The sequence below is a fragment of the Odocoileus virginianus genome, chromosome 17 (genome assembly GCF_023699985.2).
Source record: "Odocoileus virginianus isolate 20LAN1187 ecotype Illinois chromosome 17, Ovbor_1.2, whole genome shotgun sequence".
Classification (NCBI taxonomy): Eukaryota; Metazoa; Chordata; class Mammalia; order Artiodactyla; family Cervidae; genus Odocoileus; species Odocoileus virginianus.
Genome location: NC_069690.1, coordinates 2,762,437 through 3,050,794, shown reverse-complemented (window position 1 = coordinate 3,050,794; position 288,358 = coordinate 2,762,437).

Genomic DNA, 288,358 nt, shown 5'->3' with positions numbered 1-288,358 from the left:
ACCACAAAAAATAGTGAACAGTTATTTATTATTTACATGTATCAAGTACTCTTTTATTTTTTTTCCATTTATTTTTATTAGTTGGAGGCTAATTACTTTACAATATTGTAGTGGTTTTTGCCACACATTGACATGAATCAGCCACGGATTTACATGTGTTCCCCATCCCAATCCCCCCTTCTGTCTCCCCCTCCATCCCATCCTTCTGGGTCTTCCCAGTGCACCAGCCCTGAGCACTTGTCTCATGTATCCAACCTGGGCTGGTGATCTGTTTCATCAAGTACTGTTTTAAATACAGCAAAGGATAGCTCATTTAATTCTCCAAATGACTTTGTAAGGTGTGTATTATTATAGCCCCCATTTTATAGATGAAGTAAATCCCCTTTGGATAATTTTCCCACATTATGGAAACAATGTAGAGAAGAAAATGAAATAAATCCATATACATCATGGTGTTCACTAACATTAATTATGTAATATTCTAAAGCATTGTCAAATAAATGGGAAAGTTAGAATATTTAGTAATACATCCAGTCCACATAATATGGAAATAACTTCAAAAATCTTCAGTACAAAAGTTATATTCACTGAAAATAGTTATGCTTGAGAGAACAAGATGGCGGAGGAGTAGGTGGACGTGGAGTACATCTCTCTCTACAGATACGTCAGGGATACACCTTCAGACACAGAAGTGCATGCAGAACACTAGTTGAGAGCGGACAGGAGTACCTGACCAGTGGAAAAGAATATATAGAACCATGCAAAACTCGGTAGGACAAAGAAACTAGGAGGAAAAACAGGAGAGTTAGTAGGACTGGACCTGCCTTCAGTGGGTGGGGGAACTGAAGCAGGGGTCCAATCCCCAATCAGGGCAATTGTTTGAGTCAAAGGAGAAACAGTTAAGGCTGAGAATTAAACAGCTGATTTGTGGCGGTCTAAATGGAATGAAAATCAGACAGTCCTTGCCACAGCCATACATACCCCAGACAGGAATGCAGGTCCCCTGGAAGGTGCAGTGGCTGGGAGCTGGAGTTTATGGATTATGGAGAAATCCCAGGGCAAGCGCTGCTGTTGAATGCGGAGATACGGATTGAGGGGATGTGAGGGAAGAGACTGTGGTGGGAAATGCTGGTGGAGGAAAGCCAGGCAGCCATGGAAGCAAGGCGATACTGCTGAGTCACGCATAGTGGGCAGAGCCATCACCATAGCCTCGCTCTCCCCGGACACCAGCATCAGCAGCTAACAGTAGAGAGGCTGGCTCATCAAGTGCCTGATACACTGAACTATAGAATAGGACCCCAGCCACTGGGGGCAGGGCGTGGGGGCCCTATGTGCCTGGTGTGCTGAGCAACAGAGAAGGACCCCAGGCAAGGGAGCCCTCTAAGTGCCTGAACAGAGGGGGCTACAGAGAAAGACCGGCCACAGAGGCCTTCTGATCGCCAGCTACACGAAACTCGAGAAAAGACCCTGATAGGGCCATGACTCCTGCAGCAGAGGCAGTGTCCCTACACACGAGGCACCACCAGGGTCCACACAAGCCAAGCAGCTGGGCCTCCTTCACGCTCAACTCTCACTGGGGCAGAGTAGCTGCAGGCGAGAAAAGTCGCGTCTGTTCACGCAGGGCCGCTTCAGTCGTGTCCACCTCTTTGTGGCCCCCTAGACTTTGGCCTGCCAGGTTTCTCTGTCAGGGAAGGCGGTTCTCCAGGCAAGAACACTGGAGCATTTTGGCCAATACTGGTTGCCATACCCTTCTAGAACACTGTATTTCCTGCTGCCCTAGCTGTCAACAGCCCTGAGTACCCGGTGCTGCCAGAACCCCTGTGACTCAAGCGGCTGCACCAGCTCCACACCTGGGCCTCACAGGGCCAAACCCAAGCCCTCCAGGGCAGCCTCAGGGGCAAACCCCAGTAGATGACCCACATGTAGAGGTGGAAATAAACCCATAATTGAAACCCAGGGGCAGTGTGGTTAAGGAAGAAGACCCAAAACCTTCCCACCCACAGATTAAATCCACACAATCAACTAGGAAGACTCCACGTCTATGGAATATGTAAAAGGTCATTGAAAGCTCCGACAAAAGAAAACAGACTAGTTCTGATAGCTGTGAACATTGGAGGCAAGAACACATAGGAGGAGGACCAGATTAGAATCTGAGCTGCCCCACAGCAGATCCAGAGCTCATCACAGTGTTGGAGGGCATCCTAGAGAGGTAAGGTGAACTGCGACTCCCAGTGAGGGAAAGGACTCTGATAGCAGTGATTAAAGAAACACATCTATTATTCTTATATTTTCCTTTGTTTTGTAGATTCTTTGGATTTTTTTTTTCTCTCTCCTTTCCCCCCACTCTTGTAGTTTTGATTTTATTGGCATTATGAAATCCAATTAAGCTTTTGAGCTTTTTTTTTCTAAGTCATATTTTTTATTGTTATTATAAACCTCTGCCTCTAAATTAGGCTTTTCCAGTTCTGTGGACTTCTCCTTTTTTTAATTTTCTTTTCTCTTTTTTAATTTTAATTTTTTAAGCATATTATTATTATTCTACATTTATTCTTTTGTTTTCTTTTCTTACTGCTCTTTTCCCTTTGCAGTTAATTTTAAACATATATAACTCTTCTTTAATCTACTTCTATCTAACTTTGCACATCTATTCTTTCTCTCTATGTTTTGTTCCTTTTACTCTCAACATATCTGATAGTTTTATTTTCATTGCTTTATTCCACAATTGGCACCTTGTTTTACTTTTGTTTTCCAGGGTGTCCTTTAGTTAGTTTTGCTCTGGTAGATACAATTTTTGATTTACTTTGTTTGCCAGGTCAATCTATTTTACTTTATTTTTGTTGGACTGTTTCAATTTTGCTTATGGGTGTGTATGTATATGTGTATATTCAGTCACACTTTTTATTCTTGTTATAAACCTCTGCCTCTACACTGGGATTTTGCAGTTCTGTGGAGTTTTCCTTTTATCTTTTTCTCCTTTTTTCTTTCTTCTTCCATTTTTCCCCTCTTTTTTATAATTTTATTTTTTAAACCTGTCATATTTTCCTACATTTATTCCTTTGTTTGCCTTTCTTACTGTTCTTTTCCCCTTGAAGTTAATTTTTCATGGATATAAATCTTCTTCATCTACCTGTATTTAAATTTGCATGTCCATTATTTTCTTTCTTTCCTTTCCCTTCAACATATTTGTTGGTTTTCTTTTCATTGCTTTATTTCCTGCTTGGCACCTTGTTTTAGCATTATTTTCCAGTTTGTGCTTTAGTTACCTTTGTTCTTAACTGGTAAATATAATTTTTGTTTTTCTTTTGTTCGCCGGGTCAATCTAATATACTTTGTTTTTTTTTTTTTTTTTTTTTGGACGGTTTTCACTTTGCTCATGGATGTATATGTATATGTGTATATTCCATTATTTTTACTATTGCTTTCCTGACTTTGTAACTGCCATTTGTCTGGAGTTCATCTTTGGTTTCTCCTTTTTGGATACTTGTTTTAATCTCACTTAATGCCATAACAAACCACTTGTAGAATCTTCGTTCTTGACAAGGGATCAAGCCATGAGCCTTTGGAGTGGAAGCACTGGCCCCAAGACTCTAGACTATCAGAGAACTAACCCTAGGGTGTATCAAATAGTGAGAACTCACACAAAGAAACCACCTGAATACAAGACCCACCGTCACCCCACCACCAGTAACACCCTGTGCAGGACACCTCATCTCAACAACAACAGCCAAAATACAAATCCTATCATCCACAGACAGGACAACCACCTCAATCAGCCTTGCCTGTCAGAGGAAAAGCAAACAAACAAAACCTAGGCCAAATGTCACCCTATAGGAAGCTTACACAAACCACTGGACCAACCACAGGAGGGCAGAAACCAAAGGGAAGTAAGAAATCAACTTTCTTCAAGGAGGGAATTCAACTTTCCTTGAAGCCTGGGAAAAGGAGAACACAAACAAAATAAGTTAAAAAAAAAAAAAAAAAGGCAGAGAAAAACTACACAAATGAAGGAACAGACTAGAAACACAGAAGTCCAAATAAATGAAGAGGAAATAGGCAAACTACTTGAAAAATAATTCAGAATAATGATAGTAAAGATGATCAAAAACCTTGAAAACAAAATGGAGAAAATGCAAGAATCAATTAACAAAGACCTAAAATAATTAAAGAATAAGCACACAGAGACAACACAATTACTGCAATTTAAAAATACTCTAGAAAGAATCAATAGCAGAATATCTGAAGCAGAAGAACGAATCAGTAAGCTGGAAGATAAAATGGTGGAAATAACTTCTGAAGAGCAGAGTAAAGTAAAAAGAATGAAAAGAACTGAGTATAGTCTCAGAGACCTCTGGGACAATATCAAATGCACCAACATTAGAGTTATAGGGGTCCCAGAAGAAGAGAAAAATTTTGAAGAGATGATAGTTGAAAATTTCCCCAACATAGAAAAGGAAATAGTGAATCAAATGCAAGAGGCACAAAAAGTCCCATACAGGATAACCCCATGGAGAAACACATCAAGACACATACAAATCAAACTAACAAAGACTAAACACAAGGAAAGAATATAAAAAGGAGCAAGGGAGAAACAGCAAGTAATATACAATGGAAACCCTGTATACTGAATAGCTGATCTTTCAGGAGAAACTGCAGGCCAGAAGGGAATGGCATGATATATTCAAAGTACTGACAGAGAAAAATCTATAACCAAGATTACTGTACCCAGAAAGGATCTCATTCAAACTGATGGAGAAATAAAATGCTTTTCAGACAAGCAAAAATAAGAGAATTCAGTATCACCAAACCAACTTTACAACAGATTTAAAGGGACTTTTATAATCAAGAAATACAACAGAAACTTCAATAAAATTGAAGCTGTGATCAAAAATCTTCAAAAAAACAAAAGTCCAGGAGCAGATAGCTTCACAGAATTCTATCACACCTTTAGAGACAAGCTAATGCCTCCTCTTCTAAAACTCTTTCAAAAAAATACAGAGGATGGAACACTTCCAAATTCATTCTATGAGGCCATCATCACTCTGATACCAAAACCAGACAAAGACAACACAAAAAAAGAAAACTACAGGACAATATCACTTATAAACATAGATGCAAAATTTCTCAAGAAAATTTTAACAAACAGAATTCAGCAACACATCAAAAAGCTCATATACCATGATTAAGTTGGGTTTATTCCAGGGATGCAAAGATTCTTCAAAATACACGAATCAATCAATGTGATACACCATAATACAAATTGAAAGATGAAAGCCATATGATAATCTCAATAGATGCAGAAAAAGCCTTTGACAAAATTTGGCACCCATTTATGATTAAAACTCTTAAAAAATGGGCATAGATGGAACCTACCTCAATACAGTAAAGGCCATATATGATAAGCCTAGAGCAAACATTATTCTCAATGGTGAAAAGCTGAAAGCATCCCCTATAAGATCAGGAACAAGAAAAGGGTGTCCACTTTCACTGATATTATTCAACTTAGTTCTGAAAGTCCTACCTACAGCAATTGGAGAAGAAAAAGAAATAAAAGAAATCCAGATTGAAAAGAAGAACTAAAGCTCTCGTTGTTTGCAGATGACATGACACTGTACATAAAAACCCTAAAGATACTGTCAGAAAATTACTAGAGTTAATCAGTGAATTTAGGAAAGTTGCAGGATGCAAAATCAATACACAGAAATCACTTGCATTTCTATATACTAACAACAAAAAATCTGAAAGATTAAGGAATTAATCCCATTCACCATTGCAACAGAAAGAATTAAATATCTAGGAATAAACTTAGCTAAGGAGACAAAAGAACTGTACATAGAAAACTATAAGACACTAATTAAAGAAATTAAAGATAACATAAACAGACAGAGAGATATTCCTTGTTCCTAGGTAAGAAGAATCAATATCATGAAAATGACTATACCAGCAAAATCAATGTACTGATTCAATGTGATCCCTGTCAAATTACAAATGGCATTTTTCACAGGTCTAGAACAAAGCATTTTACAATTCATATGGAAACATGAAAGAACCTAAAGAGCCAAAACAGGCTTGAGAAAGACAAATGGAGCTGGAGGAATCAACTGTCCTGACTTCAGGTTATACTACAAAGCTACAATTGTCAAGACATTATAGTAGTGGCACACAAACAGAAATACAGACCAATGGAACAAAATAGAAAGCCCAGAAATAAACCTATATACTTGTGGGTACCTTATTTTTGAAAAAGGAGGCAAGAATATACAATGGGGCAAAGATAGCCTCTTCAATAAATGATGCTGGGAAAACTGGACAGCTATATGTAAAAGAATGAAATTAGAACACTTCCTAACACCATACAAAAAGATAAACTCAAAATGGATTAAAGATCTAAATGTAAGACCAGAAACTATAAAACTCTTAGAGGAAAACATAGGGAGAACAATCAATGACATAAATCAAAGCAAGATCCTCTATGATTCATCTCCTAGAGTAATGGATATAAAAACAAAATAAACAAATGGGACCTGATTAAACTTAAAAGTTTTTGCACAGCAAAGGAAACTATAAGCAAGGTGTAAAGACATCCCTCAAAATGGAAGAAAATAATAACAAATTAAACAACTGACAAAGGGTTAATTTCCAAAATATATAAGTAGTTCATACAACTCAATGACAGAAAAACAAACAACCCAATCAAAAAGTGGGAAAAAGACTTAAACAGACATTTCTCCAAAGAAGACATGCAAACGCATGAAAAGATGCTTAGCATCATTCATTAGTAGAGAAATGCAAATCAAACTACAATGGGGTGTCACCTCACACCGGTCAGAATGGCCATTAACAAAACGTCTACAAACAGTATAAACTGGAGAGGCTGTGGCGAAAAGGGAATGCTATTGCACTGTTGGTGGGAATGCAAATTGATACAGCCACTATGGAAGACAGTATGGAAATTCCTTAAAAAACTAGGAATAAAAACCACCAAAGACCCATTAACTGCACTCCTAGGCATATGCTCTGAGGAATCCAAAATTGAAAAACACACATGTATCCCATTTTCCACTGCAGCACCATTTACAACAGCTAGAACATGGAAGCAACCTATATATCCATCAACAGATGATTGAATAAGGGAGTAGTGGTACATATACACAATAGAATATTACTCAGCCATAAAAAAGACATTTTTGAGTCTGTTCTAATGAGCTGAATGAACCTAGAACCTATTATACAGAGTGAAGTCAGTCAGAAAGTGAAAGATAAATATCATATTCTAATGCATATATACAGAATCTAGAAAAATGGTAGAAAGAATTTATTTACAGGGCAGCAATGGAGAAACAGACTTAGAGAATAGACTTATAGACATGGGGAGAGGGGAGGAGAGGGTGAGATGGATTTAAAGAGTAACATGAAAACTTACATTACCATATGGAAAATAGATACCTAACAGGAATTTGCTGTATGACAGGAAACTCAAACAGGGTCTCTATCAACCCATGGCGGGGGGATGGGGAGGGATGTGGGTAGGGGTGTACCAAAGGGAGGGGATATATATATATATACCTATGGCTGATTCATATTGAGGTTTGACAGAAAACAACAAAATTCTTAAAAGCAATTATCTTTCAATAAAAAGTAAACAAATTTAAAACTGATACTTATGCTTTATTATCCAATGTATATCTTAGTAATAACCTACTTATGCTAAGCATTAATAATAAATATAATGAGATAGAAAAGAGCCATGCATTCTTGTACTTACATTCTGATTAGAAAGATGGAAAATAGAATCTATGGAGAAATAATTAATCATAGTAAATAATTACAGATTATTCATATTAGAGTAAGAACAGAGTTCAAAATTGTATTACCATATTACATTAATACTTATACACATATATGCACTGAACTGAAAGCCATTCATAATAAAAAATTTAGTCTTAGTTTTGGACTTTGGCGTTGTGCTTGGATCTGGCTTTTAAATTTTCTTTAATGTGGCAAATTAGAAAAAGACAAACATGAAAAATAGTCAAAAGAATTAAAAAGCTAGTTCACAAAATAATAAATTTAAATAACCAATTAATAAGAACAAATATTCTTCAGGGAGAATTACACTCACCTGGTAATTAGGTTAAGTCTCTATACACTTTCCTAACACTGTGCTATACATATTATTCTTTATATTTACAAAATTATTTTTTGTGTCATTTTAATTTTTTTTTTGTTTGTTATCCTAGATTTAGGCTTCTGGAGAGCAGGAGCTATCATCTCTTTAGTCCCCATAGAACTTGAGTTTATATAGTGTAACAGGAATATAATAGACATTTATAAATATTTGTTGAATAAATAATAAAACTGTTAGCATTTAAGTTAAGTAAATGAGTTAAAGTCAGTACAAAATACCATTTTTTCTCATCAGTTAGCCAAGAGGAGTTAAAAATTGTAATAATTAATATTGATTTCTCATTGCTTGCATAGAAATAAAATGATGAGAATATTTCTGCAGATCAATTCACAAAATATTTCAATAGCCCTCAAAAGAGTTTTCTTCCAATTTTTCAATCTCCATATGAAATGTGGTATAAGAATATCATGTGGTTTACACACGAAATTCAAATATGAGACTGCTTAATACAGAAAGCTTATAATGGATAGACTTACCTTTTTATAATGAGATTAAATATGACTATATATATATATATATCTTATGGATTGAGTTGTGTCTACTCAAAATTCACATATTGACCTGCTACTTCCCAGTATACCTCAGAAAGTGACTGTGTTTGCAGTGTTTGAAGACATGTCCTTTAAAGAGGTAACTAATTCTAAATGAGGTCGTAAGAGTGGAGTTTCAGTCTGACAGGATTGGTGCCTTTATAAGACCAGGAAGAGAAAGCAGGGATTGGCACACAGGTCATGTGAGGACACAGCAAGAAAACAGTCATCTGCAAACCAAGCACTGAGGACTCAGAGAAACCAACACTGTCAGAAGCTTGATATGGACTTTAATTTCCAGAACTTTGAGAAAACAAATTTCTAACATTTAGGCCGCCAGCCTGTGGCATTTTACTAGCATAGCACCAGCAAATAAATACAGTGCTTTTCTGAAACTTCTGTAATTCCTTTATGTTCTTTATCCAAACAGTGAAATGTTTTAAAAGAGATTTATTTAACATTTTTATGATTTTGTTATTTTATCATTGAATGTTTAAGGTCTAGTATAGAAAATAAGCTAGAAAGTTAATATTGGATAGCCATTTAAGTTCTTTCAGAGAAGTATGGCTATATTACCATAGTAATTTAAAACTCTAGGGATTCAGATGGGGTAAATCAGAAAGACTACATAGAGAAGAATTCAAGGGGGGTACTGAAAACTGGGTAGAACAAGAATCTGTGACTGAGGGGAAGCTAGATAAGGAGATAGTGGAAATAAATTTTCAAGTAGCAAGATCACATGATTATCTATATTGTGACCTAAAGGCATGGGACCCATTGGAGAAACATCAAAATTTCAAATGGATGGAACATAAGATGAAGGGAAAGGAACACTGAGATAAATATTTTGGAAAGGAAATTTTGAGGCCATAGTTTGGACTTGAGCCAGAGTAAGATCATCTGAGAGAAATGATCTTTTCACAATCAACTATGATCTTCAGATACATAATTTGATAGAAGATTACAAGTTTGGAGGGGGAGCAGAGACTAAGGTTAAAAAGTAAGTCGATTGCTAGTAAAATACCTTAGTCCCACTATTGATGAAGTCCCAATTAATATTTTAGCAGGCTAGGAGCTGTTAAGAAGTAGAGGGTTAGCTCTCACCTATGTTTGAATAAGGGGGTTCCCTGGTGGCTCAGCGATAAAGAATCCAGCTTAATGCAGGAGGTGTAGGAGATGCAGGTTTGGCCCCTGGTGGAGAAGATTCCCTAAAGGAGGACATGGCAACCCACTCCAATAATCTTGCCTGGAGATTCCCATGGACAGAGGAGCCTGGAAGGCTACAGTCTATAGGGTCGCACAGAGTTGGACACAACTGAAGCAACTTAGCATGCCCGCAGCACGGTAACTAAATACAGGGAGATAGAGAAGATAGAAATCAAAGATGAAGCCAGTATCCAGCCTATGCTTTGGGGGAGGGGGACCTAGTTAAGAACCAGAAAATGTGATGTTGTTGTTACTTTTAATATTGTTAACGTTTGGGGAAGTAAACAAGGTTGGAAATAAAGGTGATATGTAGTTTATGTAATATGACTAATATAGAGTTTAAGGCAATGTTAGGATATTTGGGTAAAATTAAGCAGCATTCAGAAATGTAGGCTTGGAGCTCAGGAACAAGTCAGATTTAGAGAAAACAGACGAAAAAGCAGTGAAAGCAATTTGTAAAATATTTAGATCTCTAAATCAAGGAATGGGATACTGTATCTTTTATCTTCATCTAAAACCTGAATTTGTGTGTCCCAGAACATTTATATGACTTTCAGAATATGGAACAAAATCTCCAAAGTAGAGGTTTTTTACAGTCCAGATAGAAGAAAATAGTTTATAAGTCAAAAGTTTTAAGTTTATTCATTGTTAACACACAGAAATACCTCTGCTTAGTGGAGGACTGAAAGTAAAGACCTAAAAAAAGATAAAAGGACAATAAATAAAAAAGTAAGATGAAAACTGTAGGTGACTGTGAAATAGCTATTTAACTCTCATATAAAAAAATGTTTTTTTTTTTCATAAACTTAAAAGCAAAGCTACAAATAGATCCTCAAGAAAAAAAAATCCCACTAAAAAAAAAAAATGGCACTTCTCGTTGGTGTGTAAAGTGATAAGTTGATGATCCCAGTGACACAGAAAAAGTCTGGTTCATTAAAAGAAAAATCATATTGTAATTCAACAAAAAACTGTGGAAGCAATAGGTAATAGATGAATGAAATCTCCAGGAGGAATGGTGTGCTGACCTTTTTCCTGGGGGTTTTGCCAATATTGGATAGGGACTCAAGGGTGTTCCCAATTAGAGAAAGATTTGCTTGAGAGAAAGAGAAACCGATAACACTTTCTAGAGGTTGTTGGTCGTTAATGCGACCAGTTTAAAATGAGGAAACTCAACACACAGTCTGTTTTCCCTAGATGATGTTTACTGAACTCAAGATTCCTATGGGACACTGAACTCATCTATAAATCAAATTGTATCTCCTATTGTCTTCCAGTCCTTAGGTGGGAAAAAAAAAATCTTCCTAAAGCACACTGCTGGCCCTCTTTTCTGGACAACTGCAAGATCTTGAAGCTGTTTGGAAGAGAAGACTTCCAAATATATTAGACTAAGACTTCAGAAATATATTAGTAAATATATCCAGAAGATAGAGTGAGGTGCCCTAAAAACTTGTGGTACTTAAATAACTTAGAACTTTCTCAAGATAATTGTTGACCCATTTGTCAAGATAGTTGTCAATTTCTGAAGTTATATGGGAAGAAAATGGAGAACTGGAAGGGGAAACTAAGTAAAAGCCAGACCTCCTGCAATATTTTTAAGGACTCAGAAGATAGAGATTGCTGAGAACTCCATGAGATATTGAAATGAAACATCTGAGAAAATGATCTAGACCTAGAATAATTTTTTATTTATTTTAGTGGTAACAAGTTTGAGACTGCTCGGCTATAATCCTAGAGACCTAGCGTGGTCATATCCTAGAAGAAAACCAGAGATAAACTTAGTTTTACAGAAATCTTGTCTCATTCCTAACTCAGGTTAACTATTTGAGAAGTAGAGGAAAAGAGGATGACAGTCCAGTTTTGGTTTGCATACCACATATATTCCACACATTAAAAAAAAAAAATCACTAGACATGTGAAAGAGAATAATATATAACCAATAACTGAGAGGAAAGGAAAATAGACACAGATCTACAAATGATACAAACATTGGAGTTAGTAGGCAATAGATTTAAGAAAAAAAGCAGGAAGTCAAGAGATACCTGGAGTAAAAGACAAGTTTTGCCTTGAGCTACAAAATAAAACATGAGGAAAGTTAAAAGTGTTTTGCCAAGAGAACACACAGGTAATAGCAAACAACTTCTTCCAACAACACAAGAGACAACTCTACACATGGACATCAGCAGATAGTCAATACTGAAATCAGGTTGGTTATATTCTTTTCAGTCGAAGATGGAGAAGCTCTATATAATTAAAAAAAAAAAAAAAAAACAAAAAAAACAAAACAAGACCTGGATCTGAAAAACAGCTGAGGAAAGGAGAGAAATGAAAGGCAAAAGAGAAAAGGAATTATATACCCAACTGAATGCAGAGTTCCAGACAATGCAAAAATAGAGGAAAACAATAGAATGGGAATGATTAGAGATCTCACAAGAAAACTGGAGATATCAGCAGAGTACTTCATGCAAAGTTAGCCACAATAAAGAACAGAAGTGGTAGGAAACTTGAAGCAGAAGATATTAAGAAGAGTTGGCAATAATTTACAGGATTATACCTAAAAAGAAAAAAAAAGTCTTAATGACCCAGAATCATTAAGGTCCATGAATTAAGTTAAATTGATAGTGGTCAAATAGGAGATGGCAAAAATGAACATCGACAATGTAGGAATCAGTGAACTAAAATGGACTGGAATGGGTGATTTAATTCAGAAGAACATTATATCTACTACTGTGGGCAAGAATCCTTTGGGAAAAAAAATGCTGTAGCCCTCATAGTCAACAAAAGAGTCTGAAATGTGGTGCTTGGGTGCAGTCTCAAAAACAACAAAAAGATCTCTGTTTGTTTCCAAGGCAGACCATTCAATATCACAATAATCCAAGTCTATTCTCCGACTAGTAATGCTAAAGAAGCTGAAGTTGAATGGTTCTATGAAGACCCCCAAACCTTCTAGAAATAACACCCCAAAAGGTGTCCTATTCAATAGAGGGGACTGAAATACCAAAGTAGGAAGTCAAGCGATACCTGGAATAACAGGCCAATTTGGCCTTGGTGTACAAAATAAATCAGGGCAAAGGTTAACAGAATTTTGGTGAGAATGCACTGGTTATAGCAAACACCATCTTTCAACAACACAAGAGATGACTCTACGCATGAGCATCATCAGATAGTCAATACTGAAATCAGATTGATTTTATTCTTTGCAGACAAAGATGGAGAAAAACTTAAATTGAAGAAAGTAGAGAAAACCACTACAGAATTCCATTCAGTTCAGTCTCTGTCATGTCCAACTCTTTGTGACCCCATGGACTGCAGCACACCAGCCTCCCTGTCCATCACCAGATCATGGAGTTTACTCAGACTTATGTCCATTGAGTTGGTGATGCCATCTAATCAATCTCATCCTCTGTTGTCCCATTCTCCAACTGCCTTCAATGTTTCCCAGCATCAGGGTCTTTTCAAATGAGTTGTTCTTCACATCAGGTCACCAAACTATTGGAGTTTCAGCTTCAGCATCAGTCCTTGCAAAGAATATTCAGGACTGAATTCATTTAGGATGGACTGATTGGGTCTCCTTGCAGTCCAAGGGAGTCTTAAGACCTTGCTGTCCAAGGGACTTTTAAGACCATTCAGGTATGACCTAAATCAAATCTCTTATGGTTATATAGTGGAAGTGATGAATAGATTCAAGGGATTAGATCTGATAGACGATGAGCCTGAAGAACTATGAACAGAGGTTCATGACATTGTACAGGAGGCAATGATAAAAACCATTCCCAGGAAAAAGAAATGCAAAATGGCAAAAAGGTTGTCTGAAGAGGCCTTACAAATATCTGAGAAAAGAAGAAAGCAAAAGGCAAAGGAGAAAAGGAAAGATATATATCCATTTGAATGCAGAGTTCCAAAGAACAGCAAGGAGGGATCAGAAAGCCTTCCTCAGTGATCAATGCAAATAAATAGAGGATAACAATAGAATGGGAAAGACTAAAGCTCTCTTCAAGAAAATTAGAGATACCAAGGGTACATATCATGCAAATATGGGCACAGTAAAGTACAGAAATGATATGAAATTAACAGAAGCAGAAGATATTAAGAAGTGGCGACAATACAAAGAAGAACTATACAAAAAAGATCTTCATGACCCAGGTAACCATGATGGTATGATCACTCACCTAGAGCCAGAGATCCTGGAATGCAAAATCAAGTGGGCCTTAGGAAGCATCACTATGAACAAAGCTAATGGAAGTGATGGAATTCCAATTTAGCTATTTCACATCCTAAAAGATGATGCTGTGAAAGTGCTGCACTCAATATGCCAGCAAATTTGGACAACTCAGCAGTGGCCACAGGATTGGAAAAGGTCAGTTTTCATTCCAATCCCAAAGAAAGGCAATGGCAAATAAATGCTCTAAATACCACATAATTGCACTCATCTCACATGCTAGCAAACTTTTTCTAGGTTGGTCTTACCTTTTCTTCCAAGGAGCCAGTGTCTTTTAATTTAATGACTGCAGTCACCATCTGTAGTGATTTTGGAGTCCAAAAAAATAAAGTCTCTCACTGTTCCCATTGTTTCCCCATCTATTTTCAAGGAAGTGGATCGGACCAGAGGCCATGATCTTAATTTTTTGAATGTTGAGATTTAAGCCAACATTTTCATTCTCCTCTTTCATTTCTATCATGAGCCTTTTTGGTTCTTCTTCTCTTTCTACCATAAGGGTGGTGTAACCTGCATATCTGAGGTTATTGATATTCAATATTGATTCCAGCTTCATCCACCCTGGTATTCTGCATGATGCACTCTGCATATAAGTTAAATAAGCAGGGTGCAATATATAGTCTTGACGTACTCCTTTCCCAATTTGGAACCATTCTGTTGTTCCATGTCTGGTTCTAACTATTGCTTCTTGACCTGCATACAGATATCTCAGGAGGCAGGTCAGGTGGTCTGGTACTCCCATCTCTTTAAGAATTTTCCAGTTTGTTGTGATCCACACAGTCAAAGGCTTTAGCATAATCAATAAAGCAAAAGTAGATGATTTCCTGGAACTCTTTTGCATTTTTGATGATCCAACAGATGTTGGGAGTTTGATCTCTGGTTCCTCTGCCTTTTCTAAATCCAGCTTGAACATCTGGAAGTTCACAGTTCCTGTACTGTTGAAGCCTGGTTTGGAATATTTTGAGCATTACTTTACTAGAGTGTGAGATGAGTGCAATAGTGTGGCAGTCTGAGCATTCTTTGGATTGCCTTTCTTTGGTATTGGAATGAAAATTGACCTTTTCCAGCAAGAGACATTAAAGGTAGAGACATTTCTTTGCTGACAAATGTCCATATAGTCAAAGTTATGGTTTTTCCAGTAGACTTGTATGGATGTTAGAGCTGGACTATAACATAAGCTGAGCACCAAAGAATTGATATTTTTGAATTGTGTGTTGGAGAATACTCTTGAGAGCCCCTTGAACTGCAAGGAAATCAACCGAGTCAATCCTTAATGAAATCAGTCCTGAATATTCATTGGAAGGACTGATGCTAAGCTGAAGCTCCAGTAATTTGGCCATCTGATGCAAAGAAATGCTTCTTTGGAAAAGACCCTGATGCTGGGAAAGATTGAAGGTAGAAGGAGAAGGGGATGACAGAGGATGAGATGGTTGGATGGCATCACTGACTTGATGGAAATGAGTTTGAGGAGGCTCCAGAAGTTGGTGATGAACAAGGAAGCCTGGCATGCTGCAGTCCATGGTGTTGCAGAGTCAATTACAACTGAGCTACTGAACTTGAACTTGACCCAGATAACTACAATGGTGTAGTTCTGCTTTATTGACTATGCTAAAGCCTTTGTCTGTGTGAATCACAACAAACTGTTGAAAATTCTTAAAGAGATGGGAATACCAGACCACGTTACCTGCCTCCTGAGAAATGCATGTGCACGTCAAGAAACAGAACAGTCTATGAAGCAATGGACTCGTTCAAAATTATACTTGAAAGGAGTATACTGTATTCGGTGTATTGTCACCCTGATTTTTTAACATATATGCAGAGTACATCATGAGATATGCCAAGATAGATGAATCACAGAATGGAAACGGATTGGTAGAACTCTTAACAACCTCAGATATGCAGATATGCTTTAATGGTAGGAATTGAAGAAAAACTAAAGAGCCTCTTGATGAGGGTGAAAGGGGAGACTGAAAAAGCTAACTTAAACTCAACATTCAATAAATTGAAGTCATGGAATCCAGTCCCATCACTTCATGCAAATAAAAGGGGAAAGAGGGGGAAAAGTGGAAGCAATGACACATTTTCTTTCATTGGGCTCCAAAATCACTGTGGACAGTGAATGCAGCTATGAGATTAAAAGAAACTTCCTCCTTGGATGAAAAGCTATGACAAATCTAGACAGTGTATTAGATAGCAGAGACATCACTTTGCTGACAAAGTTCCATAGAGTCAAAGCTCTGGCTTTTTCAGTACTTATGTATGGATGGGAGAGTTGGACCATAAAGAAGATTAGGTACTGAATAATTGATGCTTTCAAACTATGATGCTAGAGAAGACTCATGAGAGTCCCTTGCACAGCAAGGAAGTAAAACCAGTCAATCCTATAGAAAGTCAACCTGAATATTCATGGGAAAGACTGATGCTGAAGCTGAAGGTCCAATAGGTTAGCCAAGATTTAGTGACTGATATACATCAAGAAATTTAAAATAACTGTAATCATTATGTTAAAATATTAGGGGAAAAGTTGAACAAAAATGAGCATATGGAGAATTTCACCAAAGAACTGAAAAAATATCAAACAAGATATTAAATCAAATTTGAAAGCAAACATCTCCATGATATCTAATACAAAGAAGGCAACACATGTGTTAAACAGTCGATTGAGCAAAGGGAAAATACAAAGGAACAAAGGAAAAATTTTGAACTCAAAGACACATCATAGAAAAAATATCCACAGTAAACCAAAGGAGAAAAATAAAATAAAAAGAGCAATAAAGAATTAAAGCCATGTGGAATACTCTCAGATGAGCTAATAACCACTCAAGTGAGATTCCAGAAGGAGAGTAAGGACAATGAATAGACAGAAACAATATTTGAAGAAATAATAATTGAAATTTTTCCATAGCTCTTAAAAGAGGTTATCCAAAGAACCCAGGAAGTTTAGGAAACTCCAAGAAAGCTATACATAGGTATATATAAAACTAAAATAGGTATTTTGTTGTTGTTCAGTTGCTCAGTCGTGTCTATCTTTTTGCAACCCCATTGACTACAGCACATCAGGCTTCCCTGTCCTTCACCATCTCCTGGAACTTTCTCAGTCATGTCCAATGACTTGGTGACGCTATCCAATCATCTCATCCTCTGTCATCCCTTTCTCCTCCTGCCTTCAATCTTTCCCAGCAACAGGGTCTTTTCTAATGAATCAGTTCTTCACATCAGGTGGCCAAATTATTGGAGCTTCAGCTTCAGCATCAGTGCTTTCAATGAATATTCAGGACTGATTTCCTTTAGGATGGACTGGTTTGATATCCTTGCAGTCCAAGGGACTCTCAAGAGTCTTCTCTAATGCCATAGCTCAAAAGCATCATTTCTTCAGTGCTCAGCCTTCTATATGGTTCAACTCTGCCAACCATATATGACTACTTGGAAAACCATAGCTTTGACTATATGGACCTTTGCCAGCAAAGTAATGTCTCTACTTTTTAATGCTATCTAGGTTTGTCATAGCTATCCTTCCATAGAGCAAACGTCTTTCAATTTTGTGGCTGCAATCTCCATCTGCAGTGATTTGAGAGCCCAAGAAAATAAAGTCTGTCACTGTTTCTGTTGTTTCCCCATCTATTTGCCATGAAGTGATGGGACTGTATTCTGTGATCTGCTACTAAAACAGTAAGAAGTAGAGACTGATTTCTTAAAATCTTAGAAAACTAACAGAGGAATGAGATATCTACCTTGAATGGAACAAGAATGATAGTGGTGATTAACTTCTCAAAAGAAGAACAAAAGAAAAAAGAAAAAAAAAGAAAATCTGTCAAAGACAAAGGAATGTTACCTGTATTAGCTTTGTAGGGCTGCCATAAAATATTACAGACATGGTGGCTTAAATATCAGAAATTTTGTTTTCTCAAAATGTCTTAGTCTAGAAGTCCAAGACCAAAGTATCAACACATTTGCTTTCTCTGAAGTCTCTCTCTTTGACTTTCAGGAAATTAAAAAAAAAAAAAAAAAAAAAAACCCACAAAAACACAAACCAAAAGCTCTGATGGGTCAAGAGAAATTATCGAGTTCAATTCTATGGTGATTATAGTATATAAATAAGCTAAATACTTGAAATGAAATATTAAGTTTGTCATAATGTAGAACAAAGCTATATTACCAATGATATTCTTAAATATATAGTTAGATAGTTATCTATCTATCTATCTATCTATCTATCTATCTATCTACCTAGACAGACAGATAGTTAAAACTTAAAAAATGAAATTCAAATAATGAAAACAGACTAAGAAAATGCTACCTTTATGAAAGGTGGTATAACCAAACTAATATTAGACCAAGAAGACTTTAAAAGAAAAGTACTACTAGAGATAAAGAAGACTATTCTAGAATAAAATCATCAGTCTAAATAAATATATAATAATCTAAATTTGTGAACTTCCAAAATATATGTTCAGAAAATATAAACCAACTATTGTTATAACAAAATGGAAAATGTAGCAATCTACTGCCATAAAGGGGATTTTCTAATATGTTCTTCTCTGTAACTAATAGAATAAGATGATACAATATCAGTGAAGATATAAAATATCTGAACAGCACAATTAATACACTTGACCTAAGCTGTATACAGAGTGGCCGTGAAGTCTTAAAACACACACATAATATAAAAAAGAGGGGAGATGGCTTGAGTAGGATCTTTTACAAGTAATATTATATTTTCTAATCTGAAGGCTAGTTACATAGATACTCTGAACTTTCTGTATGTATATTTTAATTTAGGAGGAAGAATTAATTCACAGGAACTTCCATTCATATGTAATCATTTAAAAATATTTCTAAAGTATTCTCCAGGAGACAAAAATATCTGTGAGCATTTTTGCTACTAATAATTCATTTATTTAACTCTCCAAACTCATTTAATGCCCACATAATTGCTCCTAATTTATAAAGTTTCTTCAGTTTAAAGACGGTAGAATTCTATTAGTCATTATACTAACTTCTCATCAAAATGTCCTTTTTATGTTCTACTTCCTCACACTTAAGTGAAATATAGAGACAACAAATAGAACCAGTATTTTCTGAACAGTCACATATTTTATATAATGACAAAATAAAATTTTAAAAACTTTTGAGGTGGGAATATATTCATTTTTTTGTGTAGAAAACAGATTGAGAAGACCCAAATTATTCATTTTGGGATAATGAATTTGCAAAACAGTATTCAAACCTCAAATCTACATCCTAGCTAAATTTACTTTGTTTTACATTCTTTCCACTTTACCTTTTTTTGAGAATATAATAAGGTAATTGAGCTCCTGAATTAATGATCAAAACAGTTTAAATTGTTTAAATAATAATAAACAATATCTAGATAGGTACTGAAATTAAAATTTCCATTTGAAACAGAAATTTTGGCAATAGACTGAAGAAATAGATAAGATAGTTCTAGAAACTGACTTCAGTGCATGGGATGAAAGATTCTAAATCAAGAAATTCATTCAATATCTTTTGAATGTTACTTCCAGATAGTTGGGAATTCCACTCAACTATCAATCGCCAGCCTGGTCTTAAATGAATGTATGCTATGTCTTGCCACTGAAGTCTGGATCTTGGCTTGGTTTGGGCCTCAAATTTATATATAAATGCTAGCTTCTTCATAGATTAAAGTTACTCAATTTTACAATCTCTTGTTTTATTACAATCAAAAGTTATTTATAAAAAAGCTACTGAGTTATTAATATATAATTCAACTTGTAACTCATAAATTAAATGTGGAATGTTAGCAAACATTCATGAAAATTTGAATTTGGTATTTTACTAAGAAATCTGGCTTTTACAAATTCCACATATATAATTGTCTTCTACAGATAGATGGGAAATCCACATTTTTCTGCAGTAATTTTTATTATCTGTTCACCTTCAGAGTTGTTTTGATTTTGTGCTACTCTTGATAATAATTAAATATCATTGTTTCTTCTTTAAGCTAACCTGGAAGCAACCCAGGAAGGAACAGCTAGAACTAGCCATGGAACAACAGACTGGTTCCAAATAGGAAAAGGAGTATGTCAAAGCTGTATGCTGTCACCCTGATAATTTAACTTATATGCAGAGTACATCATGAGAAATATTAAGCTAGATGAAACAAGCTGGATTCAAGATTTCCAGGAGAAACGTCAATAACCACAGACATGCAGATGACATCATCCTTATGGCAGAAAGTGAAAAAGAACTAAAGAGCATCTTGATGAAAGTGAAAGAGGTGAGTGAAAAAGTTGGCTTACAACTCAACATTCAGAAAACTAAGATCATAGCATCGAGTCCCATCTCTTCATGGCAAATAGATGGAGAAACTGTGGAAACAGTGTCAGACTTTATTTTTGGAGGCTCAAAAATCACTGCAGATTGTGACTGCATCCATGCAATTAAAAGACACTTACTCCTTGGAAGAAAAGTTATGACCAACCTAGACAGCATATTAAAAAGCAGAGACATTAGTCTGCCAACAAAGGTCCATTTAGTCAAGGCTATTGTTTTTTCAATAGTCATGTATGGATGTGAGAGTTGGACTATAAAGCTGAGCGCCAAAGAATTGCTGCTTTTGAACTGTGGTGTTGGAGAAGACTCCTGAGAGCCCGTTGGACTTCAAGGAGACCCAATCAGTCCATCCTAAAGGAAACCAGTCCTGAATATTCATTGGAAGGACTGATGCTGAAGCTGAAGCTCCAATACTTTGGCTACCTGATGAAAAGAACTGACTCACTGGGAAATACCCTGATGCTGGGAAACATTGAAAACAGGAGGAGAAGGGGTTGACAGAGGATGATATAGTTTTATGGCATCACTGAGTCAATGGACAGGAATTTGGGTAAACTCTAGGAGTTGGTGATGGAAGGGAGGCCCGGTATGCTGCAGTCCATGGAGTTGCAAAGAGTAGGACATGAGTGACACTGAATTGAACTGAACCTGTTGTTTGTATTTTGATTAATTCTTTCCATGGTTGCATATTTAAGACAATAATACACACATGGTTTGTAGCTAGATTGTGAATTACCCAGAAATCTGCTGTTAAGAGATACACAGTCACTACACAGTCACTAGAACATTTATAGAGACTCTTTCTTGCTGAGGGGCTGCCAGTGGATTTATTTTATCTGATCTATAGCAATCAAAGTAATGGTAGCAAATATAAAAATAATTACAGGTTAAATTAAATCATCAGTAGAATAGTTGCAGTGACCAAGAGTTCTACTGAAAACACTGTGCAAAGACTAATAAAAACAGAGACTTTTCAGTCTACTCTGTTCTATTTAGTTATGATAAGTTCAATGCTTCTCTTTGGACTTGTATTTATTGGACCAATGATTTTAACAAAAAGTATACAAACATTTTTGTATGTATACAAAGTATATAAACATTTTTTTCATGAGGATGAAAATAGCAGAGTAGAAGGACATGTGTTCATCTTCTCTTTTGAGAATTCCAAAATTATACTTACAGCTGAACAACCATCAACAGGAGAATGTTGGATCCTGCCAAAATCATACCCCACATCCAAGGGCAAAGGAGAAGTCACAGCAAGATGTTAAGAGGGGTGAAATTGCATTTAGAATCAAACCCCATATCCACCAATGACGCTTAGAAGGCTCAAACAAAACCTTTTGCACACCAGACCGAACAGAGACTGAGCCAGACCTGCCTTTGAGTGTCTGAGTGTTTCCTGCAGAGGTATGGGTCAGTAGTGGCCTGCCACAGGGTCAGGGGCTCTGGATATAGCATACCTGGGTGTGGCATAAGCTCTCTTGGAGGAGGTCTCCATTAATTGCTCCATAGAGCCACCAAACAGATGACCCACAAACTGCAGAACAATTATACCAAATAAATTCTTGCACTGTTGAGAAAGTTCTAAGACCCACAACAGATTTCCCAATCTGGGGATCTGGCAAGGGGACTGAGAAGCTGCAGGGAATTTGACTTTGGAAGCCAGTGGGATTTGATTACAGCACTGAGATGGGACTGGGAAAACAGATTCTTGGAGGTCACAAACAAAGTTTGCACCAGACCCAGGAGAAGGAGCAGTGACCCCATAAGGGACTGACCTAGACTTGCCTGTGAGTGTCTAGGAGTCTCCAGCAGAAATGCACGTTGGCAGTGGCCTGCTACAGGATTTGGGGCACTGAATGATTCAGTGTGTGCATGGGACCTTTTGAAGGAGGTCACTATGTCTTCATTACCTCCACCATAGTTTAGTCTCAGGTCAAACAACAGGGAGGGAACACAGTCCTGCCCATCAACAGAAAGTTTGATTTAAGATTTACTGAGCATGGCCCCGCCCATCAGAACAGGACCCAGTATCCTCCACAGTCAGTCTCTCCCATCAGAAAGCTTCCGTAAGCCTGACAGCATTATCCCTCAGAGGGCTGACAGAATGAAAACCACAATCACGAAAAACTAATCAAATTGACCACATGGATCACAGCCTTGTCTAAGTCAATGAAACTATGAGCCATGCTGTGTAGGGCCACCCAAGACAGCTGGATCATGGTGGAGAGTTCTGACAAATGTGGCCCACTGGAGAAGGGAATGACAAGCCACTTCAGTAATAGTTGCCTTGTGAACCCCATGAACAGTATGAAAAGACAAAAATATATGACACTGAAAGATGAATTCCCCAGGTTAGTAGATGCCTAATATACTGTTGGAGAAGAGTGGAGAAATAATACCAGAAAGAATGAAGAGATGGAGCCAAAGAGAAAACAGCACCCAGTTGTGGATGTGAATGGTGGTGGAAGTAAAGTGCAATGTTGTAAAGAACAATATTGCAAAGTAACCTGGAATGTTAGGTCCATGGATCAAGGTAAATTGGAAGTGGTTAAACAGGAGATGGCAAGAGTGAACATCAACATTTTAGGAGTCACTGAAATAAAATGGACTGGAATTGGCAAATTTAACTCAAATGGCCATTGTGTCTACTACTGAGGGCAAGAATCCCTTAGAAGAAATGGATTAGCCATGGTAGTAAAGAAAAGAGTCTAAAATTCAGTACTTGGGTGCAATCTCAAAAATAACAGAAAGATCTCTTCATTTCTAAGGCAATCCTATATATATCAGAGTAGTCAAAGTCTATGCCCCAAATATTAATGCTAAAGAAGCTGAAGTTGAATGGTTCTATGAAGACCTACAAGACCTTCTAGAACTAACATCCAAAAATGATGTCTTTTTCATTATAGGGGACTGGAATGCAAAAGTAGGACATCAAGAGATACCTGGAGTAACCAGCAAATTTGATCTTGGTGTACAAAATAGAGCAGGGCAAAGGCCTATAGAGTTTTTCCAAGAGAACACACTGGTCATAGCAAATGCCCTCTTCCAACAACACAAAAGAAGACTCTACACATGGATATTACTAGATTGTCAGTACTGAAATCAGACTGATTATATTCTTTGCAGCCAAAGATGGAGAAGCTCTATAAGTCAGCAAAAACAAGACCATGAATTTACTATGGCTCACATCATGAACTCTTTATTGCCAAATTCAGACTTAACTTCAAGAAAGTAGGGAAAAACTCTAGAACATTTAGGTAAGACCTAAATCAAATCCCTTACAATTATACAATGGAAGTGATGAATAGATTCAAGAGATTAGATCTGATAGACAGAGCTCCTGAAGAACTATGGTCAGAGGCTCATGACATTGTACAAGAGGCAGTGATTAAAACCATTCCCAAGATAAGGAAATGTGAAAAGGCAAAATGGTTGTCTGAAAGAGGCCTTACAAATAGCTGAGAAAAGAAAAGAAGCTAAAGGCAAAGTAGAAAAGAAAAGACAAGCCCATTTGAATGCAGAGCTCCAAAGTGTAACAAAGAGAGATAAGAAAGCCTTCCTCAGAGATCAATGCAAAGAACAGAGGAAAACAAAAGAATGGGAAAGACTAGAGATCTCTTCAAGAAACTTAGAGATACCAAGGGCATATTTCATTCGAAGATGGGCACAATAAAAGACAGAAATGCTATCAACCTAAAAGAAGCAGAAGATATTAAGAATAAGTGACAAGAATACACAGAAGAACTATACAAAAAACATCTTCGTGACCGAGATAACCATGACAGTATGATCATTCACCTAGAGCTAGACATCCAGAATTGCAATGTCCATTGTGCCTTAGGAAATATCACTATGAACAAAGCTAGTGGAGGTGATGGAATTCCAGTTGAGCTATTTTAAATCCTAAAAGATGATGCTGTGAAAGTGCTGCACTCAAAGGCAAGCAAATTTGGAAAATTCAGCAGCGGCCAAAGAACTAGAAAAGGTCAGTTTTCATTCCAATTCCAAGGAAAGACAATGCAAAAGAAAACTACCACACAATCATACCCATCTCACACACTAGCAAAGTAATGCTCAAAATTCTCCAAGTCAGGCTTCAAGCGTATGTGAACTGAGAACTTCCAGATGTTCAAGCTGGATTTAGAAAAGTCAGAGGCACCAGAAATCACATTGTTATCATTCCTTGAATCATCAAAAAAGCAAGAGAGTTCCAGGAAAACATCTACTTCTGCTTTGTTGACCATGCCAAAACCTTTGACTGTGTGGATCACAACAAACCTTGGAAAATTCTTAAGGCACTGGACTACCAGAACACCTTACCTGCCCCCTGAGAAATCTGTATGCAGATCAAGAAGCAACTATTAGAACCGGAGATGGAACAATGGACTGGTTCCAAATAGGGAAAGGAGTACATCAAGGTTGTATATTATCACCCTACTTACTGAACTTATATGCAGAGTATATCATGCACAATGCTAAGGTGGATGAAGCACAAGCTGGAATCAAGATTGCCTAGAGAAATGTCAATAACCCCAGATATGCAGATGACATCACCCTTATGGCAGATATCTGAGAAGAACTGAAGACTGTCTTGATGAATGTGAAAGCATAGAGTGGAAAAGTTGGCTTAAGTCTCAACATTCAGAAAACTAGGATCATGGCATCCGGTTGCTTCACTTCATGGCAAATAGTTGGGGAAACAATGGAAATAGTGAGAGCCTTTATTTTGGGGGCTCCAAAAATCACTGCAGATAGTGACTGCAGCCATGAAATTAAAAGATGTTTGCTCTTTGGAAGAAAAGCTATGACAAAGCTAAACAGCATGATAAAAACATTACTTTGCCAACAAAGGCCTGTCTAGTCAAAGCTATGATTTTTCTATTAGTCATGTATGGATATGGGAGTTAGACTGTAAAGAAAGCTCAGAGCCATAGATTTGATTCTTTTGAACTTTGGGGTTGGAGAAGACTCTTGAGATTCCCTTGGGCTGCAAGGAGATCCAACCAGTCCATCCTAAAGGAAGTCAGTCCTGAATATTCATTGGAAGGACTGATGCTGAAGCTGAAGCTCCAATACTTTGGCCACCTGATGCGAAGTACTGACTTATTGAAAAGTCCCTGATGCTGGGAAAGATTGAAGGCAGATGCTTGGATGGCATCTCCAACTCGATGTATATGAGTTTGAGTAAACTCCAGAAGTTGGTGATGGACAGGGAGGCCTGGCATGCTGCGATTCATGGGGTGGCAAAGAGTTGGACACGACTGAGCGACTGAACTGAACTGAACTGAACTCATGGACAGGAAAGCCTGGCATGCTGCGGTCCATGTGGCTGAAAGGAGTTGGACATGGCTGGTTAGGATTTAGACATGACTGAGCAACTGAACTGAACTGATACAAGCACTAAGTGCTTTCTTTACAATTTATGACTCATGTATAAGTGTTCAGTATTAACATTTTCTATAAATTTGTTGAGATTAATTTTGTTCATAGATTGATGAGATGGGCATCAGCTTGAAAATTATTTCATCAAATGGTTTAATGAAATCAAATAAAAATTAAGATTCAGTATTCAAATTTTATTGCTTAGCAAACTAGTTTTCAGTAATGCATGTATTTTACAAATGAGTTCTGTGACCATTATGTGCTACTATCATTATTGCTGTGTAGACTGAGTTAGGTCTAAGTTAAGCTATGTATATTTTAATGCAAAATTCTCTCCTGATTCGTTTAGCCAATACAATTAGCACTTTTAGCAAACTCATTTTGTTGGTTATATATTTCTTATCTTTTTGAATTAAGAAAGTATTCTTCCTCACCTATGATGTTCTTGAATTCATTCAAAGGGAAGTAGTTTTCCTTCACAATGGATTATCATACCTCATCTAATACTATTAGTTCAGTGAGTACTCATTATATGTCAGGCATGAACTGAGGAAATAGCATAAAATAAAACAGACAAAATCTAATGAGAGAAAAATCAGACTATAGAAAATTCTTACTATTGCATAGAAGCCCAGCAGCAAATAGTTCTGACACATGAACAAATGAACAAAGAGTTAAGTAAGAGAGCTACTGGGGGAGTGGCAAAAACTTTAAGTTCACTTGAGAACTCAAACCTACATGAGAGGCTTGAGAGGCCAGAGATGCAGAGGCAGTGTGCTTGCTTTCTATCCTATTCAGATTCAAGCATCTTTTGCTAGTGTTAAAAGCAATGTGGGTACTTTGCCTAAGGGTAGAAAGAATTGGAAGTCTTTCTCAGTACATTGTAATTGATTAGAAAAGGACTGAGTTTTCTGATAGAATGAAGATGTTTATGTTTGTGTGGGAGTATCTGTGAGAGTGTGCATAAAAAGACCCAGAACATAGGATAGCACGGAGTAATGGTTCTATTCTGTAAAAGAATAATTATCTTTTTTTTTTTCCAAAATGTGTTGACATGTAATTTTTGTTATTTTTAAGTATAAAACTTTTTTCTGGTTTTACTTTCTAGTATGATAAATAACAATAGAAAAAAAATAGCACACGTTCTTTGAGATGCTCAGTAAATTTTGAGGAAGTAGAGGAGTAGAAAACCCACAGGTCTAAGAATCCCTACCCTAAATATGTCCTTTATCTGAATCTGTGAATAAGAAGCTACAATAAATGAAATGGGTGAATAATGAGAGGCTATAATCTCTGGGTCATTTTGGAATGAAGTCATCAGATAGAATCGCTAGTTGTAATTTTCCAATTGGACAACAACAGTAGTAATGGGGGTGAGGACCACAGCAAATGGTGATGGGCAGAGAAAAAGTCCAAAATTAAACTGCTCACAAAACTCCCTTGCAACCTGACTGTGGACTCACCAGTTCAGTTCAGTCACTCAGTCATGTCCGACTCTTTGTGACCCCATGAACCGCAGCACACCAGGCCTCCCTGTCCGTCACCAACTTCCGGAGGCCACCCAAGCCCATATTCATCGAGTCACTGATGCCATCCAACCATCTCATCTTCTGTCATCCCCTTCTCCTCCTGCCCTCAATCTTTCCCAGCATCAGGGTCTTTTCAAATGAGTCAGCTCTTCACATGAGGTGGCCAAAATATTGGAGTTTCAGCTTCAGCATCAATCCCTCCAATGAACACCCAGGACTGACCTCCTTTAGGATGGACTGGTTCGATCTCCTTGCAGTCCAAGGGACTCTCAAGAGTCTTCTCCAACACCACAGTTCAAAAGCATCAATTCTTCGGCCTCACCAGAGCCATCATGAATAAGAAGACTCCTATGGTGTGAAGCTATTTTAAAAAATGTGGAAGTCTACACATCTAGAATAGTATTATTTTAATCTAACCTACTAGCAATTACTTTTTTGCTGTTGTTAGTTCAAATGTGTTGACTATACACTAACACATATGCATAGAGTGTTGAGGACATTGCTTAAGCTTTCTAAGGTTTTATTCTCTCTTCTGCAAGATGAGAGGAGCAATTGTAACTAGTACAAAAGAATGTCATATAAGTTCCTTAAGAAGATGATGCAAAGAAAATTGATAAAAGAAACTATGTGAAAATCTTAATTATGATAGCTGGATGGACTATGAGCAAGTGTTATTTGTTAAATCAATTTTTACTTTTCTAAAATTTCCATGGAATTTATGTTGCATTATCATTATCATTCAATGTATTTAAACTAAAAAAATAATGAACTAGTTCTCCCATTTCTTTCACCCCCTTCCCCACTCCTTGCCCCTGACAACCACCAATTTGCTCTCTCTATGTATGGATTTGCTTTTTTTTTTTTAAGATTCCTCATATAAGAGTGATTATACAGTTTTTGTCTTTCTCTGATTTATTTCATTTAGCATAATGCCCGTGAGGACCATTCATGTTGTCACAATTTTCAGAATTTCATTTTTTTATGGTTGAATAATATTCTATTGTATATATACTATAATTTCCCCATTTATCCAGCAATGGACACTTACATTTTTCATGTTTTGACTTGTAAATAATGCTGCTATGAACATGGGGTGCATATATCAAGTTATTGCTTTTGTTTCCTTAGGATAAATATGCAAAAGTGGAATTGTTGGATCATTGGATAGTTCTATTTTAAATTTTGGATGACCCTCTGTACTGTTTTCCATAGTGAATGTACCAATTTGCATTCTCACCAGCAGTGCACAAGACTTCCCTTTTTTCCACATCTTAACCAATACCTGTCATTTCTTTTCTTTTTGGTTATAGACACTAAAAGACAGAATAGGAATTATTTTGTAAAATTATATTAACATCCCACATATGTTTATTGCTTAGCATGTGTCATACATTATGTTGACTGCTTTATAGGGATTACCTTACTTAATATTAAATGAACTTCAGAGGTAGTTTCTATTATTTTCCCTATGTTTACAGATACTCAGAAAGATTATTATTTGCCAGAGTTGCCACAGGCTAGTTAAGTGTTCCAGCCAGGTCTGGAATGCAGGCAGCATGATTACAAAATCCACCTTTTAATTAATTTCTTCCTTTCCTTACTCTTCCCTTCCTCCTATTTCCTCCCCCTTCCTCTCCCATTTCTTTCTTTCTCTCTATTTTTCTTTCTTTCTTTATTTTTAACCAGTTTTAGTTTCATTAAACTAGCTAGAGTATAAAAGCATCACTAGCTAGAGTAAAAAAAATAATACCTGTGAAAATTCTTCATCATTCAGTAAAATTATGATAACAGGAGGGAGAATCTCATATTTGTAGTTATAAATTATTTTATATTTCTCTTAGTGAATTCATTAAGATGTTGGCTCATTATAAAATGCCAAATCTTTTTGCTGCTCTCTTAATTACTTAGTGAAAATGAGCAAAATGCAACAGCAGTATGTCAAAAAAACTGTCCAATCATCAAATGTTGTCTTCCTAAAGAAAACAGTGAGCAGTGCTAATACTTTTGGCTTGCATATGGAACTTCCTTTGGGGATGCTTCCCTTAAATATTTGTTATACAATTATGATCTGCTAAAATAAAAATCATTCAAATAATTAAAGTTTGGAATATAAAGAGAGACAGGACAGTTCCACTCTGGCCTAGATGATGGAGGTGTTTTGGAGACTCACTAGTTACATGCACCTGGACTGACTTTATTGCCAACTGCAAAATAGCTCAGAAACTACCAGCTGAATTCTTGGCTTATTCCCCTTCTCGTCTTTCCCCAACTCTCAGGACCCAGGACTATCTCCTTTATCATACCTCAGGAAAAATTTTGTTTTAGAAGACAGTATGTGTTATTATTATGTTCTGGGTGCCATAATAAAATACCACAGAGATATTATGTAGCTTAAACAACAGAAACTTATTTTCTCACAGTTTTGGAGGACTGAAATCCAAGATCAACAATGTGTCAGCAGATTTGATTTCAGCTGAGTGCTCTCTCCTTGGCTTGCAGAGAGCTGCCTTCCTGCTGTGTCCTCACACAGTCCTTCCTGGTGCCTCTCTGTGCCCTAACTTCCTTTATTCCAAGGACACTGGTGAGATTGGATTAGGTCCCACCATAAAGGCCTCATTTTAGTTCAGTTAACTCTATAAAGGCTCTATCTCTCAAAGTGTTTACATTCTGAGATACTGGGGGTTAGGACCTCAATGCATGAATTTTGGGGAGACACAACCCAGGTTGCATATATGCACAGACCACTGACTTTCTATATATACACCACCTATTTTACACTTATTACTATTGTTTGGGACAAAATTAGATTTTTAAAACACTTGGAACTTATCTGTGCCATTTGTAAAATGTGTATCTTTAACATTTAAAATATTAGAACTCCTGTTACATCAGATCATTAAAACAAGTTTTGCGAGCAGACCAGAAAACAGCTAAAAGTACCATATTTTAAGAGTACTGTATAAGTAATTTGAGACATTACTTCAACAACTGAACAGAAATAGTAATAATTAAAAATACTGAACAGAAATAGTAATAATTAAAAATAATAATAATAATAATTCACCTTCAATCCCCTCATTGTTTCCTCCAGGGAAGAAACTCTGCAAAGCTACTTCTAGCCAGCTTATATTCTGGTGCAATGTTTTAAGGTCTAAAATTCTTCTGTGCAAGCCTCATGGGAAGTGTTTTAGCAGGAAGCAGTTTATAGTAAATTCTTATGTGTGGTATGCACTTTGACTTTCAAGGCACCAAGAGTTGGAGTTTTGCCTTTGAAAGCATGTCCCACAATTACAGACTATTCTCCTGCTGTTCAGCCTTTTGTCCAACTTGAGGTGTTGCCGGATATGCAATGCTGTTGTTCGTTTCAATGGAGTATCAGGTGAATCTTATAAATAAATTACTAATGGGAACCTAGTGTTTGTACTGATTTTCCATTGCCTACTATTTGAAGGAAATAGCAGAAACACGCTCCCAAGCCTTTTGCTCAATATATTCACACAGTGAAGTTAAAATGTTTGGTTAGGAAATCAATATTGTTATACTAAACATCAAGCATAATAAACTAGAAAATAAATGAACTCACTTAAAATCAATGTGTATTCAAACCAAGGAGTAACAAAATAGACAAAACTACAACTTCAAATAGTAACCTAGGGAGAATTAACCAGAATCCCAAATTTTGCCACTGCAGGGAGAATCAATGAAATGTATAAACAAAATAAGAAAAACAATTCAATATTTGAGGTAGCATTAAGATGCATCTGTAGTAACTTTGAGGAGAGTGACTACTATACAGTATTGGCAACTATATTAAGAACCTTCTGAACAATAAATAGAACAATATACATAGAAAATAAATGAGAACAATACTTTTAGAATTCTACTTGGAAAGAGTAGAAGGATTTGAATAAAATTTGGAAAAATATATTGGATAGTCTATTGACTCCTCATATAATATTGGAAATAAGGCATATATGACTACCCGCCAAAATTTAAATTTTAAAAGAAACATACCATGACTGTAGCATTCACATGCTGTTTTAGTTGAGTCTAAGACTAGCCTCAATGGAATGGATAACATATTTATTGTAGGAATGTGCTGTTTAGAGTAGATACCATTCACAGGAATGGCACCCATGCAACACACGATGTTACAGAGTTCATCCAAAAGTTACTGCTATATAAAGGACTATATGGACATGGAAATGGCAACCCACTCCAGTATTCTTGCTTGAGAAAGCCCATGCACAGAGGAGCCTGGTGGACTAGAGTCTCTGGGGTCACAAAGAATCAGACACAATTGAGTGACTAAGCATGTAACACACACACTATGGTCTATGACAAATTCCTGTCCTATTGGAATACTGGGATGAAGTAGGCTAGCGTAAGCACCTCAAACGAGACAGCTAACTTGGCAGGGAGTCCAGGGCCCTTCAAGGAGGAGGTGAACATTCTCACTCATGCTTTCCTTAAGCCTTGCACATCAGTGTATCATGCCCAAGAACTGGCCTTTCTTTAGGCCTGGAACTAATGACTACACAAGCACAATGTCTTACTCAAGAACATGCTTTTCTTAGACTTTATGTTAGTAATTATAATTGCAACATACTTTTGCCTTGGAGCCTGCTTTTCAAGACTTGTACCCTGATTACACAGCAACAGTATATCTCACCTAGAGACATTGACCAGAACCCATTGTCCCTGGCTAATCTTGCACCAAAGTTATCACAGGATGTATGCCTTGGGAAAGAGCCTGGGAAAACTTTTACAGCCTTGTATAGGCTTGAAGTGTTCTTTTTATCTATTTTTTAGCAGCCAGTTGGAAGTATATAAGACCCTGATTAAACTAGTGAGGGTGGGTACTCTCCTACCTCCTTCTGATGTCTATGTCAGAAACTTTCTCTTATTTTCACTTTAAATAAAAATCTACTCAAAGCTCTGAGTGACTGAGACTGTCTTTGGTACTGGAGTTAAATCTCCTTTGGAAGCCACAAACCCGGAGCTGACCACCACAAGCCATCATCACTTGGAATCAAGTCATCTGTGTTTAAATGATGATTTGGCCAGCACTCAATTATTCTGTGGGAGAAGGCAATGGCACCCCACTCCAGTACTCTTGCCTGGAAAATCCCATGGACGGAGGAGCCTGGTAGGCTGCAGTCCATGAGGTCGCTAAGAGTTGTATAGGACTGAGCGACTTCACTTTCACTTTTCACTTTAATGCTTTGGAGAAGGAAATGGCAACCCACTCCAGTATCTTGCCTGGAGAATCCCAGGGACGGGGGAGCCTGGTGTGCTGCCGTCTATGCAGTTGCACAGAGTCGGACACGACTGAAGTGACTTAGCAGCAGCAGCAATTATTCTGTGATACCAAGAAATTATTTAATGTCATACAACAGTATGAACAGTATGCAGCATGCCAGACTTCCCTATCCTTCACTATTTCCCAGAGTTTGCTCAAACTCATGTTCATGGAGTCAATGATGCCATTCAACTATCTCATCCTCTCTCACCCCCTTCTCTTCTTGCTCTCAAACTTTTCCAGGATCAGACCTTTTCCCAATGAGTCAGCTCTTTTCATCTGGGGCCCAGAGCTTCAGCTTTAGTGAAGCTTCAGCTTTAATGAAAAGCTTCAACTTTTCACCAGCCCTCCCAATGAATATTCAGGAGTTGCAGAAGTTGGACCATTGAGAAACCAAGCACCACACCCAGAGAGTGTTGGAGAGTTGGAGAACTCAGATGGGCTGGGAGAAGTTAACACTTTCAGCTCTGAGCCCTGAACAAAGGGGTTACAAAGTTTTTATAGGCAGTATATGACAGCAGACTATAGTGGGCTGTGCTGACTATGAATAGGCCATTTTAAACTAGAGGTTTTTGCTCCAGCTGGAACAGTGGTTGGAACACTGCAGGGGGGATGCCTGACCTTAACACAAGCAAGCATGGTTAAGCAGGATTACATGGGCTGGGTAATTGCAAAAGTAGGACAAACATCAGTGAGGTAAGTTTCAGCTCCTAGCATTGTTGTAAGTTTCCATTATCTGGAAACTATGTAACTTACATCAATTCGCAAGGAGCAAACTGAGTTACAGAAGCAGAACTAGCATGAAGTTATTTCTAGCTGGGTGTAAGTAAACTCTGGGAGTTGGTGATGGACAGGGAGGCCTTGTGTGCTGGGATTCATGGGGTCATAGAGAGTCGAACACGACTGAGGGACTGAACTGAATTGAACTGAAGTTTTCAAGTTTTCTCTTCACAGGGTTGATTTCCTTTACATGGACTGGTTGATCTCCTTGCAGCCCAAGAGATTCTCAAGAGTCTTCTCCAACACCACAGTTTGAAAGCATCAATTTTTCAGTGCTCAGCTTTCTTTATGGTCCAGTCCTCATCCATGCATGACTACTGGAAAAATCATAGCTTTGATTATACAGACCTTTGCTAGCAAAGAGATGTCTCTGCTTTTTAACTGGGTGTCTATGTTCAGCATAAGTTTTCCTCCAAGGAGCAAGCATCTTTTAATTTTATGACTGCAGTCACTGTCCACAGTGATTTTGGAGCCCAAGAAAATAAAGTCTCTCACTGTTTTCATTGTTTCCCCATCTATTTGCCATGAAGTGATGGCACCAGATGCCCTGATCCTGGTTATTTTAATGTTGAGTTTTAAATCAGTGTTTTCTCTCCTCTTTCACCTTCATCAAGAGGCTCTTTAGTTTCTTTTCACTTTCTGTCATTAGGGTGGTGTCATCTGCATATATGAGGTTACTGTTATTTCTCCCAGCAATCTTGATTCCAGCTTGGGCTTTGTTCAGCCTGGCATTTCACACGATGTACTCTGCATATAAGTTAAATAAACAAGGTGGCAATATACAGCCTTGATGTACTCTTTTCTAAATTTTGAACCAGTTTGTTGTTCCATGTCCAGTTGTAAATGTTGCTTCTTCACCTGCATACAGGTTTTGGAGGAGGCAGGTAAGGTGGTCTGATATTCACACCTCTTTAAGAATTTTCCACAGTTTGTCATAATCCATAAAGTCAAAGGCTTTGGCATAGTCAATGAAGAAGTAGAAATTTTTCTGAAATCCCCTTGCTTTTTCTATGATTCAGTGGATATTGGTAATTTGATCTTTCAATATCCCTGGCCTCTAATACATTCTTTTGTCAAAGACTTTTATTAGAATTAAGAGGAATAATCCACATGGCTAACATAGATTGTCACATTGCAAGCCATAAAAGCTGCCATTATCATTAGTGCAAAAAGCATCTCTAGCTGAGTACAGTTTCAAGATTTTCCTTGATTGTCATTTCCTCAGAAATGCTTCACCTAGCTATGCTACCTAAAGGAAGCATAGTTTTTATTCACGCTATTATTCAATTCCTTCATCATATTTACAAATACATTTCTTTCTTTGATTTCTTTGTTTTGGGAGAGAAGATTCCTTTCTCTCTTTTGAACCAGGCTTTAATTGAAAAATAAACACCTTAAAGGTAAACATCATTCTCTGCTCCTAACACAAAGCCTGACAAATAATAAATGATGATGTGACCAGCACTTAACTATTCTGTGACACCAAGAAATTATTTAATGTCTTTCGTTGTTCAGTACAAATATGAGACATGCTAGGCAATGAACTGTGTACATTTATATGTATTGACAAGATCATTCTTAATTTGAAATCAACGTAATGTGTTGTCTTAGCCTAATGTCAGTACACTTTTCCCATGTGACAGTCATTCTTATTTCATTGCAATTTGTGATTAAATAAAAGTATAGGATTGTTTTCATTCCATATTTTTCACAAAGAACAGATAGATTCTTAGCAGTTTTTACATTTAACATTTGAATTTCTGATTATTTCTCAGTAACTCTAAGAGGAAAAAACAGATAAATTAAAATGTTGCTGAATTTGTTAATATGGGTATGCTGGGCAGAGGGTGAATCTACCTGACCAGCTCTGATTTTTTTTATTCCTTCAGTCAGAATAACGCTATTGTAGATATGCACATTTTGTTCCTTAGTAAAGAGATTATCATCAAAGGACATAAAAGTTTAATACACATAAGAAATAAGTGTCCAAACTATTGACCATGGAAAAAATCCAGCCCACCATCCCTTTATTTATGGCCCAGAAGCTAAAAATAGTGCCTACATTTTTAAATGGTTGGACAGAAATGATGCTACATTGCACGTGAAAATTACATGAAATACAAATTTTATTGTTCATAAATAAAATTTTATTGAAAAACATGCACATTGATTTGTTTATGTATGCCCTCTGGATAATTTTGAGCTACAGTGATAGGCTGTTAAGTTCAGTTCTGTAGCTCAGTCATGTCCGATTCTGTGATCCCATGGACTGCAGCACGGTGGGGCTCCCTGTTCATCACCAACTCCCAGACCCTCCTCAAACTAATGTCCCATTGAGTTGGTGGTGCCATCCAACTGTCTAATCTTCTGTCATCCCCTTCTTCTCCTGCCTTCAATCTTTTCCATCATCAGGGTCTTTTCCAATGAGTTAATTCCTTGCAAAAGGTAGCCAAAGTATTGAAACTTCAGCTTCAGCATCAGTTCTCCCAATGAATATTCAGGACTAATTTCCTTTAGGATGGAGTGGTTTGATCTTGCAGTCCAAGGGACTCTCAAGAGTCTTCCCCAACACCACAGTTCAAAAGCATTGATTCTTCAGCACTCAGCTTTCTTTATAGTCCAACGCCCACATCCATACATGACTACTGGAAAATAAAAGTTTGGACTAGATGGACCTTTGTTCTCAAAGTAATGTCCCTGTTTTTATCATGCTATCTAGGTTTGTCATAGCTTTTCTTCCAAAGAGCAAGCATCTTTTAATTTCATGAAGTCACCATCTACAGTGATTTTGGAGCTCAAGAAAATAAATTTGTTCCCCATTTCCATTGTTTCCCCTTCTACTTGCCATGAAGTGATGGGACTGGATGGCATGATCTTCGTTTTTTGAATGTTGAGTTTTAAGCCAACCTTTTCACTCTCCTCTTTCACGTTCCTCAAGATGTTTCTCAGTTCCTCTTCAATTTCTACAATAAGGGTAGTTTCATCTTCATTTCTGAGGTTATTGATACTTCTCCCAGCAATATTAATTCCAGCTTGTGCCTCATTCAGCTCAGTATTTCTCGTGATGTACTCTTCATATAAGTTAAATAAGCTGGGTGACAATATACAGCCTTGACGTACTGCTATCCCAATATGGAGCCAGTCTGTTGTTCCATATCTGGTTCTAACTGTTGTTTGTGTATTTGCATACAGATTTATCAGGAGGCAGTTAAAGTGGCCTGGTATTCACATCTCTTGAGAAATTTTCCACGGTTTGCTGTGATCCATACAGCCAAAGGCTTTGGCATAGTTAATAAAACAGAAGTAGAGATAAGAAATCCTTCCTCAGTGATCAATGCAAAGAAATAGAGGAAAACAATAGAATGGGAAAGACTAGAGATCTCTTTAAGAAAATTAGAGATACCAAAGGAATATGTCATGCAAAGATGGGCACAATAAGGGACAGAAATGGTATGGACCTAACAGAAGCAGATGATGTTAAGAAAAGGTTGCAGTAATACACAGAAAAACTATACAAAAAAAGATCTTAATGACCCAGGTAACCACTATGGTATAGCCACTAATCTAGTGCCAGAAACCCAAAGTCAAGTGGACCTTAGGAAGCATCACTATGAGTAAAACTAGTGGAGGTGGTGGAATTCCAGTTGAGCTATTTGAAAGTCTAAAAGATGATGCAATTAAAGTGCTGCACTCAATATGCTAGCAAATTTGAAAAACTCATCAGTGTCCACAGGGCTGGAAAAAGTCAGTTTTCATTCCAATCCCAAAGAGAGGTTATGCTAAACAATGTCCAACCTATTGTACATTTGTGCTCATCTCACACACTAGCAAATTAATGCTCAAAATTCTCCAAGCCAGGCTTCGACAGTATGCAAACCGTGAACTTCCAAATGTTCAAGCTGGATTTAGAAAAGGCAGAGGAACCAGAGGTCAAATTGCCAGCATACATTAGATCATAGAAAAAACAAGAGAACTCCAGAACAACATGGCCCACAAGGCAAAAATAACTGATGCCTATTTGCAGAGGTAACCTGTTGATCCCCCAGTTACTGTATAATGATTAATATGAAAGACAAAAGAGTAGTGTTGGAAATGAGACTCTAAAGAGTGTCAAGATCACTTTTATAGTAAGTCCACTACATACAAGTGCGTTCAATTCTGAGAGCATGTTCCTAATGTAAGTTTGCTTGCAAGTCCAACACAGTTAGCCTAGACATCCAGCTAACACAATTGACTATATAGTACTGTACTGTAATAAGTTTATAATACTTTTCACACAAAAAATAATACATAAACACAAACCAAAGTTAAAGAAAACATTTTTAATTTTATGGTATAGTACCTTGAAAAGTACAGTCAGTCAGTGAGTCCTCAGTCAGTCATGTCTGACTCTTTGCGATCCCATGAATCGCAGCATGCTAGGCCTCCCTGTCCATCACCAACTCTCGGACTTTACTCAAACTCATGTCCATCAAGTCGGTGATGCCATCCAGCCATCTCATCCTCTGTCCTACCCTTCTCCTGCCCACAATCCCTCCCAGCATCAGGGTCTTTTCCAATGAGTCAACACTTCGCATGAGGTGGCCAAAGTATTGGAGTTTCAGCTTCAGCATCAGTCCTTCCAATGAACATCCAGGACTGATCTCCTTTAGGATGGACTGGTTGGATTTCCTTGCAGTCCAAGGGACTCTCAAGAGTCTTCTCAAACAACACAGTTCGAAAGCATCAATATTTCAGCACTAAGCTTTCTTCACAGTCCAACTCTCACATCCATACGTGATCACTAGAAAAACCATAGCCTTGAGTAGATGGGCCTTTGTTGGCAAAATAATGTCTCTGCTTTTTAATATGCTGTCTAGGTTGGTCATAACTTTCCTTCCAAGGAGTAAGCGTCTTTTAATTTCATGGCTGCAATCACCATCTGCAGTGATTTCAGAGGCCAAAAAAATAAAGTCAGCTACTGTTCCACTGTGTCCCCATCTATTTGCCATGAAGTGATGGGACCAGAGGCCATGATCTTAGTTTTCTGGATGTTGAGCTTTAAGCCAACATTTTCACTCTCCTCTTTCACTTTCATCAAGAGGCTTTTTAGTTCCTCTTCACTTCCTGCCATAAGGGTGGTGTCATCAGCATATCTGAGGTTATTGACATTTCTCCTGGCAATCCTGATTTCAGCTTGTGCTTCTTCCAGCCCAGCATTTCTCATGACGTACTCTGCAAAGAAGTTAAATAAATAGGGTGACAATATACAGCATTGATGCAATCCTTTTCCTATTTGGAACGAGTCTGTTGTTCCATGTGCAGTTCTGACTGTTGCTTCCTGACCTGCATATAGGTTTCTCAAGAGGCACGTGAGGTGGTCTGGTATTCCCATCTCTCAGAATTTTCCACAGTTTATGTGATCCACACAGTCAAAGGCTTTGGCTTAGTCAGTAAAACAGAAATAGATGTTTTTCCTAAACTCTTTTGCTTTTTCAGTGATCCAGAAGATGTTGGCAATTTGACCTCTGGTTCCTCTGCCTTTTCAAAAGCCAGCTTGAACATCTGGAAGTTCATGGTTCACTTATTGCTGAAGCCTGGCTTGGAGAATTTTGAGCATTACTTTGCTAGTGTGTTAGAGGAGTGCAATTGTGTGGTAGTGTGAGCATTCTTTGGCATTGCCTGTCTTTGGGATTGGGATGAAAATGGACCTTTTCTAGTCCTGTGGCCACTGCTGAGTTTTCCAAATTTGCTGGCATATTGAATGCAGTAGGTTCACAGCATCATCTTTCAGGATTTGAAATAGCTTAACTGGAATTCCATCACATCCACTTGCTTTGTTCATAGTGATGCTTCCTAAGGCCCACTTGACTTCACATTTCAGGAGGTCTGGCTCTAGATGAGTGATCACACCATTGTGATTGTTTGGGTCGTGAAGATCTTTTTTGTACAGTTCTTCTGTGTATTCTTGCCACCTCTTAGTAACATCTGCTTCTGTTATGTCCATACCATTCCTGTCCTTTATCGAACCCATCTTTGCCTGAAATGTTCCCTCGGTATCTCTAATTTTCCTGAAGAGATCTCAATCTTTCCCATTCTGTTGTTTTCCTCTATTTCTTTGCACTGATCACTGAGGAAGCCTTTCTTATCTCTCCTTCCTATTCTTTGGAACTCTGCATTCAAATGGGAATATCTTTCCTTTTCTCCTTTGCTTTTCACTTCTCTTCTTTCCATAGCTATTTGTAAGGCCTCTTCAGCCAAATATTTTGCCTTTTTGAATTTCTTTTCCATGGGGATGGTCTTGATCCTTGTCTCCTGTACAATGTCAAGAACCTCCGTCCATAGTTCATCAGGCACTCTGTCTATTAGATCTAGTTCCTTAAATCTATTTCTCACTTCCACTGTACTTTCATAAGGGATTTGATTTAGGTCATACCTGAATGGTCTAGTGGTTTTCCCTACTTTCTTCAATTTAAGTCTGAATTTGGCAATGAGGAGTTCATGATCTGAGCCACAGTCAGCTCCTGGTTTTGTTATTGCTGACTGTATAAAGCTTCTCCATCTTTGGCTACCAAGTATATAATTAATCTGATTTCGATGTTGACCATCTGGTGATGTCCATGTGTTGATTCTTCTCTTGTGTTGTTGGAAGAGGGTGTTTGCTATGACCAGTGCATTCTCTTGGCAAAACTCTATTAGCCTTTGCCCTGCTTCATTCTGTACTCCAAGGTCAAATTTGCCTGTTACTCCAGGTGTTTCTTGACTTCCTATTTTTGCATTCCAGTCCCCTATAATGAAAAGGACATCTTTTTTTTTGGTTTTAGTTCTAAAAGGTCTTGAAGGTCTTCATAGGACTGTTCAACTTCAGCTTATTCAGCGTTACTGGTTGGGGAAAAGTACAGTAGTCGAGTGCAGTGACTGACACACAGAGACGGTCTGAGTGAACAGCAAGAAGAATTACTGTATGGAGGAGTGGGAGGAGGTGGGAGATAGTAGAACTGAAGGACTGTCAACAATCGGAGATTTTGCTCATGTCTGATAGCAATGGCACCTGTTCTTTTTCCTTGCTGAATTGAATTTCACCTACATCTTTAAAAAACGATCCAGTAATTTCTGGGTAGCAACTCATTTTTTTCTGATCATAGATGACACAGTAGCACTGGATTGTATTCTGAAAGGCTCTGCAAACTTTATGTATTGTTCTACAATCACATCCTGAGTCTTAGAAATTAACCATACCTACTCAAATAAAGAAAATTTCCTTGACATTTTCTGCATTGAGAATCTCTTCAGCTCTTCACTTAGTTCTTCTTCCTCTTGTCTTTCTTTATCCTTTCTCTGGGCCTCCAATTCCATCAGGTCTTAATTAGTAAGCTTTTCATGCTGCATAGTAACAGGACTGTACATTAAAGCACACAAAAATGCAACCACTTGCAGAGAATGCTGGCGTGTGACAATGTACACCAGACAACCAAAGCTAATTTATATAATTGGACATGGGAACACATGTTTATACCTTTGAAAGTTCACTAGTTGAAGGTTTGTATGTTGGGGACTTAATGTAGTCCTTAAATTTAGAAACTTGCTCACATCCCATGCAGTCTAGGATATATAGCAAGAGTGATAAGGTTGAGAAAATGTGAGAGGAACATTACTCCACTCATTTGTCAACAATAAAAGAGCTAGGGATCATATTGTCCTTCTAAGTCACTTTTACATGAGCCTACTTCACTCCAGTGCTTTGATAGCATTAGAGAGCTAGATTTCTGTTTACTTAGCTTAAGTTCATGTTATTCACCAGATAGTAAACTTATGTTTGAAGGATAAATAAATAGTATGGCTACAATTTGAAAAAACTCTCAGGACTTTTTCACTAAAAACCAGTGTAGCATTAAGTTCACAAAGCAGTCTTTGGAGACCTTCAGATTTAAAACTTCTTAATAGTTGAAGAACACCAAAGCTTGGGAAAAGGAAACAAAATTTTGTCAAAATTAAAAGTCTTACCCTCAAATAAGACAAACAAGACCTTAGGGTCATTTTGATAATGGATAACTCTAAATATTAAAATCCATAATTACTTGATTAAGATCCAAATTTCTTTAGGGAGCAGACATATTTCCCCCCAAATGTGTATTTCCCCCCAAATGTGATCACTTGTATATTCTTTTCTAATATTTTTAAAAATAGAAAATAAAGGTCCAAGCTCAAAGGTTGAAGAAATGACTATAAAATTGGAAGTTCAAACATTTTCTCCTAAAATAATCTACTTCAGTACCACTGACTTGAAGGATTTTATGCTTTCTTCCATTATAGCTCTTGTTCTCTCTCTCTCCCCTTCCCTCTTTCTCTTCCTCTGTGTTTCTCTGTTTTGTCCTTTATTTTTCTCCCTAGTTATAACCAATTATAAACTGAAAGATTCTTTTTGAAAGAATCTATGACATTTCTCTTGTATCTAATAGAATTGTAATAATTGAGTTTATAATTATTGAACAGAACCTCTATTTACCTTATGAAGACTTAAAAATCATTGTGTATATATATATATGTATATATATATATATATATATAATCATTGTATAAAAAAGCAGCAATTCAATCATTTGATCAAAACACTCTTTTCAGATGTGAGGGCGATCTGTTTGTGACATCTGTCACCCCATCGACAGGGTTGATTCGGCTCATCTGGCTGGCTAGGCGGGTGTCCCCTTCCTCCCTCATCGCTCCATGTGCGTCCCTCCCAAAGCTGCATGCTCAGTCAAAGAGGACGACCATCCCCGATAGAGGATGACCGGTCTTCAGTCAAGGGTATACCAGTAGCTGCACTTCCCTGCTAGAACCTCCAAACAAGCTCTCAAAACACTCTTTTCAATGAGATCAATATATTGATTGTTATCTACTTTGAAAATTACTTAAAGTGTCACAGAAGAGTATTAACATAAAATAAGGATATGATAATTATTAATTCACTGCTACAATTCTGGAATTATAAATAAATTTTATGGATTAATGATAAACTTAACCAAAGAATTGATTTTCTTAATTTTTTTAAAGCAAAGTAATTTTTTTTCTACAAATGAATGTTTTTAAAGTGAGACTGTTTTGTTTAAAATACAGCAAGATTCACAGAGTCTTACACAAGCTCACACACAAGCTTACACAAGTCAACCCCAGCCAACTTGGACAACCATAGCATTCTACACTACACAGTATGAAAGCATTAAACTAATCAATGTATGGCTAAAACCACTACAATGTTGTAAAGTAATTAGCCTCCAACTAATAAAAATAAATAAAAAAATAAAATAAACAAACAAATAAATAAACTAATCTACTGTAATCCTATTTGCCAGGTCAAAGATATTGCATACAACATTAAACAAATCAGCATTCCTTTGGTCGAATTCTTTTTATCATCAGTTCCTACAACTTTGTAGCCTTTTTATTAGACAAAACTCTCATTTCTGTGATGAAAGTTATGTACTCTGGACTCCTTTAACCTAGAACAGAGATGACCTGACATTTTCTACTAAGGGCTAGATAAGCCCTTAATATTGTTAATATTGTAGGCTTTGCAGTTCAGAATGTATTTGTTGAAGATACTTAGCTCTGTCTCTATATCAAAAAGAGCTACAAAGTACATGAAGAAAAAAAAAAAAAGGTGTAGCTGTGTTCCAATAATAATTTGTCTACAAAAATACTCAGGAATGACATCAGCAAAAAAAAATGTCAGAGTAATCAATTCCAAGGGCTTTTATGACCCAGAAACACCAAAAACTGTAGAGAAAATATTAAAAGTTACATCAACCAATGGATTTGCTGAATAATTAAAATACAACTTAAAAATGATTGAGAGATTATTTGTGACAGTTTTACTGTTCCATGCCACACCTTCATCCTAGGTTCAGCAATAGCCTGTATTCTGAGTGTGGTACTCTGACCCTAGGTTACTGAGGAAGCAAAACAAGCATTATTCTATAAGTGATGTGGTTGTCTATCATATCCTATCAAGGACTACCTGAAGGAATAGCACAGATATCTGCTTATTTTGCCTAACTCTGAATTCTCTCAGCACAGAAAAACAACTACAGTACTTGGAAACATTGTAAAACCAAAGAACAATCCACTGCTATAGCCATGCAGAAGGTTATAGTTGAGGCAAACAATACACATATAGAAGAATGGAAGGAAAAACTGATGAGTGTCTTTGGGAAATTAGATAATTAAAAGCATTTGCTTATACCAGGAAATTTAGAAAGCCACATTCAAGGCCAGTGTAGGACACACACTCAGAAAAGGCATGAATCATCCTAGAGTAATTAATCCCTAGGCTCAGAGCAGCAGGAGGTGATGACATAGGCAGATTTGAGTGCTTGGCTAAGTATAAACTAATGCCTCAACACAGGGCAATTCTTCTAAGATTAGGAGAGTTGTTTTTTTTTTTTTCCCTCCTTTATTTTCTTTATTTATATATTTTGGATCTATTTGCTCAAGGAAATCTCTGTAAAAACTCTAGTTGACCACAAGCTAAAGCAACAGTGAATTCAGAGGCCATGTGCACAAAGACTACAAAGTTTATGGAAATAGTTTAGAAAACTAACTAAGCAACATGTATAAGTCAGTAAAAATACACCATGAGGAAGGAAAAGAATATGATTTCCAGAGTAACCACATTATATCATTCAAAATGCCCAACTTGCAACAAAAACTATGAAATGAAAATAAACAAGAAACTATAGCTTATTTAGGGCTTCCCAGGTGGTGCTACTGGTAAAGTACCTGCCTGTCATTGCAGTAGACACAGAGATGCAGGTTCAGTTCCTGGGTTGGGAAGATCCCATAGAGGGAAGCCGTGGAAACCCACTGCAGTATTCTTGCCCGATGAATCCCATGGACAGAGGAGCTTGGTGCACTACAGTCCATAGTGTCAAAAGGAGTCAGACACTACTGAGGCAACTTATCAAGTACACACATAAGCATGGCCTATTCAGAGGAGAACTGAGTAGTAGAAACTGTCCCTGAGCAAACACAGATATTGGACTTATAAGACAAATACTTAAAATCAGTGATCTTAAATACACTCAAAGAGCTAAAGAAAACCATGTAAAAATAGCTAAAGAAGATATAGAGCAATATATAAACAGAAAATACCAACAGACAGAAATTACAAAAAGTAAACAGATAGAAATTCTGAGGCCCAAAGTACAATAACTGAATAAAGAATTTCAACAGCAGATTTGAGCAGCTAGAAGAAAATATCAACAAACTTGAAGATAGGTTAATTGAAGTTGTCTGGTCTTAGGAGCAGATAATCAAAGAATAAAGATAAACAGAGCTAAGGTACCTGTGAGACATCATGAATCATATCAACACAGAATTGTGTTACTTCCAGAAGGAATGGATGCTGCAAAAATCAATAACAGAATATAAAATTTTCTTAAATGCACATGGAACATTCTCCAGAACAGACCATATATTAGGTAAAATAAAGAAGCCTGAGTAAATTTTACAAGGTTGAAATATTTTAAAGATAACACAATGTTATAGAAATATATATGCATTTCTTAAAATAAGATGAATACAGACAAAGAAGAAAATAATTCATGCACAGCTGTCATTGCCAAAAATGAATATTTAGGATTTCATACTCCTTCTATTGAAGAAATATTATACTATTTAAATGTTTTTATTCATATTCACAGGCTTTTGCTTTCATTTTGAGTACATTTAGAGAAAAAGCAATTGTACAATGGTTTTATTTTATTTCATATACCCAAGTAGCTGTTTATACTTCTGCGAGATGATTTTATTAATATAAAAAACAATTTTTGAAATTTGGTTTAGCAACATATTTGTTTCAGTTAACATCCTTTTATCATCCTGGGTTAGAAATTGATATATTGACCAGAAATCAATCTGTCATAAAACACATGTTTGGTCATAAAGTCAAAGTAATGTATTCTAGCAACTCAAAATACTTTTTTTGCTATGCTAATTGCTCCTTATATTTTTTTCAATCCTTGAAGCATTAGAAGTATGCCCTGTGGCTTTGAGAGTGTGAGAGTATGCTTTTCTTGGGCTTTGTTTATACAGAAACCATGTCTTTAACAGATGAATAAGTCTTCACAAGCTGTATATTACTCTAATACAGTCTTGCATGGAACAGTACAAGGACAGAACAGACTTCTTACTAAGATGAGCAAAGTACACTCAAGCTTTCCAGGGCTGCTCCACCATTCTCATGATTATGATCAATAAAATATAAATGTGGATGTGATTTGTTTTTGGTAAAAATAAAAATGAAAGAGGGTGTCATCTACTTGTTAGTATGTTGGGAAAAGTCTGTGAGATATAATAATAATAGGTCAGCATCAAAAAGTTGAACTGGCAGGGGTGGAACAAGATGGCAGAAGAGTGGGTGAATGTGGAGTGCATCTCTCTCCATGGATACATCAGGAATCCACCTTCACACACAGAAGGGCATATGGAACATCAGCTAAGAGTGGACAGGAGCACCTGACCTGTGGAAAAGAATACACAGAACTACGAAAAAAGCAGTGGGATGAAGGAACTAGGAGGGCGGGAACAGGAGTATTAGTAGGACTGGACCTGCCCTGGGTGGGTGGGGGAACTGAAGCAGGGGTCCAACCCCCACATTTGTCTAAGTCAGAGGAGAAACATTTAAGGCTGAGAGTGAAGCAGCTGAACTGTAGAAGCCTAATTGGAATGAGAAACAGACAGTCCTTGCTGCAGCCATACATACTCCAGACAGGAAGCTGGTCCCCTGGAAGGGGGAACTGGGGTTTAGGGATTACAGAGCAATCCCAGGCTGCTGTTGACTGTGGAGAGACAGATTGAGGGGATGTGAGGGAGGAGATTGTGGTGGGAAACACCTATGGAGGAAAGCCAGACGGCCATGGAAGCAAGGCGATACTGCTGAGTCATGCGTAGGGGTTGGAACCATCACTATAGCCTCTCTCTCCCCACACACCAGCATCCACAGCTGAACAATAAAGAGACTGGCCCAACAAAAGCCTGATACACTGAGCTACAGAGTAGGCCCCCACCCAGGGTGCTCCTTTAAGTGACTGATGCACCAAAATACAAAGTAGGACCCCATCCAGGGTTCTCCTTTAAGTGACTGATGCACCAAGTGACAGAGTAGGACCCCTCCCAGGGTGCCCCTTAAACTGCCTGACACGCTGATCTATATAGAGTAGGACCCCAACCAAGGGGGCCCCTCTATGTGCCTGATGCACTGAACAACACAGAAGGGTCCCAGGCAAGGGAGCCCTGTAAGTGCCTGAACAGGCAGAGCTATGGAGAAAGACTGGGCACAGAGGGCTTCTGATCGTCAGCTACAAGAGGCTCCAAAAAAGACTCTGGTAGGGCCATAACCCCTGCAGCAGAGGAAGTGCATGTCCTTTCACACTAAGCACCTCCAGGATCCCCAGAAGCCAAGCAGCTGAACCACCTTCATGCTTAACCCTTATTGAGGCAGAGCTGCCGCAAGCAAAAAATGTTTTGTGTCTATGCGCATAGGGTCACTTGGTCATGTCTGACTCTTTGCAGCCCTTTTGTGGCCTGCGAGGCTCCTCTGTAAGGGAGGGAGGTCTCCAGGCAAGAATACTGGAGTGTATTGGCCAATACTGGTCACCATACTCTTCTAGAGCACTGTATTTCCTGCTTCTTTAGCTGCCAACTCCCCTGAGTACCTGGTGCTGCCAGAACCCTGCCACCCAAGCAGCTGCACCGCCTCCACACCTGGCCCTCACAGGGGCAAGCCCAGGCATACCAGGGCAGCCTCAGGTGCAACCCCAGGGGACAATCCACATGTAGAGGTGGAAATAAAGCCACAATTGAAACCAAGGGGTAGTGTGGCTTAGGAAGAAGAACCAAAACCTTCCTACCAGCTGTAAAAGCTGCAGATTAAATCTACACAATCAACTATGCAGACTCTGTGTCTATGGAATATATAAAAGGCCATTGAGAGTTCCCAGAAAAGAAAACGCACTAGTTCTGATAGCTGTGGGCCTTGGAGGCAAGAACACATAGGAGGAGGACCAGATTAGAATCTGAGCTGCCCCCACAGCAGGCCTAGAGCTCATCACAGTGTTGGAGGGCATCCTACGGAGGTGAGGTTGACCATGACACCCAGCAAGGGAAAGGACTCTGACGGCAGTGGCTCGAGGAAAGCATTCATTGTTTTATGTTTTGACTTGTTCTGCAGATTCTTTTGGATTTTTTTTCCCATCTTTTGCCCCTCTGTTATAGTTGTAAATTTTATTGGCACTATGAAATCCAGTTAAGCTTTTGAGTTTGTTTGTTTTTTCCCTGAGTCACAATTTTACTGCTCTTGTAAACTTCTGCCTCTACGTTGAGCTTGTGCATCTCTGTGGAGTTTTCCTTTTCATTTTGTTGTTGTTGATGCTGTGTTGCTTTTTCTTTTCTCTCTTTTATTTTTAATTAAAAAAATTAAATCTATTATAATTTTTCTATATTTATTCCTTTGTTTTCCTTTCTTATTGTATTTTCCCCTTGTAGCTAATCTTTAATGTATATAAATCTTCTTCTTCTACCTCTCTTTAAATTTGCATCCCTATTATTTCTTTCTTTCCTTCCCTCTCAAAATATTTGTTAGTTTTATTTTCATTGCTTTATTCCTGAATTGGCATCTTGCTTTACTTTTATTTTCCAGTTTGTGCTTTAGTTAGTTTTGTTCTTAACTGGTCAATATAATTTTTTATTTCCTTTGTTACCTGGGTCAATCTACTGTGCTTTACATTTGTTGGACAGTTTTTACTTTGATCATGGGTGTATATGTATATGTGCATTTTGCATTATTTCAATTTTTATTTGCCTGATTTTGCAACTGACATTTGTCTGGAGTTCACCTTTGGTTTCTACTTTTTGGATATTTATTTTAATGTTACTTAATGTCATAACAAACCACTCTTGGAAACTTCGTTCCTCACCAGATCAAGCCCTGAGCCTTTGCACTGGTAGAACTGATTTTAAGACCCTAGACTACCAGAGAACTAACCCTCAGTTCAATTCAGTTCAGGCGCTCAGTCGTATCTGACTCTTTGCGACCCCATGAATCGCAGCACTCCAGGCCTCCCTGTCCATCACCAGCCCCCGAAGTTTACTCAAACTCATGCCCATCGAGTCAGTGATGCCATCCAGTCATCTCATCCTCTGTCATCCCCTTCTCCTCCTGCCCCCAATCCCTCCCAGCAACAGGGTCTTTTCCAACGAGTCAACACTTCGCATGAGGTGGCCAAACTACTGGAGTTTCTGCTTCAGCATCAGTCCTTCCAAAGAACACCCAGGACTGATCTCCTTCAGGATGGACTGGTTGGATCTCCTTGCAGTACAAGGGACTCTCAAGAGTCTTCTCCAACACCACAGTTCAAAAGCATCAATTTTTTGGCACTCAGCTTTCTTCACAGTCCAATTATCACATCCAAAGATGACCACTGGAAAAACCATAGCCTTGACCAGATGGACCTTTTTTGGCAAAGTAATGTCTCTGCTTTTTAATATGCTATCTAGGTTGGTCATAACTTTCCTTCCAAGGAGTAAGTGTCTTCTAATTTCATGGCTGCAGTCACCATCTGCAGTGATTTTGGAGCCCCCCAAAATAAAGTCTGACACTGTTTCCACTGTTTCCCCATCTATTTGCCATGAAATGATGGGACCACATGCCATGATCTTAGTTTTCTGAATGTTGAGCTTTAAGCCAACTTATTCACTCTCCTCTTTCACTTTCATCAAGAGGCTTTTTAGTTCCTCTTCACTTTCTGCCATAAGGGTGGTGTCATCTGCATATCTGAGGTTATTGATATCTCTCTGCAATCTTAATTCCAGCTTGTGCTTCTTCCAGCCCAGCGTTTCTCATGATGTACTCTGAATATAAGTTAAATAAGCAGGGTGACAGTATATCGCCTTGATGCACTCCTTTTCCTATTTGGAACCAGTCTGTTGTTCAATGTCCAGTTTTAACTGTTGCTTCCTGACCTGCATACAGGTTTCTCAAGAGGTATTCCCATCTCCTTCAGAATTTTCCACAGCTAATTGTGATCCACACAGTCAAAGGCTTTGGTGTAGTCAATAAAGCAGAAATATATGCTTTCCTGGAACTCTCTTGCTTTTTTGGTGATCCAGTGGATATCGGCAATTTGATCTCTGGTTCCTCTGCCTTTTCTAAAACCAGCTTGAACATCTGGAAGTTCTCAGTTCATGTATTCCTGAAGCCTGGATAGGAGAATTTTGAGCATTACTTTACTAGCGTGTGAGATGAGTGCAACTGTGTGGTAGTTTGAGTATTCTTTGGGATTGCCTTTCTTAGGGATTGGAATGAAAACGACCTTTTCCAATCCTGTGGCCACTGCTGAGTTTTCCAAATTTGCTGGCATATTGAGCACAGCACTTTCAGAGCATCATCTTTCAGGTTTGAAATAGCTCAACTGAAATTCCATCCCATCCACTAGCTTTGTTCGTAGTGATGCTTCCTAAGGCCCACTTGACTTCACATTCCAGGATATCTGGCTCTAGGTGAGTGATCACACCTTGTGATTATCTAGGTCATGAAGATCTTTTTTGTACAGTTCTTCTGTGTATTCTTGCCACCTATTCTTAACACCTTCTGCTTCTGTTAGGTCCATCTAATTTCTGTCCTTTATTGAGCCCTTTTTTGCATGAAATGTTCCCTTGGTATCTTTAATTTTCTTAAAGAGATCTTTAGTCTTTCCCATTCTGTTGTTTGCCTCTATTTCTTTGCATTGATCACTGAGGAAGGCTTTCTTATCTCTCCTGGGTATTCTTTGGAACTCTGCATTCTAACGGGAATATCTTTCCTTTTCTCCTTTGCTTTTTGCTTCTTTTCTTTTTCAGCTATTTAGAAGGCCTCCTCAGACAGTCATTTTGCCTTTTTGCATTTCTTTTCCATCGGTATGGTCTTGATCCCTGTCTCCTGTACAATGTCACGAACCTCCGTCCATAGTTCATCAGGCTCTCTGTCTATCAGGTCTAGTTCCTTAAATTTATTTCTCACTTCCACTGTACATTCATAAGGGATTTGATTTAGGTCATACCTGAATGGTGTAGTGGTTTTCCCTACTTTCTTCAATTTAAGTCTGAATTTGGCAATAAGGAGTTCATGATCTGAGCCACAGTCTGTTCCAGGTCTTGTTTTTACTGACTGTATAGAGCTTCTCCATCTTTGGCTGCAAAGAATATAATCAATCTGATCTCGGTGTTGACCATCTGGTGATGTTCATGTGTAGAGTCTTCTCTTGTGTTGTTGGAAGAGGCTGTTTGCTATGACTAGTGCATTCTCTTGGCAAAACTCTATTAGCCTTTGCCCTGCTTCATTCCATAGTCCAAGGCCAAATTTGCCTGTTACTCCAGGTGTTTCTTGACTTCCTACTTCTGCATTCCAGTCCCCTATAATGAAAAGGACATCTTTTTTGGGTGTTAGTTCTAAAAGGTCTTTTAGATCTTCATAGAACTGTTCAACTTCGGCTTCTTCAGTGTTACTGTTTGGGGCATAGTCTTGGATTACCATGATATTCAATGGTTTGCCTTGGAAATGAACAGAGATCATTCTGTTCATTTGAGATTGCATCCAAGTATTGCATTCTGAAATCTTTTGTTGACTATGATGGCCACTCCATTTCTTATAAGGGATTCTTTCACATAGGAGTTGATATAATGGTCATCTGAGTTAAATTCACCCATTCCAGTTCATTTTAGTTTGCTGATTCATAGAATGTCAACATTCACTCTTGCCATCTCCTGTTTGACCACTTCCAATTTGCCTTGATTCATGGACCTAACATTCCAGGTTCCTATGCAATACTGCTCTTTACAGCATTGGACCTTACTTCTATCACGAGCCACATCCACAACTGGGTGTTGTTTTTGCTTTGGCTCCATCCCTTCATTCTTTCTGGAGTTATTTCTCCACTGATCTCCAGTAGCATATTGGGCACCTACCAACCTGGGGAGTTCCTCTTTCAGTGTCCTATCATTTTGCCTTTTCATACTGTTCTTGGGGTTCTCAATGCAAGAATACTGAAGTGGTTTGCCAGTCCCTTCTCCAGTGGACCACATTCTGTCAGACCTCTCCACCATGACCTGACCATCTTGGGTGGCCCCACACGGCATGGCTCAGTTTCATTGAGTTAGGCAAGGCTGTGGTCCTGTGATCAGATTGGCTAATTTTCCATCATTATGGTTGTGGTGTGTCTGCCCTCTGATGCCCTCTCGCAACACGCACTGTCTTACTTGGGTTTCTCTTACCTTGGACGTGGGGTATCTCTTCATGGCTGCTCCAGCAAGGCCCAGCTGCTGCTCCTTACCTTAGATGAGGGGTGTCTTCAAACTGCCACCTCTCCTGACCTTGAACATGGAGTAGCTCCTCTCAGCCCTCTTGCGCCCACGCAGCAGCCGCTCCTTGGTGGGAGTATCAAACAGCGAGAACTCCCACAAATAAGCCACTTGAATACAAGACCCAGTATCACCCAACCACCAGAAGCACACTGTGCAGGAAGTCTCATCAAAATAACAAACAAAACAAAAACACAGACACAATCATCAGCAGACAGGATTACCACCTCAGTCAGCCTCGTCCATTAGGGGAAAAACAAACAATCAAAAACCAGTTCAAATCTCACCCTATATGAAGCTAACACTAACCACTGGACCCACCTTATGAGAGCAGAAATTAAAAGGAAGAAAGAAGTCAACCTTCTTCAAGGAAAGAATTCAACTTTCTTTGAAGCCTGGGTAAAGGAGACCTCAAAAACAGTAAGTTAAAAAATAAAAATAAAAAGGCAGAAAAATGCTACATAAATGAAGGGATAAAGTAAAAACAGAGAAGACCAAATAAATGGAGAGGAAATAGACAAACTACCTGAAAATGAATTTAGAATAATGACAATAAAGACGATCAAAACCCTTGAAAACGAAATGGAGAAAATGAAAAAATCAATTAACAAAGACCTAGAAGGATTAAAGAATAAGCATACAGAGATAAACAGCACAAATACTGAAATTAAAAATACTCTGGAAGGAATAAATAGCAGAATATCTGAAGCAGAAGAATAAATCAGTGATAAAATGTTGGAAATGAACTCTGAAGAGCAGAATAAAGTAAAAAGGATGAAAAGAACTGAGGATAGTCTCAGAAACCTCTGGGACAATGTCAAACACACAAACATCTGAATTACAGGGGTCCTGGAAGAATAAGAGAAAAGGAAAGGACATGAATTTTTTTTTTAAGAGATTATAATTGAAAATTTTCCCAACGTGGAAAAGGGAATAATCAAATCCAAGAGGCCTAAAGTGTCCTATACAGGATAAATCCAAGGAGAAACACACGGAGGTACATACTATTCAAAGTAACCAAGACTAAACACAAAGGAAAAATATTAAAAGCAGCAAGGGAGATGCAACAAGTAACATACAAGGGAAATTACATACACTTAACAGCAGATCTTTCAACAGAATCTCTGCAGGCCAGAAGGGAATGGCAGGATATTTTTAAAGTATTGAAAGGGAAGAATCTAACCAGCAAGGATCTCATTCAAAATTGATGGAGAAATTTAAAAAAAAAAAAAAAAAAAGCAAATTTTGCTTTTTTTAAAAAAAAAAAATTAAAAGCAAAATTTAAAATAATTCAGTACCACAAAACCAGCTTTACAACGAATGTTAAAGGGACTTATATAGTCAAGAAATACAAGAGAAGAAAAAAGCTCTACATAATAAACCCCAAACAATGAAGAAAATGGAAATAGGAACATATATATCGATAATTACTTTAAAGATGAATGGACTAATGCTCCAACCAAAAGTCACAGACTGGCTGAATGGATTAAAACAAAAACAAAAACAAAACAAAAACACAGCACCTATATATACGCTATACAAAAGAAACCCGCTTCAGGCCTCAAGACACATATAGACTGAAAGTGAGAAGATGAAAAAATATATTCCATGGGAAGCAAAAGAAAGCTGGAGTAGCAATCCTCATATCAGACAAAATATACCTTAAAATATAGAAGATTACAAGAGATAAGGAAGGACATTACATAATGATCAAGGGATCGATCCAAGAGGAAGACATAACAATTGTAATTATGTATGCACCCAACATAGGAGCACCTCAGTACATAAGACAAACACTAACAGATATAAAAGGAGAAATTGACAGTAACATAATAATAGTAGTATACTTTAGCATCTCTCTCACACCAAGGGACAGATCAGCAAAACAGAAAATTAATAAAGATCACTTCTTAAATGATACATTAGATGAGATGTATTTCATTGATATCTTCAGAACATTCCACCCAAATGCAAAATAATACACCTTCTCAAGTGCGCGTCTTCTTAAGTGCATATGGAACATTCTCCAACATAGACCACAACTTGGGTCACCAATCAAACCTCAGTAAATTTAAGTAAATTGAAATCATATTAAGCATCTTTGACCATAATGCTCTGAGACTAGATACCAGTTACAAGAAAAAAAAAAAAAATGTAAGAAACTCAAGCAAATGGAGATTAAACAACACATCTCTAAATAACCAACAGCTTACTGAAGAAATCAAAAGGGAAATAAAAAAAAATTCTAGAAACAAATGATAATGAAAACATGACAACTCAAAACCTATGGGATGCAGCAAAAGGAGTTCTAAGAGGGAAGTTTATAGCAATGCAATCCTACTTCAAGAAACAAGAAAAACACTGAATAGACAAATTAACTTAAACAACTGGGAAAAAAGAACAAAAAAACCCCCTAAAATTAGTAGAAGAAAAGAAACCATAAAGATCCAAGCAGAAATAAGAGAAAATGAAATGACAGAAACAATAGTAAAGATTAATAAAAGTAAAAACTGGTTCTTTGAGAAGATAAACAAAATTGACAAACCTTTAACCTTACTCATCATGAAAAAAGAGAGAAGAATCAAATCAACAAAATTAGAAATGAAAAAGGAGAGGTTACAACAGACAATGCAGAAATACAAAGGACCATAAAAGACTATTATGAACAACTATATGGCAATAAAATAGATAACCTGGAAGAAATGGACAGATTCTTAGAAACATTCAATCTTCCAAGACCGAACTAGGAAGAAATAGAAATTATGAACAACCCAATCACAAGCCCTGAAGTTGAAGCTGTGATAAAAAAATCTCCCAAAAAACAAAAGCCCAGAACCAGGTGGCTTCATAGGAGAATTCAATCAAACATTTAGTGAAGAGCTAATGCTTATCCTTCTAAAACTCTTTCAAAAATTGCAGAGGAAGAAACACTTCCAAACTCTTTCTATAAGGCCACCATCACCCTGATACCAAAATCAGACAGAGACAAAGATATAGGGAAATATCACTGATGAACATAGGTGCAAAACTCCTCAACAAAATTTTATCAAACAGAATTCTGCAACACATCAAATAGCTCATACACCATGATCAAGTTGGGTTTATTCTAGGGATGCAAGGGTTCTTCAACATACACAAATCAATCAATGTGTTACACCATATTAACAAATTGAAAAATAAAAACCATACGATAAAAAGAAAAAGCCTTTGACAAAATTCAATATCCATTCATAATTAAAACTCTTCAAAAAATGGGCATAGAAAGAATCTACCTCAACAAACAAAAGCCATATATGATAAGTCTATGCAAACATTATTCTCAATGGTGAAAAACTGAAAGCATTTCACCTAAGATCAGGAATAAGACCAGGGTGTCCACATTCACTACTATTATTCAACATAGCTCTGCAAGTCCTAGATATAGCAATCAGAGAAGAGAATTAAATAAGAGGAATTCAGTTCAGAAAGGAAAAAGTAAAGCTCTCACTGTTTGCAGATGACATGATACTGTACATAGAAAACCCTAAAGATAGTATCAGAAAATTACTAGAGCTAATCAGTGAATTTAGCAAAGTTGCAGGATACAAAATCAATACAGATAAATCACTTGCATTTCTATGTACTAACAATGAAAAATATGAAAGAAAAATTAAGGACTCAATCCCCTTCACCATTGCAACAACAAGAATCAATATTGTGAAAATGACTGTATTATTAAACACAATCTACAGATTCAATGTGATCCCTATCAAATTACCAATATCATTGTTCACAGAAATAGAACAAAAAATTCACAATTTCTTTGGGAATACAAATAGCCAAGACAGTCTTGAGAAAGAATAATGGAGCTTGAGGAATCAACCTTTCTGACTTCAGATTATACTACAAAGCTACAATCATGATGACTGTATAATACTGGCACAGAAACAGAAATATAGACCAATGCAACAAGATAGAAAGCCAAGAAATAAACCCATGCACCTATAGGTTCCTTATTTTTGACAAAGGAGGCAAGAATATACAATGGCGCAAAGACAGCTTCTTCAATAAATGGTGCTGGGAAAACTTTACAGCTACATGTAAAATAGCAAAATTAGAATACTTCCTTACACCAGACACAGATATAAACTCAAAATGGATTAAAGATCAACATGTGAGACCAGAAATTATCAAACTCTTAGAGGAAAACATAGAACACTCGATGACATAAATCAAAACAAGATCTTCTATGACCCACCTCTTAGAGTAATGGGAATGAAAACAAAAATAAACAATGGGACCTGATTAAACTTAAAAGCTTTTGCACAGGAAACTAAGTAAGGTGAAAAGACAACCCTCAGAATAGGCAAAAATGATAGCAAATGAAACAACTAACAAAGGATTAATTTCCAAAATACACAAGCAGCTCATACAACTTAATACCAGAAAACCTAACAACCCAATGAAAAACTGGGAAAAAAAACCTAAACAGTCATAGAAAGAAGACATGCAGACACATGAAAAGATGCTGAACGTTGCTCATTATTAGAGAAATGCAAATCAAAACTAAAATGAGATATCACCTCACACTGGTCAGAATGGCCATCATCAAAAAGTCTACAAACAATAAATGCTGGAAAGAGTGTGGAGAAAAGGGAATGCTCTTGCACTGTTGGCGGGAACATAAATTGATATAGCCACTATGGAAGATGGAATGGAAAGTCCTTACAAAACTAGGAATAAAATCACTATATGACCCAGTAGTCCCAATCCTAGGCATATACCCTTAGGAAACCAAAATTGAAAAAGACACATGTATTCCATTGTTACTTGTAGCACTATTTACAGTAGCTAGAACATGGAAGCAACCTAGATGTCCATTCACAGATGAATGGATAAAGAAGTTGTGGTATATGTGCACAATGGAATATTACTCAGCTATAAAAAAGGAACACATTTCAGTGAGTTATAATAAGGTGGATGAATCTAGAACCTATTTTACAGAGTGAAGTCAGCCAGAAAGAGAAAGATAAATATTGTATTGTAATGCATATATACAGAATCTAGAAAAATGGTACTGAAGAATTTATTTTCAGGGCAGCAAGGGAGAAACAAAAATAGAGAATAGATTTATGGACACGGGGAGAAGGAGAGGGTGAGACATATGGAAAGAGCAACATGGAAGCTTAAACTATCATATGTAAAATAGATAGCCAACAGGAATTTGCTGTATGGCTCAGGAAACTCAAACAGAGTCTCTGTATCAACCTAGAAGGGTGGGGTGGGGAGGGAGATAGGAGGGAGGTTCCAAAGGGAGGGGATATATGTATACCTGATTCATATATTCATGAATGTATGAATGGTTGATTCATGTTGAGGTTTAACAGAAAGCAACAAAATTCTGTAAAGAATTTTTCCTTCAATAAAAAATAAATTTTAAAATGTTACTAAATTAAAAAAAAAAAAAGCACCAAAAGAAAACCTGAACTGTGCATGCACAAATGCCCAGTTTAGTAGAAAGAGTGGGACCTCACCTGCTCCCCATAACTATTCACTGTAAGATTTTTCTCTCATGTTATGATTTCAATATGGATATGAATGTCACAGCTGTGGAACTGCTCTTCCCAGAAGTAGTCAAAAGGAACAAAAACCCATTAGTGTTGTTCTCTCCTGATTGGAATCTTTAATAATCAGAAGGTTATCCTCTTTAAGAGTCAGTAGTTGTAACAAGCAGAAGTCTCTAGAGTATTACCTAAGGAGTTCCAGAATTTCAATAATTATTCTACCTATGGAATCAAATATACCATAACCTATTGAAGAAATGGTGCAAACCAATGAATGTTTACAAAAATAAAATAATTAAGAAATATATACAAATGAGCAATAAAATTATACATAATATATATTTGCTTGTTTTTTGTTTTAATATCACATTTATCAAAAAATTAATCTATCAGAAACAAACTAATATTAGCTCCCTCACTAGGACAATTACAAAAAAAAAAAAAATAAAACATGAAGATAATACAAAGTTACTAAATGCAAAATGGTGAAAGATTTTAAAAAATCATATTTCTTGAATTCTCCTAGAACTCAAGAAAAAAAAAAAAAACACAATAAACCAAAGAATAGGCAATGTGAAACACAGACTCTCACAATCCAATGAAACTGCACAACATTGAAAAAGAATAGAAACATATTCAAATAGAGTTAAGGAAAAATTGTAAAGTTTGATTCTTTAGATTGAAAAGTTTCTTAATTCTTTAGATTGAAAAGTTTGATTCTTTAGTTTGATTCTCTATTTGACTAACAGGCAGAATTAGTTTATGACTTCAAAATAAAGAAAACTAGTATTTTCTTCATAAGAAAAAAATATTATTCAGGAATAACAAGAAGAAGACTGGGAAACATGGCATTTTAAGCTTTTTCTTCTGCAATATTAAACAGAAGATAACAATAAAGAAATCATATATGCAATATTAAACAGAAGATAACAATAAAGAAATCATATAAAGAACTTCGGGGTGAAAATGTATTGCATATTCAGTTCAGTTCAGTTCAGTTGCTCAGTCATGTCCAACTCTTCTCGATCCCATGAATCGCAGCCTCCCTGTCCATCACCAACTCCCGGAGTTCACTCAAATTCATGTCCATCAAGTCGGTGATGGCATCCAGCCATCTCATCCTCTGTCATCCCCTTCTCCTTCTGTCCCCAATCCCTCCCAGCATCAGGGTCTTCTCCAATGAGTCAACTCATCGCATGAGGTGGCCAAAGTATTGGAGTTTCAGCTTCAGCATCAGTCCTTCCAATGAACACCCAGGACTGATCTCCTTTAGGATGGACTGGTTGGATCTCCTTGCAGTCCAAGGGACTCTCAAGAGTCTTCTCCAACACCACAGTTCAAAGGCATCAATTCTCTGGCACTCAGCTTTCTTCATAGTCCAACTCTCACATCCATGCATGACTACTGGAAAAATCATAGCCTTGACTAGACACACATTTGTTGGCAAATTAATGTCTCTGCTTTTTAATATGCTATCTAGGTTGGTCATAACTTTCCTTCCAAGAAGTAAGCGTCTTTTAATTTCATGGCTGCAGTCACCATCTGCAGTGATTTTGTAGCCCCCCAAAATAAAGTCTGGCACTGTTTCCAGTGTTTCCCCATCTATTTCCCATGAAGTGATGGGGCCATGATTTTAGTTTTCTGAATGTTGAACTTTAAGCCAACTTTTTCACTCTCCTCTTTCACTTTCATCAAGAGTTTTTTTTAGTTTCCTCTTCACTTTCTGCCATAAGGGTGGTGTCATCTGCATATCTGAGGTTATTGATATTTCTCCCGGCAATCTTGATTTCAGCTTGTGCTTCTTCCAGCCCAGAGTTTCTCACGATGTACTCTGCATATAAGTAAAATAAGCAGGGTGACAATATACAGCCTTGATGTACTCCTTTTCCTATTTGGAACCAGTCTGTTGTTCCATGTGCTGTTCTAACTGTTGCTTCCTGACCTGCATATAGGTTTCTCAAGAGGCAGGTCAGGTGGTACACTTAGTCAAATAAATGTTCATGGCATCTGGTCCCATCACTTCATGGGAAATAGAAGGGGAAACATTGGAAACAGTGATGACTTTCTTTTCCTGGGCTCCAAAATCACTGCGGACGGTGACTGTAGCCATGAAATTAAAAGGCATTTGTTCCTTGGAAGAAAAGCTATGACCAACCTAGACAGCATATTAAAAAGCAGAGACATCACTTTGCCAACAAAGGTCTGTCTAATCAAAGCTATGGTTTTTCCAGTAGTCATGTGTGGATGTAAGAGTTGGACTATTAAGAAAGCTGAGGGCCGAAGAATTGATGCTTTTGAACTGTGGTGTTGGAGAAGACTCTTGAGAGCCCCTGTGACTGAAAGGAGATCAAACCAGTAAATCCTAAAGGCAATCAGTTCTGCATATTCATTGGAAGAGTTCCAATAAGATGGTTTCTATTTTGATTTCCAATATAGTTTCTATATGTTTTCTAATACTTTGGCCACCTGATGCAAAGAACTGGCCCTGATGCTGGGAAAGATTGAAGGCAGGAGAAGGAGATGACAAAAAATGAGATATTTGGATGGCATCACCAACTTGATGGACATCAGTCCAAGCAAGCTCTACGAGTTGATGATGGAGAGGGAAGTCTGACGTGCTGCAGCTCATGGGGTCGCAAAGAGTCAGACATTACTGAGCGACTTAACTGAATTGATGTAAATGTTATTGCTCATAGTGAGGCTGTGGAACAGCAGTATGATATTCCTTGCTTAGGATGCAAAATCCAGGCCCTAACCCACGCCTCCTAATTTAGAATCTGTGTTAAATGACAATCCCAGGTGATTAAGGCACACATTCAATTTGAGAAGCATAACACCATAATGTGCTTATCTATGCCTATGTGTAAATCTAAATATTGATTTATGTTTATCCAACTGGTTCAGAATCCATTCTCAAAGGTAAGCAAATACATTGGCAATCTATAAATCAAGAACATCATTGAAATATCCTATTGGAATAGTTGCTCAATATATGTCATTATTAAAAACAAAATAAATTAAAAGGAACAAACTCCCTTATGGACAGTCCCTTGAATATGATTTATTGCATTTCTCTTGATACTTTTAATAATATTTTTTCTTTGGGTTTAATTTTTGTTAGTTTGATTGATGTGTCTTGGAATATTTCTCCTTGGACTTATCCAAGGGAGTATGGGACTTATGGGACTCTCTGGGCTTGCTGGATTTAGATGGCTCTTTCCTATCTCATGTTAGGGAAATTTTTGACTATTGTCTCCTCTAATATTTTGTCATACCCTGGCTTTTTCTCTTCTTCTTCTAAGACACCTATAATTAGAATATTCTTGTGTTTAATGTTGTCCCAGGGGTCTCTGAGACTGCCTCAGAGGAGTAAGATTGGGAGATGGCCAGCCTTCCTCCAAATACCTCAAAAACTCATCAAGTCGTGGTACAACTCCTACAAAGCAAGCTCTTAGGCTTCCAGGGGAACAGGCCTAGCTGCCTGAAATGAGATAGGAGAGAGGAGGGAGATATAAAAAGGGAAAAGATGGAGAAATTCTGGGCAAGAGCTTGTGCCCCAAGGGAGGAAGCGAACGCTGAAACAGGAATCCCCATGCACAGGGAAATTCCCTCACAGGCGGGTCCAAAGGGGAGTTAGCGAAGTCTCTGAAAATCAGGCAAAGCAGGGACTTGGAGGGCAGTGGGTAAAGCGTCTGTCTGCAATGAGGGAGACCCCGGCTCAATCCCTGGGTCAGGAAGATTGCCCCGGAGGAGGAAATGGCTACCCATTCCAGTATTCTTGCCTGGAAAATACCATGAACAGAGGAGCCTGGTAGGGTACAGTCCATGGGGTCGCAAAGAGTCGGCACGACTGAGCGACTTTACCTCGCTTCAAACAGAGAAAGCTGCGCGTCTCAGCCCCTTCACAGCTCCTGGACCGTGTCCCCAAACAGCCGGCGGCTCAGGGAGCCGGGAGTGGGGCGGCATACAAACCCAGCCAGTGCACACAACCCTTGCAGCTCAGAGGGCAGGTCGGGGTAGCCGCGCGGGACAAGCAGCTGGCACAGAGGGCGGGGCTGAGGTGCCGACAGAGAGGAGGCGGACAGACGGGCAGCGCACACAGCCCTCTTGGCACAGCCTAAAGAAGAACAAATAACTCCGGTGACGGAGGGGCAGACCCCGGGGACGGAGACAAATGCACACACGGCCCGTGATGCAGAGGGCAGACCTCGGGGACGGAGACAAATACACACACGCCCCGCGATGCAGAGGGCAGACCCCGGGGATTCAGACAGACACACACACACCCCGCGATGCAGAGGGCAGACCCCGGGGATTCAGACAGACACACACACGCCCCGCGATGCAGAGGGCAGACCTCGGGGACTCAGACAAATACACACACGCCTCGAGACGCAGAGGGCAGACCCCGGGGACGGAGACAAATGCACCCACGCCCCGCGACGCAGAGGGCAGACCCCGTGGACTCGGACAAATACACACATGCCCCGTCATGCAGAGGGCAGACCTCGGGGACTCAGACAAATGCACACACGCCCCGTCACGCAGAGGGCAGACCTCGGGGACGGAGACAAATACACACACGGCCCACGACGCAGAGGGCAGGCCTCGGGGACGGAGACAAATACACACACGCCCCGTCATGCAGAGGGCAGACCTAGGGGACGGAGACAAATGCACACACGCCCCGTCACGCAGAGGGCAGACCTCGGGGACTCAGACAAATGCTCACACACCTCGTCACACAGAGGGTGAGCTCTGGGACTGAGGGAACGCACAAGTGACCGCGACGCAGAAGGATCCACCCAAGCACCTGTCTAGAAAGTTCCTGCCAGCAGCGCTGGGCAGGACAGGGGAACAGAAGCACCAGCAATGATCCCAGGGCCAAGTAAGGGGCTGGCGGCACTGCACATGCGCTGAGAGGGCCCCTCTGAAGCAGCTGCGGAAATGGACGCGCCCAACACCACAAAAGCAAGAACGACTGCCAAAGGCGTCCTGAACCCATAGACACTCCAAAACCTACTATGGACACTGCACTGCCCTTCAGAGAGACGAGATCCAGCTGCAGCAACCAGGACGCAGGCACAAGCTCCTCCAACCGGGAAAACATACAGGACACTAACCCAACCCCATCTGCAGAGGCAGACTCCACAACCAGGAGCTACCTTGAGAAACTTCTTAAAATTTTTTTTTCTTTTTTCTCTTATATACCACACTGTTTATTCCTCCAGCACATCTCCACCTTCACACTAGCCTTCAGCGGTGCTATGGAGTTTTCCTCTTTGTTCTTCTCAAGAAAATTAAAAAAAAAAAAAAAATCATTTTAAGATTATTTCTCCTTATAAATCACAGTTTAGACCCCAACATATTTCCACCGTCATACTAGCCTTTTGCAGTTCTGTGGAGTTTTCCTTGGTTAAAAAACAAAAGAAAAAAGAAAAAAAACATTTTAAGATTTTTTTTTTTTCTTATAAATCACACAATTTACCCACCCTACATATTTACACCTCCATGTTAGCCTTCTGTAGTGCTGTGGAGTTTTCCTCTTTGTGTTTCTTGTCAAAAAAAGAAAGAAATACATTAAGTTTTTTTTTTTTTTTCTCTTTCTCACCTTTTTTTTTTCTCGATGAGTTTTTTGGATTTTGTTTGTGATGTATTCAGCTGCTTTTCCTACAGTTCTTTACCAGCTGCAGCTATTCCTGAATATATATAAATCTTTTCCACATACACCTATTCATCTTTGCTCCTCTAGTTTTTCATTTCTCTCTTTTTTTTTCTTTAATCCTCTTCTCCACCGATTCCTTTTGTCTTTTCCCTCCTTTTTCTTCTTTCTCTTTTCCCTCTTTTTATATTCTCCCCTTTTTCCTTCACTCTTTATTCTTTCACCAGGTAAGTTAAATTGTTGAGCTCTCTATGCTACATTCCCAGTTGGCCTTCTGCTCATACTCAGATTTCCAGATCAAGCATTAGCTAACTCTGCTTTCAGTTGGCTGATAGCACCTCTGGTTTCCCTTGCTCACCAAGTCAGATTCCTGTACTCTTTTCTGTAGAACACTTTGGTTATAACTATATGTGCGGAAGTGTGTGGATATGTCCCAGTATTTCTATAATTACCTACTTGATCTCCTCCCACTCCCATAACACAGGCACATCATCCTCAACAAGAAATCAACACAAACCACCCAGCCAACATTTCCTTCCAAGGGCAAAATCAAAAGAAAGAAGTAATACAACCCGAAAGCCTGGGAAAAGGAGATCTCAGGTGGAGCAAGTTAGGGGGAAAAAATGAAAAGACTGAGAAATACACTACAAATGAAAAAGCAAGGTAGAAGATCACAAGACCAAATAAGTGAAGATGAAATAAGTAATCTCCCTGAAAGGTAATTCAGAATAATCATAGTAAAGATTCTCTGAAGACTTGAAAATAGAATGGAGAAAATACAAGAAGCATTTAACACAGTTAATACAATCACCAAGGACATAGAAGAAATAAAGAATAAGCAAACAGAGATGAATAACACAATTACTGAAATTAAAAATGCTCTAGAAGAAACCAATAGCAGAATAACTGAGGCAGAGGAACGGATAAGTGACCTAGAGGATAGAATGGTGGAAATAACTACTGAAGAGAAGAATAAAGGGAAAGGAATGAAAAGAATTGAGGACAGCTTCAGAGACCTTTGGAACAATATTAAATGCACCAACATTCTAGAGGAAGAAGGAAAAAAAGGAAGGCACTTAGAAAATTTTTGAAGAAGTCATAGTTGAAAGTTCCCCAACATGGGAAAGGAAATAGTCAATTAAGTCCAAGAAGCTCAGAGAGTCCCCTACAGGTTAAAGCCAAGGAGAAGCACATTGAAACACATATTATTCAAGCTCACAAAGGTTAAGCACAAAGAAAGAATATTAAAAGCAGCAAGGGAAAAGCAACAAGAAGCATGCAAGGGAAAACCCATACAATTAACAGTGGATCTTTCAGCAGAAACTGAAAAGGCCAGAAGGGAACGTCAGGGTATATTTAAAGTACTGAAAGAGGAAAACCTACAGCCACGATTACCATACTGTCTTGATGACTGTAGCTTTATAGTATAGTCTGAAGTCAGGCAGGTTGATTCCTCCAGCTCCATTCTTTTTGCTCAAGGTTGTTTTGACTATTCAGGTTCTTTTATGTTTCCATACAAATTGTGAAACTTTGTTCTAGTTCTGAGTGAAGTAAGTCAGAAAGAGAAAAACACATATCATATACTAATGCATATTTATATGACGTCTAGAAAGATGGTACTGATGAATCTATTTGCAGGGCAGAAACGAAGAGGCAGGCATAGAAAACATACTTACTGACACTATAGGGGAAGCAGAGTGTGGGAAAATTGAGAGAGTAGTATTGAAACTCATTGACTACCATATGTAAAATAGATATAGCCAGTGGGAATTTGCCATATGATCCAGGGAGATGAAACATGGTGTTCTGTGACAACCTAGAGGAATGTGATAAGGTGGGGGGGGGGGGTAGAATTTAAGGGGGAGGGGCATATGTATACCTATGGCTGACTCCTGTTGATGTATGGCAGAAGCTAACAAAATATTGTAAAGCAATTATCCTCCAATTAAAAATAAATAAATTGGTTTAAACACACTTAGGAATAAACCTAACTAAAGACAAAAGACCCCTATGCAAAAAACTATAAGACATTGATGAAAGAAATAAAAAATGACACAAACAGATGAAGAAATAGAACATGTTCTTGGATTGGAAGAATGAATATAGTGAAAATTACTACCCAAAGCAAACTACAGATTTAATGGAATTCCCATTAAAATAGCAATGGCATTTCTAACAGAATTAGAACAACAACAACAAAAAATACAATTTGCATGGAAACACAAAATATCTTGAATAAGCAATGCATTCTTGAGAAAGAAAAATGGATCAGGAACACTCGACCTACCTGACTTCAGACTATACCACAAAATTATTGTTATCAAGATAGTATGGTAGTGGCACAAAAACAAAAAATATATAACAGTGGAACAATACAGAAAACCCAGAGATACCCCACACACCTATGGCCACCTTATATTACAAAGGAGGCAAGAATATACAATGTAAAAAAGACAACCTCTTCAAATGGCACCAGGAAATCTTGAGAGCTCCATGTAAAACAATGAAACTAAATACTTCCTAACACAAAAATAAACTAAAAATTTATTAAACACTTAAATGTAAGTCCAGAAACTCTATACTTCTTAGGGGAAAACATAGCCAGTTTGACATTATTTGACATAAGTCACAGCAATGTACTCTTTGACCCATCTCCTAGAATAATGGAAATAAAAAGCAAAAAGAAATAAGACCTAATTAAACTTAAAGCTGTTGCATAGAAAAGGAAACCATAAACAAGATAAAAACATAACCCTCATAATGACTTCAGTTCAGTTCTGTTGCTCACTCATGTCTGACTCTTTGTGACCCCATGAGCTACAGCACTCCAGGCCTCCCTGTCCATCACCAACTCCTGGAGTCCACCCAAACCGATGTCCATTGTGTCGCTGATGCCATCCAACCATCTCATCCTCTATCATCCCTTTCTCCTCCTGGCCTCAATCTTTCCCAGGATCAGGGTCTTTTCAAATGAGTCAACTCTTCGCATCAGGTAGCCAAATTATTGGAGTTTCAGCTTACACATCAGGCCCTCCAATGAACACCCAGGACTGATTTCCTTTAGAATGGACTGGTTTGATCTCCTTGCAGTCCAGGGAACTCTCAAGAGTCTTCTCCAACACCACAGTTCAAAAGCATCAATTCTTCTGTGCTCGGCTTTCTTTATAGTCCAACTCTCACATTCATACATGACCACTGGAAAAACCATAGCCTTAACTAGACAGACCTTTGTTGGCAAAGGAACGTCTCTTGTTTTTAATATGCTGTCTAGGTTGGTCATAACTTTCCTTCCAAGGAGCAAACGTCTTCTAATTTCATGGCTGCAGTCATCATCCGCAGTGATTTTGGAGCCTAGAAAAATAAAGTCAGCCACTATTTCCAATGTTTCCCCGTCTATTTGCCATGAAGTGATGGGACCGGATGCCATATTCTTAGCTTTCTGAATGTTGAGCCTTAAGCCATCTTTTTCACTCTCCTCTTTCACTTAAGAGGCTTTTTAGTTCCTCTTCACTTTCTGCCATAAGGGTGGTGTCATCTGCATATCTGAGGTTATTGATATTTCTCCCGGCAATCTTGATTCCAGCTTGTCCTTCATCCAGCCCAGTGTTTCTCATGATGTACTCTGCATATAAGTTAAATAAGCAGGGTGACAATATACAGCCTTGATGTACTCCTTTTCCTATTTGGAACCAGTCTGTTGTTCCATGTCCAGTTCTAACCTTTGCTTCCTGACCTACATACAGGTTTCTCAAGAGGCAGGTGAGGTGGTCTGGTATTCCCATCTCTTTCAGAATTTTCCACAGTTTATTGTGATCCACACAGTCAAAGGCTTTGGCATAGTCAATGAAGCAGACATAGATGTTTTTCGGGAACTCTCTTATTTATTTGATGATCAAGAAGATGTTGGCAATTTGATCTCTGGTTCCTCTGCCTTTTCTAAAATCAGCTTGAACATCTGGAAGCTCATGGTTCACATATTACTGAAGCCTGGCTTGGAGAATTTTGAGCATTACTTTACTAGCATGTAAGATGAGTGCAATTGTGTGGTAGTTTGAGTATTCTTTGGTATTACCTTTCTTTGGGATTGGAATGCAAATTGACATTTCCCAGTCCTGTGGCCACTGCTGAGTTCTCCAAATTTGCTGACATATTGAGTGCAGTATGTTCACAGCATCATCTTTTAGGATTTGAAATAGCTCAACTGGAATTCCATCACCTCCACTAGCTTTGTTCATAGTGATGCTTCCTAAGGCCCACCTGACTTCACATTCCAAGATATCTGGCTCTAGGTGAGTGTGAGTGATCACAGCTTCATGATTATCTGGATCATGAAGACCTTTCTTGTACAGTTCTTCTGTGTATTCTTGCCACCTCTCCTTAATATCATTTGCTTCTGTTAGGTCCATACCATATCTGTCCTTTATTGAGCCCATCTTTGTGTGAAATACTCACTTGATATCTCTAATTTTCTTAAAGAGATCTCTAGTCTTTTCCATTCTACTGTTTTCCTCCATTTCTTTGCATTGATCACTGAAGAAAGGCTTTCTTATCTCCCCTTGCTATTCTTTGGAACTCTGCACTCAAACAGGTGTATCTTTCCTTTTCTCCTTTGCTTTTTGCTTCTCTTCTTTTTCACAGCTATTTGTAAGGCTCCTCAGACAGCCATTTTGCTTTTTTGCATTTCTTTTTCTTGGGGATGGTCTTGCTTCCTGTCTCCTATACAATGTCACAAACCTCTGTCCATAGTTCATCAGGCACTCTGTCAGATCTAGTCCCTTAAATTTATTTCTCACTTCCACTGTATAGCCATAATGGATTTGATTTAGGTCATACCTAAATGATCTAGTGGTTTTCCCCTAGAAAACCACTCATAATGGAAGAAAATAATTGAAATTGAAGTAACTAATGAAGGGTTAATCTTCAAAATATATAAGCAACTTATATGGCTCAATATCAGAAAACACACAACCTAATCAGAAAATGGACTGAAGACCTAAAGAGACATTTCTCCAAAGAAACATACAGATGACTAATAAATATATTAAAAATGCTCTAATAATAGCTTATTATTAGAGAAATGCAAATTAAAACTGTAATGAGGTATCTCCTCACACCAGTCATAATGGTCATCACCAAAAAAAAATCTATGAACAATAAATATTAGAGAGCATGTGGAGAAAAGGGAACCCTCTTGTGCTGTTGTTGGGAATGTAAATTGATATGGCCACTATTGAGAGCAGTATGGAGATTTCTTGGAAAAAACAACAACAACAACAAAAAAAAAAGAGGAAGAAAAGTAGGAATAAACTACTATGTCAGCCAGAAATCCCACTACTGGGTATATACCCTGAGAAAACAGCACTTCTAAAAGACATATGTGCTTGCAGCACTCTTTACAATAGCCGGGACCTGAAAGGGATCTATATATCCTTTGGCAGATGAATGGCTAAAGAAGAGTGGTACATATATACAATGGACTATGATTCTGCCATAAAAAAGAGCAAATTTAAGTCAACTGTAGTGAGGTTGATGAACCTAGAACCTGTTATACAGAGTGAAATAAGTTAGAGAAAAAAACAAAGATCATACATTGATGTATGTATATGCAATCTAGAAAAATGATGCTGATAAAGTCATTTTCAGTGAAGGAATAGAGGTGCAGATGTAGAGATCAGACTTGTGGACTCACTAGGGGGGGAAGGAGAAAGTAGGATGGATTGAGAAAGTAGCATTGACATATATACACTATCACGTTTAAAGTAGGTAATGAGGGAGAAGCTGCTATATAGCACAGGGAGCTCAGGCCTGTGCTCTCTGATGACCTAGAGGGATGGAATGGGAGAGGGCAGGCAGGCTCAAAATGCAGGGGATGCAGACTTATAAAGTCATAACTGATTCACGTTATCATATGGCAGAAACCAACACAACATTGTAAAGCAATTATCTTCCAACTAAATAAAAAAGGAGCTACAGTCCCCTATTTGTCAAGATGCTTAATACTTTGATATACAAAGATGTTTTATTTAATTCCTGGCCTCTTATCATAGAAATATTATGATTTATTTAAAATAAAATATTCTCTGTTAGAATATGATTGATTTATATTTTAAAGAAACAAGTTTAAAGGCAAACAGAAAATAATTTCTTTTCAATATGGTGCAGATGAAGACAGCAGCTCCATGGAGGCCTAATGTATATTTCAGTAATCAATTAAAGTGGTATGGCTTTTCTCTTTTCAAATAATTAATTTTCAAAAATTGGAAAAAAAAGATGAAAATAATCTTGATATTTCTGAAAATATATCAATACCTCAAAATGCATTACTCTCAATAATGTTATTAATGTGGGCTTTCCTGGTGGCTCAGATGGTAAAGAATCGGCCTGATTTTGCAATTTGTTTTCACAAATAGATTAAACCATGAGTGTATACAAATGTATATATTCGTGCACTGACACATTCAATGATTTATTGACTCATTCAAAAATGTTAAACACACTCATAGTGTAAATTTGAAATTCAGCTATCCCCCACTCTTCAACAACTTTTGTATAATGTCATTGAGACTATAATCAAGATTTTGCTGCACAGATTTTCCACCAGCAATTTCCTGAGGCTCTGAATATCACTATCTTAGTATAAAAATTTAAGTCCTGCTACTCACCTGAAATGTTCAGTAGATAATTATACAGTCATACTATAATTGCATGTGTATATATGTATATATACTGATAGCAGCCCATCACTGTAAATGTGACACAGGAATGGCACATGTAGTTTTGAATGGCTGATAATTTTTTCTGTTTATGTGTATGTACACATAATATTGATATAAATTGGTCCTATTCTTATACCACTCTTAGCTACTAAGTTCTTTGCAATGGGATATAAAAGTTTCTATTAAGCAGAGCATACTATATTCTCCTGTTTACTCTCAATCATTTACCTCTTCGCACATTTCATTTCCTTATTACATTCTAAACTGGATTTTCTATATATATGACCCCAAATTGCAAAACCTTTCTGAGTAAGGCATAACTCATTTGCTTTTTTCCAAATTGTACAAGCTATATCCTTTTAAGCATATCTTAAACATTTTATTTAATTAAATTTATTTTATTTCTCTATTTTTTCCTCTAATTTTGTTTCTCTAATTAAAATATTAGGTATATTTTGATTTAAAGCACCTTTCATTCTATTATTGCTGAACTTATGATTTATTAGATGAGTATAAGTGTTAAGAAACATAAAGCAGGGAAAGTGGTGATGTGTGCTGTTTGAAAGCTTCAGTAACAGCCTCTTGTTTCTTTATGTATATGTAAAGACCTTGAAGAAGTGAGAGATCAGACATACAGATGTCTGATGGAACAGCATCATAGAGAGAGACCTGGAAAGGGCAAGGACCCTAAAGAGGGACCGCATCTTTCACATTACAAGAATATAAATAAAGACAGTGTAGCTGGACTAGAGAAGAATAGCTACACATATCATCATTTCTCTGTCTCTTTGTTCTGTTTTCATCTGTGCTGCATCCATCCTCAGGTAGATTTTTGCAAGCATAGCCACCAACAACAAAAGAGTATCTCCTATTTGACTGGAAACAAAATTTCTACTTCAATTATTTCTAGCATAAGTTGATTGATAGAAGATTTTCATTGCCTCATCTTAGATCATGTGTTTCAACTTTGAATCAAAAACAGATCAGAAATGCCAGTTCTTTAACTGGCCAGGCCCTGGTTCTGTGCCAACCCTCATGGCCAGATGGTTGTACTTATTCATACACAATTATGAAAATTCAGAGTAGAGGCTGGTGTGTCCACAACCAAAAGTTAGGTAGCTGTTTCTTAAAGTAACTCATGCATGCTCAGTTACATCCCACTCTTTATAATCCCATGAATTGTAGCCCACCAGGTTCCTCTCCCATGGAACTTTTCAAGCAAGAATGCTTGAGTGGGTTGCCAGTTCCTGCATACTATGTTAGATTTTTAATATTTTTATTTTTTTTTAGATTTTTAAGATTTTTAAGTGCCAGAGTAATATCTGCAAATTGCAATGCAATACTTATTGAAATCAAGAAGAATTAAGATTACAGTCATTATAGCCATATAAAATGTACTTCTTATACTTAAAGCAACCACAGACTTCCTCTTTTTTTTCCTTTTTCTTTACTACTATTTGGTTTCTTTCTTTCTATTTTTGGATATTTATTATAGGGCTTTGGTTTGCAGTTACCATGTGGTATGTATGAGTGTGCATATATTTTAAGCTAGTACTTAAGTTTGAACACATTCTATAAGCATTATAATTTTTACTCCCCACAACCAATGTTTTGTGTTTTTGACATATTTTACACCTTTCAATTTTATGTATTCCTTAACTACCTATTGTGATTATAGTCTTTTTTTATTGTCTTTTCGCCTTCATACTAACTTAAGTGGTTGATCCACTGCTGTTATTATATATTTGCTTTTACCCGTGAGATTTTATTTTCTAGATTTTTAGGGATGGTCTCCTCTTCCTTTTAACATTTATTCTAAGGCTAGTTTAATGCTTATGTACTCCTTTATTTTTTCCTTGTCTTGGAAACTATTTCTCCTTTTAATCCTGAATGATAACATTGCCAGGTAAAGTATCCTAATCTGTGAATTTTTTTCTTTCTTTCTTTATTTCAGCAATCTGAATATATCATTCTGTTCCCTTCTAGAACTGCAAATTTTCTGATGAAAAATTATCCAATAATCTTATGAAGTTTTCTTATACATGATTTGTGATTTTTCTCTTGCTGCCTTAAAATTCTCTTTTTCCTCCCTTATAGACTTCCCTCCCAAAGTGGGGAGGGGGGTATATGTACACATATATCTGATTCATTTCGTGTTAAAACAGAAACTAACAGAATGTTGTAAAGCAATTATACTTCAATAATAATAGTAAAAAAAAACACCCTTTTTTCCTTAACTTTTGCGGTTTTAATTGTGATATGTCTTGGTATGAATATCTTTGGGTTCAGCTTGTTTGGGACTCTCTGTGTTTCCCAGATCTGCATATCTGTTTTCTTCTCCAGGTTAACAATTTTTCAGTCATTGTGTCTTCCAGTGATCTTTCTGCTACTTGCTTGCTCTTTTCCTTCTGGGACCTGTATATGAAAATATTAGGATGCTTGATATTATCTCAGAGATCCCTTAAATGATCCTTATTTATTTGTTATTTTTTTTTTCCATTCTAACTTGGTTATTTCCAGTATTCTATTTATGAATCACTGATTCATTTCTCTGTGTCATCTAATCTTCTCCTGGTTCCCTTTCATTTATTTTTCACTTCAGTAGTTGTAGTCATCACTAATGACTGATATTTTCCTAGCTCTTTGTTGAACTTCTCATTGTTTTCTTCCGTTCCTCTAAGCTTGGTAAGCATTTTTGTGATTGATTTTGACCTCTTTATCTGGTTAAAGACTGGAGATCTCCTTAAAGTTGTAATTTCTTTTATTTGGAATACGTGTCCTCTGTCTTTTCATTTTGTTTGTTTTTCTGTGTTTATTTTAATGCACTAGAAGAAACAGCTGTTTTCTCCCAGTCTTGAAGGTGTGGCCCTGTGCAGGCATCCCCTATCTTGACTGTGTATAAAAGCCTTGGCAGGCCAGCTGGGGCTGGAGTGGACATGGGTCAGGGGTGTCCTGGGGTGCAACTGTGTCAAGGTACCCTGGACAGCTGGAGCTGGAGTGGACGTGGACGGGGTGAGTCCTGTAGTGTGCTGTGTCAGGGCTGTCCTAGTGGGATGGACAAAATTACAGTGGGCTTGGGCCAAAGCCAGGGGTCCTGGTGCATACCACACCAGGGTTCCTGGATGGGACTGCTGCGGCAGAGTCAGCTGAGGCTGCGTGGTCCTCCAGTGGCTGGAGCTGTTGTGGGCCAAGGGCCTGTGGTTTGCTGGACTGATTGTGGCAGGCTGGTCAGAACACCTGGATTATGGTCCCGCCTGCACTATCGAGGTGGGCAGAGAAGGCAAAAACTGACACTCTATGGTGCCTCTGACCTCAGAGAGTGTTACAACAGTTTCCCACCATCTAGTGTATATTCTGGGGTCAGAATACAGGTTTTCTTCACATGTAATCTAGGTACCCTTTAAATGACTTTTTTTTTTTCTGTGCCCCAGTGTAAGCAAGTCTGCACAAGAGCCCCTCAGTGATATCCCTCCTTAATGTAGGTCACTAGAGGTGGGGTTTCCAGTGATATTATGTCCTTTTCTCTCCTACCATTCTGCATGTGGTGCTTCTATAGTTTGTTGTGTTGAAACTGTTTAATCAGCCCTCAGTTGTTCTTCAAGAGGAATTACTCTGTACGTAGGTATAGATCAAATGTGTTTGTGGGAAAAGTTGAGTTCTGGGTATCTCGACTCTTCCATCTTGGACCAGAGCTCTGACTCTATCATTATTCCTGCCACTGATTTCAAAGATTAAATGAAGCAATACAAGGAGAGTACTTAAAATAGTGCCATGTATATTGCAGATACTGAATTAGTGCTGAAAAACAATATTATTGGGGCTTTCCAGGTTGCACTAGTAGTGAAGAACACACCTGAAAATGATGGAGACATAAGAGATGTGAGTTTGATCCTTGGGTCAGGAAGATCCCCTGGAGGAGGGCATGGCAACCCACTGCAGTATGCTTGCCTGGAAAACCGCATGGACAGAGGAGCCTGGGGGCTACAGTTCACAGGTTCCCAAAGAGTCAGGCATGACTGAAAAGACTTGGTTCAGTTCAGTTCAGCCGCTCAGTCATGTCCAACTCTTTTCGACCCCATGGACTGTAGCACACCAGGCCTCCCTGTCCATCACCAACTCCTGGAGTTTACTCAAACTCATGAGTTGGTGATGCCTTCCAACCATCTCATCCTCTGTCATCCCCTTCTCCTCCTGCCTTCAATCTTTCCCAGCATCAGGATATTTTCCAATGAGTCAGTTCTTCGCATCAGGTGGCCAAAGTATCGGAGTTTCAGCTTCAGCATCAGTCCTTCCAATGAACATTCAGGACTGATTTCCTTTAGGATGGACTGGTTGGATCTCCTTGCAGTCCAAGGGACTCTCTTGTACTTGTCCTCTCCAACACCACAGTTCAAATGCATGAATTCTTCAGCCTTCAGCTTTCTTTATAGTCCAACTCACATCCATACATGACTACTGGAAAAACCATAGCTTTGACAGACCTTTGTTGGCAAAGTAATGCCTCTGCTTTTTAATATGCTGTCTAGGTTGGTCATAGCTTTTTTACCTAGGAGCAAGCCTCTTTTAATTTCATGCAGTGATTTTGGAGTCCAAGAATATAAAGTCTGTCGCCATTTTCCATTATTTCCCCATCTATTTGACGTGAAGTGATGGGACCATATGCCATGATCTTAGTTTCCTGAATGTTGAATTTTAAGACAACTTTTTCACTCTCCTCTTACACTTTCATCAAGAGGCTCTTTAGTTCTTGGTCACTTTCTGCCATAACGATGCTGTCATCTGCATATCTGAGGTTATTGATATTTCTCCCAGTAATTGTGTTTCCAGTTTGTACTTCATCCAGCCCAGCATTTCTCATGATGCACTCTGCATATCTGAGGTTATTGATATTCAATATTGATTCCAGCTTCTTCCAATCTGGCATTCCACATGATGTGCCTTTTCCAGTCCTGGAGCCACTGCTGAGTTTTCCAAATTTGCTGACATATTGAGTGCAGCACTTTCTCAGAATCATCTTTTAGGATTTGGAATAGCTCAATTGGAATTCCATCACCTCCATTAGCTTTGTTCGTAGTGATGCTTCCTAAGGTCCACTTGACTTTGCTTTCCAGGATGTCTAGTTCGAGGTGAGTGACCACACCATTGTGATTCTCTGGGTTGAGAAGTTCTTTTTTGCTATACATCTTCTGTATATTCTTTCCAACTCTTCCTAATATCTTCTGCTTCTGTTAGGTCCATGCCATTTCTGCATAGTAAGTGCCCATCTTTGCTTGAAATGTTCCCTTGCTATCTCTTCTTTCTTCAATTTAAGTCTGAATTTGGCAGTAAGGATTTCACGATCTAAACCACAGTTGGCTCTTGGTCTTGTTTTTGCTTACTGTATAGAGCTTCTCCATCTTTGGCTGCAAAGAATATAATCAATCTGATTTCAGTATTGAACATCTGATTATGAAGAGGCTTAGCACACACAAAAATAAATAAGATCTTCCCAGGTGACTAGTGGAAAAGAACCCAACTGCTAGTACAGGAAATGCAAGAGACATCAGTTCAATCCTTGAATTGGGAAGTCCAAAGCAATATCTGAAATGTGTATGAATTTAAATGAGGATTTTATTTTATTTTTAATAAGAGGTAAATGAGAACATTTAAAAAGTAAGACGAGGGAGTGTGTATAATTACATGGGAGATCATGTAAGTCTTGTAAGGAAAATGAGAAGAGTCTGGTACACTTAAGTGCCAAATAATGTGTATTTATGAACATTGCTATCATCATTGTAAGCATTACATTAAGAAAACAGCTCTGTGGGAGGGGGGATTGGGGAGAAGAAGAAGACAATTCTGTGGCTGAAAGCTTACTTTTGCAAGATAAAATAATGAAGATGGGTGCCAGTGTAAGTACTATGTACATGAAGAGTTACAAATAGATGATTTCTATTTTCTGTGTAAATTTGGATGAAAGTTTATTTACTAACAACTCAGAATAGGAGATGCAAATATTTAGGAAATATGAGAGCATTATTATTATGCATTCATTCGCTAAATATTTACTGGGAACCTCCTATATGTCATTACTTTTCTGACAGAGGTCTGTATAGTCAAAGCTACGGTTTTTCCAGTAGTTGTGTATGGATGTGAGAGTTGTACCATAAAGAAAGCTGAGCACCGAAGAATTGATGCTTTCAAAAGCATCAACTGTGGCGTTGGAGAAAACTCTTGAGAGTCCCTTGGACTGCAAAAAGATCAAACCAATCAATCCAAAAGATAATCCATCCTGAATATTCATTGGAAGGGTTCTAATCAGATGGTTTCTATTTTGGTTTCTAATATGGATTCTATACGGTTTCCAATACTTTGGCCACCTAATGCAAAGAACTGATCCTGATGCTGGGAAAGATTGAACGCTGGAAGAGAAGGGGATGACAGTAGATGATATGGTTGGATGGCATCACCAACTCGATGGACATCAGTCTGAGCAAGTTCTGGGAGTTGGAGGTGGACAGGGAAGCCTGGTGTGCTGCAGTCCATGGTGTCGCAAAGAGTCAGACACAACTGAGAACTGAACTGAACCTATACTTCAAGTATTAGTCACTGGAGATATTTTAGTGTATAAAACCAGAACTCTTAAAGTTTGATAAACACATATCAGATCAAATTACTTCTAATTGTGATACATATTCTTGAAGGAGACAAAAGACAAAACACAATCAGGGAGGTTGGTGAAGGCTTTGTAATTGTGTAACATTTGAATAGAGATGAGATTAAGTGCTAGCAAAATGAGATTTATTCCATATCAACCCACTTTTATTTAAATTAATGTATATTAAATACCTAATATGTGCCAGTTATAATGGTGCACATTGGTGATAGGAATACTGCTAAAGCACTTCAGTTATTTCCGACTCTGCACCCTATGAACTGTAGCCTGCCAGGCTCCTGTGTCCATGGGATTTTCCACGTATGAATATTGGAGTGAGTTGCCATTTTCTCCTCAAGGGACATTAGCAGATGGTTCTTTTCTTCTAGTGCCACCTTGGGAGGCCCCTAGTGATAGAGAGAAGTGGGGAAAAAAAAATCACACTATTCTAACATCTCATGGGGCTTTTTAGAGTAAGGTGGAAAGAATTTTGCATTTGCTAGTTCTTCTCCTTGAAATGTTTTTCTCCTGAACATCAATACCATGGCTTGTTCTCTCACTTCCATCAGCTTTTAATCTAAATGACACCAATTTTTTGTAAGCTTTTTAAAAATACTCTGATATTTCTTCTCCTCCATCTTTCCTGGGTTTATCCACTTTTACCATTCAGTGCATTTTGGGAGTCCGCCTTGTTTACTGCTGGCCTCCCTTTTTAGAATGAAAGATTCATGAGGATAAATCACAGTTGTTGTTGTCTTACTCCCAGATATACCATTCTACCAAAATGGTGGACATAGAGTTGATAATCAATGAATATTTATCAGGTAAATAAAGTAATCATTATATACTGGGTATATTCTAACATTAAATGGTAGACCTAACACAAAGAATATTTTCACCTGCAATTTTTATTTTAATTATTGTTGCCATGATACCATATTAGAATAGCTCTAACACGCTTAAAAAAAAAAATCTAATATAGTAAAACTTTGGCTTTACATTTCCCTGCTCTTCCTCTCACCATTTTATGAGCACTTTAAAAGTGGCAATCATAAAAATGTGTAATGAACTTTGCATCTGCAGATTATACATCAAGGCTAAATCATAGATCCCATTATTATTCTGTCTGAACATCTTCATTAAATACATGGCCATTGGAGAGAAAAAGGATAGACAGGCTTCTTTCCTAGAGTCATCATCTTGACTCCTAGTGAATTATCAGATGCAATCACTTATAAATGACAGTATGTTGCCCAAATATTTTTGTTTCTTAGCAGAAAAACTCTCTAATATTTCGTGGCAGACCCTCCCTGCTTTGTTTTATGACTGCTATATTCTGTGTGCTCTGCAAACTTTAGCATTCTCTTAGGGATGTTTCTCTTAATGTGTTCTAGGAACCACATTTTCAACATGTGTAGGGAGTATTAACCCTCACTCCCAAGCTGGACGTCCTATAGCTGGATTCATTTCTGCCACTCAGGGATAGAGTCAGATCCCACAAATTAATGGTTCAGTCCTACAAGATTGCCTCCATCCCACTTCAGATGCTAACCACAAACACAGGTTGTCACTTGTGTTCTGTGCTATCTATCAGAAGTTTCCACGATATCATCTGACTCAGTCAACTCACAGAACTCAAGAAACCCATTTACTCACTAGATTTCTAGCTTACCACTTAGTAACAGCCAGATGGCAGAGATACATAGAGCAAGGTATGGAGAAAAGGTGCCAAGCGTTTGCGCTTTCCTCAAGCACTTCACTCTTTCCAAATCTCCACTTGTTTACCCATCTGGAAGCTCTCCAAATCCTGTCTTTTTGGGTATTTATGGATACTTCATTGTATAAGCATGGTTGATTAAATCACTGATCACTGATGCTTGACTCCAATCTCTAGCATCATTCTCCTCCCTGGAGGTCAAGGGGTAGAGATGGAATTTCCAGCCCTTGAATAACATAGTTGGCTCCCCTTAGGTGGAGCCCCCATCCTTAGTGTTAAGTATTATCATTCTTAACACTTAGGAAACCCCAAGACTTTGGGGAGCTGTGAATAAGAAACTATTGAGGAAGATCAAATATATATGAGAAATGCATTTTGGTCATTTGAATGATCAAATATGCAATTCTATTATAAATCACAAAACTACAGTTTCTTTTGCCACTTCTACAGAATTTATTGTAACGTTAAAAAGTAAGTAAAAATACAAACACTATTTTTAATATGTGAAGACATCAAGGACTTTATTTCTATTATTCCCCAAAATATTTCAGTTACTATAAGGTTTAGGTATAGTATCATGCTATTTCATCTCCTCAGCCCACCTTAGCTCTGGGTGAAATGATCCAATAACCATTTTGCTAATTTTTTCTCTTTAAATTTTATGTCCAACTATATGGGTTTCATATGAAACCCAGGGACGGGGGAGCCTGGTGGGCTGCCATCTATGGGGTTGCACAGAGTCAGACATGACTGAAGTGACTTAGCAGCAGCAGCAACAGCAGCATATGGGTTTCAAGTATATTTTTATAAGTGTACTATGAAGGATATTAGCTTGCTTAAATCCCTTTGTACAATAATAAAAATAACACATTTTTATACAAACTTATAATAGAAAATGTTTGCTATGCTCCTCTTTATGAGTTCATGAAAGCAAGTCATTTCTTCATAATTTCCTCTGGCTTTGGTCTTCAAGAATCCTCAAAGTAAGTTTATCTCAAATACAGTAGTAGGACTACATTTGATGTAACTGAAAAACATCCTCTTTCATACCATTCAAAATTCCTTTTTAACTTTTTGCTTACAAATGTCTTGTCAATTCACATGTATTCTTCAGCCCTTTATATGCATGATATCACATAATTCTGTGAAGAAGCATTTAAGAAGGCCCTTTTTACCAAAAAGAACATATATGCATAAATACTGATAAACATATATAAGTCAAACTACAAGTTCACACATACATGCATGTGAGTACATAGGCATGTTACTGTGCTTGTCAATGTATGTAATAACTGCCAATGATAACTTTTTGAAAGTTTGGAGACACACAAATAAAGATAAATTTATAAAGGGTAATTATTTTTAATGTTGTATTAACTAAACTATTTGCTTGATAATGCATTATTGGGTCACCTACAATTAAACTATTGTTCATGGTTTGCTGTTGTTGTTCACTCGCTGAGTTGTGTCCAACTATTTGTGACCCCATGGACTGCAGCACATCAAGCTTCTCCATCCTTCACTATCTCCCAATGTTTGCTCAAATTCATGTACGTTGAATCCGTAATGCTATCTATCCACCTCATTCTCTGTGGACCCCTTCTCCTCCTGCCCATAATTTACCAGCATTAGGGTCTTTTCCAATGAGTTGGCTCTCCACATCAGGAGGCTGGAATATTGGAGCTTCAGCTTCAGCATCAGTCATTCCAATGTATATTCAAAGTTGATTTCCTTTAAGATTGACTGGTTTGATCTCCTTGCTGTCTAAGAAACTCTCAAGAGTCTTCTCCAGCACCACTATTTGAAAGCATCAGTTCTTTAGTGCTCAGCCTTTTTTATGGCCCTACTCTCACATCTGTATATGGCTACTAGAAAAAACATAGCTTTGACTACTGGACCTTGGTCGACAAAGTGATGTCTCTGTATTACAATATGTTGTTGGGGTTTTTCATAGTTTTCTTTAAAGAAGCAAGCTGTAGTCACCATCAGAAATGATTTTGGAGTTCAAGAAAGTAAAAACTGTCTACTTCCATTTTCCCTTTCTATTTGCTGTGAAGTTATGGGACCAGATGCCACGATTTTGAATGCTGAATTTTAAGCCAGCTCTTTCATTCTCCTCTTTCAGTCTCATCAAGAGGCTCTTTAGTTCAATCTAATGGCAGAAAATGAAGAGGAACTAAAGAGCCTGAGGTTGACAGTATTTCTCACCGCAATCTTGATTCCAGTTTGTGATTTATCCAGTCAGCATTTTGCATGATGTAGTCTGCATATAAGTTAAATAAGCAGGGTGAGAATATACAGCCTTGACATAGTCCTTTTCCAATTTTGAAGAGTCAGTTGTTCTATATAAGGTTCTGTTTCTTCTTGACCCACACACTGGTTTCTCAGGAGATAGGTAAGGAGGCCTGGTATTCACATCTCTTTAAGAATTTTCCAGTTTGTTTTGATCCACATTTTCATAGGCTTTAGTACAGTCAATGAAGCAGAATGAGAGGTTTTTCTGGAATTCCCTTGCTTTCTCAATGATTCAATGAATGTTGGCAATTAGATTGGTTCTTCTGCCTTTTCTAAATCCATCTTGTACATCTGGAAGTTCTCAGTTAATTCTCTTGAAGTCTAACTTGAAGGAATTTGAGCACCTTGCTGCTGCTGCTGCTGTTAAGTTGCTCCAGTCATGTCCAACTCTGTGTGACCCCATAGAAGGCAGCCCACCAGGCTCTTTTTTATTTTTTTCGCTGACATGTTTTTTTTTTTTTTTTTTGCTGACATGTTGATGCAGCACTTGAACAGCATCATCTTTTAGAATTTTAAACAAATCCATTGGAATTCCAGCACCTTCAATAGCTTTGTTTGTAGTAATGTCTCCTAAGACCTGATTGACTTTACACCCCAGGGTGTCTGACTCTAAGTGAGTGACCACACCACCAATGTTACATGAGTCATTAAGAACTTTTTGTATAGTTCTTTTGTGTATTCTTGCCATCTCTTCTTAGTCTCTTCTGCTTCTGTTATGTCCTTACCATTTCTGTTCTTTACCATGCCCATCCTTATGTTAAATGTTCCCTTGATATCTCAGATTTTCTTGAAGAGATCTCTAGTTTTCTCACTCTAATTTTCCTTTGTTTCTTTGCATTGTTTATTTAAGAAGGCCTTCTTATCTCTCCTTGCTATTCTGTGGAAATCTGAATTCAGTTGTATATACCTTTCCCTTTCTCCCTTGCCTTTTACTTCTCTTCTTTTCTCAGATATGTGTAAGGCCTCCTCAGACAACCACTTTGCTTTCTTGCTTTTCATTATCTTTAGGACAGTTTTGGTCACTGCCTTTTGCACAATGTTACAAACCTTCATCCATAGTCTTTCAGGCACTATACCAAATATAATCCCTCAAATCTATTCATCACCTGTACTGTGTAATCATAAGGAATTTTATTTAGGTCATACCTGAATGGCCTAGTGGTTTTTCCCTACATGCTTCAATTTAAAACAGAATTTTGCAATAAAGGAGTGTTGATTTGAGCCACAGACAGCTCCAGGACTTGTTTGTACTGACTATATAGAGTTTCTCCATCTTCAGCTGCAAAGATTATAATCAATCTGATTTTCGTGTTGACCATTTGGTGATGTCCATGTGTAGAATCATCTCCTGTGCGTTGGGAAAGGATATTTGTAATGACCAGTGTTTTTTCTCGACAAAACTCTGTTAGCCTTTGCCCTGCTTTAGTTTGTACTCCAAGGCCAGAGTTGCCTGTTACTCTAGGCATCTCTTGAGTTCTTACATTTTATTCCAATCCCCTGTGATGTAAAGGCAATCATTTTCTGCTGTTAGTTCTAGAAGAGTCAGACAGAACTGAGTTACTGAATTGAATTAGAAGGTCTTCATAGGACGCTCAACTTCAGTTTCTTCATTATTGTTGGTTGGGACTTAAACAGGGATTAATATGTTGTTGAATGTTTTGACTTGGAAATGAACCAAGATCTTTCTGTCGTCTTTGAGATCACACATACGTACTGCATTTTGGAATCTTTGGTTGACTATGAGGGGTAGTCTGTTTTTCCTCAGGGATTTTTGCCCACAGTAGTATGTACAATGGTTATCTGAATTAAATTTTCCCTTCCTGTCTATGTTCATTCACTGATTCGTCAGATGTCAATGTTTATTCTTGTTGTGCTTGACTGGTTTTACTATGTCCAATTTGCTTGATTCATGGACCTAACATTCCAGGTTCCTAGGCAATACTATTCTTACAGCATTGGACTTTAATTTCACCATCAGACACCTCCACGGACTGAGCATCATTTTGACCAAGCCTAACAAGGGAAGTGAAAAGCAAAGGAAAAATGGAAAGATATTCCTATTTGAATGCAGAGTTCCAAAGAATAGCAAGGAGAAATAAGAAAGCCTTCCTCAGTGATCAATGCAAAGAAATAGAGGAAAACAACAGAATGGGAAAGACTAGAGATCTCTTCAAGAAAATAAGAGATACCAAGGGAACATTTATGAAAAGATGGGCTCAATAAAGGACAGAAATGGTATGGACCTAGCAGCAGAAGAAGATATTAAGAAGAGGTGGCAAGAATACACAAAAGAATGTACAAAAGAGATCTTCATGACCCAGATAACCATGATGATGTTATCACTCACCTAGAGCCAGACATCCTGGATTCTGAAGTCAAGTGGGCCTTAGGAAGCATCACTACAAACAAAGCTGTGGATGTGATGCAATCCCAGTTGAGCTATTTCAAATCCTAAAAGATGATGCTGTGAACCTATTGCCCTCAATATGTCAGCAAATTTGGAACATTCAGAAGTGGCCACAGGACTGGAAAAGTCAGTTTTCATTCCAATCCCAAAGAAAGGCAATGCCAAAGAATGTTCAAACTACCACACAATTGCACTCATCTCACATGTTAATGAAGTGATCCTTATAATTCTCCAAGCCAGGCTTCAGCAATATGTGAACTGTGGACTTCCAGATGTTCCAGCTAGTTTTAGAAAAGGCAGAGGAGCCAGAGATCAAATTGCCAACATCTTCTTGGTCATTGAAAAAGCAAGAGAGTTCCAGAAAAACATCTATTTCTGCTTTATTGACTATGCCAAAGCCTTTGACTGTGTGAATCACAATAAACTGTGGAAAATTCTGAAAGAGATGGGAATACCAGACCACCTGACCTGTCTCTTGAGAAATCTGTATGCAGGTCAGGAAGCAACAATTAGAACTGCACATGGAACAACAGACTTGTTCCAAATAGGAAACCCACAAGCTGGACTCAACATTGCCAGGAGAAATATCAATAAACTCAGATATGCAGATGACACCACACTTATGGCAGAAAGTGAAGAAAAAATAAAGAGCCTCTTGATGAAAGTGAAAGAGGAGAATGAAAAGGTTGGCTTAAATCTCAACATTCAGAAACTAAGATCATGGCATCCAGTCCCATCACTTCATGGCAAATAGATAGGGAAACAGTGGAAACAGTGGCTGACTTTATTTTTCTGGGCTCCAAAATCACTGCAGATGATGATTGCAGCAATGAAATTAAAAGACACTTACTCCTTGGAAGGAAAGTTATGACCAACCTAGACAACATATTCAAAAGCAGAGAGATTATTTTGTCAACAAAGGTCCATCTAGTCAAGGCTATGATTTTTCCAGTGGTTATGCATGGATGTGAGAGTTGTACTGTAAAGAAAGCTGAGCGCAGAAGAATTGATACTTTTGGACTGTGATGTTGGAGAAGACTCTTGAGAGTCCCTTGGACTGCAAGGAGATCCAACCAGTCCATCCTAAAGGAGATCAGTCCTGAGTGTTCATTGGAGGAACTGATTTTGAAGCTGAAACTCCAACACTTTGGCCACGAGATGTGAAGAGCTGCGAAGAAGACCCTGATGCTGGGAAAGATTGAGGGCAGGAAGAGAAAGACAGAGGATGAGATATTTGGATGGCATCATCGACTCAATGGACATGGGTTTGGGTGGACTCTGGAAGTTGGTGATGGACAGGGAGGCCTGGTGTGCTGCGATTCATGGGGTCACAATGAGTCAAACATGACTGAGAGATTGAACTGAACTGAGCTTCATTCTTTCTGGCTGCTGCTGCTGTTACGTCCGGTCAGTCGTGTCCTACTCCGTGTAACCCTGTAGACGGCAGCCCACCAGGCTCCTCTGACCCTGGGATTCTCCAGGCAAGAACACTGGAGTGGGTTGCCATTTCTTTCTCCAATGCATGAAAGTGAAAAGTGAAAGTGAATTTGCTCAGTCTTTCTGGAGCTATTAGTAATTGCTCTCCACTCTTTCTCAGTCAGTAGCATATCACACACTTTCTGACCTGGGGGCTCATCTTCCAATCTTTTGCCTTTTCATAATCTTCATTGTATTCTTGTGGCAAGAATTCTGGAGTGGTTTGCCATTTCCTCCTCCAGTGGACCATGTTTTGTCAGAACTCTTCACTATGACCTGTCCATCTTGCACAGCTTAGCTTAAAATTTCATTGAGCTATCTAAGCCCCTTTATCACTGTGAAGCTGTGATCCATGAAGGGGATCATGTTGTTAATGTATAAATATATCTCCTTAAAACTTAAAATGTGCCAATGTTTTCATATCTAGATTTTTTTCTGTGCTAGGCCTAGCAATTTTCAATTGGATTTTCTATTCTCCTTTATGGGCAATCTCAGCTTTTTCATTCATAACAACTTTTGTATAATTGCACACTAATTTTTTATTTCAAAATGTTTATGTCATAAGTAACTTTTATTTTCTCTCTCTCTAAATATATTCTTTTTGTTGCTGTTATTTTCTTCCTGTATTCACATTATTAAAATGAAGTCACTCACTATCACACTCATTCTGCCATTCTGAATATATAAGCTTCAATCATTCTGGCATTTTAATTTATTCAAATTACATAGTCAAGTGTAATTATTTGCAGTTCCTTTCATTACTCTGCATTAGAGATTTCTTTATAATACATATCTTTTTGATATATCTTCACCTTCTTGTTACATTTTTTAATACACCAAGGCCCTGAGATGCAATTAAATAAATTGGGCAGAAGTTGAATAGTACCCATGTGTAAGGCTTACTTGGTATTCTGTGAAGCATTTTAAGATAAGGGATTTCCTGAAAATATTTGCTTATGCTTTACTCTCAGTTCTGATATGAAGAAAGTAAGAGTAAGAATTAATTGCTAATGTTTCCTGTTTCCTTTATACTTAATAATATTCTGTAGAGAGAAAATGGAAATAATCATTAGCATTCCTTTTACATGACTTCAATGGTAATATGTAAAAAAGAAGTCAATACTGTGACTTTTTTGAATAATAAAAAAATTAACGTTTCATAGAAAGAGGCAATGGTATGAGCGGGTTTTTAGAAACAAGCAAAGCTGTGTTTCAATGTTGATAGTATTGTGTGGCTTTGTTTAACTCCTCAGCAATCTGTGATTTAATGATTTTCATGAGTGTGTGTTTGTTTTGAGGGAAGTACAATAATAAAATAAGCCCTGGTTTCAAAGTTTTATTTCAGTTAGGTTCAGTTGCTCAGTCATGTCCAGCTTTCTGTGAACCCCATGGGCTGCAGCACACCAGGCTTCCCTGTCCATCACCAACTCCCAGAGCTTGCTCAAACCCATGTCCATCGAGTCAGTGGTCCCATCAAACCATTTCATCCTCTGTCATCCCCTTCTCCTCCCACCTTCAATCTTTCCCAGCATCAAGGTCTTTTCCAGTGAGTCAGCTCTTCACATCAGGTGGCCAAAGTATTGGAGCTTCAGCTTCAGCATCATTCCTTCCAATGCCTATTCAGGACTGATTTCCTTTAGGATTTACTGGTTGGATCTTCTTGTAGTACAAGGGACTCTCAAGAGTCTTCTCCAACACCACAGTTCAAAAGCATCAATTCTTTGGCACTCAACATTCTTCATAATCCAACTCTCACATCCATCCATACATGACTACTGGAAAAATCATAGCTTTGACTACATGGACCTTTGTCAGCAAAGCAATGTCCCTGCCATTTAATAAGCTGTCCAGATTGATCATTTAACTAGTTTTATTTAATTTATCACATTTTACTTTCAAAATCTGGACAGTGGGCTTATTTTCTAATGTATTTCTCATGATTATTTTTGTTAGCAAAGCTAATGATTTGGGACTGCTTTTTGAACATTGTTCAAATCCCTACTTTTAGTTAACCATTCAGTCTTTTATCTACACAATTATATATTCACTCATCTATTAAATTATTTAAAAGTCACCTGCTACAAATGCATCAGATAAAGTATTAATGATTACACACATATATTATATATATATATATATATATACACACACACACATATATATATATGTGACTTGAATTAGATCTGTATCTTAAATAGGCTTATTTAGACAACATATTGTCTTTTTATAGAGGAAGTTCAGAAAAAGAGGGAAAAAATAAATGTCCTTTGAACATTATCTATGTTCCAGTTCGAAAGGCTACCCACTCCAGTATTCTGGCCTGGAGAATTCCATGGACAGTCCATGGGGTCACAAAGAGTCATACACGACTGAGCAGCTTTCAAAAAAAAAAAAAAGATTTTGAACTAGGTATTGCATATATGTTATCTTATTCAATTCCTAGACGAGTCCATAACTGTGCCAAATGAACAGAGTACTAGAGAATGCTGAATAATAATATGAATATACTTAGCAATATTGAACATTTCAAATATTTTAAAATGATAAATTTTATGTAAACATTTGGCCCAATGACATACATACGTGAAAAATTTGGATTAAAACTCAGGTTAATTTCTTTTTCCATCTAACTTTTCCACTGAATAAGAACAATGCCTTAAGAAGTACATTGGCAACCTTGTTGGGACTTCAAATAAATAATGGATAACATACCTGCACACATCTACCACCAGATTCATTCTCTTCTGTTGAAATCATCTCTGTGTGACTCTCCTCCATCACACCATAGGTTTCTCTTAGGAAAGAACCTTGTCTTACTCATCTTGCTATTTCATACCTTGATACTGTACCTGGAATACTGGATGAGAGCAGGATATTGGAGGACCCAAGAAATTGACCTTGAAAGATGTATAGAACTTAAAGAGATGAGGAAGACTGGGTTAGGAAAGGAGGAAATCCAGTTGACAGAAAGTACTCTGAGAATAAAAATGTGAATTTGGGGAAGCACAGGACATGTTAAGTCTAAAAATCTGTCTCATTTCTTCAATTGAGAGATCTAGATGAATACTAAAGAGTATAGATGTTGATGGTATACAATTGATCTTAAACTTCATGACTCTGAACTGGATGTGTTAAATCTGGCTGCTCACTTACTGGTATAAGAAAATATACAGATTAGATTAAATAGAATTACAGAATACATTAGCATTAAAAGATAGACAGTGTAAACAATATGCTAAAATAAGCATAGAATTCACCCTATCAAAGAGTATTCCAGGGAATTTTACACAGTCATAATTAGTTTTAATGACAAGAAAGTTTCCTCAGAGATAATACATTGTTAAAGAATACAGGCTGAGTGAAAGACAGGATTAGCATGAGCACTATAGCCTACATTACTTGCAAATCAATACCTTTTGTTAATGAGAGTTGATCTGTCAACCAGTATTTACCTAAATCCTCAGAATAATGACCAGTGTTTATTGTGTGGATTCTGTGAGATCCTCAAGTGCTTTCTGAATCATCAAAGAAATATAAAATTGCTTTACATTATTTAAATGAAAATTAGGTTCTATCATACCTTAATTCTTTTAAAACTGGCATTCTATGCATAATACCATGGTGAACATATTAACCAGAACACTTGACTATTCTGAGCTTCTTATTCTTCATAGCTTCTGAATATTAAGGTTTTATCATTGTGCTTCTTCCATGTCAATCTCTGAGATATTGAACTGGGGGAAAAAATTCACTCATCTTCCAACTCTGGGCAGTATTATCATGAACAATTTTCTCTTTCTGGTAAGTTTCTTTCATATATTCAAATTGGTATGTGAATCCCACATGCATTCATCTACAACATGTGCATAAATGTAATATATGTCAAAATTTAATTATGCATAGATTTTAAAGATGCCTATATCTTTAAAGTCTTTCTTTAATGTTTTTAATTGACAGGAAAAAGTTTAAAATTTTTAAAAAAGATATGGTAATCTATTATTAACATTAAACATCAGTGACAATTTTCTTCATGCATTTCTTTTTGTTCATATTTTAAAAAGTATGAAATATTCCACTTGTCATTCCAGAGCTTCAGGCCTTAGAAGCTATTGTTCTCTATATATGTGAGTATATACACACACAGATATATCTGCATATATGTAACATTTTTTAAATCAGGTATTTTCTTACATAACTATAGATATCAAACCATTTTTAAAATGATTAGAGTGATGAAGTTTAGACTTTGGTCAATGAAAAAAGTCAAATATCTATTGAACATGAGGCTTATAAGGAAATCTGAAAATTCAGATAGAATTTTAATGAAATATTGAAGGAGCTGCAATCTACCAATGAAAAGTAGGAGGTCAAAGGAAACATGAAAAGTTACAAATAATTGGTCAGTAGGTTTTACTGCTCAATTACTGGCCCTATGTAGCTCAGCCTTCTTTCATTTACATGGGACTAAAAGACTAGTCTTGACCAACTGGCCATGAGTACAAGTGAATATGTCATTTATGGGCTGGGTCACAGAAAATCAGTCAATTTCCTATGTTCTGGGTTCTTCTGATGAGAATCTCAAATTAATGCACAATTGTGACATGGCAGAGCTTATTTACTCTGGATGACTGAGTCACTTTGCATAGCAGAGCCTTGCACCAACTTGTCAGGACATGAAGTAACATGGAATGATTTTAATGTCTTCAATTACTGAATTTTCAGTTGTTATCTAAGCATAGCCTAACCTAACTTGGCAAGAAGAGAAACTGGTTCTGGAAGTGGAATGATACAGTAATTAAATCTAAAATATACAACGTTAGCTAAATGAAAAGTAACTATATTGGGGACTATAAAACTGATGATTCATATCATACAGTAGCAAAATATTTGATAAAAATTTAACTTGTGGTAGTTTGGAAAGCAGATCATTCTCTTTTTCATGCAATAGCACTGGATGCTGTTCAGTAGCTAAGTCACGTCTGGCTCTTTGTGATCCCATGGACTGCAGCGCACCAGGCTTCCCTGTGCTTCATTATCTCTTGGAGTTTGCTCAAACTCATGTCCATTAAATCAGTGATGTCATCCAAACCTCTTGTCTTCTGTTGTCCCCTTCTCCTCCAGCCCTCAATCTTTCCAGCATCCAGATCTTTTCCAATGAGTCAACTCTTCATATTAAGTGGCCAAGGTATTGGAGCTTCAGCTTCAGCATCAGTTCTTCCAATGAATATTCAGGGTTGATTATCTAAAGGTAGTCATAGAAGGATTGACTGCTTTGATCTCCTTCCAGTCCAAGGGGCTCTCAAGAGTCTTCTCCAGCACCACAATTCAAAAGCATCTGTTCTTCAACACTCAACCTTCTTTATGGTTCAACTCTCACATCTGTATACAACTACTGGAAAAACCATAGCTTTCACTATATGGAACTTTATCAGCAAAGTACTGTCTCTGCTTTTTAATATGCTCTCTAGCTTTGTCATAGCTTTTCTTCCTTGGCATAAACTTTTCTCCAAGGACTAAGTTCCATGTCCGGTTCTAACTGTTGCATCTGGACCTGCACACTGGTTTCTCAGGAGACAGGTGAGATGGTCTGGTGTCCCTATCTCTTTAAGAATTTTCTATAGTCTGTTGTGATCCACACAAAGGTTTTAGTATAGTCAGTGGAGCAGAAGTAGACAGCAAAAGCATTGGCACTGGGAAAGAGGTTCCGAACTAAACCTTAGTAATGTGGATTAATTGCTATTGGAAGCATTAATAAAAGTGTTAGATGAAATAGATGATCTATGATAGAGTTGGCAGGGATACACGTAGAAGTAAAAGGTCACAGACATTCTATAAATCTAAGAGTTTGAAATATTAAAAAAATATTTTTGCAGCCTCAAATTACTAAAAATAGGCTAGAAGGCTTTGATTCAGGAACTTTGATATGGTGGCCATTGCATTGAGAGAACAACTTGAGGGAGGGAATGCAAATCTGTACAGCAAATCTTGGAACTGTATCCTCAGAAGAACACTGGATGTGATTATTATTATACAAACTTAACTGAATAAAGTAATTAGAAGCCCCCCCCTTTTTTTAACTTTTTCTTTTGTATTTAGCAGGGGCGCGAGAGGGCCAAGAGGAGCTACTTCATGCTCAAGGTCAGGAGGGGCGGCCGTGAGGAGATACCCCTCGTTCAAGGTAAGGAGCAGGGGCTGACTTTGCTGGAGCAGCCATGAAGAGATATCCCACATCCGAGGTAAGAGAAACCCACGTAAGATGGTAGGTGTTGTGAGAGGGCATCAGAGGGCAGGCACACTGAAACCATAATCACAGAAAGCTAGCCAATCTGATCACAGGACCACAGCCTTGTCTAACTCAGTGAAACTAAGCCATGCCGTGTGGGGCCACCCAAGACGGATGAGTCAGGGTGGAGAGGTCTGACAGAATGTGATCCACTGGAGGAGGGAATGGCAAACCTCTTCAGTATTCTTGTCTTGAGAACCCCATGAACAGTATGAGAAGGCAAAATGCTAGGATACTGAAAGAGGAACTCCCCAGGTCGGTAGGTGTGCAATATGCTACTGGAGATCAGTGGAAAATACTCCAGAAAAAATGAAGGGATGGACCCAAAGTAAAAACAACACCCAGTTGTGGATGTTCCTGGTGATAGAAGCAATGTCCAATAGTGTAAAGAGCAATATTGTGTAGGAACCTGGAATGTTAGGTCCATGAATCAAGGCAAATTGGAAGTGGTCAAACAGGAGATGGGAAGAGTGAATGTCCATATTCTAGGAATCAGTGAACTAAAATGATCTGGAATGGATGAATTTGACTCAGATGACCATTACATCTACTACTGTGGGCAGGAATCCCTTAAAAAAATGGAGTAGCCATCATGGTCAACAAAAGAGTCCAAAATGCAGTACTTGGATGCAATCTCAAAAATGGCAGAATGATCTCTGTTTGTTTCTGGGCAAACCATTGAACATCATGGTAATTCAAGCCATTGACCCAACCAGTAACGCTGAAGAAGCTGAAGTTGAATGGTCCTATGAAGACCTACAAGACCTTTTATAACTAACACCAAAAAATATGTCCTTTTCATTATAGGTGACTGGAATGCAAAAGGAGAAAGTCAAGAAACACCTTGAGTAACAGGCAAATTTGGCCTTGGAGTATGGAATGAAGCAGGGCAAAGGCTAATAGAATTTTGCCAAGAAAACACACTGGTCATAGCAAACCCCCTCTTCCAACAACACAAGAGAAGACTCTACACATGGACATCACCAGATAGCCATCACCAATATCAGACTGATCATATTCTTTGCAACCAAAGATGGAGAAGCTCTATACTGTGAGCAAAGACAAGACGGGGAACTGATTGTGGCTCAGATCATGAACCCCTCATTGCCGAATTCAGACTTAAATCACAGAAAGTAGGGAAAACCACTACACCATTCAGGTATGACCTAAATCAAATCCCTTATGACTATACAGTGGCAGTGAGAAATAGATTTAAGGGCCTAGATCTGATAGACAGAGTGCCTGAAGAACTATGGACGGAGGTTCGTGACATTGTACAGGAGACAGGGATCAAGACCATCCCCATGGAAAGAAATGCAAAAAAGAAAAATGGCTGTCTGAGGAGGCCTTACAAATAGCTGTGAAAAGAAGACAAGTGAAAAGCAATGGAGAAAAGGAAATACATACCCATTTGAATGCAGAGTTCCAAAAATAGCAAGGAGAGATAAGAAAGCCTTTCTCAGCAATCAATGCAAACAAATAGAGGAAAATAACAGAATGGGAAACTCTAGAGATCTCTTCAAGAAAATTAGAGATACCAAGGGAACATTTCATGCAAAGATGGGTTTGATAAAGGACAGAAATTGTATGGACTTAACAGAAGCAGAAGATATTAAGAAAAGGTGGTAAGAATACACTGAAGAACTGTACAGAAAAGGTCTTCATGACCCAGATAATCACAATGGTGTGATCACTCACCTAGAGCCAGACATCCTGGAATGCAAAGTCAAGTGGGCCTTAGAAAACATCACTACAAACAAAGCTAATGGAAGTGATGGAATTCCAGTTGAACTATTTCAAATCATGAAATATAATGCTGTGAAAGGGCTGCACTCAATATGCCAGCAAATTTGGAAAACTCAGCAGTGGCCACAGGGCTGGAAAAGTTTTGTCCATTTTCATTCCAATCCCAAAGAAAGGCAATGCCAAAGAATGTTCAAACTACTGCTCAATTGCACTCATCTCATACAGTAATAAAGTAATGCTCAAAATTCTCCAAGCCAGGCTTCAGCAATACATGAACCATGAACTTCCAGATGTTTAAGCTGGTGTTAGAAAAGGCAGAGGAACCAGAGATCAAATTGCCAATATCCACTGGATCATTGAAAAAGCAAGAGAGTTCCAGAAAAACATCTATTTCTGCTTCATTGACTATGCCAAAGCCCTTGACTGTGTGGATCACAATAAAATGTGGAAAATTCTGAAAGAGATGAGAATACCAGACCACCTGACCTGCCTCTTGAGAAAACTATATGCAGGTCAGGAAGCAATACTTAGAACTGCACATGGAACAACAGACTGGTTTCAAATAGGATAAGGAGTACATCAAGGCTGTATATTGTCACCCTGCTTATTTTACTTATATGCAGAGTACATCATGAGAAACGCTGGGCTGGAAAAAGCACTAGGTAGAATCAAGATTGCTGGGAGAAATATCAATAACCTCAGATCTGCAGATGACACCACTCTTATGGAAGAAAGTGAAGAGGAACTAAAAAACCTCTTGATGAAAGTGAATGAGGAGAGTGAATATGTTGGCTTAAATCTCAACATTCAGAAAACTAAGATCATGGCATCTGGTCCCACCCCTTTATGGCAAATAGATGGGGAAACAGTGGAAACAGTGGCTGACTTTATTTTTTTGGGGGGGGGGGTGCTCCAAAATCACTGCGATGGTGATTGCAGCCATGAAATTAAAAGACAGTTACTCCTTGGAAGGAAATTTATGACCACCCTCGATAGCATATTAAAAAGCAGATACATTACTTTGCCAACAAAGGTCTGTCTAGTCAAGGCTATGGTTTTTCCAGTGGTCATGTATGGATGTGATAGTTGGACTGTGAAGAAGGCTGAGCACAGAGGAATTGATGCTTTTGAACTGTGGTGTTGAAGAAGACTCTTGAGGCACTCTTGGACTGCAAGGAGATCTATCCAGTCCATCTTAATGGAGATCAGTCCTGGGTTTTCATTGGAAGAACTGATGCTGAAGCTGAAACTCCAATGTTTAAGCCACCTCATGCGGCGAGTTGACTCATTGGAAAAGACCCTGATGCTGGGATGGATTGGGGGCAGGAGGAGAAGGGGACGACAGAGGATGAGATGGCTGGATGGCATCACTGACTCGATGGACATGAGTTTGAGTAAACTCCACATGTTGGTGATGGACAGGGAGGCCTGGCATGCTGCGATTCATGGGGTTGCACAGAGTTGGACAAGACTAAGCAACTGAACTGATTGACTGATAGCTGATTAACAATGTTGTGATAGTTTCAGTTGCATAGCAAATGTATTCAGCCATACATATAAATATATCAATTCTCCCTCAAACATCCCCCCAATCCTGACTGCTACACAACACTAAACAGAATGTCATATGCTCTGCAGTAGTCCTTGTTGGTTATCAATTTTAAATAATGTGCATGTCTATCCCAAACTCCCTATCTCTTGCCCCCATTCTTCCTCCCTGCAACTGTAAGTTCATTCTTTAAATCTGTCTCTTTCTCTGTGAATGTCTCTCTCTTTTGTAAATATATTCATTTGCATCATTTCCTTTTAGATTCCACATGTAAGGGATGTCATATGATATTTCTTCTTCTCTGTCTGAGTTACTGCACTTAGTATGACAGTCTCTAGATCTATTCATATTGCTGAAAATAGCAATTTCATTCTTTTTAATAGATAGATAGTATTCCATACACACACACACACACACACACACACACCACCACCACCACATTTTATCCATTCCTCTATTGAAGGCCACCAAGTTTTTGAAAGAGTGAATTGACACTTAAAAAGTCATTCTCAGGAAAAAGAGAGTGGATCATGAATAGATTTAAAAGGTTGGTATCATTGAAATATTCTTATCATTAGGTTCTTTCCTCCTAATTGTTATAGTCAATGGCAGTGAAGTGAGCACTTCAAATGCATAATAGCAGGTTATTGATATGATGGTGATATTATTATAGTTATCAAAAGTCAAAAATCATACAGAATGAATGCTTCAACTTGTTAGTCAGAAGTACATGTCTGACAAAACGTGGTCCACTTGGGGAAGGAAAGGCAAACCACTCTGGTATACTTGCCATGAGAACTCCATGAACTGTATAAAAAGGCAAAAAAGATATTACACAGAAAGTTGAGCCTCTCAAGTTGGAAGGTGTCTAATATGCTACTGGGGAAGGAGGACAACTAGCTCCAGAAAGAATGAAGAGGCTAGGCCAAAGCAGAAACAGCACTCAGTTGTGGATGTGTCTGGTAATGAAAATAAAATCTGATGCTGTAAAACAGTATTGAATAGGAGCCTGGAATGTTAGATCCATGAAACAAGGTAAATTGGACATGGTGAAGCAGGAGATGACAAGAGTAAACATTGACATCTTAAGAATCAGTGAATTAAAATGAACAAGAATAGGTGAATTCAAATGATTATTATATGTACTACTGTGAGCAAGAATCCCATAGAACAAATGGAGTAACCCTCATAATTAACAAAAAGAGTCTAAAATGCAGTACTTTCTGTGCAGCCTCAAAAAAGACAGAATGATCTTGGTTTGTTTCCAAGGCAAACCATTCAATGTCACAGTAATACAAGGCTATGCCCCAAGCACCTATGCCAAAGAAGCTGAAGTTTATCAGTTCTAGGAAGACCTACAAGAGTTCATAGAGCTAAAACAAACAAATAAACAACAAAAAAAAGATGTACTATTTATCATAGGGAATTGGAATACAAAAGTAGGAAGTCAAGAGATACCTGGAGTAACAGGCAAATTTGGCCTTTGAGTACAAAATGAAGCAGGGCAAAGGCTAACAGAATTCTGCCAAGAAAACACACTGATCACAGAAAACACACTTTTTCCAACAACACAAGAGACAGCTTTACACATGGACTTCACCGAATGGTCAATACTGAAATCAGATTGATTACATTCTTTGCAGTGGAAGATGGAGAAACTGTATACAGTCAACAAAAACAAGACCTGGAGGTGACTCTGGCTTAGATCATCAGCTTCTCATAGCAAATTCAGGATTAACCTAAAGAAAGTGGAGAATACCACTAGGTGAGTGAGGTACAGTTTAAATCAAATCCCCTATGAATAGACAGTGAAAGTGATGAATAATTTCAAGCGATTAGATCTAGTAAACAGAGTCCTGAAGATCTATGGGCATAGGTTCATCATATTATACAGGAGGCCACTAACAAAACCGTTCCAAAGGACAAAAAAAAAAAAAAAAAAAAAAAAAAGTAAGAAAGCAAACTGATTGTCTGAGGAAGCTTTAAAAATGCTGAGGAAAGAAGAGAAGTGAAAAGCAAGGGAGAAAGAAAAAGGTAAATCCAATTAAATGCAGAGTTCCAGAGAATAGCAAATAAAGACTATATGCCTTCTTCAATGAACAGTGTAAAGGAATATAGGGAATCAATGGAAGGAGAAAGACTAGAGATCTCTTCAAGAAAATTGGAAATATAAAAGGAATATTTCATTCAAAGGTGGGCACAATAGAGGACAGAAATGGTAAAAACCTAATAAATCAAGAAGAAATGGCAAGAACACACAGAAGAACTGTATAAGAAAGATCTTAATGACCTGATAACCATGATGATGTGGTCACTCCCCCAGAGGCAGACACTCTGGAGTGTGAAGTCAAGTGGTCCTTAGGAAGCGCTGCTGCCAATGAAGCTAGTGGAAGTGATGGAACTCCAGTAGAACTATTTAAAATTCTAAAAGGTGATGCTATTAAAGTGCTGCACACAGTGCATCAGCACATTTAGAAAACCCAGAAGTGGCTACAGGAATGGAAAAGGTCAATCTTCATCCCAATTCCCAAGACGGGCAGTACTAAAGAATATGCAAAACACTACAGTTGGACTCATCTCCCGTGCTAGTAAGGTTATAGTCAACATCCGCCAAGGTAGGCTTCAGCATTATGTGAACTGAGGACTTTCAAATGTTCAAGCTGGATTTAGAAAAGGCAGAGGAACCAGAGATCAAATTGCCAACATTCACTGGATCATAGACAAAGCAAGGGAATTCCAGGAAAATACCTACCTCTGTTTCACTGACTATGCTAAAACCTTTGTGTGGATCATAGCAAACTGTGGAGAACTCTAAAAGAGATGGAAACCTGTATGCCGGTCAACAAGCAACAGTGAGAACCTTGTATCGACAACCAACTGATTCAGGATTGAGAAAGATATATGACAAGGCTGTTTATTGTCACCCTGTTTATTTAACTTATATGCAGAGCACATCATGGAAAATGTTGGGATGGATGAGTTACAAGCTGGAATCAAGATTTCTGGGAGAAATATCAACAACCTCATATATGAGGATGATACCACTCTAATGGCCTAATTTGAAGAGGAAATAAACAACCTCTTGATGAGAGTGAGGAGGATAGTGAAATAGTTGGTTCAAAACTCAAAATTGTTCTATACATCTGTTTGGACTCTGCGGGAGAAGGAGAGGGTGGGGTGTTTTGAGAGAACAGCATTGAAACATGTGTATTATCCAGGGTGAAACAGATCACCAGCTCAGACTGGATGCATGAGACAAGTGCTCGGGCCTGGTGCATTGGGATGACCCAGAGGGAACAGGTAGAGAGGGAGGTGGAAGGGGAGATCGGGTTGGGGAATACTTGTAAATCCATGGCTGATTCATGTCAATGTATGACAAAACCCACTACAATATTATAAAGTAATCAGCTTCCAACTAATAAAAATAAATGAAAAAAATAAAAACAAACTCAAAATTGAAAAACAAGTTCATGGTATCTGGTTCCATCACTTGATGACAAATAGAATGGGAAAAGGTGGAAGCACTGATATTTCCTCTTGTTGGGCTGTAAAATCACTGCAGATGTTGACTGAAACCATGAAATTAGAAGGCAATTGCCTCTTGGCAGGAAAACTAAAACAAAACTAGACAGTGTGTTTAAAAGGAAAGACATCACTTTGCAACAAAGTTCTGTATAGTCAAAGCTATGATTTTTCCAGTAGTCATATACAAATGTGAAAATTGGACCATAAAGAAAGCTGAGGGCCAAAGAATTGATGCTTTCAAACTGTGGTGCTGGAGAAGACTCTTGACAGTCTCTTGGAAAGCAAGGAGATCATACCAGTCAATCTTAAAGGAAATCAAGCCTGAATATTCATTGGAAGGACTGATACTCAAACTGAAGCTCCAATACTTTGGCTACCTGATGGGAAGAGCCAACTCATTGGAAAAGACTCTGATGCTGGGAAAGATTGAACGCAGAAAGAGGGCAACAGGGAATGAGATATTTGAAGGCATCAATGAAACATTGAAACATTGAAGGCATCACTGATTCAATGAATATGAACTTGTGCAAGGACTGAGAAGGACTGGGAAACTTGGTGTGCTGCAGTCCATGGGGTTGTGAAGAATTGGACATGACTTTGGGGCTGCACAAGAGCAACCCATGTTCATTGATTCATTACTTATCATTCAAATCTCAAACTTTTTTTTTTTTTTTTTTGGAAGATGAATAATGGTATGGCAGAAGAGAAAATGAATGAAAGTATGCTTATTACTCATATCTTTTCAACAACCCTCACAATTGAAGTCAAGCTTCCCAGGTAGTGCAGTGGTAAAGAATCTGCCTGCCAATGTAGCAGGTGCAAGAGACATGGGTTTGATCTCTGGGTTGAGAAGATCCCCTGGAACAGGTAGTGGCAGCCCACTCCAGTCTTCTTGCCTGGAAAATCCTATAGACAAAGGAGCCTGGTGGGCTATAGTCCACGGGGTCACAAAGAGTTGAACACGACTGAGCTACTAAGTGGGGTAGCTCTTTGTCTTAGAGTGTCTGGTAAAATATGGAAACTTGTCCCCTGAGATCCATGGGCTTCAGTGTTAACTTCTAACTTACATGCACAATTTCATGTATATGTTTAATTTCATTTTCCCTCCTGGGAAGAACATTAACTACTTCAGATTTTTTAAAGAATATATAATTTCAAAAATTTAAATGCCCAAATGTTTGGAAAAAAGAGGAGAAATTTCCATAAGATTGTCTTTATTCATTGTATTATCTCTGTTTGGCTGTCTATTAACAGTTATCCATTGCAAACTCTCATACAGTCAACAGAAATGTGTTTTCTTATTGCCCTCAACTCAGTAATGTTTGCCCACAAGCACTGTACCGTGGTCTCCTCTTTTCTTTCACTGTTTTTTACATATTGTTCTCTTGGCTATGAAGAAAAGAAATTCTGAACACTTATGTACCATTGCATCTTCTAATCTTGAACTCTCTCAGTATCTAAGATCCCTCTATTTCCATTTAAAAATGCAACAGTGCTTTTTAAAAAATAAGTTTAATTTTTAACATCCATGTGATTTAAATATCAAAATACTACAAACTCTACTTTGAGAAGTTTTATTCCAAGTGTGTGCCTTTCCTCTGTCCTACCTCTGGTTCCCTACAAATAATAATTTTAATACACACACACACACACACACACACACACACACATATAGGTATATATATAGATATATATATATGAGAGAGAGAGAGAGAGTCAGTTTTTTTGTGTGTAAATATGAAGAAAATAAAACATGTATTCTTATACTTCTCCTCTCCTTACACAAAAGTAGAAAATTATGCAATATAATTTTAAACTACTCTCAATTATTATTGCTGTGTTCACTTTATTTGAATTTTTATTACTGAGTATACTTCTTAAATTTCCGATTCATATTTTATCTTAAATACTGTTTTGTCTTTGACAGAACTTAAAGAAATCATTTAAAAGATGAATTCTCAAAACAAACATTTATTTTTATACTTACATTTTGTTTTGCTGGTTATTCCTGTTGACTGACTTCTAAATCATAAGATGAATGAAAAATCACAGCCAATTAACTAGATTAGTAGTTTTCTTTTCAATTTGGTTTAAAGGATGGAGGAAACAAAATATTAATCATATTGATACTGACATAGATTTTACTGGGGAAGATAGAATGATAATTATATTATGTAGCTTCCTCTGTGTATGAAAATAAAGTGAAAGTGTTAGTCACTCAGTTGTGTCTGACTCTTTGTGACCCCCATGAACTGTAGCCTGCCAGTCTTCTCTGTCCATTGAATTATCGAGGCAAGAACACTGGAGTGGGTAGTCATTTCCTTCTCCAGGAGATCTTCCCCATCCAGAGATTGAGCCCAGGTCTTCCTCATTGAATTCTTTACCAACTAAGTCACCGATAAAACAATTAATGATATAATAAACTTCAGAAATTCTCAATTACATAAATGAGTTAATTTTCACTTGGAATCTGTAAAAGAAAAATATCATGTGCAATATTTACCCCAAATTATTTAAAAGTCTGACTAACATTACCAAGAACAAGTGCTCTTCAAAACAAAATTTGGGTAAGTATGTGTAGTCTCAGGAAAGCAAGTAGTAAAAGGGATTAATTAGAGATCCTCAATTCTACTCAATATTTTAAGCTTTATAAAACAATTCCCAGCATTACTGCCTGTTTACAGTTGTTGATGGGATACTTAGGTGGAGACAATTTCAGGAGAATTTCAGTTCATAAAATACATTAAAAAAAATCTATGCTCTCAATACATGTATTGTACACATTAATAAGAGATGATTACAAACAGATTACAGCTGTTTTAATGGTTTGCAATTTAGTTTGAATCTGCATCATCTCCTATCTACCCAGGACACTTTTATATATATATATGTCTATTTATATATATATTTATATATATTTATTATATATATAATTTATATATAATCATATATAAATTATAAATATAGTTGTATAAATATTATTCATATTATATAAATATAATATTTATATTTATATATGTATATATATACATACATACATGTGGAGATAAAAAATAAATCTATCCATTGGCAATTCAAAGACCTTTGGTATAAACTCTGCAGCTGAATGTTAGAAGAGTTTGCTTAACACACTTGTAATTAAAAAGTACTTGGTGATAAACTGAAGCCATTTATTGTACTCTGATTAAGGAAGCCAAAAAAGATAAAAATGTCACATATAAAAATAAGCATAATGACTACTAAAGGAATTTTATCATCATGCAATGTGTCAAGGGACTAAATTTGATATATAAAAACTCTTTCCCCTAGAAACTTATCTTTAAAAATGTCATAATTCTTTAAAAATATTTATTTCCAAGTATAGATTTCAAATAAATCAGTAGTTTAAAAAAAAAAAGTCTCTAGTCAAAGCTGATATGCAAAATAAGTAAAATAAGTTCAGTACAAAATCCCAGTTAAGAAAATTCTGGTATAATAAGTGAAGTGTCATTTATTTGGCCCTCTCTAGAAATATAAATATATTTAAACCCTCTCAACCTCATGTAGTATTTAAAGACAACTTTCCTCCCCCTGAAAATGACTCCAAATACTTTGTTTATGCCATTTCCTGCTAGAGATACAACTTCCTCATCTTATCCCAAATGGTGAGAATTTATGTTTCAAGTTTTCTTCATTACTACCTTCCCAACAAAGCCTTTCTTTGAGGTCCTTAAATTGAATGTGAATTTTGAACTACCACTAAATTGTGTTTGTTCATTTTAAAACTTGATATACTAAATTGTATATTTACTTTTTTCTCTTAGACTCTAAGCTCCTGAAGTACAACTTTGCATTTAGCATAATAACTTAACAAGTATTAGGAGCTCACAAAATGACCAGTAAATGAGTTTACTAGAGTATAATTCAACACTGACCAGCCCTGGGGATGTAAAGAGGTGGAGGAAGATTTATGTTTGAACCATTAATCCACACTACACTAGCAAAATCTTCATTAAACTTCAAATTTTTTATGACTTGCTTTTGATATTGACTGGCTTCCTTGTTGGCTCACTTGGTAAAGAGTCTGTCTGCAATGCGGGAGACCTGGGTTCAATCCCTGGGTCAGGAAGATCCCCTGAAGAAGGAAATGGCAACCCACTCCAGTATTCTTGCCTGGAGAATTCCATGAACAGAGGAGTCTTGTGGGCTATAGTCCATGGGGTCACAAAGAGTTGGACACAACTGAGTGACTAACACTTTGATATTGAATGAATATACACCAATTTAATGTTCATGAGATAAGAAGAATACTAATGCATTTAAAACATAAGAGAATTTCTGTAATGAAATAAAAATAGTTGATCAGCATACTATATAAAATTTCCTAAGTGTCACTAATGTTTTGTGAATTGCACTTTGAAAAACAATGATCTACTCAATCAACTTATGCTAAAATTTATTTCAGGTGAAAAAAATATAAGACAATTGACAAGTTGTTGCTGGGTACACATCATATGCTTGGCATATTCTGGCTTAAGTAAAGAACAGATTAAGAGCCCACAGCATAGTCATTTATTGAAGTGATTATTCATAGACTCGGCTCAGTTCAGTTCAGTTCAGTCACTCGGCTTGTCCGACTGTTTGTGACTCCATAAAATGCAGCACGCCAGGGCTCCCTGTCTATCACAAACTCCCAGAGTTTACCCAAACTCATGTCCACTGGGTCAGTGATGCCATCCAACCATCTCACCCTCTGTTGTCCCCTTATCCTCCCGACCTCAATTTTCCCAGCATCAGGGTGTTTTCAGATGAGTCAATTCTTCACATCATGTGGCCAAAGTATTGAAGTTTCAGCTTCAGAATCAATTCTGCCAGTGAACACTTAGGACTGATCTACCTTAGGATGGACTGGTTGGATCTCCTTGCTGTCCAAGGGACTCTCAAGAGTCTTCTCCAACACCACAGTTCAAAAGCATCAATTCTTCAGTGCTCAGCTTTTTTTACAGTCCGACTCTCACATCCATAAATGACTACTGGAAAAACCATAGTCTTGAAAACACGGACCTTTGTTGGCAAAATAATGTCTCTGCTTTTTAATATGCTGTCTAGGTTGGTCATAATTTTCCTTCCAGGATTAAATGTCTTTTAACTTCATGGCTGCAGTCACAATCTGCAGTGATTTTGGAGCCCCCAAAAATTTAGTCTCTCACTGTTTTTCTCTGTTTCCCCATCTATTTGCCATGAAGTGATGGGACCAGATGCCATGATCTTAGTTTTCTGAATTTTGAGCCTTAAGCCAACTTTTTCACTCTCCTCTTTCACTATCAGCAAGAGGCTGTTTAGTTCTTCTTCACTTTCTCCCATAAGGGTGGTGTCATCTGCATATCTGAGGTTACTGACATGTCTCCCGGCAATCTTGATTCTAGCTGTGCTTTAGCCCAGGGCTTCTCATGATGTACTCTGCATATAAGCTAAATAAGCAGGGTGACAATATACAGCCTTGAAGTACTCCTTTTCCTATTTGGAACCAGTCTGTTTTTCCATGTCCAGTTCTAACTGTTGCTTCCTTACCTGCATACAGGTTTCTCAAGAGGCAGGTCAGGTGGTCTGGTATTCCCTTCTCTTTCAGAATTTTCCAGTTTATTGTGATCCACACAGTCAAAGGCTTTGGCATAGTCAATAAAGCAGAAATAGATGTTTTTCTGGAACTCTCTTGCTTTTTGATGATCCAGTGGATGTTTGCTATTTAATCTCTGGTTCCTCTGCCTTTTCTAAAACCAACTTGAACATCTGGAAGTTCATGGTTCACATATTGCTGAGGCCTGGCTTGGAGAATTTTAAACACTACTTTACTAGCATGTGAGGTGAGTGCAATATCTGGTCGTCTGAGCATTCTTTGGCATTGCCTTTCTTTGGATTGGAATCAAAATTAACCTTTTCCAGGACAGTGGCCACTGATGAGTTTTCCAAATTTGCTGGCATATTGAGTGCAGCACTTTCACAGCATCATCTTTTAGGATTTGAAACAGCTCAACTGGAATTCCATCACCTCCACTAGCTTTGTTCTTAGCGATGGTTCCTAAGGCCCACTTGACTTCACATTCCAGGATGTCTGGCTCTAGGTAAGTGATCACACCGTCATGATTATCTGGGTCATGAGGATGTTTTTTGTACAGTTCTTCAGTATATTCTTACCACCCCTTCTTAATATCTTCTGCTTCTGTTAGGTCCATACCATTTCTTTCCTTTATTGAGCCCATCTTTGCATGAAATGTTCCCTTGGTATCTCTCATTTTCTTGAAGAGATCTCTAGTCCTTCCCATTCTGTTATTTTCCTTTATTTCTTTGTGCTGATCACTAAGGAAGGTTTTCTTATCTCTCCTTGTTATTCTTTGGAACTCTGCATTCAAATGGGTATATCTTTCCTTTTCCCTTTTGTTTTTCATGTCTCTTCTTTTCGCAGCTATTTGTAAGGCCTGCTTAGGCAGCCATTTTGCTTTTTTACATTTCTTTTTCTTATGGATAGTCTTGCTCCCTGTCTTCTGTACAATGTCAAGAACCTCCATCCATAGTTCTTCAGGCACTCTGTCTATCAAATCTAGTCCCTTAGATCTGTTTCCCACTTCCACTGTATAAATGTAAGGGATTTGATTTAGGTCATACCTGAATGGTCTAGTGGTTTTCCTGACTTTCTTCAATTTAAGTCTGCATTTAGCAATAAGGAGTTCATGATTTAAGCCACAGTCAGCTCCCAGTCTTGTTTTTGCTGACTGTATAGAGCATCTCCATCTTTGGCTGCAAAGAATATAATCAGTTTGATTTTGGTGTTGGCCATGTGGTGATGTCCCTGTGTAGAGTCGTCTCCTGTGTTGTTGGAAGAGGATGTTTGCTATGATTAGTGCATTCTCTTGGCAAAACTCTATTAGCCTTTGCCTTGCTTCATTCTGTACTCCAAACTCAACTTTCCTGTTCCTCTGGGTAACTCTTGACTTCCTACTTTTGCATTCCAGTCCCCTATGAGGAAAAATACATCTTTTTTTTTTTTTTTTTTTCTTTTTTGGTGTTAGTTCTAAAAGTTATTGTAGGTCTTCATAGAACCATTCAGCTTTAGCTTCTTCAGCATTACTGGCAGGGTCATAGACTTGGATTACCATGATATTGAATGGTTTGCCATGGAAATGGACAGAGATCATTCTGTTTTTCTTGGGGTTACATCCAAGTACTGCATTTTGGACTCTTTTGTTGACTATGATGCCTACTCCATTTCTTCTAAGGGATCCTGCCCACAGTAGTAGATATAATGGTCATCTGAGTTAAATTCACCCATTTCAGTCCATTTTACTTCGTTGATTCCTAGAGTGTCGACGTTCACTCTTGCCATCTCCTGTTTGACCACTTCCAATTTGCCTTGATTCATGGACCTAACATTCCAGGTTCCTATGCAATATTGCTCTTACAGCATCGGACCTTGCTTCTATCACCAGTCACATACACAACTGGGTGTTGTTTTTGCTTTGGCTCCGTCCCTTCATTCTTGCTGGAGTTATTTCTCCAGTGATCTCCAGTAGCATATTGGGCACCTACCTACCTGGGGAGTTCATCTTTTAGTGCCCTATCTTTTGGCCTTTTCATACTGTTTTGTAAGAAAAATGCCCTGGTCCCAAATCTGTGATTGAAAAAAGTTAAAAGAATAGATTTAGTGAAGTTTTGTCACACAGATTTGTGTTAGGTTATGTTTTCTAAGGTATAAGATGATTTAAATATTCATTCTTACTTACTAGCCTATTCTTTCTTCCCCTCACCTGGAGTTATGTAAGGTTGTCTTTCCAAAATCTACTTTTATTATTTTCTTCTCATAAACATCTGACACAGGGTATGTATGTTTTTATGTCTCCCTTTAAAAAGAATGTTTATTTTTATTACAATAACTATCACCATGCAGAGCTTTAAAAGTGAGAGAACTGGCTTCAAAATAGGGGAAGAAAATAGTTCTGATAAACTTTCAGTATTGTCCTTCATATATTAAAACTGGAAAGTTTTGTGGCTATGCATGGATTGCTTTAACCTCATCTTTACCCAGAAATGTTTTTGAAAATGTTAGTGATCTAATAATGAGACAGCCAACAGTGGAAAACAATATCCTCTTTATTTGGATTGGAAACAAATCTAAAAACATAATAGTTTCATTATTTTTACACTAAGCATCCCCAGATTAAGTGAACCTTGCATCCAGCAGTTGAATCAATGTTCAGTGCAATTCAGAGTAAGATGCATTACTTGTGTTCCTGCAATTTCAAAAGTGGACATATTTTTCATGTCTACTATTTTGATATAAGACTCAATTCTAATAGTATTTCAACAAAAAATATGTTTTGGGGGAATTAGTTTCCTAGTTGAGAAGATTCTGACAATGATTGATGTTTGATACTTCAAATCCATTCATAAATGTTTCAGTACTTTGATTGCCTTTGGAAGAAAAACTAAAACCCAAGGAGAAATATTATTTGAAGCATGGCTCAAGCCTATAACAATACAAATTCAAACAAATGCAGACTTGGCTTAAATGTCACAACAGTTGAAGTTGTGGTAATCATGCTTTACCTTATATAAAAATTTGATTCCACAGAATTTATAGCATAATTTTTATTTTTATAATTATTATGCTTAATATGATTATATGGATAATTTAAATAGATACCCATCAGTTATCCAAATAGGATATGAAGTTGATTTCAACTTCTCAGAATAAGACTTATTCTATTTCAATGCCATAATCCTTGTTATATACTTGGTTTTATCTTATCTTTTCTGAATAGTCAGAATTGCAGGCCATTGTTCCTTTAGGTCAAGAATATAATGACAACAACAGCAAATCCTTGATTTTAATGCTTATTAACTGAGAAGATGGCTCTATTTTAGTAGGGTGATTTAAGAAGTTCTCTCTCAAGAATAATACTGGGGCAGTTCTCTGAGTATAGGAAGAAAATGTGTCAAGTGAATATCTAAAAAAGAATATTCCCAGGAAAGGGAATAGTTAACTACATTAAAGTGTGTGAGTAAGGGAAGAGTTCAGGATGCATAGGAAAAGAAAAAAAAAAAAAAATCCACAGAGCACAGTGAGCTTGAGGAGAGAGGTAAGATTGATTGTTATGGTAAGACATTGCACCATAAATGTAATTGAAAACAATTCTCAAGAGTTTGAGTAGGAAAGTGACAAGATCTGAGAGATGTTTTAAGAAGAGTATTTAGCTACTGGGTAGAGAGTGGAATATAGGGAATGATGAGTAAAAGTAAGAAAACCATGAAACTATCAACTTCAACAACCCAGGTGAGGAATGATGGTAAATTTTGCTAGTTGAAGGTCATATGCATGTCTGCTGAGTTGCTTCAGTCAGTTCCAACTCTTTGTGATGCTATGGATTGTAGCCTGCCAGCTCCTCAATCCATGGGATTCTCCAGGCAAGAATACTGGAGAATGCTGTCATTTCCTTCTCCAGGGGATCTTCCTGACCCAGGGATCAAATCCGTGTCTCCTGTTTTGCAGTCAGATTCCTAACTGACTGAGCTACCAGGGAAACCTTGACGGCCATATAGGTGTCAGTAAATGGTCATGTCTGGAAAAATTTTAAGTTAGAGCTGCTGCTACTAAGTCGCTTCAGTCGTGTTGGACTCTGTGTGACCTTAAAGACGGCAACCCACCAGGCTCCCCTGTCCATGGGATTGTCCAGGCAAGAGTACTGGAGTGGGTTGTCATTGCCATCTCCTAAATTAGAGCTAAACACCAGCTAATGGCTTAAATATGGGTTCTGGGAGAAGAGAAGGAGTTGGCCAGGTCAACTAAATGAATGGTGGTGATATTTCTGAAGGTGGAGTAGATTGGTGGAGAACATTTTAGGGGATAAGAAAGGAAGGAATCAACAGTTTTGTTTAGGGCATACATGCAAGATGTTCAGGTTGGTGACATACACACCTAAGAATCACCTGTGGATATATGGTATTTAAAGCCAAAGGAATGAATGAAATAATCTAAAGGATAATTTTAGATCAATAAAAGGAGAGTCTGAGGGTGAGTTCTTACGGGAGTGCAACATGAAAAGGCCAAGGAAGGCAATCCTGAGAAGGAATAGCCCCTGCAGTCAGAGGAAACCTGGGAGATTCTTTTGTCCCAGGTAAGTGATGAAACAATTTCAAGAAAGATCAGATGCCAGTGAGAGGTTGTGTATGATGGTAATTATGAAAGGATTGCTGAATTTAGCAGTGTAGAGAATGCTGCTGATATTGACAAGCAAAATTTAAGTAGAGCAATATGGGAGATTGCTTGGTTAGTATGGATTCAAGAGGAAAAGAGAGGCAAGGAAGTGGAGACAATCGATCCTTCTGAGTTATTCTATTATTAAGAGGAGCAGAGAAGAGCAGTAATTAGAAGATATCATAATCCACAAAAGGTATTTGTTTTCTTTGAATGCCATAAAAGAGGAAACGCTTAAGATGAAGAAGAGGAGAGATGATTATGAAAAGACATGTTTTGAGTAGGCAAAAAGAGATGGGATTCAATGCACAGAGGAGTTGGAGTTAGGTAGCTGCAAGGACACTTCAGCAATCATAAGATGGAAGAAGAATATATGAGTAAAGATGGGGATCAGATATTAATTTAGGAGGAAAAAAATAGGAGGTTATTTCCTATTGTTCCAGTATTTTATCTTAAAAGATCCAAAGACATCAGCTGATGCTAAGAAAAAGAAGGTGTTGTAGATTGAAGGGGGAATAGAAGCTGTGAAGTAATCATACTACAGAGTGAGAAAATAGTTTCACTAAGATAATACTAGGAAATATTAGTATTGCTAGGCAGTGTTGAGAGTTTACTTTAGAATTGTGGTCATAAATCTAAAGTGATATTTATCAGCATGCTGTATATTACATTCTTTGTATGTTTAGATGTTTGGATAGAGGTAGAGTGTAAATAGAAAGACTTATATGCAATCAAGATAGAGATTAGTCTGCACAAGTACAAAGTGAGAAAAAAGGGGCAAGGTTGAGAGTGTGTGCAAAGTCGTATTATGGTAATAAATGCAAGATGCAAAATACAAAGGAACTCATAGAGTAGATAACTGGATTGAAAATTCTAGTGAGATTGAAGAATTACAGGAATTTAGGTATTGGAGAAGATGAGCTGGACATACAGAAAGTCTTAGTTGAGTAGCAAGACACTTGACATGGTTTATATATTGGAAATTATTAATAAGTAGTGATTAGTGATAAAGAACTAGTTTTAACAACAGGAAAAAGATGACTAGAACTGAGGAGGTTACGGAAGGAGCAAGTGGACAAAGTGTTAAATATCAAATAAAAAATAATAACAGCAGTAGTATAGATGCAAGCAAAATGAGGCTTATACTAAAAGCTTCAATGGGGATGACACAAATGTTTATATAAATATTCATTAATCAGGCATGGCTGATACTATCAGTGAAAATACTTGGTGATAGATGCTTCTAAGAAGCATTTCAGGAGCATTCTAAAATGCTTGGCATTTAGAGAAGGATGGATGAAAATGTATAAGGGTCTGGAAAAATAGGCCAAGATGAACAAATATATACCTAAACTCTTACTTCTGTGCTCTGAGTAACAGTGGAAATATGAGAAAACTGAATTATCTCTTGAAAGACTTGTAAGCAATCAGTTCAGTTCAGTTCAGTTGCTCAGTCGTGTCCAACTCCTTGTGACTCCATGAATCACAGCACGTCAGGCCTCCCAATCCATCACCAACTCTCGGAGTTTACTCAAACTCAAATTCATCGAGTCGGTGATGCTATCCAGCCATCTCATCCTCTGTCGTCCCCTTCTCCTCCTGCCCCCAATCCCTCCCAGCATCAGGGTCTTTTCCAATAAGTCAACTCTTCGCATAAGTTAGCCAAAGTATTGGCGTTTCAGCTTCAGCATCAGTCCTTCCAATGAACACCCAGGACTGATCTCCTTTAGGATGGACTGGTTGGATCTCCTTGCAGTCCAAGGAACTCTCAAGAGTCTTCTCCAACACCGCAGTCCAAAAGCATCAAATTTTTGTCAATGGCAATGTCCTAAGAGAAAGATTTCCTCTTCTTGGGCTCCAAAATCACTGCAGATAGTGACTGCAGTCATGAAATCAGATGATTGCTTCTTTGAAGGGAAGTGATGACAAACCTGGAGAGGGTGTTGAAGAGCAGAGACATTACTCTGCCGACAAAGGTCCATATAGTCAAGGTTATGGTCTTCCCAGAGGTCACATACAGTTGTGAGAGCTGGACCATAAAGAAGGCAGAATGCCAAAGAACTGATATCTTCAAACTGTGGTGCTTGAGAGGACTCCTCAAAGTCCCTTGACAGCAAAGAGATGGAATCAGTCAATCTGACAGAAGATCAACCCTGAATATTCCCTGGAAGTACTGATGCTGAAGCGGAAGCTCCAGTATTTTGGTCATATGATGTGGACAGATGACTCATGAAAAGTCCCTGATGCTAGAAAAGATTGAGGGCAGAAGAACAGGGCATCAAAGGATGAGATGGCTGGACAGTGTTACTGATGCAATGAACATGAACTTGGGCTAACTCCAGGAGATGACGAGGGACAGGGAGGCTTCATATGCTGCAGTCCATGGGGTCACAAAGAGTCGGACATGATTGGGTGACTGAACAACAACAAAGGGAAAGATAAAAGGATTTTTCCTGATGACAAACCAGGAGTCCCAGGAGGTATGGGAGAAAGGTATTGTGAAAATGACAGAAGGATAAAAATTGAATCAGAATAATAAAACTCTATCTGCAAAGCCAAGTAAGAATAAGGGTCTGGGTGAATGTGGAAGGCCACCTCTAGTGACTGAGATAGAAGGGAATGTGAGGCACTGTGTGTCTATCCCTGCTGGATTCCTACTCATAATGAACCACCACTTTCTTGAGGTTGATCTAGTAGCCAGTTTGTTGATATAGAGGAAAATTACTCAGGGGAGAGGTGCCAGGGAGATGTATTAGGAGCTTACTGGGAGTAATAATAACTCTGAAGCACTCTTAAAAACACTACTCTAGACAATATTTGAACCAAGTTGGCCTTCTTTAAAACTTGCCAGGGGTATGTTGGCAGAACAAAGGGGAATATTGAGCATAGTATTCAGTATCACTTGGAGCCCACTGTGGATGCTATTAAGATCTAAGTTTGGGGAATATCATGAGGAGAGCAAGAGTTTTTTCATGGAGTCTGTCCTTGACTCCCGTGGGCACCAATGAAAATGCTTTGCCTTGCTGTAAATTGTGCACTATATACCCTACCTTTGCCCCTGTAGATCTAATTTCCATCTTTCTCTGCCCTGTTCTTTTCCCTGACTTATGTGAACTGCATCCTTTGTCCTCCCTCTTCAGGTTGGGTTTGCTCAAAAGGATTGGAGAGGAGAGAAGAGTGACATCACAGTGTTTACTTCCCCATTGGTCTGCTCTTGACTTCTGTGTAAACTACTGTATTCCTTAACTACAAATCCATTGAAGATCTATGATTGTTGGCTTCTACATAGCTCTTTTATTGTTTATGTTTTGTTAGCTACTCTCTGTTATTTCAAGCCTAGGCATGGTCATGATATTCAAGTCTTAGGAACATGCTTAGGATTTTGCACTCTACCTAGTGGTTTTCCTACACATTGCTCACAACTTCACACATCACTTTTTCAGATTGCCAGCTTTGAGTAAGTTTCTTCCTGCCACAAAATATAGCAAATGACAAATGGTTCATCAATGTCCAACAAGTGGACCTTAAATGAGATTCTGGAATTGGGTTGCTCACATATTTGAGAAATTCACAGATAACTCTTTTGCTGTCGAGAAATAGGAGTAACCCAGGGTATGTTCTAGTATTTAGTATGCACATGCAACATGCAGTGAGGCAGGTGAAAGACAAAGTGTTTGGCAATCAAGGGCTGTGTTGATCCTTTACTACGACCATAACAGTAATTATATAAATGTTGCAGTATTGGCTAGCCTACTATGAAAGGTATATAGTACAACCAATTTTTGACATATTGATAGTTTCTGATTAGATGGCCAGTGAGACATTGAAAGAATTACTAGAACACAGTTGCCTAGACAGTGTATTAAAAAGCAGAGACATCACTTTGCAGACAAAGGTCGGTATAGTCAAAACTATGGTTTTTCCAGTAGTTAATAGATGTGAGAGTTGGTCCATAAAGAAGGCTGAGTGCCAAATAATTGATGCTTTTGAATTGAGGTACTGGAGAAGACTCTTGAGAGTCCCTCGGACATCAACGAGGTCAAACCAGTCAATCCTTAAGGAAATAGACATTGAATATTTATTAGAAAAAACTAATGTTGAAGCTAAAATTCCAATACTTTGGCCACCTGATGGAAAAGAGCTGACTCTTTAGGAAAAGACCCTGATGCTGGGAGAGATTTAGGGCAGGAGGAGAAGGAGGCAACAAAAGATAGATGTTTGGATGGCATCATTGTCTCAATGGATGTGAGTTTGAGCAATCCCCAGGAGATAGTGAAGAACAGGGAAACCTGGCATGCTGCAGTCCATGGACTAACAAAGATTCAGATACAGCTTAGTGACTTAACAAAAACACGGTTGTTATTATACAACAATCATTATCCTATCATTGGATTTGTTATATGTTCATTGCTTGGATTTGGTTAAGGTTTATGTGTTTTAGTCTCCCACCCTTTATATTTGCTCCCTGACCTCAGTTAACCCTATTTGATTCTATATCAGAAGTTAAATGAAGGCAGCTTATTGCTATGCAGATTAGTTTAATTCAGTCATTCAGTCTTGTCCAACTCTTTGTGACCCCATGTGACCCCAGAGAAACAGCACACCAGGCTTCTCTGTCCATCACCAACTCTGCAAGTAAAAGTTACCAAATATTTCAATGACAAAATAAGAAAGTGTGGCAGTTACCACATTCTCTAAGCAATATTAAACAACTTATGAAGTCACTAGCTTTGAAAGGTTATAGTACTGTAGATTTTGCTGAAAAGAAACTACATAACATGTGATGTATAATTTCAACTTCTCTTTACACTTTTTCTCTGATCCCAGAGAATTAGAAAGTTGTGTGGTATAGTCTGAATACTGGCTCATTCATATACTTTCCTAGGACAAGTTAATTTATTACTTCTAGTTCACATTGTCATCATCTACATAATTTGACTATTATAACATCTTTTACTATTTTGTGAAGAAAACATATGATAATGAATGTGGCCAGTACAGTGCTCAGAACATAGAAATGTGTAGTGGAAGCTTTATTTTAATCCCCAGCCCAAAATCACCCAAACTTTATCAATGACATTTATGATTTCTTTTGAACTGTATTTCTTTACCATCTGAGCCACCAGGGAATCCCTTTTTTTAAACTTTATTTATTTATTTTGCTTTTATTTTATGTTGGAGTATAGTTGATTCACAATGTTGTGACACTGATGATTTCTGAATAGAAAAATTAAGAACAAGTAGGGTGATAATGCTGTAATAAATATGTGTATGGTGGGGGAGGTGGTGTTACAGCATCTGGCATTCAAGGAATTCTATAGGTTTTACCAAATTCTTGTATTCTTGACTGTAGAAAATACTATTTTAGCCAGATTATTCATTTGAAATAACAAAATTATCATTCAGGCTTTGTTATAGATTGAGTTACATTCCCTCAAAAAAGATATGTTTAAGTTCTAACCACTTTAGAAAGTGACCTTATTTAAAAATAAGATCATCACAGATGTAATTAGTTAAGACTCAGTCATACTGGTGTAGGATGAGCCCATAATCCAATGTCAGTGGTATCTTTAGAAGAAGATGGCCATAGAATATCATGTGGCAGTAAAGTCAGAAATTGGTAGTAATCCAGCTGCAAGCCAAAGAATATCAAAGATTTCTGGGAAACCACCAGAAGCTGGAAAGAAGCAAGGAGGAATTCTTACAGGGTTCAGAGGGAGCATGGCACTACTGATATCTTGATTTTCCATTTCTAGCTTCTGAAAATGCGAAAAAATATTCTTGGTACTTTGTTATGGCAGTCCTAGGAAAAAATATGGACTTAAAAGTTAAGTACAAAATGTAGAAATCATTGAGGAATAGCTTTCAGAACTCTGCTTGGGTATGTAGAATCACTCAAAGAATTGTAGTTCCCAACTACCTAAAGACTACCAACTCTAGGGATGCAAACATGCAAATCAACTGCAAACATGAAATATATCCTACATAAGACAGAGATCACAGCACTTCTCTTAAAAAGAGCGTGAATAATTGGATTAGTCTTGGATATTTTCCCTTTATGTTTTACTTTTTATCCTATTTTTTAACCAAATAGATGATGTTTTCAGATATTTTTCTTTATTACATTTTTAGTCTCTTACTAGTCCAAATGATGATTTAAACAAATTTAAAATGTTTTATTAAAAAAATTAAAATGTTTTATTATTATTTTCTCAAAAGCAAGAGATAACTGCATCCTGAACCTCCACATTGAGAAATTTCACAATGCATTAAAAATGAATGGCTCCAGTGATAACCAAAAAAGGGTGATTATTACACTATTTATAAAAGTTGGACATTATCCTAATACAGAGATGCTGTTATAAGAACTTGTCTTTATTGTTCTTTTCCACAAACAGAAAAAAAAAATCACAAAAGAAGGGAAAAGTGAATTGTTCTCTTTAAAAGAAATGGATTAATTTTTAAAGCAAGAACATATTGCTATACAGGTATGTTGTTTAGGTCAAAACATATTGAAGAGAAACAGTTTGGAGATAAACATTCAAACAGCCTCCAAATTAGCTAAAATCATTTCTTTCAATATCTAGGGGTCACAGCCATATCATGTATGCTGATACTATACTGATTTTTTTGTTCTCTTCCTGAAAGAATATCTTTCTGGATAAGTGTACTTTGGGGAAGGAGTGATAGAGCAAAAACTGCTCAATTATTAAAAGTTTACATATGCATATACATGTATAGTCTTATATATGTGCTTCCTTCATAGCTCAGTCAGTAAAGAATCTGCCTGCAATGCAGGAGACCTGGGTTTGAGCCCTGGGTCAGGAAGATCCCCCGGAGAAGGAAATGGCAACCCACTCCACTATCCTTGCCTGGAAAATTCCATGGGCAGAGGAGCTTGGTGAGCTACATGGGGTGGCAAGAATTGGACACGACTTAGCAACTAAATCAGACTCATATATATAGTCCTTTCCTATATATCCATAGGAAAGACCATGTGGAGTACTCGTGTCAAGATCATTTGGGAAGATAATCAAGCTGAGTAGACAGGCAGATCAGCCAAGAAAGAAATCATATATAAAATGAGAACCACCAAAATCAGAATTATTTAAATATGGTTGCCATGTTTACAAATAGACTGAACAAAATATCTCAGTAAATAAAAAATAGTTTTTCAAGGGAAAGCTAGAAGTATCCACAACACAGAACAAGAACAAAGATAACAAATGCCAAGCATTCAGCTAAAACAAGCTGCTTAATTAGTTTTCCTCTGCCTCATGAAGAACAAACAATTGCTTTCCATGTTTATAACTTACCAAGCACATTCTTCAGGGAATAACTTATTCTTATTAAAGTTTTGCATGATCATTTTGTATTGAATTTACTTCACTTTAAAAGAAGAATTCTAACTTTCATACTTTTATTTCAATACTCAGGAGTGGTCTTTACAAAGCAGATGATAAATTAGATGTTAGCAATATTTTCTAGAACTGTGCAACACAGCGTGAGGTCTACAGACAGGTTTGCTCTGCAAGATATTTGTTACCAGAAAGCAGTAAATACAAAGGTTACAAGTTTTAAAAACTTTTCTAGCAGTTGATGGTCTCATGTCATCAAGCTTGTGAGTAGACTTCTCTCGCTGAACAGAATCTAGACCAACTGGGTGTTGTTTAACTTGTAGTTGAGTTCCATAGAACAGAAGCTTCGTATTAGTCATTTATAGTTGGACCATGTATTGAACTATGACAGAATGAAAACTGAACAAAATGCCTTTTATTACACATAGTTTGGTACAGCAGCAGCAACGTGGAGTCTGAAATCAGAAAGGCTTACTTTCAAATACAACACCACATTCCTTTTTTCCTGTGATTTCACGGATGTTGCTTGACTTCGAAAGATGGAGATGGAAATTTTTACCCCAAAGGGTCAGTGAGAACATTAAATGGAATGCCCTGACAATGAATAAAACAGTGACTTACCAGTGCTTCACAGTTATTCGAGTAACTTAAGTTCCGATACTACCTTTCCCGCTGAGGCAGTCACCACCGCTGGGATGGACAAATCTAGTCTTCTAGCAAAAACAACACACTTTCTAACGTGACCATGAAGTAGAACAGGTAGTAATTCTATGTTGGAATTTTCTGAATAAAATAGAGAAACCATAATGTCCTGTATGTGTACATGTATATTCAACACTTTTGTTGTTGTTCAGCTGTTAAGTCACGTCTGACTCTTTGTGACACATGGACTAGGCTCCTCTGTCTTCTATCTTTCAAAGTTTGCTCAAATTCGTGTCCATTGAGTCAGTGATACTATCTGATGATCTCATATTCTGCCACTCCCTTCTTTGCATTCAATTTTTTGCATCATTAGGGTCTTTTCCAATGAGTTGACTCTCTGCACCAGGTGGAAAAGTACTGGAGCTTCACCTTCAGTAACAGTCCTTCCAATCAATATTCAGGGTAGATTTCCTTTAGGATTGATTAGTTTGATATCCTCGCAGTCCAAGGGATTCGCAAGAGCTTCCTCCAGTACCACAATTCAAAAGAATCAATTATTCAGCGCTCAACCTTCTTTATGGTCCAATTTTCACATCTGTACATGACTACTTTTAATTATATTTTAACCATAGGTGAATAAATCAACTGGAAAACAATGTTTCCTAAATCTTCCCTAACATGCTTCCCTGAACTTGGTTTTACTTTCCAATCAAGCTCTAAGCATTGGTACAGGAATAGTCTTATTCTGTGTGCTCCAGTCCATCAATTACTTCACATGAAAATCTTGATACATTTCAAACCTACTCAGATTGATTAAAGCATACTTTTTCTAGGTATCTTTGTAGAGACCTCATGGTTCACATGTTTACATGTGTATTCTATGCTGGTTCTTGCTTTTATTGCATAAATAGACGACTAAAATGAACTGAGAGTGGTCTATTTCCAATATAGACAGTACTGTTTGTCTTGAAAATAGCTATTATAACTGATATGGGTTAATGGTGTGAATTCCAGAAAAAACATCTATTTCTGCTTTATTAACTACGCCAAAACCTTTGACTGTGTGGATCACAATAAACTGGAAAATTCTGAAAGAGATGGGAATACCAGACCACCTCACCCACCTCTTGAGAAACCTGTATGCAGGTCAGGAAGCAACAGTTAGAACTGAACATGGAACAACAGACTGGTTCCAAATAGGAAAAGGAGTACATCAAGGCTGTATATTGTCACCCTGCTTATTTAATGTATATGCAAAGTACGTCATGAGAAACACTGGGCTGGAAGAAGCACAAACTGGAATCAAGATTGCTGGGAGAAATATTAATAACCTCAGATATGATATGACACCAGCCTTATGACAGAGAGTGAAGAGGAACTAAAAAGCCTCTTGATGAAAGTGAAAGAGGAGAGTGAAAATGTTGGCCTAAAGCTTAACATTCAGAAAACTAAGATCATGGCATCTGGTCCCATTACCTCATGGGAAATAGATGGGGAGACAGTGGAAACAGTGTCAGACTTTATTTTTTTGGGCTCCAAAATCACTGCAGATGGTGACTGCAGCCATGAAATTAGAAGACACTTACTCCTTGGAAGAAGAGTTATGACCAACCTCAGTTCAGTTCAGTTCAGTTCAGTTGCTCAGTCGTGTCCTACTCTTTGCGACCCCATGAATTGCAGCACACCAGGCCTCCCTGTCCATCACCAACTCCCAGAGTTTACTCAAACTCATGTCCAACCTAGACAGCATAGTAAAAAGCAGAGACATTACTTTGCCAGCAAAGGTCTGTCTAGTCAAGGCTATGGTTTTTCCAGTAGTCATGTGTGGATGAGAGAGTTGGACTGTGAAGAAAGCTGAGCACTGAAAAATTGATGCTTTTGAACTATGGTGTTGGAGAAGACTTGAGAGTCCCTTGGACTGCAAGGAGATCCAAACAGTCCATCCTAAAGGAGATCAGTCCTGGGTGTTCATTGGAAGGACTGATGCTGAAGCTGAAACTCCAATACTTTGGCCACCTCATGCGAAGAGTTGACTTATTGGAAAAGACCCTGATGCTGGTAGGGATTGGGGGCAGGAGGAGAAGGATAGGACAGAGGATGAGATGGCTGGATGGTATAACCGGCTCTATGGGCATGAGTTTGAGTAAACTCCGGGAGTTTATGATGGACAGAGAGGCCTGGCGTGCTGCAATTCATGGGGTCTCAAAGAGTCGAACATGACTGAGCGACTGAACAAACTAACTAAGGGTGTGAATAGGAAGTTCCTAGGAGATAAATGCAAATAGTTAAATAAATACATGAAAAGTTCAATATAACTCATAGCTAAAGAAATAGAAATTAAAATGGTAGTGATATTTGTCATGTCTCACACTGGCAAAGATTAATATGCTTGCTAAAATATAGTACTGACAATGAGCACAGGAGACAGAAATGTCCATTCTAATCCAAATTACAACAATCTAAAAGAAAAAATGATACCTATCAAATTGCAAATATGCATACCTTTGAAAAAGAAGCACTATTGTTAGGAGTTTACTATAAAATAACCTTGCAAAAATTTAGCAAAATATGTAAATGGAGTTGCTAATAGTTTCATTACTACTACTATGAAAAAATGAAGTACTCTAAATATCCATCAAGATGAGACTAGAAAAGCAAATTATGGTACCCATGGGTACCTTATTTTTGACAAAGGAGCCAAAAATATACAGTGGGGCAAAGACAGCCTCTTCAATAAACAGTGCTGGGAATACTGGGCAGCTACATGTAGGGAATGAAATTAGAGCACTTCCTAACACCATATACAAAGATAAACTCAAAATGGAATAAAGACCTAAATGTAAGACCAGTAACTATCAAACTCTTAGAGGAAAACATAGGCAGAACACTCGATAACATAAATCAAAGCAAGATCCTCTATTACCCACCTCCTAAAGTAACGGAAATAAAAATAAAAGCAAACAAGTGGGACCTGACTAAACTTAAAAGCTTTTTCACAGCAAAAGAAACTATAAGTAAGGTGAAAAGACAATCCTTAGAATGGGAGAAAGTAATAGCAAATGAAACAAGTGACAAAGGATTAACTTCCAAAATATACAAGCAGTTCATACAACTTAATACCAGAAGAACAAAAAAACCAATAAAAAAGTGGAAAAAAGACCTAAACAGACATTTCTCCAAAGAAGACACAGATGGTTAACAAGCACATGAAAGCATGTTCAACATTGATCATTATTAGAGAAATGCAAATCAAAACTACAATGAGATATCATCTCACACCAGTCAGGATGGTCATCATCAAAAAGCCTACAAACAATAAATGCTGGAGAGGGTGTGGAGAAAAAGGGGATGATCTTGCACTGTTGTTGGGAGCATAAATTGATACAGCCATGATGGAAAACAGTATAGAGATTCCTTAAAAACTACCATATGACCCAGCAATCCCACTCCTAGGCATATACCCTGAGGAAACCAAAACTGAAAAAGACACATGTATCCCATTGTTCATTGCAGCACTATTTACGATAGCTGGAACATGGAAGCAACCTAGATGTCCATTGACAGATGAATGGATAAAGGAGTGGTACATATACACAATGGAATATTACTCAGCCATAAATAGGGATGTGTTTGAGCCAATTTTAATGAGGTGGATGAACCTAGAACCTATTATACAGAGTGAAGTCAGTCAGAAAGAGAAAAATAAATATCTTATCCTAATGCATACATATGGAATCTAGAAAAATGGTACTGAAGAATTTATTTACAGGTCAGCACTGGAGAAACAGACATAGAGAATGGACTTATGGACCTGGGGAGAGGGGAGGAGGGGGTGAAACATATGGAGAGAGTAACATGGAAACCTACATGACCATATGTAAAATAGACAGCCAACAGGAATGTGCTGTATGGCTCAGGAAACTCAAACAGGGGCTCTGTATCAACCTAGAGGGGTGGAATGGGAGGGAGGTTCAAAAGGGAGGGGATATATATATACCTATGCCTGATTCATGTTGAGGTTTGACAGAAAAAAACAAAAAAAAAAGCAATTATCTTTCAATTTAAAAAAAAGCTAATTAAGGAAATGTTTGAATAGCATGCACCACCATCCATTCTATTAAGTAATATAAGGGGTGTGTGTGTGTGTGTGTGTGTGTGTGTGTTTGTGTGTGTGTGTGTGTGTGTGTTGTGTTGTGTGGAGAAATGTTACAAAGCAGGTGTTATATTCAAATTAGGATAATTTGAGGACTGATTGATAATAGATCTTTTTAAAGTGGTGAACATAGTACAGGGACCCAAGGAATAGCATACATCCTGGGGCTACTTTCAGTGGAACCCTTACAATCCCTAAACTTGCTGGGAGACAGAAGGCAGAAGCTACCAGGATCTAGACGTCAAAAAGATGTATATAGGTGTCTGTCTTGAGGGAGCACTCATAGAAGAACAAAATTCTGCTTCAAGCAAGCCAAAAGTAAGGGGACTAGAGAAATGTCTTCAGCCCTCACTCTCATTTCACCTTCTGTCTTCCTTCTAGAGCTTCACCTTCTGTCTTCCTTCCAGAGCTTCTGATTGGCCTAACCCAAAAAGAAGCCAAAGTTAAGGAAGCCTATACAGATTAGCCTTTTGAGGTTAAGTAGTGATGTTAAAAGACACAAAGATACAAAGAGCATACTGAAAATAGTGTGTCTATACAAAAGTGTGCATACATATCACAAATATACACAAATAAGAGAAAGGGAGATACTCTGTCCTCATTGTATTTATCAAAGTATTAACTGTAGTTATTAACTATGGTAAAGTGAGATTTGAAATGAATTTTACTTTCATTATTTTTTTCAGAGTGATTTCTTTTTCTTATTAGATGAATATGATTTATATATTTAAAAATAACACTAAAGGTAATTTGATGGAAAGAAGAAAAAAAAAGAAAAAGAAAAATATAAACAGCACAGGATTGGTGGTAGTTCAAAAGAAAAAGATAGAGGAAAGAAGACATGATCCAAAATTTGAAACAGGCTTTCCTTAACGTTGCTTAAACCTACTTGACCATCCAGTAGCTTATGCAGCTTCTAGTACATTATAACAAAAGACACCAAACAAAGCAAAAGCTAAGCATTAAAGAAGTAAGTTGTGAAAAACCCAAATGATGCAGGAACAGAAGAAATGAGAATTAAAGACTCAAAACCTATTTCCACATAATCTGAAGTCGTGAGTCATAACAGTGCACCAGAACTCTATTTTCTCAAAATATATACAGGTGATTCACTACCATGATTTTTAGAAAGGTCATGGATCCCAGGGAGAAAGAGTCAGAAATCAGGAAAAACAGAAAAATTGCATTTTGTTAGCAGTGCTTAATATATATTGCATCTAAATAAAGGCTAACATGAAGTTCTGACCTGACATGTTTTCCAAGGAAATATTTTTGTTTCTGTATATAGCAATGACAGAGCAGAGATATGAAATGTTTAAATCTCAGCTCAAATACTTACTTGTATCCATGACCTTGAAAATCCATCACACAACATCTACAGATTAGAATTTCTCGAGAATGAGAGATAATATGACTCAAGTTCAGACTGACTTCTGCATTTTTTTTTCTTTTTCATATAACAGAAGTAAACTGCTAACCTACTTTTATTTACTGTAATTGTAAGAATATCCAAGTGTATCAGCAACTTGGCCCTTATACTGATCAGAAATAAAGGGGACCTGTAGGCCTCCAGCTGTCTTTTCTCATTAATGACTTATTTGTACACACAGTATCACTTCCCTGTGACATCACATAGAAAGACTCTAAATAGTCCCCACTCTTTGACCAAGCCTCCATTTGTGCCTTTTTTCTGACACAACTCTTGCTTTGTATTATGTGATATTCTGGGTTCTGGACCTTGTAGCTTCAATCTTCTAAAGCATCTTTCAAGAAATAATGGGGCTTTTATATCCCTGCCACTCTCCGAGGCACAGTGTATCCTAGGGGCCAGAGATAGACCAATGAACAGTACAGTTATAACCTATACCCTCATGGAGCTCTAGGTTAAGTGGGTGTGATGTCTGATTTCATGGGTCAAGTTGGTTAAGCTATAGTTTCCAAATATTTGGTAAACAACAGTTTGGATATTGATATGAAGAGAATTCTAGATGAGATTAACATTTAAATCAGTCAAATTTGAGTAAAGCAGATTATTCTCCATAATGTGAGTTGGCCTTATCTAATCCGTTGAAAGACTGAGAGGGCAACAAAGGATGAGATGGTTGGATGGTATTATGAACTCAATGGGCATGAATTTGAATGAACTTTGGGAGATAGTGAAAAGCAGGGAGGCCTGGAAAGCTATAGTCCAACAAAGAATTGGACACAACTTAGCAACTGAACAACAACAGCAAATGAGTTGAAGGCCTTTAAAGAAGATTATTGCCCCAAGGGAAAGAGAGTTCTTTCTGAAGACTGGTTTTGGACACCAACTACAATATCAACTCTTCCCTTGATATTCAGGCAAATTTTGGACTTAACAGCCTTCAAACTTGCACAGGTCAATTATTTAGAATAAATTTCTCTCTCTCTCTCTCTCCCTCTCTCATATATAGATGAGACAAGGAAGAGAGCTCTCAGCAGGAATAAAATCAGCTGTTACTGTGATCTTGGACTGCCTAGCCTCCAGAACTGTGAGAAGCAAGTTTCTATTGTTTAACCCATGCAGTCTATAGTATAACCTTCCATTCAATTCAGTTCAGTCACTCAATTGAGTCTGACTCTTTGTGACCACAAGGACTGCCGCACAGCAGGCCTCCTTGGCCATCACCAACTGCCAGAGTTTCACCCAAACTCGTGTACATTGAGTCGGTGATGCCATCCAACCATCTCATCCTCTGTCGTCCCCTTCTCCTCCTGCCCTCAATCTTTCCCAGCATCAGGGTCTTTTCATATGACTCAGTTCTTCACATCAGGTGGCCAAAGTACTGGTTTCAGCTTCAACATCAGTCCTTCCAATGAACACCCAGGACTGATCGCTTTTAGGATGGACTGATTGGATCTCTTTGCAGTTCAGGGGAATCTCAAGAGTCTTCTCCAACACCACAGTTCAAAAACATCAATTCTTCAGCACTCAGCTTTCTTTACAGTCCAACTCTCACATCCATGCATGACTACTGGAAAAATCATAGCCTTGACTAGATGAACATTTGTTGGCAAAATAATGTCTCTGATTTTTAATATGCTGTCTAGGTTGGCCATAACTCCTCTTCCAAGGAGTAAGTGTCTTTTAATTTCATGGCTGCAGTCACCATCTGCAGTGATTTTGGAGCCCCAAAAAATAAAGTCTGTCACTGTTTCCACTATTTCCCCATCTACTTGCCATGAAGTGATGGGACCAGATGCCATGCTCTTCGTTTCCTGAATGTTGAGCTTTAAACCAATTTTTTCACTCTCCTCTTTCACTTTTATCAAGAGGCTCTATAGTTCTTCTTCACTTTCTGCCCTAAAGGTGGTGTCATCTGCATATCTGAGGTTATTGATATTTTTCCTGGTAATCTTGATTCCAGTTTGTGTTTCATCCAGCCAGCTTTGCTCATTATGTACTCTGCATATAAGTTAAATAAGTAGGGTGGCAATATACAGCCTTGACGTACTCCTTTACATGTTTGGAACCAGCCTATTGTTCCATGTCGAGTTCTAAGTGTTGTTTCCCGACCTGCAAACAGATTTCTCAATAGGCAGGTCAGGTGGTCTGGTATTCCTATCTCTTTCAGATTTTTCCACAGCTTATTGTGATCCACACAGTCAAAGGCTTTGGCAAAAAGCAGAAATAGATGTTTTTATAGGACTCTCTTGCTTTTTTATGATCCAGTGGATATTGGCAATTGGATCTCTGCTTCCTCTGCCTTTTCTAAAACCAGCTTGAACATCTGGAAGTTCATGGTTCATGTATTGCTGATGCTTGCCTTGGAGAATTTTGATCATTACTTTGCTAGCATGTGAGATGAGTGCAACTGTGTGGTAGTTTGAGCATTCTTTGTCATTGCCTTTCTCTGAGATTGGAATGAAAACTGACCTTTCCCAGTCCTGTGGCCACTGCTGAGTTTTCCAAATTTGCTGGCATGTTGATTGCAGCACTTTCACGGCATCATCTTTCAGGATGTGAAATAGATCAACTGGAATTCCATCACCTCCACTAGCTTTAGTTGTAGTGATGCTTTTTAAGGCCCACTTGACTTTACATTCCAGGATGTCTGACTTTACGTGAGTGATCACACCATCATGATTATTTGGGTCATGAAGTTCTTTTTTGTACAGTTCTTCTGTGTATTCTTGCCACCTCTTCTTAATATACTCTGCCTCTGTTAGGTCCATACCATTTTTGTCCTTTATTTAGCCCATCTTTGCAGGAAACATTCCCTTGGTATCTCTCACTTTCTTGAAGTGATCTCTAGTCTTTCACATTCTATTATTTTCTTCTATTTCTTTGCTCTGATTACTGAAGAAGGCTTTTTTTTTTTTTTAATCTCTTCTTGCTATTCTTTGGAGATCTGCATTCAAATGGGTATATATTTCCTTTTCTCTTTTGCTTTTCACTTCTCTCCTTTTCACAGCTATTTGTAAGGCCTCCTCAGTCAGCCATTTTGCTTTTTTGTATTTCCTTTTCTTGGGGATGGTCTTGTACCCTGTCTCCTGTACAATGTCATGAACCTCCATCCATAGTTATTAGGCACTCTGTCTATCAGATCTAGTCCCTGAAATCTATTTCTCACCTCCACTGCATAATCATAGAATGTTTTATTTAGGTTATACCTGAATGGTCTAGTGGTTTTCCCCACTTCCTTTAATTTGAGTCTGAATTTGGCAATAAGGGGTTCATGATCTAAGCCACAGTCAGCTTCTGCTCTTGTTTTTGCTGTCTGTATAGAGCTTCTCCATCTTTGGCTGCAAAGAATATAATCAATCTGATTTCGGTTTTGGCAATCTGGTGATGTCCATGTGTAGAGTCTTCTCTTATGTTGTTGGAAGAGGGGGTTTGCTGTGACCAGTGTGTTCCCTTGGCAAAACTCTACTAACCTTTGCCCTGCTTCATTCTGTACTCCAAGGCCAAATTTGCCTGTTACTCCAGGTGTTTCTTGACTTTCTACTTTTGCATTCCAGTCCCCTATACTGAAAAGGACACCTTTTGGGGGTATTAGTTCTAAAAGGTCTTGTACGTTTTCATAGAACCACTCAGCTTCAGCTTCTTCAGCATTACTGGTAGGGGCATAGACTTGGATTACCGTGATATTGAATAGTTTGCCTTGGAAATGAAGAGAGATCATTCTGTCGTTTTTGAGATTGCATCCAAATATTGCATTTTGGACTTTTTTTTTGTTGACTGATGGCTACTCCATTTCTTCTAAGGGATTCCTGCCTACAGCAGTAGATGTAATGGTCATCTGAGTTAAATTCACCCATTCCAGTCCATTTTAGTTCGCTGATTCCTAGAATGTCGACAGTCATTCTTGCCATCTCCTGTTTGACTACTTCCAATTTGCCTTGATTCATGGACCTAACATTCCAGGTTCCTATGCAATATTGCTCTTTACAGCATCAGACCTTACTTCTATCACCAGTCACATCCACAACTGGGTGTTGTTTTTGCTTTGCGTCCATCCCTTCATTCTTTCTGAAGTTATTTCTCCACTGATCTCCAGTAGCATATTGGGGACCTGCCTACCTGGGGGGTTCATCTTTCAGTGTCTTATCTTTTTGCCTTTTTATACTGTTCATGGGATTTTCAAGGCAAGATTACTGAAGTGGTTTGCCATTCCCTTTTCCAGTGGACCATATTTTGTCAGAACTCTCCACCATGAGCCATCCATCTTGGGTGGCCCTACACGACATGGCTTAGTTTCATTGAGTTAGACAAGGCCATGGTCCCTATGATCAGATTGGCTAGTTTTCTTTTATTTTGGTTTCAGTCAATCTGCTCTCTGGTGCCCTATCTCAGCACCTACTCTCTTACTGGGGTTTCTCTTACCTTGAACTAGGGATATCGCTTCACAGCTGCTCCAGCAAAGCACAGCCATTGCTCCTTACTTTGGACGTTGGATATCTCCTCTCAGCCTCCGCTCCTGACCTTGGATGTGGGGTATCTCCTCTCCAGTTGCCACTCTTTATAGCAGCCCAAAGTGATTAAAATACCAAAATATCAAGATTCTTCATATTTTTCAGTCTCCTCTGGGAACAGAAACAGTTTTCTGAGCATTCTTCCAAATTCTTTTGAAGATGATTATGTGTTTACTGTTCTCTCTACTTATTGTATACTTATAGTTTTCTCATGTGATATGTTCCATGAACCATCAAAGGCCAATAATTTTCATCATTTGAAGGACTCCATGACAACAACTAACTGCTTTCTCACACCTGAGCTGTTTCCACCCTGAAACAGGTAGTAAATAATGCAGATCTTTAGAACTACAGTTTGCAGCTTTAACTTGCAATTCCGCACTACTAACTTCTATTTACCTGGGGATTTTATAGTGACATAAACTTGGTAAGGGCTTCCTAGGTGGCTCAGAGGTAAAGAATCTGCCTGTCAATGCAGGAGAGATGAGTTTGACCCCTGGGTAGGCGGGAACAATGGAGAAGGAAATGGCAACCTACTCCAGTATTCTTGTTTGGACAATCCCATGGACAGAGGAACCTTGGGGCTGTAGTACACAGGATTGCAAAGAATCCAACACAATTGAGCATGCATGCATGCAAGCTTAGTAAGTCAATGTATGTAAAAGACATAGGCTTCACCCAGTTCATGGAAGAACTAAAATAATAAAATTAGTTTTAGTACATTGTAAAGAGGCCTTACAAATAGCTGTGAAATGAAGAGAAGTGAAAAGCAAAGGAGAAAAGGAGAGATATTCCCATTTGAATGCAGAATTAAAAATAATAGCCAGGAGAGACAAGGAAGCCTTCCTCAGCGATCAATGCAAAGAAATAGAGGAAAACAACAGAATGGGAAAGACTAGACATCTCTACAAGAAAATTAGAGATACCAAGGGAATATTTCATGCAAAGATGGACTCAATAAAGGGCAGAAATGGTATGAACCTAACAGAAGCAGAAAATATAAAGAAGAGGTGGCAAAAATACACAGAAGAACTGTACAGAAAAGATCTTCACAACCCAGATAATCACAATGGTGTGATCACTCACCTAGAGCCAGACATCCTGGAATGTGAAGTCAAGTGGGCCTTAGAAAGCATAACTACAACTAAAGCTAGTGGAGGTGATGGAATTCCAGTTCATCTATTTCACATCCTGAAAGATGATGCTGTAAAAGTGCTACACTCAATATGCCAGCAAATTTGGAAAACTCAGCAGTGGCCACAGGACTGGAAAAGGTCAATTTTCATTCCAATGCCTAAGAAAGTCAATCCCAAAGAATGCTCAAATTACTGCACAATTGCACTCATCTCACAGGCTAGTAAAGTAATGGTCAAAATTCTCCAAACCAGGCTTCAGCAATACGTGAACCGAGAATTTCTAGATGTTCAAGTTGGTTTTAGAAAAGGCAGAGGAACCAGAGATCAAATTGCCAATATCTGCTGGATCATTGAAAAAGCAAGAGAGTACCAGAAAAACATCTATTTCTGCTTTATTGACTATGCTAAAGCCTTCGACTGTGTGGATCACAATAAACTGTGGAAAATTCTGAAAGAGACAGGAATACCAGACAACCTCACCTGCCTCTTGAGAAATCTGTATGCAGATCAGGAAGCAACAGTTAGAACTGGACACGGAACGACAGACTGTTTCCAAATAGGAAAAGGAGTGCATCAGGGCTGTATATTGTCACCCTGTTTATTTTACTTATATTCAGAGTACATCATGAGAAATGCTGGGTTGGAAGAAGCACAAGCTAGAATCAAGATTGCCGGGACAAATATCAATAACCTCAGATATGCACATGACACCACCCTTATGGCAGAAAGTGAAGAGGAACTAAAGAGCCTCTTGATGAAAGTGAAAGAAGAGAGTGAAAAAGTTGGCTTAAAGCTTAACATTCAGAAAACTAAGATCATGGCATCTGATCCCATTACCTCATGGGAAATAGATGGGGAGGCAGTGGAAACAGTGTCAGACTCTATTTTGGGGGGCTCCAAAATCACTGCAGATGGTGACTGCAGCCATGAAATTAGAAGACGCTTACTCTTTGGAAGGAAAGTTATGACCAACCTAGATAGCATATTAAAAAGCAGAGACATTACTTTGCCAACAAAGATCTGACTGGTCAAGGCTATGATTTTTCCAGTGGTCATGTATGAATGTGAGAGTTGGACTGTGAGGAAAGCTGAGCCCTGAAAAATTGATGCTTTTGAACTGTGGTGTTGGAGAAGACTCTTGAGAGTCCCTTGGACTGCAAGGAGATCCAACCAGTCCATCCTGAAGGAGATAAGTCCTGGGTGTTCATTGGAAAGACTGATGCTAAATCTGAAACTCCAATACTTTGGAAACCTCACGCGAATAGTTGACTCATTGGAAATGACCGTGATGCTGGGAGGGATTGGGGGCAGGAGGAGAAGGGGACAACAGAGGATGAAATGGCTGGATGGCATCACCGACTCGATGGGCATGAGCTTGAGTAAACTCCGGGAGTTTGTGATGGACAGGGAGGCCTGGCGTGCTGTGATTCATGGGGTCGCAAAGGGTCAGACATGACTGTGCGAGTGAACTGAACTGAACTGAAGGTTGTTGCTATACCCTCAAGCTTTGTTCTTAAGCAATATATCTGGGGCTACCTAGAAGCTGCTGAAATCCATCCAATGGATTCACTGATTAGAAGTCATCCTCTTCACATGCAACCTTTTAACCACCCTGCCAAGCCTGACTTCACATTTTTGTAAATGATTTTGGTCTTAACTGACTAAATATTTACTACAAATAATTTAATCATAGACAATTTTAAGAAGAAAAAATACATATACAATTTATCATGTATATTTACCATACTCCTATCTGCCAACCATGCCTATAATGTACTCTGGTGTTGTGATAATTGCTTCATGGACCTTGTTGAGTCAAAATTGATTTCATTGTAACTGCTAATGTATGTTTATCATCAGCTCATTATTACTATTTTTCATTATGGTTCTTTTAAATATTTTCAATTTGAGGCTAAGAAATGCTTTCATTGTCACTTGCCTTGGCAACTTTTCTTATCAAAATATTTCTCCAGAGTCAGCATTTCTGAATTACTTTTAACTGTTTTCAGCAACCAAGAGCCTTTTAAGTGGAACAGTTGGCAGAATCATTGTAGTGACAAGCACATTTCTGGGTAATAAATGACCCAACATTTACAACTGAAAGAGATCTACATGTAGGAAAAGGCAAACTAATGCAATTCTTCATCTATTCAAATGGAAATCATTCTATAACATAGCCTAAATTTCCTTGGGCCTCCCACATGTGGAGCTGAAAGACATTGGGAAATAGATGTTGTTTTTACCTGTTCTAAAACACCAGCTCCCAATAGTTCCTTCCCTCTTGCCCTTTTTATTCAATTTCTATGGACAGTCCTTTGAAGATCACCCTTGCAAGAGTGTTTTAGGTAATGTGACCAACCCTCAATTGCCAACAACAGTTTTTGCAGATTCTGTTAAGCTCTTCTTTACTATTGCCATTTTGCCAGTCAACATAAATCCTTCTAAAAGGTGTTTTAACTTCCCACTAAGCACCATTGATTTTACTACATGTTGGCAAGATATTTTCATTGGAACTGTGTTAGTTTGCTTGGGCTGATATAAACTAGTGCCATAAAAAACAAAAATGTATTCTCTTCCAGAGTCCCTTGGAATGCAAGGAGATCAAACCAGTCTATCCAAAGGAACTCAGTCCTCAATATTCACTGGAAGGACTGAAGCTGAAGCTGAAACTCCAATACTTTGGCTACCTGATGGGAAAATCCGACTCACTGGCAAAGACCCTGATGCTGGGAAAAATTGAAGGCAGGAGGAGTAGAGGATGACAGAGGATGAGATGGTTGAATGGAATCATCAACTCAATGGACGTGAATTTGAGCAAGTTCTGGAAGTTGTTGAAAGACAGGGAAGCCTGGCATACTGCAGTCCATGGGGTCACAAAGAGTTGGACACCACTGAGCGACTGAACTGAACTGAACCAGCTCTGTAGGCCAGAAGTCTGAAATGAAGGTATTAACAGGGTTGTACCCTCTCTGACAGCCCTAAGGAGTATTCTTCCACATGTGTCCCTAGATTTTAGCAGTTGCTGAAAATTTTTGGCATCCCTTCATTTCAGCCTAATTTCTGCTGCTGGAGTCATTTGGCTTTCTCCTTTCATTTATGTTCTGTCCAAATTTCCTTTTCACAAAGATACTAATAATTGGATTAAAATGCATCCTAATCCAATATGACCTTACTTTAACTTTATGGCCCTATTTCCAGATAAGATCACATGCATAATTACCAGGGCTTCAGACTTAAACATGATTTCTTGAACATGGCTGAACAGTTCAGCCCAGAAGAAAGAGATCATGAAGCCATTAAACAAGTATTTCTCTAGTGTTTACTATATGCTTGGGACTCTCAGCACTCCTTCTGGGATTGCTGCTGCCTCTCATATTTCCATCTACCCTTGCCCACCAAGTACCAACTCTCTGCCATCCTCTTAGGAAGTGGTTAGACCACTAATATGTGAATGCCTTTCAAATGTCAAGGCTGCACAGAGTCAATGACAAAAGAACAGATCTATGTCTTTCTCCTGTTTGTAATTGGTTTTGTAAAGGAGGTACAGAAGCAGTGCTGCTTGTGCCTAACAGTCTTAAAGAGTTTCACATGACATGGATGGTTTCTTTTTGACCTTTGGTTTTCATTCTACTGAAGGCATAAATTGTGATTGAATGGGTGGGGGCTGGGCCAAGGACAAAGTTAAATGAAAGACCTGGGCTATATTCAGAGAAGAAAACAAACAACAAAAATAAATCATTTTCTGACCATGTGGTTTAAAAAATGGTCCCAGATTCCCTTCCCAGGATCTTTTCTTGAGAAATATTTCTGTGAAGTCTAAGTCTGTCTTTCAAATTAGTTTTTATCTGTGCTCCTTCTATGCAAAGTTTACTCACTATTTATGTTATTAGTAATCAGACTTCTGAATAATCAGCTTCATTTGAAATTATCCATACCATCTCTCTTACTTTAAATGCCAGTGGCATTCAGTATTAAAGGAATGCTTAACACTCTGAAAATGTAACCCCAGTTTCAAAGAGACTTGTGACCCTAAAATGTTAGTTTTATAGAAAATAAATGAAAAGAGGGATTATTGAGAGCTTACCATTTACTAGATGCTATAATAAAATTTTTATGTACATATGTGCTGTGCCTAGTCCCTCAGTTGTGTCTGACTCCTTGTGGCCCCACGGACTGTAGGCTTCTCTGTCCATGGGGATTCTCCAGGCATGGATATGGGGAGTGGGTGGCTATGCCCTAGTCCAGGGTATCTTCCTAACCCAGGGATCAAACTCAAGTCTCCCTCATTGCAGGTGGATTCTTTATCAACTGAGCCACCAGGGAAGCCCTTATAAACATATATACACACATATATACACACATATGTACTTTATATTTACACATAAATATGTATACATATATGTATATATGATTAGCTCCTCACAGACACTTATGAAATAAGTAGTAATATCATGTCTATTGGACAATAGCATGTCTATTATACAGTAATAGCATGTTTATTGTACTACTTATTGTACAAATAAGCAGTAATATCATGTCTATTTTACATATCTATTGTAGAGTAACATCATGTCTCTTGTACAAACTGATGTAGCTCCTCCAAACTAAATAAATTGCTAAGGTTGCATAGTTAGAACATAGCACATAACTGTAACTTTTACTTTGCTTGTTGGTTCTCAACAATTTGTATTTTACTTTTGTATTATCATTCATGTAGCAGAATCCATAGGACATTTAAAATTATACTCTATAAATATTTTACATGGCTTTTATCCTTTTAAACTTGATGAGCAATTAGTAAATAAAATATACTCTAAGTGCTTTAAGAAACTATGTAAAAATAAACCAGACAGGTGGAAGATTGTGCTTGGCAAATTGTAGGAATCCCACATTCATGTTTAATGCTGAGTTTAAAGGTGTATTATCCCAGAACGTGTCACTGTTATAATCAATGGTTGAACTGTTTTATACATAAATTGCATCTTCCAGTGTAATGTATACATTGTTACCTTAGCTATGATGCCTTTTCCATCTGTGGTTGCATGCAAATATTTTATGTATGCGCACATAAATTTCCCCCAAATAAATCCAATTTATTGGTATTAGCATGTGCCTTCAACCTCCAATTTGCTGAACAGTCAATTTATGTTGGAAACTTCATAAAACCAGTTGCATATTCATAGATAGAAATGTCTCTGTAGGGTAATAAATTGCTTCATTTTGTTCTTTTTTTCTTTTGAATTTTTCTAAAGGAGCCAAATGAGGCTAAAGAATAACACTGGGCAGTTTTATTTGTTTGACATAATCACTAACTTGAAAGCAGTCTTTTTTTTATTTATGACTGGTGTTCTTGTTTTCCCTTTTATTTATATATATGTTTTTTATATTTCAGGACAACCTCATTTATCCCAGGCAGCAGGTTAAAAATAAATAGATAAAAAAGTATAAGTATTCAGTTTCCAAAATGATGTCCCTCCCCACCAGTTTATTATAACATAAGGAATACTGCCTTGGTCAAATACATCATGTGACAATGATCCCTGGTGGTCCATTTGAGCAACTTTTATTATCATCCACCCATTTATCACCAGCTTATCCTAGTCATGAGGCATCAATAATGTGTCAGACATTCTGATAAGTATTTAAGTGATTCTTTGTCTAGTGGACTTTCTAGGACAATATATCACTCTACGGTGTAACTGAGCCTTGAACTCAATCAGAATAGAGATATTTCTATTCTGTTTGAGATTAATCTTTAAGGTAAGAGATATACAATTACCTCAAGTAATATGAGTATTTGATAGTGGACAGGTTATTTCATCCAGTCTTGCAACTCGTTTTCTTCATCTATAAAATAACAAAATCAAGACATGCCAAGTCAACACTGTAAAGCAATTTCCTCTAATTAAAAATACAAATCAAAGATAGAACAATTAAAATGTCTTAAAAATTATAGTCAAATTCTTGATCACTGAGGAAATTTTAAATACTACCAATGTTTATAAAAATGGAAAGCACAATTACCTTTAATAATATGTTCCAGAGATGAGTAGTCAATATTTTAGCATTTTTTTGTTTTTATCCCACAATTTTATAAGAAATTATATTTTACAAGATATTTTCATAACAAAATGCTTTTTTTTTTTTTTTTAATTATACAAGTATCTCCATCTAGTCCCCAAGGTTTTGTGCATGTGTGCTCAGTCACTTCAGTAATGTCTGACTCTTTGTGACCCCATGGACCTGCCAGGCTCCTGAGTCCTTGGGATTTTCCCTCTAAGAATACTGCAGTGGGTTTCCATGCCCTCTTGCAGGGGATCTTCCTGACCCAGGGACTAAACCCATGTCTCCTTCATCTCCTGCATTGCAGACACATTATTTACCTACTGGGCTATTGGGGAAGCCCCCCAAGATTTTACAGTGATTTTAAAATTGTTTTCTGTGTATTTATAGAAGTTCTTTGGTATCTCTCCAAGTTCTGCCATTGGGTGGGAAACGCAGAAGGAAAACACCAGCTGTGAGATCTCAGGGTAAATGAAGAACTTCCACTAGATTCTAGGGAGGTCTGAAAGAGAGTTATGTGAGCAATGAACACAGCACAAAAGGATTATCAGAATTAATCCAATGACTACTACTTGGGGATCCTCATAGAAAGACCATTAAACAGTTCAGAATGAGAATATTGACAAGGAAATCTCTTGGAAAAGAAACTTGGTTATTGAGCTCATTTGCACACTTACTAATTCTGGCTGTCTGGGTTAATCAGGCATCAGGGAAGCACCATTTATGCAACAGTGACTTCTAGGAAAATGATTCACAATGAAAGTAAATGCAGGTCTGTGTTCAATCCAAGAGAAACATTTGCTCAGCTGGAAAGTCAGCCAAGTGGAATATATGCCTGCTCACCTCAGAATTCTGTACTCTATTCATCTTGTATTTAATTATATGATAACGGAGGGATCTAATGCATACCTACCTCATTAAAACTGCAGAATTTCATAACATTTCCTGAACTGAGAACATTTTTCCTTTTCCTTTTAAGTATGCTTTTACTTTGTGAAGTGTGATGGCTTTGCATTTTTATTGTTTTTGATCTCTTCTTTCATTACCACCCATAAATGAAACACAAATATGAAGCATTCAAGCATTCCTTATAGACTGGTAAAGTGTAGTAGAGAGGATACTGTGAGGGACGCAAAGGCATGGGGAGCTCTTTAGTAAATTTTCCTTTCACCTTCTTTCCTAGTCAAAGAATGCTGACCACTCTTGTTTTGAGCCAGGTATCACAGACTTGACATTAGATATGGGGAGAAGAGTGCTAGTATTCTCACTCTCTCTTATTCTTTTTGGTCTTGATCTAAGAAACTCTAAATCTGTAAGCCACATCAGTCTTCTGTCAAAAGATAGATAAGAACCAGTTTCTTAAGAACTTATTAAAAAAAAAAAAAAAGCATCAGCCTTGGGCAATCACACATTGTTTGCAATTCCTGATGATCCTCTTGATCATTCCCTCTTGTAGCTGTTGTTACTTGGCTTTACCCTCCATCACTGCACAGGTGTTCTCTTGAAAGGTCTAATATTTGAAACTAATTATCGACTTTGGGATGCAGTTCCTCTCCTATCTTCCTGAAACATTTCTGTAAGTTTTTTAGCCTCTTGCTTTCATGTCCTGTGATCACCTGATTGAACCAACCTTTGTGTCAGTCAGGAGGTTGTCAAGAAAATTAGTGAAGTTGGCATAACATCTCCTCAAGAACTTCACAAGGCTAAGTAAATGTTTATATAAGTAAAGTTTTTTACAGTAGTGATTGAACAACTCTAAACTTATCACAACAGGCTATTTATATTTAACAGTGAAAACCTAATTGTTGTCTATAGCAGGGGTCCCCAGCCTCTCTAGGCCAGGATGGGTCTGTGGCCTGTTTGGAACTGGGCCACTCAAAAAAATGTGAGCAGTGAACCAGCAAGTGAGGCTTTATCTGGTGCTGCCCATTGCTATCTATTGTTCACATTACCGCCTGAACCAGTGCTCATATTACAGACTGCACCATCCCTCCCGTGGCTCCCATTGCTGCCTAAACCACACTCCCTTCGCTATCCTCCCAGGTCCATGGAAAAACTGTCTTCCACTAAACTGGTCCCTGCTGCCAGAAAGGTTAGGGATGACTGAGCTAAAGTGTTTCTTAAGAGCTTCAGAAAAATTAAAAAAAAAAAAAATTCTTAAGGCTCTGTCTCAATGTCTGGTTTTTCCTCTCTATTATTTCCTCATTTAACATCATTATTTCATCTATAAACTTCGTGTTGATAATTAAAAATGTCAAACTTCAATGTTATTATTTTTTTTCTCCTTAATTTAATGACATCCAGTACTGGCTGAGGATGTGACAGGTATAGTTACATAACTTCCTGAATCAAAGCAGGACATTATGGTCCTTGCCCTCCACTGCCCCAAGTCCTCTGCCTGCCTTTTGCCTGTGGAAAACTTGTCAAAAATAAGCTTAATCAGAGAACTAAGAACATACAAAAGCCAAGGAAAATAGTCAAAGGAGACCAAATAATAATAACATAGTCATTAAGCATGGTCAAGGATGTTTAGTTCCTTCTCAAGGACTCTAGAAAATACTCTGATCCATATTTTGTGAGCTGCCTTAGAAAAACCACTAGACCATTCAGGTAGGACCTAAATCAAATTCCTTACAGTTAAACAGATGAAGTGGCAAATAGACTCAAGGGATTACACCTTATAGACAGAGTGCTTGAAGAACTATGGACAGAGGTTCATGACACTGTAAAGGAGGCAGTGATCAAGACTAGTCCTATGAAAAAGAAATGCAAAAAGGCAAAATGGTTGTCTGAGGAGGTCTTACAAATAGCTGAGAAAAGAAGAGAAATGAAAGGCAAAGGAGAAAAGGAAAGATATACCCATCTGAATGCAGAGTTCTGAAGAATAGCAAGAGATAAGAAAGCCTTCCTAAGCAATCAGTGTAAACAGAGGAAAACAACAGCATGGGAAAGACTAGAGATCTCTTCAAGAAAATTAAAGATAACAAGGGAACATTTCATGCAAAGATGGGCACAGTAAAGAGCAGAAATGGTATGGACATAAAAGAAACAGAAGATATTAAGAAGAGATGGCAAGAATACACAGAAGAATGATACAAAAAAGATCTTCATGACCCAGACAACCACGATAATGTGATCACTCACCTAGAGCCAGACATCCTGGAGTATGACATCAAGTGGACCTTAGGAAGCTTCACTATGAACAAAGCTAGTGGAGTTGATGGAATTCCAGTTGAGCTATTTCAAGTCCTAAAAGATGATGTTGTGAAAGTGCTGCACTCAATATGGCCACAAATTTGGAAAACTCATCAGTGGCCACAGGACTGGAAAAGGTCAGTTTTCACTCCAATCTCAAAGAAAGGCAATGCAAAAGAATGTTCAAACTATCACAAAATTGCACATATTTCATACACAACAAAGTAATACCCCAAGTTCTCCAAGGCAGGTTTCATGAACCATGAACTTCCAGATGTTCAAACTGGATTTAGAAAAGGCAGAGGAGCCAGAGATCAAACTGCCAAAACTCACTGGATCATCAAAAAAGCAAGAAAGTTCCAGAAGAAAACATCTACTTCTGCTTTATTGACTATGCTAAAGCCTCTGGCTGTGTAAATCACAACAGTCTGTGGAAAATTCTTCAAGAGATGGGAATACTAGACCAGCTGACTTGCCTCCTGAGAAATCTGTATGCAGGTCAAGAAGCAATAGTTAGAACTGGACTTGGGCCAACAGATTGGTTTCTATTTGGGAAAGGAGTATGTCAAGGCTATATATTGTCACCCTGCTGATGTAACTTATATGCAGAGTACGTCACACAAAATGCTGGGCTGTATGAAGCACAACCCAGAATCAAGATTTCTGGGAGAAATATCAATAACCTCAAATATGAAAATGACACCACCCTTATGGCAGAAAGTGAAGAAAGACTAAAGAGCCTCTTGATGAAAGTGAAAGAGGAGAGTGGAAAAGCTGGCTTAAAATTCAACATTAAAAAATTAATATCATGGCACATAGTCCCATCACTTCATGGCGGATAGATGGGAAAACAATGTAAACAGTGAGGGACTTGATTTTGGGGGGCTCCAAAATCACTGCAAATGGTGATTGCAGCCATTAAATTAAAAGACACTTATTCCTTGGAAGAAAAGCTATGGCCAACCTAGACAGAATAAAGATATTATTTTGCAGACAAAGGTCCATCAAGTGAAAGCTATGTTTTTTCTAGTGGGCATGCATGGATTTGAGAGTTGGACTATAAAGAAAACTGAGCATCAAAGGATTGATGTTTTTGAACTGTGGTGTTGAAGTAGACTCTTGAGAGTCCCTTGAACTGCAAAGAGATCCAACCAGTCCATCCTAAAGGAAATCAGTCCTGAATGTTCATTGGAAGGATTGATGCTGAAGCTGAAGCTCCAATATTTTGGCCACCTGATGGGAAGAGCAGACTCATTGGAAAAGACCCTGATGCTGGGAAAGATTGAAGGCAGGAGGAGAAGGGGACAACAGAGGATGAGATGGTTGGATGGCATCACTGACTTGATGGACATGAGTTTGAGCAAGCTCCAGGAGTTGGTGATAGACAGGGAAGCCTGGCTTGCTGCACTCCATGGGATTGCAAAGAGTCAGACATGACTGAGAGATTGAACCGAACTGAACTCATAGATATGGAAGCCCTAGGTGGAAGAAGTTAACTGCATTAACTTAAGTTAACCAGACTGTACACATGCCATATGCTGCCACAGTTCCAAGAACTGACCTCAGAGAAGTGGGAGCAATCAGATGCTGGAACTGAGTAATGCATGCATGCATCCTAAGTCGCTTCAGTCATGTCCAACTCTTTGCAACCCTATGATGGGTAGCCCACCAAGCTTCTTTGGTGCATGGGATTCTCCAGGCAAGAATAGTGGAGTGGGTTGCTGTCTCCTCCTCTAGGGGATCTTTCCAGCCCAGGGATCAAACCTGAGTCTCTTATATCTCCTGCATTGGTTGATGGGTTCTTTACCCCTAGAGCCACCTGGGAAGCCCCAGAACTGAATATTAACTGAACCTAAAATAACCAAGATGATGCTGGCCAGACCACCGATGACCAATTTGAAGATAACTGTCAGAGCTGACTGTGCTGTTTCTGCATGGAGCCCACTCCTTCTGTCTGTAAAAAGTTTTGCCTCACTGGTTGCCAGTGGAGGAGATATTGGCCCTTGGACTGACATCCACCCTCCCCTCCCTCCAGTTGCTGACATTTGAAAGAAAACAAACTTTCCTTTCTACCAACTTGGCCTGTTTATTGGTTTTGAGCAGCTAGCAGCCTGACCCCAAACTCTTTTTGTAATATTCCTACACTGATCTTTTTTACTTCCTAAAGTTTCATAATGAATACATGATATGATGTCTTTAGTGCACAGAGAATTGTTCTAGGTACCTGTCACTAGTATCTGATTAACATTATTTGTGATTAATTAATTCTTGATGAATTATTTTCAGTTTTCCTCATATACAGACAGCCATACTCAGCGATGCATGGAAATGAGTAAGGAATTGAATCACAATGAATGTTCTCACCTTCCAAGAGAGTCCATCATTAGATGCGGTCTTAGACTTATAAGTAATCTTGGGAGCGTAATTTAAACAAAAGAGTCTCTGGACTATAATTCCTCAGTCAGTACAATTCTTTGCCCTTCATTTTCCATTAAGTCTTTGTTATTAAATGACACACACCAGTTTACTACTTATTTCACTTGTCTCAGAATCTCAAAATAGAAATTTTCTCTTTCAGTAAATAGGGTTTAGTTGAGACTTCTGGCTTAGTCATCACTTCTCAAAATAACTTTGGCACTCCATCTGGTTTTTATGTGTCTGCTAATGCCTATTAATTTTTCTTGATCTTAGTTTAATTCCTGTTTTTATCTTTCAAGGTGATCTGGCTTATTCATAATTGCTTGAATTCATTGTTCCCAATTTATACACATACAATGCATTCATATACTTTATAGACATACAGAATTAAATAAACAATATTGCCCTGCCATTATTATCCTTATCCCACTCAGATCTCCTGTGTTTCTTGTTTGACCATTTTCCTCCAAATTACCAAGGTTTGAAAATTTCAGTGTCATTGAAGATTCTAATTCTCCATCACTCCTTAAACTTAAAAAGTGAAGTGTAATCGCATGCCAGACTCTTTGGTACCCTATGACAGTAATCCGCCAGGCTCCTCTGTCCATGGAATTCTCCAGGCAAGAATTTTGGGGTGCCTTTTCCAGGGGATCTTTTTGACCCAGGTATTGAGCCTGGGTCTCCTGCATTGCAGGAGACTTTCTTTACCATCTGAGCCACCAGGGAAGCTGTCCTTAAACTTAATTGAAGCATCAAATTTTGTTTATCTCATCATACCTTTTAATTCCTGGAGCCATTTCCAGGACCAGTTCCTCATCATCTCCCTTGATTTGTGAAATATTGCCTGAAATCATTCTCACAACCTTTTATTTTTTATCTGTCATTTGCAACTCCATGAAAATTTCCACCATACTATTAACGAACAAAATTTATATTTAGATGTATCACAGTTATCTTTTTTTTGATCATGACTGTAGGATAATCTCAGATTTATCAAGGTTTTCAAACACCTCCAAAATCTCCCTATTTACAATTAAGGTATATAATCCTTACATTTTTCTATAGTAACCATTTCATTAATATTCCTCATTCTAGTCCCTTTACTTAGGATGTTCTTCATAAGGTCCCAGTTTTCTAAAGTTTAGTTCAAATATGATCATCCTTCATTCAGTCTTCCAAGACTAACATCAAGCAGAATTCATACCATCTTTAATTCTTTTATGATCATTATGGGATACTCTAACATATACATTTTTATTTTAATTTGTGTACAGTTCTCATTGCAATTTAGCTATTTTACCTCTATTATTCTGCTGTTGAGGAAAAACAACACATTGTTTCATTGCTGAAGATTGATTTGTTTTTATTTTTAAAATGTGCTTTCTCACATGGATCTATTCTTTTTTATTACAAGATTTTATTGAGATATAATTCACACATCATAAAATTTATCCATTTAACTTTATGATTCACTGTTATTTTTAGTATGTTCACAAGATAGTAAAACAATTACCACAATCTAAGTGGTTGAAAATGCTAGAATATTTTCATCATTCTAAAAAGAAATCTTACATTCATCAATAGTCAGTCTCTATGCCCCTTGCCCAAAGCATTAGGCAACAATTAATTGTATGTTTTGTTTCTACAGATTGCCTATTCTGTACATTTCATTTGGATGAAATCACATAATATGTGGCCTTTCGTGACTGGACTCTTTCATTCAGTATAATTTTTCAAAAGTCATTCAAACTAGATTAAATATTTTTGTAGATTATACTCCATTTAAAGTTTTTGAAAAATAATGATTATATTTAACTATACTCTTCTTCCTTATTTATTTTATACATAGTAGTTTATGTCCCTTAATCTCATACTCCTATCAACCCTTCCTCTTTGTCTCTCCCCACTGGTAACCATTAGTTTGCTTTCTATATCTGCAAGTCTGTTTATGTCGTTATATACATTCATTAGTTTAACTTTTCAGATTCCACCTCTAAGTGATTACATAGAGCATTTCTTTCTCTATATGACTTATTTCACTTAGCATAATGCTCTTTAAGTCTACCCAAGGTATTGCAAGTGGCAAATCTTCTTTCTTTTCCATGGCAGAGTAACATTCCATACTACACATATTCATTATTCATTCATTGGTTGATTGGTTGAGGGACACTTAGGTCGTTTCTATATATTGGCTATTGTAAATACTACTACTATGAACATTGAAGTGCATGTATCTTATTGAATTAGTATTTTTGTTTTCTCTAAATATATATCCAGCAGTGGACTTTTTGGATGATATGGCAATTCTATTTTTAGTTTTTTAAAGGAAACTCCAGTTTTTGTGTATCTGTTAAAGAATTTTAATTTGTGGTTGCCATGGGCTTCCCCTGTGGCTCAGATGATAAAGAATCTGCCTGCAATGCGGGAGACCTAGTTTTGATCCCTGAGTTGGGGAGATACTCTGAAGAAGGGCATGGCTAACCACTCAAGTATGCTTGTCTGGAGAATTATATGTACATAGGAGGTTACAGTTCATGGGGTTGCAAACTATCAGACATGACTGAGTGACTAACACAGGATTCATACATGTTGACCTATAGGTATATCTACTGTTTGAAACAGGTACTCTTTTACATTCAAACACATTTTTAAAAATCTACATTTTTAATCCTTTCCCACTCATTTTGTTTTTTTATGTCACATTTTATACCTTTATGTTTATTTCTTTACTGATTATTGAATAGTTTTTTTTTCATTTTTTTAAATTGAAGCATAATTTACAATATTATGTTTTTCTCAGGTATAGCGCAAAGTAAGTATATATATATATATATATATATATATAGAGAGAGAGAGAGAGAGAGAGAGAGATACATATTATATATATATATACATATATATGTATATATATATATAATATATATATATATATATATATATATATATATATATATAATATATATACATATATATAGCCATATTTATTTCAATTATAGATTATTGCAAGATATAGACTATAGACTATAGTTCTCTGTGCTATTTGATAAATCTTGTTGTTTATTTTATATATACTTATATAAGTATATATGGGGGTATCCTTGTAAATGTAACTCTGTTTTCCTGTTGATGCTTTTAGAACTACATCTTTAATTTTTACCATTTTTATTATGATATGTCTTGATGTGGGTCTGTTTGGTTTTATTTGTTAAGACTCTTGTTTCTGTACTTGGAAATCTGTTTCTTTCTTCAGTTTAGGCAGTTCTTAGCCATAATTTCAAAAAATACATTTTCTAATCCTTTCTCTTTCTCTTCTCCTGGGGCCCCTATAATGCAAATGTTAGTACATTTGATTTTTTCTCCAGGGTCCTTAAATTATCCTCATTTAAAAAAGTTCTTTTCCTTTTTTGCTGTCCTGATTGGGTGATTTGCATTATTCTGTCATCCAAATCACTTCCATATTCTTCTGTATCAGCGTCTGCTGCATTTTCTTCCTGGTGTGCTTTTCGTTTCAGCTATCATATTCTTCAGTTTTGACTGGTTCTTTTTCATATTTTCTAATTCCTTGTTAAAGTTCTCACTGTGTCCATCTATTATTTTGTCTAATTTGGTTAACATTCTAATTGCTAAGGCTTTGCATTTTTTTTAATCTGGCAACTGTTTATTTCTGTTTTATTCATATTTGTTTGTTTTTGACATTTATTTTTTTTCTCTTATTCTTTCAAATGAGACAAATCCCCTTGTCTTCTCATTTTCCTTTACTTTATCTATGTCTATAAAATTAGGTGATAAAGTTAGCTACTGTGATCTTAAAGTGGTATCCTTATTTAGGAGTGCCCCTATACAGTCTGTGTGTGTCCAGTGGCTTGGATGGGAGATCTGGACTTGGCATGAACAGAAGCTGTGTCTTTTCTAAAGACAGCTATTACCTTAGCAGACGATGGGGCTGGAAATGGAGGGTCTACAGTCTGAGCCAGGTGTGAGGCAGGGCATCCTCTCTGCTCAGCGGCTGTCATTGCCCTATTTCGTGCATGGTTGGATCCCAGGCTGCTAGATAAGAAGCCTTCAGGTTCAGGTAAGTTGATTCCATTCCCTTTAGGTGTGTTTTCTTACTCCTCCCAGCACCAGCAGCTCTGTCTCAGAGGGGAGAAGTGTTGGAGCAAGAAGGGCTAGTGTGGGCACTTGGTTGGGTTAGGGCATGAGCTGTGGTGACCCACCACAGTCAGACCTTCAGACTGCTTCTGACACATTGCCTGCAGACTGTCCCTGTACTTCTCAGAGGCAGCTTCAAGTCAAAGTCTCCTTTGCCCTTCACAGATGATGTCTCCCCTTGATCTCTGCCACCTTCACCTTGATCTGGATCTACACCAAGGCGTGAGGGGCCTGTTCAGGCTTCTGGCATGGTCAGGTCGTGGGCTATAGTAGTTCAGTTGCAGACAAGATGTGACTGCTTCTGATACACTGCCTTTGTGAGGACTAGGAATGGCTTACCCCGCCCTTTGGCTCAGACGGTAAAGAATCTGCCTGCAATGCAAGAGTCCTGCGTTCGATCCCTGGGTCAGGAAGATCCCTTGGAAAATGGAATGGCAACCCACTCTAGTATTCTTGCCTGCAGAATTCCATGGAGAGAGGAGACTTGCATATTCCATGGAATCATCAAGAGTCAGACACAACTAAGCAACCAACACTGTCATTTCCACCTTGTTTAGATGCTGCTTTCAGTGTGAGTGATCTGTGTCTCACAGCCAAGCCATCTCCTTAATCACTGCAGCCCTCATATAAGTGTGAAGTTGCAACATGAAACAGAAGGACTCTGCGGGGGGAGGCAGGGTGGAGGCAGGGGGTGAAGGGGAAGAGTTTGCAAGGCCAATTGAGAACTGCCCTTGGCAATAGAGAGAGACTGACCAGCCATTTGCACAGTTTTGAATCCACCCTATCCAACCTGCTTTGGGAGCAAGCAAGCCTGTGCACATTCTTCAGAAGCAGATGCTGGGCTTCCTATAGTCCTCCTATTAATACCACCAGCACTGCAAGCAGCTAAGGGGGGTTGTCTTCCCTGCATAAGACCCAATATGTTTTGGGGCACACAATATGTGGTTTGAATCACTCACTCCCCAGAAAGGATCTCACCCATGCTGTTTTTGAGTCAGTCTGACTCTTCTACCCAATGGATTGCAGCAACCCAGGCTTTCCTGTCCTTCACCATCTCCCAGAGCTTGCTCAAATTCGTGTCCACTGAGTCAGTGATGCCATCCAACCATCCCATACTCTGTCATTCCCTTCTCCTGTCTTCAATCTTTCCCAACATCAGGGTTTTTTTTTCCAGTGAGTCAGCTCTTAGCATCAGGTGGCCAAAGAATTGGAGATTCAGCTTCAGCTTCAGCATCAGTCCTTCCAATGAATATTCAGGGTTGATTTCCTTTAGGATTAACTGGTCCCCTTGCAGTCCAAGGGACTCTTTTTTGAATTGTGTTCAATTCAAAAGCATCAATTCTTCAGTGCTCAGCCTTCTTTATGGTCCAAATCTCACATCCATACATGAATACTGGAAAAAAAAACAAAAAACAAACAAGAAAAAAACATAGCTTTAAATATACTGACCTTTTTGGGCAAATAATATCTCTGCTTTTTAAAATGCTGTCTAGGTTTACCATAGCTTTTCTTCCAAAGAGATAAAGTCTTTTAATTTCATGGCTGCAGTCATTGTCTGCAGTGATTTTGGAGCTCAAGAAAGCAAAGTCTTTCACTGTTTCCATTGTTTCCCCATCTATATGTCATGAAGTGATGGGACCTGATGCCAATCTTAATTTTCTGAATGTTGAGTTTTATTGTGGTTATTGATATTTCTCCCCGCAATCTTGATTCCAGCTTGTGTTTCATCCAGCCCAACATTTCACATGATGTACACTATATAAGTTAAATACTCTATATTATAAGTTAATATTATATTAGTATTATAAGTTAATACTCTATACTCTATATAGCCTTGACACACTCCTTTTCCAATTATAAATCAGTCTGTTGTTCCATATTTGGTTCTAACTGTTACTTCTTTACTTGCATACAGGTTTATCAGGAGGCAGATAGGTGGTCTGGTATTCCCATCTCTTTTAAGAATTGCCCATAGTTGAGTTCCACACAGTCAAAGGTTTTAGCATAGTCAATATGAAGCAGAAGTAGATATTTTTTCTGGAATTTCCTTGCTTCTTCTATGATTCAACGCATGTTGGCAATTTGTTGTCTGATTCCTCTGCTTTTTTAAAAAACAGCTTGCACATCTGGAAGTTCTTGGTTCATGTACTTTTGAAGTCTAGCTTGGGAGATTTTCAGCATAACTTTGCCACTTATGTGAAATGAGTGCAATTGTGTGGTAGTTTAAACATTTTTGGCATTGCCCTTCTTGGGTATTGGAATGAAACCTGACCTTTTCCAGTCCTGTGTCTCCTGATGAGTTTTCTAAATTTGTTGGCATATTGACTGCAGCACTTTAACAGCATCATCTCTTAGGATCTGAAATAACTCAGCTTGAATTCCATCACCTCCACTAGCTTTGTCCATAGTGAGACTTCCTAAGGCCCACTTGACTTCACACTACAGGATGTCTGGCTCTAATTGAGTGATCACACTGTTGTGATTATCAGGGTCATTAAGATTTCTTTTGTATAGTTCTTCTGGTTATTCTCACCACTTCTTCTTAATATCTTCTGCTTCTGTTAGGTCCACACCATTTCTGTCGTTTATTGTGCCCATCTTTGCATGAAACATTCCCTTGTTATCTCTAATTTTCTTGAAGAGATCTCTATTCTTCCTCATTCTATTGTTTTCCTCTATTTCCCCACCCACATAATCTCTCTTTCCTTCCAATCCCTTGTCCCCTCCCAGGGGCATATATCTTGACCTGCTTGACTCTTTCACCTTTCTACTGGATTCTGTGTGTATCTTTCTTACAGTCTTGATTTTATAGGAATCTCTTGCCAGTGTTCAGCTAGTTTTCATTGAGATTTGTTCCACATGTAGATATATTTTGATGTGTTTGTGAAGATAGTTAAAATCTCCATCCTCTGGCCCTGCCATTTTGATTCAAGTCCCATATTCCCTTTACTTTTGCTTACTTAACATTTCATTTGCATATCTATTACAGTGTTTCTTGTGTGTGTGTGTGTGTGTGTGTGCGCGTGTGTAGTATATTTTGCGTAAATATATGGCTTCCAAATTGTACTGAGGGCACATAATTATTGTATACCCTATAGTACCTAGAACAGTGTACTGTGCACAGAAATAAAGGCAAATATCTGTAGGATTCAATACATAAATTTGCTTGTAACTTACTCATTAAATAATGTGAGTAACAAATCTACATGACACCTACTAATTCTGTATATTCCTGAGAATTTCCTTTATATAATAAAGCTAGGTGCATTTTATGTTCCTTGTTCTACCAGTGGGTCCAGAACCATAAACTCATCTTTTTTATCCTCATCTGTAAAATGAAGCTATATTGTTACATACCTGATGTAGTTATAGTAAATACTATCAGCCAATACCCATAAAATACATTGTGATATATAGTGTTACCCATAAGCATTAGGAATCACTAATGATACATGGCTGAAAAGTAAATATACAAACTTTGATAACATCAGTTACCTTTCTGACCTCCCTATTATACAGGAGTATACCAATTGAAATTTTAAAATAAAATTAGCACTGATTATTTCATATTTCATCAAGACAAGTCCTCTGATATGAGTAAAACGATAACATTTTCTGACCCATAGTAAAAATTAAAATAGTAACAATAATAATAGGACTTACTGGCCTGGCGTGCTGTGATTCATGAGGTCGCAAAGAGTCGGACACGACTGAGCGGCTGAACTGAACTGAACTGAACTGATATATATTTTCTCATTTTCTTTGAAACACATTTTAATAAAAATGCTATAATTCTTTCCATTTTCCAGATGAGGATGACAAATGAAAGATTACACAGCTATTAAATGTGAGAAGGGATAGCTGAATCCTGACCTGTTTAACTCAATACCACATTAATTTGATAATTATAATGTTTGTTCATACAATGCAATGCTCCACATTTTAAAAATATATTTTCTTTCACTATTCACTATCCAAGTATCTCCAGGATATTTTTTTCCTGATCACTATGTATGCAAAATAATACTTATTTGAAGGTCATGTAAATGAGAATTGGCATATGAAACTTCCCTTCACACTCTGTAAATTTAACATTTTATTTGTCAGAAATTTGATACAGAAATTTGATAGTTTATCTCTATAACTTATAGCATCTATGGATTTTGATCTTAAGTTATAATTATTAACATATATTTTATCCTTACCTCTAAGTTTCTTGGCAAAAACACCTGTGTTTTATCCAGTTTTGAACTCCTTGGAGTATTTAGCACACTGTATTGTATATGGTAGTTGTATAAATATTTCAGATTATGGATCTTTATTTTTCATTCCAACCTTATAAGATGTATGATAAGTTTACATTTTTTCTTTGCTTAAGTGAGGAAAAAGGAAGAGTGCTCATTGTGAGCAATTGTTTTCACTATATAACGGTGTACATGCAAATTTGATCATAGGGCTAAATGTGTTTGAAGACAGTTAAACACTAAACAGTTTTTTAAACTAACCCTGTTTTCTTTGATCTGCATGACTATCCTAAAGCTGGGTACTGAGAAATCTCATGAAATGTAGTTTCTAGAAATTGTGGTTCCAGTCAATTGAGAGTTTACTGTTGTGAATGCTACTAGGAAATGAGTTTTAATTCCTGATGGAAACAATACATTTTCTATGTGAGAGTTTTATCTACATATTTATATACATATTAAAAGGCAATCATTGTTAAGTGACCAATTACTTTATCATTGACCTTATTTTCTGGACCAGCAATTCTTAGACACACAATATTAAGCTACCAAATTGAATCTACAAACTCCAAAACATCAATCGTTCCCTAAAGATCTACCCTGCATCCATTGATTTCTCCCACATCTATCATTTTCCAGGTTCAAATAATATGTTTACAGCTTTCCTTAGTCATTCAAACAACTAAGTTCCCAGAACTATAAATAGCCCATGCTATATGCCTATACACATTTCTTGTTGATGACTACCTCCTTGAAATCTAGTCTCCAAGACTTCTTCATGAACAGTGGAATCAAAGCTCTCAAAAGTCTTTCATGCAATTTCCTATTCAAATTTGCTCAAGTTAAAAGTCTTTTGAACCAAATATTTCTTGTAAGCCAATACTTCATTTTTAAAATCAGAGAAAAGTTCTGTGGAAGTCTTAACTAATCATGCAACTTAAACAACTTAAATAAACACCAGAAAATAGCCTCGCCCCACACATAACATTGTACAGTCCTGGATTTGTCTCTTTGAGCTATTCATTGTCTTCTTTTCATGTTCTGTTTTAACATTCTTTCTCCCTCTCTGAAAATGTTAGTCTTCAGCCAAACATCATCACTTCAGTGACTTACATTGTGACAGAGAAGCATCCATCCTTATTTAAACAATGAGAATAGTATAAATAGAATCCCCCCTCCTAAAGCTAACAACATCAATTATTTAATCCCAAATATCATTAACATTGCAACATACTAGCATAAAAAAGCACTAATGGGTTTCAGTTGGTAAACACTTTATGAATTATAATCTTGTCAGTCAACATGATTAACATATTTGCACATAAAGCTAGAATTTGAAAATACAAGACAATTAATTAAATTTCATATTTAGACTGAAGGTAGTTTATGACACTATCATAGAAGTGGGAAAGCTTTGACCCTATAGAACTATATGAAGGTAGTTCTGCCAATAGATTCAGATTGTACCATTATAACATAGTCAAAATTTCAGATTTGCAAATTGGTGATTTTAAAAATAACAACTCCAATACACAAATGCTTTAAAGCACAAGTAAGTCCTAAAAATGTAATTTAAAACAGAATATAGGAGATTCAGGAAATACGGCAGTGGAAGAACACATGGAGATCAGCTTTCTCCCCACAAATACATCAAAATACCTCTGTATGCAGAACAACTCCTTCAGGATACCCACTGAATGCTGGCAATGGCTTTCAACTTCCAAAGAAGCAAGTTAATCTCCACATAAAAGAGTAGGGTAAAAGAATTAAGGGGGAAAACAAAACAAACAAACCAAAATTAGAGAGACAAAGGAATCTGGATGGAACCTGCACATCTTGGAGGGAATTGTGAAGGAGGAAACATTTCTGCATACTTGGAAACCCCCTCTTGAGCAAAGACAGGGAGACACCTTTATACCTCAGAGGAGAGGGCAACAACAGGTGTGTGGAAGGCAAGAGGAAGAGAATTCTGCATAGAGATGAGAGTTGAACACTGCCCTCCAGCCTGAGATGTGTGTCTGCATGCTCACCAGGGCAGATAGGGACTGGGTGCTGAAGCCCAGGCTTTGGAGATCAGACCTCAGGGAGAGGACTGGAGCTAGTATGACCCAGGAGAAAGACTAGACCTGCCAAGAGGCAAGAGATCATTGTCTTAGGGACCTTTTAACTCAGGGCACTGACAGACAGTGAGACACTGCCTTCACGAGTGCCAGAAACCAGGCAGGATGCAACCCGTGACACCAGAAGTGAGCATGCTGGTGATGTGATGGCCACTGCAGCTGGCTGTGAGCAGGGGCAGGTCACTGCCTACAGGTTCCCAGACACCTAAGTGGCCTAGCCCTGCCAAGAGACCCAATTCCTGGGGCCAGTTACCCCGAGAGAGCACATGGCTGTATCAGGCTGCAGCAGCTTTGGGCAGACTTCAGCTACCTCAGGCAATCCCCATACATCCCATTGTGTCTGTCTCATCCCTCCCTCTCACAGCCCAACTGATCAAGTGAGCCCTCGTAAGCTGCAGCTTTTGCCCCATCTTGTCTGTGTGAAGAATAGACCTCAGAGGGTGACCTACAAACAGGCATGGCCAAAACCAGAACAGAAGACCAGGGACTGTATGTCCAAAGAAGAGGAAGGAAATTCACTTTTTCAATCACAGAAGCAGTGGATTAAACCCCCATAACTTGCTTGAAACTGAATTTTAGAGGCAACTGTGGACTTTAGAAGCAAGTACAACCTGGACTTAGGCTAGATCTGAATCTAAGTTGACCCCACAGTGCCCACATTAGGTTCAGAGACACTTCTAGAAATATTGAGGATCTTTCTGAGTAAGCCAATTGGCTAGAGATCAATGCACTGGAGAGGACACCACTGAGGACATGGAAAAATATTCTTACTACTGTTGCAGGAAGGGGGACCCCTTCCAGGGTCCGCAACTGGGCTCTTGTCTAACACTGGAAATGAATTGTCTGAGGAGACACATGTGCTGACAAAGCAAGAGATTTCACTGGGACAGGGCACCCGGGTGGAGAGCAGGAGGGTAAGGGAACCCACGAGAACAGCTCTGTCACATGGCTTGCTGTCTCAGGTTTTATGGTGATAGGATAATTTTCCAGGTGGTCCTTAGCCAGTCATTCTGGCTCAGAGTCCTTCCTGGTGATGCAGCCTTGTTCAGCCAAGATGGATGCCAGAGAGAAGGATTCTGGGAGGTGGTCGGATATGTGGTGTCTCCTTTTGACCTTTCCTGAACTGTTCTGGTTGTTGGTGGCTTATTAGTTCCATGCTGCTTACCAGGACCTCCTGTCATAAAACAACTCATGCAAATGGCTACTATGGTGACTGGCCAGGGTGGGCGGTTTCAATCAGTGTGCTTTCCCTAATAACTCCCCACTGAGATACTTCATACGCAAGATACTTCTTGGGAATTGGGGTGCAGGTCACTTTCTTCTGTAGCTTCTTCCTGCTGTGCTTGGGAGTAGGCCTGCCTAGCAGAGCAGAAGTCTCTCTCTACCTGATCTAAGTTAAGGTATTTTTTGCCTTGACTGAAACCAGCATTCACACTTGTAATAACAGCACTTTAGTTTGAAACAATTGACTCCTCTCAGAGATGAAATAGACAGGGGCCAAAGAGGAGACCTAACAGGATGGTCATCACTGGTCCCCAGAAACAAGAGGCAACATTTGGAATGAGGGCTGTAGGGTCTGTGACTTTTTTTTTTTTTTTTTTTTGATTGGTTGGTGGTGAGGCAACAGATCTGTGCTCCAGGAATCTTGTGTTTAGTCTGAAGTGACCATCTTCCACCTGGGTTGGGGCTCCAGTTCTGTAGAACTTAAAGACACTGTTATGCATATTTCTTTGAGTAGGAACCAGGACCCTGTCTCAAGGCTGTTCCACCATTTGATTGTTTCTCCTCTGTTTCTGTATTCCCTCCCTTCCCTGATTAGCAATCATTTGAATCCACCCTTTGGAACTCAGGGAAGGTCAAGGAGGCTGAATGAAGCCTATGTCCTACAAACAAGAAATGGAGAACACAGAACAGATATGTACTCCAGAGCCCCACAGAGTTCTGCTCAGTTTTAATTTAGGGAACTGGGAAACTATGACTGTGATAACTTCCTGCCAAATGGGGCATACAACTGCCTCAGCTTGGCGAATAGACACTGAATTGGAAGTATTCCTGAGTTCCAAGTCCTAGATCTGAGCCTTGTATGATTAAACTCTCAATCCCTTGGTCTGCCATTTTGTTGTAACAGACACAATTAGAAGTAGCTGTAAGAGGGATAACTGGAATTTTAACAGACAAAATAAACCTCATTTCTTTTTAGAAGAATAGGCCTGAGACCCAGTTTGGACCTGGCACTTCAGGGAGATTTGTAGCCAGGTAGCCAGTTGCCTAGTTTTATAAAAAGTAAGGTTGCAGTTACTAGCTTCCAGCAGACACTGTTTTGAGAATGGTGGCATCTAAGCCTGACATGACTCAGAAAACTCGTGTTTAGCAATACAACGTCTAATCTGAAATTACACCCATAGTATCATCTAGTTATTTCCCAGGATGTCTGAACCACAGCTACTCTATTTTGACTTTTAATGTTAAGTTTTCCTTCATAGCCAAAGCTGCTGCTGCTGCTAAGTTGCTTCAGTCGTGTCCGACTCTATGCGACCTCATAGATGGCAGCCCACCAGGATCCCCCGTTCCTGGGATTCTCCAGGTAAGAACACCGGAGTGGGTTGCAATTTCCTTCTCCAATGCATGAAAGTGAAAAGTGAAAGTGAAGTCGCTCAGTCGTGTCTGACTCTTAGCGATCCCATGGACTGCAGACCACCAGGCTCCTCTGTCCATGAGATTTTCCAGGCAAGAGTACTGGAGTGGGGTGCCATTGCCTTCTCTGCATAGCCAAACCAGTTGTCACTATTAATGATGTCAGTGTTTCTCTAGGTATGAGAAGATGTAAAATTTGGACTCATAAAATCTTCTCCTGAAAAGATCTAATTATCTGAAGGCCTGTTCTGCCAGTTTTTCCCAGAGCACAGAGTGCCTCATTCCTGATTTCCACACTGAATTCCTTTCAGGGGAGTTGAAGGTCAGAAGTTGCCGTGACTGTGATTTAATCTTTGTAGACATAGATGGCAAGTGTCAGTTTTTGGTTGGCAGAGCCCATTGTTCATAAACTTGACCATGATATTGAGTTGGGAATTTCATGACCATTTTATCCCATGGTGCTGAAACTGTCCATTCTCAGGTTTGGCAAAGATTTTGTTGACAGGCCACTCAATGTGTTTGACTAACTAGGTCATAAAACAGTATCCAAAATTCTCTGGACCACCTGTCTTACTAGCCTCTTGGTCCAGGAAAACATTCCCTCTTGTTGCTTCTTCCCATATCTAGAGTTACACTGTTACCATCATCAATCTCATATGAAACTATATATTATTTTATTAGAGGCCTCAGTCACACATTTGGCAGTGTAAGAAACAATTTTGTAAAACAGGTGAAATGCAAATAACATAGCTAGCAGTATTAGTAAAGTCACAAGTAAGACTTAAGAGCTTCCATTAGATGTTGCCCAGTATATCCCAGATCATCTGAGTTAGTCTACTCTGTATGAATCTTTATCTTCCAGGGAAATTATATATTGGCACTGTCTATGAGGCACATAGCCCTGTTTTATAGTGTTACTAGACTGATTATTCTTAATATGATTTAATTGTTTCCAACATAGAGGAGACTTTAAACCTAAATTACCATAGCCTGGTGTTATCTATATAAATCCATCCCATAACTGTGGGAGATTTTTCCTCCTTTGCTGAAACTTTGCTTGTTGCTCTGACTGAGCTTGAGTAATAGAAGAAATCTCAAATTTATGGCCAGTCAGAGGAGGCATTATTAATTGGCCTGGTAAGGGGATCCCATCTAGTAATGAGAGAGTCAATTCCTAGGCAGGTTGATAAGAAGTCTAAGGGTCCCCACGGAGAGAGGGGTTTGGAATTCTCAAGGAGGAAGAAAGGACAAACTTTTTTTCCTCTCTACATTCCTTAGGATTATATAACAATAATGTATGTTGCTTGAGGACAGTCTCTGAGAAAAACCTGCTGGCTAATTCTGTTATCTCAAAATATAAATCATGGGAGTAGGTCTGGTGAGGTCTTTACAACCTCTAGACATTCTTTTGATTCACTGTAATAACTAAGTTGAGAGTATATAATTCCAGTTCTAAGACTAGCAAGGGGGTACTCTTTCTACCCCCTTCTGATGTCTATGTCAGAAGCTTTCTCTATTTCCTTTATACTTTAATAAAACTTTGTTACACAAAAGCTCTGAGCAATCCAGCCTCGTCTCTGGCCTCGGATTGAATTCTTCTCCTCTGGAGGCCAAGAACCTCTGAGTCTTTACTTGATTCAGCAACAACCTTTCATCTTGCAGGCTCATCTGGGGTCCTTCAGGACAAGGTAAGGATGCTTGGAGCTCTAGTTCTTTTTTCTCCTAGCGAACACGTTTTCCACTGTACTTTATTAACTCTACAGTGTGGTTGTGTGAATGAATGAAATGCTCTGCGTGAATCAAGTGAGGAGCCCTGCTCTGTGGTTCCACAGCGACCTCATATGTCTTATGGCAGAAACCTGTCAGGGGTTTATACCAACCTGCCAATGCCAAGAGGCACCCAACATCTCTTTCAGGAACCGACCAGAAATGGGCAAAGTGTGTGGACCGAACTCTCCTTTCTCAGTCAAACTTTTTGGTCTCTTTGACCATTTCATAACTCTTTGGGAATTAGAAGTACAACCTAATCTATTGGATCATAGACTTTCAAGGGACTTGTAATCTATGTTGCTAATGTGTACTGTGGCCTAGGTCCCAAACTTGGATTGGTAGTCAGGAAGCGCCTAGCCTTGCTAGGAATTGAAAGTTCGGAAGCTACGTGGAGCTCTAGCTCCAAGGGCATCTCTGAGGTTAAAGGTTACTCGGATTGGAACTACAAGGGTTGTTCCCCGCCCCCCCCCCCCCCCTTTGGTAACGCTGGCTCTTAGTGGATAAGAAGAGGCTCATACTGGTGTGGTGATGCTTGGAAGAAACATCTCAGTTTCATGTTTGTATCAGTCTTACTGTAGTCAGGAATATACTCAGGGTCGTGCACAGGCACTTAGGTGATGAATGTTTCCCCCAGCGGTCTTGGCTTGGGAGGCATTCTGGAAGGTTACTCTGGTTGCACCCCAGGTGGCATCAGAGACAAGCAAGGTTTTAATGGTGAAGAGCTGGATGTCAGTCAGGGATGCCATCAGGTCTACCCTTGGTGCATCCCCACCCCGTCTTGGTGGTAGAACTGGGAGGGACGAGTGTGATGCCTGTGTCGGTAAGGGGCAGACTAAGTCTGACCAGGAAGGGAAAGCTTTTTGGTGTAAAGTCTGTCTACACCCCCATCTAGAGCAGGGAGGGACGCCTCCAGTAGAAAAATGGTGCTGGTTGCTTTTTTTCTTTCTTACAGATGGGAGCTAACAATTCCAGCCTCACTCCTTTGAATTGTATCCTGAAAAACTGGGATAGATTTGATCCCAGGGCTTAAAGAAGACACACCTGGTCTTCCTATGTGATACCGCATGGCCAGTATACCCACTGGAAGATGGCAAACGGTGGCCAGTTGGAGGGTCTCTTATGTATAATACTGTTTTACAATTAGACCGGTTCTGTAAAAAACAAGGAAAATGGGTGGAAGTAGCATATGTGTTGCTCTTTTTTGGCCCGCGAAATATTCCAGACTTAGGTCCTAAGGGTATAGATTTGGGTATGAAACCTTCAGCTCCCCCCTGTCCTCCTACTTCCCCCCCTTACCTGGGTCTCCAAACTGAGGTTCCAACTGTCTTGGTCTCAGTGGAAACCCATTCTGCGATACAAACTTCCTCAGTCTCAGTGGAAACCCAAATTGAGATTCGAACTCTCCACGTAGAGGCTCAAACAACTCCTGTCTCAGGACGACTTCAGACTACTCTGGTTTCAATAGAAACTCAGACCATTGAAGTAAGAGATGAGATGTGGACAGGAGGCAAAGATAAAAAAAGCAGGTTTCTCCAATATATCCCTGGGATATGCGCAGAGCAGCCAGAGAGACCGGGGAACAGCCACACAAGCTGTTGCCTCTTCATGAAGTACCCACCAGGAGAAATAATCAGTCTATGAGAGTTAATAAGCCTTTTTCTTATCAAGAAATACAAAGAATCAAGGAAGATCTGGGAGACTATTTAGAGGACCCAGAAAAGTTTATTAGAGCTTTTAAAGGTGTTAATCTGCATTATGACCTTACTTGGAAGGATGTGATGTATATCTTGGGACAAACGCTGACTCTTGACTCAAAAAGTCGAGTTTTGGGAAAAGCGGTTGCTTATGGAGATGAATGGCTTGGTAATGAATCAATAGGAAAGAGGGAGGACAAGATAATCGCTCTCCCCACTGGGAATCAGGCGGTCCCAGCTACAGAACCAGACTGGGACTACAACACAGCAAAAGAAAGATGGTATCAAAGTCATTTTGTCAGATGTTTTCTTGAAGGACTCAGACAGGCGCGTTCTAAGCCTTTAAACTATGGCAAACTGGCAGACATAGAACAGGAGGAGAAGGAAGCTCCTGGAAAATTCCTAGATATACTGAGAGAAGCCCTTCACAGATTCACTGAGATTAATCCCAAAAGTGAAGAGGGAAAAGTGATCTTAAAGAATAGATTTTTCACTCAGTCAGCTCCAGGTATCTGCCATAAGCTATTAAAACAGGCGTATGGACCAAATCAGTCTTTAGATAATCTGTTACAACTGTCTCAGACAGTCTATTATGGTAGGGAATATGAGGAAAAGAAAGGCAGAGAAAGACAAAGGAGCAGGCAGAAGACTTCGCGATGTCTATGGAAACCATTCTTAAACAGCCGGAGAAAAATGCCCAGAGGGACCCAGGTGAAAAGGGATGGGCTTGCTACTACTGTGGAAAGGAGGGGCACTTCAAGCGGGATTGCCCTCAGGCATCTAGGCAAACCCCGCTCCATGTCTGGTCTGCAAATCACCACACTGGAAGAGAGACTGCCCACAGAGGCGTAGGTCTCAGGGGTCAGACTCTCAAGACAACCGGGACTGAAGGTGCCTGGGGGTCCCCACACAAGCTCCCGTCCTAATTACACCTGAGGAACCCTGGGTATTGATAATGGTTGGAGGCCAATTCATCTATTTCCTTTTAGATGCTGCGGCAACAAACTCTGTGCTTACTGAAGCCCCTGGCCCACTTTCTTCCCAATCCGCTTCCGTAATGGGACTGTATGGATGAGCCAAAAGATATTATTTCAGTTATTCTTTATCTTGCAACTGGGATCCTGTGCTATTTTCACACGAGTTCCTGATTGTGCCAGAATCACCCTCACCCCTTTTGGAGAGGGATATACTGAGCAAGGTCCATGCCTCTGTTTTCATGAAGATGGAGCCTTCCCTTTCTGTCCCTTTAGTTGAACAAAATGTAAATCCTAGAGTATGGGCTGATGGAAAATCTGTGGGTCGAGCACAAAATGCTATTCCTGTAGTTGTCAAGCTCAAAGACCCACACTTATTCCCACATAAGAAGCAGTATCCACTGAAACCTGAGGTTAAGGAAGGGTTAAAACCCATCACTGAGAATTTAAAGGAGCAGGGACTATTAGTTCCCTGTAACAGTCAATTCAATACTCCTGTTTTGGGTATAAAGAAATCAAATGATAAATGGAGATTAGTTCAAGATTTACAAATAATAAATGAGGCTGTAGTTCCTTTACAGCCCGTGGTGCCTAATCCTTATACTCTATTGTCTGAAATTCCTGAATGAGCCAAATTTTTCTCAGTAATTGATTTGAAAGATGCCTTGTATTCAGAGCCTTTGGCGGAGGAAAGTCAATTTCTATTTGCCTTGGAAGACCCCACGCAGCCAGCTTCTCAGTTAACCTGGACAGTTTTGCCCCAAGGATTTCGTGACAGTCCTCACTTATTTGGACAAAGTTTGTTATGGGATCTACAAAACTTTAATAGCTCTAAAGCGGTGGTGTTACAATATGTAGATGATATTTTGCTCTGTGCTGAAACAGAGGAAGCTTGTTCACGAACCTCAGCAGATTTCTTAAACTTTCTGGCAGGCTACGGTTACAAGGTATCAAGAGAAAAGGCTCAGCTTTGTCAACAATCTGTTAGATATCTGGACCTTATCATATCAGAAGGGACTAGGGCCATAGGCCCTGAGAGAATTAAACCTATGCTAAACCATCCCCTACCTATGACTTTAAGACAATTGAGAGGATTTTGGGGAATCACAGGCTACTCTCCTGTGGATTTGGATTCCAGGTTATGGGAAACTTGCCCGGCCTTTATATAAACTTATAGCTGAAACTCAGCAGGCCCAAACCAACAAACTGGTTTGGTCTCCAGATACTCAAAAGGCTTTTAAGGTTCTTCAGATTGCTCTCCTGCAAGCTCCCGCTCTGAGCTTGCCCACAGGGTCAGAATTTAATTTGTTTGTCACTGAAAGAAAAGGTATGGCCTTGGGAGTTTTAACACAACCCTGAGGGCCTCACCAGCAACCTATTGCTTTTCTAAGCAGAGAATTAAAGGTAATTGCACGTGGGTGGCCCCACTGCCTAAGAGTAATTGGGGCAGCTGCTTTATTAGCACCTGAAGCTTTAAAGATAATTAATGGACAAAACCTTACTGTACTGACTTCTCCTGACTTGAGTGGAATCTTAAATTCTAAGGTTAATATTTGGATGACAGACAGTAGGCTTCTTAAATATCAATCATTGTTGTTAGAAGGACCAGTATCTAAGCTCAAAGTTTGTGGAAATTTAAATCCTGCCACTTTCCTTCCTGAGAAGGAAAATGAAACACCTGATCACGATTGTTCCCAGTTCCTAACTTTAAACTATGCAGCTCGGGAAGGTCTAATGGATACTCCGTTAGACAATCCTGACATGGAAATATTTACAGATGGCAGGTCTTTTGTGCGGGATGGAAAGCATAAAGGAGGTTATGCAGTGGTGACTGTTGAACAGGTTTCAGAAGCAAAATCTCTCCCCCAGGGAAACAGTGCCCAGTTAGTGGAGCTAGTGGCTCTGACCCGAGCTCTAGAGTTAAGCAAAGGGCAGAGAGTAAATATTTACGTTGATTCTAAGTATGCTTATTTGACTTTACATGCTCGTGCTGCAATATGGAAGGAAAGACAGTTTAAAACAGCAACAGGAGAACCCATTAAACATTTCCGAGAGATTGAGAGATTTTTAACTGCTATCTATTGTCCTAAAGAAGTAGTGGTTATGCATTGCAAAGGGCACAGCAGGTATGGGGGAAAGTAGCTGCCAGTAACCTGTTAGCTGACTCTCAAGCCAAAAAAGCAGCACTTTATGAAACCCCCTCCCTACAGACGCCTTTGATCTGGACGGGTCCTGTGGAACAGGAAAAGCCACAATATACTGAGGAAGAATTAGAAAGATGTGAGAAAAGAGGAGCAAAGTTTACTGATTAAGGATGGTTACAGCCCGAGGATGGATAATTAGTAATTCCTGAAAATGCTCAGTGGAAAATTCTTAAGGGTTTACACCAGAGTTTTCATTTGGGTGCAGAAAGTACTTGCCAGATGGCTTCTTGTTTGTTTGAAGGTAAAAATGTCATGGAAACTTTAAAGAACATTATCAAAAGGTGTGAGGTTTGTCAGAAAAATAACCCAAAGACTGAAAAGCTAGCAAAGTCTGGATTACAACGACATGGAAAGTATCCTGGAGAGGACTGGGAAATTGATTTCACTCATATGCCAACAGCTAATGGGTATTCTTGCTTACAAGTTTGGGTAGATACTTTTACTGGATGGATTGAGGCTTTCCCCTGTCATAGTGAACAAGCTAAAGAGGTTATAAAGATTTTAATCCATGAAATTATCCCCAGGTGTGGGCTGCCACGAGCCTTCAGAGTGACGATGGCTCCGCCTTTAAAGCTGCTGTAACTCAGGGAGTGTGTAAAGCTCTAGGAATAGAATATCACTTACACTGTTCCTGGAGACCCCAATCCTCAGGAGAGGTTGAAAAAGCTAATGACATTATCAAAAGACATCTGTGAAAATTAACTCAAGAGACGCAGGACAACTGGATTAAAGTCCTACCCATAGTTTTAATGAGGGCTCGAACTGCCCCCCAAAAGAGCGACTGTCCCCCTTTGAATGTATTCATGGAAGGCCTTTCTTATGCATAGACATTGTTATAGACCCTGAAGCCTTGGACTTAACTAATTATGTAACTCAGCTCTCAGCTTTTCAACAGGCATTAATAGAACTCTGGGAGATGACTCCTGACCCAGCTTGAGTCAAGCAAGCCTCTATTTGAGCAAGGAACCGAGGTCCTCATATAAACATTGGGGTCTGGAGTCCCATCCCTCGAGGCCCTCTGGGAAGGCCCTTACCAGGTTATTCTTTCTTCTCCCACAGCTATCAAAGTGCCAGGAATTGATTAGTGGGTACATCACACTCGAGTTAAGATGAAGAAGGAATTCATAGGGCCTGGACTCCATCTGAGGCCTGTCCATGCTGATCTTGCTCGGCCACGTCTCCAGTGGACTCTGAACTCTCTGCTTAGTGCCTGTGGGAACAATGGAAGGATAAGACCCCCTCCAGACAAGGGAACCTTGAAGATCATACCCAGTTTACTCATCACCTAAGAGAAAACAGACACTAATCACCCCTGCCTCTGGACAGTATCTATCAGAATGTAACCACAGGCTTATCAGTTATTAACTGGTTGGAATGTAACCTCGGGCTTATTCATTATTAACTGTTTGAACACATAACACGTGAATGATGGGGTTATTGTGATTGTATTTACCCTTCCTTTGTAAGCATCAAGGGATTTGGGGCGGTGGGCTTGGACACGTACACATGGGGTGTAAAAGATTTTCACAAATGCTGGTCGGGGTCCTTGGCTAAGAAGAGACTCTGCATTAGGCCCGCCGGTGTAATAAACTGCACTCCACTATCTGCATTGTCCTTCTGAGTGAGTTTGTTTCCCGGAAAGTATGGCTATAACAAAGAGGTGGCACCCTGACCAGAACTAAGTGACGTCATTTTAATGTCTTTACTTTCTATGCTCTGACTTTGTAAGTTTCAGATGGGCCTGATAATCTATGTGAGTCTACTGCTGACTCCAAAGATCGAGGGTCTGCTGTTTGATCCTCAAGACAATGCCTTCCTGTCCTGGGCTCATTCCTACGCTGCATTCCACAATCTGGTCTAACTGCTGGGTCTGTGGAGCACTCCCTTCTTCATCGGTGGAAGGCTTCCCATGGTGGACATCTCCACTTCAAGGAAAGGACATTTCTCCAAGTCTGCAAATACCTTCAACAATCACATGCGATGACTCTTCTTAAACTGATGACATCTAACAACCCTAAAATGGACTGGTGCAACATTTTGTACTTTAACTATGGACATAATGTTACTTTTGATTTTGATTATACATTGTCTCGGTTTAATAACTATTTTGTTACGCATAAGACAACTAGGTCTAGATCTGATAGTTTTTTATCTGACGTTTATCAAATATGGGATGAGGTTATATGGCTAAATCCTGAAAAAGGACGTCTAATATATACTGCCCCTATTTTCGGGGAACAAACCGAGCCATCCCCAAAAGTTAGCCAACAACTTAATTATAGTGATTGGAAACACTTGGGATTTTTGCCTCAGGAAATATGCAATATAATCATTCCCGTGTTTTCCAACTCCAATTCAGGTCCTCCCTTTGTCTGGCCAGACACTGATTGGGACTGGATATCTCAGTCACGCTGGCTTGCTCCAAACGGGTCCTACTGGATATGTGACTCTTACCTACGGACATGGCCTCCCCCTGGTTGGATAGGGAGATGCACCCTGGGTCTAGCTTTTACTCACGGCTTTATATTTTCAGAGCTTCCAGAAAAGCCTGCTAATTTACCCCACCTTAAAACTCGGTGGGCAAGGTCTGTATTTCACTGGTATGATTATTTTGCTACAGTGTTTGTTCCCTCTTTGGGAACTACAGATGTTATGCTACAAGTGGATGCTTTGACTAATCTTACTCAACAGGCATTACAAGATTCTCAAAAAGCTATTTCAGCTCTAAACGCTGAACAAGCACAAATTAGAAAGGTGGTTTTACAAAACAGATTAGCTTTAGATATTCTGACAGCTGTGCAAGGAGGAACTTGTGCCATTATTCATACCCAATGCTGTACTTATATACCTGATATGAGCACTAATGTTACTCATTTTACTAAACACATGACCAAGATGACTGGGGCTATGGATACTCCTGAAGCCTCAATTGCCTCACTTTGGAAGACGTTAACTAGTTCCCCATGGTAGAAGACTATCTTAATTACAATAATTCTGATTGTTCTATTTTTGCTGTTTGCTCCCTGCATCTGTAACTGTGTGACTGGATTTGTTTCTAGTCACGTGAAGCCTTTTAAGTTACAAATGGTTGTCCAAGGTCCTATGAGTGCCACAGCTTCCTCCAACTATTATTACATGGGGCCCCTGGATCAGAGACCCTCAATATGATGGTTAGGAGAATATGTTGCCTTAACAATTTAGGGACCATGCCCCTAAACAGCAGGAAGTAGTTATGGAATGAAAACGACACCCCTTTCCCTTGGCAACATAATTCTCCTAAAAGAAAAGGGGGAAATGAGAGAGTCAATTCCTAGGCAGGTTGATAAGAAGTCTAGGGGTCCCCATGGAGAGACGGGTTTGGAATTCTCAAGGAGGAAGAAAGGGCAAACTTTTCCCCCCCCTCTACATTCCTTAGGATCATATAACAATAATGTATCCTGATTTATTCTGTACCAACTGAGCTATGCAGAGTACATCATGAGAAACACTGGGCTGGAAGAGGCACAAGCTGGAATCAAGATTGCCAGGAGAAATATCAGTAACCTCAGATATGCAGATGACACCACCCTTATGGCAGAAAGTGAAGAGGGACTAAAAAGCCTCTTGATGAAAGTGAAAGAGGAGAGTGAAAAAGCTGGCTTAAAGCTCAACATTCAGAAAACAAAGATCATGGCATCTGGTCCCATCACCTTATGGGAAATAGATGGGGAGACAGTGGAAACAGTGTCAGACTTTAATTTTTGGGGGCTCCAAAATCACTGCAGATGGTGACTGCAGCCATGAAATTAAAAGACACTTACTCTTTGGAAGGAAATTTATGACCAACCCAGATAGCATATTAAAAAGCAGAGACATTACTTTGCCAACAAATGTCCATCTGGTCAAGGCTATGGTTTTTCCAGTGGTCGTGTATGGATGTGAGATTTGGACTGTGAAGAAAGCTGAGTGCCAAAAAATTGATGCTTTTGAACTGTGGTGTTGGAGAAGACTCTTGAGAGTCCCTTGGAGTGCAAGGACATCCAACCAGTCCATCCTGAAGCAGATAAGTCGTGGGTGTTCGCTGGAAGGACTGATGCTGAAGCTGAAACTCCAATACTTTGGCCATCTCATGTGAAGAGTTGACTCATTGGAAAAGACCCTGCTGCTGGGAGGGATTGGGTACAGGAGGAGAAGGGGACGACAGCAGATAAGATGGCTGGAATGCATCACCGACTTGATGGATATGAGTTTGATTAAACTCCGGGAGTTTGTGATGGACAGGGAGGCCTGGCGTGCAGTGATTCATGGGGTCACAAAGAGTCAGACAAGACTGAGCCACTGAACTGAACTGAATAACTAATTGAGAGTATATAATTCCAGTGCTAAGACTAGCAAGGGCGTACTTTTTCTACCCCCTTCTGATGTCTATGTCAGGAGCTTTCTCTTTTCTTTATATTTTAATAAAACTTTAATACACAAAAGCTCTGAGTGATCCAGCCTCGTCTCTGGCCCCAGATTGAATTCTTCTCCTCTGCAGGCCAAGAACCTCAGCATCTTTGCGTGATTCAGCAACAATAATATTCAGTAATATCAATAAAATTCAATAATATCAATAGTGACCTAAATATGACCATAATTTTTTTAAGTAAATTTTCTCAGGGCCAACCAGTTAGAGCTTTGTAGTAGAGAAATTTATCAAGGTAACCCAGGACTAGACACATATAATTGGCCACAAACCCTACAATTGGATTTATTTCTAAAACTAGCATGGGGTCAGGCCTATGATAGAAAAGCATTTGATTTATATACAGTGTCTAGGAAGTCAAGAAAACATTATAAATGATCATATGAATCAGGTCCAGCATCTTGGGCATGCTGTCTAGCTCTGATGTCGTCATCTTCTCATCCTGGTGTAGTGTAGTTTCTCCTCTGTTTGAGCATCATTTTAAGGTGAGATCAGGTCAGCTGTCTTCTCTATAGATCAATCCAGTGTAGGAGACATTAGAAGTGGGAATTAATCTAAGAGTTAATTTCCCTTCCGTTTCATTGTGCATGAACTAGTTAAGAGTACCTGACAAAAAATCCTTCCATCCAGGTTGGAGACAGTCCCTTAAATTAGGTCTTTTTCCAGTCCTGGTTGCAGGTCATGAGGCATTTTATCTTCATCCAAAGATAGATTATTGAGATAAGCTTCAGAAACAAACTTAGGGTGTTCTTTAAGAATTCAATTACATTTTACATTAATATCATATAACAGCAAAAGACTATCTAAGAAATGAGCCTTACTAGATGCAGACCTTTATTAATAAACTGGGATTTAACATTTATTGAAACATCTTTTTCTCCCTAAAATTACCCTTAATTTTATCAAATATAACCAAATTAAGGCTAGTTTGTTTGCAAAGTAGGTCTGGTCTCACTAATTTTGGCCTGATGATTTATATAACCATAATTATTCATAGACTTTTTACTTTGCTGAAACGTTTATAGAGTCTCAGACTGAACTTTTAAAATAAAACAAGGCTGAGAAACTCACACCAAAGGCTTATCACAAATTTCACCTAACAAATCTAGGTGAATTCTTCCCTTTTTTAAGGTCTCAAAAATTCCTTGAGATTTTGTACCTGTTAGTGAGATAACCTTTCTAATTCATTTGATAAACTTACTGGAAACCTAAGAGTTTCTCATTTCTGGAGGAGTCAGATAGAGAGAAAATATAATTGTTTGGTTTATAACATATAATTTTACTAAATTATTGCCACGATTAGTTTGAGAGGAACGTTTTTCCTACTCCCAGAAAACACAAGATTCAAACCTGTAATTTTTCAGAGAGAAACCATAAAAGTTATAAGCATATTCGCTGGTTCATTCAGTCCTTTGTTAATTTTTGTGAAGTCATCAGGTTTTTCATTAGAATACCAAGACATATCAGAATGTTAAGAGCTCCATATAATTTCTAGGATATCTATATTAGTTTTATTTACCATACATTATAGCATGAGAGGATTTATTACTCATTTGATAATACTTTTCATGTAATTTAACCAACCAAATAAGCACAGTTTAATATCTCTCTTTGGGATGTTTCAGGGGCCCTTTGAAACACCCCAAAGTTAGCTAGAGGTCAAAGGAACTTCAGAAGAATTCAATTTAAGTTTTTGTCCAAAACCATCAATTAAAAGGGTTTAGAACTTTTGGTCAGATTTAGACAATGTTGATGGGTGTATCATTTAGCTTGTTGATAGGTCATGATGGGCATATATACTGAGGCTCAAGGTCTAGTGAAAGTCGACTCTGCCATCTTAGACCTAACCAGTTTTGTCTCTAACCAGTTTTCCTATGGCTGTCATTCCTAACAAAATCCATTTATCTAACTGAATGTAACCCAATTTTTAAAAAATCCTGATCATGTATAACTCTTTTTGGTATTTTTTCATGCTTTTTTTTAACTGAAAACACAGTTCCTACTTTCCTTTAGCGACCAAGAACTAACTTTTAGAGTAGCATTTAATAGATTGGTGGGCATAAAGACCAGTAATAATTTCTAAAACCCTTGCTTTCTTGAAACATTTTAGGATGGCACCAAATATTATTAATTTATAGTACCAAATCTCTTTAGTTTTTCTGTAAAAGGAAATCTGTGTTTAGTAGTAGATGTTCCAAAATCTTATTTTATTTGGAAATTACCTAACTATTCAATAAACGTCCAACACTTAGTTTAGCACAACCCTTAGAAGTTCAAGTTACCCCAATCTGGAGAGACTATTTCAGACAGATATTCCTAAAGCATAATTATTTTTAATAGAGCTTATCTAAAATCTCATATCTCATTTACATTTTTTTTAGAAGTTTCTTCACTCGAGGTAATTTCTTTGTTGACTAACTTGTAACAGATATTATAATATTTAACATATTAAATCTAGGTACAATGAAAACATTATACTTAATGTTAATTACTGTAAGATATGTCTATATTAGATAGGTCAACAAACAAACAATAGCAGGTATTTAATACTGAATATTTACCAGTTCACATGAACCTGGAATTTATTGTTTAATTTAGAATTATTTGATTTGTAAGTGCTTATCTTTCTTTAAGCCAATTAAATGGAGTTTATTTACAAACTAACCTCAAAAATATTATCCAGAGACAAAGACATATCAAGACATATTTAGACAGACACAACACAAGATCTAGCTTCATTCTCTAAGTTTAATCATGAATGAGATATTACAACATAAAATTTATTAGTTTATTAAAAAAACCCAGTTGGAATAAATAAAATTTTTAAAGGCTTTCTCCCATTTTTCCTCAATCTCACAAGTTAGAGATGGTCTAGATAAGTGTTCCTGAGAGCCCTGATTTCAAGGCACATGGAAAGAAAATCAAGTTCTAACAAAATGGTGGCAGGTCTAAACCAAATGGTGGCCAGACAAAGCAAAATGGCCATCAAAAATCACAACACAGAACACAGAGTTAAAACACACATATAAACCTGGCAGTCCTCATCAGACACTCCCTTAAATACAAGAATAGAGTCTCTCAGAAAACCTCCTATAGAGACACAGAACTTCAGATCCAAGTACTAACAAAGTAAAGGAAAATATCTCAGGTCTTCGAAGATTTCAAAGGGAGGAAAGGAAGCCAGGTTGAAAGAAGAAGGGGGAAGAGGCAGGAGAGGGGGACAAAAGGGGCAGCCTTACAGACATCTCCTGCCACCTGCAGATACCCAGGCATTACGGGACTTTACCCTGGGCCTCCAGAGAAGGGAGGACTGGGACTCGGCCCTACCAGAAACCAGACCAAAACAGAACCAGAATTCGAGTTCTCTGCCAAGAGGAGGTGATCAGTCTCCAATCCTTAGTTCAGGCTGAGGCTCTTCGACCAGATTCCTGCATCCAGGACCAGGGGACTAGAAAAACGGGGAAGGATAGGAAGGGTTAGGAGAGGAAAGAGAGAGGGAAGGGGAGAGAGGTCAATAAAGTCTCTTGTTCCTTACCAATTGGGGCACTCTGGTCAGTTGTTCATGTCAGGAGGAGATCAGAGACAAAAGGGTCCCAGTTGTGGCTGCTGGATCTGGTCCATTGGCAGGCAAGCTGGCCCCTGAGTACCCCGAGTGGTCAGGATGTCAGTCGCAATGAAGAAGAATTCCCGCCAGAGTCGTCATTTGTTGCTGATTGAAACCGCCCACCCTGGCCAGGCACCATAGTAACCATTTGCATGAGTTGTTTTATGACAGGAGGTCCTGCTAAGGAACATGGAACTAATAAGCCTCTACCAACCAGAAGAGTTCGGGAAAGATCAAAAGGAGACACCACCTGTCCGCCCACCTCCCAGAATCCTTCTCTCTGGCATCCATCTTGGCTGAACAAGGCTGCACCACCCAGAAGGACTCTGAGTCAAATGATTGGCTAAGGACCACCTGGAAACTAATCCCATCACCATAAAACCCAAGATTGCAAGCCATGTGACAGAGCTATTCTCCTGGGTTCCCTTACCCTACTGTTCTCCACCCAGGTGATGTTTCCCAATAAAATCCCTTGCTTTGTCAGCACATGTGTCTCCTCAGATAATTCATTTCCGAGTGTTAGACAAGAGTCCAGTTTTGGGCCCTAGAAGGGGTCCCACTTTCTGCAATACTACCACTCTCAACATACACATATTTTTGTCTCTTGTCTTTTAGGTTTTGTCTATTATTCTTTTTAAATTTTTTCTTTACATATTTTTACTTATGTTTCCTGTCTTATGCTTCTATTATTAGTTTAGTTCAGTCGCTCAGTAGTGTCTGACCCTTTGAATCACAGCATGTCAGGCCTCCCTGTCCATCAAAAACTCCCGGAGTTTAATCAAACTGATGTCCATCGAGTCGGCGATGACATCCAGCCATCTCATCCTCTGTCGTCCCCTTCTCCTCCTGCCCCCAATCCCTCCCAGCATCAGGGTCTTTACCAATGAGTCAACTCTTTGGATGAGGTAGCCAAAGCATTGGAGTTTCAGCTGCAGCATCAGTCCTTCCAATGAACACCCAGGACTGATTTCCTTTAGGATGGACTGGTTGGATCTCCTTGCAGTTCAAGGAGCTCTCAAGAGTCTTCTCCAGCACCAGAGTTCAAAAGCATTGATTTTTCTGTGCTCAGCTTTCTTCACAGTCCAAATCTCACATCCATACATGACCAGTGGAAAAGCCATAGCCTTGACCAGATGGACAAAAGTAATGTCTCTGCTTTCTAATATGCTATCTAGGTTGGTCATAGCTTTCCTTCCAAGGAGTAAGTGTCTTTTAATTTCAAGGCTGCAATCACCATCTGCAGTGATTTTGGAGCCCCCCCAAAATAAAGCCTGACACTGTTTCCACTGTCTCCCCATCTATTTCCCATAAGGTGATGGGACCAGATGCCATGATCTTAGTCTTCTATTATTACATAAATGTATTTCATTTTTTCCCTATTTACACAATGTTTGTCATTATATTGCATTTTCCCCATGTTTTTGGTTTTCTAATTTTTCTAGCTTAGTTTTTAGCATTTGTTTTCATTTATGGGTTTCTTTATTGGTTTGATTGCTCTCTTCTTTTTTGATTCTTCTTTTATACTTTTTTTTTCTTTCCTCTCTTTGTCTTCATTTCTTCACAAGTGTGAGTGTGTGAACTTCCTAATGTGTTCTTGTTTGTTTAGATTTAATTTTAACATATATCCTGGGGTTTTGTCTTTTCATTCTTTTCTTGTTTTTTTGAATGTAATATTTCTTTTTCTTTTTTCTATTTCTTTATTTCTCTTCTGTGTTATGTGGCTTGTGGAATCCTGGGGCTCCACAAAGGGGGCAGGCCTGAACCTCCGAAGTGAGAGGACTTTGGACCACCAGAGATCTCCTAACTCCATGGACAATTAATCAGTGAGAGCTCTCCCAAAGATCTCCACCTCAACACTAAGATCTGGCCCCACCCAAAGGCCAGCAGACTCCAGTGGTAGATTCACACCGAACACATAGCAGAACAGGAACATAAACTTATCCAAGAGCAGACAGTTAGACAAAGTCATACCAAAATCACAAATACCTCAAAACATAGCACTGGTCCAGCACTACTTTCAGAGAGATAAGATCTAGCTTCATGCAACACAACCCAGGCACCTCTTCTCCCCTCTTATGACAGGAAACCTTCACAAGACTTTCAACCCCATCCACTGGAGGCAGACTCCATAAATAAGAGGAAATATGACTTTGCAGAATGTGGAAAGGAGATCCAAAACACTAAATTAAGCAAAATGAAATGATAAAGAAACATGTAGCAGATGAAGGAGCATGGTGGAAAGCCCAAAGACCAAACAAATGAAGAGGAAATAGACAATCTACCAGAAAAAAATTTCAAGATAATGATAGGAAAGATGATTCAAAATCTGGGAAATATGATAGAGGCAGATAAATAGAATGGAGGCACAGACTGAGAAGATTTAAGAAATGTATAACATATAACTAGATGAACTAAAGAACAATCAACAATGAGAATGCAATAACTGAAATTAAAAAAATAAATAAAGTAAAATGCACTGAAGGGAACCATTAGCCAAATAACTGAGGCAGAAAAATGGATAAGTGAGTTGGAAGACAAATGGTGGAAATAACTGAAGCAGAGCAGGATAAAGAAAAAATAATGAAAAAAAAAAAAAAAAGTGAGGACAGTCTCAGAGACCTTGAGGACAACATAGAGCACCAACATTTGAATTATAAGGTTCCCAGAAGAAGGACAGAAAAAGAAAGGATACAACAATATATTTGAGAGGATTATAGTTGAAAACTTCCCTAACATGGGAAAAGAAATAGTCACCCAAGTCCAGGAAGCCTAGAGAGTTCCATAGAGGATAAATCCAAAGAGAAACACACCAAGACACATATTAATCAAACTAAAAAAAAAAAAAAAGATTGAACACAAAGGGGGAAAAAATATCTTAAAACAGCAAGGGAAGAGCAACAAATAATATTCAAAGGAATCCACATAATGCTAATAGCAAATACTTCATCTGAAACTCTGCAGACCAGAAGGGAGTGGCAGGATATACTAAAAATGATGAAAGGAAATAACCCAGCAAGGATCTCATTCAGATTTTACGGAGAAATCAATGGAAAAAAAAAAAAAAAAAAAAGAAAGAAAGGGAATCCAGATTGGAAATGAAGTAAAACTCTCACTTTTTGCAGATGACACTACACTATATGTAGAAAACCCTAAAGATGCCACCAGAAAATCGTTATAACTATTCAATGAGTTTAGCACAGTTGCAGGATAAAAAGCTTTTGCACAGAAAAGTAAACATTAAACAAAACAAAAAAGCAACCCATAGATTGGGAGAAAATATTTACAAATGATGTGATAAGAAATCAGTCTCCAAAATTCGCAGAGTTTATGATGGCTGATAGCGTGAAAACAACCAACCCACTCCAAAAATGGGCAGAAGACCTGAATAGATATTTCTCCAAAGAGTACAGACAGATGACCAGTAGGCCCATGAAAAGATATTCAACATTGATACTTAATAGACAAACTCTATTCACAACTTTCTGAGTATATAATACAGTATCATTAACTAGAAAAAAAATACAGATAATTGCAAATCAAAACTACCATGAAATGTCACTTCATACTGGTCAGAAAGGATATAATCAAAAAATCCACAAATAGGAAATGCTGGAAAGAGTGTGGAGAGAAGGGAACCCTCCTACACTGTTGGAGGGAATGTGAATTGGTATAGCCACTGTGGAGAAACTATGGATATTCCTTAAAACACTAAAAATAGAGCTAACATATGATCCTGCAATTCCACTCCTGGGCATGTGTCTGGAGAAAACTTGATCCAAAAGGATACATGTATCCTAATTCTTTTCAACACTGTTTACAGTAGCCAAGACATGTAAGCAACCTAATGTCCACTAGTAGAAGACTGGGTAAAGAAGATATGGTACGAATGTGCAATGGAATATTACTCAGCAATTAAAAAGAATGAAATAGTGCCATTTATAGCACTATGGATGGACCTAGAGAGTGTCATAATGAGTGAAGTAAGTCAGACAGAGAAGGAGAAATATTGGATGGCATCCCTTATATGTGGACTCCAAAAGAAATGATAAAATAAACTTACTTACAAAATAGAAAGAGACTCATAGACTTAGAAAAATAACATGATTACTGGAGAGGGGAGGGATAGTTAGGGATTTTGTGAAGGTCATGCACACACTTCTATATTTAAATTGGATAACCAACAGTACGTGGGATTATGTTCAATATTATGTGTCAGCCTGGGTAGGAGGAGGTTTGGGGGAGAATAGATACATGCATATTATGGCTGAGTCCCCTCACTGTTCAGCTGAAACTACCACAGCATTGCTAATAGGCTATACCCCAATGCCGTCTTTCCTGGTGGCTCAGACAGTAAAGAATCTGCCTGTAAAGTGGTAGACCTGGGTTCAATCCCTGAGTTGGGAATATCCCCTGGAGGAGGAAATGGCAACCCACTCCAGTATTCCTGCCTGGAAAATCTCCATGGACAGAGGAGCCTAGCCAGTTCAGAGGGTCACAAAGAGCTTGACACTATTGAATGACTAAGCACAGCACCCGAATACAGAAAAATTAATAAATAAAATGGAGAAAAAGGTTGACAAATCATTAACCAGACTCATCAAGAAAATAATGAGAAGACTCAAATCAATAAAATTAGAAATGAAAAAAGAAAAGTCACATAGATAATGCAGAAATACAAAGAATCTCAAGAGACTACTATGAGCAACTATATGCCAATTAAATGGGCAATCTTGAAGAAATGACAACCTTAAAGAAATGGGCATATTAAAAAAAAAATACAACCTTCCAAGACTGAACCAGGAAGAAATAGAAAATAAGAACAGACTAATCAAAGTACTGAAATCAAAACTGTGATAAAAAATCTTCCAACAAACAAAAGCCCAGAGCCTGATTGCTTCACAAGTGAATTCTATCAGACATAGAGAAGAGCGAACACCTATTCTGCTCAAACTCTTTCCAAAAATAAAAAAAATCAGAGGTAGAAAAACTCCCAAATTCATTCTGCAAGGTCACCACCACCCTGATACCAAAAGAAGACAAGCATATCGCAGAAAGAGAAAATTATAACATCACTGAAGGATATAGATGTAAAAATCCTCAACAAAATTCTAGCAAACAGAATAAACAACACATTAACAGGATCATACGCCATAATCAAGTGAGGTTTACCTCAGGGATGCAAAGATTCTTCAATATATGCAAATCAATCATTGTGCTATATCATATCAACAAATTGAAATATAAGAATCATTTGATCATCTTAACAGATACAGAGACAGTTTTGGCAAAATTTGACACCCATTTGTTAATAAAAAGAAAAGAAAAAAGAAGACTCTCCAGAAAGTCAATATAGAAGGAATCTATCTCAACATGATAAAGGTGATATAACAAGCACACAGTAGCTATTATCAGTGGTAAAAAACTGAAAGGATTTCCTCTAAGATTAAGAACAAGACAAGGGTGCCCACTTTGGCCACTATTATTCAATGTGGTTTTTGAAGTCTTAGCCATTGCAATCAATGAAGGAAAAGACAGGGAATCCAGACTGGCAAAGAAGTAAAATTCTCACTTTCTGCAGATGACATTATATTATACATAGATATTCTTAGAGATGCCACCAGAAAATTGCTAGAGATAATCAGTGAGTTTGTAAAGTTTCAGGATACAATATTAGTATACATAAATCCCTTGGATCCCTGTACACTAACAATGAAAAATCAGAAAGGAAAACTAAGGGGACAATCATACTTACCACTGCAACACAAACAACAAAAATAGAATACCTAGGAATGATCCTACCTAAACAAAGATCATGGCATCTGGTCACATCACTTCTTGGCAAACAGATGGAGAAAGAGTGGAAACAGTGGCTGACTTTATTTTTGGGGGCTCCAAGATCACTGCAGATAGTGACTGCAGCCTTGAAATTAAAAGACACTTACTCCTTGGAAGAAAAGTTATAACCAACTTAAACAGCATATTAAAAAACAGAGACATCGCATTGCCAGCAAAGGTCTGTCTACTCAAGGCTATGGTTTTTCCAGTAGTCATGTATGGATGTAAGAGTTGGACTATAAAGAAAGCTGACTGCTGAAGAATTGATGCTTTTGAACTGTGGTGTTGGAGAAAACTCTTGAGAGTCCCTTGGACTGCAAAGAGATCCAGCTAGTTCATCTTAAAATAAATCAGTCCTGCATATTCATTTGAAGGACTGATGCTGACACTGAATCTCCAATACTTTGGTCACCTGGTGTGAAGAACTGACTCATTGGAAAAGACCCTGATGCTGGGAAAGATTTAAGGCAGGAGGAGAAGGGGACAACAGAGGATGAGATGGTTGGGTGGCATCACCAACTCAATGGGCATGAGTTTGAGTAAACTCTGGGAGTTGGTGATGGACAGGGAGGCCTGTCATGCTGTAGTCCATGGGGTCACAAAGTCAGACATGACTGAGTGACTGAACTGAACTGATCCTACCTAAGGAGACATAAGACCTGTATGCAGAAAACTGTAAGACACTGATGAAATAAATCAAAGATGACATACTCATATGGAGAGATATACCATATTCTTGGATTGAAAGACTCCATATTGTGAAAATGATTATATTACCCAAAGCAATCTACAAGTTCAATGCAATCCTGGTCAAATTAACAATGGTATTTTTCCCAGAGCAAGGACAAAATATTTTACAATTTGTATGGAAAAACAAAAGACCCTGAATAGCCAAAGCAATCTTGAGAAAAAAAAAACAGACCTGAAGGAATCCATGACTTCAGGCTACACTACAAAGCTACAGTCATCAAGATAATGTGGCACCTGCACACACACACACAAAAAAAAACAGAAATATAAACCAAAGGAACAAGATAGAAAGCCCAGAGATAAGCTTACACTCCTATGGGCACCTTATCTTTGACAAAGGAGGCAAGAATGTACAAAGGAAAAAAGGCAGCCTCTTCAATAAGTGGCTCTAGGAAAACTAGACAGCAATGAAATATGAAAAATGTTTAACACCATAGACAAAAATAAATTAAAGAATGATTAAAGACCTAAACATTATACCAGAAGCTATAACACTCTTAGAGGACAACTTAGAACACACTTTGATATAAGTTGTAACAAGATCCTCTTGATCTACTTCTAGAGTAAAAGAAACAAAAACAAAGATATACAAAAGGGATCTAATTAAACTTAAAAGCTTTTGCACAGCAAAGGAAACTATAAATAAGATTAAAAGACAATCCTCACAATGGGAGAAAATAATCACAAACAAAACAACTGTCAAATGATTAAATTCCTAAATATATAGGTAGCTCATGCAGCTGAATATTAGAAAAACAAAACAAACAGCTCAGTCAAAAAATGGTCAGAATAACTGCCCAGGTATTTCTCCAAAGAAGACATACAATATTGCTTATTGTTAGAGAAATGCAAATCAAAGCTCAAATGAGGTACCGCTTTCCACCATTCAGAATGGGCATCATCAAAATCTAGAAACAATAAATACTGGAGAGGATGTGGAGGAAAAGGAACCCTCTTGCACTGTTGGTGGGATTGTAAATTAATACAGCAACTTTGGAGAACAGTGTGAACATTCCTTAAAAAACTAGGTATTAAACTACCATGTGACTCAGCAACCCAATTACTGGGCATATACCCTGAGAAAACCACAATTTTAAAAGACACATATTATTCCAATGCTCACTACTGTAGTCCTTACAATAGCCAGGGCAAGGAAGCATCCTAGATGTTTATCAACTGATGAATAGATAAAGAAGTTGTGGTGCATATATACAATAGAATATCACCCAGCCATAAAAAAACAAATGAATTTGAGTCAGTTCTAGTGAGGTGGATGAACCTAGAGTGCATTATACAGAGTGAAGTAAGTCAGAAAGAGAAAATAAAAAATGTATATATGTATAGTATATTAAAGTATATATATGGAATCTAGGGGTTTCCCAGCTGGTGCTAGTGGTGAAGATCCCACCTGACAATGTAGGAGATGTAAGAGACCCAGGTTCAATCCCAGAGCTGAGAAGATTCCCTGGAATAGGGCACAGCAGCCCACTCCAGTGTTCTTGCCTGGAGAATCCCATGGACTGAAGAAATTGACAGGCTACCATCCATAGGGTTGTATAGAGTGAGACATGACTGAAATGACTTAGCAAAAACACATGTATGAAGTCTAGAAAAACAGTACTGATGAACCTATTTGCATTAAAGGCCTGGAGACACAGGTGTAGAAAATGGACTTGTGGACACAGTCGGGGAAGGAGTGGGTGGGATGACTTGAGAAAGTAGCATTGACATATATACACTACTATACGTAAAATATTTGACTAGTGAGAAGCTGCTATATAACATTGGGAACCCAGACGGGAACTTGTGATGACAGGAAGGGACAGAATGGGGGATGTGTGAGGGACACTTACAAGGCAGTTCAGTTCAGTTCAGTTGCTCAGTCATGTCAGACGCCTTGTGAACCCATGCACTGCAGCACGCCAGACTTCCCTGTCCATCACCAACTGCCAAAGCCTACTCAAACTCATGTCCATCGGTTCGATGATGCTGTCCAGCCATCTCATCCTCTGTCATCCCCTTCACCTCCTGCCTTCAGTCTTTCCCAGCATCAGGATCTTTTCTGGTGAGTCAGTCCTTTGCATCAGGTGCCCAAAGTATTGGAACTTCAGCTTCAGCATCAGTCCTTCCAATGAATATTCAGGACTGATTTCCTTTAAGATTGAATGGTTGGATCCCCTTACAGTCCAAGGGACTCTCAAGAGTCTTCTCCAACAACAAATTTCAAAAGTAGCAACTGACAAAGTATTAATCTCAAAAATATACAAGCAACTCCTGCAGCTCAATTCCAGAAAAATAAACGACCCTATCAAAAAATGGGCCAAAGAACTAAACAGGCATTTCTTCAAATAAGACATAATGATGGCTAACAAACACATGAAAAGATGCTCAACATCACTCATTATCAGAGAAATGCAAATCAAAACCACAATGAGGTACCATCTCATGCCAGTTAGAATGGCTGCTATCCAAAAGTCCACAAACAATAAATGCTGGAGAGGGTGTGGAGAAAAGGGAACCCTCTTATACTGCTGGTGGGAATGCAAACTAGTACAGTCACTATGGAGAACAGTGTGGAGATTCCTTCAAAAACTGGAAATAGAACTTCACATGACCCAGCAATCCCACTGCTGGGCATACACACTGAGGGAACCAGAAATGAAAGAGACATGGCTACCCCAATGTTCATCACAGCACCATTTATAATAGCCAGGACATGGAAGCAAACTAGATGTCCAACAGCAGATGAATGGATAAGGAAATGGTGGTACATATACACCATGGAATATTACTCAGCCATTAAAAAGAATGCATTCAAATCAGTTCTAATGAGGTGGATGAAGCTGGAGCCTATTATACAGAGTTAAGTAAGCCAGAAAGATAAACACCAATACAGTATACTAATGCATATATATGGACTTTAGAAAGATGGTAATGATAACCCTATATGTGAGACAGCAAAAGAGACACAGATGTATAGAACAGTTTTTTGGACTCTCTAGGAGATGGTGAGGGTGGGATGATTTGAGAGAAGAGTATTGAAACATGTATATTATCATATGTGAAACAGATCACCAGTCCAGGTTTGATGCATGAGACAGGGTGCTCAGGGTTGGTGCACTGGGATGACCCTGAGGGATGGGATGGGGAAGGGGGTGGAAAGGGGGTTCAGGCTGAGGAACACAAATACACCCATGGCTGAGTCATGTCAATGTATGGCAAAGACCATGACAATATGGTAAAGTAATTAGCCTCCAATTAAATGCATTTAAAAAAAAACCTGTCAACTCTTCAGCACTCAGCTTTTTTATACTCCAACTATCACATCCATATATGACTATTGGAAAAACCATAGCTTTGACTAGATGGAACTTTAATGGCAAAGCAATGTCTCTGCTTTTTAATATGCTGTCTAGGTTGGTCATAAATTTTCTTCCAAAGAACAAGCATCTTTTAATTTCATGGCTGCAGTCACCATCTGCAGTGATTTTGGAGTCCAAGAAAATAAAGTCTGTCATTATTTCCCCATCGTCTGTTATGAAGTGATGGGACCAGATGCCACAATCTTAGTTTTCTGAATGTTGAGTTTTAAGCCAACGTTTTCAATCTCGTCTTTCACTTTAATCAAGAGGCTTTTTGGTTCCTTTTCACTTTCTGCCATAAGGGTTGTGTCATCTGCATTTCTGAGGTTATTGATATTTCTCCTGGCAATCTTGATTCCAGCTTGTGCTTCATCCAGCCCAGAATTTCTCATGATCTGCTCTGCATATAAGTTAAACCAGCAGGGTGACAATAAACAGCCTTGACATACTCCTTTCCCAATTTGGAACCAGTCTGTTGTTTCATGTCCGGTTCTAACTGTTGCTTCTTGACCTGCATACAGAGTTCCCAGGAGGCAGGTCAGGTGGTCTGGTATTCCCATCTCTTGAAGAATTTTCCACAGTTGCTTGTGCTTTACACAGTCAAAGGCTTTGGTATAATCAATAAAGCAGAAGTTTTTTTTTTTTTTTTTCCTGAAACTCTCTTGCTTTTTTGATGATCCAACAGGTGTTGGCAATTTGACATCTGGTTCCTCTGCCTTTTCTAAATCCAGCTTGAACATCTGGAATTTCACGGTTCATGTACTGTTGAAGCCTGGCTTGGAGAATATGAAGCATTACTTTGCTAGCATGTGAGATGAGTGCAATTGTGCAGTAGTTTGAACTTTCTTTGGCATTGCCTTTCTTAGGGATTGGAATGAAAACTGACCTTTTTCAGTCCTTTGCCTCTGCTGAGATTTCCAAATTTGCAGGCATATTGAGTGCAGCACTTTCACAGTATCATCTTTTAGGATTTGAACTAGCTCAACTGGAATTCCATCACCCCCACTAGATTTGTTCGTAGTGATGCTTCCAGGACCCACTTGAGTTTGCATTCCAGGATATCTGGCTATAGGTGAGTGATCACACCATCGTGGTTATCTGGGTCATAAAGATCTTTTGTAACAGGCAGGGGAAACGTAAATATATAGTCATGACTGATTTTCAACCTACGGCAAAACAAAACAAAACAAAACAAAACAAAAAAAACACTACATTGTAAAGCAATTAACCTCGAATTAAGAAAAAAAAATCACCCTGTATACTGCAATGCACTAATATTTACAAGGCCTAGGTTTTATGTATATCCATAATATTATATAATAATAATTGTGAAGATTTCATTTTCAGTTCTTACAGTTCATTATTATCATCATCCAGAAGAAAATAAATGTCCATTGAATATTACTTAAAGCCAAATAAGCAATTTAAAAAGCAATAACTGATTGAAGGACTCAGTATGAATAAATATATAGAATTTCATACATATTAAGGCATAACTGTAACTGCAATCACAGATAGAAATGCTGCACATTTTTAAGGAGTTTAGTAGGATATTTGATAAATAAAACTTTTGAATAGATTTGTTTTCAGTGACTTTATTTTTCACTGGAGCTTCCTGGATCAATTGTTACTATATATATTTTTTACCTACAATAAGTAATAATTTATCTATCTTGACATTATTAAATGTTATTTTCCCTCATACTTATTTTGTGCTCCTTGTAACATTATTTACACTCCTGAGTGGAATTCAAGGAATTAAAAGTGCATAGTCAAAGCTATGGTTTTTCTAGCAGCCATGTATGGATGTGAAACTTGGACCATAGAGAAAGCTGAGCACCAAAGAAATGATGCTTTTGAACTGTGGTGTTTGAAAAGACTCTTGCGAGCCCTTTGGACTGAAAGGAGGTCAAACCAGCCAATCCTAAAGGAAATCAGTCCTGAATATTCACTGGAAGGACTGATGCTGAAGATGAAGCTCCAATACTTTGGCCACCTGATGCGAAGAACTGACTCATTGGAAAGGTGCTGATGCTGGGAAAGATTGAAGGCAGGAGGAGAAGGGGACAACAAAGGATGAGTTGATGGGATGGTATCACCAACTCAATGAACATTAATTTGAGCAAGCTCTGGGACTTAGTGATGGACAGAGGAGGCTGAAGTTCTGCAGTCCATGGGGTCGCAGAGTTGGACATGACTGAACGACTGAACTGAACTGAACTGAATATTTTGTAAGACTTGATATTTTAAACATGTCAGATTTGAAGCATGTCAGAGTGTATTTGAAATTTATGGCTCTGTCTAAATTTAGAATCCAGAATAGTTTCTATATGGCCATAAGCTATCATCAATTAATAACTAGGTTTAAATATGAGTTTCAACTCCTGATAACTTTTATAAATTACATTTGAATTAAGTTTAATAAATTGCATAGCCACTAACAAGTCTACTCAGGATGTTGTTTTACAGTCTTTTAACTTAACCTTTAGTTACAGTGAAAATAAAGGGAGTGATACATCAACTTATGCTTCCCAAATGCAATTGTTCTGAAGATGCCCTATTTTTCTCATCATTTATGTGTGCACATTTAGTGAGTTGAGTACATTTTTTTTTTTTCTTTTCTTTTTTTTTTTTTTTTTATTAGTTGGAGGCTAATTACTTTACATCATTACAGTAGTTTTTGTTATACATTGAAATGAATTAGCCATGGATTTACATGTATTCCCCATCCCAGTCCCCCCTCCCACCTCCCTCTCCACCCGATCCCTCTGGGTCTTCCCAGTGCACCAGGCCCGAGCACTATCTTAATGAATCATATTCCTGACTTCTGAAATTACTCCTTATCCAACCAATTTGTTATATTTTCAACTCTTAATCAGCCAGACCTGCTCTTACTCTCATCTCTGACCCACAACCATGTTAAATAATTTTAGTTTATTATTATACAAAAAGTTTTGTCTTTATTTCCCTTTTAGGCCACACTGGATCAATCTCGTGGTTAACCATCTCAGTTCCTACTTCACTATCTTGAACCTCCCTCCTTGTCTGAAATGTTTACTTATTACAGCAAGCTATTTAAATTAGAGATTATTTTTGCTTTGATGCTTATCAACAAAGGTGATTATAGAGTTATTTTGTGCGAGGTGTGTTCATCTTGTTTCCCTATTGTTATAACACATGTTCTGAACTCAGAGTGTAAGAAAAACATCACAGATTATAGGAATGTGTATATGTTATTCTCCTGCTTTTCCTCCTCTTCTTCCTCCTGTGTTTTCTTCTCTTCATTATATCCTTTCTTTCTTTATCAATGATATTCTTGACTACCCATGACAAGCTAGATTATCTGAAGATGAAGAATATATAAGAAAGACATGCTAGCAAACAATTCACTACTTTAACACAAATATACAAATGCAACCAAATACTAAGGAAAGAGCAATGACAGCATACTATGATAAATCCAACTGGAGCATCAATTTTAAGTTTTTTTTTTTTTTTTTTTAAGTAAAGGTAGACAAACACAAACACCTTGAAAACTCTTGCTTTTAAGTTAAGGTAACATTTTTATATGATTTAAAATATATTTTAAAATACTATTAAGAATGTGATAGCAGCTTCAACCTGGCCCTTAAACTTCTAAACTGTCTTGTCAATCTACTCTGACATTAAGGAAACTTATTAGAGATATTTGAGAAATACTGATATAAGACTTTTCCAGATTATGTGAGGTCAGAATTCTGATTAACATTCAGTCTCATAAGAGAAATGCTAAAGAATAACATAATTTGTGTTTAACAGGCGCACATTATAGAAACATAGAAAAAACATTATAGAGGAATCATAACTATGGTTTAAAATAGATATGCAATAAATATACACAGTAAATATTGGAACACAAAATAAAAGCAAGCTAAATAATGTAAGAATGTTGGCATTTGATCAGTATTTGTCAGTGGTTGAGATTCAAGTTGGCAATCTGTTTTATAGGAATAATTTGAAATAAGGAAAAAAAAAATACTACATTCCTATCACTGGAGACATCCTGAAGTCAATCTCCACTGCATAACAGCAATGATATTAACTCCAAAGTCATTTTGGGACCATATTAAAAAGAATAGGTGCTAAAGTAGGAAAAGAAATTCATTAAAGCTCTGATTTCTGCATTATACTTTCTCTATGAAATATTCCATGTTGGTTTCCCTCTCTGGAATATCATGCTCTGTTTATTTATTGAAAAAGTATAAGTTGAATGAACAAAATTAGTTACGTTCTAAGCCTTAGGAAAAAAATCATCTTATTTCTCTTAATATTCTCTTATTATGTTTTTGTTTTTTTCAGTATTAATTATCTTTGCCTTTGTTCCCTCTCATCTCCAGTGGGACTAAATTGGGATATGGATCTTGTAGAAAAATATTCAAGAATATCTAAGGTAAGTTTTCAGATACATGCACAAATATAGACATTCATGATAAATGTAATCAATAGGCAGGAATGTTAGAAGTCAGAATTCTAGAAAAGTTAGCCAGGTTCAGAATTCTAGAAAAGTTAGCCAGGTTCCTGAGAAGTATACTTATCTTGAAGCAAAGAGTTTGACTTCATTAGTCAGTTAACTAAAGCCCCTAAACAATCATTAAGCATATCTTAATATTACTATAGTCAAAGTGACTCCATAGAATTTTAGAGCCCCAAGCACCTTGATGAGGTACTTTTTCAATAAATGAGCTTAACACACAGGAAGGGAGATCATCTCTTTTATTTCAAATTTATATTGTTGAGCTGACATCACATTTTAAGTTTCAACACTGTATTTTACTGACTATAAATTCCTATACCACCCAAGTCAGTAAGAAAACAGCTCTAAAACTGCTAGTCCAAAGGCTGCTGCTAAATCCTTTTCAATGACTATTATTCTGAAAAGTATACAATAGCCTGGTTGATTTGTGGACTTATCAATGTCACACTTGGGGATTCCCAGAAATACTCAAAAGAGAGAATTGTTCAAATGTCTGGATTTTTTCATAAATAGGTGAGCTATAGATTTTCAAATCTTGACGCACATTCTTTCCCCTCTATTTCTCTTCTCTAGCTCTCCTGAGATATTATTAGCAAGTAATGTTCTGAAGATATTTGAAAATACTCATTACAGTGGTTTGAAAGATTGTTGTCTTTTTGGTTATAGTAATTCTGACATGTGTGAGATGATACCTCATTGTAGTTTTGATTTACATTTCCCTGATGATTAGTAATGCTGAGCATCTTTTTATGTGCCTATTGGCCATTTGTATGTTTTCTTTAGAAAAATGCTTATTTGGGTCCTTTGCCCATTTTTCCATTGGTTTGTAGTTTGTTTTGCACATTGAGCTCTTCATATCATTTGTATGCATGTGTGCTTCATTTCATTGTTTCATATGCAGTTGTTCAACTCACCCATCACCACTTATCACTTCAGTTGTGTCTAACTCTTTGTGACCCTGTGAGCTGTAGCCCACCAGGATCCTCTGTCCATGGGATTCTACAGGCAAGAATACTAAAGTGGGTTGCCATGCCCTCCTCCAGGGGATCTTCCTGCCCCAGGGATGGAACATGCATCTCTTATGCCTCCTGCACTGGGAGGAGGGTTCTTTAGCACTAGTGCTAAAAGTATGGAGAACTTGAGAACACCTGAGATGCTCATAGTTTGGATATTAACCCTTTATTGGACATCATGCTTATGCTCCTGCTTAGTTGCTCAGCGGTGCCTGACTCTGCAACTCCATGGACTGTAGCTGGTCAGGCTCTTATGTCAATGCAATTTTCCAGGCAAAAATACTTGAGTGGGCTACTGTTTCCTCCTCCAAGGGTTCTTCCCAACCCAGGGACTGAACCTACACTTCTGAGGCTCCTGCATGTCCAGGCAGATTCTTGTACCACTGAACAACCTGGGAAGCCTTCATTTACAAATATCTTTTCCCATACAGTGAGCTTCCTATTTAGCACAGTGGTAAAGAATCCACCTGCCAGTGCAGGTGATGCAAGAGACTCAGATTTGATCCCTGGGTTGGAAAGATCCCCTGGGATAATAGAGTAGGTAGTGGCAATCCACTCAAGTATTCTTGACTGGAAAATTCTATGGACTGATGAGCCTAGCAGGCTGTCGTCCATGGGGTCACAAAGAGTTGGACACAGTTGAGCACACACAGACACACTCTCCCATACAGTAGTTTGCCTTTTCATTTTGTTGATTATTTCCTTCACTGCCCAAAAGCTTTTAAGTTTGATTTGATCTCACTTGTTTCTTTTTGCTTCTGTTTCCTTTGCCTGATGAGACACTTTCCAAAAAAAATATTGCTGAGACCTATGTCAAAGAGTGTATGCCTGTATTTTCTTCTGAGAGTTTTATGATTTCAGGTCTTAAATTTGAGTTTTTAATTATTTTGAATTTATTTTTATATGGCATGAGAAAATGTTCTATTTTCATTGTTTCATATGTAGTTTTTCATCTTGCCCATCACCACTTATTGCAGAGACTATCTTTTCCCTGTTATATAATTTTTGCCCCCTTTGTCACAGATTATTCAACCATATGGGCATGGGTTTATTTTGACTCTATTCTGTTCAATTTATCTGTGTGTCTGTTTTTGTGCTAGTACTATATTGTTTTGATCACTATAACTTGTAGTATAGTCTGAAGTCAGGGAGTGTGATACCTCTAGCTTTGGTCTTTTTTTCTCAACAGAATTGGAGGGTATTATCCTTAGTGACATAAGTTAAACAGAGAAAGACAAATCCTGTATGTTCTCACTTATATGTGGATTCTAAAGTATAAAACAAATAAATATAACAAAGCATAATCAGAGTCACAGATACAGAGAAGACACTAGTGGTTATCAGGAGGGAAAGGGTTAGGAGGAGGGGCAGAATATGTGAAAAGAATTAATAGGTATGAACTACTAGGTATAAAATAAGTGTTACAAGGATGCAATCTACAGTATGGGTAATATAGCCAACATTTTTAATGACCTTAAATGCAGTAAAATATTTAAAAATAATTGAAACACTATGTTAAACACCTGAAACTAATATAATATTGCAAATCAACAACATTTTAACACATTAGAAGAGTTTATCATAAGAAGAACTTATTATTGATGTATGTCTGTATAGTACTTTAACTATAAATGCTCTTGATTATTTAAAAAAAATGAACAATTGGTGTTTCAGTAGAAAATGAACTTAAATGTCCAGCAATATGTGAGCAAAAATTTAATACAATGAAATGTTGTATAGTCATTAAAGGGTTGATTATGAAAGCACTAAGATAGAAAAAACATATTTTAAAAAATGACAAAGCAAAATTGTAAAGTGTAGTTTCAACTAGGTAGAAAATCATGAAAAATAGACTCAATAAAAATACAGGAAAATAATTTAGGTAATGTTGGACACACTTAGGACTAGCTCCCCAGCTATACACATGCACCTTGCTAACTGGACTCCCATCAGAGGACTTCACTGCCATATCCACACCTGTGGCAGGAATGTAGCCACAGAAGTGTGTGTTGATGACCAGTGCCCAGGCAGCTGCTAGTGGGACAAGATCCAGCCTTGTCTCCCGTCAATGGCTTGCACCACTGGGCTCACTAGCAGAAGATGACTCCAGCTATTCACCACAGGACTCCTACCCAACTGATAGCAATTCTCATATCAAACAAAAGAGACCTTAAAATAAAGATTACAAGAGATAAGAGAGGACAATGCATAACAATCAAGGGATCAATCTAAGAGGAAGACAAAACAATTGTAAGTATCTATGCACCCAACACAACAGTACCTCAATACCTAAGACAAACACTAACAGACATAAAAGGAGAAATTGACAGCAACAATAATAGTAGGAAACTTTAATACCCCACTCATACCAATAGACAGATCATCAAAACAGAAAATTAATAAGGAAACACAAATCTTAAATTATACATTAAATGAGATGTATCTCATTGATATCTTCAGGACATTCCATTCAAATGCAAAAGAGTACACATTCTTCTCAAGGGCACATAAAGCATTCTCCAGGATAGACCACATCTTGGGTCATAAATCTAACTTCACTGAACTGAAGAAAATTGAAATCATATCAAGCATCTTCTCCTATCACAATGCTATGAGATTAGATATAAATTACAAGAAAAAAAACTATAAAAAGCAGAAACACATGGATATTAAACACGTTTCTAAATAACCAACAGGTTACTGAAGAAATCAAATGGGAAATAAAAAATTATAGAAACAAATTACAATGAAAACACGACAACTCAAAACCTATGGGATGCAGCAAAAGCTGTTCTAAGAAGTAAGTTTATAGCAATACAATCCTACCTCAAGAAACAACAAAAACATCAAATAGACGACCTAACTTTACATCTAAAACTGGGAAGAGAAGAACAAACAAACAAACAAAAATCCCCAAAATTAGTAGAAGGAAAGAATCATAAAGATCCAAGCAGAAATAAATGCAACAGAAGTGAAAGAAACAATAGTAAAGATTAATAAAACTGAAAGCTGGTTCTTTGAGAAGATAAACAAAATTGACAAACCGTTAGCCTTACTCATAAAGAAAAAAAGAGAAGAATCAAATCAGCAAAATTAGAAATGAAAGAGGAGAAGTTACATCAGACAATGCAGGGATACAAAGGATTATAAGAGAAGATTATGAACAACTATATGGCAATAAAATAGATAACCTGTAAGAAATGGACAGATTCTTAGAAAAGTTCAATCTTCCAAGACTGAACTAGGAATAATTAGAAAATATGAACAATCCAATTACAAGCACTGAACTTGAAACTGTGATTAAAAAAATAAAATAAAAAATAAAACCTCCCCAAAATCGAAAGTCCAAGACCAGATGGCTTCACAAGAGAATTCTATCAATTAGAGAAGAGCTAATGCCTATCATTCTAAAACTCTTTCAAAAATTTGAAGAGGAAGGAAAACTTCCAAATATATTCTACGAGGCCACCATCACTCTGATACTAAAACCAGAAAAGACAACACACAAAAAAGAAAACTACAGGCTAATATCTCTGATTAGCATAGATGCAAAAATCTTAACACAATTTTAGCAATCAGAATTCAGCAAAGCATGAAAAAACTCATACACCATTATCAAGTTGGATTTATTCCAGTAATGCAAGGATTCTTCAATATATGCAGATCAATCAATGTGATACACCTTGTTAATAAATTGAAAGATAAAAACCATATGGTAATCTCAATAGATACAGAAAAAGCCTTTGACAAAAAGCCTTTTAATCAGCATCCACTTATGATTAAAACTCTTCAAATAATCGGCATAGAAGGAAACTACCTCAACATAGTAAAGGCCATATATGATAAGCCTAAAGCAAACATTACTCTCAATGGTGGAAAACTGAAATAATTCCCCATAAGATCAGGATCAAGACAAGGGTGTCCACTTCCACCTCAATTATTCAACATAGCTCTGAAAGTAAACATAGTTCAGCAATCAGTGAAGAAAAAGAAATAAAAGGAATCAAGATTGGAAAAGAAGAAGTAATACTCTCACTATTTGCAGATGACATGACACTGCACATAGAAAACCCCAAGATGCTATCAGAGTATTACTAGAACAAATCAGTGAATTTAGCAAAGTTTCAGGATACAAAATCAATACACAGAAATCACTTGCATTTTTCATATGAACAATGAAAAATCAGAAAGAGAAATTAAGGAATCAATCCCATTAATCATTGCAACAAAAAGAATTAAATATCTAGGAATAAACTTACCTAAGGAGACAAAAGAACTGTACATGAAAAATTATAAGATATTAATGAAAGAAATCAAAGTCTACATAAACAGATGGAGAGATATTCCATGTTTCTGGGCAGGAAGAATCAATATTGTGAAAATGACTATACAACCAACACAATTTACAATTCTATCAATTCACAATTTACAATTCAATGCTATCCTTGTCAATTTACCAATGGCATTTTTCACAGATCTAGAACAAAACATTTCACAATTCATATGGAAACAAAAAAGACCCCAAACTGCCAAAGCAGCCTTGAGAAAGAAGAGTGTAGCTGGAAGAATCAACCTTCCTGACTTCAGATTATACACAAAGCTACAGTCATCAAGGAAATATGGACTGACACTAAAACAGATACATAGACCAATGGAGCAAGATAGAAAGCCCAGAAATAAACCCATGCACCTTAGCTACCTTATTATTGACAAAGGAGGCAAGGATATACAACCGGGCAAAGACAGCCTCTTCAATAAATGGTGCTGGGAAAGCTGGAGAGCTACATGTAAGGAATGAAATTAGAACACTTCCTAACACCATACACAAAGATAAACTCAACATGGAATAAAGACCTAAATGTAAGACCAGACACTATAAAATTATTAGAGGAAAACATATGCAGAGCACTCAATGATATAAATCAAAGCAAGATCTCTATGACCCACATCCTAGAGTGACAGAAATAAAAACAAAAGTAAACAAGTGAGACCTGGTTAAACTTAGAAGATTTTTCACAGCAAAGGAACCTATAAACTAGGTGAAAAGATAACCCTCAGAATGTGAGGAAACAATATGTGAAGAAACTGACAAAGAATTAATTTCCATATATACAAGCAACTCATACAACTCAATACCAGAGAAACAAACAACCCAGTCAAAAAGTGGGAAAAAATACCTAAATAGACATTTCTCAAAGAAGACATACAGATGGCTAAGAAACATAGAAAAGATGCTCAACATTGCTCATTATTCAGTTCAGTTCAGTTCAGTCACTCAGTCGTGTCTGACTCTTTGTGAGCCCAAGAATCGCAGCACGCCAGGCCTCCCTGTCCATCACCAACTCCTGGAGTTTACTCAAACCCATGTCCATTGAGTCAGTGATGCCATTCAACCATCTCATCCTCTGTCATCCCCTTGTCCTCCTGCCCCCAAATCTCTCTCAGCATCAGGGTCTTTTCCAATGAGTCAACTCTGCACGAGGTGGCCAAAGTACTGGAGTTATTAGAGAAATGCAAATTTTGATTCAGTGAGATATCACCTCACCCTGGTCAGAATGGTCATCATCAAAAAGCCTATAAACAATAAATGCTGGAGAGGGTGGGAAAGAAAGGGAATACTCTTGCACTGTTGGTGGGAATGTAAATTGATACAGCTACTATGGAAGACGGTATGAGATTCCTTAAAAAATTTGGAATAAAACCACCATATGACCCAACAATCCCACTCCTAGGCATATACCCTAAGGAAACCAAAATTGAAAAAAGACACACGTATCCCATTTTTCATTGCAGAACTATTTACAGTAGCTAGAACATGGAAGCAACCTATATGTCCATTGATATATGATTGGATAAGGGAATTGTGGTACATATACACAATGGTATATTACTCAGCCATAAAAATGAACACATTTGAGTCAGTTCTAAAGAGATGGACCTACTATACAGAGTGAAGTCAGTCAGAAAGAGAAAGATAAATATCATAGTCTAATGCATATGTATGGAATCAAGAAAAATGGTACCGAAGAATTTATTTACAGAGCAACAATGGAGATACAGACATAGAGAATAGACTTATGGACATGGGGAGAGGTTGACATGTATGGAAAGAGTAACATGGAAACTTATATTACCATATGTAAAATAGATAGCCAACGGGAATTTGCTGTGTGGCTCAGGAAACTCAAACAGGGGCTCTGTATCAACCTAGAGGGGTGGGATGGGAAGGAGATGGGAGGGAGGTTCAAAAGGGAGGGGATGTATACGTACCTATGACTGATTCATACTGAGGTTTGACAGAAAACAACAAAATTCTGTAAAGCAATTATCCTTCACTAAAGAAAAATTAATTTTTAAAAAGTGAATGGAATACTGTCATTTGCAGCAATATGGGTGGTTCTGGGGATAATCATACTAAGTCAGGTAAGTCAAACAGAGAAAGACAAGTATCACATTATATCACTTATATGTGAAATCTTAAAAATCGTGACACAAATGACCTTATCTACAAAACAGAAACAGACTCACAAACTTAGAAAATCAACTTATGGTTACTTGGGAGAAGAGTTGGGGCAGGGATAGACTAGGAGCTTGAAACTGACATGTGCATTCTCCTATATTTAGAACAGATAGCCAGTAGATATTTAGCATGTATCTCAAGGAACTGGACACAGCTTTCTGTGATAACTTCAATGGAAAAATAATTTGAAAATAATAGAAAATAAATAAATGAATATGATGTAAATAATTTAATTGAAAATGATCAAAGGACATGAATAAATATTTTTCCAAAGATAAATTGTCAACAGGTACATGACAGGTGCTTAACATTACTAATTATCAGAGAAATATAAATCAGAAACACAATGATATTTTACTTCATACCTGTTAAAATATTTACTATCAAATACAAGAAATAATAAATGCTGGTGATGATGTAGAGAAATGAGAATCCTGTTATTCTTTTGGGGGAATATATATTTACATAGTCACTACAGAAAATAGTATGGAGACTTCTTAAAAATATATATGTATATATATATATAACCAATATCATATATTTGTCTTTCTCTGTCTGACTTACTTCACTCAGTATGACAATCTCGAAGTCCATTCGTGTTGCTGAAAATGGCATTATTTCATTCTTTTAATATGGCTGAGGAATAATTTACTGTATATGTATACCATGTACAGTAGCTTTTTTGCCCATTTCTCTGCTGATGAACATTTAGGTTGCTTCCATGTCCTGGCTATTGTAAATAGCACTGCAGTGAATATTAAAGTGCATGTATATTTTTGAATTATGGCTTTCTCTAGGTAAATGCTCAGGAGGGGGGTTGCTGCATCAAAAGGTAGTTCTATTTTTAGATTTTAAGAAACTTCTGTACTGTTCTTCATAGTGACTATGCCAATTTACATTCCCTTCAACAGTATAGGAGGGTTCCCATTCCTCCACATTCTCTCCAGCATTTCCTTTTTTGTAGATTTGCTGATGAAGGTCAAAAATAGGACTACTATATGATTTAGCATTCCCACATCTGGTTATTTGTCCAGAGGGAATAAAATTATAATCTCATAGGGAGATCTGCATCCCCATGTTCATTGTAGCAATGTTCACGATAGCCGAGATATGGAAACAATATAAGTGTAAGTCAAGAGATAAACTAATACAGAAGATGTGTTTTTGTATGAAGTGAAATATTATTCAGACATAAAATGGAAATAAATTCTCCCATTTGTGACAATATGGATGGATTCTGATGGCATTATGCTAAGTGAAGTATGTCAGAAAGAAAGACAAATACAGTATGATCTCATTTGTTTTTGGAAGAAAACAAAGTCATAGAAACAGGAAAGAGGTGGTTAATAGGAGCTGAGCATGGGAGACGTAATGCAGACTTGTGAGTCAAATAATATAAAACTCTTATTTATAGATAAATAAGTTCTGGAGATCTCAGGTACAGCATGGTGACTATAGTTAATATTATTGTATTATATGGATCACAGCAAACTGAAAAATTCTTAAAAAGATGGGATTATAAGATCACTTTATCTACCTCCTTAGAAACCTGTATGCCGGTCAAGAAGCAACAGTTAGAACAGGATGTGGAACAGTGGATTGGTTCAAAATTGGGAAAGGAATACATCAAAGCTGTATATTGAACTCTGCTTATTTAAGTTATATGCATCATGCAAAATGCTGGGCTGAGTGAATCACTTGCTGAAATCAAGATCCCCAGGAGAGATATCAGTAACCTCCGATATGCAGATGACACCACACTTAAGGCAGAAAGCGAGGAGTAACTAAAAAGCTTCTTGATGAAAATGAAAGACAAGAGTGAAAAAGCTGGCTTAAAACTCAGCATTCAAAAACAAACAAACAAACAAACAAACAAAGAGCCTCAGCATTCAAAAAACTAAGATCATGGCATCCAATCCCATAACTTCCTGGCAAATAGATGGGGAAACAATGACAGATTTTATTTTCTTAGGCTCCAAATCACTGCAGATGGTGACTGCAGCAATGAAATTAAAAGATGCTTGCTCCTTGGAAGAAAAGCTATGATAAACACAGATAGCACATTAAAAATCAGAGACATTACTTTGGCAACAAAAGTCCATATAGTTAAAGCTATGGTTTTCTCCAGTTGTCGTGTATGGATGTGAGAGTTGGACCATAAAGAAGACTGATTATCAAAGAACTGATGCTTTGGAACTGTGGTGTTAGAGAGTGCCCTGGATTGCGACTAGAACAGATCAGCCAACCCTAAAGGAAACCAACCCTTAATATTCATTGGAAGGACTGATTCTGAAGCTGAAACTCCCAACACTTTGCCACCTGAAGCAATGAAGTGATTCATTTGAAAAGACCCTGATGCTGGGAAAGATTGAAGGCAGGAGGAAAAGGGGATGACATAGGATGAGATGTTTGGATAACATCACCAACTCAATGGACAGAAGTTTGAGTAACCTCCTGGAGATGGTGAAGGACAGGAAAGCCTGGTGTGCTGTAGTCCGTGGGGTTGCAAAGAATCAGACATGATTGAGTAACTGAACAACAGCAAACATATTGTATAATTTAAAGTTGCTATGAGACTAAATATTAAATGTTCTCATTATGGCATCAACAATAAATTGATAACTATGTGAGATGGATGATGTGCAAATTAAACTTATTTAATAAAAAATTGCTATATATACATGTACCAAATCATCACATTGCATTACATCTTAAACTAAAACATTGTTAATTATGTATGAACAAAATGGGGAAAAATAGCACGTGATTTATGATAACATTAAGGATTTTTGTCACAAAGGCAATAGAGCAATTGTAGGATATATGTATATATATATTAATATATATATATATAATGTAAATTCAGTTCTGTTCTATGTTGTAGAAGTAGAACAAACAGCTTATAATGGATATTATGCAAAGACATGGGATCATGAAATTTCAAGGACTGTATATAAAAAAAACTGATTGATTGTTCTATAAGTTGGTGTGAAATACAATAAAACATTTTGTTCATCTACAAATGATTGAACCTGATACTGAGTCCTAAAACTGAGTTTCCCCACTCAGTTGTATAATTAATCTCTCTATTCAAAAACATTATTCCATCTCTTCTCCCCTTTAACCCGTACTAAATAAACACTATCAACCAGAGTCAGATGACTCTGTTGCTGATGACATTGTTACTGTACTTTTACATTGCAAAAGTCCTGTTGTCAGCATTATCATGAACATAAAAACTCAGTTGTTTCTTTTCTTTCTTTCTTTTTTCTTTTTTTTTAATTAGGAAAGAATAACAAACCCCTGATCCATGAAACACCTGTCCTGGGAATTATAAACCAGAGACATTCTGTCTCCTGAAACCACGGTAAAGAAGTGTCACAAGATAAGACACAACTAAACTTCTTTGTTCTTCCCCTTAAAAAAAAAAAAACAAAAAAAACTCTAACACAAAGACTTAGATGAACTGGATATGAGATTTGTCTCCCACCCCATTGCATGATGTACTGCAAATAAGTACTTACTTTGCTGCAAACACCTCATGCCAGAGCTTGACTTTCAGAGTCATGGGTATCAGCAGAATTTGGTTACAGAAAAAAATTCTAGACTAGATGCCACCAAGTAGTTGTAATTCAATTAAAAGCCAATATACCCTTCTCCCCTTATTTATCAACATCTAACACTAAAAGTGTTCAATCTGTCTATTTCCTCAAAGAAACATTTCTATCCTTGTCTTTTTGAGAAGTTCTTTTCTTGTATTTGCATTTTATTAAAAGTGACTGACCTAGCAAAGACGGAAAAATAATACATTTTAAAGATATTTGGTGTCACACAGAAATGAAGTTCTACATTTCTTTAAATTTAGGAAATAGAAGTCAAATTCAAATATTATAAGGTGGAGCATTATTTTGTTTAAGAATAGTTAACTCTTCTCTAGAAGGAAGCCTGAAGCATCAGAAAATCACTGAGTAAAATCTTGGGAGAGAATTTTTCAAAGCCTTATCAATAATGAAGACAAACATATAGGCAACTTCACTAATAGCTTTTAATTAAGTAAATATTAATAATCTACAGTGAGCCAAACCAGACTTAACAGTATGGGCTGTGCCAGTGGTTTTAATCATTCTTAGAGGTTTTTTTAAAAATTTTAGTTTTATTGGTTTACAATACAATATCACTTTACAATGTTGCATTAGCTTCTGCTGTACAAAGAAGAAAATCAGCTATATGTATACACATATCCTTTCCTTCTTGGACCTCTTTCCCAGCCCCATTCTCCCATTCTGTCCATCCAGGTTATCAGAGAGCACTGAGCTGAAATTCCTGTGCTTGATAGCAAGTTCCCACTAGTTGTGTTACATGTGAAAGTGTATATAAGTCAATCCTTATCTCCCAATTTGCCCCACTTGCCCTTCCACCCCCAGGTCCACATGTACATTTTCCACATCTGCATCTGTATTCCTGCCCTGGAAATAGGTTCATCATAACAAGTTTTTTTCTAGATTCCACATTTATTCATTAATATATGATATTTGTTTTTCTCTTTATGACTTATTTCACTCTGGGAGACAGATTCTGCGGCCATCCACATCTCTAGAAAGGACTCAGTTTTGTTCGTTTTAAAGGTTCAGTAACATAGCAGTGCATACATGTACCACATCTTCTTTATCTATTTGTCTGTCATTGGGCATTTAGGTTGTTGCCAAGTACTGGGTATTGTAATTAGTGCTGCGGTGAACATTGGGGTACATGTGTCGTTTTGAATTATGGTTTTCTCAGGGTATTCAAGGTATAAGCCCAGTAGAGAGATTGCTGAGTCATATGGTAGTTCTATGTTTAGTTTTTAAAGGAGACTTTATGCTGTTCTCCACAGTGACTGTCTCAATTTACACTTCCACCAACAGTTCAAGAGGCTTCCCTTTTCTCTATACTCTCTCCATCATATATTGTTTGCAGATTTTTTTTTTAATAATGGACATTCTGACTGGCATGAGGCCATACCTCATTATAGTTTTGATTTTCACTTCTATAATAGTGACTATTTCTGATAAATAGCAGACAAGATGGTGGAGCAGAAAGAAATGTGCTTATCTTCTTCTGTGAGAACTCCAAAATTGCAACTTGCTGCTGAACAACCATTGACAGGAGAATGTTTGATCTCACCAAAAACAGATACCCCACACACAAGGGCAAAGGAACAGCTCCAACAAGATGGTTCAGTTCAGTTCAGTCGCTCAGTCATATCCGACTCTGCAACCCCATAAACCACAGCACACCAGGCCTCCCTGTCCTTTAGGATGGATTGATTGGATCTCCTTGAAGTCCAAGGGACTCTCAAGAGTCTTCTTCAACACCACAGTTCAAAAGCATCAATTCTTTGGTGCTCAGCTTTCTTTATGATTCAACTCTCACATCCATACAGGCCTACTGGAAAAACCATAACCTGACTAGACAGAAATTTGTTGACAAAGTAATGTCTCTGTTTTTAATATGCTATCTAGGTTGGTCATAACTTTCCTTCCAAGAAATAAGTATCTTTTAACTTTATGGCTGCAGTCACCATCTGCAGTGATTTTGGAGCCCCCCCCCAAAAATAATCAGCCACTGTTTCCACTGTTCCCCCATCTATTTCCCATGAAGTGATGGGACCAGATGCCATGATCTTAGTTTTCTGAATGTTGAGCTTTAAGCCAACTTTTTCATTCTCCTCTTTCACTTTCATCAAGAGGTTCTTTAGTTTTTCTTCACTTTCTGCCATAAAGGTGGTGTCATCTGCATATCTGAGGTTATTGATATTTCTCCTGGCAACCTTGATTCCAGCTTGTGCTAGGAGGGGCAGAATTGTGTTTAGAATCAAACCCAATGCCCACCAGAGACACTCAGGAGGGCTCAAACAAAACCTTGTGTGCACCAGGAGACCTGACAGAGACTGAGCCAGACCTGCCTTTGAGTGTTTGAATGTCTCCTGAGGAGGGACAGGCCGGCAGTGGCCTGTCGCAGGGGCAGGGGCTCTGGGTGCAGAAGACCTAGGTGTGGAATAACCCCTCTTGGAGGAGGTCTCCATTAACTCCACCATAGAGCCACTAATCAGATGACCCACTAACTGCAGAACAAATTCTTGCACTGTTAGAAAGCTCTAAGACCCACAACAGATTCCCCAACTTAGGGATCCAGCAAAAGGACTGAAACTCCTAGGGAATTTGACTTTGGAGGCTAATGGTGTTTGGTTACACAACTTCCACAGGACTGGGGAAAAAGAATCTTGGAGGGCACGAGCAAAACCTTGTGTGCATCAGGGGCCAGGAGAAAGGAGCAGTGACTCCATAAGAGACTGACTCAGACTTGCCTGTGAGTGTCCAGGAGTGGGGACGTGGGTCAACAGGGAAGATACACAGCCCCATTCATCAACAGAATACTGGGCTAAAGATTTACTGAGCATGGCCTGCCCATGAGAATAAGATCCAGCCCCCCCCCCCACAGTAAATCTCTTATCCTTATTCATCAGAGGACAGGCAAAATGGAAACCACAATTACAGAAAACTAACCAAACTGATCACACAGAACACAGCCTTGTCTAACTCAATGAAACAATGAGTTATGCCATGTAGGATGGGTCATGGTGGAGAGTTCTGGCAAAAAGTGGCCCACTAGAGAAGGGAATGGTAAACCACTTCAGTGTTATTGCCTTGAGAACCCCATCAATAGTATGAAAGGCAAAAATATATGACCCTGAAAGATGAACTCCCCAGCTCGGTAGGTGTCCAATATGCTGCTGGAAAAGAGTGGAGAAATAACGCCAGAAAAAGTGAAGAGCCAGAGCCAGAGTGAAAACAACACCCAGTGTGGCTGTGGCTGGTGATGGAAGTAAAGTTCGATGCTGTAAAAAGCAATATTTCAGAGCAACTTGGAATGTTAGGTCCATCAATCAAGGGAAACTGGAAGTGAACAAAGAGAAGATGGTAAAAGTGAACATCAGTATTTTAGGAATCAGTGAAATAAAATGGGTGCATTTAATTCAGGTGATCATTTTATCTACTACTGTGGGCAAGAATACCTTAGAAGAAATGGAGTACACCTCATAATCAACAAAAAGTTCAAAACACAGTACTTGGCTGCAATCTCAACAATCTCAAAAAGGAAAGAAAGGTACCTGTTCATTTCCAAGGCAAATCATTCAATATCACAGTAATCTAAGTCCATACCCCAAACACTAATGCCAAAGAAGCTGAATTCAAATGGTTCTATGATGACCTACAAGACCAGACCTTCTAGAACTAACACCAAAAAAAAAAAAAAAAAAAAAGAAGTCTTTTTCATCATAGGGGACTGGAATGCAAAATTAAGAAGTCAAGAGATACCTGGAAAAACAGGCAAGTTTAGCCTTGGAGTACAAAATAAAGCGGGGCAAATGTTAACAGAATTCTGTGAAGAGAACACACTAGTCATAGCAAACACCCTCTTTCAACAACACAAGTGACAACTCTATATATGGACATCATCAAATGATCAATACTGAAATCAGATTGATTACATTCTTTGTAGCCAAAGATAGATAACCTCTATACTGTCAGCAAAAACAAGACTATTAGCTGACTGTGGCTCAGATCATGAACTCCTTATTGCCAAATACAGACTTAAATTGAAGAAAGTAGGAAAAACTACTAGACCATTCAGGTAAAACCTCAATTAAATCCCTTATGATTATACAGTGGAAGTGACAGATTCAAGGAATTAGATCTGATGCACACAGTGTCTGAAGAAATATGGACAGAGGATTGTGACATTGTACAGGAGGCAGTGATCAAGACCATCCCCAAGAAAAGAAATGCAAAAACGTTGTCTGAGGAGGCCTTATAAATACCTGGGGAAAGAAGAGATGCTAAAGGTAAAGGAGAAAAGGAAAGATATACCAATCTGAATGCTGAGTTTCAAAGAATAGCAAGGAGAGATAAGAAAGCCTTCCTCAGTGATCAGTACAAAGAAACAAAGGAAAAAAAATAGAATAGAAAGACTAGAGATCTATTCAAGAAAATCAGAGATACTGAGGGAATATTTCATGCAAAGATGGGAACAATAAAGGACAGAAATGGTATGGACATAACAGAAGCAGAAGTTATTAAGAAAAGGTGGCAAGAATACACAGAAGAAGTATACAAAAAAAGATGTTTATGAACCAGATAACCATGATGGTGTGATCACGCACCTAGATCCAGACATCCCGGAGTCCAAAATCAAAGGGGACATAGGAAGCATTATTATGAACAAAGCTACTGGAGGTGATAGAATTCCAGCTGAACCATTTCAAGTCCTAAAAGATGATGCTGTGAAAGTGCTGCACTCAATATGCAAGCAAATTTGGAACACTCAACAGTGGCCTCAGGACTGGAAAAGATGATCTTTCAATTCAATCCAAAAGAAAGGCAATGCCAAGCAATGTTCAGGCTGCTGCATAATTGCATTCATCTCACATGCTAGCAAATTAATGCTCAAAATTCTCCAAGCCAGGCTCAACAGTACATGAACTGTGAACTTTCATATGTTCATGCTGGATTTAGAAAAGGCAGAGGAACCAGATGTCAAATTGCCAACACCTGTTGGATCATTGAAAAAGCAAGAGAGTTCCAGGGGGAAAAAAAAGAAAAATCTACTTCTGTTTTATTGATTATGCCAAAGCCTTTGACTGTGTAAATCACAACAAACCATGGAAAGTTCTTCAAAAGATGGGAATACCAGACCACCTGACCTGCCTCCAGAGAACTCTGTACACAGGTCAAGAAGCAACAGTTAAAACTGGACATGAAACAACAGACTGGTTCCAAATTGGGAAAGGAGTACATCAAGGCAATATTTTGTCACCCTGCTTATTTACCTTCTATTCAGAGTACATCATGGGAAATGCCAGGCCGGATGAAGTACAAGCTGGAATCAAGATTGCCAGGAGAAATATCAATCACTTCAGATATGCAAATGATACCACACTTATGGCAGAAAATGAAGAGGAACTAAAAAGCCTCGTGAAGAAATGAAAGAGGAGAGTGAAAAAGCAGGCTTAAAACTCAACATTCATAAACTAAGATCATGGCATCTGGTCCCATCACTTCATGGCAAATAGATGGGGACGCAATGGAAACAGTAACAGACTTTATTTTCTTGGGCTTCAAAATCACTGCAGATGGTGACCACAGCCATAACATTAAAAGACACTTGCTCCTTGGAAGAAAATCTATGACAAAACTAGACAACATATTAAAAAGCAGAGGCATTACTTTGCTGACTAAATCTATCTACTTAAAGCTATGGTTTTTCCAATAGTCATATATGGTATGAGATTTGGACTGCAAAAAAGAAGCTGAGTACCGAAGAGTTGATGCTTTTGAACTATGGTGTTTTAGAAGATTCTTGACAGTCCCTTGGACTGCAAGAAGATCAAACCAGTTAATCCTAAAAGAAATCAATCCTGAATATTCTTAGGAAAGACTGATGCTGAGGCTAAAACTCTAATACTTTGCCCACCTTATGTGAAGAACTGACTCAAAAGAAAGGAAAGACCCTGATTGAAGGCAAGAGGAGAAGGAGACGACAGAGGATGATATGGTTGGGTGGCATTACTAACTCGATAGACATGAGCAAGTTCCAGGAGTTGTTGATGGACAGAGAAGCCTGGCGTGCTGCTCCCATGGGGTTGCAAAGAGTCAGATACAACTGAGCAACTGAACTGAACTGTTAGAGTTACTTTATAATGTTGTGTTCATTTATTCTGTACAGCAAAATGAGCTAGCTATGTTTATACATATATCCCCTCTCTTGGATTTCCTTCCCATCTAGGTCAGCACACTAACTTTTAGTTTCAAAATTTTAAGAAGCTGAGTTGGTAGTATGGATATGCTTCATTAAAATAAAGAAAACATATTTTCATTATTATTTGAGTGGGTCATTTATATAGCAACACAAAGAAAGGAAAATGAAGACATCCTTAATTGTGTCTGAGAGATATTTTTTATTCACTGATGTATATAGGAAATTTAGGAACTAATTATAAAGGAGTGTATTAGGATAATCATCTCTTTGTCTGTTTACATATTTACTGGTAAAGCAGGTTTACAAACTTCAATAGACCTAATTCGCTTCAGTTTTAAATATTTACTATTGCCCATTAAGACTTTCGTAAGTCAAATGGTCACATAAAAGTGCATATTGGATTCAGCCATTACTCATGCTTTAAGTGAATTCATGAAGGGGAAAGTAACTTTCCAAATTGTTAAGCTGTTTTGTTATTAGAGAGAAAATGAGTACCCTAGTTCTTATTTACTTTTTAAAGATGGACTATTATAAGTCTCAGTAATGAAAAAACAAAACAAGGCTCTAGAAAATGAATTAAGGGGGATCAATTATCTGACAGAATATCTTGGATACTGGGTAGTTCACTATGTCAATAAAAACTTAACCACATCTCAAATAATTTTATTTTATTATAGTGATTCACAAATCTATGTAAAACAGTTACACAGAATCAAAATATTCTTGCCATGTTTCTATATTACCAGTCTCTGAGTTCTGTACACCATTTTTACTCTAATTGCTATAAAATAGTAGGCAAGGTTGGGATCAAGTTTAATTTCTACAAGTGTGCTTTCCTCTAATATTTTGACCCTGATATGTCCTTCACACCATGTTTATGTAGATTTGAGAGGCTAAAATTTACAATTCTAAGGTAATCTTTTAATTTTCACTTTACTTCATTCTTTACCCTTTTAATTACCACTGCAAATTCAGGTTGTATGGCAATACTGTTTTCATGGCATTTGAAGAGAGGAAAGTCCTTATATGAGAAGATGTCAGTTTGATTGTCTCTTAAGCTGAACTGAGAAAATAGAGCTTGCTTAAATATATGTTGGAAGATCCTAAGAAATAAAAGCAATGGTAACAGGGAGAAGCTGTTCTGAGTTTGTACCAATAGCTAACTTTGGTGCTGTCAGACTCCACATCAAAACAAAACAAATAACCCAATCAAAAAATGGGCAGAAAATCTAAACAGATATTTCTCCAAAGACGTACTGGTGACCAAAAAGCACATGAACAGTTGCCAATATCACTATGTATTAAACAAAAGTAAATCAAAACTACAGTGAGGTTATCACCTCACAGCAGTCAGTGTGGCCATCATCAAAATGTCTACAAATGATAAACACTAGAAAGGGTGTGAAGAAAACAGAATCCACCTACACTGTCAGTGGGAATACAAACCGGCACAGTCACTATAGAGGACAGCATGGTGATTTCTTCAAACACTAAAAATAGAGCTACCATATGATCCAGCAGCTTCACTCCTGGGAATTTATCCAGAGAAAAGCATACTTAGAAAAGACACATGCACTCCAAAGTTCATTATAACACTATAGGATGAACCTAGAGGCTATCATACTAAGTGAAATGTCAGACAGAAACTTATATGTGGAATCTTAAAAAATGATACAAATGAACTTATTTACAAAACAGAAGCAAACTCACAGACACAGAAAACACACTATGGTCACTAAAGGGGAAAACTGAGGGTGAAGCATACAGTAGGAGTTTGAGATTAATTTATCACATGATTATATGTAAAATAGATAATCAACAAGGACCTACTGCATAGCACAGAAAACTCTACTCAGTACTTGTAGTAATCTAAATGGGAAAAGAGTATATATATATATATATTGTATATATATATATATATATATTGTTGTCTGGAAAATTTCATGGACAGAGGGGCCTGGCGGGCTACAGGCCATGCAGTCGCAGAGTTGAACATGACTGAGCACACAGCACATGCACATGTATATGTATAACTGAATCACTTTTTTGTACATCTGAAACTACCACAGTATTATAAATCAATTACACTCCAATATAAAATTTAAAAATACAATAGTGACATAAAGTTGCTTGGTCATCATGTCCGACTCTTTGCAATCCCATGGACTATACAGTCTATGGAATTCTCCAGGCCAGAATACTGGAGTGGGTAGCCATTCTCATCTCCAGGGGATCTTCCCAACCCAGGGGTTGAATCCAGGTCTCCCACATTTCAGGCAGATTCTTTACCAACTGACCCACCAGGGAAGCACAAAAATACAATAATATCTGCAATAATTAAGTGAACAGGTTAAATGTTGGAATTATAGCTTTTGCAGATAATTCTTATAATTTTAAGTTCTTGCATGTAACATTCGACATTTCTCCCAAGAATCATTTGAGAAGTAAATAAGTTTTTATATAATTCTGAAATATATATTAAACTGATTATCAACATATGTCCCCTTTGTAGTATTAAATAGAGAAAGCAAAAATTCTAAGTAATTGAGAACTGCAGATTTCTTTTATTAGGAAACACAATGCTCTGAGACTTTCTATGTTTGTTTTATTCTGAAAATTACAATAAGTAGTAAGAATAATTTTAGAATTTCATATACATTAAAAGTTGTACATGATTTGCTACTTTTATGCTGTACTGTAGAGCATTAAAGGAATCTGTGGATATTAGTGATGCCTGCACAGTCTGTGCCATATATTGTGGTCTATTCAAATCTCCTTGAGCTCAGAAAATAATTTTGTTTTTGTTTTCTATAGAGAGAAAAAGTGGAGGAACAAAGCCTTTAAATTATATTCCAAATGGTGGTGGCTTATTTTTTTTTTTTTTTCAAAATGATTTCACTATTGTTACTCTGTGATGATACTATTTTACAATTCTCTGATGCAATAGTTTTTTGGGGAGGATATCCTTGTATGACAAACCTAGACAGTGTGCTGAAAAGCAGAGACATTACTCTGCCAATAAAATTTTGTATAGTCAAGGCTATGGTCTTCCCAGTGGTCACATAGAGTTGTGAGAGCTGAGTTGTAAAGAAGGCAGAATGCCTAAGAATTAATGTTTTTGAACTGTGGTGCTGTAGAAGACTCCTGAGAGTCCCTTGGGCAGCAAGGAGATCAAACCCATCAATCTTAAGGGAAATCAACTCTGAATACTCATTAGAAGGATTAATGCTGAAGCTGAAGCTCCAGTGTTTTGGTCATCTGATGTGAACAGCCAACTCATTGGAAAAGTCCCTGATGCTGGGAAAGATTGAAGGCAGAAGGAAAAGAGGGTGTCAGAGGATAAGATGGCTGGATGGCATCGCCAATGCAATGGACATGAACTTGGGTAAACTTTGGGAGATGGTGAGGGACAGGGAGGCCTGGTGTGTCAACTGGGTGACTGAACAACAACAATCCTTGTGTGAAATTATAGTCACTGACCATAGAAACATCCATTTTTATCATCACTCAAACTTCTGCTCTATTAAGAAAAAGTGATTCCCATAAGACAAAATTATATACTAAATCTAATTCAAAAATTCTACTCAGCTTTTGCTGAAGAATTCAGGAAAAAATGCATCCATCCATTCATTCATTCAAAAGATATTCATTATAAGGATATATCAAACCAAGATCTCTGTCTGATACAAAGAAAACTGAGGCACAGGAAATAAGCAAGTTATATACAAACTGTGGTAACTTGTATATTCCACACTATAGTGAAGGGTACACAAGAGTTACAAGTAGCATGTGTGATGGATAAAATAGTTGATACTTTTAGATTTCCCAGCACGTTCTGTTTGTTTTCTTGCTCCAATAAAATAAACCCTTTTATATACAAAAAAAAAAAGTCAGTACAGGAGGATTTCGGGAGATAAGTATTGGATTTTAGATTTAGATAGTAAACCAGTCTGTTCAATCAATGTCCTTTTACTCTTGGCCTCAGAGATAAATCCAGCCAGACTAGAGTCCTATGGGGGTCATCCTCTGTGGTTACAAGGAAGATGGGTTCTTTCTGTTGTTGCTAAGTTGATTAAACATAAGCCTGCATCTGCTCGAGAACACATTTCTTACACATAACTATTTGCTTGAAAATAACACGAGTCAGTGGGAATCACAGCTGAAAGAAGAAAAGAGAGAAACAGTAATTCTGGTATTCTGATACCATTTCTAAAGCCTGGATCCTGTAGTTTCAGTGAAGATCAGCCTCTGTGTTTTTATGGTATGAGTTAGTTTATCTTTTGGCCTTAAGTTGTATTGAGTTTATTTACTTAGCTGCCTTATCACATAGAGAGGAAACTTAGAGAAGAGAGAGGATACCTATACATGAAAGGATCACATGAGACTCCATGATGGATATATTATTTATTAACTGAACTCCTCCTCTATTCTAGTGTGCTAGATACCAAGTATCTAACATCACAGAACATCAGATGTGGTCCTATATGCATCAAATTATTAGTTGTGGTGATGAAAGTAATAAAGAAGCACTTTTATAGTAGTGCTGATCTTGGGCAACCTTACTGTGCAGTGGTTTAAAGCAGGGCATTGGTTTCCAGCTAGAGGTTGAGGCCAGATCATTGCAATGAGAGCACCAAATCATAGCCATTAGACCAGTGGACAGTGTCAAGCCCCTGGCCCTCCAGCTTTGTGGAAAGTAAGTCCCATAATGATGGAAAGCAGTAAAACAAGCAAAGTGTTTATTAGAAAGAAAATGAGTACAGTACATGTGGATAGCCACAAGGGCAGGCTCAGAGAGTCACACACTCTTGGTGGTTTGAATCAGTTATGGGGCATTTCTTCCAGATTTTCTTTGGTCAATTATTTTGATTTGCCGGGTCCTGAGGCCATACTTGGTATACTTCAGGAACCCCCATGTGTGGGTGTTCATTTCTTACTCAGCCAAGATGAATTCCAGGGAAGAGGCTTATGGGTGGGTGACATCACTTACCATGAGGTGACATCCCTTCCAATTTTGACCTCTTAGAAGCCTTTGTGTGTGTGTGTAGCTGGGGAGGTCTCCTTGACTTTGAGAATGAGGAATATGTGGTCTTTTATCTCATATCTGCACAGAGAACACTCTCCTCAATCATGTTACTTTTATGGAGTTTCTGTCAACAGGGGAGCAACTATTTAGCCTGGAGACCCATCTATCTCCTGCTTCACTGCGATGTTACAAGGACCATGAAAGAACAAATAGATGCTGAGACTGAGATAAGGTAGTCAAGAAAGACCTCTCAGAAGAGGAAGTGACATTCAGGCTCAACCTGAAGAATGAGAAGAGATTGTGGAGAAGAGCTGAAGTGTGTGTGTGTGCAAATGATCACATAAAACAAAAGAAAAAGAGTCTTTATTTCAATAAGGACAACTTCTATGGATTCAGGCTTCTGGAATGTTTGTGGATGGAGGCCATACTTAATTCAGGATTGTCCAACTCTTTGCCACCCCACAGATTGTAGCCCACTGGTCTCCTCTGTCTATGGGGACTTTCCAGGCAAGAATACTGGAGTGAGTCACCATGCCCTCTTCCAGGGGATCTTTCCAACCCAGGGATGAAACCCAGGTCTCCCACATTGCAGGTGGACCCTTTACCATCTGAGCCACCAGGGAAGCCAAGAACTCTGGACAATTCATGTCAATTAAGTGATTCTTAGATTAACTACATTAGAATTTCCACTGCTTTTGTATTAACTGATCTATTTATACACTTCAGTAAGTTCTTTTGCTTATGAGATATGAATTCTATGATAAATTATGACTATTTCTGGGGGGAAATCTTCACTTTTCAAAGAACTGAAGGTTTCTGTAAAATAGAAAACTGAATAGTTGTAAATTTCAAATACCTGCAATTTTCCCCATACCTCATTCAGCAGCTTAGATCCATTTCAAGCAAATTTTAATCAAATACCTCACTTAGCCTTCAAGCTAACATAATTTCTCTGTGGCACTACAACTCTTGTCACATTCATTGCTGACTGCATCATCTGTGTTCCTCTTAAGATTGATTGGAGAGAGAGAGAGGAAGGGAAAGAGAAAGAAAAAAAGAGAAAGAAATAATACTTGGAAAATTTGAGGAATGTCCTTGGGTGAACCCTTACTGGCATTTTTTCTCTTCTGCATGGTTCTGCAGAGCAAGCAAGTTAATTCCTGCCTTGAAATCATTTTATGAAAGGTTTACAACTTGACATCTGCTGAGTCATAACATCAAAATGGTTTTCCCAAGTTGATTGTAAGATAAATCAGGTCGACTCTTAGGGTAGTAGCATTGATTCTGCATTAATCACTCAATTCCCTCTGCAATTTTTCTAAAGTGTATGAGCCTGTTATTTCTTCCAGAAAGATGTGCCTTTTATAGATATGAATGTAACACTGCTAAACCTAAGTTTTTATAATTGAAAACTAAGTCTATATGTTTTAGCTATTGTTGGTTGGTCTGCTTTACTTTGCTTTAGTTGATCCCAGAACTTTAGTATGCTAAAATTGTATTGTTTGAATTCTAATGTGTTAATAAAAATAAATGAAAAAAAAAATGAATTCTACTGTGTCTTATATCATGAACACTGAAAACTCTAAGTTGATTATCCAAGTTAATTACATAAATGGTGATGGTAAGATTCTCTTTAGCTGCTGTGATTATAACATACTCCTACTTTTTCACAGGAGGATAAACCTGAAATTTTGTTATAAATTCAACTTTCATAAAAGTAACAAAGGCAAACCAGTAGAAAATGTTTCCTTCCAATAAGCAAATTACCTCTTAATATATAAGAAATGTTCTATTTTTAAAGTTCTAACACTTAATGTTATAGATTTTTAAGCCGCTTCCTTTGGTCAGAGTAGAACACCTGTTAAGTTTTACCCTATTTTATTTACTATTCTTATAATTGCAGAGTATTTGGAAACAAATCAAGATATATAAAGTCATAAAAGATTGTCTCTTTTTCCATAATGAAACAAGCTGAATAAGCTACAAAAAATATAGTTTCTCTAAGTCCCTCTGAAAGATCTAAATGTGAAGAAACCATGAAATAAACTTTAGAAAGTGATGAGTCTTTTATTACAAAGAGAATCTGGACACATCTTTGGCAGAATGATACAAGAATGAAGAATTTGACACTAATTGGAGTAGGAAAAAACCTGCTTTTTAGATCTACATCTGGACTTACATCCTACCCGTCTCCTGAGAAACCTTCATGCATGTAAAGAAGCAAAAGTTAGAACCAGATATGGAGCAACAGACTGGTTCAAAATTGGGAAAGGGATACATCAGGGCTGTATATTGTCACTCTGCTTATTTAACTTACATGCACAGTGCATCTTGTGAAATACCTATCTGGATAAAGCTCAAGCTTGAATCAAGACTTCTGAGAGAAATATCAGTAACCTCAGAAATGCAGATAATACCACCTCATGGCAGAAAGTGAAGAGGAACTAAAGAACCTCTTGAAGAAGTTGAAAGAGGAGAGTGGAAAAGCTGACTGGAAACTCAGCATTCAAAAAACTAAGATTATGGCATATGGCCCCATCACTTCATGGCAAATAGACGGGGAAACAGTGACAGACTTTATTGTGGGGGGACTCCAAAATCACTGCAGACAATAACTGCAGCCATGAAATTAAAAGATGCTAGCTCCTTGGAAAAGAGCTATGTCATACCTAGACAGAATATGTAAAAGCAGAGACATCACTCTGCCAACAAAGATCTGTGTAGTCAAAACTATTGTTTTTCCAGTAGTCATGTATGGATGAGAGAGTTGGACCATAAAGAAGACTGAGAATGAAAAAACTGATGCTTTTGAATTGTGGTGTTGGGGAAGACTCCAACACCAAGGGACTTGACAGTTCCTTGGATTGCAAGGAGATTAAACCAGTCAATACTAAAGGAAATCAACCCTGAATATTCATTAGAAGGACAGATGCTGAAGCTGAAGTTCCAATACTTTGGCCACCTGATGTGAAGAGTCAACTCATTAGAAAATACCCTGATGCTGTGAAAGACTGAAGGAAAAGGAGAAGAGGGTGGCAGAACATGAGATGGTTAAATAACACCACAACTCAATGGACATGAATTTGAGCAAACCCTGGGAGGTAGTGAAGGACAGGGAAGCCTAGTGTGCTGCAGTCCATGGGCTTGCAAAGAGACAGACACAACTTAGCAACTGAACAGGGAAGCAGCAGATTTTAAGGAAAACAAAACAAAACAAAACAAAACAAAAAACAATAAACAAACCTAGAAGCAAAAATACTTCTATTTTGACAAGAAGAAGAGAGAATTTTTCCATAATTTGGAAAGCTAGCAGCTCAGCTATAAAGTGCAAAGATAACTCGAATCTTACAAGTTCTCATACCCCAAGACTCATAGAAAAATAAAACATGGGATCACTCTCTCAACATAAAAATGCAGTAATGAAACAACACAAACTAAAGTCATGTTAAATAGATGTGTCAAAAAACCCAGGCCTAACTTAATACAAATGAAATTAATTGAGTCCCCAACTAAAGCAGCCTAACATGAGAAGGTAAATTCTTTATTTCTGAATAAAAAATAATTTATTTCTGTCTATACTGTTCTTTAAAATAAATGGCCATTATGCAATAACAAATTTACAAAACTCACAAACAAACAAAAACTAAGGGTGAGAGAAAGAGTGAAGAGAGGAAAGTCATTAAAGTAGATATAGAGATTGCTCAAATATTACAATTATAATTAAGGGATTTCATGATAACTCTCATTTACAAAACCTCCGGGAACTTTTTTTTTAAGTGGTTTTACAGTATATAAATTCAACAAAATTGGCAAAAAATTAAAATAACTGACAAAATACTAAAGGATAGAACTGAAAATGTGGGAAGCATATAAATATATAGGGTATTTTAGCAGAGATAAGGACTTTTAAAATGAAGACTAAAATGGGAATGTTGCAAGTGTTGCAGTATAGAAAAGAATTAAAGAATTTGAATACAAAGCAGTAGAAATTTTAACTTAAAGAGAAAAAAGTGTGAAAAAAATAGAACAGAGTATCTAAGATCTGTAGGAAATCATATGATCTAACATGCCTGCAGAAGGAAATGAAAGTGAATTGGAGCAGACAACATATTTCAAGAGATAATGGCTATGAACATTCCAAAGTAGGGAAACAATATCATGGATAAATACCCAGATTGTTATATTGAATAAAAGAAGCTACAGACATACACACACACACTGACATAGGACTAGCTGTACTATTTTATTTCCATAAACTTTAAGAACATGAAACTAAATGATGATCATCAAAGACAAGAAGTTGTTGCAATACAAAGGACATGGACAAGAGAAAAGGGATATGAGTGAACTCACGCTGGCGATGAAAACATCCTGTCTTGTTCCTGTAGAATTCCAAGGTCATGTAGAAATGGTGAACCTAACTGAGCTGAACACCAAGGGTTGGTGTCAATATATGTAATACACATATGCAAACAGGAAATCAGAAAAGTTTTATTTAAAATGGAGTTGGGGAGCCCTGAAAGAGGACCTGCCATGCATGTACCTTCCCTCACAGCTTATATTAATTTCTGAACAGAAAGACACTTGACTTTACTTCCCAAGCAGGAGGAACGAATATTTCCTCTTTGCCCAGCAATAGTTCAGGTATTGAGAAATCATCACCATCCCAAATTCTCACTTTTGTCCAATGCACTTCTGTTCAAAGTAGCCACTTCTGACTTTTTTTTTTTTCCTATAAAGTAATGATGTGATCTTTTTCTCTGAATTTGCCTGTGGTTTGCCATAGTTTGCATGTTTCAGATTACATTTCCTCTGCCATTTGCAAACAAACTCACTTTTGCTGGTAAAACAACTGGACATTTTATTTTTAAGCTTGACAAAATATAAGCAAACAGTTTGTAGTACAATCATTCAAGAACTATCATGGGAAATCCCCTCTCTTGTACTTCTTTTTTTTACAGATACATATTACACTAGTAATAGATACAAATAAAACATTTTATACCTAGTTAACTTGGCTTCATACTAGAGTATTTCCATTAATATGCCCAAGGAGATCAATAAAGGAGCACATGCAACAAATCTAGGATTCAAGTAGGAGAAGACCATATTTCCATGTATTTTAACAAAGGATTAAAGCACACGTGGTTTAGGTTAAGATGTTTCCAAAATTAGCTTACAGAAAAGAATGCGGGTGAGAAAGGAAGTAGGGTTTGTGTTTTGTTTGGAACACAAAGAAGGAAGTATAATGAAAACTCCTGAGGGATGTCACCCAGAAACTAGAAAACCTAACCAGGAGCTTATATTCTTCATTGCACTTGAGTCACACTTGACTTGTGTCTCACTGAGAATTCTCTCAGAGATCTATCTTCTTAATTATTTATTTGTGGCAATGACTGACTTCTTATCAGGGTTAACTCAAGGTCCATTTTGAATATGGTGGCTACTTATCTGATGAAGTGAAGTGAAATGAAGTGAATTCTCTCAGTCGTGTCCAGACTCTTTGCAACCCCATGGACTGCAGCCTACAAGGCTCCTCCATCCATGGGATTCTCCAGGCAAGAATACTGGAATGGGCTACCATTTCCTTCTCCAGGGGATCTTCCTGACCCAGGGATCAAACCTGGTTCTCCCACATTGGAGGCAGATGCTTTAACCTCTGAGACATCAGGGAAGCCTAATTTAGTTGATAGTCCTATGTAACAGCTTGTCTTTACCACAAGGTTGGCCTTGTAACATTTTCTTTTCTATCCATAACCTATCCAGCATCTTAATGTGGTGAAATATTAAGTTGCAGCTAGATAGAAATGGTCTCAGCATAAAAATCCAATTGAACATAGCTGCAAAACATAGTGTAAAACAAGATTCAGACCCAGAGTCCAATCAAGTGACTTTCAGTTCAGTGCAGTTCAGTTGCTCAGTCATGTCTGACTCTTTGTGACCCCATGAATCGCAGCATGCCAGGCCTCCCTGTCCATCACCAACTTCCGGAGTTTGCTCAAACTCATGTCCATCGAGTCGGTGATGCCATCCAACCATCTCATCCTCTGTTGTCCCCTTCTCCTCCTGCCCCCAATCCCTCCCAGCATCAGGGTCTTTTCCAGTGAGTCAGCTCTTCACATCAGGTGGCCAAAGTATTGGAGTTTCAGCTGCAGCATCAGTCCTTCCAGTGAACACCCAGGACTGATTTCTTTTAGGATGGACTGGTTGGATCTCCTTTCAGTCCAAGGGAATCTTAATAGTCTTCTCCAACACCACAGTTCAAAAGCATCAATTTTCTGGCGCTCAGCTTTCTTCACAGTCCAACTCTCACATCATTACATAACCAGTGGAAAAATCATACCTTTGACTAGATGGACCTTTGTTGGCAAAGTAATGTCTCTGCTTTTTAATATGCTATCTAGGTTGGTCATAACTTTCCTTCCAAGGAGTAAGAGTCTTTTAATTTCATGGCTGAAGTCACCACCTGCAGTGATTTTGGAGCCCCAAAAAATAAAGTCTGACACTGCATTCACTGTTTCCCCATCTATTTCCCATGAAGTGATGGGACCAGATGACTTTACCATTCCTCAAATTGCAACAGGAAAATGTTTGCCAAGAAATTTCAGAATGACTAAAAGAACCAGTAACTGCTACTAAATGCCTCTTTAAATGGGAATTTCAAATTCTGATCTCTTGTCTTTTCCTATTCCACTACTCTACTATGTGTCAGGGGATAGAGGAGGCATGGATAACTTGTTTACTTTGTTCATAGTTCTCCATATTAAGGATATCCATGTTTAGATGATCTTTTGGTTTTTGAACCTGTAGATATGATTAGATAAGATGAGACTCTTGGAGCTCTTGGAAAAGAGTGATTATATTTGACATATGGGAAGTAACCAATGATTAGAGGAAAGACTGTGGTAATTGATTCTAGAGGGAAGACTGTATTAATTGATTATTATTCTGGCATGAATTAATTGCCCTTTTGTATCTATACTCTTTCCTCTGTAATTCTGTTTTACCATCCATATTCTGTTTCTGGGATGGCCTTTATTCTTGTTTTGTGTAATAGAACATGGTAGAAGTGTTTATGTTTGCAAGTCCTGAGCCTAGGCCTGAAAAGTCTATAAGGACTTTACAAGTTTAGCATAATTTTTTGTGCTTTGGGGCTTGCTTGAATTTACATTTCGGCCTTGCCTGAGAACATACCATACTAGGCTGCTGGAAGGATATGAGTCATATAGAAATAAGAATCAAAAAAAAAAAAAAAAAAAGAAATGAGTCAGTCCTGGTGGCTCAGATGATAAAGAGTCCATCTGTAATGCAGGAAACCCAAGTTCAACTCCTGGATTGAATGATCCCCTGGAGAAGTAAATGGCAACCTGCTCCAGTATTCTTGCCTGGGAAATCCCAAGGACAGAAGAACCTGGTGGGCTATAGTCCATGGGGTCTCAAAGAGTTGGACAGGACTGAATGAACAACACCAACAATAAGAACTCTGTTTTTAGCTGGATCACCTTCCATTTTTCCCCCTTTGTCTTATTTCTGTGTGTTAATGTTAGTCTCACTCGCATGGACTGCAGCACGCCAGGCTTCCCTGACCTTCTCTACCTCCTGGAGTTTGCTCAAACTCATGTCCATTGAGTCAATAATACTTTCCAACCATCTCATCCTCTGTCACCCACTTCTCTTCCTGCCCTCAATCTTTCCCAGCATCAGGGTCTTTTTCAAGGCATCAGCTTTTTTATCAGGTGGCCAAAATATTGGAACTTCAGCATCAATTTTCCCACTGAAAATTGATTGATTTTGTAATCAATCAGGGTTGATTACATTTAGGATTGACTGGTTTGATCTCCTTGTAGCCAAGGGACTCTCAAGAGTCTTCTCCAACACCACCGTTGAAAGCGTCAATTCTTTGGCACCAATTTGATTCACAGCTGATCAAAGATTCATGATATTGTAAAGTCAACAAAAGAAATACATGATTCACTGGTCCTAGAGTTATAAGTTTAAAAACATGAATATTGTTTGATGACATTGTGTTTTTGGATAATTTGCTTTTCAGAAATTTCCAATAGAGATAACCCACAATTTCACCTTTTTATAATTTATGTTTCATTCCCCAAATTAAGCACACTGTCATAGCTACTTTGTGTCTTAGTTTTTAATTACCAGAGGTAGTACTCATTTCTTATTCTTCCTAAATTAGTTCACCTTTGTTTAAATGTCTATCTTCTGAAATATAATATACACTGAAGAAAGATCAGGTACTGCCTCTGAAACTATAGGAAGATTATGTTCCAAAAATCATAAAGTAATCGAGGGGAAGAAGTTTGGCCATTGTGTTTTTTTTTTTCCTTTCTATAGTATAATAGTAAATAGAACTACTTTCCTACTAGTTACTTACCAAAAAAAAAAAAAAAGTCAGTAAAATTTAAAAAAAAAATTCCACATTTCATATTCTCTAGAAAAAATGCAAAACCTAAGATATAAGCAAGCTCTAGTATAGCAATGTTAGCAATGTTTAGGCTAAAAATATGTAGTTTCCTAGAATTCAGGATAGGGGATACTGCTATAATTATTATTTTGTTAAACACAAATATACCCCATAATAAAAGACTTTGGAAGGAGAACGAAAATAATAATACACATATTTAACTTAATAGAATATAAAAGTGGGTAAAGTAATAACAAAAATAAAACCAAACCTAACAGTAACATACTATTTGGGGGAAATAATGAAAATTAATAAAAACAAAAATTAATAAAACAATAAAGTATGGAGTGAGGGGTCAACCAGCTCAGAAATAATACATAAATAATTCTTAAACTGGCATATTGCAAGTTAATAGTTGTGATTTAGCAAATATAATTTAAAGGAAATGGAAAAACATAAATATACAAGATGAGAGTATTAAATAGATACTGATGAAATTATTAGATAAGAAATATAAGCCTCCAGATATAAATTGATAGCCTACTTTTTTCTACCCAGTTCTGAAAGCAATAGGAAAGAAAAAAAGGGTGAAAGAGAAACTGAAATTCCATGTTCAGTAACAATAGTAAGTACTGAAAAACAGAATTAACACTAAGCATGAAGTGTCACAAAATTTAGTAAAAAAAACAAACAAAAAATATATATAATTTTAAAAAGCAGGCTGTTTGGAAAGAACAGCTATCTCCAAAATAGGCAGTACTCAAACAGAGGCAGAGGTTGAAGGTACTGTGTGGTTCCACTGTGGGTCGTCTAACTGCAGTCTCCCTAACCCTGTTTGAACCCACTGTGCCGAGGACTCAGCGCCAAGGAAGGCGAGGCATAAAGAGGGAACCACGCGGGCATGCCATCTGGCCATGTGTATCAAGTTACATCAGAAAGCTGCGAGTGGTGAGTGGCCCTGTGAGTAGGGCTTTCAGGAAAAAAAAATTATATATATATAAATTTTATAAATATATAATAAATTTTTATTATATATATATATATATATATATATATATGTATGCTGCTGCTGCTGCTGCTAAGTCGCTTCAGTTGTGTCCGACTCTGTGCGACCCCATAGATGGCAGCCCACCAGGCTCCCCCGTCCCTGGGACTCTCCAGACAAGAACACTGGAGTGGGTTGCAATTTCCCTCTCCAATGCATGAAAGTGAAAAGTGAAAGTGAAGTCGCTCAGTCGCTTCCGACTCCTTGTGACCCCATGAACTGCAGCCCACCAGGCTCCTCCATCCATGGGATTCCCCAGGCAACAGTACTGGGGAGTGGGTTGCCATTGCCTTCATATATATATATATATATATATATACCTAACCTTGAATTTCAGATTTACTTAAAGATATATGTGTGTCCCAAATATTTTATGTGACATTCCTATACACACATGCACACACAAAGCTATTTATTGTTTATCTTAAATTCAACTTTAATTGAGTATTCTGTATTTTTATTTTCTAAATCTGAAAACCTACCTATTCATCTTTGTTAACTGAAACAAAAACTAGTTACCTATTAGATACTGAAACCCTGAATCATATAGAGGTTGACTTGTGAGACAAGGATACTTTGCACTAGCCAAGGCATTCCCGTATCTCCTCTTTAACAGTGTTCACAAAATAACACTTATTTGGGCAGACTTCCCCATACTTAAAAATAAGTAGTAGTGAAATACACAACATAAACATTTAGGTTCTATTAAAAAAAAAAAAAAAGACAAAAAAAAATGATCAAAATACAGGGAGGTGGGAGGGGGGTTCAGGATGAGGAACACATGTAAATCCATTGCTGATTCATAGCAAGGTATGGCAAAAATCACTATAATTTTGTAAAGTAATTAGATTCCAACTAATATAAATAAATGGAAAAAAATGATCAAAATAAAACAAAAAAAATTACCATTAGAAAAAGTAAGAAATGAACAGAGCAAAAAAGGGAAATAAAAATTATACAGCAGTAAGAATTTGCCAGAAAATTGAAAATCAAGACATACTTTCCAACTAACTCATTCTGAGGCCATCATCACCAGGCAAAATCATATCATATACACAAAAACTACAGACTAATATCCTTTATAAACATACATTCAAAACATCTAACCAAAATTTCAGTAAGTTGAATTCAACAATATCCATAATAAATGCTACATCATGACAAAATGATATTCAACAAAGGCATATAAAGTAACATTCAAAAGAAATAATGTGAAAGGGGATTCTGGAAAGATGATGAAATAGGAAGCACCAGAAATCTTCTTCCCTATCCAGACAGCATCTGTACTGAAATAATCTGTCTGATGTAACTATTTTGGAACTCTGTAGTTTCTTGAAAGCTTACAACTTCCAGGGGAAGACTTGGAAAGTACAGGCATACCTCAGAGATACTGAATTATGTTTATATTATACTGTAGTCTCTAAATGTGCAATAGCATTATGTCTAGAAAAGTGTATGCACTTTAATTTAAAAAATACTTTATTGCTAAAATATGCTAATCATCATTTGAGCCTTCAGTGAGTTTCAATCTTAAGTCCTTTGTTGTCATTTTAATCATCTTCACAGCTTCACTAGGTGTAGATTTTGTCTTAGAAATCATTTTCTTGGCCAATTTGTAAGAAGCAACTTTTTATCCATTAGTTTATTAGGAGATTGCAACCATTCAGTCATATCTTCAGGCTCCATCCTCCACTGAAGTCTTGAGTCCCTTAAAGTAATCTCTGAGGATTAAAATTAACTTCTTCCAAATTATTAATGTTATCATTTTGATCACTTTCCATGAATTATGGATGCTCTTAATGGCATCTAGAATTGTGAACACTTTCCAAAAGATTTTCAATTTACTTTGCCCAGATCCAGCAGAAAAATCACTGTCCATGGCAGCTATAACCCTACAAAGTGCATTTTTTAAAGAATAAGATTTAAAATCCAAAATGACTCCTTGATCTATGGACTGCAGAATGAATATTGTGCTAGTGAACATGAAAACAACACTGTAATCGGTGGGTCTAGAGATGGGCCCTGAAGAATCAATAGAATTTAGGAAAAGAGGGGGGGATAAGAGTATTCTTTATAAAAGTAGCTATATGAAGAAAAAAACACATGAAATGAAGAATTTGAATTTTATTATTAATAACAGAAGCACCTCTGTAATTTTTAAAATGCTTATTAAAAAAAAAACTTTAAATTGGATGATGATTGCTTTACACCATTGTGTGATTTCTGCCATACAGCATGAATTAGCCATTAAGTCATATATTCCCTCCCTCTTGAACTGCTCTCCCAACCCACCTCATTCCACCCTCCATCCCACCCCTCTAAACTGTCACAGGGAACCAGGTTGAGCTCCCTGTATTATTCAGCAACTTCCCACTTGCTATCAATTTTGCATAGTGTGATGTACATGTTTCAAAGTTATTCTTTGAATTCATGCCTTGCTCTCCCTCCCCCACAACCTCCATAAGTCTGTTCTCTGTGTCTGTGTCTCTATTCTTGCCCTGCAAAGAGGTTCATCAGTACCATTTTTCTAGATTCCATGTATATGCATTAATATATGACATTTGCTTTTTTCTCTTTCTGATTTACTTCATTCTGCATAACAGGTTCTAGGTTCATCCACCTCAGTTCAACTCACACTTGTTCCTTTTTATGGTTGAGTACTATTCCATTGTATATACATGCTATAGTTTGTTTGTTTGTTTTTTTATCCATTCATCTGTAGGTGGACATCTAGGTTACTCCCATGGTTTGATTATAGTAAGTTATGCTACAATGAATATTGGAGTACATGTGCCTTTTTGAATTATGATTTTCTTGGGGCACATGCTAAGTAGAGAAATTGCTGGATCATATAGTAGTTTTTTCCTAGTTTTTTAAGGAATCTCCACAGGCTATATCAATTTGCATTCCCACCAACAGTGCAAGAGGATTCATTTTTCTCCACATCCTCTCCAGCATTTATATTTGCAGACCCCCCCACCCCTCCTTTTGTAAGCATGTATTGAGGGTCAATGTTTTGCTGGAACCCAAAGATTCTGGAAAGAAAAGTCAGGTCCCATAAGACCTCTGTTCTTCAGAGACTGACACCTTAGTAGAGCCATGGAGATAGTCAATAACTTCAGCATGGTTATATCAAGGTTCAGTTCAGTTCAGTCTCTCAGTCGAGTCTGACTCTTTGAAACCCCATGGACTGCAGCATGCCAGGCCTCCCTGTCCATCAACAACTTCTGGAGTTTATCAAAACTTATGTCCACTGAGTTGGTGATGCCATCCAACTATCTCATCCTCTGTCATCCCCTTCTTCTTCCACCTTCAATCTTCTTCAGCATCAAGGTCTTTTCAAATGAGTCAGCTGTTTGCATCAAGTCGTCAAAGTATTGAAGTTTCAGTTTCAACATCAGTCCTTCCAGTGAACACTCAGGACTGATCTTTAGGATGGACTGGTTGGATCTCCTTGCAGTCCAAGGGACTCTCAAGGGTCTTCTCCAACACCACAGTTCAAAAGCATCATTTTTTCAGTACTCAACTTTCCTTGCAGTCCGACTCTTACATCCATACATGACCACTGGAAAAACCATAGTCTTGAGTAGATAGACCTTTGTTGGCAAGGTAATTTCTCTCTATTTAATATGCTGTCTAGGTTGGTCATAAATTTCCTTCCAAGGAGTAAGCATCTTTTAATTTCATGGCTGCAATCACCATCTGCAGTGATTTTGGAGCCCCCCAAAATAAAGTCAGCCACTGTTTCCACTGTTTCCCCATCTATTTGTCATGAAGTGATGGGACCAGATGCCATGATCTTAGTTTTCTGAATGTTAAGCTTTAAGCCAACTTTTTCACTCTCCTCTTTCACTTTCATCAAGAGGCTCTTTAGGTCTTCTTCACGTTCTTCCATAAGTGTGTTATCATCTGCATATCTGAGTTTATTGATATTTCTCCCAGCAAACTTGATTCCAGTTTGTGCTTCTTCCAGCCCAGCATTTCTTAGGATGTACTCAACATATAAGTTAATTAAGCAGGGTGACAATATACAGCCTTGACATACCCTTTACCCTATTTGGAACCAGTCTGCTGTTGCTTCCTGACTTGCAAACAGATTTCTCAAGAAGCAGCTCAGGTGATCTGATATTCCCATCTCTTTCAGAATTTTCCACATTTTATTGTGATCCACACAGTCAAAGGCTTTGGCATAGTCAATAAAGCAGAAATAGATGTTTTTTTGGAACTCTCTTGCTTTATCAATGATCCAGCAGATGTTGGCAATTTGATCTCTGATTCCTCTGCCATTTCTAAATCCAGCTTGAACACCTGGAAGTTCACAGTTCACATATTGTTGAATCCTAACTTGGAGAATTTTGAGCATTGCTTTGCTAGCATGTGAGATGAGGGCAATTGTGTGGCAGTTTTAGTATTCTTTGGCATTGTCTTTCTCAGGGATTGGAATGAAAGCTGACTTTTTCCAGTCCTGTGGCCATGCTGAGTTTTCCAGATTTGCTGGTGTATTGAATGCAGCACTTTCACAACATCGTCTTTAAGGATTGGAAATAGCTCAACTGGAATTCCATCACCTCCACTAGCTTTGTTCGTAGTGATGCTTCCTAAGGCCTACTTGACTTCACTTTCTAAGATGTCTGGCTCTAGGTGAGTGATCACACCATCATGATTATCTGGGTCATGAAGATCTTTTTTGTCCAGTTCTTCTGTGTATCTTGCCACCTCTTCTTAATATCTTCTGCTTCTGTTAGGTCCATGCCATTTCTGCTCTTTCTTGTGCCCATGTTTGCATGAAATATTCCCTTGGTATCTCTAATTTTCTTGAAGAGATCTCTGGTCTTTCTGTTTCTATTGTTTTCCTCTATTTCTTTGCTTTGATTACTGAGAAAGGCTTTCTTATCTCTCTTTGCTATTCTTTGGAAATCTGCATTCAAATAGGTATATCTTTCCTTTTCTCCTTTACCTTTAGCTTCTCTTCTTTTCTCAGCTATTTGTAAGGCCCCCTTTACTAAAAGTAGATATAATCATATCATATAGTGGGGATAAAGACAGATCTCTTATATAGATTTTGGGATCAAGGACAATTATCTAGTAGCAGTCATGTTCAAACTGAGAGTTGAAGTATCATAAGGCTGAAAATGTCAGTTAACTTTAGACAGAATTCTTAGCACATTAGAAAACATAAACTATGGGGAACAAAGGCAGGGAAGCATACAGCTTGCTGTGGCAAGGTCAGAGGGATGGGAGTTAGGAGGAGAGTTAAAAACTTAGGGCAAGACCCCATTGTATGTCCTGTGCTATCATCTGCAAAATATTTTTTGGCAAGAAATGCTTGTGGATTTAATGAATTTTGCATAAGCACATGCATCCCTAACTGAGAAGAAAATTTAATTAGTGCAATAAATGAATTGCAGATAGTAACAATTGTTCCTGTTCTCTGTTCTCTCATTCATTACTTCAGGCTTCTATAGGAGTCTAAAATAATACAATGGACAGATAAAATTCTTATTCTGAAGGGATTTATAATTTAGTTTTTGAGAACACCAATGAATATTACTCAGCAACTAGGAGGCTATTAGACTGGAGTTAGAAGTGGTGGTTGTGGTATTGATTGTCTATAAGCCTTAAAGGTGTCTGCTAATGAAATGTCTCTTGGAGACATTTTCAGCACTAAAAGTGAATGGATAGTCATTACTATGAGTTTTTACAAACCTGGAAGAAAAAACTCTCTGAGGCAGTTAGCCTATTTTTAAGTGATTTTAAAGACTTTAGGGATGATTGGAACTGAATGTAAATCACACAAGAATGCTTTACTTTGGCATGTCACCTCCCTGTTTTTGTTTAATTAGCAGTGTGGACATAATTTTGTAGAAAATGAGACATCTCAAGTGCAATAAGGCATATATTCATTGGCTGAGAAGTGAATTGACTTCGCCAGGATAAAAAAAGTACTGATTATCAACCAATATTGGGTTAAGTAGTCCAGCTCTATAGATTATTTTACACAGTTGAATCTATAGAGTTTGCACTTATTAGTCACAAGCAGATTCCAAGGACTGGAGACTTGGAGAGTCTTGTATTTCAAGCTTTATAATTCTTCCTTAGGTATTCCCTGGTAATTCAGCTGGTAGAGAATTCTCCTGTAATGCAGAAGACCCCAGTTCAATTCCTGGGTTGGAAAGATCCCCTGAAGAAGGAATAGGCTACCCATTTCAGTATTCTTGGGTTTCCCTGGTGGCTCAGATGATAAAGAATCTGCCTGCAATCTGGAAGACCTGGATTCAATCCCTGGGTTAGAAGGATCACCTGGAGGATGGCGTGGCAACCTATTCCAGTATTCTTGCCTGGAGTATCCCCATGGACAGAGAAGCCTGGCAAGTTACAGTATATAGGGTAACAAAGAGTGAGACATGACTGAATGACTAAGCACAGCAATGGATTGGAAGAGATCTTAAGCAGAATTTTAGAAGGAAATTGCCTAGAAACTATAAACTCAAAGTCTAGGGAAAGTTTATAAGCCTCTTGCAAAAGTTAGCTTTATTCTGTGTTGACTATAATCTACCATTGAGTGGATGGTTTTTGTTGTAGTTGTTAAGTCACTCAGTCCTGTCTGACTCTTTGTGACTCCATGGATTCCAGCACACCAAGCTTCCCTGTCCTTCACCATTCACTGGAGTTTGCTCAAGCAACCATCCAACCATCTCAACATCTGGCATCCTCATCTCCTTCTGCCTTCAATCCTTCCCAGTTTCAGGGTCATTTCCAACAAGTTGGCTCTTCACATCAGGTGGCCTAAATATTGGAGCTTCAGCTTCAGCATCAGTCCTCCCAATGAATACTCCCAATGATATCCTTTAAGATGAACTGGTTGGATCTCTTTGCAGTCCAAGAGACTCTCAAGAATCTTCTTCAACACCACAGTTCAAAAACATCAATTCTTCACTGTTCAGCCTTCTTTATGGTCCAACTCTCACATCCATATATGACTTCTGGAAAAACCATAGCTTTGACTAGACAGACCTTTGTCAGCAAAGTAATGTCTCTGCTTTAATGTGCTGTCTGATATTGTCATAGCTTTTCTTCCAAGGAGCAAGGATTTCTTGATTTAATGGCTGCAGTCACCATCTTCAGTGATTTTGGAGCCCAGAAAAATAAAGTCTGCCACTGTTTCCATTGCCTCCCCATCTATTGGCCATGAAGTGATGGTACTAGAAGCCATGATCTTAGCTTTTTGAATATTGAGTTTTAGGCCAAATTTTTCACTCTCCTTTTTCACCTTCATCAAGAGGTTCTTTAGTTCTTTTTCACTTTCTGCCATAAGAGTGGTGTCATCTACATATCTGAGGTTATTGATATTTCTCCTGGAAATCTTGATTCCAGCTTGTGCTTCATCCACCCCAGCATTTTGCATGATGTACTCTGCATATAAGTTAAATAATCAGGGTGACAATATCCAGCCTTGCCCTATTCCTTTTCCAGTTTAGAACCAGTCCGTTCATCCATCCAAGAGTTTGTGTTCATTTAGAAAAAGTTCTAACTGTTTCTTCTTGACCTGCATAGAGGTTCTGGGGAGGCGGGTAAGGTCATCTGGTATTCCTATCTTTTTAAGAATTGCCCACAATTTGCTGTGATCCACATAGTCAGAGGTTTTAGTGTAATCAATGAAGCAGAAAATGATTTTTTTTCCCTGGAATTTTCTTGCTTTTTTTATGATCCATGAGATGTTGGCAATTTGATCTCTGGATCCTCTGCCTTTTCCAAATCCATTTTGAACATCTGGAAGTTCTTGGTTCACATACTGTTGAAGCCCAGGTTGAAGGATTTGGAGTATTACCTTGCGAGCATGTAAAATGAGTGCAATTGTGTGGTAGTTTGAACATTCTTTGGCATTACCGTTCTTTGGGATTGAAATGAGTGGAGAATATTAGTTAAAATGAACAAAGCTAGAACTTTAATTTCACTAGTCATAAAATTAAATTAGACTTAAATAAGTAAGGCCAGTGGAAACATTATGAAAACTATAAAATTCTTCTCAAAATAAGAGTTTCTGGGATAAGTTAGAACTTTTTAAACCAAACATTTCATCCTTCTCTGTTGCTTTCATGAAAGGAGTATACTTCCCCATCGCTTGACTTGGAAAGTTAGTCAGTAGATTTTAGTAGAAATTATGAGAACAGAGGGTTGATAAGTGCTTTTATTATTGAAGTATGTCAAAGTCCAAGCACTGAAAAGCAATTTTCAGGAATTTTACATATTAGCTGCCAAACAGAACCATTATTCAAAAATAGTAAAAAATAAAAACAAAGGTAATACATACTCAAATCTCATAATTTCCTAACTTTTACACCTCTATGCCCTTATAGCTCTATTCACAGCTACTAAATCTATAAGATGGGAATTTTATGTAAAGATGTGCTATTCTCCATCTCTTACCAATTTTGCATTTGAACACATATTTTGCATTGTCATGGTGGAAATAGTCTTAAGAGATATGACAAAACTAACTATAATGGAAACAACTAATTTCTTTGGATGGTGTTTGTGCAAAGAAGAATTAACAGAAAAACCTGCTTGCAAGTTTCAGCCTTGGCTAGTATCTGGGAAGCTGACTCCAGAATTTCTACCTTTCCCAGAACTGAGAAGAGTACTTAATTGTGCCTAACCTGTACAAGCAATGTGCTTTATGTTGAACATTTGCTTTTGTTCTGGGAGCCAGGAAATTTGGTACATGCTAGGCAGAGGGTGTTTATGTGATTTTCTCCAAATTAAAGTCTTGGACACTGACTTTCAAATATGCTTTGTTAGTAGATAACACTTCACACACACTAGCACTAATGATGCTAGAGAAATTAAGTATTCCCTATGTGATACCACAGGGAGAAGACACTTGGATGCTTGGGCCTGATTGCCCTGCACTTCACCCATACAACTCCATGCTTTACTGGATTTATTCCTTTCTCACTTTGATGTAATAAATCTTATGTTGATTCTTGTGAGTCTTTCTAGTAAATCACTGAACCTGGGTGTGGTCTTGGGCTTCCTAACATAGCATCATATAAAGAGTTTAAAAAATATATTGGCATGAAGAGTTTATGTCTGGTAAATTCTCACTTTGGATTTCTTGATTCTAGTTCAGAAGATTAAGGACTGCTTCATAGGATGATTTTGGACTGCAGGGAGATCCAACCAGTCCATCCTAAAGGAAATCAGTCATGGGTGTTCATTGGAAGGACTGATGCTGAAGCTGAAACTCCAGTACTTTGGCCACCTCATGAGAAGAGTTGACTCATTGGAAAAGACCTTGATGCTGGGAGGGATTGGGGGCAGGAGGAGAAGGGGACGACAGAGGATGAGATGGCTGGATGGCATCACCGACTCGATGGGCATGAGTTTGAGTAAACTCCGGGAGTTGGTGATGGACAGGGAGGCCTGGTGTGCTGCAATTCATGGGGTCACAAAGAGTCAGATACGACTGAGTGACTGAACTGAACTGAACTGAATATGATGATACTCTAATTGTTTAAACTTTATTAATTTCTCACTAAACTCTAAACTTTGTATTGTGTGGGATCTGTATTTACTGAAGATTTCAGTAAATCTTCTGTTTATGTGTTTGAATGATTTCAATATTTTGGTGAATCACAGTTGGGGGGCTTTGTTTATATATTAATAAATATAAATTTGAGCCTCCTTAAGATTTCTTTTGCTCTTTTCAATCAGTGACACAGAATACTTCTTTTAGAATACAGCATAGCAAGCTTATGAGAGCTGCACTGTATGTATGCTTAGAAACTAAACATAAGACAGGGTGAATATAGAAACTGCCATGCATAATTCATTTATTGTAAGTTGTTATGCAACTTCCATGCTCTAGAGATGGGTTACATAAAATTTTAATGAAAGTTTTGGCAACTTAAAACTCATCTTATGCTCTTGAGTGACACAGGGGAATATCACTTTTCCCAAGGTTGGATCTGGGCAGCTAAATCATAAGCTGCCAAGGAGATACATTCATTAAGGTTCTTATAGACCTGCAGGAAATTAGATGGGATTTCCATTTATATTGTAGTTTCAACTACCACCTTTTTAATATTTTTTTAAAGAGTAAAGACAGCATTTACCAAAGAGGTCCATAGAATGTATTATTTGTTATATTAGTATTTAGTGCCTTGACTGCTATTAATAATAATACACTGCAAATACTGGTTGGATTTTGCCTATATACCATCTAGAATGAAAGGAATAAAGTGTTCTGTTTGGGGAATTATCCTTTAAATGGTACCTGGGAGTTTGGCATGAGATTTTAGTAAGCATGAATAGTTCATTAGATTGACTGGTGAGAATATTTTTCCTTAACCATCCACAATAGAGAGAATTTTTATAGAAGGCAAAGATTGCATGTGGGGCTCAATACACAGATTTAATACTAAGTGTATTAAAAATGCAAATATATATTTAAGATATTTTTATCCTGGAATAGACTTATTTTCCCCCTCTTTATACTGATATCTAAATGGACTAGGATTTTGGGGATGAGAGCTTGAAAAAAGTCGTGAGAGACCATAAAGTTCATGTCCTTGATGAGCTAGTTACTCTAGGCAAAGCTGTCACAGATATAAACATATATATTCAGTGATGTGAAAAGCAAATCAGGAGGTAAAGTAGAAAGTATGATCACTTATTTTGATAACATTCCCCCTTTGCTTTTTATCCAGGAGCTCTATTTAAAATGAAAAAAAAAAATTTGATCCTGATATTTTTCTTTGATGTAAATCAATCAGCTGAAGATTGATTAAATTCACAGTTCTTGAGCTTTTCAGATATACTGTCTGAAAGAAGAAAAATTCTTTCACAGGCTAAAAAATGAAATTTGCTTATGCTATGACATAAATATATTATTTAAGAAACCACAGGTGACACTAAGTGAAGAAAGGGACCACATTGGTATGTACAGCATGCTCTAGCTATTTAAAGCCACCTGAATCTGAGGGAAAAGAAGCTATCTAATTATAAACAATGACTACTTCTGAGTTATTAAAGACTATAGTCTTTAGGATGTAACACATTTTAACAAATGAACACATGATTTTATTGTTTATTCAAAAAAGCAGGGGAGTGTGTCTAAAGTAATATGCAGATAGATATACTCAAGTAGAAGCTAACATGCATCATAGTTTTCTTTTGGACTTGGCTCTCTTATGATTGAAACTAATGAGCTCCATTCCTGACATCTGAAACCCTACTTATGCAGCTAACTTCAGCCTTAAATCTTACCTAACTCTATGGCTCATGTTTTGCTTCTGCTGCTCTTTTTTTTTCTTTATAGTAAATATTTGTTAAATATTTTAGAACAATTTTTTAGGATTAAGGTTTTCATTACTTTGAATCTGGAGTTACTTGGCAATAAGTAACCATTTCCTGGGTGGCTCAGTGGTAAAGAATCTGCCTGCCAAGCAGGAGATGTGGGCTTGATCCCTGGGTCAACAAGAACCCCTGGAGAAGGAAATGGCAACCCAGTCCTGTATTCTTGCCTGGAAAATCCCAGGAACACAGGAGACTGGTGGGCTACAGTCCATGGAGTCACAAAGAGTTGGACATGACTTAACAACTAAACAGCAACAACAATATCACAATTCCCATTGAACTGATGTACCTCTACATACCAAATTTATTCCTCTAGTCTCTCTAGCCAATCCCATCCAAACACATTTTTTCACATGTATCCTTGGGTAACTTATTTCCTGTACCACAGAATTACTTCTCATTTCCACCCATTAAGTTTTTCCTAGGTTCTCAATCAGTTCATTCACTCAGTCATGTCTGAATCTTTGGAAACCCACAGACTTCAGGATACCAGGCTTCCCTCCCTGTCCATCATCAACTCCCAGAGCTTACTCAAACTCATGTCCATTGAGTCAGTGATGCCAACGAAACATCTCATCCTCTGTCATTCCCTTCTAATATCGTCAAACTTTCCCAGCATCAGGGTCTTTTTCCACGAGTCAGTTCTTCCCATTTTTGGTGGCCAGAGTATTGAAGTTTCTGCTTCAGCATCAGTCCTCCCAAAGAATACTCAGGACTGAATGACTTTAGGATTGACAGGTTGGATCTCCTTGGAGTCCAATGAACTTTCAAGAGTCTTCTTCAACATCATAGTTCAAAAGCATAAATTCTGCACTCCATTTTCTTATAGTCCAACTCCCACATCTGTACATGACCACGGGAAAAACCATAGCTTTGATTAGATGGAGTTTTGTTGGCAGAGTAATGTCTCTGCTTTTTAATATGCTGTCTAAGTTGGTCATAGCTTTTCTTGCAAGGAACAAGCATCTTCTACCTTCATGGCTGCAGTCACCATCTGGAATGATTTTGGAGCGCAAAAAATAAAGTCTTTCACTGTTTGCAAGGTTTGCCCATCTATTTGTCATGAAGTGATGGGAGTGGATGCTATGATCTTAGTCTTCTGAATGTTGAGTTTTAAGCCTACTTTCCACTCTCCTCTCACTTTCATCAAGAAGCTCTTTAGTTCGTCTGTGCTTTCTGCTATAAGGATGATGTCATCTGCATATCTGAGGTTATTGATATTTCTCCCGGCAATCTTGATTCCAGCTTGTGCTTCATCCAGCCCGGCATTTTGCATGATATACTCTGCATGTAAGTTAAATAAGCAGAGTGACAATATACAGCCTTGATGTACTCCTTTCCAAATTTGGAACAAGTCTGTTGTTCCATGTCTGGCTCTAACTGTTGCTTCTTGGCTTGCATACAGATTTCTCAAGAGGAAGGTAATATGGTCTGGTATCACCATCTATTTAAGAATTTTCCACAGTCTGTTGTGATTCACACTGTCAAAGGTTTTGGTTTAGTTAATAAAGCAGAAGTAGATGCTTTTCTGGAACTCTCTTGCATTTTCTATGATCCAATGAATATTGGCAATTTGATCTCTTGTTCCTCTGTCTTTTTAAAATACAGCTTACACTTCTGGAAGTTCATGGTTCACATACTGTTGAAGACTGGCTTGGAGAATTTTGAGCATTACTTTGCTAGTGTGTGAGATGAATGCAATTGTGTGGTAGTTTGAGCATTCTTTGGGATTGCCTTTCTTAGGGATTGGAATGAAAGCTGTCATTTTCTAGTCTTGTGGCCACTGCTGAGTTTTCCAAATTTTCTGGCATATTGAGTGAAGCACTTTCATAGCATCATCTTTTAGGATTTGAAAGAGCTCAACTGGAATCCCATCACCTCCAGTAGCTTTGTTCATAGTGATGCTTCCTAAGATCCACTTGACTTCACACTCCAGGATGTCTGGCTCTAGGTACTCACCTAGAGTGATCAAACCATTGTGTTTATCTGGTTCATGAAGATCTCTTTTAGTTCTTCTGTGTATTCTTGCCACCTCTTCTTAATATCTTCTGCTTCTGTTAGGTCCATACCATCTGTCTTTTATTGTGCCCATCTTTGTATGGAATGTAATTTTCTTGAAGAGATCTCTAGTCTTTCCCATTCTATTGTTTCCCTCTATTTCTTTGCATTGCTCATTGATAAGAAAGCTTTCCTCAGTAATCAATGCAAAGGTCCTCAGTCTAAACTTAACAATTTACTACTTCTGTACTCCCTGTCTTGATCACAGTAGGTCCTCATCAAGTTGTTTTTCAGGATGAATGAATAAGTATAAATGAATGAATTAGCACTTTAAAAGAGACTTCCAGAATTGTATTTCCTTTCTACAGATAGTTTACTTTTCTAATTGACTAAATGCTTCCACATCTTCAATCCCTGATTACTCAGCATTTGCTGTCTGAGGACCAGGTTTTCAGAGAGGGTCTAAGCTTATTTCAGATTATATCTTTAGTTTTGCAGCTTGCTTTTGTTTGAATACTTGTATCTCCCCCAAATTTTATGCTGAAATCCTAACCCACAATGTGATGGTTTTAGGTGGTAGGGCATTTGCATGGGTAATTAGGTTATAAGTGCAGAGTCTTTACAAATAGGATTAGTGTCCTTATAAAAGCAATCTCAGAGAGGGCCCTTGTCCTTTCCGCCCTATAAGAATACAATGAAAATTTAGACAGCGAACTGTCAGTACCATGATCTTGGACTTTCCAGCCTTCAGAACTGTAAGAAGTGAATGTGTTTATAAGCCACACAGTTGATAGTATATATGTTATAGAAGCACAAATGGATTAAGACATAGCTAGCTGTTACTGATGCTCATAAAAAATAATCAAAATCATGCTTTTCACACCTCTATAAGGGAAGTTGAATCCCCAAAATTTTAGATTACACATTTTCCAAACCTGCTTTTGGATTCTCTGCCCCAACTATTATGTAAAGGTTTCCCTGGTGGCTCAGACAGTAAAGAATCCACCTGCAAGGCAGGAGATGTGGGTACCTGGAGAAGAAAATGGAAGCTACCTACTCCAGTATTCCTGCCTGGTGGGCTACATACAGTCCATGGGTTTGCAAAGTCAAACACAACTGAGTAACTGATACTTTCCACTATTATATAAAAATCATATATAGCAGTATAAACCTTAAATCAGTTTAAATCTTAAAGTGTTATTAAATATGCTATGGTTTAAGGATATAACATATAAACTATGGTGGATTTGATGTTAAAACATTAGCTTCCTAATGATCAAAAATATCACATGCCTTAGGGAGTCAAAATATATATATTAGCATTCTAACAAACTGCAAATGTTAAATAAGTAGACACAAAATCCTGGGAATATTTCAAGTACTATATATTTTTTGACTATTCATTGAAGAATTCATTGAACATTTCAACATGTGTAATCAAAAAATCAGGAAATTCTCTTAAAGTTCTCTTGTAGAGAGTTATAAGGAAAAAAAGATAATTGTTTTAAATAACAAAAGCAGACTGTAGTAATTTTTTGACTTTATTCTTCTATTGACACCAAACCCTATCTTTGGAATTTTAGCAATTTGCAACAACAATAACAACAAAAACAAAATAATATAACCCATAATATAAACCCATAATATGACTTGAGATAATATTAATTAGCAAGTGCCCAAGATGAATGGAATCTGGGTGAAGGACAGTTCTTCCCCAGCTGTGGAAGGGAAGACTTTTCTAATAAATTTCAGTTTAATTTGGGTTATTTACAGGCTGATTTAACTAGCAGTTGTACTGTTATCTTTCTGCAGTGAACCTGAGACTACAGTCTTGGTCAGTCTGAGATAACATTAACTACTTGTTCTCCCAAAAGTTCTTGACATTTTGTCTAGCTTGTTTCAGCATGGTTAAGCTGAACCCAGAATTCATTTGTAAAAAAAGAGTTTCAAAAGAGATTATCAATCTGCATGGAATATATTTAGCTGTTTTGCTTTTTTATGAACATATCAACCAAAAAAAAAAAAAGCATAAATAATTCTTAGAGTTACATAAATGCATTGTGTTTCCATTCATTTATGAATATATTTTGGTAGGATTCTGGAACAAAATAGGTTATAAAACATCAATGCACTACAAATGAAAAAATTAAAATTTAAAATATTTATGCTCACAAACACAACTGAAGCACAAGAAAGTCAAGCTGGAGATTTGTGGTGACAGGAATGAAACTGATATTTCAGAGTTGGTGACAGATTACTTATCATTGCTATTATATATACATTATTTTGGCAGTTTATTCTCATGTGTAGCACTGAGCACTTTTTTCCTCCTTATTAGTAGTTTTGAGACGGTGGTATTTGCACTAACAAGGCATATTAAAATAAGAGCACTGGACACCACAAAGGAAACAAATGTTCTATTGGCCAGCGATCCTCTCTGGGCCAAGTTGACAGTTCAATTATCCTAACAGATTACAAACGATTGCATTGAAGACAAATGGCTGTCTATTTCCCTCTGTGAGTATCACTCAATAAAATGGAAAAATGTCAAAGAGAAGATGCCTTGTCTCTAAAGAACTGTATATTTATGAGATGCAATAAAGTTTGTGTGTGTGTGTGTGTGTGTGTGTGTGTGTGTGTGTGTCTGTGTGTCTGTGTGTAGTACTTAAATAGTTAAGATAAATCAAGGATTAGGGCATTTTTTTAAATGGCAAGTTTACTGAAAATTCACCACTAAAAAGAAAATTATCTGTTGCCCCTATGACATTACAATGAAAACTATAGCAATTGTGAATATCCTGAAGAATTATAACATTCTGAATAACTTTTGAAATCACCACAGAAAAATTAAGTTTTATGTTTAATACGAGTGCAGTGATTCTATTTTTTGCTGATAAACTAGAAATCATCAAATGAAACCTAGGGCAACCACTATCTATTGCATTTAATTAACAAAAATACCTAATTTTACCAACTGGATAGCTATTTCCTTAAAATTGTAAAGAACAGCTGCAGAATAAATATGTGATTGAAATCTTTATTTTGTTCTCTTAATGAGTGTGAGACTCTATCTTAAAAAATAAATTATATAGATCAATACAGAAGAAAACTATTCTGTCTTTCATGTTTAATAAATATGCAAATGCTCAAATTATATATATATAAGATTTGCAGATCTTCAATAAAAGAAGGAAGGTAGGCAAAATGATTGTCTGAGGAGGCCTTACAAATAGCTGTGAAATGAAGAGAAGTGAAAAGTAAAGGAGAAAAGGAAAGATATTCCTATTTGAAAGCAGAGGTCCAAAGAATAGCCAGGAGAGATAAGAAAGCCCTCAGCGATCAATGCAAAGAAATATAGGAAAACAACAGAATGGGAAAGACTTGAATGAGATTTCTTCAAGAAAATTAGAAATACCAAGGGAACATTTCATGCAAAAATGGGCTCAATAAAGGACGGAAATGGTGTGGACCTAACAGAAGCAGAAGATATTAAGAAGAGGTGGCAAGAATACACAGAAGAACTGTACAAAAAAGATCTTCACAACCCAGATAATCACAATGGTGTGATCATTCACATAGAGCCAGACATCCTGGAATGTGAAGTCAAGTGGGCCTCAGAAAGCATCACTACAACTAAAGCTAGTGGAGGTGATGGAATTCCAGTTGAGCTATTTCAAATCCTGAAAGATGATGCTGTGAAAGTGCTGCATCAATATGCCAGCAAATTTGGAAAACTCAGCAGTGGCCACAGGACTGGAAAAGGTCAATTTTCATTCCAATGCCTAAGAAAGTCAATCCCAAAGAATGCTCAAACTACCACACATTTGCACTCATCTCATACAGCAATAAAGTAATGCTCAAATTTTCCAAGCCAGATTTCAACAATGCGTGAACTGAGAATTTCCAGATGTTCAAGCTGGTTTTAGAAAAAGCAGAGGAAATTGCCAGTATCTGCTGGATCATTGAAAAAGCAAGAGAGTTCCAGAAAAACATCTGTTTGTGCTTTATAGACTATGCCAAAGCCTTCAACTGTGTGGATCACAATAAACTGTGGAAAATTCTGAAGGAGATGGGAATACCAGACCACCTGACCTACTTCATGAGAAACCTGTATGCAGGTCAGGCAGCAACAGTTAGAACTGGACATGGAATGACAGACTGGATCCAATTAGGAACAGGAGTGCATCAAGGCTGTATATTGTCACCCCACTTATTTAACTTATATGTAGAGTACATCATGATAAACTCTTGGCTGGAAGAAGCACAAGCTGGAATCAGGATTGCCAGGAGAAATATCAATAACCTCAGATATGCAGATGACACCACCCTTATGGCAGAGAGTGAAGGGGAACTAAAAAGCCTCTTAATGAAAGTGAAAGGGGAGAGTGAAAAAGTTGGCTTAAAGCTTAACATTCAGAAAACTAAGATCATGGCATCTGATCCCATCACCTCATGGGAACTAGATGGGGAGACAGTAGAAACATTGTCAGACTTTATTTTTGGGGGGCTCCAAAACCACTGCGGATGGTGATAGCAACCATGAAATTAAAAGACGCTTACTCCTTGGAAGGAAATTTATGACCAACCTAGATAGCATATTAAAAAGCAGAAACATTACTATGTCAACAAATGTGCGTCTGGTCAAGGCTATGTTTTTTCCAGTGGTCATGTATGGATGTGAGAGTTGGACTGTGAAGAAAGCTGAGCTACGAAGAATTGATGCTTTTGAACTGTGGTTTTGGAGAAGACTCTTGAGAGTCCCTTGGACTGCAAGGAGATCCAACCAGTCCATCCTAAAGGATATCAGTCCTGGGTGTTCATTGGAAGGACTGATGCTGAAGCTGAAACTCGAATACTTTGGCCACCTCATTTGAAGAGTTGACTCATTGGAAAAGACCCTGATTCTGGATGGGATTGGGGGCAGGAGGAAAAGAGGACGACAGAGGATGAGGTGGCTGGATGGCATCAACAACTCGATGGACATCAGTTTGAGTAAACTCCGGGAGTTGGTGATGGACAGGGTGGCCTGGCGTACTGCGATTCATGGGGTCACAAAGAGTCGGACAGGACTGAGCGACTGAACTGAACTGAACTGAAATGAGGGATATACCTGCAGCTATCTAGTCTAGTAAAAGAGTATACAGAATTACAACAGGCATTTAAAGATGTAGAATTGGAAAATATTAGATACACCTGGATAAACATTTTAAAAAATCCTATAGATATTTTTGGGTCTGTATCTCTAGATAGAGTTCTTTATTTATCTGACTTACCTAATCTAAAATATCTCCATTCAGAAAAGCAAAATATGCCACATTTTATGATAAAAAGCATCAAAATTAAAATGACAGATTGATATCATTTTGTCAAACGAAATGGCAGCCATTTATACCAAATTTGTATAGACAAAAATTGTTTTTTAAAGGCAATGTTCTTTTAATCATAAGTAGCTATTTTCTCTTCTTTTTTTTTAATTGTTTCAGTCATGCAGTAATGTGTGGATCAGTGTTAATTGTAGTAACAAACAGTTGCATACACATCTGTAAATATTGCTGAATTATGTCTCATAAAGGGAGAATTAGATATACAATGACAATTAGACATTAGCCCATGACTATAAAACATGAAATAAATGAATTAATATATAGCATTGTTTAATTTTAATTTTTTAAATGTTACTTTCCATTTTTAATTATTATACAATATTGGCTATATCCCCTATGTTATACAATACATCCTTACATATATCTTATGCCAAATAATTTGTATCACCTGCTACTTCACTCCTATATGCTCTATTCCCTCTCTACCACTAACCACTGTTTTTTTCTCCGAATCTGTGAGTCTGCTTCTTTTATTTTATATTCACTACTCTCTTGTGTTTTTTAGATTCCACCCACATATTATTAATATCATAGTGTTTATCTCTCTGTTTAACTTATTTCACCTTATGGTGAAAGCATTTCACCATAATGCCTTATGAGTCTATTGTTGCAAATGACAAAATTTCATCCGATTTATGTCTGGACAACATTCCACATATATACATATATGTACCTCATCTTCTTTCTTTATTCATTTATCTATTTATGGACATTTAGGTTGTTTCCATATCTTGGCAGTTTCAAATAAGGCTGCTATAAACATTGAGGTGCATGCTGTGCTGTGCTGTGCTAAGTTGCTTCAGCCATGTCTAACTCTTTGCAACCCGATGAACTGTAGGCTGCCAGGTTCCTCTGTCTATGGGATTGTCCAGGCAAGAATACTGGAGTGGGTTGCCATGCCCTTCTCCAGAGGATCTTCCTGGCCCAGGGTTTGAACCCATTTCTCTCATGTCTCCTGCACTGGCAAATGGGTTCTTTACCAATAGTGTCATGGCTAGATCCCATCAAGGTGCATATATCTTTTCAATTTAGTGTTTTATCCTTCATGTATATACTCAGGAGTGGAATTGCTGGGTCATATAGTAATTCTTTTTTTTTTTTTTTCTTTTTTTGAGAAATCCTCCTATGGTTTTCCACAATGGCTAAACCAATTTAAATTACCACCAACAGTGTACAAGAGTACACTTTTTTCATATGTTTTCCAACATTTGTTACTTGTATGGTTTTTAATGATCACTTTCTGACAAGTGTGAGAGGGATATCACATTGTTTTGGTTTGCATTTCCAGATAATTAGAGATGTTGAGCATATTTTCATGTGCTGTTGGCCATGTACATTTCCTCTTTTGAAAAATATCTATTTAGCTCTTCTGCTTTTTTTTTTCCTTCTTTTTTTGATGTTGAATTGCTAGCACAACCTATTCATAATGTGCCAAAGAACAAAGCACATGTTAGGGAATTTAAATAGTCTTGTTTAGGCTTCAGAGACAAAGCAAAGCAAGCCTATGATCTGATTTCTAACTTGCTTGGACACTGTTCTGACACTGAGTGACTGCCTGCTCTGAGTACAAGACTGGAAGCACCATAGATAAGATAAGAGTAATCTTGAGATTGTTGAGCCACTTGGAGGGGTCTGGCCAATCAAGCCCCAGGGTTAATAAGATTCCAAGTTTTACATGACAAAACAAACAGCATTAACATGAAACCAGAGGTGCAATTTGCTCACAGATTGATGATAATACCAGTTTGCATTCTGGAATTATAAACAGGAATCCCACACACACACACAAAAATCTTTGACGTTCATCCACAGAGATGACCTGCTGCCTGGGACTTTCTCCCAACTCAGAATCCAGATGGCCTGTGACATGGGACTTCCAAGCACTGTTTAAGTCTTGATGTTGGTCAAAACTCAATTTGGCAAAGTATCCTACTGCTTCTGTTTCTCTAATGTTAGTATATTGAAACTAAGCTAGATAATTAAGGTCAGTTCAGTTTAGTCACTCAGTCACGTCCAATACTTTGTGACCCCATGGACTGCAGAACGCAAGGTTCCCTGTTCATCACTCACTCCCAGAGCTTGCTTAAACTCATGTCCATTGAGTCACTGATACCCTACAGACATCTCAACTTCGCTTGTTCCATTCTACTAATGCCTTCACGCTTTCCCAGCATCAGGATCTTTACCCGTTAGTCAACTCATCATCACATCAGGTGGCCAAAGTACTGGGCTTCAGCTTCAGCATCAGTCCTTCCAATGGATTTTGAGGACTAACTTCCTTCAGGATTGACTGGTTGGATCTTCTTGCAGTCCAAGGGACTCTCAAGAGTCTTCCCCAATACCACAGTTCATTTTCTGGTGCTCAGCTTTCTTTTTGGTCCAGTTCTCACATCCATACATGACTACTGGAAAAACAATAGATTGACTATATGATTCTTTCTTGGCAAAGTAATGTCTCCACTTTTTTAGGTTGGTCATAGCTTTTCTTCCAAGGAGAAGGCAAGTATCTTTTAATTTCATGGCTGCCGTCACCATCTGCAATGATTATGGACCGCCCCCCCCAACAAAAAAAAGGAAATCTGTCACTGCTGCCATTGTTTCCCCATCTATTTGTCATGAGTGATGAGATCAGATGGCTATGACCTTTGTTTTTTGAATTTTTTGAGGTTTTTAATTTTTTTTTAATAACAACAGCATTTTAAAAAATTATTTATTTATTTTACTTTACAATATTGTATTGGTTTTGCCATACATTGACGTGAATCCTCCATGGGTGTACATGTGCTCCCCATCCTGAACCCCCCTCCCACCTCCATCCCCATCCCATACCTCTCGGTCATCCCAATGTGCAAGCCCTGAGCACCCTGTCTCATGCATTGAACCTGGACAGGTGATTCATTTCACATATGATAATTTACATGTTTCAATGCCATTCTCCAATATCATCCCGCCCTTGCCCTCTCCCACAGAATCCAAAAGACTGTTCAATACATCTGTGTCTATTTTGCTGTCTCACATACAGGGTTATTGTTGCCATCTTTCTAAATTCCAAAATAATATACCATATTGGTGTTTTTCTTTCTGGCTTATTTCACTCTGTATAATAGGCTCCAGTTTCATCCACCTTGTTAGAACTGATTCAAATGTATTCTTTTAAATGGCTGAGTAATATTGCATTGTGTGTATGTACCACAACTTTCTTATCCATTTGTCTGCTGATGAACATCTAGGTTGCTTCCATGTCCTGGCTATTATAAACAGTGTTGCGATCAACATTGGGGTACACATGTCTCTTTCAATTCTAGTTTCCTCAGTGTGTGTGCCCAGGAGTGGGATTGCTGGGTCATATGGCAGTTCTATTTCCAGTTTTTTTAAGGAATCTCCACACTGTTCTACATAGTGGCTATACTAGTTTGCATTCCCACCAACAGTGTAAGAGGGTTCCCTTTTCTCTACACCCTCTCCATCATTTATTGTTTGTAGACTTTTGCATAGCAGCCATTCTGACTGGAGTGAAGTGGTACCTCATTGTGGTTTTGATTTGTATTTCTCTGGTAATAGAGTGATGTTGAGCATCTTTTCATGTGTTTGTTAGCCATCTGTATGTCTTCTTTGGAGAAATGTCTGTTTCGGTCTTTGACCTACTTTTTGATTGGGTCTTTTATTTTTCTAGAATTGAGCTGCAAGACTTGATTGTATATTTTTGAGATTAATTTCTTGTCCATTGTTTCAGTTGCTGTTATTTTCTCCCATTCTTAAGGCTGTCTTTTCACCTTGCTTATAGTTTCCTTTGTTGTGCAGAAGCTTTTAATTTTAATTAGGTCCCATTTATTTATTTTTGCTTTTATTTCTAATATTGTGGGAGGTGGATCATAGAGAATCCTGCTGTGATTTATATCAGAGAGTATTTTGCCTATGTTTTCCTCTAGGAGTTTAATAGTTTCTGGGCTTACATTTAGACCTTTAATCCATTTTGAGTTTATTTTTGTGTACGGAGTTAGAAAGTGTTCTAGTTTCATTATTTTACAAGTGATTGACCAGTTTTTCCAGCATCACTTGTTAAAGAGATTGTCTTTTCTCCATTGTATATTCTTCCTTCCTTTGTCAAAGATAAGGTGTCCATAGGTGCATGGGTTTATCTCTGGATTTATTTCTATTTTGTTCCATTGATCTATTTCTGTCTTTGTGTCAGTACCATACTGTCTTGATGACTGTGGCTTTGTAGTAGAGGCTGAAGTCAGGCAGGTTGATTCCTCCAATTCCACTATTCTTTCTCAAGGATGCTTTGGCTATTTGAGGTTTTTTGTATTTCCATACAAATTGTGAAATTATTTGTTCTAGCTCTTTGAAAAATACCGTTGGTAGCTTGATGGGGATTGCATTGAATCTATAGATTGCTTTGGGTAGTATATTCATTTTCACTATGTTGATTCTTCTGATCCATGAACACGGTATATTTCTCCATCTATTTGTGTCCTCTTTGATTTCTTTCATCAGTGTTTTATAGTTTTCTATATATAGGTCTTTTGTTTCTTTAGGTAGGTATATTCCTAAGTATTTTTCTTTCATTGCAATGGTGCATGGAATTGCTTCCTTAATTTCTCTTTCTGTTTTCTCATTGTTGGTGTACAAGAATGCAAGGGATTTCTCTGTGCTAATTTTATATCCTGCAACTTTACTATATTCATTGATTAGCTCTAGTAATTTTCTGGTGGAGTCTTCAGGGTTTGCTATGTGTAAGATCATGTCATCTGCAAACAGTGAGAGTTTTACTTCTTTTTCCAATCTTGATTCATTTTATTTCTTTTTCTGCTCTGCTTGCTGTGGTCAACACTTCCAAAAGTATGTTTAATAGTAGTGGTGAGAGTGGGCACCCTTGTGTTGTTCCTGACTTTAGGGGGAATGCTTTCAGTTTTTCTCCATTCAGGATAATGTTTGCTGAGGGTTTGTCATGTATAGCTTTTATTATGTTGAGGTATGTTCCTTCTATTCCTGTTTTCTGGAGGGTGTTTATCATAAATGGATGTTGAATTTTTTCAAAGGTTTTTTCTGCATCTATTGAGATAATCATATGGTTTTTATTTTTCAATGTGTTAATGTGGTGTATTACATTGATTGATTTGCAGATATTGAAGAATCTTTGCATCTCTGGGATAAAGCCCACTTGGGCTTTATGATGCTTGATGTATGATCTTTTTAATATGCTGTTGGATTCTGTTTGCTAGAATTTTGTTAAGGATTTTTGCATCTATGTTCATCAATAATATTGGCTTGTAGTTTTCTCTTTTTGTGGCATCTTTGTCAGATTTTGGTATTAGGGTGATAGTGGCCTCATAGAATGAGTTTGGAAGCTTACCTTCTTCTGCAAATTTCTTGAAAAGTTTGAGTAGGATGGCTGTTAGTTCTTCTCTAAATTTTTGGTTTGAATTCAGCTGTGAAGCCATCTGGTTCTGGGCTTTTGTTTTTTTGGCAGATTTCTGATTACAGTTTCAATTTCCATGCTTGTGATAGTTCTGTTAAGATTTTCTATTTCTTTCTCATTCAATTTTGGAAATTGTACTTTTCTAAGAATTTGTCCGTTTCTTCCAAGTTGTCCATTTTAATTGCATATAGTTGCTGATGTTGAGTTTAAAGCCTACTTTTTCACCCTTCTCTTTCACTTTCATCAAGAGGCTCTTTAGTTCCTCTTCCCTTTCTGCCATAAGGATAGTGCCATCTGCATATCTGAGGTTATTGATATTTCTCCCAGCAATCTTGATTCCAGCTTGTGCTTCATCCAGCCCGCCATTTTGCAAGATGTACACTGCACAGAAGTTAAATAAGCAGGTTGACAATACACAGCCTTGACATACTCCTTTCCAAATTTGGAACAATTCCATTGTTCCATGTCTGGTTGGACTTTTGCTTCTTGACCTGAATAAAGGTTTCTTAGGAGGAAGATCATGTGGTCTGGTATTCCCATCTTGAAGAAAATTCCACAGTTCCTTGTGATACACACAATCAAAGGCTTTAGAATAGTCAAAGAATCAGAAATCGATTTTTTTTTTTCTGGAATTCTCTTGCTTTTTCTATGATTCAATGTATGTTAGCAGTTTGATCTCTGTTTCCTCTGTCTTTTCTAAGTTCAACTCAGACATCAGGAAGTTCTCCGTTCACATACTGTTGAAGCTAACTTGGAGAATTTTGACAATTATTTTGCTTGCGTCTGACATGAGTGCAATTTTGTGGTAGTTTGAATATTCTTTGGCTTTGCCTTTCTTGGAATTAGAATGAAAACTGACCTTTTCCAGTCCTGTGGCCACTGATGAGTTTTCCAAATTTGCTGGCAAACTGAGTACATCAATAAAGCAAAAACAACACCCAGTTGTGGATATCGCTGGTGATTAAAATATGTCTGATGCTGTAAGGAACAATATTGCATAGGAACCTGGGAAGTTAGGTCCATGAATCAAGATAAATTGGAAGTGGTCAAACAGGAGATGGCAGGTGTGAACATCAACATTTTAGGAATTAGTGTACTAAAATGGACTGGGGTGGGTGAATTTAACTCAGATAACCATTATATCTACTACTGTGAGAAAGTATCACATAGAATAAATGGAGTAGCCCTCATAGTCAACAGAAGAGTCTGAAATGCAGTACTTGAGTGCAATCTCAAAAACAACAGAATGGTTTCTGTTTGTTACCAACGCAAACCATTCAGTATCACAGTACTCCAAGTCTATGCCCCAACCAGTAATGTTGTAGAGGCTGAAATGGAATGGTTCTATGAAGATCTACAAGACCTTCTAGAACTAACACAAAAAAGAAATGTCCATTTCATCATAGGGAACTGGAATGCAAAAGTAGGAAGTCAAGAGATACCTGGAGTAAAGACAGATTTGACAGTGGAGTGTGGAATGAAGCAGGGCAAAGGTTAACAGAATTTTGCCAAGAGAATGCACTGGTCATAGCAAATTCTTTCTTCCAAACACAGAAGAGAAGACTCTACACACACCATCAGACACCACCAGATGGCCAACGCCAGAATCAGATTGATTATATTCTTTGGAGCCAAAGATGGACAAGCTCTATGCAGTCAGCAAAAACAAGACCAGGAGCTTACTGTGGCTGTGGCTCAGATCATGAATTCTTTATCACAAAATTCAGACTTTAATTGAAGAAAGTAGAGAAAACTACTAGACATTTCAGGTATGATCAAATAAAATCCCTTATGATTATACAGAGGAAATGACAAATAGATTCAAGGAATTAGATCTGATAGAGTACCTGAAGAACTATGGACAGAGGTTCAAAACATTGTACAGGAGGCAGTGATCAAGACCATCCCCAAGAAAAACAAATGCAAAAAGGCACAATGGTTGTCTGAGGAGGTCGTATAAATACCTGAGAAATGAAGAGACGCTAAAGGCAAAGAGAAAAGGAAAGATATACCCATTTGAATGTAAAGTTCCAAAGTATAGCAATGAGAGCAAAGAAAGTCTTCCTCAATGATCAATGCAAAGAAATAGAGGAAAACAATAGAATGGGAAAGACTAGAGATCTATTCAAGAAAATTGTAGATTCCAAGGGAGTATTTCATGCAAAGATGGGCACAATAAAGGAGAGAAATGGTATGGACCTAACAGAAGCAGAAGATATTAAGAAGAGGTGACAAGAATAACCAGAATAAGTACATAAAAAAGATCTTCATGACCCAGATAACCATGGTGGTGTGTTCACTTACCTAGAGGCAGACATTGTGGAATGTGAAGTCAAGTAAGTCTTAGGAAGCATCACTATGAATAAATCTAGTGGAGGTGATGGAATTCCAGCTGAACTATTTCAAGTCCTAAAAGATGATGCTGTTAAAGTACTGCACTCACTATGTCAGATTTCAAAAACTCAGCAGTGGTCACAGGACTGGAAAAGAACAGTTTTTATTCCAATCTCAAAGGAAGGCAATGCCAAGCAATGTTCAAACTACTGCACAATTGCCCTCATCTCACATGTTAGCAAAGTAATGCTCAAAATTCTCATAGCTTGGTTTTAACAATATGTGAACTATGAAGTTCCAGATTTTCAAACTGGATTTAGAAAAGTTAGAGGGATCAGAGATTATATTGCCAACATCCATTGGATCAAGGAAAAAGCAAGAGAGTTCCAGAAAAACATCTACTTCTACCTTATTGACTATATAATAGCCTTTGACTGTGAGGGTCACAACAGACTGTGGAAAATTCATCAAGAGATGGGAATGCCAGACCACTTTACCTACCTTCTGAGAAAGCTGTATGCAGGTTAAGAAGCAACAGTTAGAACTGGACATGGAGCAACAAACTGGTTCCAAATTGGGAATGGAGTACGTCAAGGCTATACATGGTCACCCTGCTTATTTAACTTCTATGCAGAGTACATCATGTGAAACGGAGTGTGGGATGAAGCACAAGCTGAAATCAAGAATGCCAGGAGAAATATCAATAATCTCATATATGGAAATGACACCATCCTTATGGCAGAAAGTGAAGAAATGAAGAACTTCCTGGTGAAAGTGAAAGAAGAGAGTGGAAAAGTTGGCTTAAACGGCAACAACCGAAAACTAAGATCATAGCATCCAGTCCCATCACTTCATGACAAACAGATGGGGAAACAATGGAAACCATGAGACACTTTATTTTTTTGGACTCCAAAATCACTGAAGATTGTTACTGCAGCCATGAAATTAAAAGGCTCCTTGGAAGAAAAGCTATGACCAACATACACATCATGATAAAAAGCAAAGACAGTACTTTGTCAACAAAGGTTCATATAGTCAAAGCTATGGTTTTTCCAGTAGTCATGTATGGATGTGAGAGTTGGACTATAAAGAAGGTTGAGCACCAAAGAACTGATGCTTTTAAACTGTGGTGTTGGAGAAGACTCTTGAGAGTCCCTTGGACTGCAAGAAGATCAAACCTGTCAGTCGTAAAGGAAATCAGTCCTGAATGTTCATTCAGAAAGAACTGATGCCGAAGCGGAAATTCCAATACTTTGGCCATTGATGCAAAGAAATGACTCATTGGAAAAGACCCTGATGCTGGGAAAAATTGAAGGCAGGAGGAAAAGGGGACAACAAAGGATGAGATTGTTGATGGCATTACTGACTCTATGGATGTGAGTTTGAATAGGTTCCAAAAATTGATGATGAAAAGGAAAGCCTGGTGTGCTGCAGTCCATGGGGTTGCAAAACGTTGGGCATAACTGAACGACTGAACTGAACTGATTGAGTGTAGCATTTAAAGAGCATCTTCTTTGAGGATTTGGAATAGTTCAGCTTGACGTCCATCACCTCCACTAGTTTTGTTTGGAGTGATGCTTCCTAAGGTAGCTTTGACTTCGCATTCCAGGAAGTCTGGCTGTAGGTCACACCATGTAGATGTGTGTAGATTTTTTGTAGATTTGTTTGGAGTGATGCTTCCTAAGGTCGCTTTGACTTTGCACTCGAGGATGTCTGGCTGTAGGTCACACACATGTAAATCACACCATTGTGGTTATCTGGGTCATTAAGATTTTTTTTTGTATAGTTCTTCTCTGTATTCTTTCCACCTCTTCCTAATATCTTCTGCTTCTGTTTGGTCCATATCATTTTTGTCATTTCATGTGCCCATCTCTGTATGAAATGTTCCCTTAGTATCCCAAATTTTCTTGAAGAAATCTCTAGTTTTTCTCATTCTTTTGTTTTCCTCTATTTCTCTGAAGGAAGAAGTATTGGAAGGCTTTCTTATCTCCCCTTGCTATTCCTTGGAACCCTCCTTTCAGATGGGTATATCTTTACTTTTCTCCTTTGCCTTCCACTTCTCATTTCTCAGCTTTTTGTAAGGCCTCCTTAGACAACAGTTTTGCCTTTATGTATTTCTTTTTCTTGGGGATAGTTTTCAACACCACCTTATGTACAATGTCACGAACCTCTGTCCATAATTCTTCAGGCACTCTGTCTATCAAATATAATCCCTTCAATCTATTTGTCACTTTTTCTGTATAATCATAAGGCATTTCATTAAGGTCATTCCTGAATAGTCTAGCCATTTTGTCTACTTTCTTCAATTTAAGTCTAAGTTTAGCAGTAAGGAGTTCATGACCTGAGCTACAGTCAGCTCCCAGTTTTGTTTTTGCTGACTATATAGAACTTCTCCAGTTTTGGCTCCAAAGAATATGATCACTCTGATTTTGGTATTGACCTTCTGGTGATGCCAATGTGTAGAGTTTTCCATTCTGTTGTGTTGGAAGAAGGCATTCGCTATGACCAGTGCATTCTCTTGGCAAAACTCTATTCACTTTTACCCTGCTTCGTTTTGTACTCAAAGGCAAAACTTACCTGTTATTCCAGGTATCTCTTGACTTCCTACTTTTGCATTCCACTTCCCTATGATGAAATGGGCATCTCTTTTTCATGTTAGTTCTATAAGGTCTTCTAGGTCTTCACAGAACTGTTGAACCTCAGCTTCTTCAATATTAGTGGTTGGGCCATAGACTTGGATTACTGTGATATTGAATTGCTTTCCTTGGAATCAAACAGAGATCATTATGCCATTTTTGAGATTGAACCCAAGTACTGCACTTCATTTGGGAAGATCCTCTGGAGAAGGGAACAGCTACCCACTCCAGTAATCTGGCCTGGAGAATTCCATTGACTATATAGTCCATGGGGTTGCAAAAAGTCTGACATGACTGAGCAACTTTCACTTTCACTGCATTTCAGACTCGTTGACAATGAGGGCTACTCCTTTTCTTCTAAGGTGTTCTTTCCCACAGTAGTAGACATAATGGTCATCTGTATTAAATTCACCAATTCCAGTCCATTTTAGTTCACGGATTCCTAAAATGTCAATGTTCTCTATTGCCATCTCCTGTTTGGCCCCTTCCAATTCACCTTGATTCACGGACTTAGCATTCCAGTTTACTATGCAATATTGTTCTTTACAGTATCAGATTTTACATTCATCACCAGTCATGTTCACAGGTGGACATTGTTTTTGCTTTGGCTCAGGCTCTTCATCCTTTCTGGAGCTAGATCTCTGCTCCAGTAGCTTATTGGGCACCTACAGACCAAGGGAGCTCATCTTTCAGTGCCATATCTTTTTCCCTTTTTTTTTCCTTTTCATACTGTTTATGGGGTTCACAAGACAAGAATCCTGAAGTGGTTTGCCATTCCCTTCTCCAGTGTACCATGTTTTTTTCAGAACTATGCACCATGACCTGTCCTTGTGTAAGCCCCCATACTATGGCCACCTGATGAGAAGAACTGAGTCTTTGCAAAAGGCCCTGATGCTGGGAAAGTTTGAAGGCAGGAGAAGAAGGGGACAATGGAGGATGAATGTTTGAATGGCATCACTGATTCAATGGGAATGAATTTTAGCAAGTTCTAGGAGTCAGTGATGGACAGGGAAGCCTGGTGTGCTGCAGTCCAGGGACTCACATGGACTCAGACATGACTGAGTGACTCAACTGAACTGAACACATCATGGCTCGTAGTTTCATTGAGTTAGACAAGGCTATGATCCATGTGATCAGTTTGGTTAGTTTTCTATGATTGTGGCTTTCATTCTAATTGCCATCTGATCAATAAGGATACGAAGCTTATGGAAGCTTCCTGATGGGTAGGACTGGCTGTGGGGCAATCTGAATGTTTCTCTGATGGCAGATCCATGCTCAGTAAATCTTTAATTCCACTTTTCTGTTGAAGGGTGAGGCTGTGTTTCCTCCCTGTCATTTGGCCTGAGGTCAACATATGGTCGGGGTAGTGGCAGTAATGGTGACCTCCTTCAAAAGGACTTGTGCCAGGACTGCTGTAGTCAGTGCCCCTGACCCTGTGGAAGGTCACTGTTGGCCCATGCCTCTGCTGGAGATGCCTGGATACTCACAGGCAACTCTGGTTCAGTCTCTTGTGGGGTCAATGCTCCTTTCTCCTGGGTCCTGGTGCACATAAGGTTTTGTCTGTGCCCTCCAAGAGTCTGTTTCCCTAGTCCTGTGGAAGTTCTGTAATCAAATTTCACTGGCCAACAAAATCAGATTCCCTGGGGGTTCTATTGCTATTATTTATTTGTATAGAATGAGTGCCTTACTTTGTTAACAAATCCTTTGAACTGGAGACAAAAGTGAAAACTTCTGACAGAACAGCACATTATATTTTAATTCTCAATCTGATAAATATTGGCTTACCATCCTCTTGACGATTAAAACATTAAAACCCTAGGAACGTGAGATACTTGTCCAAAGTCACATACTTTGTTAGAGGTAAAGTCAGTTTCCAAAACCGCTTTGTGATTCCAAAGTTCATATGCCTTTCTATTATATCATGATGTTCCTAGGAGCAACGTATTGAAACAAATAAACCAAAAAACTAAAATTAAAATTTAATGAAACTTTATGAAGTTACTTTCTAGTAAAAATGAAAGTCAAATTTTGAATTCATGACATGTACATGTTACATCTAGCTCTTTCCTGTGTGATTTTTGTGCTTTCTACATATAATTTCTTTTAAAATTTTTATTTCTGTCTATCATTCTGTGACCTGGAGGAGGAAATGAAAACCCACTTCAGTATTGACTAGAAAATTGCATGGACAGAGGAGCCTGGGGCAGGTTACAGTCCGTAGGGTTGCAAAGAGTCAGATACAACTGAAGCAACTTAACACGCATGCACACACATAGTGATATAAATGTGAATGTTTAATAGGTAGGGAAATCAAGAGAAAAACACTAAACTGATGACCCTCAGATATCATGTAGTGTTATCATGTGTATCGTTACATGGGTGAGCTTTCTGTAGTTTTTCCTCACCATTTATTAGTTATTTATGAGATGTTATTAATTCTTAAGTACACTGAAGACTCATCTCTTGTTCATTTTAGTTATTTGAATGTAGCTCTTTATAAAAACAATGCTAAGTACCATTTAAAAAATTCATTTAAGCAAAAGCTCATATTTAGTTAATTGACATCACTCTTATTTTCACTCAAAATGCTTAAATATGACTGCTAAAGTACACTTTATAGTAATAGAATTCATATTAGAAGTATAATGAAATTTGAATGCTATGGAACTGTTTGATTAAATTTCCAAATAATTTAATTTTAGATACTAAATTTTATCTCTTCCTTATGTTCTATATATCCTTCTTTGTCCTTGCTAATTTGATGAAATTAGAAAACCTATCATAATTTTACAAGGATCCCCTTTATTAATAAGAAAGCTATGGGAGGGAGTAGAGAGATACAGACAATTTAAAGTCTAGAATTGGAACAGTCTAGGTGAAGAAGACTTTATCTTCAAAACAGTGCATTTTGTTTTTTAAACTTTGGGGAGGAGAATTCCCTAAGGAAACTTCCAGATGGAGTAAAGACTGCTCATGTGTCTCTAACTTTGTTTCTGAATACAACTGCTCTTTTTAATTCTCTCTGGCACTTCCAACCCTTAGCATTATATATGCATCTTAAAATTCTGACTTAAGTGTAGGGGGAAAAAGTCCTTCTCCTTGATGTCTCTTATCATAGAGACTGATGTTTGCTTGGAGAGTTTTTATAAAGAAAAAGATTAAAAAATTACAGCCATAAAATACAATCTAATTACTCATGATTCAGTTCCTAAAAACATCATTATAGAATAAGAATTCATTACAGAATAACATCTCTGGACTTCCTCAGTCTTCTGGTAATTCAAAGTTTTGTTTTTGTTTTTTTTTTAAGGAACATTGGTGTGAAGGTCTCTTCTGTCCTTAATGGTAGCATGATGTCATGGAAAGTGCACTGGGTTTGTAGACTCAGTTCTTAATTCAGTCACATGTTTTAAGATATCTTTAACAAAGACTTAACTTCCCTGAATACAATTTCAGTCATGAAAATACCAAATTAAATGATTTTTTTTCTATAGAATTTTGATAACTTTAAAATGAGAGATGATATAAAAATAAACTTCAATAAATATTATTTCATTTTTTATTTTTTACTGGAGTATATTTGATTAATAGTGTTTTGCTAGCTTAAGGAGAGAAAAACAATGGTCTACATTGAAAAGAATTTTCCTTAATTTATCCTCTCAATATTTTAATTTTTTTCCTGTGTGGAAAGCTCTAATTTTAATAACATATTAGATAAATTTACCCATCATGATAAAACTTTATTTCTCAGAACCCTCTAGAATTTGTTGATTCAGCTTCTGATCTTTACAACATTCATACGCCATAATTCAATTCCATTCTGAGCCTATAGCAAATGGTATCAATCTGCTCAGGTCAGTCACTCAGTCATGTCCACCTCTTTGGGATCCCATGGACTGCAGCACACCAGGTTTCCCTGTTCACCACCAACTCCTGGAGCTTGCTTAAGCTCATGTCCATGGAGTCCATGATGCCATCCAACCATCTGTCATTCCCTTCTCCTAATGCCATCAATCTTTCCCAGCATCAGCGTCTTTTTCCATGAGTCGGTTCTTCCCATCTTTGGTGGCCAAAGTATTGGAGCTTCAACTTTAGCATCAGTCCTTCCAGTGACTATTCACACTGATTTTCTTTAGGATTGACCGGTTGGATCTCCTTGCAGTCCAAGGGACTCTCAAGAGTCTTCTCCATTAACACAGTTTTAAAGCATCAATTCTTTTGCACTCTTTCTTAATGGCCGACTCTCACATCCATCCATGACTACTGGAAAAACCATAGTTTTGACTTGATAAAACTTTGTCTGAAAAGTAATGCTTCTGCTTTTTAATATGTTGTCTAGGTTGGTTATAGCTTTTCTTCCAAGGAGCAAGCATCTTTTAATTTCATGGCTGTGGTCATCTTCTCAGTGATTTTGGAGCCCAAGAAAATAAAATCTGTCACAGTTTCTGTCGTGTCCCCTTCTGTTTGCCATGAAGTGATGGGACTGGATGCCATGATCTTTGTTTCTTGCATGCTGAATTTTAAGCCTTTTTTTTTTTTTTTTTTTTTTCATTCTCCTCTTTCAATTTCATCAAGAGGCTTTTTGGTTCTTCTTTGCTTTCTGCCATAAGAGTGGTGTCATCTGCATATCTGAGGTTATTGATATTTCTCCCGGCAATCTTGATTCCAGCTTGTGTTTCATCCAGCCTGGTATTTCATGTGATGTACTCTGCATATAAGTTAAATAAGCAGGGTGACAATGTACAGCCTTGACATCCTCCTTTCCCAATTTGGAACCAGTCTGTTGTTCCATGACCAGTTAAAACTGTTGCTTCTTGACCTGCATACAGATTTCTCAGGAGGCAGGTAAGGTAGTTTGTTATTCCAACCTCTTTAAGAATTTCCCACTGTTTGCTGTTTGTTGTATCATCTTTTAAAACATAGTTATTAATAATTGCCTTAGCTATTACATTAGTTCTTCCCTGAAGTATTTTTTGATGGTATGTACAGATAAAGACTTTTGCTCTCAGTTATTTTTTATGCAGATTATACTGTCATTTATTATCTAAAATATTATTAAAATCAACTGTATTATTTTCTTATTATCTATAATTTTGACAATTGCATTATATTGGGGGACATTTTCAATCCAGTGATTATTTGAATTGGCATTCATGTTGCAGGAAATCAGTGTTTTGTTTTATGTTTTTTTTTTAATTGAAGTAATGTTGCTTTCTGACATTATATACAACATGTGTACAACATTATATTTCTATTTCTGTATACATTACAACATGCTTGCCACCAAAAATTGAATTTCCACCCATCATTATACAGTTGACCTCCTTTATCCATTCCTCCCCCTACACCTTTCCTTCCCCTCTAGTAATCAATACTCTGTTCTCTATGTGTTCTTTTTTGTTTGGTTTGATTTTTTGTTTTTGTTGTTTATATGCTTTCTTTTTTTTTTTTTTTTTACATTGCATGTATGAATGATATCATTGGGTATCTGTTTTAGCCTTAAGAAATATTTTTAGATTTCTCTTGTAGTCTCAAAAGATGCAACATGAAATTTTATGTTTCTGTTGTTCAGTTGCGAAACTGTGCCTGACTCTTTGTGACCACATTGGATTGCAGCATGCTAGGCTTCCTTGTTCTTCATCCAGAGTTTGCTCAAATTCATGACCACTGAGTCAATCATGCTATCCAACCATCTAATCTTCTGCTGCCCTCTTCTTCTTTGACCTTCAATTTTTCCCAACATCAGTGTATTTTCCAATCAGTCAGCTCTTTGCATCAGGTGCCCAAAGTATTAGAGCTTCAGCTTTAGCATCAGTCCTTTTAATGCATATTCAGGGTTGATTTCCTTTAGGATAGACTTTTTTTAATGAAGTTTTATGTATGTATTTATAAAATATTGCCTTAAATTCATGAGCTTTACTTAAACTCTGTACCCCAATTGTAGCCTACCTACATTTTAATGTGGGGTCTTACTCTCCCTTTAAATTCAACTAAGCAATTATATATATCCTAACAGTTCCATATTAGCTAAATCCAAATATTGTATATATATAAGAATCTCAATCTTCCCTCCTTATGCTTTTTCCCCAGATATTTGGGCTTGTGCATACACTCATTTACCCTACAAGACTTATGCTACGATTGTAGGATCTAGGATGCAGTTTTGTTGATAATTTGATGATCAAGAATTTATAAAATTAAAATCCTTTTCTGTTTTTTATAGAGACTTTGTTCTTAATTTTGGCAGAATTACTAAAGGAAGTATATACAAGGAAAGAAAGTCATATGGGGAAAAAATGGTTCATAGCAAACTTAAGCAGTCCTCAGTAAAATCTTATGTAGAACTTTTGTAAAATTGGTTTAGAACATTAACTTTGGATTAATGAGCCCATTCTATTATTCTCTTCTTATCTGAGATGTTTCACTACCTTCTAACTTCAAGAAAATTTAATCAGCAGATGGAGGAAGAAAATATGGGAAAAGCTTACCAGATACCCTTACTTTCAATGAAAGCTATCACTCAATCACTTGTACTCACTTTTATTACAAGAATTAGATAGAAACCCACTCCTAGACCAAGGACACAAGGGGAATGTGAAAAACTAGCAATAACAGCATCACGTGGATTGTGTTGAGCACAAACAGTTTCTAATATAGGAGGAAATTAAAGGGAAAGGAAGAAAGAAGAGAGAGAAACTAAATTATTACATGTGACTAGAGTGCAGAAATTGAGCCCTGATACTTTGTAATATATCCCGAAATTCAAGAGAACAATCTTTAATTTATTGTATGATTGATGACTTAATAAGCACTTGTGGCAAGTGTGCTAAGAGCATCTCTGTTATATAGATCCAAAATCCGAAACAGGTATTGTAAAGTGAGCAAATATAGTCAGAAAATAACTTTTTATATCACTATATTTGTAATATGCCACAATGTGAGTATATTCATGATTTCACATATATCTTCAAATATTTCATCTCTTAAACGTGCTATTCATGTATAATAACTTTAAGTTGTTACACTGCTTAAGTTTTCCTTCTCATTTAGAGAAAGGTTAAAGAGTAAAAATTTAGCATAGGGAATTTTTTGGTGACACAATATCAGATGACTTATTACACAGAAATGTAATGTTGAAGTAGCAGAGCAGAGATTAATGCACATCTGCTTAAAACTCATAACCTAGTCTTCTTCTTGTAGTCACTTAATGCAGCATGGTACCTAAAATTTATAGGATGAATTTATAATATGAACCTCGGTCTCAGGAGGTATCCTTACTATGCAAAATATTCCACTAGTTATCCAGCTGCATTTATGTATTTCAACAGATTTGCTTTGCACATTTATTTTAAAATATAAAGTTAGGCCTTTTTGCTTTCTTTTATAGAAATATTAGCATATTGATAAATTTGAAGGTATAATGACATTATAATTGAAACTCTGCTTCTAGAACAGCACTGTAGTAAATATGTCTTAATGTGTATTCATGAAACTGTAACAGGTAGTGACACTGCATATTCTAAAACCACCCAAGATGTGAATGGGTGAGTCTGTTAAAGAGAAAATGTAAATCTGCAAGCTGAATCAAGCACGACAAATTCATCCCACTAGATAATTGACATGGTATGACCCATTAAAACCATTGTTCGCATTTTCAATTAATTTTCCCAATATTCACTGTCTTTGTCTTACTTACTATAGAGATTGATTTGAGGGTAAATTAGAAAACTATGTATATCAATGCTCATAAAAGCTGTTGCCTACTAAATTGTAATCTTTAAAACCAATCCCTACTGCTAAACTCTTCCAAATAGTAACTCCTCAAGAAGCAGTTGATAAATAAAAATGGGAGCTATTATAAAACTAATATGTCTATTTGTATTTCTTACTTATTCATATAATAGATTATGGTCAAGATCCTAAGAACTATCATAGAAATAACATATTATTGTATTCCTAGAATAACTTTTACATTTTTTGTGATTTAGTTAAACTTTTGTGTAGGGTATTTGAATCTCATGTGTAACAGAAATTTGTCAATAATATTTTCTTCTATTTTTCATATCCAATTTTTATGTCAGATTACACTAGTTAGATGTCTTAGTGTTTAAAAAATGAACAAAGTATCATAGTAGAAATTTTATAAATTAGTCTGTATAAAGTAGCTTCTATAAAGTATTATTTCTTCATTTTTATTCTTCAAGACAATTGTGTTCAATGACGATTATCAGATTCTTGAAGGTTGGGTAAAAATGTCTGTAAAATAATGTGTATCTGATGCCTATTTGTGCAGAGAGTAAAATGTGGTAAATATTAATGTATCCAATTATTAATGACTATAAGTTTATCCTGATTTTACTTTCTTCTTGAATCAATCTTGATACATTAATTATCTCTTTAAGGTATTGTTTATTTATTTAATTGGGTTTGTCAATTTGTGCTTGAGGGGAATGGAATCTCCCAGATAGATAGACAGATGGAGATGTAGATAGAGATGTCTTCTCTAATTGATGAGCATAAGACTATATATTCTTATAAAGTCAAACTATTGTTTGCTATTAAAAATGTATGTCAACTTCTGAGAGAAGGATATTAATGTTTCTCTCTGATTACAAATTCATCAAATATAATTTTCTTACATTTTAATTTTGAATTTCAACTGTTAGATAAAGACTCAATCTGAGCTGCCGTGTGTTTACAGTGAGTAGCAATTTGTTTTCAAAAAGGATACTTAATAATAATTCACTTAAGGTTTTATCAGTATTGCCTACAGTTTTCCTTGGTTAATATCAGTGTTTTCCTAGTGTGCATTTTATGGTCAAGCTTTATAAATGTTGGAGGTAGTTGCTTTATGCCCATCTTCAGTGTGTGATATGCTCATATATATTCATATTCATATCCAAATGTGCTGTGCTAAGTCTCTCAGTAGGGTCTGACTCTGTGACATCACGGGCTGTAGCCCACCAGTCTCTTCTGTCCTTGGGATTTCTCAAGCAAGAACACTGGTGTGGGTTGCCATGTTCTTCTCCAGGGGATCTTTCTAAGCCAGGGATTGAACCTCTGTGCAGGTCAAGAAGCAACAGTTAGAACTGGACAAGGAACAACAGACTGGCTACATATGGGGAAAGGAGCACAGCAAGGCTGTATATTGTCACCCTGATTATTTAACTTATATGCAGAGTACATCATGCAGAAATGCCAGGCTGGATGAAGCACAAGATGGAATCAAGATTGCCAGGAGAAATATCAATAACCTCAGATATGCAGATGACACCACCCTTATGGCAGAAAGCAAAGAACTAAAGAGGCTCTTGAAAGTGAAAGAGGAGGGTGAAAAAGCTGGCTTAAAACTCAACCTTCAGAAAACTAAGATCATGGCATCTGGTCCCACAGGGAAACAACGGAAACAGTGATGGACTTTATTTTCTGGGCTCCAAAATCAGTGCAGATGGTGAGTGCAGGCATGCAATTAAAAGACATTGCTCTTGGGAGAAAAGCTATGACCAACCTAAACAGAATACTAAAAAGCAGGGACATTACTCTGCAGACAAAGGTCCCTCTAGTCAAAGCTATGGTTTTTCCAGTGGTCATATGTGGATGTGAGAGTTGGACCATAAAGACTGAGAGCTGAAGAATTGATGCTTTTGAACTGTGGTGTTGGAGAAGACTCTTCAGAGTCCCTTCGATTGCAAGGAGATCAAACCAGTGCATCCTAAAGGAAATCAATCCTGAATATTCTTTGGAAGGACTGATGCTGAAGCTGAAACTCTGCTTCTTTGGCCGCCTGATATGAAGAGCCAAATCATTAGAGAAGCCCTGATTCTGGGAAAAATTGAAGACAGAAGGAGACAGGGGCAACAGAGGATAGGGTGGTTGAATGGCATCACTGACTCAATGGACATGAGTTTGAGCAAGCTCCAGGAGATGGTGAAGGTCAGGGAATCCTGGCGTGTCGCAGTCCATGTTGGTCACAACAAGCCAGCATAACTGAGTGACTGAACAACAGCAATATATATACATGTTCATATATATACACACACATATATAATTATCTGTGTGCATATATATATATACAATCATGTATATATCCATATATATAGTGACTACTGATTTTTTTGCTATTATCTAACATTGTGATATTTTTGTTCTTCATTGAATTCATTGCAAAATTGTTTCTGTTTTAAATTTTGGGTTTTTGGCCACAGCTAGAGTGGGATCTTAGTTCTCTGACCAGGGATCAAACCTACACCCCCTGCGTTGGAAGGCAAAAATCTTAACCTTGGACCACCAGAGAAGTCCCTAATATTGTGATTTTCAGTTGTCACACTTTTTCTTGCTTTTTTTCAGTTTTTCTTTTTTGAACAATCTCCTTTTGCCTTTATAATGAATGAAAGAAAAGGTTATAATTTCAATTATCACCCCCTGTTTTACATGTTTTACATTATTTTCTGACATTTTGGATCTGTTCTATTTTAAAATCAAGTTGCTTTGTATTTTGGATCATCCGTGTCCAGTGCTTACTTTAAGTTGCAAACATTTTTGTCACATTTGCCAATTTATTTGTATGAGACTAATTGTGAAAAATAATTACTTGGCATTTTTTTTAATCTTCTGTATTCAGAATTATGTATTAAAAATATAGCTTATAAGTTCTTTCAGATAATCTCTAACTCATAAACTCTGTCATTTTGTACAAGAAATTATATTTATTTTTCATTCTTAAGTAACAAGGATGTTTAGAATTTTAGCCTGACAAGTTTTTAAACATCCTGGACATATATAAAATATATTACATTGATAAAATGCAATTTTATGTTCTGGCTTATAAGAAGTGTATTATCCAGTTGTTTCAGTGTATAAAGCATATATTTTTTTTAATGGGAGCTTTAAAAAAACAACCAAAAAAACTATAAATATATGCTACTCCTATGATTACTTATCTAAGTATTACAAAAAATATAATATGAGCTTATTTATAAACAATGTATTTGAAGGCCATCCTTTGACTGTGATATTTAGACCTGGGTTTCCTCTGCTCTGCTAGTGTGGCTGGTTGTCATACACAAACACATAGTTATTTCTTTTCCAAAGCAACTAAGTATGCCACAGAATAGGTTTCCTAGGTTTTCATTTCATTGTATGCTCTGTCTTATATGTGGCCAAGATTTCTCCCTCACTTTTGCCTCATTACAGCCATCATTTCTCCTGCCCTTCCTGAATCTTATCTTCCCTACAAAGGAAGGATGTCATCACTGCTAAAATAAATCACCACCTGCTATTATTTCATGAGTACATGTTTGTGGGTTGGAAGTGTCTCTAGTTTCAGGGAACATTTTCATATACCTGTAGGCATCTGTGAGTTTTTAAGGTGGCCCTGATGATACTGGTGAAGTTTTGTTACATTTGGTTAGTTGTTGGCTGTTGGTTTATTTCCATATGTCTTTCAAACTTTCCTGTTTAGTCTATACATGTTTTCCTTAGTGAGGTATGAGTCCAAGAATGGAAACAACATTATGGAAGTGATTTTTCAATTTGTGCTAATGTTACACTTGCTAAAAAAAGAAAAAATCTGTTGGCTAAAGTAAGCCACGAGGATCAATCCTGAACCTGTTTAGGGTACAATAAACATGGGCACAAGCAGGTAAGAATAATTATTAAAATCAATCACCACATTTGTTTAATTTCTTTTTTATCCTTTACAGTCTACCTTTGTGAAGTGAATATTGCAGTGGCTAATCTCTAGCTTCGGGTAGCTCAGTGGTAAAGAATCCACCTGCCAATACAGGAGCTGCAGGAGGCACCGGTTGGATCCCTTGGTCAAAAAGATCTCTTGGAGAAGGAAATGGAAACCCAATCCAGTATTCTTACCAGGATAATCCCATGGACAGAGGAGCCTGGCAGTCTACACTGTCCATGGAGCAAAAAATCAGACGTTACTGAGCATGCATGTACACTATCTTCAGCTTACCTTCCATCCTTGAGAAAACTCAGTGATATACGTTTCATAAAAATCACACTGCTGGTAGTTGGTGAATGTGGGTTTTGAATCAAGGTCTTCTGACTCCAACTGCCAAGTTTCTCCCTCTTTCTCTTTTATTTTTAAACTATTATTTCCTCTTTTATACTTGGTTTTCATTTTTTATTTTGTTTTGTTTTCATTTTTGTTTTTAGTAAATTTCTTTCAACTACACTGAAAATTCAGTACCAGTGACAAATATGATAAATAATATTTTACACATAAATTCCACAAAATATTTATTGGGTTTTGTTTAGCTTCTCTTTTGCTTTTTGCAGGGAAGTATGCAAATATAGTACTTATATTGAAGCATCCCAGTGCATTATTTTGTCTGCTAAAAATATCACATTTGAAACAGTAAGTGGTATGGGTCGAGTCTTTTTCATTTTACATTTCACTCTGCATAATTTAGGATGTTTTAGACAGCTATTTTATCTTTGTGTGTGTTGCTAACATTTTTAGAATTCATACTCTTTTGCATTAGAAGGAAATATGGAAACTAAATCCACTTGCTGTTTTTGTATTTATTTATAAACTTCCTTCAGGAATATAAACAAAACCTACTGTTTAGAAGGTCATGGCCAGATGAGATCTACTATTAAGTAGTCATTTTTCTATCCTGCTTTTAGAATACCTAGTATTTTCTTTAAAAAGACAGAAAAGAAAATGGCAAGACTTCTTATTTCATGACAAGAATTCATTACTATTTTTTAAAGTTATCTGAAGCTCATGACCTCATGTCTGAATTACTTCAAGAACCTCAAAACTAATCCTCCCCTCATATCCCTGCTCCCCTCCCCACCAATTTTGTTCTATGTCCTTTTTCTTTGATACTTCATAACACAAAAAATTTTAATAGTCTCCTATTTCATCTAGTTCAAAACTCACCAAAGAATACTCACAGGCCCAACTGTAAGCTGGGGAACTTCATGTATGTATACTGATCTCAACATTTACTAAAATTCACTTCCTCCTCCTACCTCAGACCATGGTTGTTCTTTTTCAATAACTGCAATGCTCCTTATTCTTTATTCATGCTTCCAGTCACCTAAACCAAAGTTATATCTGATGATTTCCTTGCCTAACCTCCAAAGCTAATCAATTTTTAAATCTTATAGATTTTATCCCTTAGTCTCTTCACAAGCATTCTCCATATTTTCATTCTAACAACTGTTCCCTATTTTGGGCTTCCCTGGTAACTCAGATGGTAAAGAATCTTCCTGCAATACAGGAGACCAGGGTTCAATCCCTGGGTCAGGAAGATGTCTTGGGAAAGGGAATGGAAACCCACTCCAGTATTCTTGCCTAGAGAATTCCACGGACATAGGAGCCTGGCAGGCTACAGCCCATGTGGTTGCAAAAAGTCAGACAGTTCTTATTTGGCTTATACCTATGTGATTACAATATTCTATCTCCTAGATACAATTCAACCCATAACATCTTCTATGTTGTTACTATTACATGATGGATTATTTATCCTGAGAATATGCATGCACTCTCATGCATATTAATTCATTTTCACATGCTAGTCTTCATCAATTTTCCACTTAAGGTGGGATTTTAACTTCAACTCAATTATCACTATACTCCAGAACAACATCAAAGCATTCTTTCTTCTATATTCTCATAGAAATCCTTATATTACTCTATGTTCTCTTGAATCTCTTTCTATATACTTGTAATCCCACAAATGAATGTGAACTCTGTCAGTGTAGTGTCTGTGATATTCATTTTTGTATCCACAATGGCTAACACACAATGGCCTTTATGTAAAATATCAAGTCCTCAGTATATATTTTACATGGATTAATGAGTGAATCAATGGATTGATGAAGTGCCACTAGTGGGTATAATTTTATCATAAGAATACACTGCTTAAAACTGTTAACCTTCAATTTTTCACAATATTGTTCAGGTTCCTTAATGCCACTCCAAACACATTTCATAATAGGGCAGGGTACACTCTCACACTTTCTAAGTTGTCTAATTGGGCTATAAACATTTACTACAGCTTTCCCCAGTTGCACAATTTCTCAAGCCACACTGTGTGTTCTATATTCAACAGACACATATAACCATTGCTGTTGCAAAGCAGTTACATAGTATTCTCCCAGATTGGTATACCAGTGGGTCCTCTGTGCATCTGCTGTTCCATTTTCAAATATAACATCACTGTTTGTTTCAAGCACCTTTTCATGAATTCTCTATTTTGCACTTTCATTCTACAAAAGTACCCCATTTAATTCTCAAGAAAACCATAACTTTATCACAGCTATCACCTTTTTTTGATGCCAGTGTAGTGTTTCTTTAGACTTGGGTGTTTTGAGTTCTGTTCCACTCACCTCTCTTTTTGAACTCACTTCTTTATTGTAGTTGCTGAATAGTCATTTTCACCTCTTGAACTTAATTGAAAACCTACTATGGTCAGACACAATATACATTTGGGCTACATCAGTGAACAAAATAGATTATTCCCATTGTCTAGTTTATATTCTAACAGGAACAGTCAGATAATAAAAATAGATAGTAAACACAATAAATAAATTAAATGGAATCTTAGACAATGATGAATGATATAAAAATTAGAAAAAGTAGATCAGGGTAAGGAGGATAAGAGGAGCTAAATTTCAATGATGGTAAGTAATAGTTCATTGAGAAGCTGACATTTGACCAAAGATGTGAAAGAGGTGAAGGAAAGCTAAATCTGGTGAAAGAGAGTGAATGGGCAAAAGGGGCAGTCAGTGCAACTTAGGAAAGTGCTTATTTGAAGAACAGCAAGGGATTTTGTTGTTGGAGATGAGTGAAAGGTAGATGAGAAGAAGTAAAAGAGATGACCCTAAGCTGTAACTCACAGGTCAATGTATGATGTTGAAAATCATATCTGTTAATATAATGCCATAAGTAACCACAGAATCATCACTTTATATTTCTTCACCCTGCTTTGTTTTCTTCAGATTACACATTACTATTTGTAATTATTCATCTTATTTATATGTAAAGGGCATGTAATTTATTTTTCATACTTTCTCATACTGAACTATATGGTCCTTAGGACCAGAAAATTTATAATAGTTCTAGGGTCACATTAGTGGTCCAGTGATATTTGTTGAAAAACATTAATGTTAATGGTGTTTCTCTACATATTCTAATTGCCATTTACCTTGGTACTATCCTTCAGGTTTATTTTTCTAGTTCCTTATATTGATGCTCAATAAGAATTGAGCATCTGCTTTAAATGATAATAATGGGAAATGAAAGCAGCATAGTAACTTATTATAGAAAAACTCCATGTCTTTCAAGGCAAGAATCTTCATGATGTTTATCTATTTATTTTTCTACAATCTGTATATGAGGATCCACTGAAACTATTAATTGTTAAGGAGAAGCCCCAGGCTGTGTTTCTAAAACACACACACTAAACAAACTGTTCTCTCTCTCTCTCTCTCTTTTTTTTTTTAAGATATAAAACTGAAACTAGTTTTCTATCATTCATGTCCCCAGAAATAAGAACCCCATTCACTTAAAGATATCTTCTTAATGGAGAAAAGAAATAAGGGAAAAACTATTCTTCTTTAAATTAGTGTTTCTAGGTTTCTAAATTGATTTTTCATATATGATTAACCAGTGAAATAAAGTTATATAAACACTTAAAATGTGTGGAATCATCCACATATTTTTCTTTTGTAATAGTTCTAATTCTGGTTCTAGTTATAATTCTACAAGTATTAGCTCTTGACGAATAGATATGGTAGAAGTAGTGCCAGTAAGGAATTTTGTGTTAATTCCAGAGCCTCAGTATAAACAGCAATGCCAATGCTTCCACTGATTCAGGATTTCTAAGAAAAGAGAAACAAAACAAAACAAAACACTGTATACATAGATCAATGGAACAGGAAAGAAAGTTCCCCCAAAACCACAAACCAATGGGTAACTCTATGACAAAGGGGGCAAAACCACAGAGGACAGGAAAGATGGTCTCTTTAACAAGTAGTGTTGGGGAAACTGGACAGATACAGATAAAAATGAAATTAAAACATTTCCTAACACCACACACAAAAATAAACTCAACATGTTCTAAAGAACTAAATGTAAAACCAAATACTGCAAAACTTTTAAAGGAAAACATAAGAAGAACACTTTCTGACATGAATCTAAACATCTTTTTCATCTTCCGGGGTAAATGAAATAAAAACAAGAGCCAACAACAACAACAAAAGCCAACAAATGGAATCTAATTAAACTCAAAAGCTGTTTCACAGGAAAGTAAACCATAGACAACACTAAGAAACAACAGATAAAATGGGAGAAAGTATTTGCAAATGATTCAACCAACAAAGGACTAGTCTCCAAAATGACTGTGTGGATCACAACAAACTGTAGAAAATTCTTCAACAGATGGGAATACCAGACCACCTGACATGCCTCCTGAAAAATCTGTGCTTGGATCAAGAGGCAGTAGTTAGAACCCGAGATGGAACAACAGACAAGTTGCAAATTAGGAAAGAAGTACGTCAAGGCTGTATATTGTCACCCTGCTTGTTTAACTTATATGCAGAGTACATCATGTGAAATGCCAGGTTGTATGCAGCACAAGCTGGAATCAAGATTGTCGGGAGAAATATCAATAACCCAGATACACAGATGACACCACCATTGTGGCAGAAAGTGAAGAGAAACTAAAGAGTCTCTTGATAAAAATGAAAGAGGAGAGTGAAAAGTTGGCTTAAAGCTCAGCAGTCAGAAAAGTACAATCAAGGCATTCTGTCCCATCATTTCTTTCAAAGAGATGGGGAAACAATGGAAATTGTGACAGAATTAATTTTCTTGGGCTCCAAAATCACTGCAGATGGTGACTGCAGCCATGAAACTAAAAGACACTTGCTCCTTGGAAGAAAAGCTATGATCAATCTAGACAGTGTATTAAAAAGCAGAGACATTACTTTGCCAACAAAGGTCTGTCTAGTCAAGGCTATAGTTTTTCCAGTAATCATGTCTGGATTAAGATTTGGACTGTAAAGAAAGCCGAGCACTGAAGAATTAATGCTTTTGAAATGTGGTGTTGGAGAAGATGCTTGAGAATCCCTTGGACTGCAAGGAGATCCAACCAGTCCATCCTACAGGAGATCAGTCCTGGGTGTTCATTGGAAGGACTGATGCTGATGCTGAAACTCTAATATTTTGGCCACCTAATGAGAAGAACTGACTCATTGGAAAAGACCCTGATGATTGGAAAGATTAAAAGCGGGAGGAGAAGGGGACAACAGAGGATGAGATGGTTGGATGGCATCACTGACTTGATGTGCATGAGTTTGAGCAGGTTCTGGGAGTTGGTGATGGACAGCAATGCCTGGAGTGCTGCAGGCCATACAGTGACAAACAGTTGGACATGCCTGAGTGAGTGAACTGAAGTTATTTGGCTGAATACCATAAAACCAAAAAAACTCAGTCAGAAAATGGGCAGAAGACATACATGGATATTTCTCCAAAGAAGAGCTATAGATGATCAAGTGGCATAGGAAAAAAAAAAAAGATCAACATTACTAATTACTAGAGAAATGTGAGTCAAAACTTCAATGAGATACAACTTCACAGCATTCAGAAAGCCCATCATCAAATATCAAGAAGCAATGAATGCTTGAGAGGGCGTGGAGAAAAATAAACCCTCTTACACTGTTGATGAAAATGTAGATTAGTGCAGTCACAGTGGAAAACAGTATGATGGTTCCTTATGAAACTAAAAATAAAGCTACTATATGATCCAACAGTCTCACTCCTGGGGATATATATGTATCTTCATATATCTGAAGAAAATATGATTCAAAAGGATACATGTACCACAGTGTTCATTGTAGTGCTCTTTACAAAAGCGCGGACATGGAAGCAACCTAATCATCCATTGAGAGATGAATGGGTAAAGAAAAGTGGTACACATATACAATGGAATATTACCCAACCATTAAAAAGAATGAAATAGAAGTGGAACAAGATGGCAGAGGAGTAGGTGGATGTGGGGTACATCTCTCTCCATGGATACATCAGGAATACACCTTCAGACACAGAAGAGCATGCAGAACACTGGCTATAAGCGCACAGGAGTACCTGATCAGTGAAAAGGGATATATAGAACCACACAAAGGTGGTAGGATGAAGGAACTAGGTGGAAAAACATGAGAGTTAGTAGGACTGAACCTGTCCTCAGCGGGTGGGGGAACTGAAGCAGGGGTGCAATCCCCACAGAGGGGCGATTGTCTGAGTCAGAGGAGAAACATGTAAAGCTGAGGGTGAAACAGCTGATCTGTGACAGCTTAAATGGACTGAGAATCAGACCATCCTTGTCACAGCCATACAGACCCTGGACAGGAATGCTGGTCTTCTGGAAGGCATAATGACTGGGTGCTGGGCTTTAAGGATCGTGAAGAAATCCCAGGGCGGGAGCTGCTGCTGACTGTGGAGAGATGGATTGAGGGGATGTAAGGGAGATGATTGGGGTGGGGAATGCCTGTGGAAGAGAGCCAGGCAGCCATGGAAGCAAGGCGATACTGCTGAGTCACACGTAGAGAGTGGTGCCATCACCATAGCCTCGCTCTCCCCACACACCAGCATGGGCAGCTGAACAGTAGAGAGGCTGGCTCATCAAGTGCCTGGTACACTGAACTACAGAGTAGGACCTCACCCAGGGAGCCCTGTTAAGTGTCTGATGCCCTGATCTACAGAGTAGGACCTCAGCCAGGGTTCCCCTTTAGTGCCTGATGCACCAAACAACAGAGAAGGGCCCCAGGCAAGGGAGCCCTCTAAGTGCCTGAACGCGTGGAGGTACAGAGAAAGACTGGCCACAGAGGCCTTGTGATCACCAGCTAGGAGAGGCTAGAGAAAAGACTCTGATAGGGCCATAACTCCTGCAGCAGAAGCAGTCCATATCCTTGCACACTTGGAACTGCCAAGGGCCCTGTAAGCTGCATCTGCACCACCTCCACACTCAACTTTTAGTAGACAGAGTTGCCACAGGCAAACAAACAAACAAAACTCTTGCCTCTATTCATGCAGGGTCACTTCGCTTGTGTCCCACACTGCAACCCTGTAGACGGTGGCCTGCCAGCCTTCTCTGTCAGAGAGAAGGTTCTCCAGGAAAGAATACTGGAGCATATTGGCCAATACTGGCTGCCATACCTTTTGGAACATTATCTTTCCTGCTGCCCTAGCCACCAACACCCCTGAGTATCTGGTGCTGCCAGAACCCCTGAGACCCAAGCAGCTGTGCCACCTACACACCTGGCCCTCACAGGGGTGAACCCAAACCCTCAAGGGCAGCCTCAGGAGCTAAACCCCAGTAGATGACCCATATGTAGAGGTGGAAATAAAACCACAATTGAAATGCAGGGGCAGTGCGGCTAAGGAAGAAGACCCAAAGCCTTCCCACCAGCTATAGAAGCTGCAGATTAAATCCACATGATCAACTAAGCAGACTCTGTGTTGATGGAATATATAAAAGGGCATTGAGAGCTTCCAGAAAAGAAGGCACACTAGTTCTGATAGCTGTGGACATTGAAGAAGGCAAGAACACATAGGACGAGGACCGGATTAGAATCTGAGCTGCCCCCACAGCAGGTCCAGAGATCAGCACTTTGTTGGAGCGGATCCTAGGGAAGTGAGGTGGACTGTGACTACCAGAGAGGGAAAGGACTCTGACAGCAATGACTCAAGACAATATGTATTATTCTTATTTTCTTACTTGCTCTGTAGATTCTTTTGGATTTTTTTTTTCACTTCTTTTTCCTTTTTTCCCTCCCTCTGCTGTAGTTGTTGATTTTATGGGCACTATGAAATCCAATTAAGCTTTTGAGCTTTTTTTTCTCTTAGTCATATTTCTTATTTTTGTCATAAACCTCTGCCTCTACATTGGGCTTTTGCAGTTCTGAAGAGCTTTCCTTTTTTTTTTTTTTTCTTTCTCTTTTTTAAACTTTTTAAAATAATTTTAATTTTTAAAACTGTTATTATTTTTTTCTACATTTATTCCCTTCTTTGATTATCCTACTGTCCTTTTTCCCTTGCAGTTAATCTTAAGCATATATAAATCTTCTTTATCTACCTTCATTTAACTTTGCACATCTATTCTTTCCTTTCTTTCTCTCCTTTCCTCTCAAAATATGTGTTTGTTGTGTCTTCATTGCTTTATTCCCCACTTGGCACCTTGCTTTAGCTTTGTTCTCCAGTTTGTGCTTTAATTAATTTTGTCCTGGTAGATATAATTTTTGGCTTCCTTTTTTCACCAGGTCAATCTATTGTACTTTATTTTTGTTGGACTGCTTTGAATTTGCTTATGGGTGTATATGTATATCTGTATATTCAGTCACACTTTCTATTTTTGTTATAAATCTCTGACTCTATGCTGGGCTTTTGCAGTTCTATGGAGTTCCCCCCCCTCCTTTTTTCTTTCTTCTTTCTCTTTCCTCTTTTTTTTTATATTTTTAATTTTTTAAACTGATTAGATTTTTTTCTACATTTATTCTTTGTTTGCCTCTCTTACTGATCTTTTCCATTTGCAGTTAATCTTTAATATATATGTCTTCTTCAGCTACCTCTATTTAACTTTGGATATCTATTCTTTCTTCCTTTTCTCTTTCCTTTCCTTTCAACATACTTGTTAATTTTGTTTTCATTGCTTTATTCCCCACTGGTCACCTTGCTTTAGTTTGGTTTTCCAGTTTGTACCTAAGTTAGTTTTGTTTTTAACTGATAAATATAATGTTTTATTTCATTTGTTCACTGGGTCAGTCTACTATTCTTTATTTTTGTTAGATTGTTTTCACTTTCTTCACAGATGTACATATATATGTGTATATTCCATTATTCTAATTAGTATTTGCCTGATTTTTAAATTGCCATTTCTCTGGAGTTCATCTTTTGTTTCTTGTTTATGGATATTTGTTTTAATCTCACTTAATCTCATAACAAACCACTTGTGGAATATTCATTCCTGAACATAGATCAAGCCCTGGGCCTTTGGAGTAGGAGCACTGACTCCAAGACTCTAGTACCAGAGAACTAACCTTAGGGAATATTAAATAGTGAGAACTCACACAAAGGGAACCACTTGAATAAAAGACCCTGCATCACCCAACCACCAGTAGCACCCCATGCAGGACGCCTCATCGAAACAACAAACACAGCAAAAATACAAATGCAATCATCAGCACACAGGGTTACTACCTCACTCAGCCTGCCCATCAGAGGAAAAGCAAGCAAACAAAACCTCAGCACAAATCTCACCCTAAACGAAGTTCACACAAACCACTGGGCCAATCTTATGAGGGCAGAAACCACAAGGAAGAAAGAATTCAATCTTCTTCAAGGAAAAATTACAGCTTTCCTTGAAGCCTGGGAAAGGAAACCTTAAACAAAATAACTTTAAAAAATAAAGTAATGAAAAGTCAGAGATATACTGCACAAATGAAGGAACAAACTAGAAACACATAAGTCAAAATAAATGAAGAGGAAATAGGCAAACTACCTGAAAAAGAATTAAGAATAATGATACTAAAGATAATCAAAAATCTTGAAAACAGAATGGAGAAAATGCAAGAATCAAAGAGTAAATATATAGAATTAAAGAATAAGCATGCAGAGGCAAATAACACAATTACTGAAATTAATAATACTCTAGAAGGAATCAATAGCAAACTATGTGAAGCAGAAGAACGAATCAGTGAGATGGGAGATAAAATGGTGGAAATAACTTCCAAAGAGCAAAATAAAGTAAAAAGAATGAAAAGAGCTGAGGACAGTCTTAGAGTCCTCTGGGACCACATCAGATGCACTAACATTACAATTATAGGGGTCTCAGAAGAAGAAGAGAAAAAGAAAGAGTATGAGGAAATTTTTGAAGAGATTATAGTTGAAATTTTCCCAACATGAAAAAGGAAATAGTCAATCAAGTCCAAGAGGCACAAAGAGTCCAAAAATACGGGATAAACCCAAGGAGGAACATGCCAATACACATATTAATCAAACTAACAAAGACTAAACACAAAGAAAAAATATTAAAAGCATCAAGCGAGGAGCAACAGGTAACATACAGGGGAAACCCCATACGCTTAATAGCTGATCTTTCAGCAGAAACTCTGCAGGCCAGCCGGGAATGGCAGGATACATTCAAAGTACTGAAAGGGAAAAATCTACAACGAAGATTACTGTACCCAGTAAAGATCTCATTCAAAATTTGTGGAGAAATAAAAAGCTTTTCAGAGAAGCAAAAGTTAAAAGAATTCAGTACCACCAATCCAGATTTACAATAAATGTTAAAGGGACTTACATAATCAAGAAATAAAACAAAAGAAAAAAAAGTCTACAAAATCAACCCCAAACAGTTAAGAAAGTGGTAATAGGAACATATATACCAATAACTACTTCAAATGTAAATAGATTAAATGCTCCAACCAAAAGACACAGACTGGCTGAATGGATACAAAACAAGACCCATATTATGCTGTCTACAGGAAACTCACTTCGGACCTAAAGACACATATAGACTAAAAGTGAGGATGGAAAAATATATCCCATGCAAATGGGAAGCAAAAGAAAGCTGGAATAGGAATCCTCATATCAGACAAAATAGGCCTTAAAATAAAGAAGATTACAAGAGATAAGGAAGGACACCACATAATGATCAAGGGATCAATCCAAGAGGAAGCCATAACAATTGAAAATATCTATGTACCCAACATAGGAGTACCTCAGTATATAAGACAAACACAAACAGACATAAAATGAAAAATTGACAGTAACACAATAATAGTAGGAACCTTTAACACCCCACTCATATCAAGGGACAGATCATCAAAACAGAAAATTAATAAGGAAACACAAGTCTTAAATGATACATTAGATGAAATGAATCTCATTGATATCTTCATACACTCTGTCCAAATTCAGAAGAATACACCTTCTCAAGTGCACATGGAACATTCTCTGGGATAGACCACATCTGGGGTCACAAATCCAACCTCCATAAATTTAAGAAAATCGAAATTGTATCAAGCATCTTCTCCGACCACAGTGCTATGAGACTAGATATAAATTACAAGAACAAAAGTGTAAGAAACACAAACACATGGAGATTAAACAATATGTTTCTAAATAGTCAACTGGTTACTGAAGAAATCAAAAGGGAAATTAAAAAAAAAATTGCATAAACAAATGACAAAGAAAACACCACAACTCAAAACCTATGGGATGTAGCAAAAGTAGTTCTAAGAGGGAAGTTTATAGCAATACAATCATACCTCAAGAAACAAGAAAGTCATTGAATAGACAATCTAACTTTACACCTAAAACAACTGGAAAAAGAAGAACAGCAACAAGAAAAAAATCAAAATTAGTAAAAGGAGAAAAAAAAACATAAATATCCAAGCAGAAATAAATGAAAAAGAAATGAAAGAAACAGTAGCAAAGATTAACAAAACTTAAAGCTAGTTCTTTGAGAAGATAAAATTGACAAACCTTTAGCCAGACTCATCAAGAAAAAAAAAGGAGAAGAAGCAAATCAACAAATTTAGAAATGAAAAAGGAGAGGTTACAACAGACAATGAAGAAATACAAAGGATTATAAGAGACTATTATGAACAACTATATGGCAGTAAAATAGATAACCTAGAAGAAATAGACAGATTCTTAGAAAAGTTCAATCTTCCAAGACTGAACCAGGAAGATATATAAATTATGAACAACCCAATTACAAGCACTGAAATTGAAGCTGTGATCAAAAATCTCCCCCAAAACAAAAACCAAGGACCAGATGGCTTCGTAGGAGAATTCTTTTCTCTTTTTCTAAAATTGATTTATTTATTTTAATTGGAGGCTAATTACTTCACAACATTCTTTTCCCCATAGATTGGCATGAAACATTTAGAGAAGAGCTAATGATTATCATTCTAAAACTCTTCCAAATAATTGAAAAGGAATGGATACTTTCAAACTCATTCTATGAGGCTACCATCACCCTGATACCAAAACTAGACAGAGACCATGCAAAAAATGAAAACTATAGGCCAATATCACTGATGAACACAGATGCAAAAATCCTGAACAAAATTTTAACAAACAGAATTCAGCAACACATTCAAAAGCTCATACACCATGATCAAGTTGGGTTTATTGCAGGGACACAAGGATTCTTCAATATTCACAAATCAATCAATGTGATGCAATGTATTAGCAGACTGAAAGACAAAAACTATGATAATCTCAAAAGATGTAGAAAAAACCTTTGACAAAATCCAGCACCCATTTATGATAAAAAGCCTTTAAAAAAGGGCATAGAAGGAACCTACCTCAACATAGTAAAGGTCATATATAAGCCAACAGCAAACATTATTCTTAATGGTGAAAAAATGAAAACATCCCCCCTAAGTTCAGGAACAAGACAAGGGTGTCCATTTTCAATACTATTATTCAGCATAGCTCTGGAAGTCAACAGAGTTTAGCAATCAGAGAAGAAAAAGAAATTAAAGGAATACAAATTGGAAAGGAAGAAATAAAGCTCTCACTGTTTTCAGGTGACATGATACTGTGCTTATAAAATCCTAAAGACAGTATCAGAAAATTTCTAGAGGTAATCAGTGACTTTATCAAAGTTATAGGATACAAAATCAATGCACAGAAATCACTTGCATTTCTATATACTAACAATGAAAAATCAGAAAGAGAAATAAGGAATTAACCCCATTTGCCATTGCAGCAAAAAGAATAAAATATCTAGGAATAGACCTACCTAAGGGGACAAAAGTAATGTACATAGAAAATTATAAGACATTAGTGCAAGAAATCAAAGACTACATAAACAGTTGGAGAGATATTCCATGTTCCTGTGTAGGAAAAATCAATATTGTGAAAATGATTAAACTACCAAACACAATCTACAAATTCAATGTGATCCCTATCAAGTTACCAATGACATTTTTCACAGAACTAGAGCAAAATTTTTCACAATTCATATGGAAACACAAAAGACCGTGAATAGCCAAAGCAGTCTTGAGGAAGAAGACTGGAAATGGAGAAATCAACCTTCCTGACTTCAGATAGTACTATGAAGCTACAATCATCAAGACAGTATGGTACTGGCACAAAAACATATATAGACCAATGGAACAAGAGAGAAAGCCCAGAAGTAAACCCATGCACGTATGTGTATCTTATTTTTGACCAAGGAGGCAAGAATATACAATGGCACAAAGACAGCTTCTTCAATAAATGATGCTGGGAAAACTGGACAGCTACATGTAAAGAATGAAATTAGAACACTTCCTAACAGCATACACAAAGATAAACTCAAAATGGATTAAAGACCTAAACATAAGACCACAAACTATCAAACACTTAGAGGAAAATATAGGCAGAACACTCAGTGACATAAATCAAAGCAAGGCCCTCTATGACCCACCTCCTAGAGTACTGGAAATAAAAACAAAAGTAAACAAGTGGGACCTGATAAACTTAGAAGTTTTTGCACAGCAAAGGAAACTATAAACAAGGTGAAAAGACAATCTTCAGAATAGGAGAAAAAAAAATAGCAAATGAAACAACTGACAAAGGATTCATTTCCAAAATATACACACAGATGATACAACTCAATACCAGAAAAACAAACAACCCACTCAAAGAGTGGGAAAAATACCTAAACAGACATTTCTCCAAGGAAGACATACAGATGGCTAACAAACACATTGAATGATGTTCAACATCACTCATTATTAGAGAAATGCAAATCAAAACTGCAATGAGATATCACCTCACACCAGTCAGAATGGCCCTTATCAAAAATTCTACAAACAACAAATGCTGGAGAGGGTGTGGAGAAAAGTGAATGCTTTTGCACTGTTCGTGGGAATGTAAATTGATACAGCCACTATGAAAGGCAGTATGGAAATTCCTTAAAAAAGTGGGATTAAAACCACCATTTGATCCAGCAATCCCACTTCTAGGCATATACCCTGAGGAAACCAAAATTGTGAAAGACACATGTGTCCCATTGCTCATTGCAGCACTATTTACAATAGCTAGAACATGGAAGCAATCTAGATGTCCATCGACAGATGAACGGATAAAGAAGTTGTGGTACATATGCATAATGGAATATTACTCAGCTATGAAAGGAACACATTTGTGTCAGTTCTAATGAGGTGGATGAACCTAGAACCTTTTATACAGAGTGAAGTGAGTCAGAAAGAGAAAGATAATTACTGTATTCTAATGCATATATACACAATCTAGAAAAATGGTATTGAATAATTGATTTTCAGGGCAGCAATGGAGAAACAGACAGAGAGAATAGACTTGTGGACATGGGGAGAGGGGAGGAGAGGGAGAGATGTATGGAAAGAATATCATGGAAACTGAAGTTCAGAGCAGTCGCTTAGTCATGTCCGACTCTTTGCGACCCCATGAATCGCAGCACGCCAGGCTTTCCTGTCCATCACCAACTCCCGGAGTTTACTCAAACCCATGCCCATCGAGTCGGTGATGCCATCTAGCCATATCATCCTCTGTCACCCCCTTCTCCTCCTGCCTTCAATTTTTGCCAGAATCGGGGTCTTTTCCAATGAGTCAACTCTTCACATGAGATGGCCAAAGTATTGGAGTTTCAGCTTCAGCATCAGTCCTTCCAATGAACACCCAGGACTGATCTCCTTTAGGATGGACTTACATTACCATATGTAAAATAGATAGCCAACAGGAATTTGCTTTGTGGCTCAGGAAACTCAAACAGGGGCTCTGTATCAACCTAGAGGGGTGGAATGGGGAGGGAGATGGGAGGGAGTTTCCAAAGACAGGGGAGATATATATATATATATATATATGCATATATATATACACACACATACCCATGGCTGATTCATGCTGACATTTGACAGAGAACAGCAAAATTCTGTAAAGCAATTATTCTTCAATAAAAAATAAATACTTTAAAAAAAATAAGGAATGAAATAATGATGCTTGAGGAACATGTGTAGACCTAGAGATTATCATATTAGTTCAAGTAAGTCAGACGGAGAGACAAATATCTTATGATGTCACTTACATGTAGAATCTAAAATAACACAAAGGAGGCTATTTATAAAACAGAAGCAGACTCACAGACTTAGGGAGCAGTTTATGATTATACAGGGTAAGAGACGGTACGGGGTAGATTGGGACCCTGGGATTAACACATATACACTGTTAAATTTAAAGTAGACAACCAACAGGTGTCTACTGTATAGCACAGGGAATTCTGCTCAATATCTTATAAAAACATAAATAGGAAAAGAATTTGAAAGAGAATACACAAACACACACACACACACACACACACATATATATATGAATCATCTTACTGTACACTCAAAACTAACACAACGTTTTTAATCAGTATACTCCAATATAAAACAAAATTTTTTTAAAAAAGTAAAGTTGTGCTTAGTAGGCTCTTCCTACAAATGCACATATGCCTTTATTTTTGGTCCTTTCCCTTAATTTTTTAGATTAGTCTTATTTTCTTTATATTGTTTCTTTGGACTCTTCATTTCCCTCAGCAAATACAGACTACTCCCTTCCCCTTGGCATTTATTCTTGCACTATATTGTCTTTGTTGGCAATAGTTCCCTTATTTGAAAAGAACTAAATCACTACCACTTAGGAACTCCTCAATTTGCAAGGATGAGAATGCAGTTGGAATAGTTCATTCAAGAAGATTTTTCTCAGTAGGAAAAAAAAATAGTCTTTATTTTTAATTTAACTTAGTTATTGTAATTGGAGGATAATTACTTTACAATATTTTGGTGTTTTTGCCATACAGAGACATGAATCAGCCACAGTGTATATGTCCTCCCATCCTGAACACCCCTCTCACCTCCCTCCTCACTGCATTCCTCTGGGCTTTCCCTGCTTCATGCCTCAAATTTGAACTGGTCATCTATTTTACATATGGAAATATATATGTTTCGATGCTAACCTCTCAAATCATTCCAACCTTGCCTTCTCCCACATAATCCAAAAGTCTGTTCTTTACATCTGTGTCTCTTTTGCTGCCTTGCATATAGGATCGTCATTACCGTCTTCCTAATTCTCATTGAACTATGTTGTTCAGTTACTAAATTGTGTCCAACTCTTTGCAACCCCATGGACTGCAGCATGCCAGGCTTCCCAGTCCATCACTATCTCTGGGAGTTCACTCAAATTTATGTTCATTGAGTCAATGATGCTATCCAACCATCTAATCCTCTACATGCTCTTGGCCTTTTGCCTTCAATCTTCTTCAGCATCAAGGTCTTTTCCAATGAGCTGGCGTTTCATATCAGGTGGTCAAATTATTGGAGCTTCAGATTCAGCATCAGCCTTCCAATGAATATTAAGGTTTTATTTCCTTTAGGATTTACTGGTTGGATCTCCTTGAAGTCCAAAGGACTCTCAAGAAACGTCTCCAGCGCCACAGTTCAAGGGTACCAATTCTTTGGCACTCAGCATTCTTTACATCCAAATCCTACATCCCTACATGACTACTGGAAAAACCATAGATTTGACTATATGGACCTTTGTCAGCAAAGTGATGTCTCTGCTTTTTAATACACTGTCTAGGTTTGTCATAGCTTTATTTCCAAGGAGTGTTCTCAATTGCTTGGCTGCAGTCACCATTCACAGTGATTTTCAAGCCCAAGAAAATAAAATCAGTCACTGATTCCACTTTCCCTTTGTATTTGCCATGAAGTGATGGGACCACCTGTGACAATGTTAGTTTTTTGAATGGTGATTTTCAAGCCAGCTTTTTCACTGTATTCTTTTCCCCTCATCAAGAGTCTTTCTTCATAACTCTTCACTTTCTGCCATCAAAGTAGTATCATTTGCATAACTGAGGTTCTTGATATTTCTCTTAGCAATCTTTATTCCAGCCAATAATTCATTCAGCCTGACATTTCATGTGATGTACTATGCATTCAAGTTAAATAAACAGGGTGACAATACACAGGCTTGTCTTAATCCTTTTTCCAATTTTAAACCAGTCAGTTGTAAGGTTCTAAATGTTGCCTCTTGACCCTTATCCAAGTTTCTCAAGAGACAGGTAAGGTGGTCTGGTATCCCCATCTCTTTAAGAATTTTCCAGTTTGTTGTGATCCATAGAGTCAAAGGTTTTACTATAGTCAATGAAGCAGAAGTAGATGTTTTTCTGGAATTTCCTTGCCTTCTTTATGATCCAAAAAATGTTGGCAATTAGATCCCTAGTTCCTGACCATTTTCTAAAGTCAGCTTGTGCATCTAGAAATTCTCAGTTCATGCTCTGTTGAAGCCTAGTTTGAACAATTTTGAATGAACCTTATTAGCATGCAAAATGAGTGAAATTGTATGGTAGATTGAACATTCTTTGTCACTGCCCTTCTTTGGAACAGGAATGAAAACTGAAATTTTCCAGTCTTGTGTCCATTGCTGAGTGTTCAAAATTTGCTGATATATTGAATGCATCACTTTAATAGCATCATCTTTTAGGATTTGAAATAGCTCAGCTGGAATTTCATCACCTTCACTAGCTTTGTTTGCAGTAATGCTTCCTAAGGCCCACTTGACTTCACACTCCAGGATGTCTGGCTCTAGATGAGTGATTACACCATCATGGTTATCCATGACATTAAAACATTTTTGTATAGTTCTTTTCTGTATTCTCTCCACCTCTTCATAATCTCCTCTGTTTCTGTTAGGCCCTTATCATTTCTGTCATTTATCATGCCCATCTTTGCATGAAATATTCCCTTGATATATCCAAAAATCTCTCTAGTCTTTCCCATTCTATTATATCCCTCTACTTCTTCACACTGTCCACTTTAAAAAGGCTTTCTTATCCATCCTTGCTATTCTCTGGAACTCTGCTTTCAGATTGGTATATCTATCCATTTATCCCTTACTTTTTGCTTCTCTTCTTTCCTCAGCTATTTGTGAAGTCCCCTCAGACAACCACTTTGCCTTCTTGCATTGCTTTTCATTTGGGATGGTTTTAGTGAATACATCCTCTACAAGGTTAAGAACCTCTGTCCATAGTTCTTCAGACACTCTGTCTACCATATTTAATCCATTGAATCTATTCCTCACTTCCACTACATAATCATAAAATATTTGACTTAGGTCATACCTGAATGATCTAGTGGTTTTCCCCACTTTCTTCAACTTACACCTGAATTTTGCATTAAGGAGCTTCTGATCTGAGTCACAGTCAGCACAAGGTCTTGTTTTTGCTGACTGTATAGAGCTTCTCTATCTTTGGCTGCAGAGAATATAATCAATCTGATTTCAGTATTGACTATCTGGAAATGTCCATGTGTAGAGTTGTCTCTTGTGTTGTTGGAAAAGGGTGTTTCCTATGACCAATGTGTTATCTTGACAAAACTGTGTTAGTCTTTGCCCTACTTCATTTTGTACTCCAAGGACAAACTCACCTGTTACCTCAGATATCACTTGACTTTCTACTTTTGCATTCCAAACCCCTATAATGAAAAGGACATCTTTTTTTATTTTTATTTTTATATTAGTTCTAGAAGGTCCTGTAGGTTTTCATAGAACAGTTCAACCTCAGCTTCTTTAGCATCAGAGGTTGGGACATAGCTTTTTATTACTGTGATAATGAATCATTTGTTTTGGAAATGAACTGAGATCAGTCTGTCATTTTTGAGTTTGCACCCAAGTATTGCATTTATTTGTTTTTTTCTTTCTTGACTATGAGGGTTACTCCATTTCTTCTAATGTATTCTTGCCCACAGTATTAGATATAGTGATCTTCTAAATTAAATTCACCCATTCCAGTCCATTTTAGTTCACTGATTCCTAAGATGTCAATTTTCATTCATGCCATCTCCTGTTTGACCACATCCCATTTACTTTGGTTCATAGACCTAACATTACAGGTTCCTATGCGATATTATTCTTTACAGCATCAGACTTTACTTGTACCACCAGACACTTCCACAACTGAGCATCGTTTCTGCTTTGGCCCAGCTACTGCATTTTTTCTGCAGCTGTTAGTAATTGCCTTCTGCTTTCCCCCCTAACATATTGGACTCCTTCCAACCTGGTCGGCTTATCTTCCAGTGTCATATCTTTTGCCTTTTTTACTGTTCATGGGATTCTCATGGCAAGAATACTCAGATGGTTTGTCATTCACTCTTCCAGTGGATAATGTTTTGTCAAAAGTCTCCACTATGACCTGTCCACCTTGGGTGGCCCTGCAGGGCATGAATCAGTGTTAATTGAGTTATGCAAACCCCTTCACCACTACAAGCCTGTGATTCTTAAAGGCACATATAACTATAGTCATTATTTAAAACAAAGTTTATTTAAATAGATTATATTATCATCCCATGTGATGGGCACACACCAGGTACATATGACAACATATGATTATATAAATAAATAACATAATGATTATGTATATGCCATAATGATAATATATAGAACACTGTAATGCTATATATATGGCAGATATGCTGGGTCAAACCTTTTATTATGAATTGATTACATAGAGTTAGTTGATGTAAAAAATTGTGATATTTGGAAATGTCAAAATGTTTGAAAAGATTTTAGCTCATTCATATAAATACAGCATAAATAATCTGAAAACTAGAAATTATCTACCTCCTAAAAGGGAAGTGAGAAATCCTGTTCATGACTAATTTTTGAGTACTATGGTAGGGTGAATTTTTTTTAATGTAAAGCTCAATTTATTTTCTATTATTTACCATTAAAGTAATATATGTAATTAAAATATTTTTACCACATATAAAATAAATTTAAGTTGGTTCTTTATACTTGGTAACATATTACATAATAAAACAAACTGTAAAACCTGCTATGTAAGGAGCCAGATAATAAATTAAAGAGAAATATGACAATAAGAAGTTAAAACTTAGAAAAAATTTTAGATGTGTCTCAAGGAATTTGGAATATGGTAGGATAAGCATAGCATTACCAATGTAAATAACATAAATAAAATTTTAAATTTGATCATGCTGCTGCTGCTGCTAAGGCACTTCAGTCATGTCTGACTCTGTGACCCCATGGACTGCAGTCCACCAGGCTCCTCTGTCCATGGGATTCTCCAGGCAAGAACACTGGAGTGGGTTGCCATAACTATGATATATCTTGAAATATGATATTAGGTCCATTATGGTCAACAGATACAGATTAAATCATGATAATATTTCATAAAATAAAAATAAAAACTTTGCCTATTATCTCTTTATCTCTTTGTGACAGACTTTAAGTTGGAACTGCTCCTGTTCCAGTTTTCTCTACCCATGAATGATGAACTTTTCACTTGAAGCTCTAAGATATGCTTTCTTTTTTTTTTTTTTAAAGAACTTATTTAAGCAATTATCTATGAGAAAGGAGGCAATATTATATAGTGGGGCAAAGAGAACCTCTTCATTAATGGTGCAGGAAAAACTGAACAGGTCTATGAAGAAGAATCAAACTGGACTACTTTCTCACACCATATACAAAAATAAAATTAACATGGGTTAAAAACTTAAGTGTAAGACCTGAAACCACAGTTTCTAGAGGAAAATAGAGCAATACTCTCTTTGACATTGATCTTAGTAATTCTTTTTGGATATGTTTTCTCAGTCTAGGAAAACAAAAATAAAAAAAAAAAAATCGGTCTATATCACACTAAAAGGCTTCTGTAGAGCAAAGGAAACCATCAACAACAACAATAAAGGCTGCCTACTGAATGAAAGAAGATATCTACAAGCAATATATCTGATTAGGTGTTAATATCCAAAATGTTCAAAGAGCTCACGCAACTGAACAACGGGGAAACAAAGTCAACTTCATTAAAAACAATGAGCACAAAAACTGAATAGACGTCTTTCCAAAGAAGATATACAGATTGCAACAGGTACATGAAAAGATACTCAACATCACAAATAAAAACTACAATGAGATATTATCTCACAGTTGTCAAATGGTTCTTATAAAAAAAGACAAGAAATAAAAGGTCTTGGCCAGGGTGTGGAAAAAAAGAAACACTCCTCCATTATTGGCAGGAATGCAAATTGGTGCAGCTACTGTAGAAAATGGGGCTTCTTAAGTGCTGCAGTGGTAAAGGATCTCCCTGCCAATGCAGGAAGTGCAAAAGACATGGGTTCAGCCCCTGTGCCAGGAAGAACCTGGGTAGGAAATGACACCCCGTTCCAGGCTCCTTGTCTGGAGAATTCCATGGACAGAGGATCCTGTTAGGCTATAGTCCGTGGGGGTTACAAAGAGTCAAACATGACTGACCAACTGAGCACACACATTATGGATAATAGTATGGGGTTTCTCCAAAAAAATAAAAAATAAAAATAGAACTGCCTTATTATCTAGCAATTCCACTCTTGGGTATTTATCCAAGGAACACTAATTGGAAAAAATATGTGCACTCCAATACAGTAGTATTTACAGTGGCCAAGATACAGAAGCCAACTAAGTGCCCATTAACAGATGAATGGAGAGAGAAGACTTTGTATATACATATATAATGGAATATTAGCCACATAAAATAATGAAATACTGTCATTTTAGCATAAATGAGCCTAGAGGGCATTATGTTAAATGAAATGAGACATAAAAACAAATACTGCATGATTTCGCTTGAATATCAAATCTGAAACAAACAAACAACAACAACAAAAGCAAACAAATATAACCAAACAGAAGCAATCACAGATACAGAGAACAAACAGATTCAAGACAGAAATAGATGAGGGACATTAAGAGATACAAACTTCTAATTCCAAAATAAATGAGTCACATGTATGAAGTGTACAGTATGAGGAATACAGTCAATAATTACATAATATCTTTGTATGATGACAGATGGTAACAAAGCAGAACACAGTTGGAAGAATTGTTTGTAGGTGGGCTCAGAGAGATTCAAAATACAGATTCTACAGAGCACATAGGATCAAGTAAGAGACTAGATTGTATTCAAAGAGTAGTGAAACATTATTACATGGTTTTAAGAACAGAGAATTATGTGATATAATTTATATATATAAAGGTAATCTAAATTTATTTTAATTTAAATTAAATTTGCCACTGATGCAAAGAGCCAACTTTAGAAAAGACCCTGAGGTTGGGAAGATTGAAGGCAGGAGAAGAAGTGGTTGACAAAAGATGAGATGGTTGAATGGCATCACTGACTCAATGGACATGAGTTTGAGCAAGTTCCAAGAGATGGTGAAAGACAGGGAGCTTGGCATGATGCAGTCCATGGGGCCACAAACAGTCAGACACAGTTGAGCAACTGAGCAAAAACAATAGGTAATTTTGGCTATTCTACTGGTTAAAAAATAGACTGTTGGAAACAGATGTGAACAGTTAGGAGGTGTCTTGACTTTACACAGCAAAAGATGTTGGCATTTTAGACAGGAGCAGAGATGGATATGGGCTTCCCTGTGGCTCAGATGGTAAAGAATTTGTATGTAATGCGGGAGATGTGAGTTCACTCCCTGGTTTGGGAAGACCCCTTGTAGGAGGGCATGGCAACTCACTCTAGTATTCTTTCCTGGAGAATCTCCATGGACAAATGAACCTGGTAGGCTACAGTCCATGGGGTCGTAGAGAGTTGGACACAACTGACCAACTAAGCACAAGACAGCACAGTAGAAAATTGTAATTGAGCATGAAACTTGAGATAAATTATTAGTGAATATCATTGATAATTATATTGGAAATATATTTGATATTATTGCCCTGATGTTAAATCCAAAGTACTTAAGTAACTTGGTGAAGGTCACGTTTTATTAGTGAAATCACAGCTCAAACCCTGGTCTGGTTCTCAAGCTAAGGTTGATTTGTTTATTATGCTCCACATTGTTTATGTATTCAGTCACTCAGTTGCATCTGACTCTTTGAGACCCTGTGGACTGTAGCTGGCCAGGTTCCTCTGTCCATGGAATTTTCCAGGTGAGAATACAGGAGTGGGTTGCATTTTCTCCTCCAGAGGATCTTCCCAACCCAGGGATCAAACCTGAATCTCTTGTGTCTCCTGAATTGGCAGGAGGGTTATTTACCACTGCACCACCTGGTAAGCCACATTACTTGGTATAAAATGTGATGAAGCTGCAAACATATTTTCAGATAGCAGTGATTTAAGGCAGAATTTGACCAAATGTCTATCTGAGGAGGAAGAGCATTTTTTCACTGGGGTAATGCATGATGTCTTTCTAAGGGAAGTATTTGGTGAGTTGAGGGGGCAGAGTTTCAATAGGCAACTAGAGGCAAAGATTTCCTCTCAGAACAAGGTAAGAAAATCATATATGAGCAACAGCAAAGGAGTGAAAAGAAGTGTTGATATACATTTTGGAATTTTAACCTTCACATAGGTTGAAGAGAGGGTTTAGGGTTAGGCAGAGTAAGTAAAAATGCTGGAATGTTGGCTGTAGACACTAGATGTCCTTGTAAATAAATTAGATTTTCATCTGGAAAGGAAAACTTCTATAAGATTTTGAGTAAGGCTAGATGACTGACCCTATACCTGTAATATGAAGTGTATGTTATTCTCACAGAAAATCATAAGTCTAAGCCAAAAGGAAACAAAATTCAACTATTTAACATATCAGAAGTCTGAAACTAAGATGACATATTACTCACCCAAAATCATGTAGGACTTCCCCAGCCATCCAGTGGTAAAGAATTTGCCTGCCAATGCAGGGGACATGGCTTCAATCCCTGGTCCAGGGAGATTCTACATGCCATGGGGCACCTAAGCCCATGCATCTCAACTACTGAGCCTGCATTCTAGAGCCCATGAACCACAGTTACTAAGTACACACCTAAAGCCCATGGTCTGCAACAAGTGAAGCCACAGCAGTGAGAAGCCCACCCACCACTAGAGAGTAACTCCTGCTCGCCCCAACTAGAGAAAGCCTATGCGGCAATGAAGACTCAGCTCAGCCAAAAAAAAAAAAAAAAGAAAGAAGGAAAACATACATAAATAAATGACAGTATTTTAAAAATCGTATGAATGTTAATGGTGAATCTGTAATTAGAACTCACATTCTTGATCAATGTCTTGTCCATCTTTTTTATGCAGGACAATTTCTTATCATCCCTTACACTGCTGTTGTTTATTCTCATAATTCTTCTATCTTCACCACTTCAACCATAGTGCTGTTTGCTATAAGGACTCAAATATATCTGTTCAGGATTCTGTGCTGATTGTAGCTCTGACAATACAATTTTACTGTGTGAGGCAAGCAGAAGTAACGCCATGGCAGGCAGCTTAGAGTAGGAGTAGGCCTTCCTACTTCTGGGTGGTAAGATTATCAGGCCACCTGGATACAATCAATCAGCTTTCACTTAACACTGACTACTGTTTGCCAATTAGAAAATTAGGAATGGGGCAGAAACCCCCGGGAAAGTCCCACATGCACGAAAGATTTGACCAATGAAATTGCTTTGCAAACATGTAACCAATCCGCTTAAACCAACTACCAACAGCGTGTGCTCACCCTATAAATTTGTGTAACAGCTTGGGCTCGGGGCTCTCTGACCCGCACCACTGCATTGATTGCGGCAGAAGCCCTGGTTCGAGTCAGTAATAAACTTCCCTTTTTGCGAGTTGCATTGTCTTGGAGGCCTTCTCTATTCCCGCTCAGGGATTCGGACATCGGGCATAACAACTGCTGTTGTTATATTAATATATTTGTTTCTCCCTAAAGTTAAAGCAGCAATCAGGACAGTAAAACAGCCCCCTCCCGAATAAAAGAAAAATCTACAAAAATGCTAAGCACTCCCACAAGTTGTAAAATATGATTGACTGGCGTCTTGCTTCTTGCACTGTTTGCTGAGACCAGCTTAGACAAGGTGCCAGCGAGGAAGCTGGAAAAACGCTTGAGGAGCTGTAGAAACTGCCATGTTTATTCTCTCTGGGCAACAGCAACCAGGGGATCCTCAGATGGGATCTGTATATTTGTGCAGAATAAAAGTGGCTCGTGGCCTAGGGGGTACAACGTGAGACACACGTGCAGTGCTGTAAGTAATCTCCGCTGTTACCATGCAAAGTCAGCAAAGTCATTGTTTACAGAACACAGAGTTGGAGGGAGTGGAGCCTGAGTCACACCATTTTGTTAATTTCTCCACTTTTTTTTGTTAGTTTCCCCACAACTGGCAACATAACACTGAAGGTAAGGAGGCCTCCATGATATCAGTGTCTACGCAGCAGGAAATGAAGAGAACACTTGGCGACCTCTGATGACCTGCTATACAGAGAAATCTAAAATAGCCTATAAATGCTGGAAATTATAGCAGTCCAGGCGAAGAACTGAGCTGGGGCTAGTGAATTCTCAAAACAAGCCAAATGAGGCTCCATTGCAGGATAAAGCCACATACTGCAGACAATTCTAGCTAACAAGACAGAGATAAGAGGGGGAAAACCATTCAGATGTAGGAGTGTGGGAAAGAAAATCAGATATCACAAAACTGTCTTTCAGGCACTTCACAAAGCCAGTGGAAGGGGGAGGTTAGGAGCTGTGGAGCCAGATGTAATTGCAAATGCAGTCTTTCTTCCTTAGAAGAAAATAGAAACAGATATGAGTGCCCATTGGCAACCCTCCCACATGTAGAAACATTGCTCTCCTAAGACCTTAGTTCCATATCCTGATTTTGGTAGAGGTAGAGTGGACAAAATTAAAATGATCCTTCATATGTGTATATGCAGAATGTTGTGTTTATATCCAAATACTCTACTGTAAGAAAATTCACATATTATTAAATAATCCTCAGAAATATTTTGATTACTGGCCACAACATACTCCCTTTGGTACTTCCCTATTGCTTCTCTATCACTTGACACTTAGGCTGTTGTCAACCATTTGCTATCTTATCCAAATTGTAAGATAAACATAGTTATGTATAACTCTCTGTCCACATTAATAATTATTTTTAAATATAAGCTTTTATTGGGGAATTTCTTGTAAAACTTTGTGAAGAATTTTAAGGTTCTTGCTATATACTATCAACTTGCCCTTTATAAATGTAAAATTTTGCATTCCTACATGAGTGTATCAGGGTCTACTACCTTGGACAATGCTGGGCATTATCACTTTTTAAAAAGTATTTATAGTTTGTAGGGAGAAACTATCTCTGTATTCATGAAGCATATATAATTTTTATTTTGTCTTAGAGATTATAATAGCATCCATGCCCATTGAATTTATTTTAAGGCAACCAAAAGTCAGAATTAAGAGCTCAGAATCAGATAAGTTTATTCAAATATGGAAATCAGGTAAGTCCCTTTTTTTCAACAAGAAGAAAGCATGGAAATTATAGTTTTGTGAATGGTTTTAGAAGGAAAGATTGGTTAATATTTGCCACACAGCCAATCCATCTTTTCTAAGTATTTGACAAAGAGCAGCCATTTTGTACACCACTATGAACCTATACTCTCTATACTATTTAGTTTCTCCTAAACAGGATAAAGTTAATATATATGTATATCTATATACTTGGAGCTTATAGATCATTGAACATCACTCAATAACTTCATGAAGAAAATTCTGAATATAATCCCTCTGGTTTATAATATCAAGGATTATTAATAATTTTCTAGTTCTATTACAAAAGATATCTCCTACTTAAACATGATATCACAATATGTAGTGTGATTGCTATAAAAATGTGAAGCTCTTGAATTACATATATATGCTGTGAAATTCAAGAATATTACTTGCCAACAGATTTCAATACATTTAATAAAAATGAGACATTTCTTATTATAGCTAATTGTAAAAGATGATATAAATATATCAGAGTCATTTGCTAGTAGAAATATTGCCACAGAGGATTAAGAAAGATCAATTTCTAATCCTATCTGTATTAGAATTCTGCGTAAGTTGTGTCATAAGGCAATATATATGTTTATTTGTTTGTCTTTTTTTAAGCTTTTTATTTTATATTGGAATATGCAGATTAGCAATGTTGTAATAGTTTCAGGTGGACAGCAAAGGGACTCAGCCTTACATGTATGCGTGTCTATTATCCCCTAAACTCCCTTACCATCCAGGCTGCCACATAACATTAAGCCAATTTCTATGAGCTATACAGTAAGTACTTGTTGGTTATCCATTTTTTAATATAGCAGTGTGTATATATTGGGTTTTCCTGGTGGCTCAGATGGTAAAGAATTTGCCTGAAATTCAGGAGACCTGGGTTCAATCCCTGGGTCAGAAAGGAATGAACTTGGAGAAGGGAATGGCAACCCACTCCAGTATTCTTACCTGGAGAATTTCAAGGACAGTACACATGTCTTGCTTTCATGCTTGAACACTTTTACTCTTTGATACTGAACTTATCATTGTTAGATACCAAAATTTCACTTACGAAATGCTGAAATTTTGGTATCTAACAATGATAAATTGAAAATATTAACTCTTTAGCAATTAGAAGCAAGATTCAGTATCAAAGAGTAAAAGTGTTCAAGCGTGAAAGCAAGACATGTATACTGTGAAGAAATAAATATAACAGACTCTATAAATAGAAATAAACAAAGAAATGACAGGAGCAACCACATAACATAATAGATAGTATACAAAATAGATTGTATGTAATAAATTGTCACAATTAATTTCTATGTGTAACAATTGAAATTTAAAATGCCACCAGAAACTATCAAATAAATTCTGAAACTGTTAAAGATTATAAATTTAAGATTTTTTTTTTTTGCTTCAAATTACATTAACCTGAAATATTCTCGTATAATGTACTGAAACTTTGGTTACAGAATCTATAATTCACATTTTAAAATAAATATATACATACATTTAGAACTCTAGTACTGTTCATAAATTATGTTACAGCTGAGGGATCAAAATTGTATATTCCTGCTAAGCTCCTAAAATGTTCCCATTGAGTCACTTAAATCTTTCTCTTAATTTATTAAAACCAAATCTATCAAATTTCAGAAAATTTTTGCAATCAGTCATTTGTGACAAAGTAAATTTCATTAATTTCATATGATAAATTTATTTTTAGCAAATTGGCTTAATTTCATAGTTTGAATGACAATTTGAATTTTCATGGATGTCTTCTACACTGATATCCCAGATTATGCCATTGATAGAAAACAAACAATATAAAAAAAAAATTGCATACAATTTGGGGTGTGTAATTCACTCATACAAGCTGAGTGATGTGGTAAGTGGAAGTGGATATATGCACCTGTTTTCATCCACCCAGCCAATCTATGTCTTTTGGTTGGTGCATTTAATCCATTTCCATTTAAGGTAATCACTGATATGTATGATCCTATTGGCATTTTCTTGATTGTTTTGGGTTTATTTTCTGCAGATCTTTTCCTTTTCTTGTGTTTGCTGCCTAGAAAAGTTCTTTATCATTTGCTGTAGAGCTGGTTTGGTGGTGCTGAATTTTGTTAACTTTTGCTTGTCTGGAAAGCTTTAGATTTCTCCATCAAATCTGAAGGAGAGTCTTGCTGGGTATTCTTGGTTGTAGGTTCTTACCTTTCATCACTTTGAATATGCCATTCCCTTCTGGTTTGTAGAGCTTCTGTTGAGAAATCATCTGATAATCTAATGGGACTTCCCCTGTATGTTATGTCATTTTTCCCCTCATTGCTTTTATATTTCCTCTCTGTCTTTAATTTTTTTTCAATTTAATTACTATGAGTCTCAGTGTGTCCCTCCTTGGATTTATCTTTTCTAGGGTTCTCTGTGCTTCCTGAACTTTAACCATCTCCTTTCCCATGTTTAGAAAGTTTTCAGCCATTATCTCTTCAACTATTTTTTCAGGTCCTTTCTCTCTCTCTTCTCCTTCTGAGACCCCTATAATGTGAATGTTGGTGCATTTAATGTTGTCCCAGATATTTCTTAGGGCGTATTCATCATTTTTTTCATTGTTTTTGTATATTCCGTTTGGTGGCAGTCACTTCCACCATTCTGTCCTCCAGGTCATTTATCTGTCCTTCTGCCTAAGTTATTCTTCTATTGATCCCTTCTAGTGTATTTTCCATCTCTGTCTGTTATTTAGTTCTTCAAGGTCTTTGGTAAACATTTCTCTTCTCAATCCTGCATCTTCTCAATCTTTGCCTCCATTCCTTTCCTGAGATCCTGGATCATCTTCAGTATCATTATTCTGAATTCTTTTTCTGAAAGCTTGCCTATCTCCACTTCATATAAGTGTTTCTCTGCAGTTTTACCTTGTCCCTTCATCTGGGACATAACTTTCTGCTTTTTCATAATGATTACCTTTATGTAACATGGTTTTTGTTTTAGCCACAATGAGACTGTCCTCTATCGTAGGGTTAATGGTGAACTCCAAGGGGATTTCTGCCAAGGAAGACCTTCCAGTGCCCCTGTCCCTGTGGTGGGCTTCTGCTGACCCATGTCTCCATAGAAGGCCCTCCAACACTAGCAGGTAGGTTTGGTTCAGTTTCATATGGGGATCACTGTTCATCTCCTCTGGGTCTTGGTGTATGCAAAATTTTGTTTATGCCCTCCAAGACTGGAGTCTCTGTTTTTCCCAGTCCTCTAGAAGTCCTATAATTAAATCTGCTGGCCTGCAAGGCCAAACTCTCTATGGATTTCCAGTCCCTTTGCTGGGTTCCCAAGCTGAGAAGCCTGATGTAGGGTTCAGAACCTTCAGAACAGTTCAAGAACTTCTTTGGTATTATTATTCTCCAGTCTGTGGGTCACCCACCTGGCAGGTATAGGGTTTGATTTTATCATGATTGCACCCATCCTACCATCTCACTGTGGCGTTTTCTTTGTCTTTGGATGTGAGGTATCTTTCTTTGATGGGTTCCATCATCCTCCTGCCGATGGTTGTTCAATAGCTAGTTGCAATTTTGGTGTTGTTGGAGGAGAAGATGAGCATATATCTTTCTTCTCCACCATCTTGAACTGGAAGGCTTTATTTTTATTTCGAGCACTATTTTGGTCAGAAGATTTGATATCACATGGTAAAAATGGTCATTTTTAGTCCCTTTCTGCTTCTATAGCTTGCTTTGAAAATTGGCTAAGTATCTGCTATAGGTTTGGCATTAAGGCAGGTACTTTATACAACATCAATAGATCACAGGCAGTGATGGATATTTCAATGCCATAGACCAAAATCCATTTCCAATCTCAAAAGTGGGAACATTCTGTTTATATTGACATGTGTGTGTGTGTGTGTGTGTGTGTGTGTATAATTTTAAGTGTGTAACAAATAAGGACTTTACTCAGAAAGTAAAACCTGAGAATTTGAAGACTTTTCTGAAAGAGAATTACTCCAGAGAAAGGGAAGAGAAATACAAAAGCCCTCAACTGCAAGCTTATCTGCTATGTTCCAAGAGGAAGGTCAGTAAAACTGGAGGGAGTGAGAAAGGGGAAGAGAAGTATGAGGTGAGGTTAAGGAAGTGAGTAGAGGCTAGATTGTGTGGTAGCTTGCTCTCATCATAAGGAAATCATTGTAAAGTATTACTATAAGGAATCAGGAGGAAATTCAGGCATTGCTGACAATTTCCTCTTCTTCAGTAAATTGCTAAATTCTATAGATCTACTTCAGGAACATCATTTTCATTCTGCTGCTTCTTTTAATTTTCATGCCCATTGCACCTGACCAGTTATCTCTTGCTTATGCAACTACAAGAGGCTCCAAACCGAGCATCCTCATTTTCTCCAGTCTCTGCATTGCTCTGAGAGAAATCCCTCTTAATTTCTTTGAAAACACAAATCTAATCATATACTTAAACATATTTTTGTTGCAGCACAATGAAGCCCAAATGCTAGAATGACATTCAAAACACCAGATAATCTTTTGCAACTTAATATTTCAGGTTTATCTCTAGGTAGCACCCTCTTCTTCATTCTCTCTACACCTGCAGCAATCTACCCATACCTCATTCAGATTGAATAGCAAGGGTATTTTGCACTTCATTGCATGACTTAGTATGCTTTAAGGCTTTGTGCTCTGTGTCCACACAGTTTTCCTATCTGTGTTGCATGGCTGCTCCCTGCTTGTGGCCTTATAGTGCATATTCAGCATACTAGGCCTTTTCTGTGCATTTCTGGCATGCAAGAGTGGTGAGATCACGTGGATGCTCCTAACAGAAACACCAAGCTTCTTGATGATAAGAAATAATGACTGAACTGTATCCCGGATTAGGGATGCTTGATATTGAGAAAGTGACTTAATCTTCTACATATAAACTAGAGATGACAACAATGCCAAATTCATTGAGTCATTGTAATAATTATGATAGTGACTATTACATATCATATTCTCAGTAAATGATACCTATAGTGAATATTAAAAATCTTATTCACCACTGCACTAGTGGGGACTGAATTCACCCTATTAAGATAAAGTCAGATATAAGAAATTCAAATGAGTTCTAGTAAAAAAAAAAACACGGACCTAATGGAAAGTTAAATAATATTTTACTACAGTGGGAACACTTGAAGTAGACATAGATATAACACTGTTGCTGGGTGCGACCATGAGTGGATTCCCTTGGTAGTGGCAGGGCTCCTGGGTACCCCAATAAGAGGAAGTCATGCCACTCTGACAGAGGAACCATCCTCATCCATACAAACGCTATTTGTGAAATATGCCAGACAGTATTCACTGCTTAGAATCAGAGTTAGAGAAGATAATTTGCCATTTATCTGAAGAGTTTGAAGCTATAAAATGACACTTGGCACTGTTTCAATTCAACTCCACCCCCAAGTTGGTGCAGCCAAGATAATTACTTGCTATCCCAGGGACCTATTGCAAGGAAAAGCATGTAGTAGGACTCCATAAGTTTTTACAGAATGAGTAAAAGCTTAATTTTCACTTCCTCTTGGCAATCGATATTTTAATTACATTGGTGGCAATAATGGTTAATTTATGAAGCACTAATGGGAAACAAGCCCATTCCATAGGAAGAAAATATAAAACAGAATGCAGCAAATAACATTATGGATACCACTAGGTAAATATATGTTTCTCCTCCCCCTTGGCTGTATACTATAAGCTTAATCCCATATGAAACAAAGCAGCAGGCATCACACATTCTGATGTTTTCATTTCTATGCATTTTACAACAGTATTTGCAGTCTTTGAGGCTTAACATGTTGTCATCAAATTTGGCTTTCCTTTTCTACCCCCATCATTACTTTAATCAACCTATATTTATTGACCATTTACCATATACAAGGTACACTGTTAGGTGTTAAAGTAACAATGATTAAGGAGGGAGTTTGTGATCTCAGAGTCCTCAAGTCTTTGGTATCAGTACAGCTTTTCTTAGCAATCTGATCAGATAGTATTTTAAGGTAAATTTTATTTATCTTCATGGTTGTACTACATTTTATGACACTCTCTCCTCTAACCTGCATGAAAATGGAATGCAAAGGAAGACTAACTATCCATCCAAGTTTAATGTATGGTAGTCTATTCTATACCTATTATCCAGTTTAATTATTAATAATGTCCTCTTCCACTCTCAAAGCGAAGTGCATCAAGAAATAAATTATATGGCTACATTATTAAAGACTGAACAAGACACTCTTAATATTTCCTTCAGTTCTGCTAATTTGAAGCAGTGTTCTTACTCCCTCTATCTCAAACTTCCTTCTTACTCCCTGTCCTTATAGAAGCCAGCTGACCTAACTGCAAGAGCTCTTCCCCCACCCATTTTCTTAGATTTTTTTTCTTTAGAAAACTTGTAATAGTAAATTATTTCTTTGACTCTTTGAGATGTGAATCCTTTTCAAAGCCTCTTGCCAACTGTACAACGATGAATGTTGCTTTCAAGGATGTGGGAGACATCCCTTTGAAATATAGCCATCAAGGAATATCCTGATTTCTATGGGAGAGCAGAAGTCTAAGTTTGGTGGGCAACTTGCTGCAAGTTGTGAAACTACCTCATATCATGAAGATATATGTATGTTCACTTATACTTTAGACAAAGTCAGTTAGCAAACACAAAACAATAGCCTAATATCTCCCCACCCCCACCATAGCTCTTTTTTTTTTTTCATTTATTTTTATTAGTTGGAGGCTAATTACTTTACATCATTACAGTAGTTTTTGTTATACATTGAAATGAATTAGCCATGGATTTACATGTATTCCCCATCCCAGTCCCCCCTCCCACCTCCCTCTCCACCCGATTCCTCTGGGTCTTCCCAGTGCACCAGGCCCAAGCACTTGTCTCATGTACCCAACCTGGGCTGGTGATCTGTTTCACCCTAGATAATATACATAGAACAGACTTGTGGACTCTGGGAGAAGGCGAGGGTGGGATGTTTCAAGAGAACAGCATTGAAACATGTATATTATCTAGGGTGAAACAGATCACCATGGCTCTTAAAAACCCTTCAGCCCTTTGTTCCATGTGGAATTCAGTTCTGATATATCTCTCTCTTAATATAATAGTCTTGAATAAAGTCGTCCTTGCCTGTTCAACTTTTTCAGTGCAAATTTTGTTTCAACATGAATATGTTTATCAGATGTGCAGGCAAAACCAAAGAGAGATTCCCAGTATCTTCTCTAAACAGTAGACTCATATATCCAAACATCTACTGACTACCACTGACTTATCTGAGAGAGAGAGCTCTCAAACTTTAAATGTTTAATAACTAATACTCAAAGTTTACCAACCAGTCCCACTACCACTACCATCACCTCCACATACACTGAAATTATCTTTTGTTATTTCTTTGTTTCAGTGTATACAAATTTTATTGCCCTGGTTGCTCAGAAAAAATCCTTGAAGTCATCCTTTACTCATTTATTTTTCTCCTATATCATGTCTATTTGCAAAATTCAGTGAGTTTAAATTTGAAATATATTCAGTATTCATTTCTAATACACATTAAGTATATCAAACATTTACCACCCTAGTTTAATTTACTGTTTTCCCTTATTTTAGATTGTATGTATTTTTTGTAAATCATCTCTAAATTTATTCCTTGCTTCTAAACTTGATTCTTCTCCCTACTTTCCCCAAGAAAGACAATTCTTAACCAACAGTAGAGCTATCTTTTAAAAATGATATTCTGTTTGAAACGTGTTTCACTTCCAAAATAAAATAAGAATAAAACCCAAAAGCCTTCTAATTCCCAAGTGGTAGACCAAGTCAAAAATGTTGTGAAAACCTTAGCTAAGATTGCAGAAAGCGTTAAAGAGGTGCCTACTTTCCCCCAAGGGAATTTATAACCATTTTTGCTTTTAGGGGCCTAGAAGATAACTTTTTGTCATTTAGTATTTTATGAGCTAGCATTTCAGGTCTCATTCAGTTTTTTCATTCCTGTATATGACAGTTCATTTTTTATGCAAAGTGATTACTTTAATCTTCTAAAAGAGGACACAGTTTGGTTTTACACACAAGATCTTTCAATTTTGTGTGTGTGAGAGAAAACTTTTTAGCATGGACCATAGTCTTATTTTCTCCACAAAGCAGGTTTTGATATTTATGTTGTCAACTGATATATTTCTTATGTCTTCATTGAGGCTTGTTTGATTAAAATGGAAAGTTTGCATCAAATAATGTCTTAGTTTGAAGTCATTCTCCTAAACTCTCTCTACCCACCTCAGCTGTATCACTTACGTTT